The sequence below is a fragment of the Malaclemys terrapin genome, chromosome 2 (genome assembly GCF_027887155.1).
Source record: "Malaclemys terrapin pileata isolate rMalTer1 chromosome 2, rMalTer1.hap1, whole genome shotgun sequence".
Lineage (NCBI taxonomy): Eukaryota > Metazoa > Chordata > Testudines > Emydidae > Malaclemys > Malaclemys terrapin.
In genome coordinates this window covers 113,204,746-113,451,166 of record NC_071506.1, presented here as the reverse complement: position 1 = coordinate 113,451,166, position 246,421 = coordinate 113,204,746, and the positions used below count along the sequence as shown (strand labels likewise).

Genomic DNA, 246,421 nt, shown 5'->3' with positions numbered 1-246,421 from the left:
GGGAAACCTCCGTTGTCTGATGGTGGAAGATACTAAGCACAAACAAGCCCCACTGCAGTCAATAGGAGTTGCAGGTGTTCAGCATCAGGTCTTCATATGGTTGGTTTTCCTTACATAGGGCCTGCTCCTACTCCCATTGATTTACACAGCTGTGTAACTGTTTATATGTTGGTGGTACTGCAGATTCAGAATTCCAGTAGGCTGCTGGTGAAGCTGCCATTTTTGAGACCGATTGGTGCATCATGTTACAGAAGTCACACATTCATATGGAGACTTCACTTTTACTTACTGTATTTGTACTGCAGTCACAGCTAGGAGCCTGACTCATGGAGGACCAGGTATTGTGAGGTGCTGTATAAATGCAAAATAAGTTACTATCATGTTTTGTTGTCACTTTATCTAAATTCTGTCAAAGTATACAGTTTTTCTTTGTGCCTAGAAAAACATAATAGAAAGCAGCGGGCTATGAGGATGCTTGCTGCCTCCCAGGATTGGGTCCAGACAGCTAGATCCTGCTTGCCTTGTTCACACCAGTAATGCCTTTAACTTAAATGGAACCACCCCTGTAATCCCATCAAGCAGTAATCACACCTAAATTTGTAACATGAGACAGGAGTAGTAGTCAACCCTCTTGGTAATTTAGAAGATGAAATGAGTGCTGTCTAGAATTTTCACTCTTTTTCTCCTGTGTTTTGTTCAAATAAAGACCAGTTTAACTATTCAAATCCAAAACAAACAAACAAAAACAAAAAAGTATCAGAGGGGTAGCCGTGTTAGTCTGAATCTGTAAAAAGCAACAGAGGGTCCTGTGGCACCTTTGAGACTAACAGAAGTATTGGGAGCATAAGCTTTCGTGGGTAAGAACCTCACTTCTTCAGATGCATCTGAAGAAATGTTAGACTATTGCAATGTATGAATCTAGCCACTGGGAGGTGTAGGCTTCCACCTCTACTGCATGTCTACTCTTGTCATGTGTTTTTCATTTTATAGCACTTATTAAAATCAACCCCTTTTATAAATTGGCCTTTAAGTGTTACGAAAGTGTGCATTTTAATAGCCAGGTGTTTTGTAAATATCTAAAATGGGCATAACTGTGGCTAGACCTATTGGAATGGAAAAATCAGTTGATCAATTTTAGGCTTTTGTACCAATGGAATGAATAATCTCTGCTCATTTATAAGAAGATCTATTTGTGCAATCAAAATAATAATAATTTTAAAGGATTTGAGAATTATGAACAAGGTTTACTTGTAAGTATACAAAATTACTAGAGACCTGTCTATTATCTGTAGTTTGTCATTTTGAAAAAAAAGGAACTAGATGTTACAGTGTGTATATACTTGAATATATTTTTGGTCATTCAAATTTGATTTAGTGTAAGTAAAACTAAAAGGCAAGAATAAATTTGGTACTCAAACTAGTATCTTGATGTCCTCTTGCTTGCTTTATAAAACTACAACACAGTCTGATAGTTTCTACTCAGAGGCCCATGGCCTGCAAAACCAGGCACATTTTAGGTCAAGATTGGTGCACATTAAGAACATAAGAACGGCCATACTGGGTGAGACCGAAGGTCCATCTAGCTCAGTATCCTGTCTTCCCACAGTGGCCAATGCCAGGTGCCCCAGAGGGAATGAAGAGAACAGGTAATCATCAAGTGATCCATTCCCTGTCGCTCATTCCCAGCTTCTGGCAAACAGAGGCTAGGGACACCATTCCTTGTTACAGCTGTATGGAGAATTTTGCATAGCAGCTAGTTCTAACCATTATTTAGGTTTTCATAAGTACTGTATGATTTTCAAATATAACTAAAAGCACATGAAACTAGTTCACCTTTTATAAATGGTTTCTGGTTTGCACACGGTAAGGATAAGTGATAGAGGAATACAGCACAGAATTGTGTTTTACAGACTTAGACGATATCTTTTGAAATAAAACTACTAATAGGTTTGGACCCAAAATTTAGGTTTGGTGAAGCAAAGGGCCCAATTATATGAGGTGCTGAACACACTCAATTCTTCAGTGTTAGTTGAGGGCACTCAGTATTGTGAAGAACTGAAATGCTTTTCTGATTTATTTAAATAACAATGACAAGTATTTAAAAGATTCAGTGTATTTTATAAACAGGTATTGGTCTTCACAAGAAAACAGGTATATTTTTCACCCATGTGATGCTAACCTGTGTTAACTAACCCATGTTAAAATCCTGGTTAAGACAAGAAAGTTGTAGGCCAGGTCTTCACTGACAAAATAGATGTGTTTTGACTGAGGGATATCCTGCCGTAAAAACATAGTGGACCCAAGGCACTATAGTTTTACTGCAAGGTCAGCCAGGTAAGGTGAACCACTGGCTGGGGTTATAGTGCTGACCTTGCCTAGCTACCTCATGGTGAACACCACAAGTACCTTGTCTCTAATTAGAATTTTACAGCTAAATAACTACTGCATGTTTGTTATCTTGCTGTAAAAAAAGACAGCTCTGTGTCAGTGAAGACAAAGCCTTAGTTTTAACATGTGTTAGCTAGTCAAGGTAAATCTGTAGGAAGCCAACATTTTACCTTAGCCAGCTAAGTCAGCCTTATCTTCATTACAATTTAACATGGGTTTGTTAACCCATTTTAGCTTAACACAGGTCAAAAATACACCTCTTTCCTAGTAAAAATTTGAGGTTCTTCAAATCCCACTAATTTAGGAATGGAAGTTGAGGAAGCTCAACAGTTCATAGTAGGTACTCATTACTTTTCAGGATTGGACTCTTACTATCCATTTTGTAAAGTATGCAGTGAATGAAGCAAACTTTGCAGAAGTTCTGCCTCATGCACTACATATCTTGCAAGATGAAACCTGCAGGAGTTCTCTACTGCAGAGTTCCTAAACTGAACTGGAAAAAGAGCTCTTTCCTATGGGTTTCCTAAGGTGTGTAGGATGCTGTGTTCCAGTGGTGAGCAGACAATAGTTCCACACGGGAAATTCCTTTTTTTTCCTTGGTATATACCTTAAGAAATATTATTTCTTTGAGAAATAGTATGTGATCATGTAATTTAAGACTGCGTCATAACGCATATGCACTAAGGGGCAGAGCTAAAGTTGCAATTTAAGTTTAGTACTTAAGAGCGCTTTCACACACAACAGATATAGGCTGGAGAGATTGTTTCACGTCACTCTGTACCTCACAGATGAGGTGTGATATCCAATCCAGGATGTAATGTGACCTTTTGCAAATACTATCAGAGCATAAAATCATACATAGTGCAAAAATTATCATAAAACAACAAAGAGTTCTGCCTTTTTTGCCTCAGGATTTATGCTATCAGAAGCTGAGAGAGATTCACTGATTGAGGCTGTCAATGACATCCTCTGTTTCTTGGGGTATGCTGATGGGTAAATAGAGCCAGGTGGCAAATCTACATTTCATTTTGTTGTACAGATCATGGATTCTCTGAAATATCTTTAAGGAACATGTTACATATCACCTGGCCAAAAATTAATGCTTTATCCAGGTAGAACTAGGCTAGAGAATGCCTGTTTTTGTTTTCAAGCCATCCATACTGGCTGGTCAAGCCATAGTACGTGCTAATTTAGTCACAACAAAGTTTAACCTGTATCATTTTCAAGTGGTTGCAAAATACAGTTGGAAACCCTATGTAAAAAATGCATTATTGAAACGTCTCTCTGCTTAAATTGAAATTCTATGCCATTGTAATCAGGTTCTGTTATACTAGGCCCCTTAAAATTCAGCACTTACCTAATGCCCTTACTCTGGTTGCATAATATGGTTGCTTTGTGTTGATTTAAAAAATTATCACCTGCACCTTGGCTCTGCATGACGGGAAGGAGTAGAGCAAAATTGCACCTACCTTGTGTAAGGAAGAATTCCTGGCTGTAATTGTCTTGTTCACAGTTGTTGGGACCACTAAGCAAAAATGATTTAGTCTTTCTACAGCTGTTTTCTACAGGGAATGATGATATAGGATGAAATCATGGCCTCAGTGAAGTCAATAGGACAAGGATTTCACCCACAGTCTTTCAAAGCCCTTTACTACTACCCCTAGCTATCAATGCTACCTGCAAGGATGAAGATGAAGAGGTCCTGAAACTATTCACTGAATAATGAGGAAGAGGCTTTTTTGAGAGGTAGGTCCTTTCCTGTTCTTGTTAAGTATTGTTTATTCTTCAATATCAAGAAATACAATTAATAATCTAATCTGGGGAGGGAGATTGGGGATAGGCAGCTTCAGAAGATCAAGATCAGCACCTATAAATGCTTATGACTGCATGGTTACATATTGCTTAGCCATATTATTTTTCCATCATACTCATCTACCAATAAAAATGCAGAAAAAAACTCCTTAATTCTTACACCTGGTCTAAATGTGTCAAAATAAATATCCTCAGTAGAAGGTCAGCCTTATCAACAAGGATAAGATAAGCCTTTGAACCAATGACTGGTATTATGTGAGCAGTTCCTCAGCAGGTGTAAATCAGTGTAGCCTTCCGAGTGGAAGGAAGTCAATGGAACTATAGGTTTCAGAGTAGCAGCTGTGTTCGTCTGTATCCGCAAAAAGAACAGGAGTACTTGTGGCACCTTAGAGACTAACAAATTTATTAGAGCATAAGCTTTCGTGGGCTACTGCCCACTTTTAATGGAACTATAGTGATTTATACCACCTGAGGAACTGGCCCATAGGTTTTAGATGAGATGTTAGAACTAATTTTTTTCTGCCCTAAACCATTACACCTCACCGTGTGAAATAAACCGGAGTGGCTAGATATAAAACAAGAAAGTGAGTTTAGAATGTTAAAAATACTCTGATGCTAATAGTTACAGGCTCTCTCTGTGTGTTTACCTTTACACTCCCACTGCCTGCACAAAGAGCAGTGCTAAACAATATTTTAAAAGCTGCCTTAAAGAGATCTTTGCTGGTTATTTGTGTGTTGCTATTTCTCTCAAGATCACTCCTCTGACTGCAGAATATGGTGGGCTTTTATTGATTGCTGTTTGATTATGAGACAGGAATGATAGCATAGGCTTTTAAAAATGGATATTTCAATTGAAAGAACTTACACTCCTTTGTTGTTCAAGAGGTAGTTTATTTGGCCTTGCTTCCAACAATAAAACTATTAGACTAGCAATAAAGCTCAGGATTTTTATAAACTGTTGGATTTAGTCTCTCTAGCAGTGGCAAAAAGCCAATTTTTACTTTTCAATTCAACATTACAGCATAGATGAGTCATTGAATGAAGTATTTCTGCTGCATCTAACAAAAATGTTGAGATTAAACCATAGATATCTGGCTGTTGAAATACACCTCTACCCCGATATAACGTGACCCAATATAACACAAATTTGGATATAACGCGGTAAAGCAGTGCTCCGGGGGGGCGGAGCTGCGCACTCCGGTGGATCAAAGCAAGTTCGATATAACGCGGTTTCACCTATAACACGGTAAGATTTTTTGGCTCCCAAAGACAGTGTTATATCGAGGTGAGGTGTATAAAGCTATTTTCTCTACAACTATAGGAAAGAACAATTAAGATATCAGTTCAATGACTTGGAGCCTACAAGCAGTTTTTATTGCACAGTAAAGTACACCAGCTCTTTTCAAATGTATATATTCATCGCATGGGTAGACATGGTGAGAACTGGTTAATAACATAGGTTACTAAACAGATTATTTATTCTCTTAATAGTCAATGGACAAGATCATCAGCTGGTGTAAACTGGCACAGCTCCATTTACTTCAATTGAGCTATATTAATTTATATCAGCTGAGGATCTGGCCAGGGGAAGTGTGCAGAGGTGTCTGATAAATCAAGAATAACTCCACTGAAATTAGAACTGGCACATGGGTAAGCAACAGGAAAATCAGACCTAATTTGTTCAGTTTTATCCCAGAGTTCTCACTGGCTCAGAGTGTTTCTCTCTGAATCTTGTGGGAGGATTGGGATTTTTTCCCCAAAAATGTGTTTTACTTGTATCTAATTTTAAGAGTTACTGATGCAGGCTGCTCCTGGGTTTAGCACAAACCACTACTAAGTCCTTGGTCACAGGTGAAGAAACAAAGGTTTTTTATTTGGCTGTTGCTCCTCCAGCCACTGCACTACCTGCCTCCAGAACTACAGGCATGTCACCAGTAACAAATCAGCAGAACAATAATCTCATATCAGGCATACCTTCCCTTAGGGAGGCTCTGACAGGCAGCCATCTCTCAAGCAGTTCCTAGCTCCAATCAACCTTCTTTCACAGAGAGTTGGTGATTTTACTCTCTTTCCTAACTAGCCACCCCAGGAGCTGTATTCTCCCCCTTTTAACTCCTCCTACCAAGCCTGCTACTTACTGCAGGCGTAGCAGGGTGGGGCCGACTGAGCCCACAGCAGCTTATTAACCCTTTCCTGTCCAGTGATGGATTTTTATACCCCATCTCAGAGCTGAATACATAAAGTAGCTTAGAAAAACTGTTCCTCTAAACCATGAGCCAGTATAAGAGGAAACAAAATAGATGTCATCCAACAAAGATGTTTTGTACTTCATAAGGGGTACATAGACAATCCTGGAATGGATGCCACCCATTCAGGCTACACATAGGCTTCCATTCTGCAGAGTTTGGCTAGACTATGCAGCTCCAGAAGGCTCCTTATTCTGAGCTCATTCCTACTCACCACTTCATAAAATTGAGGCCTGTAGCAACAACAAGGGTCAGGATTCCGTTTTAAATCCAGGAAAGCACTTAAAGTTAAGCACATAGAATCATAGAATCTCAGGGTTGGAAGGGACCTCAGGAGGTCATCTAGTCCAACCCCCTGCTCAAAGCAGGACCAGTCCCCAACTAAATCATCCCAACCAGGGCTTTGTCAAGCCTGACCTTAAACATCTCTAAGGAAGGAGATTCCGCCACCTCCCTAGGTAACCCATTCCAGTGCTTCACCACCCTCCTAGTGAAATAGTGTTTCCTAATATCCAACCTAGACCTCCCCCACTACAACTTGAGACCATTACTCCTTGTTCTATCATCTGGTACCACTGAGAACAGTCTAGATCCATCCTCCTTTGGAACCCCCTTTCAGGTAGTTGAAAGCAGCTATCAAATCCCCCTTCATTCTTCTCTTCTGCAGACTAAATAATCCCAGTTCCCTCAGCCTCTACTCATAAGTCATGTGCTCCAGCCCCCTAATCATTTTTGTTGCCCTCCCCTGGACTCCTTCCAATTTTTCCACATCCTTCTTGTAGTGTGGGGCCCAAAACTGGACACAGTACTCCAGATGAGGCCTCACCAATGCCGAATAGAGGGGAATGATCACGTCCCTCGATCTGCTGGCAATGCTCTTACTTATACAGCCCAATATGCCATTGGCCTTCTTTGCTTAACTGCTTTGCTGTATTGGGGCCTGAAAACAGAATTTCAAACAATACTAGAGCTATGTGGTTTTGGGTTTTTTTTAACCCCAGCCCCAGAAAAGAAGCTTCTTACAATTTTGGTTTCTACAGAAAATTGCATTTCAGGGAGTTAGAGCTATTGGGTCAATATATTAAAATCTCAGCAATTGATGGCAAGAGTATAAGAACTTCCTCAGTGTGGCCTCTTTAAAATCACTCTCAATTTGATGGAAGACACTTCCTGGCCCCTTTGGAAGCAGGTACAATGAAAACAACGCAATGTAAAGCTGTTGTTTTACAATGAGCACTTCTTGTTTCAACGGCTTTCTACCCATGGCAAAAACAGACCAGCAAGAGGTTGACTGACCCCAAAACAAGCTACAGCTTGACTCCAGTGAGGAGATAAGGAAACTGAGTACTGTCAATTACCAAATCCCTTTTTTTTCCTGCAGCCCAGCAGAACATCTACAGCCTGTATGTCGTCTTCTTGCTTGTGCAGCCTGAGTGATACTATTTCCTCTGAATAATTAGATGCCAGTTAACAATGAATGTGGTTTTAAAAAAGAGCTGTTGTATCTTGGGAATTAACTGTTTGCTTTCTTATATTCTGTCATACTGCAATATGTGCTAACAGCCGGGCCCTTCCCTGATCAGCACACAGATGGGAACATAGATGCAACCTCTTGCATCCTCTGTCCCAGCAATTTTTCAGGCCAGGGGAAGATTCAAAGTGGAAGGCCTGTGCACCATATCATGAGGTATATTTAACTGCTCTTTCAAGCAGTGGTAACATCTGCAGCCTAGAAGGGACATAGTGTATGAAGCAGCACAGTAGTAAGTGACCCCATCCCAACCTATTCCTACACACAATTATGGGAGGGATCTTGATCTGCTGCTTGTTCATACTCCATACTTTGTCTTCCTCTTTTCCCTTCTCCCTGTGCATGAATATAGCACAGGGCTGTATTGACTGAACACTGTAGCTACTTGCAACATTGCCTGCACTGTGTGATTCCACTCTGGGATGTTGATAAATTGGAGAGGGTTCAGAGAAGAGTCATGAGAATAAGTAGAGTAGGGTTACCATATTTCAGCAAGCAAAAAAGAGGACGGGAGGAGCCCCGCCCCTGCCCCTCCCACTTCCCGCCCCCCCAGAACCCCCAACCCTCCCCCTGTTCCTTGTCCCCTGACTGCCCCCTCCTGGGACCCCTGCCCCTAACTGCCCCCCAGGACTCCACTCCCTATCTAAGCCTCCCTGCCTCTTGTCCCCTGACTGCCCCAACCCTTATCCACACCCCCACCCCCAGACAGACCCCTGGGACTCCCACGCCCCATCCAACCACTCCCCACCCCCTGACAGCCCCCCCCCCCAGAACTCCCAACCCATCTAAACCCCTCTGCTCCCTGTCCCCTGACTGCTCCGATCCCTCTCCGCACTCCTGCCCCCTGACAGCCCCCCCGAGAACTCCCAACCCATCTAAACCCCTCTGCTCCCTGTCCCCTGACTGCTCCGATCCCTCTCCCCACTCCTGCCCCCTGACAGCCCCCCCCCCAGAACTCCCAGCTCCCCACCCCCCCGCTCCTTGTCCCCTGACTGCCCCCTCCTGGGACCCCTGCTCCTAACTGCCCTCCAGAACCCCACCCCCTACCTGTACCCTGACTGCCCAAAACTTTTTCCACTCCCCCCAAAAAGCCCCCCCCCCGTTTCTTGACTGCCCCCTCCAGAACCTCCCTGTCCCTTCTCCTGCCCCCCCCTTACCCTGCTGCTCAGAACAGGGTGTTGGGCTCTGTGCCAGCCGGACACATGGCTGAGCTCCCCAGCACAACACAAAACCCGGTCCCTGGCCCTGCACAGTGCTGCTGGACCGGGCTGCAGGGGAGAGCTGCCGGCTCAGAATGCAGGGCGGATCCGGCTCCTCTACAGCTGCTCCAGAATCCAGCCCGGGACTTTCCTGCAGCCCTCCCAGCTGCTCGCTCTGCTCTGCCGGGGGAGGGGGGGAATCCTGGACATTTTGAGTGTTTTACAAATTCCCCCCGGACGCTATTTTTAGAACAAAAAGGAGGACATGTCCGGGTAAATCCGGACGAATGGTAACCCTAAAGTAGAGGATCAGAAAATGTACTTTAGAGTGATAGATTCAAAGAGATCTATCTCTTTAGTTTAACAAAGAGAAGATTAAAGGGTGACTTGATTACAGTCTGTAAGTACCTACATGGGAAACAAATATTTAATAATGGGCTCTGCAATTTAGCAGAGAAAGGTCTAACATGATCCAATGGCTGGAAGTTGAGGCTAGACAGATTCATTCTGGAAATACGTTGTAAGTTTTTAATTGAGTAATTAACCATTGGAAAAATTTAGCAAAAGTCAAGGTGCATTTTCCATCCATGACCATTTTAAAATTGGATGGAACAGGTTGGATGTTTTTCTAAAAGATCTGTTCTAGGGATTATTTTGGGGAAGTTCTATGACCTGTCTTATACAGGAGGTCAGACTAGATCTTAATGGTTCCTTCTGGCCTTGGAATCTAGGAATTATGGGGACAAGTGTTTGAAGTTTCTCACCAGGTCCAGTGGTCATAGAGTATGTTGTGGTTTTTAAGAACAGTCCATTTTGGTCAGCTCCTTCAGAGAAGTATCAAGTCAGTTGCATGCAAAAGTGGATTCTCCTGTAAATGTATACAGAGAACTGTGAAAGATGGACTAATGATCCGCAGTTGGTGTAAAATCAGAGAAGTTCAAATGAAGTCAATGTTAAGGGTCTAGCCTAGAGTTTTTATTTTACAGTCATCTAGTAATCATAATAAGTTAGTCATCTTGGTGCACATGAGAGATATAAGAAGAAATAATATGCAAGCTAATATCTTTCTATTTGCGGGTGTGTGTGGGGGGTCATAGCATCCATCAGCATAACTGAGCTATTGTCAGAAAGTTAAGGTCGTATCACTCAAAGATAGAAGCAGGCAGGCAGATTGCTCTGTAATAACTGAATATTAGTATATTTTCAGATAAAAAAACCTATGAAGGCCAGAATCCCCACCCTAACACAAGTATGAAACTTCAAACATGTGACAATTTTCTATCTTGGAAGTCTCCCTAGCAGAGGAATAATATATATGCTCTCTAAGCAAAGCAATACTTTTCCTATAGTGGAGTTAATTACATAAAAAAGAACCAAATCTTATTGGCATTCATGAAACTATTGAGTGTACCATACATATCACACACAACTCCCCAATATAAATTATAAGTAGCATATTATAAACACAGGAGGCCTCTGGAAGGCCATTTTTTCTTTCTTCTCTCTCTTTTACTCTTGTGTGATATTTTTAAACTTTTTTTTTTACCAGTCACATTGTTGAGGAGAGAAAGGAAGAAAGCTGTTTTAAAACTTTGAAAGTAAAGGGGTTCCAGTCCTTTTCTATACAACTGAAAGATTAGAGGCTGGGAAAGTCATCATTGCTTTACTTGTGCAGACAGATTAGGAGCACTCAAGAAGAAGTAGTTTTAATTATAAATATTTTTGTTTTCATTCATTAACCGGATTGGTAACCCTATGATAGATGTAAACTGTGTTGACAGATTAATTGATTCCATATCAAGCCAACCATGTAGAACATTATGTTAAGGCAGTTTGTTTTCTGGAATCCAAAGGATGGTTTGTTGAAAGTACAAGTAAACTACATCATTTTTTTCTGAAATAGAATATGCCCGTTCCTTTTATTGACTGAAAAAACAATCAAAAATATCATGTCGGTAAAAACAGGTTCAAAGAGCAAGGTGAGGGTTAAAGCAATGACTTCCAAGCTAAAAATGCAGCACTGCTAATATCTGCACAGAGACAAATTTAGATCCAAATTCAACCAAACATATGCTTAAGTCCATTTCTGTTCAGCTAAACACTTACGCACGTGGCTAACTTGAAGTTGTTTGAACCTCATTGACTTCAATGGGATTTAAGCACATGCTTACAATTAAGCACATGTTCATGTGCTCTGCTGAATAGGAAAGGGATCTGATTTCAGCTGGGCCAATGAAAATCCTACAAGTGTGCTGTGTTCATATGACTAATTGCCAGCACACATCTAGTACTGTCTTTCCTCTGTGTAATTTTTTTTAACAGGTTGCCATACTTAGAACTAAAGGATACTTTTCAATGAGATGTTGGGGCCTGTTTCTCACTGCATTTCTACATACTGTAATTCCATTCACCTCCATGAAGTTACTTCTGATTTATACCAGTGAGAGTGCAAAATCGAGCCCTTAATCAGGGTAAGATGTTTTTCTTTGTTCATTTGTTTGTTTAAATAAAAAGAAAGGAAAATCAACAGCAGGGAATCCATGACAAAGAGCCCACTGGCAGATTGCTTATCATCAGCATCGTGCAATATTTTGACAATAAGATCAATACCAGACACAATGAGTGAACCAGCAGCTTCATCTCTCTTTAAGCATATTTCACCCATTCCCTCTTTCTCATTAAGATAAAAATTCTCATGGAAGGGTACCCTTCTAAAATCGCACCTTGCCTTCCAATCTGTGATTATTTGGAGACTTGCAGTACATGTAATAGGCTGAGTGTTTAATGTGTAGGATCTGCAAAGGAAAATTTGGAGTACATTATATAGGTTTTAGGGGATTTTTTTTCTTTTCTTTTTTTTAAACAAGGTAATTTGTGTTTTGGTTAAGATCGTAGGACTGGGAGTTAGAAAATCTGAGTTTTATTTTTGACTGTCGTTGACTCCATTGCTGTAGAACTGACAAACTCAGTGTACAGTCCTTACAGAACTTTACAAATTCTCTGATTGTGACCCCTCGGAGTTGGGTCACGTTAGTTGAATTGTGTCACAAAGTTTAGTCCCCCCTGCTTTAACATTAAATTGCTTATTCGTGTGTATTACTTCTAGTTTTAGCTTTAATTTATAATCACCTGGCATCAAGATCCATTGAATATTTACTTGAGCAACTAAAGATTTCAAATTATGTTTCAAAGATTTCAAATTATGAGAGAGAAATCAGTTTGAACAAGGTGAGCCATGTTCTTATTGGCCAAAAGTGCCCGGGAACAGTCTAAAGGTGAAACATAATTGCAATTTCTATTTTGCACGTACAAGATCAAATTAAATTTGCGTGTGTCTGTAGAATGGCACAGGATGCTGAAAGCAGACTGTGTGGGAGATGTTAAAGAAGAGGGTAGGTGTCTAAACTGGTCAGACTGCTGATTAGGAACTGATCTTGTTCTAACTGGAATCAAGAGGAGCTTTGCCACTAACATGACAGGCAACAGGATCTGTCTCATAATTTATTATTGGAAATCCTTACTCTGTTTTAAAAGGCCAAGTATTTTATAAATGAATTGCAAGTGGGTGCTTTATGATTCTTTAATACCCAATAGGGACCCCCAAGAAAACATGATAGCATTGTAATGTACTGGCATACAGCTGCAGTTTTTGATTTATGATGTATGACACTGCAAAAATACATCAGAAGTGACCTTGAAATTATTTTCCAGGCATATACACAGCAGATATTGGTCACTGATAGCTTTTGTTAGTCAGTCACTGTTGGTTACTCACTTCTAATTCAGCAAAGTTTTGGTGTAACGTTACTCAAGACCAGGTCATGATTATGCTAGACAGTCTTAACAAGAGCATAGTAAGTGCTGTTCTCAGTATTTCAGACCTCCAAATGAAATCTGACTGCTTTTGTGTCTTTGATTTCACATAACAGTAACAAATATGATAAAACATGTATTGCGATGAGAATCCAAGTGTAAGGAAATGCAGAGAAACAGCTGGACAAGCAGATGCACTATCAAATTGCAGACAGCTAAATGGTAGACAAATTTTATAAGTGCTTATATACAAATGATAGAAGTTTAAATACTAAGATGGGTGAACTTGAGTGCTTGGTATTAAATGAGGATATTTATGTAATAGACATCACAGAAACTTGGTGGAATGATGATAATCAATGGGACACAGTAATACCAGGGTACAAAATATATAGGAGTGACAGAATAGGTCAGGCGGGTGGGGGAGTGGCTATATGTGAAAGAAAGCATAGAGTCAAATATAGTACAAATCTTAAATAAACCAAACTGTACCATAGAATCTCTATGGATAGAAATTCCATGCTTGAATAATACTAATATAGCAGAAGGGCTATACTACGACCACCTGACCAGGATGATGATGGTGACTGTGAAATACTCAGGGAGATTGGACAGGCTATACAAATAGAAAACTCAATAATAATAATAATAATAATAATTGGGGATTTCAACTATCCCCATATTGACTGGATACATGTCACCTCAGGACAGGATGCAGAGAGAAAGTTTCTTGACACCATAAATGACTGCTTCTTGGAGCAGCTAGTCCTGGAACCCACAAGAGGAGACGCAAGACTTCTCATGGATCAGTAACTGGTTAAAAGATATGAAACCATGGGTGGGAATAAATGGTCAGTTTTCAGAATGGAAAGAGGTAAACAGTTGTGTCCCCGAGGTAGGGCTGGCTCCAGACACCAGCGCAGGAAGCAGGTGCTTGGGGCGGCCAATGGAAAGGGGTGGCACGTCCAGGTCTTCAGCGGCGGGTCCCTCAGTCCCTCTCGGAGATGGAAGGACCAGCCGCCAAAGAATGAAGCAATGCGGTAGAGCAGCCGCCGAAGTGCCACCGATCACGGCTTTATCTTTTTTTTTTTTTCTTCTTTTCTTTTTCTCTTCGCTGCTTGGGGTGGCAAAAAAGCTGGAGCCGGCCCTGCCCTGAGGGGTCTGTACTGGGACCAGTGCTGTTCAACATATTCATAAATGAGCTGGAAAAGGGGGTAAACAGTGAGGTGGCAAAATTTGCAGATGATACAAAATTACTCAAGATAGTTAAGTCCAAAGCAGACTGCAAAGAGCTACAAAGGGATGTCACAAAACTGGGTGACTGGGCAACAAAATGCCAGATGAAATTCAGTGTTGATAAATGCAAAGTAATTCACATTGGAAAACATAATCCCACTATCATTTTGTATGTATGGGGTCTAAATTAGCTGTTACCACTCAAGAAAGAGATCTTGGAGTCATTGTGGATAGTTCTCTGAAAACATCTGCTCAATTTGCAGCAGTAGTGAAAAAAAGCTGTTAGGAACCATTAGGAAAGGGATAGATAATAAGACAGAAAATATCACAATGCCTCTATGTAAATCTATGGTATGCATACATTTTGAATACTGTGTGCAGATGTGGTCGCTCCATCTCAAATAAGATATGTTAAAATTGGAAAAGGTACAGAGAAGGGCAACAAAAATGATTACGGATATGGAACAGCTGCCGCATGAGGATAGATTAATAAGACTGGGACTGTTCAGCTTGGAAAAGAGGCAACTAAGGGGGAATTTGGAAGAGGTCTATAAAATCTTGACAGGTGTAGAGAAAATGAACAAGGATGTGTTAGTTACTCCTTCACATAACACAAATACTAGGGGGTCACACAATGAAATTAATAGGCAGCAGGTTTAAAACAAACAAAAGGAAGTGCTTCTTCCCACAATGCATAGTCAACTTGTGGAAATCATTGTCAGGAGATGTTGTAAAGGCCAAAACTATAAGAGGGTTCAAAAAAGAGCTCGGTAAGTTCATGGAGGATAGGACTGTCAATGGCTATTAGCCAGCGTGGGCAGGAATGCAACCCCATGTTCTGAGTGTCCCTAGCCCCAGTTTGTCAGAAGCTGGGAGTAGACAACAGGGGATGGATCACTCAATGATTCTCCTGTGCTGTTCGTTCCCTCTAAAGCACCTGGCATTGGCCACTATTGGAAGACAGGATACTGAGCTAGATGGACCTTTGGTATTACCCAGTATGGCTGTTCTTACCTTATGTAAATTAAATTTTAGACAGTGCACATTTTCATGGCACTTCTGCACCAGTGAGAATGCTTCCGGTTCTTTGGCCTTCTGTCATACCAGCACTGTAGTATCACAAGTTCATACCTGCTCCTCCATGTAAGCACTGTGTGGGAAATACAGGATTAACAATAGCTCTGTGCGCATCTAGTTTATTGTTTATTACTTGGATGCTAAAGACTAAAAGGCTCTGCTGGCAAAGCTACAGAGAAAGGTAGCTAATTGCAATTACAAGCTGATCACCTCCAGATTTATTTCTGCATCACTAAGGCTGTGAGATCAAGCACTTAAATAAATCAGAAAAGTTCAAAAGCAAAGGTTATTTTTATTTACTTATATTTCAGTAGCAGCCACGATATGCTAGGTGCTAGCCAAACGCACAGGAAAACACAGACCCTGATAACATTGTTTACCATTTAAGAAGACAAGCAATGGCTGAAGAGAGGAGAGTAGAACACAATTAAAATTTTTATTTAGTATGTACAATATTTACATTGTTTTATACAAATACAAAACTAACCCACTGCTCCTCAACATCCATTATTCTAGTCATTTTAATTCTATTGCACATATTTAACATTTTCTATTCCTTTTTCACTTTATAAATTTAATTCTTACCCTTATTACTCTGGGTTATTGATGCATACTGTAAAATATATACATTGCTGAATTAATGTTGCAAGAGCTTTGAAATTTCCTGACTTCTTTGCATAGGATTTTGCAACCTTAAATGCTGCTTTAGTGCTAGTTATTAAATGTAAGAATATTGACATTTTCAAGTGACAAAGAAGTGATGCATAAAGAAAGGGGACATCATCACAGATAAGTTCTCCAAATTCAGGTCCTGATTCTGCAGAGAAAGCCATATGGGCAGAGGGTTCTACCAGCGCAATTGTCTTTGTAGGTTCAGCTTGTTAAGGCTATTTACTACTTATTAAACACATGGGAGCACCACTGATACCAAGAGGAGGGGTCCATGCAGTTCTAGGGCAGTATATGGTCCATCTGTGTCTTCTCTTAATTAAAAAAAAAAAAAAGAGATGTGACATTCACTTACCTGTGCTGATTGGCCTCCTCACACGCTCTCTTTACCTCAGCCTCACTCTACACCAGTCCCTCCTACACTTCCTTCCATTGTCTTTCCACTTATCTTATCCTAGCCTAACAACTTCCACCCCCACGCCAAGTAAATAAATAATCATGGAACTAACATGGTGCTAGCCATAAACTGATATGTTGTATGCTTTTCTCCTACCATGTGTTTGTCTTCAGGGCTGGACTGCCTACCCTGTTTATACAGTGCCTAGCACGATGGGGTTCTGTTCTTGGTTGGTCCCTAGGCACTACTGTAATCAACATGATTAATAATATTGAAGTGTTCTGGAACAAGCTATAGATCTGATCTTGAATTGACTTGAATGGTAGTTTTACAGGTGCAGCAAATATAAGATCAGGCCCAGTTATCAATTACTTGTTTCTGTTCATGTTTTCTGCTTTGGTACCAGTCCTCAGTGTTTCACACATAAAAGGACAGAATGGTCTCAGGAGGCACTGTCCTTATTTACACCAAATAGCAATACACCACAAAGGAGTGGGGCCAACAACATATGCCAATCAGTTAACACTTCATTTCATCCTATAGACATAACAGAGGTAATGTGCTTTGCTCTCGCTATGAACCAGGACACTGAACGAAAGATAACAGCCGGGGACTAAGAGATCCATGCAGAGCAATGCACTTTGTAACCCCTGCAAAAGGACCTGAGAGAGCATCTTCCTGCACCTGCTTCCCTACTCATTTTACACAAAAATATGCACAGAGCCAACAGTTCTTATTTTCCATTGAAAGCTAATGGTGACGCTTCTTTGCTCGTGATCTTTAAAGATATCAACACCCTGCTCTCATGCCAACCTGTGTACTAGAAACCTAGCTCTTAACAAACTTGTCCTCCATTATTCGAATTGTGCGAAACTCCGTGGGGGTTCTGCAAACTTTATTTGGCTTCTGTTTGTTTGTGTGAGTTTGCACAACATGAGCTAAAATCTGTGCTGTACTGATTTACACCTGTGTAGGCCCACGGATTTCAGTGAAGAATTGGGACTCCTGCATTCCCTCTTTGAGATGTCAGGTTACAATGCACTCAACATTTTGCACAATTCTAAACATAATACTGTACAACAGCCATTAATCAGTCCTCCCAATGCTTCTGTGCAATAGGCAAGTATCAACCCTATTATACAGGTGGGAAAATGGAGGCACATACATGGGTTCCTAAAGCCAGGCTCCGTATGAAGGCTTCTAAGATGCTGACTACTTGCAGAGCCCACTGACTTCAGTTTTGCTGAGGAGCCCAACAACGCCATTTCAACCCCATCTCTCCAAAAATACTATCCTGTCTTTACATCTGGAGTTTGAAATGAGTCTTATTCGTTAAGGACCCATCCAGTGTAGGATAATGAGCCTCATGGTTTCAGGGGCCACAGGAACTCTGTAAACTTCCTTTTGTCCAGCACTGTGGAGGATATGCCCTATTATGCATGGGAAAAGCTCTGTAATGACTGCATAATGCCAGGTTAGATATTCTGTGCCTGCCACCTTTTCCTCAGAGGTGAAGTCTGGCAAAACATCCAGCTAATCAGACATAAAACAATATAATATTCTCACTGATTCTGCTGCAGACAGGTGAGGCATTAACCTTCTATCCAACTACAGTGATTAATCTTCCATCCTCACCTTTAGGGAAGGACATGTCATAAAATAGCATTCCAAATTCCCTTGGATACATGCATGGCTGCCATTGGTAGTAAGAAACTATTTAGGTACGTCTGAAGGCATGTTTTGGCTCCTTAGTTGTGGAAAAGAGCTGTTAAACTTGTGGTGGGCCATCCGTTAAGTCAGCCGGCCCTTTAGAAAACTCTACTGCATCCCAAGAAAAGCACTGCACATTCTGTTAAGTGGGGCTCTCCAGAAAACACTTATTTCTTTCATGAGCAGGTATAACTCTGTTGTATTCTACAGCTTCCCCTAAGAAAAATGGAGGGGAGAAAAAGGCGTACAAGGTAAGTTTTGTTCTGTTATACCAATTACTTCCATAGAGTAACCTGGTTTCCACTGGTGTAGCTGAGAACAGAATTTGGCCTTACATCTTGAAAGAAAAATGGTACTTTATGTCTACAACTAGAGGGGTGGCGGCAACTCTAGTATTAGTTATACATCTATGAGGTATTTACATGGTGTCTATTACCACAGTATCTGAGCATCTCCCATCTTTAATGTATTTACAATACACCTGTGAGGTAGTGAAGTACTATTATCCCCATACAAAGGGGGAAATGAGGTAGAAAGAAGCTAAATGACTTGCTCAAAGTCACACAGGAAATCTGTGGCAGAGCAGGGACTTCAATTCAGGCCTCCCAAGGCCTGGGCTATCACACTAACGATTAGACCATCCTTCTCTTTAGTCTTTACCAATGTAGTCATTTGTCACTGAAGATAGCAGTAAGACTAGACGGACCACAAAACAATGTACAAGTGTAGGCATATCATTCAGTATATTTCTGTGGCTTGTTTGAAAAGAGCATCGAGCTATCTCTTGAGGTTAGACAAAAAACTGAGGCTGAAAGAGAATTCAGCTGGCTTGTGGCAGCTTGTAACCATATTTTTAAACAGTTAGGCTGACATTTGTGGGTCAGATCCATTTAAAAATAGGGCTTGAAAACTTTGCCATTAAAACAATGTTCGATTTCATTTAAAGGGCAGCCTGGATATGGGGGGGACAGGTGGCACTTTTACTCAGTAATGCCCTCATAGTTCATCTGAAACTGGAGCCCCAGGTGGCTGAGGTTTGAAAGCTACCACTTTCTAAGGCTTTGTCACAATAACGGGAATTTGCTAGACAAAGATGTACAAAATAAAATGCAATGTGGGCTGAGGCAGCCAGCTCATCTGCTTGAGGCAGGACCAGAAACCAAGCTTTAATGGAATGATTAATGGAAAGGGAGCGGCTTATAAGGACCGAAGGGGAACATTTCTCCTTCCAGGATGCTGCTTGGCCTGAGAGAGATGCTTTTAAAGATAATCCTGTAAATGTATAAACAAACAAGTAGACACTTGATCTTAGCATTAAACTGTTGCAATTGTCTTTATGCTGTGTATTTTCCAAAGCAGACTAAATATGGGAGTGTGTTTTATCTGTCCTCTGATCCAAAGAGTTGATGTGCAGTTATTTTGTCCCTGACATTCATATGTGAGAGCGGTAAAGAGGAGAATGAATGCAACTGTCGCCAATATGTTTTTTATTTGGTCTAGCACTACAGATAAGGTAAGGTAAACATCACCATTTCCTTATATTGCGTAGAACACTTCTTACATTCATTAGTAATAAGTCAAAGTTTCATGCAAAACAGTAGTGTACCCTAATAATTAGCCACGTGATTCCCTGTACAGTAGACCTGTCAGTGTCGCTGCCCTGCGGGAGGGGAGGAAGCCCGGACATTTCCAGACTTTGCAAAGGAGGAGAAGGGGTTTTCCTTTCTAGAAAATGTAGGAAGGGGAAAACCTAAACCCCTGTCTCCCCCCCACACACACACATACAAACTAAATGCACAGATGGGCAGGAAAATGGAAAAACAGGAGCTGAAGTGGAGAAGCCCGGCAAGGTTTGGTAGAGCCAGGGTCACTGGTGGAAGGGTGCGGTGGTGGAGATAAGTGGGTGGGTTTCCCCAGAGAGAGGTCGTGTGTGTGTGTAGCATTAGCTCCTGTGTAAGTTCTGTCTCCCGCACTCACAAGCCTCCCACTGTTGGTTCACTTCTTTCATTTTACCAGTAGAACATAGTTGTCATGGGAGATTATGGTGGAAAAGGGAGAGGTAATCTCTCAGGTAGCTATGTCTCATGCAGGAAAGAGACCTTCCATTTGGCTCTGCATTCATTGTGGAGTCAGGGCAGAGAATGGAGCACAAGACTGAGATGTTCATGGTGATCAGTGTTGCTAAACAGGTGGGCTGCTGCATTTTGTACCAGATGGAACTTTGTTTTCTATAATGAGTGGTTATGATAAAGCCTGGAGGTCATGAAGGTGTGGTCAGTTTCCCTAGCCAGTTTAAACAGGGAGAGTCACATGGCAAATGGTTTAATAAAACCATATGTGCAAGTGTTGCATCAGTAGAATGCCAACTGGCCACAGCTGGAGTCAAGAAGAAAGACACATCTTTGTGTGCTGTTGGAAAAAATGCCTATAAGTCTTATTGCCTCCAAGCCAGGTATTGACTGGGGTCAGTCCCAGAGGTCATCTAGTCCAGTGGTTTTCAACCTTTTTTCATTTGTAGACCCCAAAATATTTTGAATGGAGGTGCAGACCCCTTTGGAAATCTTAGCCATAGTCTGCAGACCCCTAGGTGTCCACGGACCACAGGTTGAAAACCACTGATCTTGTCCATATCTAGGCCTTCCTTTTCTGGTGCGAGGACTGGACAGCCTTTAAACTTGACACAGGGAAGCAAAGAGGAACATACAGTACATTGCTAGGCTTTCCCATTACTTCAGGGAAACCTAAGCTAGTCTTTCTTATTCATGATATCAGCAAACATACTACCGAGAAATTCTCTCCTTCTTTGAGGAACCCAGCCACCCATTGTCTCTCCTCTCACCAGCTGGCTGCAGTCTTCAGGCTTCATAAACGGAGCCCCCTCCACTCTTATTTCTTCTTACCTGCTGATTATTAGTCACAGATGAGGGGCCCTCCCTCAGGGCTTGACATTTTTGGCAGCTGTTGCAAAGGGGGGTTTATTAAGTCCCTGTCTACAAAGCCGATCATTAATCCTGGCCTGGCTCAATGTGGGGCCATATTTTGGACTAGGCCTCACTATCACCCCATGTGAGAGACTAGAAGGGACTGATTTGAACTTTTGTGCCTGGATGGGACCTGAGACAGTCAGCAGATCTCCACAAAGGCATATATCGTGAATAAGTAAATTGTCCTAATGTATTGCTTGCTTGTCATTCCTCAGACTCCCCATAGAATGACCAAACATCCCCATGTTATCAGGACCATCCCAATATTAGGGGCTTTGTCTTATATACATGCAACTATACCCCCCCACAGCCTGAAAAAAAGTGTCCTGATTTTTACACTTGCTATCTGATCACCCTAATTCCCAATCACCAGGGTTTAATATTCACATGATTAGTATTAAAACACATGGCATTTAGTATTCACCACTCTCAAATCTGAATGATTGTCCATGCTCAGAGCAGCTGTTTCCTGGGTTTGGCCCATACTGGTATGTATCCACAGTCTCCACTTGTTCTGACTTTGTGGGAACTGGATCGTGCTGGTAAAGCAAAGCTGGTTTGACCACACCACAGCCTTCTTGAATCTTTATCCCTGGATAAACAGTTCCTGAGATGTTTTCTGCTGTATGGGTACAGTTCTGAGGATTTTTTACCTCACACATGTTGTCACTGTACTTCACCACAGAGGGCTTGTAGGCCTGGTAGGATACTTTAGTAGTTGTAGTGATAACAGTTTGTAAAGCTGTAGCAGCTGGAGAGGGATTGCTACCATACCTGCAAGGATACTCCCCACTGTAGTAAGGGGGATTAGCATTTGCTTGAATCTGTCCATAATCACTCCTATCTCCGTAACCAGTTTTCCCAAAAATTTGTTTCAGCCCATGATGTCCACTATCGAAGTTTTTATCATGGGCATTCAATGAATTACCATTATACTGAAGTCCAGTCAAATTAAGGGGGTCTGTATCCACTGGGGTATTTGCAAAATCTTTGTAAAATGTTGGATATGAGCTGGAATTTATATAACTAGGAACTTCAAATTCATAGCCCCCAGGCCTAGGTAGAAAGATTCTTGGGTTAGGACACTTTTGGAATGGTGATGCCGTGTCCCCTTGGAAGCTGGCTGAGTCATAAGTAGCTTTGTAAGGGTCTGTATTTTGAAATGCAGGGTAAGGCTGAGCTGGAATTGGGAAGCTGGTGTCTGTAATGATACTGAATTTTTCTGGGCCTTCCATGCATGACAAATGATGAATATTGTTGAAATGACCACTGCTATCATGATACCTTTTTGTCTGAAAAGAATATGAAAACAGGTCTTTGAGATCCAGAAATAAATATTGTACACATGCACACACAGCTCTATAGGCTTACTTGTATTATTGCTCATTGCAGCTTTGACAGCCTCTTCACTGCTTTAACAACCCCCTCTGCGCATAGGAGCAAAGCAAGCTGCTGTGGTGTCTTGTAAGGATTTTGTTATACCGTATGACTCACAATACATGGTTACACCATCTTTGTAATGAAAATGCAGATCTACAGTTACCTCCGAGTCTATAAGCTTCTTTTTCTGGGAAAGGTGAGAAGAGGACACTTGTTTCTTAATGGCACTTCTTCTTGCCTCTGTCTCCGATTTACTCTCTGGTCTAGGGTGGTCATGGACTCCTTTGGCCTGCAGTAGTGTTAACACATTCATAATTTGCTTATCTAAAGACATTAATAAGTAGGCAACTAAAGCTTATGGTTATTTATTATTTTATAGCACCCACGAGAATGCTCAGTGCTTCACAGAAAAGAGAGAAGAAAAGTGCATGCTCAAACAGCTTACAGTCTAAACAATGGACTTATTGCACAAGTGTAACATACACCAGGAAGGGGCATAGGTGCTGGAACTAGGGGTGTGGGGTGTGTGGCCACACTCCCTTGGCTTGAAGTGGTTTCCATTATATATAGGGTTTACAGTTTGGTTCAATGGCTCTCAGCACCCCCACTATACAAATTGTTCCAGCTCCCCTGGGAAGGGGAGACAGATAGAGGAGCATGTGTTATGGAGGCATGATGTCATGGTTACTCAGGTAAGCAGACAGATGTCTTCAGAGTTCAAATGTTTTGTGTGCTGTGTCTATTTTTAAACAACAAGGTAAAGAATTATTTTAATCAATGCTGTATATGTGAGTTTTTAGGCATGAATGAGGTGAGGTGCAGATGGAGGTTGAAGAATAGATTTTGAAAGGGCATCCCAAGCAAAAGGGACCGCACACAGAGAGCATGGAAATGTGGCAGAGAGGGTATCAAGGTTGGCATTTCGGGAAAAGGGGGTTGGGAGTGGCTGATGTGGAATACAAAAGGAGACCAGCTCAGACATGTAGATGTAGATGTGATAAAGAGACTAAAGAACAAAGCTGTGAAGCTTGAACTTGATGGGCAGCATTATGGAGAGCCAGAGAAATGATACTAAGGAGAAGGTGACATGGTTGCAGTGATATGGGAGATTAATGATTTTGGTAACAGCATTATGGATGGGTTGGAAAGGGGTGAAGTTAGTAACAAAAGAAGACGGGAGAAGATTTCAGTGCAAGGTGTGAGATGACCTTAGCATGGGCCAGTAATTTAACCATTAGAGTGGAGAGAAGAGGGAGGTTGCAGATTAGTGATGCTGTGAAGAATTAAACAATGGGATTTGGTCACCACCTGCATGTGGGTGAGAAGGAAAAGGGAGGGAGGAGTCAAATATGACTCCAAAATTCTGGATTTGGATGAAGGAGAATACAGATGTTGTCCATGGAGCTCAGGAGTAGCTGAGAGGATCTGGGAGGAAAGATTAGGAGTTCTGCAGTTCAAAAATCTTAGTTCTGCTTCATAACAGCCACCATTAAAACAGTATACATCAGCTTTAAAGAGCTTGCACTGTACTCACTGACAAATGTTCTTTACTTTAAAAACAACTCTTCTCAAGCAGAACTGAAATGCATTCTGTAGAAGGACATCCAGAGTTGCTCTTCTGTTAAAAGGATTATGGTTCTATCTAAAACTTTCATTTCTCTACCTTTCTATAGTTGTGATTTTTGTCTTAGTTTTAGACCCTGATCCTCTTTGAAATCAATGAGACTATTTACATGCTTAAGTGTTTGCAGGAAAGGGCTTTTAGCTTGTTTAAAAAAAAAATTGTAGAACCCTATCCAGATGATCACTATTGTAATATGAACCTATTGGTGAAGAAAGAATCCCCATGTGCTGAAATGATAAAAATCTGCTATAGGATACTATCATTTTGCTATTTAATTTATGAATGTTCATATTAAATATGGATTTTAATCTAAATGCTACTCAGGCCATTTAAGTTTTAAAAAGCAAACCGCACTAATGAGCCTCAGTGAAGCAGTCCCTTTAGATTTAGGCCCCAGTCCTGCAAACAGTTATGCTCATGCTTATCTTTTCTCACAAGCATAGTCCCATTAGCTTCAGTGGCACTACTCAGCTAGGTAAAGTTAAGTATAGGAATAACTAAAATAGTGTATAAAAATCTCCCTGTATTGAATAGAAAGAGTAAAATTGTTTTTAATCTGTGACTATTCTACTAAAGAAATATGCTTTTCAGTTTCTGCCCTTCTGTGAAGTAACATTTTGAACAGTAAAATGGGAATATTTTGGAACACACAGAAGTTTAGGGAACATGATCAGAGTAATCACATTTATCCAGTGTACCACACTAGCCAAGCTTTCCTTTCACTTTCCTCTTAATTCAGTAAAAGTTAAATATGAAGCATAGACCTCTGATGTTAATTCCTACACAGTGAATTAATCAAACAATCAATTAAATGAAAGTTCTTTTAATGGGGTAAAATCTAACCAATAGACATATTTAAATCCTCGTCAGTCCTTGTGCAGGCAAACCTTCCATTTTACTTGATTCCATACAGTTTATGCATGAAATTTAGCAGGAGAGTTTCTTCTTTAAGTAATATGGGATTCAGCCCATGTTAAGGGCTGGGAGTCTTGTCTGTGCAAGGACTACAGCATTAGGCCTTTAATGAAATTCTATTGTAAGAAATGTGTGAAGGAAAGAACAAGCCTCATGCTTGTAATTGGGTGTAATATTCATCAAGAGCTTTTATAAATCCATAGCAATAATAAGAAGTAAGGTAAGTTTAAGGACTATTTATATCTTACCTGGAAAAATATTGCCTTGCCATCAAGCCTCCAAAAGTTAGTGACTGGGTAGCCACTGTGTCCCCGGCAAGGAATTATCTCTAGCACTGAGTTACAGTTTGGACAGACTTTCTCTGTGAAATCAGATAAGGCCGGTATTGAAGAGCATGGTTAAAATGGAGAAATCAGCTGAGAACACCGTCAGGTTCAACCACTCTATAACTGATCCTTCAATTAAACTCCAAATCAAAGTATAATACTCAAACAATATAAGGTACACTAAGAAGCACAGCTGAACTACCGTATATACTCGTTCATTAGCCCATTCGTTTATAAGCCAAGCCCCCCAAGATGGTTAGGTAAAAATAGCGAAAACTGTATGACCCTTTCATAAGCTGATCCTATATTTCAGGGGTCAGCAAGCTTTGGCTCCAGCCCATCAGGGTAAGCCGCTGGTGGGATGTTTTGTTTACTTGGAACAGCTGCAGGCACGGAGTCCCTCAGCTCCCTGTGGCCGCGGTTCACTGTTCCCAGCCAATGGGAGCTGCGGGAAGTGGCACACCACAAAACAACAATGTATTAGATATTCAATTCAATGATTCCATAGAGTTTAAAATCATCAAATTTTGGTGTAGACCCGTTTATAAGCCGACCCCTGCTCTTTGATGCGTCACTTTTTACCAAAAATATTCGGCTTATGAACGAGTATATACAGTGTATACTAATAGACTCGAGATGAATACTTGATATATTCACTTTGGACATCAGGGATGTTTAGATTTAAATCTGAGTCCATTATGTAGGCCCATCTCTGCTGGACCCTTTACCAGACACACACATTTTTGAAATTTGGAGCGACTGCTTTACATCCTCTTTGCCACTAATAATAAGAGCAGGATAAGCCAGCTCTGTCTGTGAGTGGGAATTAGGTTAATTTGGAATCCCACCCCTCAGACTTCTCTCACTTTGTTGCTTCTGGCGGGCCTTGTCACAGATAGCAGGTCGGAGCTGCAGCCTGGTACCATCCGGCAGCGTGCAGTTCCTGGCACAAACCACCACTCCAAGGCAGGACTTCTTGAGGATCTGGCAGTTGTGGTTATTGGTGTTGCGCATGGCCCAGCCACTGAGATGCCGCTGTGCATTCTTTTCCTCGACAGAGTAGATAAATCGCACATAGCCATCTGGCCACTCCTGGAAGCCATCAAAGTGCTTGGGCTCCTGTACCACAGTTGGGTTAGGGGAGAGGGGCAACAATAGAAAGGAAGGGGGAAGTGGAGACCAGCAAGAAAGAATGAGAACGTATTAACAGAGTACCTCAGCACAGTAAAAACTACTCAGTCTATCCTTTTTATCCTGTCCCATTATACATAACAAGAAGTTACCTGAGGAAGTTAAAGAGCAGTAAGCTTAGAACAACAAAAGGAAATAATACTGTCCTTAAAGCACAGCTCTATTCTAAAACATAATCCTGTAAAAATAACATTGTCGGGTTCCATGTCCAATGCCGCTCAATAACTCTAAATCAAATGTGCTCAATTTACAAGCAAAAAGAATTTTTTTAAAAAACTGCCAGCCCTGTAAACTCAATCTGGGTTGTGAGAATCAAACTGGGCTCCTTCCATCTTGCCCAACTCCACCAATAATAAAACTGTCTGTGATCAGTGACACCTTTGCGATACAAAACTCTTTGGTTTACACAGTTGTAACTGATTGGCCGGCAACAGGAACTTAATAAACAGTTTGATGCACAAGGACAAATAGAATCCAGCTCTCATTCTCTTATGCTGTACCCATTTCAGGATTTAGGATTTATAGATTAATAAAAACCAGAAATATTCTGAGTAAAAGTTTTGGTTATGCCACTATTTCTTATAATGTATTTAATAAGACTTGAATAGACCCGTCACCAAAATAATGTTAATTGATTATAAGTATAAATAATATATATTTGTGGAATATGCTCAATATAGCTTAAAAGAAGCATGTTTTGAAATTGGGATATTAAGACTTGCTTTCAAAGAGTTGCCAACCAAAATGTAATTTATTAGAAAAATGATAGAATGAAAGAGGGTTTTTTTTAAACTATTTTCTTTGTTCTAGCCAGTAAAGAAAAGTAAGATCCTGATCCTGCAAAACTTAGTCATTTGCTTAACTTTATGCCTGTAAGTGATCCCCCAGTATACGCAATGGGACTACACATGTGCATGAAATTAAACTTGTCCATGAGTGTTTGCAGAATTGAAGCTCAAATGATTAATTGACAAGCTTTAGGGACTAAAAAATAGATTTTAAAAGAAACAAGCTATTGGGGGCTAAACCATTATTTAAAAATCCTGAATGATGTATTAAATATTAGAATCCATTAAACCACTAGACAATTCAACAAACTTGTAAAACATTTTAAATTATTTGAATGATAGACACCATCTGCTAACAAGGAGATGTCAAAGGCAGCTAAGATTTAAAAAGGAAAAATAAATAATTCATCCAGAGCTGTTCAAATCATCATCTGTCAAGTCCGACTTTTATTACTAATTGTTCTATAAGCAATGATGGACATCAAGATATTTAGCTCAGACACTCTGCTTCCTTCCCAGGACCTGAAGAAGAGCTCTGTGCAGCTGGAAAGCTTGTATCTTCCACCAATAGAAGTTGGTTCAATAAAAGATATTACCTCACCTACCTTGTCTCTATCAAGATATCATTTTACATTTGAAAATGGAAGTGTTTCTTCTCATTCATCACAACACTCAACTTCCTCAGAGGCTATAATGAAACTGTAATTCCAAAAAATATAAACTAAGCTCTTAAATTCATTATTTTTTTTCAATCCTGTGATTGTATTACTTTAGCCATGTGCAGGAATATATGATTTTTTCCCCTGTGTTAGATTGAAGTACCTTTTACAGTTTCCAATTGCCTGCATAATTGAAGAGTCAAGCACGGCAGTTTCTGAAAAATTTAAGGATTTGGAGAGAATGTTTTAACTTATGTTGTATCATAAGGTCCATTAGAGAAGATTTTTTGAATCACCAGAATCAATTTCTGATTTGCCAGATAAGCCTACTGCGTGAATATGGAAAGCCTTAAAATTCTTCTCCATAACCCCTCTATTCCATGGAGCAATAAATGAGGTGAAATCCTGGCACCATTGAAATTGATGGGAGTTTTGCCATTGATTTGAATGAAACCAGGAATGCATACGTTGTCTTTTATAACAATGCAAATCAATGGTTTTAAACTCTCACTCTGTACTTGTAACTTGGACATTGAGGTCCTGATACTGCAAAAATGTATGCACAAAAGCAACTTTATTCAGGCATGGAATCCCAGTGAAGTAAATGTCACCTGAGTAGTCTCATTGATTTCAATGGGACTCCTTGTGCGAGTAATCTTTCGCAGAATCAGGCTCTTAATGTTCCATACTACTGAATTCTTCCTCAGCAGAAAACATTCTCCAAACCATTAGTTTTTGAATTATATAACAAAGCCTACTTTATATTCTTTAGAATCCAATCAAAGACTGAAAGTTCTGAGGCTAAAAGGGATTTTGGGTAGATAAAGTCAGGAAATCTCTTCTTCCAGCTTCATCCCCTGTTGCATGAGCTCTCATACTTGGGGGCGCAACCACAGCGTGCGTGTGTGTCTGTCTGTCTGTCTAAAACAGGTTTCAGGGAGGTTGAGACCAGCCTCCCTTTCTTTATAGCTAGGTGGGAAGAGGATCCTGAAACTTTGTTTCTATTTTAACATTGGTCTGGGAACCCTTGAGAACCATTTCGCCACTGGACCTACAGTAATAGCTAATTTTAAACTTATTTTAAGGGGGGCTTTCTATGGCACTCATAAATGTTTTCTAATCACTTAAATATATATGGAAGTATCTGAGTATAATTATAAAGGATTAAAATATGACTGTCCCCCATCATTCTCAAGAAATCAGCAGTTGATATCCGCATGCTTAACAGTATGCCCCACCTTGTATTGAGCTGGGCGCTTCTGAGTACCTTTCGTAGGCTCTGTAGTTGGAAATCATGTCTCTTTCACCAACAGAAGTTGGTCCAATAGAAGATATTACCCTTGTCTTTCTCAGTTTATACCAGTCTAAGTAAAGTAGTCTGATAAACAAATATACAATGACATGACCAGGCACAAAACTATTCAAACATACACCGTCTATCTTATAATTTCTTGTTAGCACAGAATTAAACTATAGCGATCACTCTGAGATCTCGTTTCTTTTCTGACAAATTTCAGAAACCACAAAGACCAAAACCATTGAGCAAACAAACATAGCAGAAGAATAATTTTGGTTTCTTTCCTTTACAACTTCAGATTCCTGGTTGTCTACATTCCGATTCCCCAGTCCACTTAACCTCACCGATCTAATTTGCCAATATGAGACAAACTCTGAGTTTTAACCAGTTTTATTAAAACCTTTACTCCCGAGCCCAGAATCTACGTCTCCTGTGCATGGAACTTCTCAGTGCCCCGAGGCAGCCACGGGACCAGGCTGTACAGTTCTGAAACATGTCCTTGTTAGCTTTAAAGAAGTGCTTGAATTCTGTATAGGCAAATATTAGCTGTTCAGTTGGGGCAGTGGTCCCTCCTTCATTCTGGGCTGGCTACAGCCGAGCGAAGAGCATCGCCGTGAGAGATCAAATCCCTGCTCCCCCAACCCACAGCAGCAACCACCTTTCTCTCCCTCCTACCTGAGGCACTTTGGGGTCATTGATATCCCAGGTTAGCTTCATCCCGTAGGAGCACACGCAGTCCGAGTCTTCCAGGGGGCCCCTGGACATGTTCACCATCGGCTGGCAGGGAGCTGCCCCCTCTGCTCCGGGACGCTACGCAGCAAGAGTCTGAAAACGGGAGGAGGACTTAACAGAAACCGAATTGCAAAGGAGAAGCGGCGCGCGGGGCAGCTACTGCTTGGCCAAGGCGCTGAGTTCAGCAGGCACGTGCAGTGCTCGCGCTTTGCCCTGTCCGGGACTGCGGTGCTGAAAGGAGCGGGCAGCTCCTGCTCCTGCTCCGCCCTTTGATTCCCGCTTTTATGCCTGGATGTGAGACAGTCTCCCGGCTTGCCCTGTCCATCTCCCTCCCACATAGCTGCTCTGTGTTAAACGCAGGAGGGGCGGGGGGGGGTTGCTTTGTTTCAAGGCCGACTCCTCCAGTCTAGTCACTGAGCGCGAAGGAAAAGTTTGGAAATCCGAGACACTTGAACACCGAGTCACTGGACAACCAGAGCCAGCCGCAAAGGGCAAAAGGGGGCAGCAGGAGCACTACAATATTGCAAAAACAGTCCCAGTCCTCAAGGTCAGCGCGCAGGCCGCTTTGGTTTGTAATCACCCTGTGTTTAGCCAAGAGCGCAACCATCTCCACTGACAGGGCCGAATAACGGCTTACGGGTGATAGTCACACCTGGACAATTGGTTTTACAGTCCTCTCCAGGCGCACCTTCGAAGGGAGGCTTTGAATGCAGCGCCTATGAGTGGCAGGGTGAAAACACGAAGCTACTTCCACAAGTATTTTATTTTTTATCTATTCTGTTTTGATACCATGCTTAGGGCAAGACTAACTCTAAAACACAGCTGGAAGGCAAACGGAAAAGCGTTCCGCAAGTCACAGAATAGTCCTGAAATCTGGCAGGCACCTTTACTTGCATCAGTGGGAGTTTTTACTCCGATAAATAATACAGAATGAATGAACCTCCGAAACGGTCCTAAAAGTTGACAACTAATATACTGCTACTGTATGAAATTTCATCCCCCCCGCGTCTGATTTCTAGAAACTAGAAATGAGACATGAAGGACAATAATGAGTTTAAGGCTATACTAAATAACCAAGACCACAGCTTGTCTCTCGGTTTTAGATCAAGCCTTATTCATTTGGTCTTCAGTTCTGAGTGAGGCAAGTAGCAAGTGTCCAAAGTTTTGCCTCCCCAGTAAGACAATATGTTCTATATATTGTGCACACACTGGTTCCGATCATGATTTATGTCGCGGAGGGGGAGGACTTCTAAAAGTACCTGCATGCTAGAATCAGTGCAAAAGGCACGAGATTACATATGTGCAAACTCTACAGAGCTGCATTTTTGCTGATCTTGTAGCAAAAACTGCCTGATTCTTATCCAGCCCTGTAATTTCAGGAGGGCATGATACACCTGTGCTCCTCCAAGCCTTCGGGTATGGTACATGGGAAGATGTTTCGATCAATCACTAGGTTCATAGATTCAAGGACTGGAAGGGACCTCGAGAGGTCATCGAGTCCAGTCCCCTGCCCACATGGCAGGACCATGGCAGGTTCTGAGGCTCCTCTCTAGCTGCTGCTATCGAATTCAGCAGCAGCTAAAAACACTTTGTGGTTGTTTAAAATTCGGCACTACAAAAATAATTTCACTTCACTTTCCCCTGAGTTTGTGGAGTAGCGGCTGTTTACCCGCGTCTTGTGTGAAACCTGGAGTTCTATCTGCTAAACACACATGCGGCTGGAATCTACATTGCAAATCTATTTATCCCAAGTTCCATCCAGTCAAGCCTCCTAATGAAAATCAGAGAAGATTGGATGCAGGTGAAACATACTCACTTCTTCTCGGGTAACAGGGCACCAGAGCTATACAATAAACCACCCTATTTCAAGAACACGCATCAGCTGAAATCATTGTTTGATAATGTATTCCTTACTTCTTTCCAAGCACAATTAAATGCAATAGTTTTCTTTTTCCCCACAGTGCAGCTGATCATTTTTGTAGCTGCTTCGGGATACAGTTTGTAGAGGAACTAGGTCTGCGATTGCGGATATCTTCCTATTTAGCAGAGCCAACTCATCCTGCGATCGTTCCTCAGACAAAATTCTCATGGAAACGGATGGGAATCTTGCTCGAGTGGATTTGCCTTTTCTGTTGTGTGGTTGCAGCTACGCAGAGGTTCCAGCTGCAGGAACCAGGTTGCTGCTCATCTCCGCTGCAGTGTCCCCGAGACACAAAATCACGCAAGCGGCTATCTGTATCCTCATTTATCCGGAGGTGCTTTCCGAAAATATAAACGAACACAGTACTAAAGGCCTAATCCTGCACCATTGAAATCAATGGGAGTTTTACCGTTGATTTCAATGAGTCCAGGATTGAACCTTTATTTTGCACGATATATCACTATTTGCAGCTTGAAACAACTAGCACTTATTAAAGAAATCCAGATCACTAACCTCTAATTTCAAATATGTCTAAACAAGTTTGTTATGATCTGAAAAGACCGCTTGGGTGTGATACTTATAACTATGATGTAGCCTATTGTTCTTTAGCTTTATGCATATATACCAAAAAAACATGCTGCTCTTACGAATTAATTTGTTGTGCTATTCGTATTTGTGCCCTTTCTACACACACTTATTCGAAATGGTTACATTACTCTACATTACAAAATAAAATAAGGACTACTTTCATTAACGTGTAGCAGCTTCTGCAGTGGAACTTGTCTGATTGAAGCATGACAATATTTGGTGTGATTTAAAGAAATAACTTTTTATTTTGACTCTTTCATTAGCAAACCTAATAAGTAAAACATTGTTGTCACAATATTATGGAGATGTGGCAAGACATTGGAAGCCAGCTTTAGCTTTTAGCAGGGCCGCCCAGAGGGGGGGCAAGTGGGGCAATTTGCCCTGGGCCCCACAGGGACCCCAACGAGAATGTAGTATTCTATCGTATTGCAACTTTTTTTATGGAAGGGGCCCCCAAAAATGGTTTGGCCCCCAGACCCCGTGAATCTTCTGGGCAGCCCTGTCTTTCAGCTGGAAAGAAATTGGACATCTGCGTTCCTACAGTACATGAAAGGAGTGTGTGCCTTGCCACAGAATTTCCGAATCGCTGACTAGGTTCCTCTTTCGTTCACCTGTGAAATATACAAAATGTTCGCCTTAATTTAATAGAAGTTCCCTCCTTCCTTTAAATCGGGAAATAAATCCTGAAGCCAGCAAGGGTCCCGTTTCTCCTCTTCTGCTCACAACAGCACCCCCCAAAAATCCCATTAACTACTTTGTTCAACTGTTTAGTGTGTGTCCTTTTAGCTGTATAAAACTTTGGGGGTTGTGTAATATTTTTCACACAAAAATAATTGCGATCTGCAAGGAGACCCTTCCTTCTCCATTGCAGAAAAGGCCCCGGTTCCCTCCCTTAATGGATTCAAGAGACATTTTCTTTCCTGAAATCTGACAGAGATTAGGGAAAGAATTGTAATGCCTGCATCTGTAATTTTCAATCCATACATCTAAAGAAGTGGGTTTTTTTTTACGCAGGAAAGCTTATGCCCAAATAAATCTGTTAGTCTTTAAGCCACCAGACTCCTTGTTGTTTTTGTGGCTACAGACTAACACGGCTACGGCTTGATACTTGACACGTTCAGCATAACCTTCCCGGGCTGGAACTGCCAGTGGTAGCGAAGCATTTGTAGCAGATGCCAGCCATCTTTCCACGGGCAAAACTCTCCAGTGAAGTCAATGGCGTTTTTGCCAGAGTTAAGGCTCATAGGAACGTTCTTTCTTAACCAGGCAATTTCCACACGCCAAGAAATTGACGTCAATAGCAAAGCGCCCATTGATTAACGGAAGAAGGGCTGGATCCAAAACAATGAGGGCCAGAGAGCCCCTCCTAGCCCCACTTGGAGAAGTATTCGTTGCAGTTTCAACTGTGCTGGGAGGGAGGGAAGGTCAGTTGTCTCTAGTGCTAGTGGCTTTAGAATCGTGGAAAATCCTCTCAGGGGAACAAGCAAGTTCACGGCCGATGCCGTAGGGAGCCCAAGGAACAGTTATTGCTGTCTGAGTCTGCCCTAACTTTACAGCAGAGCCCCTTGTGCTAAGGACCCAATCCCCTTGAGATGGAACGTCAGGGGGAGAAGCCTTCAGAGCAACTCCATCCACAGAGAATGTCCCGAGACGTCAGGCACAGATTGCCCTGGGCTCCCGTGGATTGAGCTAGGCTGCGGGCCAGACGCTTTGTTAGGCGGCTGAGGGGATCTGTCCAGGAAGGAGTGGATCGTTAATTCCTGTTGGGTTTGGTTTAAATGTCAAGCACTTACTCTCCCTGGCATGATCATCTCATTGAAGGGAAGCACTGAGCAGTCATTCAAAAGAACATAATGCTGCAGAATGGAAGTGCCCGTGAAAATGCAGCGAGACTGTTCTCCCTGCGGAGCACATATAACAGGTGAAATAGTTGTAATTAAGGCGCGTGGTTCGCCACTGACTTGCGCCCCTGGAGTCATTTGCACCTGTGCAAAGTGGATGTAAAACCTATTGTCGGTGTAAGTGGAAAGTATGTGGTAGCATTTTTACCACTTTCCACAAGCGTATCAGGCCCAATGTATATTTATTTTACTTAAAAAAAAACCCAAAACAACTTTTCAGGCGCCTCCTGAATAGTTTATGAATACTATCTAGCGGGCTCACGTGTTATTTATTTAGTATCAGCTTTGAAAGAACACAATCTATTTGGAAATAGTCTGCAAATTTTGTATTTAGTATAGTTGCAAGTGGCCCTTAAAGTTTCTAAAACTGAAAGATTAGCAAAAATATTTTCTCATCTTTTTCAGTTTGTTTACTTTGTGTAGAGCTGGTTTCATTGTTTCTCTTCCTAATCAGTTAAAGCCTTATCCTGCAATTAAACACTCGCATAAATTTACTTCAACATTGGCTTCAATGGAACCCATATAAATGAAGTCAGGCACGTGCTTAAAGTGTTTTCAAATCGAAGGCTTTGCTCCTACAAAATATTTCATGGGTTTGATGAGTAGTTCTTCAGAACCAATATAATTACAAATCCATGGGCCTCTTCCGCCAATTAACTGCTGGGAGTACTCTGTATGAATGAGTAGTCCCATTAAAGCCAATGATTGGTGTTTAGGCTCCTTGTTCTGGAGTTGGTTGCATCTTAAAGGTTAGTGCAGTAACATCTACATGAGCTCTCTATTGTGCAACTCTCCCCACCCGCAAGACTCAGTTATTCAAAACCTCTTGTAATTGCACAATTAGTAACCTACGTTGAGATACTGCTGAATTCATTACACAGAATTGCCATACTTCCCCCATATAACAAGTTTGCAAATCATTGGTCAAATCTTTAAAAAGCAACAGAGGGTCCTGTGGCACCTTTGAGACTAACAGAAGTATTGGGAGCATAAGCTTTCGTGGGTAAGAACCTCACTTCTTCAGATGCAAGTAATGGAAATCTCCAGAGGCAGGTATAAATTAGTGTGGAGGTAACAAGGTTAGTTATCTCCACACTGATTTATACCTGCCTCTGGAGATTTCCATTACTTGCATCTGAAGAAGTGAGGTTCTTACCCACGAAAGCTTATGCTCCCAATACTTCTGTTAGTCTCAAAGGTGCCACAGGACCCTCTGTTGCTTTTTACAGATTCAGACTAATACGGCTACCCCTCTGATACTGGTCAAATCTTGTAGTCCTACTGCAGCCTCCATGTTCCTCTTGGCTTAGTGGAGAGGAACCTACCCCCAAATCACACACCCCTACGGTGGAAGGGAGAAATACCCCTTCAGTTCTTGCCTATCCTCTTCCCTCCCCGTGGAAACCAGCCCTCACTGTAAGTTCTCTGTGAGAAGATCTCTGTCCCCAGCTGCAAGTTCCCTGCGATGCAGATCCCGCAGCGTGCTCCCAGAGGCTTAGCCCCCCGGGGTTGGTCTCCAGTCCTACCCCCCTGGAGGAGCGTAAAGCGCCATACCCACTGGTCAGCGGTTTGCCAATACGGCCATACCCACTGGTCAGGCTGGAGATACGCTCAGTAGCAAGAAGCGCCCTCAGATCTCCCAACGCGGATTCTCTCTGGGCTCCCCTTTCCCGGGACTGGGTCCCTGTCCCCTCGAGCGAGGCAGGGGCCGCCCCGGGCTCCATAACCAGCTGCACCTGGGCAGTACACGAGGGCTGCTCGGCGTCTCATTAAGGGTGCAGCTGGGTGGCTTGTGGTCGCCTCTTCCCTTTTTCGGGGATTTGCACCATGTTGAAGGTAAGTGAGCGGTGCCGGAGATCGAGCTGGGGAAATGGCCTTGTCCCTGTCCCTACCCCATGGATTAGCTTCTCTAGTTCCTTAGCTGACGGTGGCTTATGTTTCTGCCTCCAATCTCTTCTCCCTCTATTCCTGTCTGGCGGGGTGGGAGGTGTTCGTTCTCTCTCTCTCCTTCCTCTTCCCACCACTCCATGGGGCTGTCCCTTGCCTCTTGTGGCAAGTAAAGGGGAGTCTTACTTCTCCAAGTCTCCTCCTCCCAAGTGCAAAAGGGACCGTCCTTCTGCCCTGGGCCCCTCTCCAATTCCCTTCCTTTGCTCTTAGTCCCCTTTGCCTAGGAAAGGGGCTCTAGTTCTGCCCAGTCTTATGTCAGGTTCCCTGCTCAACTGGGACTAGTCCACACTAAAAACCTAGGGTTAGGTCACCTTAAATCTAAAGCCAGTTTTATTCGCTAGCTCTAACTGGCTTTAAAATCGATTAGCACATCGCCCCCAACCCTCGGTGTCTATCCAGTGGCATGGTTTTAAGGTCTGATCCTTGTTGTTCATCCCTTTCAAATCATACTCTTCTTCTCTCTTTCCCCCGCCCCCCAAGGCAACGAAGGATCCTTGTAGGCATGCTACCCCCACGCAGTTTTAACTGCGACTTTGTCCCCCGGGTCTCTTGGGCTGTGCTGTAAGGATGTTGATTTACCATCTCATGTCCCCACTGCAAAGATCTGTCTCTGGTTAAACAAAAATATGGTACAGGAACCATGGTGTCAATAAAGGCTATTTATGAAATAAAAACTATCCCTCAATTTAGTGTCTAGCCTTTGGTGTGACCTAAAGGCCAAAAGTTTTTGGCTCTGTAAGAAATCAGGGGAGTGAATTCCAGAGCCGAGAGCTCTTCCCTGTTTGTCCTTGGATATTAAAATCTGCTATTGAATTCAAGAGTCCTAACTGCTGTGATGATGGGGAAAGAGAGGGAGGAGAGAGCCACTGGTAGCCAGAGCTTGAGCCATTTTTACTTTCCTTTGGAGTCTCAGCAACAAATCTCTCGTTTATCTAGTTACATACTATCCGGGGTATTCTGGTAACTCAGTGCTTGGTTCTTTCTCTTAAGTAATTAATAATAATTAATAAAAACCTGATTAATGCTTTACTAAGGAAACATCACATGTACAAAAAGGGCTCTGTTTAAAGTTCGTGTAAGTCAGATGTTCATTTATTAGAAGAAAAAAACCTTGGTGCTGTAACACACTGGAACTAACGTCCTGCGTTATTCCTTAGCCATGTTTAGTAAATCTACAGCAATACTGGGATTACTTGCCTCAGTAAGGGTTGCAAGATTGAACCCTTTGTGGAGCATTTTCTTTCCGCTGATGAATGGAGCCACCAAAAGGAAAAAAACAAACAAACATTAGAATGTCATTGTGGCTGTATCGTTTCTTGAATGCTGCTAACGATTCATCTGGTCGGTTAATTTCGTCATGTGTTACAGAAACAAGGCTTCTTCTAAGGACGGTTTACTTTTTTTTCTGGCTTTTATTTTTAAATTAAGATTTCTGTAGCGTTTAGAGCAAAATTTAAATATGGATTCATTCTGTAAATGAAAGTTTACCACTATTTGGGAAGTCGTAACTATAAAACTTACGTTGGTTCTGTAAATAAGTAACAAGACTTTTCTTCCACATACATTGGTTGTCTTTGTTTTGGTGGATTCTTACAGTTCCAACTGCTGTAGTCCCCCCCCCCCCCGCCCCGTCCCCATAGTTGTGGAAACTCTTATGATGGAGCTGAGGCTGGGGAGGGAATAATTGAATTTGGAATTTTTGGTTGTAAAACTGAATAGTTGCAGAGTGATCTGTAATGGAATGAGAACTTGGCTTGCCATATTTATAATTGTGTGTTAGTGATTTAGTTATTACTTTTTAAGCAATGGTCATTTGACAGATTGGGAAGAAATTTTGAAATAGTGTCTTAAAAACATGCAAGTAAAAATAGTTGATCAAAAGAGATTTTTATAACAAAGTACATTTTTTCACTTTTTGAGCAGCAATGAGTGCCTTTTTCTCCCTTTTCGTTTAAAGGAGGAAGAAAGTCAAGAACAGAGCAGTGAGATAAAGGAAAACATGGCATCCAGAACAGAATACTATGTAAATAACCCTCTCCAAATTGTTTCACCTTCTTTTGAAAGCCATTACTGACATGACCTTATATACATCAATTTTCAACATACTCTCAAATTCCTAATTTTATGTGGTCAAAGAAGTGACTACATAATGACATACATTTTCCATTTCCATCAGTTTGTATATGTAATAGAACAGTGGTCGGCAACCTTTCAGAAGTGGTGTGCTGAGTCTTCATTTATTCACTTTAATTTAAAGTTTCGCGTGCCAGTAATATATATTAATGTTTTTAGAAGGTCTCTTTCTATAAGTCTATAATATATAATTAAATGATTACTTTACATCAAACGAAATAAGGTTTTTAAAATGTTTAAGAAGCTTCATTTAAAATGATATTAAAATGCAGAGCCCCCCAGACCGGTGGCCAGGACCCGGGCTGTGTGGGTGCCACTGAAAATCAGCTCGCGTGCCGCCTTTGGCACACATGCTATAGGTTGCCTACCCCTGTAATAGAACATTTAGCAAGAGGGCTAGTATGGTATGAGCCAAATGTAGACCCTAATCCTACAGTTGGGTCAGTGCTAATGAGTCCATCTGATGTACTTGGGTGGAGCTCTATATGGGTGTGTGTGTGTGTGTATGTGTATATATATATACACACACACACGGGCGATGTATATTAAAACAGTGTTTTCTAAAAAAGTAAATTCTTAAATGGAGATGACGAAAGTTAATTTTGGTATCTTATAGCAGTATTTACAAGTCAAGTAGGTAACTGACTCTCAACTTCATCTTTTGATTAGAGAATGCTAAGAAGTGATAAAATTAGTTATGAAATGGCTGAGTAGAGGAATTATGAATATCCACTCTCTGAAAATCAGGTTCTTTGAAGGTGTCTGAAGTTAAATGCTGAAAAATTGAAACATGCCAAATCACTAGTCACTTTTGAAAATTTAGGCCCATGTTTTTACAGGAAGTGATCTACAGTTAAAAATCTAATGCTCTAATTCTCATTGAAAGTCCCCTTCTTCTCTCTCTTCTCCCCCTCCCCCCCAAAAAAATAACAAGCACTGTTATAATAGCTTTAGGTGGGAAGATAAGCTATGTTTATGAAATATAAATTACATTTTTTTTAAAGAATAAAGACTATTTTCAAAGTGATCATTCTTCATGTTCCCCCCCCCCCCAGCTTGAATCACTCATAACTGATGCTTTTAAGGGAAAGGGATTTCAGAAAATAAATGAACTGTTTGAAGAAAAAGAAATTTACCCTCCTCAAAAATACAGCAAACAATTGTTTAACCAACTTGACAAAGTGTTGAAAAAGGCAAGTTGACTAACTTATACTGCATCATTTTAAGACTCAAATTAAATAATTAACATAATTGGCTAAGATAGTAATCAAAATATGATGGAAAATGTTTTATAGGAGTTGGACAAGAATGAATTCCAAAATGTTTCCTTGTTATTGAAATGCATTCAGATGTACTTTAAAAGTGATCCTCAAGAAGGGGCAAGCTTGCTTATTCAGCAAGGGCTGATACCAAAGATAAGTATAATATTCACATTTAGTTCTGTAATCAAATGACTGCAATTTGTTGAGATGGGATTTATTTATTTATTTTTTAGAGAAAACATTAAAATGTGACTTCTTAGCTGTTCTGAAATCAAATCCCAGGGATCCTTTTTAATGGATGAAATGAACTGAGTCACCAAACTGAGTAGGGTTTTTTTAAATTGCTTTGTCTTCAATTTCAGTTAAATGTTACATTTGTTTTGCATTGCTTAGAATAGAAGCTAATGACGTTTATGTAGTATTTAAAAGAAAGCAATCTTATTTTTAAAAACTTCGTATAAACAATGCACTGAATACTCACCGTTAACCAGGTTCAGAGGGACAGTCTGCATGTGAGCTGAATTTGTTTCTTTCCTTGCCCAGTTCCTTTTAGGTCCTGCAATGTGCAATCCACTGTCGCAGGCTGCCCAGATAGCTTCTGCAAAGCCCTTACACGCACCTACTACAAAACCTCTACAGAATCCTAGATCTCCCTGTAACCTATACAGGATGGAGAGATGTCCTTTGTGTATTATTTCACATGGTTTAACAGCATTGCTTTATAAAATAAGAGATGTTGCAAAACCATAAATTGAGAATAAAAAAAAAAATTGACTTCCTCCAGAAGAGTTCCCCAATAGCTATAATGTCACCAGCATAGTGTGTGCTGGAGCATCACAGCAGAGCAGGGGTCAGATGCAGTGGGGATGTAGATTTCATGAAAGTCAGAGGAAAGGTGAGTTGCTGAAAAAAAGAAACTGCTGCTCATTGTTACTTTTTTCTTAACTAGAGGAGGCAATAATAACACAAAGGACTGTTAAAAAGATGGGATTCTACTAATTTCACTTGCAAGTGACCTTTAATGCAGTGTGGTTCTGCTAAGCTCAGTGATCAAGGAATCTTGTGTGTTTGTGTAATGTATCTAGCCACTGATGCACTTGAGGTGAAAATCCATTCAACTGAATCATTGTTAGCCATCTCTGCTTTATTCATTTATTTTAATTTTTACATGGTATCTTGGTTTGAAAGAGCAAGAGAATTTTTGATCCTCATAGAGCCAGCACAGAATAAATCTCTGCTGAGACTTGTGGAAGATTTCTTTGACTCTGCGTTGGTAAGTACACAATTCAAAAATCAGTTTGCTTTCTTCAATGGAGACGGCCCCCTACTAGAAAGGCAGTTTGTTTATTCAGAGCACCATCATTGCAGAAAAGAAACACAAGAATTTGCCTTAAAAAAATGAACACAATTTTTATTTAAATAACTCAACAAACTTAGGAAAAAAAGACATCTAAGGAAACTTTTGGCACCCTTTTGTTGTTTCTTGAGACATAAATCTGAGGTAAAGGACTGTTGTTGCTCAAAAAAGCACATCAACACAGAATTTGCATAGTGGTGTTATGCCTTTTCCTTGAATGCTCCCCTCACAAATGTGTTCCAAATTTTGAGATGTTCCTAATGTGTAATAGCAATTTGAAGGGTTAGAATTGTGTATGAGTATCTCGTACAATCCTAGGTAGTCAAGGAGGCATCTCTTTAAAAGCCCCCCCCCCTTTAAAAAAGGAGACATGACAACGAGGTGGCTATGACTAATTTAGATTTTAATGCATGTTAGTGTTCATTTTTATGAACAGGTAGTTGTGCCCTGATGGGCACCCTATCTAATACTTCTAGAGTAAGTTAAATGTACTGTCTGTTGATCCCTTTCACCATACCTGATGGTTGGGAATTTTCCATCAATGTTTTTTTGATGAAAACATAGATCCTGCAAAATAACAAAAATCAAAATTTTCTAGTGGATTTTTTTTGACACTTTTGTACTTCTCCTCTCCCAGAAATGAAAAGAAAAAATTTCATGTCAGGCTGATCCAAATTGAAACATTTTGGTTAGTCAAATGGAATTGAAATGTTGACCTAAGCCAAAATGAGACATGTAATCTGTCTCCCTGAGCTGCTGCAATGCCTCATGAAAATTGTAGTGAAGGTGACTGATGCCCCAGTCTTCCTTTCTGGTTTGCCTGGCCAGACTACCATGGTCTCCGCTTTTCTTTAACTGCCATAACATAGAATGGGAGTCCTGTGATCACAGTGAATAACAGAAGATATAGTCTGGCCATTCAGGGAGAGACAAATTTAATCTTGAATAAGGGCTAAACAAAATGTTTCAGCATTATTGAACAGACACTTTTCTGAACATTCCACTCCACACAAAAACAAATTGACTTTTCATTCCCCAATTTAGGACAAAAACAAACGTTGAAATATCAGAATTTTCTGTGGTTTAGAAATTTCTATCTTCAATCCACTCTAATTTCTCTTGTTTTCATTGCAAATGTGATTAAAATACTTATTAAGCTTTGGGGTGCTAAGGCTTTGACTATCAGAAAAGATTTTTTTCCCCCTTTCTTTCTTTCTTTCTTTCTTTCTTTCTTTCTCACCCGCCCCCCATTATTGAGAATTGGAAAGTGGGTTGTATAAGCGATCTTGCAATATATGTGTATATAGACATCAGACCCTATTTTGCTGTACATGAGCTGAGCTGTACAGTGAAGTCTACATATCAAAATCTGTTTTGAACACAGTAAATTAGCAATTGCAGGTAATCCATAATTGAAGTCTTCCTATAATTAAGACATTTTAAAAGATACTTTGGCAGAGCTAAATTGTCTTGTTCAGGGCTCTAATAAAACCAGAAGTGGAATTATATCCATAATTTATGCACGATTGGAGATGGAAGGGGCAATTAATATATTTTAAAAAATAAAAATACATAATTACATTATATTCTGGTTTGTCTTCCTATCCTCAGTTTAGGTCAGTTCCTTTTGTGTTCCTTCATTTGTGTCCATTCATAAATTCCAAGGCCAGAAAGGACTATTGTGATCTAATCTGACCTCCTGTATAATACAGGCCACAGAACATTCCCCAAAATAATTCCCAGAGCAGATCTTTTTAGAATAAACCCCCAATCTTGACTTTAAAAATTGTGAGTTATGGGCAAGCCACTGTGACCCTTGGTGAATTGTTCCAATGGTTAATTACTCTGTGTTAAAAATGTACGCTTTCTTTTCAGAATTAATTTATCTAGTTTCAACTTCCAGCTATTGCATTATGTTACAGCTTTCTCAGTTAGATTCCAGAGCCAAGTGTTACATATTTGTTCCCCATGTAAATACATATAGACTGTAATCAAGTCACCCCTTAAGCCCTCTCTTTGTTAAACTAAATAGATAAGCTCCTTGAGTCTAATCCCTATGAATATGTCTACACAGAAATGAAATGCCCATGGTTGGCCCATATCAGTGGACTTGGTCTCATTCAGTGGGGCTATAAAATTGCAGCATAGACGTTCAGGAGTGTGCTGGAGCCCAGGTGCCCAAAGTCGAATGTCTACACTGCAATTGTATAGCCCCGCAGTCTGAGCTCCACAAGCCCAAGTCTGCTGACATGGGTCAATGGTGGATATTTTATTGCAGCGTAGACTTACCCTATAAAGCATGTTTTCTAATCTCTTAATCATTCTCGTGGCTCTTCTCTGAATTCTTTCCAATTTATCAACATCCTTCTTCAATTGTGGACAACAGACCTGAACACAGTATTGCAGCAGTGGTCCTGCCAATGCTATATACAGAGGTATAATAAACTCTGTACTCCTACTCAAGATTCCCTTGTTTATGCATCCCAGGATCTCATTAGCTCTTTTGGCCACAGTGTCACCCTGGGAGCTCACCACGCCTTTTCCCCCCCCGTGGGATCACACTAGAAACACACTTGTTAAATGATCGTTCCCTGTCTGCAGTTACATTTTGAGACCTTCATTTAGGCAGTTTTTAATCCATTTAATGTGTGCCATGTTAATTTTATATCATTCTAATTTTTAATCAAAATGTCATGCAGTACCAAGTCCAAAGCCTTATAGAAGTCTAAATATATTACATCAATACTATTACTGTTATCAACCAAACATATGATCTTATTTAAAAAAAGATATGAAGCTAGTTTGACAGCATCTATTCTCCATAAACCCATGTTAATTGGCATTAATTGCATTACCCTTTTAAAATTCTTTATTAACTGAGTCCCATATCAGCCATTCCATTATCTTGCCCAGGATCGATGTCAGGCTGACAGGCCTATAATTACTCAAGTCATCCTATTTTCCCCCTTTAAAAAAAAAAAATGACACAACATTAGCTTCTTTTAGTCTTCTGGAACTTCCCCAATGCTCCAAGAATTATGGAAAATCAACATTGATGATAAAGTGAGCTCCTCAGCCAGCTTTTCTAAAATTCTTGGATGCAAGTTATCTGGACTTGGTGATTTAAAGAAGTTTAACTTTAGCTTCTGCTTAACATCCTCCAGAGCTACTAGTGAAATGGACAAAGCATTATCATCATATATGATGATATCATCTGTTTTCCCCCCAATACAGAACAAAATATTTAATACTTCTGCCTTTTCTACATTATTGTTGATAATCCTACCATTTCCATCTAGTAATGAACTGATACCATTGTCAGGATTCTGTTTGTTCCTAATACATTTTAAAAACTCTCTATTATCACTAACTCTGCTGACCATAAATTCTGATTTATATTAATTACTATCAATTTACCCTTTCTTCCATTTGTTATATTATTTTTTAAAAGCAACCTTCACTTCCCTTTTAAACCAGGTCAGTTTGACTTTCTAAAACTACTTAAATTTCCCCCAGAACTTCAGATACTGTTCAGATATCAATGTCTTGTTATGACATTTAGCACTATACCATACAAGTTTCAATGGTGTTTATATATACAAATAGATGGCAAAAATAACCCTTTTCCCACTATAGTTTGGGTTTTCAAAGGAACCATGTCTAAGGGAATTAGGCACACAACCCCCCTTGACGTTTATGAGAACTCCATTAAGTGCTTCTGCAAATCTCAATATGTAAGTTTTAGTGAACAATTTTAATTAATGTAACTGCAGCTTCTGAAGGGTTTATCTGGATGTAAATTTGAAGTTAGTGTCTCAGAAATGCCAGTGAGGGGTGAGTGGGATGGTGCTGGCTGCATAAACACATAGCGGTTCACTTTACTAACACTGTTTATTATTACTGTATCCAGTATGTAATCCAGATTCCCCTCTTTCTTTCTCTCCCTCCCCCTTCCCCCCCCCCCGCCCCAAATCAGGTCATTTGCAAATGCAACAGTGAAGGTCAGTAATTTCCCAAATACTTTTATTCTGCACATGTCTCAGTAACCTTTTCTTTGTATCATTTTTTTAAAAGGGGGGAAAAATAGATCTTATATGAGTAAGAGTTCATCCAAAGCCACATGTATAACTATTTACAGGAAATTTTACTCTAACCTGCAAATAAGAGTGTTAAACCTTTTTAGTAACTATTGGGATATACTGAGAACATGTAGCCTTGCTAGTGCTACAACTAAAATGAAATATTTTCTTTCAAATTGTTGGTAGTAAGTAATTAGCTTGTTCCAAGGTAAATGGTATTCATGAAATGGGTTTAGTATAGTCAAAATCCTGATGTTGTTTTCCCCCACCTCCTCCACAAGAATATTTTTTAAAAAGATCATTTGCCACTGAAAATGGCTGTGTAGTTTTTAATTTGTCTGTGTCTAGAAACTAGAATTCTGGGTTAATAAGAATTGCACAAAGGAATGATCTATATGGGCATCCCCATGGAATAAGAGCTAAGTTGCTTACTCCTCTTATAGCTGCTATTTTTAAAGCAGAGGAGAAATGGCATTATTCAGAACATGCTTGTCTAATAGCCTGGTCTACACACTTTTTGGATCAATTTAACTAGTTTGCTTAGGGGTGTGATTTGTCTACTTAAATAGTTAAATTGGTACAACCCCTCTAGATGGGTGCAGTTATAACTATATAAAGGTGACTTCTATCTGAATAGCTTATTCCCCTTACCATGTAGAAAGCCCCCTTATACTAGTATAACTGCATCCAGACTAGGCGATTGTACTGTTTCAACTATACTGATGTAGCTAAAATAGTGCAATTCTGTGTGTAGACAAGCCTTAAGCCAGATGTAAAACTTTGACTATTCACCTAGGAAAGAAACAGTTGCTGGATTCATTCTTACCTGACCTAGGACAGCTAGTGACTGAAACAAAGGTTGGCTGTGCACTTCGGCAGGAGGTGAGACTCAAATGAGAATACAAACTACAAATGTATGTAGATTATTTAAAAAAACAAAAACAAAACCCCACACACAAACGTTTTAATGGCTTATTTCTCCTCTTCTCCATACTGTCTCTTTCCCCCATCTTTCCTCCCTTCCCCCTCTCCCCCCACACCTCTACAAAAAAATCCCTGCAAAAAAGGCTTTGAGGACTCTGAACTCCATGCTGGACAGTGTACCACGGGAAGAGAGAAGAAAATTTCCTATGTCTGAAGAAATGTGTTCGCTTACGTAAGTATCTCTACAGCAACTGTAACATTTGTTGCAGCAAGAAAAGCATTTAGTTATGGGGTGTAATTTTTTTTTTTTTTAACAATCTGAGGCCATAATCTATAGATAGAACCTAATTGGTGAAAAGCTGATGGATTGTACAAGTATGGATAAAAGTTGCAAGCTTTTCATTTTATTTTAATGAGTGGTTGCACTTTTGTTCAATTTTATAGAAAAAAAATGTATTTTTTACTGTCCATATGCTTTGAATAGATTAAAATGGAAGGAAAAAACATTAATGGATTATGTTGTTTCAGGAAAGATCTGGCAAAAACAATTCTGGAGGTTGGTGGTAAGAAATACTTAGTCATTATTTTCATGAATTGAAGCTCTTTCCCCTAAAATCCCTAATGAATTGTTACTTTGTTATACTTCATATTGTATTTTTAACTTTTTGAATAGGATTGTTGAGGAAAATAAAAAATTAAGATGAAATATATTTTAGGACAAATTCATTCTTAAACCAAAAAGCTACTAATACTGACCTTAAAAACACTCAAGTAATTAAATAGTAGGAAAGGTTATGCTGAGGTACAGTAAGTCAAAACTGAACTGGTGGGAGATCAGCGTCAGGTGGTAGCATTTTGTTCTGTTAGCCTGCTAAGTGGTTAAGAAGTCCATCTTCCTGTTAACATTTTAAAAATAAAACTTATGAGTTTCATCTGTTTTTTCCAATATAATAGCTTTGACCAAGTAAATAATATAAATGTAGATCATAGCCTTTCTCTGTAATAACAGCATTTTGAGGTATCTGTGTTTTGGTAGGTGAAATAACAGCCCTAAGGAGTTTTGGAGGTGAAGTCCTCTTCCTTTTTACTTCAGGGAATGTCTCCAGACACTCATGCACAGAGAGTTAACAGTGCACGATAATTGGTTGAATAAAATAAAGGGACTATATAAGATCTCAAAATAGCTTGTGATATTTTGCAGGACAGTTTGGCTTTTGTCATCACTGAATCAAAGCACCAGCTTCTTAGGATAAAATTTTATGCAGTGGGCTGATATTCATTAAGCCATCATATTAACCTTCTGGTTTTTTGAGGGACGCTTCTATTCTTGTATTTATCACATGTAGATTATGACCTTCAGGTTGCTCTTTCGGAAGCACTGTGTAGGCTGATAACAAAAAAATGGAGGGATGACCTTGTTCACAACTGGTTTGAAGATGATTATCTTGCTGAAGCTTTCAAAGAGATAAAGGATAGAGAATTTGAGACGGTAAGGGTCCTTATTTTGAAAACAAAAACTGACAGTTCTATATAGGGGTTAGTTTCATCTGGGTTTAGTATATAAAGTTCCTGATAATGTCAAAGAGAAGTTTTAATGTCCTTGTAAGAAATTGGTTCAATTACCTTATGTTAATACAATTAATGACAATGTATCCTTCAGTAAGCGGAAGAAGAAATTTCATATTGTTATGATTATGTATTTTTTTAATGCTATTTATTTAAAAATATTAATTACAAAATAGAACTAATCGCCTGGAATAGAGGCTACGAGAACAAGTACAGTTGTGCTTTGCTTTCTCCTTCTTCTTACACCAGACCTTATACAGTTAAATCAGACTTTAGGACCAGATTCTCACAACCCTACTTCTTAAATAGTCCTAATGCGAATAAGATGTGACTCACTGTAAGTAAGGACAGCTGACTCAAGCCATTTGGATCATGTCCTCTGCTATTAGATATGTCTTGTCAAGCCTCCATCTTATGTCAAGCCCTTTTTTTTTAAATTTGTGCTCAAGACTTCTCCACATGCATCCTCTCATTCCAGAGTGGCCTAACTTATTCATCAAAGCTTTATATCCACGCTAAAATGCCCTTTCCCACCACTAGAAAACGAATGTAGTATAGACAGTTACAGCAGAAAGAGGACAGATTACGCTAAGATGCAAGCATGTGGGACCATTCTACCTAGGCATGTAATGTGCCCTCAATTCAGTGAAGTCAATGAATGACAAAAACGTAACAATAACATTCTTTTCTGTGAAGAAAATTGCTCAAATAGAACGTGAATATAAATAACCACGGGGAATTACTTTTTAAATGACAAGCCATTTAGTGTTGTCTAGCAGCTCAAGAAAACTGAGCAGAAGCTTAATGTGATATGGTACATAGAATTTGGATAGAGAGTTTTTTCCTATTATGGGCCCAATCCATCTCTCACTGATTTCAGTGGTAACTAAACTAAGCCCCCTAGAGAACATACATTAGTTTGACCTGTGATGTTACAATATGTTCTCTTCCTTTGAATTGTTCCCCTTCTCTCAAGTGTTCCCGTACTGACTTGTGTGGTTCCAATGTGGGCTTTAACTAAATTGGGTTTGACTCAACTGATAACTCCAACTATACTAACAGCTTGGGTTTGGATCATTCAACAGTGTTCCTGTGTGTGGTCTTAGTCACTACACTATTTGCCCAACAAAATATTGCTTACAAGTATAAACAGTAACACATTTTTGTGTGTGTAAGAAGCTGTCCTTTGTTTTGAAGGACTGCAGAAAATTTCTCAATCAACTAAATGACAGACTTGGGGATAAAAAAAGGTAAGTTCTCCACGGTGAACATGGAATATAGTATCTGGCCTGCTAGACAGTCACAGTGACTTTCGATCTATACATATTGGGAAGAAAAATGCAAACCTTTGGTTATGTGGTGTGTAAATTGCAACATGTCTGTAAATGAGTGGCTAATAAACCCCTTTTACAATCCTGGTATCTGCATTTATTTTGATGGAAGAGAAAACTTTCACATCTAAAAACCTGAATTCATTTATTATGATGTGTTTATCAACACTCAGAAAGGAAGTTAATGAGGTTATGCTAGTCACATCACTTAATGCCCTTCTGAAAGGTGCTAAGAAACTGCAGTGATGAGGGAGGTATTCTAGCTTATTCAAGCTCTTCTAAAAGTCTGATGCATAGATTTATAAAAGCTACCAATGGGTGAGAATCTATTTGGTTCAGTTGGTCTCCAGTTAGTGCAAAGTGTCTCCTATAAATTTATCTAGCCTTTTTCTCAGTCCAATGTTACACAACCAATGTGCTGAACTACTGATACTTCCCTTGGAAGATTGTTTGTTTACACTATTTAGATATTCATAAAAGAAGGCACTGGGATAATATTATTCTTTCATCTGTACTCCTCAGTTAGTATTCCTTCCTTTACTGCTGTTTATAAATGAAATGGTGGCCCACAGGTCACACATTATTTTCTAAAGTACACATTTTAAAACTAACTCTGTAACCTATCAGTGGGTCACCTTACACTAGAAAATAAATTATTACAGTTGATCTCCTCTACTGACAGAATGAACACCCAATACCTGTATAGTATCTGCCTAAAAGGATATTGCAGTCTCTTAAAGGAAAACAAACTTATTTGACTGCTAGAAAAATTAGCCTTTTGATCAACAAGTCTAGAGAGACTTAACCTCTCATTCAGGTTTTTGGTTTTTCATTTAAATTCCCATTCTGACTTGTGTTCAGGAGCAATTTATTATGTTCAAGTATGCTTCTTTTGCAGAGTTTATTCATTTCCCTGCATATCTGCTTTTGCCGACATGGAGGAGGTAAGTGTTTTTATATACTGAGGTGCACTTCTTATACTGTTACTACACTGTTAAAAATGGACAAAATAACCTCATGTGATTAAAAGATATTTAGTTCTGCTGCATCCTACAACCATGTGAAAGGAATGTTCCTGTACATGTTTGCTTTGTAAACTGCTGTTTTACTTCTCTTTCCATTTTATTGTCTAGTTACCTACTATTTGTGTCAGCCAAACAATAAAGAAGCTGAATAGACTGGTTCTCTCTTAAAGACCATGAGATGAATCACCTGTTCCTGTAGTAAAACACTAGGAAGGGAACAGGGAGGAAAACAGAGATTCATAGAATATCAGGGTTGGAAGGGACCTCAAGAGGTCATCTAGTCCACCCTCCTGCTCAAAGCAGGACCAATTCCCAACTAAATCAAAACTGAACTAGATTGCCCTTGTACAGTTCCTCCCAAAATAGGTGTTAAAGGGCAAGGTTTGCCTCCCTAACCCCACAGAACAGATCACAGGCTAGCAGCTCACCCTACAGATCCACAAGAGGATCCCTATATCATGGCTAGGTTTCACAGTTCTTTAATTATGTAAGTGAATGTTAAGTACATGGCACTGTGCTCCTTAGAAGGTTATCAAACTAACCTAAGTAACAGAAGTATTAGTCTGAAGAGGCTACCATCAGCTCTGCTTAATAAGTACTGACAAATACATAGGACTTCCTAGAAGCTTGAACAAAACAATTGTGCAGTATTTGCTTCAGTCTTAAGTAAACATTTTTCCTTGGCTAATATACAGCAATTTTCTGGTTCTGCTGGCATTGTAAGTCAGTTACAGGCTAGTAGTTCACCTCTTCATACCATTTAGAAACAAATGTAAGTGTTCATGATATGGATAATTTGTTTCTAGTTAAGCTAGTTAACACAGTTGAGGGCACTAGTACTGTATTTTTGTATGAGCTCTTCTGGAAATAATGGCAATGGCTGTTCTGTTTCTTAAGGTGAAGAAGCCATCAGATGAGAAACTGGAGGAGTTTTGGATTGACTTCAATGTTGGAAGTCAAAGTGTGTCTTTCTACATAGACAGCGCTGAGGTAAACACATCCTCTGATTACTTTTTGATTAGGCTAAAATACTTGAAGAGAATTCACTCCCAAATCCTTTTTTTTTAGGGTGCTCTTTGGGACTCAGTGAGGCTGCCAAGGGAAGTGGTCAGTAGTTACAGTCTGAGAGGTAAGATTATACAAAGGATATTATCTTTACAATCCAAGTAGCCAAAAGAAACTGCAGATTTATATTCATACCTTACACTGAACTTCCAAGAACTTCCAACAGGATCACAGTTGCCAAGTGTAGTCAGCTGCTAACACACGAAAATTTGCAACATAATTTGAGGTTGAGAGTCTAACTCATAAAACTCACTGTGTGTTTGGCTTTATTTTCTGCAATATATTTAAATAAGAATTGAAATTAAGTTCAATCCACTGTAACAAATAGCATGTTTTTGAAATAACTTTCTTTAAGTATTCTGCATATACATAAATGTCTGCTGCTATGAATACCTACCATGAAAATGAATTCTCTTTCCCCATGGGCCCAATGTAATGCTAACTGAAGTCAATGGAAAGGCTCTCACTGGGAGAGAGAATGGGCCCCGAAAGACTTTTCTCTAAGGCTAACCTAGCAAAGGGTACTTTTTAGGGATGTACTAGATTCTGTCTAGCATAGCTAAAATAGAGATCAAATATGTGCTGGGACCATGAAGCAATAAATGCTAATTTAGGCCTCCCCCTACTCCCATGGATGTAATTGGCAGTTCCCTCCCATCAGGGGCAAACATGGATCCTTAGGGGTAAAGACTTCTAGCTGTGATGGTGAAGTAGACAGCCACAAACATGACCTAGCTGCTACAGTTTAGATACGCAGGAGGCAAGGCTGCAGAGAGGGCTCATAGGGGGACTCTGTAACCTTCTGTGTGGTATAGAGTTTAGCTCCATGAGGGCTGTGTCATCTAAGTGCACTGGTTGGTTTATGGAGAGGCCCAGGACATGGTTTATAGACTTATTTGTACCCTGTAAAGAAAGGAGAATAAAACTCGGTGCATAGTCAACATTTATTTACTTTTCAAAAGAGTGACTCTCTTGGTGTGGGAAATGGCATGCAAATTATTTCAGTGGCGCTTTCTGTGTAATTCTAAAGCAGATTCTAATTTCCTTTTTTAAATAGAGGATAACGGAGAAGAGATAGTTAAAATTTACATGAAGAACCCTACTATGATCAATGGCAAAGAAGTAACAAAAATCAAAATTCACTTCAGTGCCAAATTTGATATTTTAAATACACTCAATGAAGTTCTGGGAAAAGACAAAATGATGGCAAGTATTAGTTTTCAGCTTTATTGTATAATCCTTTACAGTCATAAGACTTTTTTAACATCCTAGTTAACACCCACTTTTCAAATGCATTGGTTGAAAGTTTAACTAGCCCTGATCTTGGCTGTTAGATTTAACCAGAGAAGAAGAAAAATGTTTGTTTCCTGTTTTGATGCTATGGAAAAATCTTTCAAGCCTTCTTAGTATACCATGCAGTCTTTTTCGTGTCTCCCCTACTGAGGCCAGGTCTAAACTAAAAAGTTCTGCTGGCATAGATATGTTGGTCAAGTGTATGGGAAAACCCCCACATCCTAGACAACATAGTTATGCCAGCAAAACCTTCAGTGTAGAGACAGCTATATTGGCAGGCCAACTCCTTCTGTTGGCATGTGCTACAGCTACACTAGGGAGCTTTGCTGGAATAGCTATACCTGTCTAGTTATACCAGCAAAGCCTATGTAGTATAGACTAGTCTTTAGTCTTCTACACTAGAAATTCAGGTTGTGTCTTCCTGGTCTTCCACCAGAATACTGGACATGAACTCAAGTTAATGCTGATGTCTGCACTCTTACGGATATCTGTAATTAAATGTTCCTTCTCCTTCTAATGTTCAGTAGCTGTCCATATGTAAGTTAGATGCTGTGGCACTATGACCCAAAGGGAAGACATTCCCCGCCCCTTTAAAAAGTTTCTTTCTAATGCCCAAAAGAATGGCTGTGTTTAGAAGGTGAGGCCTTGAGCTATTACTGGCTGCCCAATAATGGGTTTGTTTACCTGCATAATTGATTCAATAAGAGTATTTAAGTTTATCCTATTATTGCGCTTTGAAGTACATCATTCTATTTAGATAAATGGGTAACCTAAAAATACAAATGTGTTTTCTTGTTGGCTCATAGTGTAAAATGGACCATGACATGCACATTGGGAAAAGAGAAGCTTGTGGGTCCTGCAAAATTCAAATGTTCAGATGAAAGTAAAAACTATGATCATACTCTGTAAATGAGACTCTATGGGCAAGGAAGGAAGGAAGACAAACTTTGTTTTTTTTAAGTACTTGGGAGAAACTTGCATTATGGAACCCATAGAAGTACCTAAATACCGAGGGAATAAAGATGTGTAGTAAATGAGCATACTTTATCCTGGCAGCAGAGTAAATGATTTCCAAGTACTGACTACAGTAATACACTGAGAGCAACAACATTATATGTCACTAGCATTATTCAATGCTTTGTTACCTAAAATATTTCTGTATAGGAATTCTTGGATAAAGAATTCTGGTTTGTTTTGTTTTTTGTTTTGGTTGTTTTTCATAGAATATCAGGGTTGGAAGGGACCTCAGGAGGTCCTCTAGTCCAACCCCCTGCTCAAAGCAGTACCAATTTTTTTAAAGATAACAGTAATGTTAGATTAGTTTACACCAACAGATCAAGACTGATAGAGAGGATCTCATTGGCACCGAGGAACAAACAAAGCAAAATGGAACATGTGAGTTTTTAAAAACCTAGATTTCCTGTAGCTGATGAAATTCTAAGAATTATGAATGACACCAGAAAATGGCATATTCTCCAGAAAGCATCAGCAGCTGTAGAGATTTTCACTTAAAGTAACTTTCTACATAATTTCCATAGTGATTAGATCTTTAATAGTGGGAACTGAGATACTGTTGCTGAAATCATACGGCTATATTGAAAATGTCTCAAGACAAAAAGCAACATTAATGAAGAGGTTCAAAATTGCAAACAGGATTTAGCAGCTGAAGTAGAATTTATGCCTTAAAAATATCTCTGGAAGATGGAAGACTCAAATATGAAGTCTTAGCATTAGTCTCTAAAATGTAAGTTTTCTATGAATGAGAAGACTGGGTAAAACTTTCAAAAGTTCACTTTGGGACTTACCCTCCAAAGTCACCTAGGCACCTCAAAAAGTTTTACCAAGTCATCTTCAATAAGAACACCAGTAAGTGCATTTTGGGCTTCCTTTCGTTTCCAGAGCTGCAATGTTTTCTTGCAGTTCTTATGGTTACATTTTTTTTTTCCTGCCTTGGAGACTCTTAATGATGCTGAGTCCAATTTATTTTCAAATTAAATCCTGGTTCCAAACTTTGAAATTGAAAAATAAAGCATTCCTAATAAAATCTTAAAACTGTAGACCTTCTCATAACTCATCTTGCATATTGAACCCATGGAATGGTTACTTGTTTTGGCAAGTAAATCTGCCTCTTTGATTTTGTTTGTTTGTATAATATTATACGGCCAAATTCAGAAATAATGCAAGTAGTTATACATTGGTAAATTGGGGCTTATCTCTTCTAGAAAACTAGGTCATGTTAAAAGACTACCTTGAAGTCATACTAATGAACAGATTAATCTCATTTTTGCAGTCAATATTGACAGGTACAAATTTGTTTAACACTGTGTCACCTGGACTTGGGTAAAACCCCTAGTTTCTGTTGGGTATATCACAACCCGTTGATAAGATGTTAAACATGACTTGTCCTTGTTCACACTAACTGCAAAGGCTCTAATATTACCCAATTTTCTAATAAAGACTAGACCTTGGTGCTGTCTTTATATGCTGATGGGGCAAAATACTGCAGGAAGATGTAAGACAAAGAAGGCACCACAGTTTTGTCTTGTATCCTCTGGGTTGCTTTTTCTCCTACAATAGCCCTTAACTACCACCATCCATGTTACCTCGGGATTTAATTGACAAAGCTTGTAGCAAATCTCTTAGGCAGCACTCTCCCTTTGATGTACAACATAAAGACAACTCACCACTTTCCTATTCGCTGTGGTGATGCATTGATGCCACAATTAGAGCATCAGAAATGCCTAAGGCAGCTACTCAACTACGTTTTCTAGCTCCAATTATCTGGGACCATAACTAGCACTTGTTTAGTAGCTTTTCCCCCCCTCTCCCTGCCAACCTTACTGCCCCTAAATCAATCTATCACTGAAGGTCCCCAAATTCAATGGAGGCTCAGCTATGTAAAGTGGACAGCAGGTAGATTAGAAGCTGCTGCTGTTCATTCTTTGTCCATCTGAAATATGCACGAAGGCAAACCTCACCAAAATAGATACCTCTTAAAAGTATTTGATCACCCAGATGCTCCATGGAATGTATTTGTGGGGTTAATGCCAACTGCAGAACGCTGGTTGTTTGATATTTGCAGAATAATAGCACAGAGAGGACCCAGTCATGATTTGTGGGGAAGGGTTTGGTCCCATTATGCTGTGCATTGTACAGATATAAATTATAGTCCCTACTCCAAAGAGCATATAGCCTGATTAGGGACAAAGGTGTAGTACACAATGGAGAGGTAGCAGGGGGCAGACAATACGAACCTAGTTGCTTCTATTGGCTACGTGTTCAATGTGGAGGATTTGTATCTTTTTTTTTTTTTGTTCTTCAATATAATCTAGAAGGCTGTAGTGCCCTTCACATTTTGCTGGAAATATAGAAGGGAGAAAATCTATGTATTAAGATATTCTTTCCCAAATTGCTGTTTCACAGTAATAACTAATGAATCCAGCTACTTACAGTGGAAGAAAGATTCTACAAACATTGAAAAAACAGACTCTTTATCTGATATCCTAACATCACAATATAGTGATCAATCAGTAAGTACTTTTACAGTAAGTATGAGTGTTTGGGGTCCTATGTAGAAATGTAATAGTTTTTCCCTTCTTTTCATAGACCTGGTGGATGGTACTTTCAAATGTGCTTCAGTGACTTAGGCCATTTTAGAAAATTTTACTCAGTCTTTCCAAGTCTCACAGCTATCAGGGGAAGGTAAAAATGTTTTTTTCCCAAACTTTCAAAAAAAGATGCTAGACTTTACTGCCCAGGAATATTTCAGTTCATAAGTGTAGCCATAATTAAGTCACACAGACTAGCACTTTCCCACCAAATGAAACAACACATTTGAATATTCAGGAATGTTTCCTAGCTGCACTTCTCTGGGAGTAGGAACATAAATGTTAGTGTCATGTGCATATCATGTTGTTAATTTCATATCTCAAACCAGCATAAAACGAGTTCTGGTATCACTACGAGCATGGGAAGCCAACAGACTGAAACCGAAGATGCTAAGCTAAGCCAAGGTCAGGCATGACTTCTTGTAGTTTATAAATATCATTCATGTATAACACTTAAGAAATGGTTTGCTTTTGTAGACCTGCACAAATACTGTTTTACCTCTTAAAAATTTCAGAGTGTGAAGCTGCAGTTTCCCAAATTCTTTCAGCAAAAAAGTCTAAAACTCCATCACCTAAACTGAATGATAAAACCAGGTAAGCACTTTGGAGATACAAGATCTTGTCCAAAAGATTAAAATTTCCTAGGGGACTTCTGTATGTTTCTCTTTAACAAGCCATCCAGAACTTAGTTGTTACTAAATCAAAACTGGTATTTACTACTGTAAACCTAGCCCTAAAGCATGGCTGCAGCCTTCTCCTTTTCTCTTCATAGTTATGGGTCCTGGATTTACCTATAAGGTGCCTGGTGCCTCCACTCAAGGAAACCCTTCCTAGCTCAGAGAACACAGAGGGCTGGTTCCTTGTAAAAATATTTCACACACAATCTCATACAGAGGAGTGTCAGTCAGAACACACAAATAAAACAGCAGTTACAATTCCCAGAGTAATAAAACAGTAACTGGGGCTTTATTAGGTATGGGGCATTCCGAATAAGGGACAGTGTCAAAGAGAATTAAGATAAGCACAAACAATAATACATAACTCTACCTCTCCCAACATTTACAGCCAGAAGAAACAACACTGTGCTCCCTGCCAGAACATGCCTAGGCAAACAGTGAATTTAGGCTCAGTCTGTGATGGGTGGTGCAGTGCAGAACTCAGTAGGCATCTTAAAATAAAATAGCACAATAAACAAACAAGGGTATTCTTACAAAGCATCCACACCAAGGATGGCAAGGTCATCCTTGTGGCTCTCTGGTCTGGATTCCATGATTGTCCTCAGCCTTCTAAGTTTCTGGTCTCTGCTGAGAGGACATTGAGCCAGGAATCCCAAAAGGTTTTTCTCTTGGTAAGCAGTGTGGAGAATAGAAGGGTCCTCCCTGGCTGTGATAGTTTTTCTCCCCGCTACACAGCCAAAAAACAAAAGTAAAACCAAACCCTTTGTCTCTGAGTTCTAGTAGTGTTGCTAGCCAGGTCTCTCTCTACCCTGGATCTTGGGCAATCTGGGCAACGGGATCCTGAGCCTCTGTAGCCATTGCTGCTATAGTCCAGGAGTGAGTCCCTAGTGGGTCTGAACTCTAAAGGGGTCACACTACATTAATAGGAAAAAGGGTTGAGGTGGGGAGAAGCTGCCTAGTGATTATAGAAGTTCTGATTATAAACTTTTCTTCCGAGTGCTATTCCTGTTTTTAGTGGCTTGCTGTGACCGTAACTGCTGTTTTTTAATGTAACCAATCTGAAAAAATGGTCAAATACTTTGTATTACAGGGTTAACTTTTCTAATGTGCTCTGGGTTGTTTGGTTGTAAAGTAGCTATATAAACAGTTTTATCTCTACCATGTAGTAGTCACACTAACTGGCTCCAACCTTAATGCCTAGTTATCGCCTCTTTCTTAATAGTGGTACAGAATAGTATTTCCCTTATTACTAGTTTGTGTTGTTGGAACTGAACAGTTCTCTCCCCTCTTCCCCCAACCTTTATTGCATTGGAGTTAACTGGGCTATGACATTACCGTCACATCACTTGTTTTAATTGGCTTTAAATTTATGGTATTTTAGAACTGTTTTCTTGCCCTTTCCTTCTGTTTATAGTGAACCATCCATAGAAGAACAGCCAGATATACAGTTTGTAGAAGAACATTCCCCAGAGGTAGGTATGTCTGTCTGGGGGCACAATTTACATGCAAAAAATTTTCTTCAAGTGCCTTTTTCCTTCACAGTAGAACAATTGAATTAGAACATTACAAATATTGATTACATACGGAGACAGAACAGTGTTGTTCTGTGTTTGTACAGTAACCAGGCCTGTGACTGGGGCTCCACTATTGCCTCTTGGTCTGTTCTTTCACCCTTGTAATGTGGGGGAGAAATAATAATACAGAACCTAGAAACCTTAGCTAGAATCTTCAAACATAAATGCCTAAAATAAGGTACCTCAGCAGAAGTAGCCTGATGTCTTTTCAGAAAGATTTGGACACCTAAATAAAAGTGATATTTGATTTGAGGTCAGTGGTCAGCACCTATGAAAATTCAACCTACTATAACTGGTGCCTGGCCTTGGGTGCCCAGGTACTATGAAATAAACTTAAACTTTTACTTTTGTCTTTTCTGGGCAGGCGAGGTCAAAACTTTCATAACTATACCTATCCTGTGAATGAATTAAAGATTTTAAGTATTCTATCTTCTCTATCCTCCTTCTGGTTGTTTCCTCACTGGTCCACCCCTTCCTTAACTTCTGGGTATAAAGTATTATAGAACATGTTGTTATTGTGGATTATGCTATTAATTAGTTTTGGAGTGATTCTATGAACTAATACGGGTGGGTGTGTCTATTTTCAGTTTCAACATACTGAGTAAATAGCTTTACTCTGTGTGCCATAGTTTTAAATTCTGTAACCTTTCTTTTAGATTGATGAATGGGAGAAGAAAAATAGAAGAACAAGCTTAGGCAAAGAAATAATAGAAGCAAAGTACGGTATACGAATCTTGAATGTGTATTAAACCTTGGTGCACTGTTGCTTAAATGTTCCTACTGTTCATGTTCAGTGTTAAAACTGGATTAAGGAAAAAAATGCTTCTCGGCTGCTCTCAGCTAAAATCGAGTGTAAACTGACTAGAGCAGCCATGCCCTCTAGTGATATTTTCCAGTATAGCAATTAATCAGTCTGGTTGAGATTACCAGTGCTTCAAAGGAGGATCCGTTCCTATACTGCCAATAACCTACAAGAGCTAACTGATCTACCACAGAGGAAATTTCTTTTTGACTCCCACTGATTATATTTATGCCCTGAAAGAGGAAGACTGGTGGCCTCTGTAAATTTACTTTAGTATGGCTGCTGGTGACTTAATTTGCAAATGTCTAATCTGTTCTGAAATTATTTGACATCCTATAGTAACAAGTTCCATCAATAATTTTTTTGCATGTAGTGTATAGTTTTTTTGGTTTTTTTTTTAAATATTTTTAAACTTGAAAGCACTAGACTGATGTATGCATAGGTTTTGAAGGGTTCTGCCTAGCATTTGAGTAGCCCCTTTAGGGACTTAGGGAGCAGAGGATAGCCAGAGTGCCATGCTTTAACACCATGCTCCTGAACTGCACCCTTTGTCATGCAACAACCCAACACCACTCTGTGAGCCGCTGAATTAAAATCCGGTCGCTTGGATTCCAAAGGCACACGTGGAGTACTTCATGATCTGCTGTAGCAAAGGATGCTGACTGCCATTTTCTAGACTTGTTAAAAGTGAAACTTTGAGAAATTCTTCCAAAAGGCTGAGAGGAAATGGGGTTTAGCTGACTGGCTCCATTTAGAGGGTTTAGATGATCACTCACACATGAAGACAATAGAAAATGAAAGAATTTAGTTGCTTTTTTCAAATACATCTGTTTTCTCTAAAATCTGAATATAATCTTTTTAGTGCCTACATCTCTGAGAGCCATACCACTATAAACTCAGGCATTGTTGTCTTGAATCTGCAGGCAGAAAAAGAGGAAGGAAGAAACATCGCTAAATCTCATCCATATGACTGGGTGTTGATTCAAACACAATTATACCATTTAAACTATGGAAACCAATTCTCTGCTGCTTGTAGTAACAGCAACTTCCCTCACAAAGTTCTCCACTGTATCTGGGTGTTCTTTTTGTATCCTTAGATGATATGTTTATGCTTCATATGTATAACATTAAGTTTTGAATATCTAATATTCTGTCAGATTCTTAGTGTTATCAGAACAAACGAGAATTATTGTTCTTAAAATTAGGATGATATTGAGGTTTACGTTGCAGTTAGCTAAAAATGTGGCAGTTTCAATCCCCAAGTGTTCAAAGATTAGATGTCAAACAAACAAAAAAGAACTTTTATGTTTAGCTGAATTTTTGAATTGGTTGTGAATGAAAACTGAGTAATTGACATAGAAAATCTTTGGTTCAAAACATAAATTCAAATATTCACTAAGATTTCTATCACAACAGGTGCCTCCTGTTGAGGAAGGAAGGGGTTGACTTCACAGACATTAGAAATGGAGAAGATTAAATACTAGGTTGTCTAGCTCTCCATCATTCTGCCACTGCAGGATTGCTCCAATGTAGTTCTAAAAGCAAAGTGGCTTCTGTCTTTCCTGTTGGGAATCCACAGCATGGGAGAAACGACCTAGTTCTGTATGTGCACCTGTTTTCCGCTGTTAAACAGAAGAATAGAATACACAGCCATTTTGACAGCTAATTTTTAAATGGTGCTGAATCTAATAAACATTGATGACTTTACACACTTTTACTAATGTTGGGAAATATGAAGCCTATTTCCAGATGCAATATAGAGATGTGACTAGAGAGCAACCATTAAGAGGTGACGTTTTCAGAAGTGGTTAGGGAAAAGGTCCCTTTTAAAGGCTCTTAAGTTCTTTTCAAAATCCCATCTGCATCCACTAGTGATTTTTTTTTTTCTTGCCTTTCTTTACTATTATTGATGGCTTTTGGGGAGCAGAGAGATACTTAATTTATATAACATAACATGCTAAGTTGGCTTAAAGGACATACAAAAGATGCACAATTGTCTTGAATTTACTTTCTAAGGAAACAAGGCATGAGAACAACCCCCGCAAAAAAGTATAGTGGGGAGGGGAAAGAGATAAGAAACCAAGACTTAAAATAAGAATAAATGCTTGCTCTGACTGTTGTTAATGCATCTTGGTAAGTTTTAAATACATGAACTCTGTGTATAATATTAATGATAAATATTGTAAATGGTTGCAGTTTTTTTCAGCACTCTATTTTTAGTGAAGTTAGGCAAGTTGAGTGTTCTTTCATAATTGTAAGCCAGAAACATTTCACATATTAAGTATGTGTTGCTTTGCAGGATGAATTCCTATGACTTTGAAAATTCATCTGACTCTCTGCATTATGAGAAGGTAAAGTTTGGGAAAATATTGGTGTAGGAATCAAAACTAAATCACGTTTGCTTTATATTCAGCAACCGGTCAATGGTAATAAGTTTTTCAATAGGGTGCGTCTCTTAACTGCAGATGAAGTGAAAAGCTTTTCTGAGAAGGTTGAAATTTATCTTATAAGCTAGGAACAAGTAATGATAGACATGGATGAAAACTGGAGATGTGAGACTCATGTCTCATTTCACAGGATTGGACGCAAAAGCTTGTGTTTCTCTTTGAAGGAGTAATCATAATTTGTTGTAGTGGAAGTCCTATGGTACAGCCATTTGAGTCCAGACCATCAAGTTTGTTTTCCTTACCAATGTACATTAACTTGATTTAAATGAGGTTGAGAATATCTTGCTGTGTTTAAATAGTCAATTTTTCCCCTTCCCTGAATAGAGAGGATGAACTAAAGTCAGTGGTTCTCAGCCTCTTTCATATCATGACTCCATGTTACAACAGAATGTTTTGGGATCCCGGTCTTGCCATAGAGAAATGGAAGGTGGTCATATCTCACAGGCTGAGAAACCCCAACTAAGATAATTGAGAAGATACTCTTCGTTATAAAATAGGTGTCTGACTTAAGCCTGAAACTTGTCAAGAACTTTAATGAAAGCCAAAAAGTTGCCTGAATGGTGCATGTCTTTACAAGAAGTTAATAAGTAATTCTGATAACTTTCTTCAGGATAGCTTTCACTCATAAAACCTCTGATTTTTGTTACTGTAATTATCATTACCATTTGGTAGCATACAAAAATAGTCTTTGGTCCCTGTCCTTCAAAGTAGTGGTATAGGCAGGGCTGGTATTATGGTTGCCTGACACTTCTTCTCGTTTTCATATCCTGTTCTCAGTTGCTTATAACTTTTCCAACTTTAACCATTTGGGCTGAAATTTTTCATGCCAGGTCTCTGCCTCAGGCTGAAATGGTTTGGAAAAGTTCAGCCAAAATGGTTGTCACTTCTGAGAACAAAGCTGGGGAAAAAGTGTTCGCACATGTTAAAATTCCGGTGACCTTTTTGTTTGAGAAGGTCTAACACTCCATGTCTGGGAGCATGGACTTGAAATTTGGTGTGTGTATCGGGAGCTGGTGAGGCCAATAGCCTTTGTCACAGATGTGCCTCTCAACATCCTCATGAAAAAAATTCTAAGCCTTTGAAAAGTCACAATTTGTAGGTACTTGGGACTTGCTGGAGAAGCACAGCTAAAAATCTCTGAAGATTCCATCCATCCTGAGCATGTTCTAGCCAGAGGCTCCAGAGGGTTTTCTCTGCAATTGCAGCTCTGGGCTGCTGCAAGCCAGATCCAGGTCTGGGCACCAGAACTGAAAGCAGGGAGGCTCTTTCTCCTGTGCTCTCAATGCCCCTTGTACCCTTTTGATGCCCAGGCAGCATGGAGAAGAAAGTTGCTGGAGTCAAATGCAGAGGGCATGAGAGCTGGACTTGGTGTGGTAGATTAGGAAGGAGGCTGGCAAGGGTGGAAGGGGCTGGAGGCTGGCCTGGAAAGGACACTGGGACTGGAAGTAGAGGGGAGAGAGGAGACTGAGACAGGCTGGGCAGAAAGACTAGGACTGGGAACCATTCGGTTGGGGGAACAGAGGTGGGATTGGGGGAGAATATCTCTGATGAGAAGTCACGGTGTTGGTTGAGAACTGCATTTGGCTGAGTAAAGAGAATAGAACAAGGAGGGGTCAAGGGGTGTGTGTGTGTGTGTGTGTGTGTGTGTGAGTGAGTGAATGAATCACACCAAGATGGGATGGCTGGGGAGAGGGACTGGGAGCCAGTGGGGATAAGGATTGTGAGCATGGGGGCAGGAGCCACTGGAGGGTATGGGGGGGGGCAGAGAGACAGATTGGATGGGAAGCTGGGTGGGCAGGAACTGAGAATGATTTGGCAAGAAGGGTGAAAGGGACATATAAAGCCCTAGGGGAACTAGGATGGGGAGTCTAGAAGAGGAGACTAGGACTGGCTGGGGAAGGAGGCTGGTACAAGGAGCCAGGGTAGGGAGAGCCAGGATTGGCACAGAGATAGAAAGAGTTAGGCACGGGGTGGGGAGGAATGGGCAAAAGATTCAATGCCCTCTAGAGCCTGAAACAGAGCCAAAGATTCCTGAGTCTCACCATTCCTCTGCTGTCATGTCTCACATCCTCCTCTAATGGTTATCCACAAAGAGGATGATAACCTACTAATGCATTGTAATTTCAAGTGACAGATGTCTCCCCAGTGGATTTAAAGGTTTCCACTCTACCCATGGGGGTGTCAATATGATGCAACAAGACTAAATTTCTTTTATTTAAGACTGTTTAAAAAAAACCCAACAACCTAGAAAACTGCACACACAAACCTAAATTAAAAGGTTATTCTAAAGTCAAGCCTTCACAAGGTAGGAAATACCAGGGATTCATCATCAACTCTGTCATGTATACATTATGATCATGATCACATAATATAAATATATATTTTTTTACAGGACCCTTGCCTCATTCAGTGGCCAGGCTGGACTTGTTTCAGGGGTGGATCATGGGGTATGTGGTGAAAGACTTTAGGACCTCTGTTTCATTTGTTGCATAAGTTGGAATGTGTGTGGTGAATGAGGCAGAGGATTGCAGGAAGAGAAGAGATGATCCCATGGCTGTTGAATGGCTGACTTGATACCCTAGGGTTTCATTGGTAGAAGTACTAAGCACTCGGCTACAGCTGAAGTCAATGGGAGCCGTGCTTTGTATCTATAAAGCTATATACTTTAGTGTGTATATGTAAAACTAAATACTCTGGGGAAAAAGGAGTTCCTAGGGATCTCAAACTGGGTACCCAAAATGAGTGGATATTTTTTTACCTTAATCCTTCTGTGCTTCAGTTCCCCATTGGTAAGAATGAGATCATACCCCCTCACAGGGGTGTTGTACAGATAAATTAATGTTTATGTAATATTCAGATACTATAGTGATGGGCACCAGGAAAAGCCCATGAGGAAATTAATTCTGTTTTCAGGATTTGAATAGCCTACAGTAAATAAGGCCTGGGGTCACACATTGAACAAAGAGGAGGAAATGAAAAATTGAATAGCTGCTTGTTACATGAGAACTGTCCATCCTGTGCACTGAATGAGGCAGTGGATCTTGTAGAAAAAGTAGTATGTGATCATGTAATTAAAGACTGTTTCACAATACATACACACACAAGGGGGTTCAAGTTAAGGCTGCCCATGCAACCTTAATTCTGGCACTTTAACTCTGGAGTACTTGGCTTTGCAATTTTACCGTTTGTTTTTAAAGTGTGTGTGTGTGTGTGTGTGTGTGTGTGTGTGTGTGTGTGTGTGAGAGAGAGAGAGATATTAACTAGCCTACATAAGGTAAGACCAGTCTACTAAGTGCCATTACGCCAGGAGAATTCTTGTTTGTTTTTGTGGTGAGTACAGTTGCCCCTAAAGCTTCTGTTGCTGGTAGTAGAATGGTGCAGCTGCAACGCTGGTGAAACATAGTTAAGACGTCTGCTAATGTAGATGCACCTTGAGTGTTTTTGATGTAAAGCAAAGTGTCAAAACTCAACCGTTCTCCTAGGAATTAACTGAACTTATGTTAGTCAGCCCTTAGTGAAATATTTAAACAGATGATGCAAAGAAACAAGGTTATTGTAACCAACAGCAGTTTAACTGCTCTCAGACCGATTCCATTTACTACCCCTATGCTTGCTATTAACTCCATTACCTCTTTCTGGTTTAATATCCCTCAAATTCTAGCTGAAAAGAAAAATCTGAATCTCGGCCAAGTATTTGGCATCTTACACCTTTCAGTACTACCACTGGGTGTCAGCATAAAGCACTGCTCTCATACATTCTACAATATGTTACACTTATTATTGTTTATCTCCGTCTAAATATCTTTATCCAACATTTGCCATGTCTATCATTTTGTGTTTTATGCAGAGTGCCTTAGCAATTATGGCATTCAAATCAGGATAGTCATGATTTCAGTAATATATTCTGTGATTCAGAATTCTTTTAGTAATAAAGCAAGGAAAAAGTGGAAAAAATGCTGTTTTGAGAAACCTCTATCTCCCTATATATTAAATTGTTTCACTTAACTAATTCCTTCTATTTATAAAGCACTCTTATTCTGGAATATTTTTAGTCAATTCCCACTTTATCTCTTCCAAGACCTGACATTATTCATTTAATAGATTATTGTATGGGATATTGAAACTTAAAATATGTGGCTTCTATTTTAGGTTTCTGAAGCAAAACAAAAAATTCTTGGCCAGAGGGTTTCTTTACAAAACCAGAGGTACAGCATCATATATATTCTTTCATAATAACATCTTGCATTGGTAAAGAACACACTGCCTTCTTTAAGAAGATGCTGCGTTAGCTTCTGCCCAAATAAATCTGTTAGTCTTTAAGGTACCACTGGACTCCTCATTGTTTTTGTGGATACAGACTAACACGGCTACCCCTGATACTTTCTTTTATAAGGTTAGAACAAAAAGGAAGATGCAATATATTTTTCATTAGAAATATCTTAGTTGTTGGTATTGTATCGGATACACACAGACTCTGGGAGAAGAGAATAACCATCCAAATCCTGTTCGTTTTTCTCACAAAAGAGATCCTATTCTATTCAGTGCCCAAGATTTTCAACTTGGCCCCCACCCCACCCCCCATCCCCGAGAAGTGCTAGTTACACCACTTTCAGCATCCCCGTGAAGTTAGAGAGCTGGGGGGGTGGGGTGGGGGGGCTCAGCATTTCTGGAAAAATCAGGCCACTTAGGCACCTAGTTTAGATGTCCTTTTAAATCTTGGCCAATGACTACTTGTGTGAATATGGAAAGTAGGATCTGGCCTTCATTTTTGCCTCTAAATGATGGCTGCTGTTATGACTGCCCTTGTTGGAGGGGTTGGGGGAGTTGTGCATCTGAGGAATTGGAGTTCTCTGCTACTCGTCGTGTGTGTGTGGGGGGGTTTTTTTTGGTTTGTTTTTAAATCACTGACCAAATATCTGTCTTCTGATGGGAAAGAGGCAGGATACTTTGAAGTCTGGTGCCTATAAAAGGATCAGCCAGCAGTGTGTTAGAAAAGAGGGAATATGGAAAATCTTTTAGAAGCGCAAACATATAACCTTTATCTCCCTTTGCCCTTCAGACCCCTTGCTAATGCAAGCTGTTCCCGCAGTGTTGCCAACTCTCACATCTTTATCCTGAGGTTCACAGTAGTTGGTATCTTTCTTAAAGCAAAAGCTCCTGGAATCAAGAAATTGGCCTGAGAATCTTGGCTTCCATTTAAAAAAAAAATTAAAAGCTTCTGGTCCTGAGTGTTGCAGGGAAAAAGTTGAACATGTGAAATGAATGCATCCTAAAGACTCAGAAACCAGAAGGCAAATAAACTCCACACTGAAATATTAAAAAAACAAAAAAACAAAACAAAACAAAAAACTTCTTATTTCTGTTTGACTCATGATTTTTGAATGCATGGAGTTGGCAACGCTCCTGCTTGCAGAATGGTCATATCTTTCCTAATCCATCATGATCTGTTGCAAGCTTCATTGATTAGTTCTAACATGCATAATTGTGGATTACTCAACAGAAGTCATGAAAATGGAAACATGAAACGGGAATCAAGCAAACTAGAGAGAAGGCCGGTAGGTAATATATATTTCATTATGGTAGATTGTGTAAATATTAATATGTGGCCAGTTTCTGCATGTAAATAAACTGAAAGCATGGCCTGTTTAAATTAACTTGGGGAAATGGAGAGATTAGAATTGGTGATGGTGAACCAAACCTCCCCCATATTTATTCAGATGCATGATTACTTTCTCCCACCTAACCAAACTTCCATACCTTTAGAGAACCTATTATGGAGGCTAGCACCTCTGGGGCACTTTGTGTGGTCGTGACCAGAGCCAGCATTAGCAGGTGCGGGGCCCCATGCCGGGAAGCGAATTGTCTCGTGCCACCCCCCCACCTCTACTCCAGCCCGCCCCCGGCCCTGCCCCCATCCCCGCCCCCTCACTACCCTATTGGATCCCTCCCCAAATCTCCGCCCTGGCCCCGCATCTTTGCCGCATTCCTCCTCCTCCTCCTCACCCCGGACGTTGTGGGGCCCTCTTAGGGGAGGGGCCCCATTCCGGGGAATCAGCCGAATTGGCTTAAAGCCAGCCCTGGTCATGACCACCACTGAACTGAAAATTTAAAAGCGCACTCTTGTGCCCAGCACTCTGGATCTGAAGTCGGACAGCTGATGCCCAGACAGCCTGGCTTGAGTAGTCAGGAGGGGGTTAAACTAATAGTAAAATGGGAGTGTAAAAAGAAGGAAGATAGGACCTCTGGGCAAAAAAATCAAGATGTTGAGAACAAAATTAATCAAGGAACTAAACAACATGAAGAAAAGAAATTATTCATTTGCCTGTACACCAATGCTAGGAGCCTGGGTAACAAACAAGAGGAATTGCAATTGCTCATTTATGAGAGAATATTTGATCTAGTTGGTATTACTGAAACCTGATAGGATGGTTCACATTATAGTCATTGATTTTAATATGCCAATCATCTATTTAGGAAGGATCATGTGGGCAAAAGGGAAGAGGAGTACCATTCCCCATCAAAAATGGCTTTACCATTTTGAATCACTGATAATTTTCTTCTAAGTTATCTTAAATGCTTATGGATTAAGGTGCTAATAGATAAAGTGCAAGATGGGGTATTAGTTGGTGTCTGCTACAGACCACCAAATTACCCAAGGGAACATGACTGGCTCCTTACACCCCTATCTATAAGGTGTAGAAGAAAGAAGCTGCATGATTCATGGGGGATTTTAGTTTGAGTGACACATGCTGGAGGTCTCATGCTGCCAGGACTAAAACATCCATGGAATTTCTGAACATTATAGATGACAATTTCCTAATCTTACAAAGTATTGGAATATTAGACCTTGTCTTAAGAGATAAGAGGATGACAGAACTAAAAATTAGATTAGGTACAAGTGACATTAACTAAATCACATTCATAATGTGCAAGCAGAATGAAGTGCCATATAGTCCAGTTATATGTATATACTTGATGCTTTAAAAAGACTAATTTTACAAAGCTGGAAACAATTATGAAAACAACTGGGAGGAAGAATTTAATCTGAAAAACTGAGAGTGATGATTGGGATGTGTTTAAAAACATTTTACTAGGTTCCAGAAAGTCATAGTCAAGAAAGAAGCCCATACTGGTTTAAAAACTGACCCAGTTTTGAAAGGAAGAGAAGGCAGCCAGTGGAGGTGGGTGCAGAATGGGGTTGGAGGGGCAGTTCATAGTAATGAGTCTAAATCAGAAGCTAGAAATCGTAGAAAAATGATAAGGGAAGCAAAGGGACACAAGGAGATATCTATGGCCAGCAGAGCTAAGGACAGTAAGAAGGATTTTTAAAACATTATATTTGGAACAAAAAAGAATCTTCTAGAAGGAAATGGTAGAACTATTACTAATAATGCAGTAAAGGCAAAAGTATTCAATAAATATTTCTGTTCTGTATTTGGGGAAAAACAGATGATTTAGTCATATGGTAACAACACACGATCTATTCCACTTTTTAAATCAGCAGGTCTAGCTAACTTGCATCCAGGAGTTTTAAAAGAGCTGGCTGAGGAACTCACTGAACCATTAATGATGATTTTAAGTCTTGGAACACTGGGACAGTTCCAGAGGATTGGAAAAAAACTATTATACCAATATTTCAACAGGGTAAATGAGATGACCTGAGGAATTATAGGCCTGTCAGTCAGACATTGATGCAAGGCAAAATAATGGAGTGACTAATATAAGACTTACTTAAAGGAGAGCCATTAATGCCAATCACCTTAGGTTTATGGAAAATAGAATGTCTCAAACTAACTTGATATCTTCTTTGGGATGACAAATTTGGGGACAAAAGTAAGTGTTGATATAATAGACTTTTTGACTTGATTTTGATTTAAAAAAACTAGAGTATGAAATTAACATGGAACATATTAAATGGATTAAAAGCTGGCTGATAGGTCTCAAAATGTAATTGTAAATGGGAACTCATCATTGAGTAGGTGTGTTTCTAACAGGGTCCCACAGGGGATCAGTTTTTGACCCTACTCTATAAATCAATGACCTCAGAGAAAACATAAAATTATTACTGATAAAGTTTTCAGATGACCCAAAAATTGAGGTAGAGGTAAATAACGAAGAGGACAGGTCACCGATACAGAGTAACTTGGGTCGCTTGGTAAGTTGGGTGCAAGCAAACAATGTATTTTTACTATAGCTAAATCTAAATGTATACATTTAGAACAAAGAATGTAGGCCATACTTACAGGATACTTACACTGCTTTCTTGGGAAGCAGTAACTCTGAAAAAGATTTGGGGATTGTGATGGATAATCAGCTGAACATGAGCACCTACTTAGTGCAATGCTGTGGCCAAAGGGATAGCGCAATCATTGGATGCAAAAATAGGGGGAATTTTTGAGTAGGAGTAAAGATGTTATTTTAGCTTTGTATTTGGCATTGGTGCAACTGCTCCTGGAATAACTGTGTTCAGTTCTGGTGTCAACAATTCAAGAAGGATGTTGATAAATTGGAGAGGGTTCAGAGAAGAGCCACAAGAATGATTAAAGGATTAGAAAACATGCCTTTATAGTGATAGACTGAAGGCGCTCATGTCGCTTAACAAAGAGAAAGTTAAAGAGTGATTAGATTACATGGGAATATGGGAAACAAATATTTAATAATGGGCTCTTCAATCAACCAGAGAAAGTTCTAACATGATCCAATGGCCAGAAGTTGAAACTAGACAAGTTCACACTGAAAATAGGTATTTTTTTAATATTAAGAGTAATTGACCTTTGGTACAGTTTACCTAAGGTTGTAGTGGATTCTCCATCACTGACCATTTTAAAATCAAGATTGGATGTTGTTCTGAGAGAGCTGCTCTAGGCATTATTTTGGTGCCATCCTATGGCCTGTATTATACAGGAACTCAGACTAATAATCACTGTAATCCTTTCCAGCCTTGGAATCTATCAGTCTATGAAAGTAAGTCGCTGCCTGGGCCCTGTGTCTAATGGAGCCTTAAATGGGTGAGATGGGTGAGCAGGGAACTGGGCTTTATTGACTGGCTGAGGGGCTTGTCTACATGAACAGTTAGACTATGGCAAACTGTGGTGTAAATCTACCCCACACTAGCCTACTATAGTCTGTCCATGTGCATCCTGCTGACATGTGTTAAGTTTGTTAGAAAATTTGAGCTAGTCCTGTTTTCAAAGCAAACTAGCTCAAAGCACTGTAATGAACTGATAACACCCATCAGCTGGGTGCACGCTGATGGGCCATGGTAGGCTAACCTGGGGTAGATTTATACTCCATTTGCCATGGGCAAAGGGTTTGTATAGACAGTCCTTATGTTGCATGCTGCTACAGTTTTGTAATTCAGAGCAGCTGAGAGTATGTTTAGACAGCAAAGAAAAACCTGCGTCCATTGGTGACTTTATTGCTGTGTCTTGAAATTACGATTTGGTAGCGGCTGCCCCTGCACCCCAAATGTGTATGTGATCTTAATACTGATAAGAGGTGCTGGACCAATAGCTTTAGACACTTGGGGTATGTCTACACAGCCACTAGAGACTCACAATGGACCCATGCCATCTGACTTGTGCTCATGGAACTCGGGCAGTGTAGCCTTCCAGGCTTGGGCTTGAGCCGGAGGTCTGGTACCCTCCCACCACACAGGGTGGTGTGGTGGGCCGTTGCTCATCTGCTGGTAAAAAGATTTGCACCACCATTTGTTTTTGGGAGTTAGAACTGACTTATTAGTATATTTAGTCTGATTATAGGAAACATCTTTTCTCCGAAAGTAATCGTGACACTGCAAGCAATAGTCACAGTGAAAAGAGCTGGATCCTTGATTCTCAGAAAAAATCACTACCAAAAACCCTAGATTATACCCGAAGAAGGCCCAGGGTCAGGAGTAAATTAAAAGGTAAGGGCTATGTCATGTGTGGCACAACATAGCTGATGTAACCTACTGTGTAACAAAGGTGTAAACTGAATGGTGAAAATGTCCAAGTCTGGGTTTGGGTTAGGCAGTGTTTGTGAGACTGAGGACTTGGATGAAAACTGCCCAGTTTGCACAAGACTAAAATCATGCTGGTATTCTAATAGGTTAGGGAAGATTTGGCCAAGATTTTTGTCTGCCTGTCCCTGCCTTGCGGGAGTGCATCAGCTCTTAGCAACACGTGTTTGTAATTTGGGTATAAAATGAGATCTTGGTTTGCTCATGGATGCTCAGGTAGTGGCAAAGTTCACAGTGCTGCTTTCGATCTCTGCCGAGCAAGAATGTTATGAGCTTTCCTTGAGGTTGGGGACCCTGCTTCAATTTTCCATGCCTTTGTCTCTTTAAGATTGCTGAAATGCGAGCTACATGGGGCTGCATCCTCAGACCCAGCAGAAACCGAACTTGCTGCAGAAAGAGGCTGCTGACTTTTTTACTTTTTCAGACTCATGAGTGCTCATCTTCTGCAAAAAAATAAATGGACATTCTACATTTTGATGATGTCTTTCACTCTCACATCATATACAGTATATCTCTCCCAAGCAGTACATAGCTCCAGTGCTCCATAATCAGCAGTGGTTTCTGACACCCTTGAGGTTAACCTATAATCTTCTGAATGGGTTGGAACCTCCTCACCATCGGCATGAGGAGATGAGAAGTGCACAACTACTCATGATGGAGCCCGAGAGAGAGAGAGAGAGAGAGAGAGAGAGAGAATAAAATAAAATAAAATAAAAGGAAGTGGCAGCAGAATGTCCTCAGTGCGGGTCCCTCAACTTTAAGACCTCTTCCCATTTCTCCACACTTGTTCGCCAGACTCTGGATTTGTTGCCCTTCCAGACAAGCTGCAAGGTCCACCTCTTTGCCCAGATGTTCGAGGGTGAAATGGTCTTAATATTATTTGCATTTGTGCTAATGGGCAGCTCTGTAAGCAAATGAGTGGTTTTTTAACATTTTAGTATGGAGATATCGTTAAGTTGGGCCTTGTACGTGTTATGAAAATCCAAATAAAACTGAATGAGACTTAACCATGTTGCAGATAACTGTAAATCGACAGGTGAGGAGCAAAAGTGTGCAATGTCTCCAATAATTGGTTAAAACCTTCTTTTTCTCTTACAGTGTTGCCGTTATCATCTGCAAGTAGTGGCAGTGATTACCACACAAAGAAAGTAAGATGCTATGGTATTTAGATTATGCTGCTACTGATGCTAATGCATTACTTATGTGAAGCATATTAAGGGATGAATATGTAGCATGTAGCTAGGTAAATATCAAGAGTTGTACATCTCTACCCTGCTATAACGCGACTCGATATAACATGGTAAAGCTGCGCTCCGAGGGGTGAGGGGGGCGAGCACGGGGCTGTGCACTCCGGTGGATCAAAGCAAGTTCGATATAACATGGTTTCATCTATAACACGGTATGATTTTTTTTTTTTTTTTTTTTGCTCCTGAGGACAGCATTATATCAGGGTAGAGGTGTTACCTGGGTTTTCAAATACAACCTAAATATTTATTTTTTGAGGGAACATATAGTTCATAATTAGTCATAGACATATAGTAATAGACTAGTTAACTACTGTAGTCTGCTATCATCAAGCTATACTGAGCTGTTAGCTGCAGGGGTGTTGCATCTCAGGGCTTGTCTACAGGGTGAGTGACTGTGCAACAAGCCAGAGTGTGAATCTACAGTGCACCAGCTTGCTTCACAGTAACTAGCCATGGGGACACTGCTACAGTGCAGTGACAGTCCTGGAGTGCACCTTAATGTGTACTACACACTTCAAAGCAATGTTCACTGAAGGATCTTACCTACATTCTCCTCTACCTTTAGTAAGGAATCTGCTAGAGATTAGGGGTAAAATGTATTTTAGTTGGAGATTTAAGGCCTAGGGGCATATGGAACATGTAAAATTTTACAATTTCTACCCCAAATGAGCCTCACTTAGATTTTATTTACCTGTCATTCTTGGGAGCAGGGCAGGAATTAACATGCATAATCCAACATCGGCTTTGGAAACCCAGTGGTACTTCAATTTCAGATAAGCATCCAAGAGCTACAGCAGCTTATTTGAATATTTGGAACCTCATGTCTGGCTCTGTGCTCCACTATCCCGACACTGTTTCTCCTCTCCCCTCCTTCCTCTGTTTTTGTCTGAGCCTCCTGTCCCACTTCCTTCAGTGGTAGACCGGATTCCCTCTGGCCATTTTTTGGGCTCATGTTCCCATACTCCCACATGCTTCCTGGATAACCCTCACTTCAAATCAATGTTTCCATTTGATTCAGAAATATGAGCCATAAACATGGCTACAGGCTGCATGGCATGCCACCAAACTACACTTCAAACAATGGACAGTAGTGATGCCAAACTTTTCCAGTGTTCCAAATGTTAGTGCCATGTCTTGTGAGCATAGGCGATACTGTATGAAGTCTAAGATAGTTACTATTTATCATGTTTTTGCAAACATCAGAAAGCTTATATCAGGCTTCTTAAATTTTCGCTCCTTCTGCTCTGTTAAAACATTTTGTGGTGTTTCATATGAAGAGTGACTTGAGCTGTAACTGCTTGCTAAGGAGGAAATTTTAGAGTTGCCTCAGATTTAAGAGCGTGAGTCCTTTGCAAATCAATGGAGCCTATGTTCCTAAACCGCTTGGGTTTTTCAGGAAATCTCCCTCTAGGAGTCTATACATGCTAATAGCCTAGTTACTACTAATGTTAATTTTACTTCTTGAATAAAATAGGTACTTAAAATACATATATTTTAGGTTGCTGTTTCAAGACCAACAATGCACAGGGAAGTGCTGAAGAAGGAAATTAAATCCAGTGCAATGAGGCTTGATTTCTCTGCAGTGGAGCTCCCTGGTATGTTATATTATGTTTGTTTTCTCCCCCCCCCCCCACCCCTTTCCCATACAGTCTACTAGAAAGAGGTCACATACATTTTATATTTCTTTTATCCCCCTGTACCCCATAAATTCCTGCCTACTTGCCCCTCTTATAGCAGTGGTGAGACTTCATCAGTGTTTTAAGTAAGCTGTTTTGGGAGGGGGGCACTGAGTGATATTTTGTTCCCTGATACACAGGTTCAAGTCGGCTCGGCTCATCACTACATTAGGAGGGCTGCTTATGCTTATGCTTTGTGCTAGACTGGTTTGTCATCCATGCTTGAATTTCCAATCCCAATAGATGGAGGGGAGAGGAAGGGGAAGAAATCAGATTTAGAATTTCTGGCACTTGAGCCACAGATGTTCAGTTCGTATTCAGTTCCCAAGTCCATGAAAATTGGAATTTTCTTTTCTGACTCGGACTCTTAAATTTGTAAAGAGGCCGTTAAACTGATTAATGATTTGTATTGTTTTAAACTTGAAACAAATCTTTGCTGAAGATTTTTCCATTCCACTGGAATGCTGGTCTCTCTTATGACGTTAAAATTCCTAACACTGATCTGTTGCATTGAAATTACATTGTAAACTGTAAGTATATTAGTGCATCTGTCATACATTTAGATACTGCCTTCAGTGCTTCTACTGTATGCAAATAACTATATAGCAGTTATGGATCTACATACACAATGCTGTTGTGTCCTAGGATATTTGGAGCTAGTGTGATGTATATTATGGTATGCTAAACCTTACGGTTTGGGGCTGGAAAAATTAGCTATCTGTCCAACAGTTTTTACAGCCTAATGTCTCCATGTCTGAAAAAGCTACTGTAATAAAATGCTATCTCGTTCCTTTCATGTCCTGGCATCATAAAAATTATCCTGATGGTCGTGTCCCTGCTTGTAGCTTGTCTGGTAGTACAGAATTTTATATATATAGTACTCTGAAGTATTTTCATTTTGCTCTTCCTTACTTTGTTCCCTCCAGGAGCATACTGGCTGGAATAGATAGTGATGTGTGTATTGCCACTATAGCAGTCCTGTGAAGGGAAAAGAATGCTGTTCAACTGCAGCTCAAAATACAATAGCTGTATTGTGTATATTGATTGTAGAAGAAGGTGGTGGTGGTGGTGTGGTGGTTGTTACTCACTATTCAATGCACAGAGATATTGACTTGGTCAATATACAATCCAAAATCAATTGCCTGTATTACCTGACTAATAATACGTCACTTATGCACTTCTTTCAGATGATTTGGAAGCAGACGATCTGACACTACCATTAAGTGCATCTTCCCATGAGTATTCTGATGCTGGAGAGAAGAAGGTGAGGTTTAGAGTACTTATTTTACCCTATTCTATTCTGTTTATATTACTTTTAATACGAATAGTTAGAGAACAATACGTTTTGTTTGGAAATGAGGTGGCCTTTTTTTCCCCCCATATACAGAGCTAATGCAATGCATCTCTCTCTCTAGAAATATGTGGAGGTATCCAGTAAATTACCAGGAGAAGATAAAGTCTCCAAATTTAAACGAAAAGGTTCAGGTATAGTAGACACCATCTAAGTAAACACAGAAGCTATTCAAAAGCATAACTGCATGGAGTGGGGCACCTAACTGCCCTTCGTCTCTGAAAATCTCCCCCTATATGTCAAGGGTCTGACTAGACTTCATTTTCTTGTGCAAATTGTGAGACTGTTAATTCCATGCTGTAGCTCTTGTACAACTTTACTCCTGTCTAGTGCTCTCATATTTATTTTTGGCCTTAGTTGGTCAGTAACGTGACTATCTTGAGCAGAGAGACACACAGCGAAGACCCTAAGAATGGCGTGAGGGTGGGGAAATCTGAACCTTATTACAGATTTGGAACTATGATGTAATTAAATCAACACTTCATTTAAAAATGGTCAGTCACATTCCCCAGGTATAAGAGCGGAGGGTAAACTTTGTGCTCAAGGTTATCCTTTATATTTAACCCCTTTCCAATAATAACCTTTTTGGTTTTACTGCACACTATTTCTATTAAAGGTGAGTACAGTGTGAAGCTTCACAATATTGAAATGTTTTAGCTGCTCTCTTGTTGGACACCATCACGTAGAAATCCAATTCTTTTCTTGTTTTGCTTGGTTACCATCTGCTGTCTTTTTTGAGTGAGCACAATTCATTTGTAGCAGAGTGTATGTGTAGTTGTATTTATCTTGAGGGTGTGCTTTATCTTTGTAATTAGCAATATGACACTGCTTCTGTAGGAAGCAGAAGATCTTCAGAGGATCGTCTTTCCATAGCACTTTTCTCTGCTAACACTTTCTGCGTGGCCTTTGCATAACTATCTGGCAACTAGAAGAAGGCAAAGCCAAGAGCATGTGGAGGGTTAGCATCTTGTTAGAGAAGCATAAGGGTTCAGGTTCTCTGGCCTGAGGCGTCAAAATGGAATGTCATGCTGATAGTGGTGCATGACCCATATCTTGCCTGGCCATTCAGTTCTTCATTAAGTCGCTAATGACTTTTACTGCATTAAAGGCGTTCTGTAAGAACGGCTTCTTGACAATGCTGTAAATCTTAGTTGAAGCAAAATCAAAGAATTTTTCCTGGGTTTAGTGAAAGAGAAATTCCTTTAATCACTTCTTTCTTTTATATCTTTTCCCCCCCTCTTGTAACCTATTTTGTGTACAGTTTAATGGTGGGGTATTGCTTGTGTTTGCAAGCTGTTTGTGAATATTTAATTCCCATACTTAAAAAGCATCAGTACAAACTACTGTCATCTGCTCTAAGTAAATACATTACCAGTGACATGTAAGGACATGTTTTCAGTGAGGATGAATTCACATAATCCTTTTCTAATCTGCTATTCAAGTGGAGCTGCAGCACATTCTTCCTTGTTGGAAGAAAGCTAGCATACAACTGGTTAAACAACAATAGGGTTTTGGTGTGTGGTGTTCATGCAGATGTTCTCGACACTGATCCAATTATCAGATAAAACACATGGTTCACTGTAAGGTTGCTACTATTTTACTATGTGTATATATGGTATACCAAGGAACTGTTGGTTTAAAAAAAAAAAACACACCAAAAACCTGTTGTGAGTCTGAGACTTCATTTTCCAGATACAGGCTGTATATCCACCCAATGTTTGTAGGAAGTGAACCACAGGCTACGTCCATACTTGGAGCAGAGGGTGTGGTTCCCAGCCCGAGTAAGCGTACCTGCACTAGCTTTGCTCAAGAGGAGATGCTCAAGAGGAGATGCCAGCCAGAGTAGCATGGGCAGCAGCAATGGCATGGGCTAGCCACCTTGAGTACAAATCTGCCCATAACCCATGGGTATGTATTCAGGGAGGCTAGCCCATGCCATCACTCCCTGTGCTAGTGCAGCTAAACTACTGTTCTTAGTGTTCTAACTCAAGCAGGGCTAGAGTGGGTGTGTCTAGGTAAGATGGGAATCACTTCCCCTGCACCAGGTGTAGATGTAACCTATGAGTACCCATACACCAGATCAGGATAGCACTTTTCTTAATTATCAAACAGGAGAGAAGGGAGTCAGCGTGTCTGAATTTATTATAATTTGCGGTTAATGGTGGCTTTAAGTCAGCAGTTGTGATAGCTCTAGTCTACAGTGTAAATGTAATCCTATTACATGGTTGGGTGGCTATCTGGTGGCAGAGTTAAGGTTATTTATGGAGAACATGCATTGTGATATTGTGAGTGCTTTTGTTTGGAGATCTACTTAGGGGTGTAATTGAATATTTACTTCATGAGCTCTGGGAGGATGCCAGCACCCCGAGATACCACTGCCTTGTAGAGCTCATGAGCCGCTCAGGGGCCCCAGCTGCTCCTGCTGTGCACTGCCTTACCGAGTTTAGGAATAATCCACAGAGTTCCTATTTCTCTTCTGTTCTCCTAGCCCTGCGTAAACTTCAAAAAGCACATGTACCATGCACACACCATCCATCGCACAACATTAAAGCTGACAATGAGGACTGGTTTTATAAATCTCCTCCTTAAAATATGGCTTCCATCTCCTTAGATGAGCCCAAGTCCTAATAGCATTAAACTGGTATGTGAAGTTCAAAGTTTTACTTGTGACCCTTATTTTCCTCTCTCCAGCAGCTCAGCTGCTCTTGCTGGCATGCTGGAAGAAGTGGTGATGAGGCTATGTGCACTCACTGCCCTCATCCACTCACTCCTCCAGCCAGGGCCGGCGCAACCCACTAGGCAACCGGGTGCTACAATTTGGGGGTCGGTGACAGTGGCGGTATTTCGGCGGTGGGACCTTCCGCCTCTTCTGTGGGGGGCGGCATTTTGGGGCGGCAGAAAAGCTGGCGGCGCTCCTGCCTCCAGCCACGTTTGCATGGGAGAAGCAGCAGTTCTGCAGAGGCTGTGCAGGGTCTGACGATGCAGGTAGCCTGTGCAGAGGAATAAGGAGACTCCAAACTGTCCTGCAGAGATGCGCAACCAATGTCTCAGATAAATTCAGATTGCTCACCAAGACTCTTGTAAACCAGCAAGCAGTGCTAGCTATTGCAAGGGTGGTAGGTCACTGTACAGTTGTGCTAAATACTCAATGTGGAACTAAGTTCTAGATCTCTACTGTACCGGTATTATTGTCTTTTAGATCTATCGCCTGGTGGTGTCGTTAAAAAGCGCAAACTTTCAAGATGGGAAATGGGTCAGTCATCTCCTGGCATTTCCCCTGAGCCAAGAAAACTTTTTGATTCAATAGAGAAGAAAAAGGAGATTCAAACAGGTAACACCAAGCCAGTGTTTAAAATGAGCATTTCAAAGTCTTTGTCACTTGGCCTTATTGACTGAAATTGTAGTTTGTGTCCAAGCCTAGACAGAACTATAGTGAACTCCTTTACAAGTGAGCCATTCTAATGGGGTAGATAGTGGATCAGATTGTGAACTTGCAAGAGTGTAAATAACTGTTCACTCCATGGAAATAAATGGAGTTTAGAGGTCTAAATGAGAGGAGAACTGGTCCCATTGTTTGCAAGTTCTGGTGGGGAAGTTGCATGGAATTGACATATCAATACCCAGAAATGACAGCAGTTTCAAGTGTACCTGCTCTCAGATGTCAACTTAATTGACAGTCGAGCCCACTGTCTTGCCCCTTCTATAGTTACTAGCAACCTTTGTGGAAAGTACATGGAAATCACTACCAAATCAGAATGGGAGTGGGTTACATCAACGCAAAGTGACTGTAAAGAACTACACAAGAGGCAAAGCAGTGGTATCAGGGCCTGAAAGTGCAGACACCACACACTTTATGAAGAGTGTATAGTCTTTGGTTTTCCTTGGACACACTTCCCTCTGGGGAACGGAAGCAAAGGAGCCCAGGATGGGGCTGTCACAGGTTTCAGCCAGAGTGTAGCAGGGCATTTTGTTGCCGCATTTCTGTACATAGTTTCCATTCCTAGTAAAGTGTGTTTGTCTGGAAACAAGCCTGCTCATCAGTAAGATATTAGGAGGCCCAATGTTTTTTGGTCTGATTGCCCCATATTTACATGTTAATACATTGTGTACTTGGTTGGTGTCCAAATATCTGTTCTACAATGCAGTCGTTTGTAATAGATTGACAATTCCTTCTCCGACTTCCTCCATTTTGAGATTGTTCCGCTTCAGTTTCCAAGAACTTTGGAAGAGTGACCATGAAACACAGTCTCACCCCTAACATAGGTTGTCACTTGCATCTCGTTGGAGTGAAGGAATGTGGTGTAGTGCAACAGATAATGATTAGGATCAGGTCTGCTCGAGTGCTTTAGAAACGTTTTGCATGGAGTTGCACCTTCCTCTCTCTTGCAGGTGGGGAATCGGATGAATCAGATGACATCTTTGTCTCCAAGATACTGCATGAGGACGTCAGTGATTCTGGTGTCATTGCTGCCTTTGAAAGCTTTACCAAACAACTAACGAAAACATTCTGGGTAACTCTACAGTGTGCATGATTTTCCTAGTGCGTATCCATTGTGTGGTATGCATATACCTAAACAAAGCAACCAAACAGCAGATTAGCTGAGATGCCTGACCTTACTGTCCCTAAATTAATCCAACTGGGGGAAGGGAGTTAGTTGGAGAGTACTTTATTCAGGAGCTCATCCCACCACATCTAGGTATGCTGCAAGGCCCAGCTATTCCCAGAAATGTCCAAGGGGCGGTAATGGATTGGTTGTGAGAGGATGGTTTTAATTGGAACGGAGAGTTCTTTTAAATGAAACTTTATTCTGTGATGTCAATTTAGTTGTATTTAGATGTTCCAAATAATGTGATGGAAAGAAGGAAAGGAACAACACTTTTTAATCCTATCCCAACATAATAGTGGCATATCTACTTCTTCTAGTTGCAGGGTTGGGACCACATATATATTTAAGTGTATACGTGTACATATACGGTGGGTGGAGATAGAGATTGTATTGTTTTGGGTGGATTCTTTAATTTATGGAAATTATTAGCTACTGTACAGACAGAACAGTGACCAGTAATGTCCATAAACTAAGCATTTTTTTTCTGTAATGAGACCGAAAACTATATAGTCTGACTTAGTAGTTAGAGCTTACGTAGACCTGTAGGTATGTTTACACAGCATTTTGGAGTTTGTGGGAGCAGACCTCCCAGTCTGGGTCAACAGATCTGGGCTAGCGGGCCTCGCACTAGTGCCCCCCAAAAAGCTGTGTAGACAGCACTTTGAAGATGTTACTCGGGCTAGGGTGTAGGAAGGAGGGGTGTGGGCCTCAGACCCTGAGTCACAACTTCAAAGCGCTGTCTATACTGCTATTTTTAGAGCATGCCACAAACCCTGTAGGCTCAAGCCTATTGACCAAGGCTGGAAGGCTTGCTCCAAGATGCTGTATAGACAAACTCATAAGGACTTAAACATGTCTCTTTGGATTTATATTACATGCATGCAGTTGCATTTACCATGGAACTTGGTTATGACCCCAACACACACTTGGAAAAATTCATATTATTGTTGATTTGAGATGGTGCTAACTAACAGTGTGATCTTGCAGCCCTTCTGTCCCATTTCAGAGTGTGAGTAAGGACTTTAGGATAAGGCCCTTAGTAACTTCTCAGGTAGTAAACTGATCTCTTTATGGGTTAGATGTTCACTTGTAGCATACTCTGTGTAATTTAAGGCTTTATCTACAGAGTTGCAATAGTATAAGTAAAGGAGTAAAAGTAAATTGATTTAGTTAAACCAGTGTGAACCTTGGTGTAGACACTCTTTTTGATTGGGTCTTATTTCAGTTTAGCTTATGTTGATTAGAAGTAGGTTTAAACCAAACCAAAATAAGTTTGCCATATAAGGAGTGGCACCAGTTCAACTAAACCAGTACAAATGTATGGATGGACAAGTTTTAGACTTAGTGTTTTGTTTTGACATTGCATGTTAAGATGTATATATTGTGGTCTAGTCCAGGTACAAAAGAATGGAGATTTGTGCAAAGAATGCTTTGAAGACCTCTGAAAAAAGTGTGTCCGCTTTATTAAATCAGATACATCAATGCAGGTAAGTAGTTTGCTACGTGCCAAAAACAGCTTAAACTTTGCATGAGTTTTCTAGTAATCCTTAAAAATGAATGCCTTTTGTAATAGAACTTGGCAGTAAAGTGTTGCACTTCTTAGGATTACAAAACAAAATGACAGTATCTGACTTGTTTAAAAAACAATAACATTGGGAGCAGAGCTCCTGTGAAGTTCGCTCGTTTGTGGTGAATGGGGCTGTTCATGTATAGGCGAATCCCTCCCGAACTCATGGAGCTGTATGTGTAGGCAATGTCGTGCATGACCAGGGCTGGCTCCAGGGTTTTGGCTGCCTGAAGCAGACCCCCTCCCCCCCAAAAAGCCGCGATCGCGACCTAGCGGTGGCAATTTGGCAGGAGGTCCTTCGCTCCGAGCGGGAGTGAGGGACTGTCCGCCGAATACCTGGATGTGCCACCCCTCTCCAGAGCAGCCGCCCCAAGCACCTGCTTGCCAGGCTGGTACCTGGAGCCAGCCCTGTGCATGACCCACTTTCCCTGCAAGGGCATTGAGCATGGAGTCAATGCAAAGGGTACTGGAGCCAAGAGAATGGACAACAGAGGCATTTTGTGTGCCATTGACTGGCAGGCCATGTTAAAAAGTATGCTTCCATTAAATTATTTTTGTTTATCCTCAAACGGCATCACTTGCCTCCCCTTTAAATAGAAAAATAATGAAACAGAAGTCCATTTCTAGAAAGCTCTTCATACTCTTAATGTCATCTTTATAGTCAGTTAAGCTGTTGTGCTTAACTGCATAAATATAAATCTAATTGTATATAAATAATGCACAAGCACAGTTTGGGATCAATATTGATACAGAATAATCATGAACCTCTCTCACGTCTATGCTCGCAAATGTGCATCAGTGTGTGGGATTTGGCAGTGTGAAATAGTTCCAAATTCGTGGCAAGTATTGCACCTTTAACTTCTAAACTACACGGGATGCAAGTACTACCCATTGTATCGCTGTTGTATAAAATATATTGCTTGCATGATACTATGCCCCTGTCTTGATGAAAGTAAATGCAGAAGCAATGATAAAAATCTGTTAATTTCTCTCACAGAAGTTTAGAGTGGGTTTACAATAGAAAACTGCTGTTGTGCCTTTGTACACTGATTTTTCTAGAACCAGTCAGAAATGGAAACCGCTACTTAACGGGAAAAAAATCAAAACTTTTGGTCTTTATTTCTAATTATGAAATTTTGTCAGTTTTCAGATTTGAAAACATTCACCCAGCTCTTAGGTTACTTTCTCTCTGTCACTTTCTAATTCAGTAGAATATTTTTAATTGGGAAAACTTGGTAAATGGCCTTGTGTTCCCACTAACAGACATGCTTGATCAGCAACAGGCTCCATTTTAATAGTGATATCGCTGGATAGTTCCATGGAATTAATATACTCTTCAGAGGAGCCGGGCTGATGAAGTTGCTGTCCTGTTGTGCCAAAACCCACTGTAAAATGGGCTTAAAGCATGCATTTGCACCTTTGGCCCACTGACTTTAGTGGTGCTCACGAGCAGTAGGAGTCAGTGGCTTTTATAATTGCCTGCTATGAGCTGGACAGAGATGTTTGTCTAATGCAGACCACTGAAAAGCTGCCATCTAGTACAACATCTATGGTCCGTACTGTTCATGCACCTACCTAAAAGCCGTAACCTAGGAAGGTAAAGCCTTTACGTTCTATAACCAATCCCCTGAATCCTCTAATCCCCATGTGTGCAAATTATTCTTGCTTGCTCGTGTGTGTATATGGCTGTGGTATCTTGCAATGTATGTCCCTGGAGATAGTTCCAGGGGGGGAGGGATAGCTCAGTGGTTTGAGCATTGGCCTGCTAAACCCAGGGTTGAGAGTTCAATCCTTGAGGGGGCCACTTGGGGATCTGGGGCAAAATCAGTACTTGGTCCTGCTAGTGAAGGCAGGGGGCTGGACTCAATGACCTGTCAAGGTCCCTTCCAGTTCTAGGAGATGGGATATCTCCATTAATTTCTCTTTTTTATTTCTAATTTCTTTTATAGTTCTGACTTGAGAAATGTACCTGTTTTTGCCTTATTTCCAAGAATTTCCTTATGTTTACCTTTGCAATATGTTGCCCTTGCACTTGTCTGAAGACGTATACTCCGTTTTTTGGCATAGTATTTCCTGTGCTGGCTATCTTGTAACACATTGTTTATGTTCTGCTAAATAGATATTTTTAAAAAAATCAGCTGATGTTGGGTTGGAAAGAAAACACCTGCTTTTGTTGTTGTTGTTTTTTTTTCCTTACAAAGCCTGCAAAATACATAAACCAACTTGCAGCAGTCATCTGCTGCCTTGTGACACTGCATTTTAAAGATATTGAATTTATATTTATTGCCTACAGACTGAATAAATTGGAGAACTTCCACAAGGTGGTTGTCCAAGAACTTGCCAATCTTGAGAAGGATGCTCAAATTTTATCCATCCTTGAGAAGGACACAGTGGTGTGTATGTCTTAATTGGTTTTTGACCCATACATGGATTGTATGTCCAGTTCCAAAATAACACATGTACTCTTTGGGAAACTCTTGTAGGACTTTTGGAATAAACAGTCCATCAAACTGAGCTCTTTCTGTAATCATCAAAAGCAAAGGTATTTATCTTCCAGCTGTCTTTTAAATGTGTCATTTTAGAGATAGGAAATATCTTTGCTCAGTCTTAGTCATCTAGTTAAATGATCAGTTCTGATGCTGGTCATTACTTCTGAGACAAAGTAGGCGAGGTAATATCTTTTATTGGACCAACTTCTGTTGGTGAGAGAAACAAGCTTTTGTTCTGTTTTAACCAGTGCTGCTTGGAAACCTGTAACTAATAGATACGGACCAGAGCAGAAAAATTTGGATTTAAATAGTTCCATAGTTTTCAGGTGTTTGGATCTGAGGTTTTGGTACAGGACCACCTTTATGTTGCTTACATGTGCTTGAAGTAACTTACTTTGGTTAGCAGGTTTCGTAAACTGTAACGTGGTGGTAGTTCTTTGCAGGCTTCCCTGGAGTTTTGGTTTTGCATAAACCCAAAATGCAAATAAAACCCTTGACTCCCCCAAATTGGTCCTTGTACCTCCTTACCACCTTAAAATAGCTTGTCAAGTCCAGCATCCTTGCTCCAGTATCTTCTGTTCTGGAGCAGTTGGCCTCTGACTGGGATTTTTGAGGAGGTGCCAGAGGGCTAGTCCCTATCTTCTGTATTTGAGAGCACGTCTGGTATGCATTTGCCCCCCAAATTTCTGAAATGGTTTTCTTGAGGAGGCTGGAGGCTCTCGCTATTCAGTCTGGGTAACAGTGGACAAAATAAAAGCATGTTCACTCTGTGGCTAACAGTGAGAGCCGTGTGCACTTGGTACTAGGGTTTTCCTTATGCTAGCTATTATGTTGGCCTTTGAGCTGCAGTTAGGGGAATTCCAGGAATTTATTTATGAAACAGTAAGCATGGACACACTGAAATGAGGCCAGCCAAAGAGATTTTCCAAGTTTTATTTTTATTTTTCTTCCAGGATTCAGTCTATGGATTCAGTATTGGAAGAAACTGCAAGGAGTTTTAAAGATACAATACAAAATACAAAGGTAGGTGCTGTACACCAGCCGCTTTGTATCCGGATTCTGAGCTGGGGAGCAGTTGATAAGCAAATGAAGTATGACTCTATTTGCTGAGGAATTGTTAATGAGAAACTTTTCCATTAAGTAGATAAGGCAAGACTATCCCATCTAGGTTGTTTCATCGTCTGGCTCAACATGCTTTGGGATGGTTGGCTGTGGAACACTGTGCATATAAGCACAGTTCATCCTTCCCCAACCTATTAAACAGCTTGTTACAAGATCTGTTAAACACGATGCATGTTGATGATAAAACTTCAGCTTGTTCTGAAACAGACTCTAGATCAACCAATGTTGTTGAGATGAGATTTTTCCTAATTCATGTTTTTTGTCCCTTTTCTTGCCATAAAATCACCTTGGTGTTTCTTCTTTGAACAGTGAAATCAGCATTTTGTGGACCCAGTTAAAAATAGTACAAAACTGCAGAATTGGTTACGTGCCATTTTTAGCCTTTTGCCCAGTCCTTCTCCTCTTGCATTCATACCATGAAAGGGCCAGGCACAGTCATACCTCCTTCTAGTGCCCCCATGGGTCTCTACCATCACCCATGGGGGACAAGGAAGGATTTTCCTTTCTGGGGCTCCTCTTGGGATTATTACTTATGGCTAAGATTTAATGGCCTAATAGAACCATTAATCTTCTAAAGTGCTAGAATAATACTTCTCCTGTGGTCACTTCATTATTTAAAGAGAATAACTGTAGAAGGTCACTTGCATTTTTCTCTTGCCTCTGTCTGTTTCCTTTATTTTTTTAAAGCAAAATTCAAACCCTAATTTTTGTAAAATGTGAAAAATCTCTAAAATAAATACTGGTTCCTTTTACAGTAGGAGACGATATAACTCATGCTGAATTATGACTCTACCAAGGATCTAAGCTACATATTTTTGCATAAGCCATTGAGCAGGTGATAGATTCGTATCAGGAGAATCTTTAACAGCGTGTTCAGATGAACTAAACATTCAAAATGTTATAGATGAATTACAAAGGTTTTATCAAGCTCTACCCCCACCCCACACACTAGTTCCACTGTTCATTTCTTATATGTAGACCTGTTTAATGTCTCTGGCATAGCTTTAGAAGCTTGTGACCACTGCTTTAGTATTCCTGTGATGGTGGGATCTTCTGGTTTTCATGATTTGTGCATAATGCTATTGGTGTGCATGGTGCTTCAGGAACTCAAGAAGGCCAAGTCCCCATGCCAAGGAGGGTAAACCGTATGCTAGTGATAATTATACTAGCTAAAATGATGTTCATGTGGCACTTCAGAGAAAACCTTCTTTCACTTACATGTCAGATCCTGAATTCATGATTCTGTTTCCCATGAAACTGATGGCTTTGCAAGCACTTGCCAGTGGAGGGAGTGCAGCCCTTTGCTCTGTTGTGGGCAGCACTTTTGAAAGTGAAAGGTAGAATGCTGAATCCTGGAGTTGTCACATCACAGAAGATGCTCAGTACCTTGCAGTATTATGCTCTTAACTGAACAATTGGCAATTAAAAATAAAACACAGGTTGTTGAAAAAAAAGTAATTGATTTCTAAATTTCAATTAATTCCAGATTACTTTTGCAAGTCTTTATATTAATATGCTCACATTTTTTTCTAAAATACTTGTGTTTTTCTCCCTGCAGTATGAACATCCACAGGAGAAGGTGAAAGAAAATAGTAAGGTGTTCGTTGTTGCTTCTGATTAACAAAACACTATTGTACTGTAAAACAATTTTTGAAGACATCACACACCTTACAAAGTTCTATAGAAGAACTTTGAGTCTTGTGGAAAATATGGAAGATGTATTTTCCTCAATCTCTCCCCTCTCAAAATAATTACGATGCTATTTTTGACTTTTTTTTAAAAGAAGGTGCTGCTAATTTCTCAGATGTCTCCTTCCATTGCAGTGCTACCTTTAGGTCCAACTTATATTTGATGAGTTTCAAGGATGAACAGAAATCCAAATACTTGATATACTTACACATGCTTTATATCACAAATTGATGTAAAATGGATTGCATTAGACGTTTTGTTAATACCTTTACAAATAAACTCCTTTAGTCACTATAGGCTGTTCATTTTAATGATTTAAGCAACATGTTGCTCCCTTGTGACAATTAAATTCCCCTTCGTTTCTTTGTATTATAAAAAGGAGAAAATTTTCTCTAAATGAGGAAAAATATCAATTTCTCCATCTTTTTAACCCTTTAGTAACTTAAGAAAAGCCTGTTATTCTTATGTTTTGGTTAGCTGGGATGTATTACCAGGGCCTAATGGGTAATCTAGGGTGCATCTCTGACTCTGTTGCTCACTTACCTCCTATGTGCACCTGATGTCAAGGGAGTTGCCATAATAGACTTTGAAATCTGAGCTCCAGTGCGCACCCCCACCCCCAATCCCAGCTGGCAGACTTCAAAGTCCACAAGGATGCCTCTCTTGGGTCTAGAAGATTCCATGCTCTTCACTGGGCTCCAGGTTTCCAACCCCGGACTCCCACCTCTCTAGCTTTGAAGCCATTGTCTTTCAGTTAGCACCTTCTACTTTGAAGCTGGCTGGCACTGGAGAGGCTCGTGTCTATGGCCTGTGGGAGCCCAAAACGCAGGGAAGAGAGAATGTTGGCTCTCAGGAAATGTTTCCTGGGCTTGGACAGAGCCTAAGCAAAGTTAAGTTAATGGAGACTCCTACTTAAATGGAGTTCAGAAATCATGTTTGCCCTGTACAGACAAACTGCATTAATAGTTAATAGTATAGCAGAAAGTACAGGTCTGTCTCATCTTATGCGGGGGTTCCGTGCCACGGTTAGCGCGTAAAGCAAAAACCGCGTATAGTCAAAATTACATTGAGTTCAATGGCGGGCGGAATCGCCCGCACTACAGGTACAGTATTAAAATTGTTATTTTTCTCTTTTTTGTTTTTGTTTTTGCCAACCGCGTAAAGCTGAAATCGCGCATGTTAAATGAGCGTAAGATGCGACAGACCTATAGAGAGATACCAGGTGCCGGTATCAAGGACTTCACTGGAAACCTAAACTTGGTAAATTTGCAAGTTGCTATGGCTGTCCACAACCTTTCAAATTCCAGCAGCATTGAGACAGCCATTGAGGACAAGGATGATCTGGTCCCCCACAACCTTCTCCCCACCAGGACTGGCTCTGAAGGGTGGAGGAAGGGGTCTGTTGTGATATTTGGGCCTACACATTTACCATAATTGTGAGCTCAACTGTGAAAAGTGAGTGAAAATTAATAAAATGTCACACTAACCCATAACAAGAACTATTGATTGGGGGGGGGGGGGGGGAACAAAAGAGACTGACTAAAGTAGTCCAAACTAAAAGCCCTGCTGATGTAACTCAAGGTCTGTGTTAAGATCATGCCTGGTAAATAAGAGAAGGGTAGGACTAGAAATTGATGAACCAAAATTGGCATGTCCAAAATTAGGCCTAACTGGTGGATAAATTAATGAGGGGATGGATTATTCCACTCATCGCTCCTTTTTGGGGGATCCTCAAAAAGAGATTGTGGGGTGGGGGGAGCGAAGTTGGCTACCATAATGCTGGCTGACTTAAAGGAGGGGATGTGAATGCTGGCTGAGTGAAAGATGAAAGAAGGGGAAGGCATGAGCTTCCATCATGACTACCACCCTGCCATCTCCTGAGACTTTCTTCTTCCTACTCTTGAGTGATGTCTTGTCCTGACCAAACCAGAGGGAGCCAGAAGGCTGCACCACCTCCACTGGCTTTAGCTAAATCCTGAACACAACTTGGGATGCGAGACACTCTTTCTCTTCCTCTTCCCTGCCATATTTTTTTCATCTTTCCTATCTCTCTCTCCTTTTGCTTTCTGTCTAACAGTAGTCTTGTTTAGCTGGCCAAGACTGCATAGTTTGCAACGTTGCTGTAAACGGTGACCAAAAAGGCAGCTAATGTAATTCCCTAAAAAGTCCAATGCTGAGACAAGTTTGCCAGGTCTCTGAATAGGAGATAAGACCATGAGCTGTTCCTGTTTTTTTTTTTTTTTTTTTTTTTTTTTCAAGCAGTGAATTTGCAAATGAGAGTCAAGACCAGAGACAGAAGCTGCCTTTTCTTTGTTCTTTTCTTTCCCCTTGTTTTGTCTGCTAGGAGAAGGGACTGGCCTCTTGCAACAACAGCCCATCTCTGCTAACTTCTTCCTCAAAAGGACAGTTTATTATCTTGAATGCCATTTAAAAGACTGTCAGGCAAGGGGTGGGGGGCGTGCAGTGAGGAAGGGTTCTTTTTAAAAAACCTCTGTCCAGCAAAAGGGAAAGGGAACAAGGGATGATCAAACAAAAGCCTTATTTAATACTTTGCATTTCAAATGCTTGAACTGATTTTCCTTCTTTATCTTTAATACAAGGTTTAAAAGGTTTTTTTTTTTTTAATAGTGTAATTGCCATGGTAGTAAGCAGGCTGAGGTCTCTGTACACAAAACCCTGAACCTTCTTTTCAACTGTTTTAGTTAGGGTTACCATACGTCCTCTTTTTCCCGGACATGTCCGGCTTTTCGGCACTCAAACCCCCGTCCGGGGGGAATTGCCAAAAAGCCGAACATGTCCGGGGAAAATGCCGGCCAGGCACTTCCCCTCCCGCGGCGGCTCTGCTCCTCCCCTGACTCTTCGGCTCTGTTTAAGAGCCAGGCTGCCCGAGCGCTACCGGCTTCGGGCAGCCCCCATGCCTCCGGACCCTGCACCGCTGGAGCCCGGGAGGGGAAGTGCCCGGCTGAGGGGCGCAGGGTCCGGAGGCAAGGGGGCTGCCTGAAGCCCAAGCGCTACCAGCTTCACGGTTTGCCGGGCAGCCTCCAGACCCTGAGCCCCCAGCTGGGCACTTCCCCTCCCGGGCTCCAGCTGCGCTGGGGAAGCACCGGCTGGGGGCGCAGGGTCTGGGGGCTGCCCGGCAAACCGTGAAGCCGGTAGCGCTCGGGCAGCCCTTTCCGGTGGCTGGGAGTGGGAGGAAGGAGGGGGCGGAGTTGAGGTGGGGAAATGGGTGGGGCCAGGGCCCGTGGAGGGTCCTCTTTTTTTTTTTTTTTTTTTTTTTTTTATTTGTTAGATATGGTAACCCTAGTTTTAATGTTGAAGAGTGACAAGGTCATATTAAAACCTCTCAATCTTATTATATTTAAATTAATACAACATATTCTGATGGGATGTTTCTGCTTCCATTCCCCTAGAGATTTTAAGGAATTTGGGAGTGGCACTCAGTGGGATACAAAGCTATCCGTGGACTTTACTGACAGCAGCTAGTGTGAGGGTTTCAGCTGGCACAGAGACAAAGCGGGAGGCCAATATTAAGAAAATTGCTTCCAATCTATCTTAATATTTTGTGTTTCGCCCACAAGAGAGCTAGACCTGCAATGGTCTTGTGTGTTTATACAGCTTAAGTTTCCACAACTTCTGCCAGATGACTCCATGCACATCAAGTTCAGCACTTTTCACTTTCAAAATGATGGCGTATTGAATATCTCTTGAGCCGTTTCAATGAGGCGTTTTGAATATGCACCCAATGCTGTGGAATTGGGCTTGTCATGTGGAGCTCAACTACAAGCACCAATTTAAAATAATCACATTGTACTTATGTACAGAAAGCTCATCAGCTGAGTTTGTCCATATTGTCTTTTTAAATGGAGTAATGTTCTCCTGAATTGCTGCTATTTAAACTTTTAAACAAAAAATGTATTTGCATCAGATCACCTTCAAATGTGCCTTTGCAAAAATGTTAAATGAGCTTGATTTGGGGCCTAAATAGTAATGAAACTGCTGGAATTTTATATGAATTGCAGAGTTCTCATGGCTAGTTTTCAAGTTGAATTTAATTAGTGCAGATTTATAAATGATTTATATGAAGTTCAAAGCTTTATAAAACCGATTCTGGCTAACGGTGACAGTTAAAATCAAGGGAATATTTTGCTGTAAATTACAGAGAGTTCATAACCAAAACTACTTTTGGTATGACCCAAATCTGTCAGTGTCTAATTTCATCATAGTTTGCCTCCTTGGAGATTATTCTATTCCTGCCTATGAAGATCATGTAACATAGCATCAAAGAGCAGGGCAGTGTGTAGTCTGTGTCTCTTTGCACATTGATCATTTACTGAAGATCATATCTACATCTTGATAGCTTTAGCTGATTAGCTGGAAGCATGATTCCTGTTCTGGTGGCGGGGAGGGAGAGGAGGGGAAGAGGAAACAGCTACAGATAAACACTGTACTCGCTATTCCTGAAAAGGTTGATGGAAAAATTAAAAACAAAAATGCCCCTCCCACCTGCGGGAAGGTCAGTGCAGCTTTGTAAGTTCTGGGATTGTATTTTCTGACATACACACACTACCTAATATATTGTGCAGTAACACTTCTGTTTGCACATAAATGCTGTGATATCTCTTTTAGAATCATTATCGAGTGGTCCAATTTCATAAGTGCAACAGAACAATTTGGAGATGATTTAAGCAAACAGAGCAGACCTCTGAGAGTAGATAAGATATTGGTAATGAGCTTTTGTTTGCTAAAAGGATGGAGTAGATTGTTGATAATTTGTACCATCAAGTGTTTGACCGCACTCTGGTTTGTTATGGGATATACTGGATACAAAATAACCAATGTCAGTCAGGTTTATTGCTATAGTCCAAGAATAATATGGTACAGGAAAATGGTTTTATGCGATTCCAGTCTCTGGGAAGCTGTCTAATGCAGTGATGTTGCATTTACCTTACACAGAAGGTGTGCTTCCAAAGTTACACCTCACAAGTAAAAGGTACTGTGTACATCATCTGAAACTAGGTTCAACTAATCAGCTTTCTACCTTGTTTTTCTAGTACGATGGTGTTCCGCTTATCTTTGTTCTGAACACATGCATTTCAGGTGCCAAAGGATGTGAAGACACTTCCTAGGTTTGTAATAGAGTAGAACAATCATATGCCTTGTCCTCTTTCTTTGGGACCAGTACAGGCCTGTGAGAGTAACTCTTTCTGTTGCTATGGTAAAGTGCTCATCTATCCTGATCTTGACAGCTTCCCTATTTGCTCAAGCTAAAATTTACTTCAATGAGTGCAAGGGATTATGGGATACTTAGCATAAATTAGCAGGGTTATATAAAAATCAAAGGCCAATTTAGGCTATATAATTGCTATAATATTTGTGCTTAATGCTATTTACGCTTATTAAAATATAGTGTGTGACTAATATATATTATTATATGTATATATTGGTCAACAAGATATAACTTGCATTTTTCCATAACTTTTCATGTGATTTATTTATTTATTTTAATGTCTGGTACTAGAAATACCTCTGGTCAAGAGGTGAACTTTATTTAAGGAACCAACATTTATGATTCATGCTATCAGGGAGGAGAAGAACACTTCTGCTACTATCTATGCATAGTTGAACTTCATGAGGTATGAGGGGTTGTTGCCATGACAAAACTGAGCATGGGAATTTGATTCTCTGTGTGTATTTGCACAGACCTGCCTGAGCATCATGTTTTTAAAAAAACTAATAGATGCTTTAATTTTAGAGAAAAATACAACTTGAGGGCAAGAAATTCTTCATGTGACGGAAGGAACAAAAAGTGCAGTAAATGCAACTGCATGCAATGAAATATGTCAATTTTGATGTGAACAGAGAGCTGCTCCAGAACTGTGTAACCCACTTAAAATGATCCCTTTCCCTTGACTCATCATTTGATATTTCTATTGCTTGTTTACATGGAATACGGGGGATGATGATGGTACAGTGGCAAAATTGAAGGAATAGAATATGGTGACTTTAAACCTCTATGAACTATATCTTTTGTCCTAAGTAATCACGTGGTGTTCAATCTTTAATCTATTGCTCACGGGAGCATCGGGACCTCTCCTATTGGAACTAGTACAAGTAAGTCACCAGTACAGCTTGGCCTGTTTTGCAAGCAGTCAAAGCACTTGCTTAAAGCTTGCCCGTTTGACTCAAGCTATAGTAGGTGCTCTTGTTCCTCCAGTGAAATGGGATTTTTCTTAAAAGCTGTAATAATTTCTTGTTTTTTATTTCTAAGATGTAATTAAATGGTTTTACTTCCCTTTCAGAGGTAAACTAGACTAGACTTAACTTGCTTTGGCAAAGGGATGGAGTAGACACAACTTGCCTTTTCCTTACCTTTGAATTCTATGTTAATTTTTCCTGTTTGATATCAATCACCATGAAAATGGAGCTTTCAAAGACTTAAATATGTTTCTCTGTCTTGCCCATATTTTCATGTCCTACTTGTCTTGTTCTTTTTGAATACTTCAGTGAAAGAATTTGCTTCTTGTAGAGAAATGAAGCCATGTGTATCAGGTATCCTATCTCTTACTGCCAATCAATTGAACAGTCAGACTGAAAAAGCTCCTAAAGCCATTGCATCATGTTTCTAAGAGTTTAGATTGAGGAGTCAGACTCCATGTGGATTCCTCCTCCAACTACTCATTGAAAATCATCATGTATCTCACACCGTTTCAGTGACTGTTCTACTATTGAAAGCAAATCAAGTCATAAATAGCTGTCGTCTCAAGTTGCAGTGGGGGAGGTCTAGGTTGGATATTAGGAAACACTATTTCACTAGGAGGTGGTGAAAGACTGGAATGGGTTACCTAGGGAGGTGGTGGAATCTCCATCCTCAGAGGTTTTTAAGGTGAGGCTTGACAAAGCCTTGGATGGGATGATTTAGTTGGTGTTGGTCCTGCTTTGAGTAGGGGTTTGAACTAGATGATCCCCTGAGGTCTCTTCTAACTCTAATATTCCATGAATCTATGATTCTGTTCCTCATGACTGGTAGAGGAAGGGGAGTGTCTCTTGATGACAACCTTACATTGCTTTTCATTTTTTTCCCTTTTTCTCTTCCCATCCCCTTAGATATTTTTTCTTTTCATTCATGTAAAATAATAAATATCCTTTAGTTATCTGTCTGGTTGTCTATAGATTTTCTGTCTTCTTACTGAACTGATCCAGTGGTGCCATGCACCAGCTGAAAGTTTGTGAAACTTTGGTTTCTCCAATTGATTAGCTGGCAACATTGTGCCATGATGGGTCATGATGATTATTTTGTACTTGAAGCCAGTTAGTTGACTTTGGCAGCTCTCCTGAATATGTTCCCTTTACAAAGCCATAGATGGTGGTACTGATATTTATCCACTCAGTTCCCTTATTTCCTTTCATCCTTTTAGTGGAAATAGAATTTAATTTTCTCACCCTTATTGTGAACCAAGAACGATAATTCTGACATCAGTGCTCAAGAGGTGCAAAGATGCAACCAAAATGCACTGATGCTTATCAGTCTGGAGACTGAAATGACTTCACATGCAAATTAACTTTGACTACCACATGATCTGTTGATGCCACTGAAGATTATTAGAGTGTAATGTACATGCCTTGACTTCTTGTTCAAGCTTCCATCTTTAAACCTTCTTTTCCAGGTGGCAGACATTTTGTATGATGTTACATCCATCAGTGTTTTGTTTTGTGTGTATGTATCTCAGCATTGGTCTGCCCTGGTAGCAGTTGTAATCAAAGGCTGCATGATGCAATTTTAAGAGTGTGATATGGGTGATTGGAAATAGCAAGAGAAGCAGGCAGATTTAATCCTTTCTAAGGTGGTTTATTAGTGTTACCTATTCTTTCCTTCTCTTCCCTCCTTTCCACTCGCCGGCATAACTGCTTGCAGTTAATGCTTTTGTGCTACTCTGACGCAGGCTGGCTGTGTGCTAGAGCAGTTTTCCACTTCTGGGAATTAAATATCCTCGCTATATGTGCAAATTAGTAGTGACATTTGAAAGGTTACAGTGGGGCTGAATACCCCATGCAAAGATAGCCTGTTAAATTGCTCTATTGTTTGATGTTATCTTCCATCCCACTCCCAAAACAATCATTACCATGTTGCAATCGGTACGGTGCTGAGAGACCACTAGCTGCAATGCGTGTGCCTGCAAAACCCTGCAAAGCTGATCTTAAAAAAGGAGGGCTATTCCCTGAGCAGTCTGATTTTTGTTGGTTTTCTATAGAACCCTAATAAGCGGAGACCCCTCTTCTCTGTCCTTTCTCCCTTAGCCTATCCTCACAGACTGGCTGACCTTATCTTGGCATGCAGAAGGCGAATGTGGCCTCTGGGTTGTAGTTAAATGTTAAGGAGAATTAATATTTCAAGTAGAGTATCTTCAGGGATGAACGTTTAATTTTCCTGAAGGCTGGTAACATGTGAAAGTGATGTTATGTGGGGTTTGCCTATCCATTATTTTATCTGGGTCATGTCCTTTCCTTCTCTTTCTCCACTGCTCCTGTCCCGTTCTCCCTCCCCTGTAGTGGGGTAGTTAACCCGCTCCTGCCCGGAGGGGTTAAAAACAGCTGGGGAGAGGGCCGTGGCTGGGGCAAGCAGCTCCAAGGCTGATTGGGGAAGCAGCCTCAGCTGAGGCCACACCCCAATCAGGGCCCAGCTGGTCCTTATAAGAGGGAAGGGCCTGGCTGTGTAGGAGCTCACAGGTTACCTCGAGTGGAGCAGGGTTGGGGGAAGGCCAGAAGAGCTGGGGAGCTCTAGCCTGGAAACCACCCAGGCTGCAGGCCTTGATAAAGGCCCAGAAGGGTACTTGGGTTGGAGAGGGCAGCCCAGGGATAGGCCAAGGCAGCAGGTCCAAACCCCCCTTGCCTGTGATGAGTGGCTTGTACACTGCAGTCTGCCCCAGTGAACGGGGGCTAGATGGTGCCTGGCAGTAGCCTGCTACTGAGGCGAGGTGGGGATAGGGGGTTGGGGGTTCCCCTGAGTGGCGAAACCCAGATTGCTGCAGTGGGCAGAACCCCTGGGTAAAGGGCACCGGGATCTGGGAAGGACACGGGGGTCCAGCGGCATGTGGGACACTGGCCTGCAGAGGGTGTTCTGGATCTGGAAAAAGCAAATTCCCAGAAACCAGCAGGAGGCGCCGCAGGGATGAGTCTTGCACCATTACAGCCCCCCATGGAGAGGCTTATGAACACTGATGAAAGATAGGAGAGGGACTTGCATACCTGCCTCTGTTTTAATTTTGAATCTGAAGTTGTTGATTATATTTGATGTGGTTTTCTTACCAGACACCTGCTGGGGGAATTCCTGGGGCGGGGGAGGAAGAATGGGAAATCAAAGCAGGAATCAAAGGATCAGCCAACAGGCAAGGACCAATTTTAAAAAAACCTATCTAAACATTTGTAAAAACTTGTCCTCTAAACAAGGCCTATAATCAGGGAGTGTTTGGGGAATTCAAAGTTCCTGTGGGACAGAAAATGCCTGCAGAACTACAGTACAGTACAATGTGAACTCAGATGTTAATGAACTGCGTAGGCAAGAGGACTGGATTATCTTATAAATATTATAAATGACACGGCACCCTTTTTGGTCCAGTGACTTTTTTTGATCGGGACTGTATCTTAGGCTAGAAAATGCAAGCTGACCCGTTCCCAAAAGTTATAGAAACCATCCTCTGACTAAAATCTTGCTGGAAAACTGCCCTCTTAAAGGAGGATTTAGTCTTGTCAGACACACACCTAGAAATGCTTAAAATGCCAAAAGCCAGAAGTGATAAAGTTAAGCCTGCAGTTCCATCCTCCTCATGTCTGTTTCTGGTAGTAGAGGATTCTCCTTCAAACCATAACTTTCAGCCTGCTAGGGTTCTAGTGCGTAAGACAGCTTGTCAAGAGGCAGTGACAGAAATATTTGATGTGGTGGTTGAATTATTTCACAGTAGATACAACCGGGATATCTTCAAATATCCTCACCCATCTTTATCAGACCATATTTCCACCTTCAGAGATAGTGTTTGTTTAAAGGAACTTCAGCAGAGTTATAGAAAGCATTGTTTGTGTTCAGTTGTCCTGTATTGGTGGATGAAGGTAACTTTTTAAAGTTATCTTACGGATGGATACATTTATCCACTTTTGGTCATTTTTCTCGGGGAGCATAGAAGAAAAGCTGGGCCAGCCAAACTTGAGGGTTTTTTGTTGTTGTTTGTTTTTTTTTTTTTTTTTTTTTTTTTTTTTTTTTTTTGGCCCAGCAACATCTTTGTTATGTAAATTCTCCCAAGACCTTTCAGGTGTGCCAAGAGTTACACTAGAGATTAAAAATATAAGTGAACGCACACCAGGTTTCCTTGGCTTATTTGATGTATGTTAGTGGATTGGAGTAATTTCACTAATTTTGGACAATTATAGCAGGTAACAAAAATGCAGGGGGAAACGATTGTAGTAAATGAATGGCGTAGATTACAAAAGCATTCTTAAGTGAGGTGAAAGGCTGTCCCACTGTAGTACTTATTCCTAACTGCAATACATGACACATGCTATGGCAGCTGTTTGTCTAATCAGGACACTTGTCTACTCTGAGGCTCATTCAGTCTGACAATAAAAAAGAAAAAGCAATTTCTTAGACCCAAGGCGGGCAGGGCCTCAAACGCAGTGGGATCATTGCCGTTCCGGTATCGAGGGAAGATAGGATGGTAAGAGCTCCTACAGGTGGTTGGCACCCCCTGCACACCATGGGAGCTCCCAGCAAAGAAGTCCATTGTTGGATGTAGAGTTGTTCCTCCATGAGCGTAGAGGGATAAAGGCAGTAGAAACTTTAGGCTAGGTTAGTGACAAGAAACAACGCTGTTGCTGCTCTGTAGTGTGTTTGCTGGTGAGTGTGCGGGAGGAGATCTCCTCCCTTTGTTCCCATGGAGTTGATGAATGTGCTGCCAAATTAAATAGGTCTGGGGTCTCTTTGGGCTTGTCAGACTTCATATTCAGCTGGTCTGAGGTAGAGAAATTACTTAAAATTGCATGTGAATTGACCATAATGGGGAGGTGGGAGGAGGAAGGATGTTCAGAGACTAACAAGGTTTGATCACATGACAGTGTTGCAATTGTGGTAAACCCAGGACAAACAGCTACAAACGGGGGGGGGGGGTAGTAATTAGTCCCAGAAGGTTAAAAAGCCTCTCCCTATCCACTGGAGAGAGAGAACCATGGGGAAGTAAGGTTCAGCTGGAAAAGGGGTTACCAGGGAACTAATTAGATTCAGCTGGCTCCACCTGCTTGAGACCTTTTTAAACCCTCCCCTGTGTGGAAGTAAGCGGGGGGGTGAGAGAAGCAGGGAAGCTTCAGTGTCTTGCTGCACCCAGCCTACTGGCACCCTTCCACGAAGGAAGGCTACACTCCCTCCCCAGAAGGGAAGAAAAACAAGCACAAGGGACTGACTGGGGAAAGGAATAGCTGGACCCTGTGCTACCAGTAAGGATTTGCCTTGCCCAAGCCTGGGTCTCCAAGGCTAAAAAAGGACTGAGCCTGCTGAGGAGGAGAAGGTACTTTGCCACGCAATATGTCACCACTTTGTGTGAAAGTGGCATTGTGTGTCCCATACTGTGCTAATGGAGATATGTTCAATTGTGAATGGGTGGAGTTCCCAACCCCACTCTGCACACATGAATTAACGTTCGAAGTAAGCACATGCACACAAGTGTCCAAACAGAGGGAGAGTGCATCTCAACATCCCGCACGCTAGATTCAACAATGGGCTTCTTTGCTGGGAGCTCCCATGGTGTGCAGGGGGTGCCAACCACCTGCATGAGCTCTTACCATCCTGCCTTCCCTCTACAGTGGAACTGCAATGACCCCCCCCCCTCTGTTTGGACACTCGTGTGCGTGTGCTTACTTTGAATGCTAATTCATATGTGCAGAGTGGGGTTGGGAACTCCACCCATTCACAATTATAATGGTAGTGTCCCTTGAAAAACTGACATCAAGGGGAAGCATAACAAACAATTGCCCTAAAACTTTTGCTCGATGAAATTTGCTCGAGGGCAGAGGTACTTGAAGCTGTGGAGGGCCTTTCTCAGACCATCTGCACCCAGGTGAATGTCTATCAAACGGTTCTCTCTGTCCAAGTTCCAGGAAAAGATTGCCTCAGATAGACTGTCCCCCAGCTATTTATGCCTCAAATAACAAAGAAAAGACTGATTTGTAAAATTTTTGTTTATTTACAATGTTAAGTGTTACAGGAAAATCAATTTAAAAAGTCAACACCTTTTTTTTTTTTTTTTTCCAAAGTTGCAGCATTTTGGTGTTTAAAATACGTGTAAAGAACTCAGAATATACCTGATTCCAGTCTTTCTGGTGGTTTGGATTGGTAAGGTGATGCTTTTGTATATTTGTATTTTTTTTTCCAGCCCTTTGAACATTTTCAAGTAAGGCAATCTGTTGTTGTTTTCCTTTTTAAAATTAGGCTTCAATGAAACAAAAGACAATTTTTAAAACTTATCTGGGTTTGGTTTTCAGAGTAAAACTTTTAACCATTGAATGCTGATGTTTTCCAGACTGCCAGTCAAATGAATGTTTAGGAACATATTCATGCTCTCTGCACCCAAAGGTTATGGATTCTATTCAGACTAAACTCAGGATTCCATATTGGGCCAAAAAACCTCTTCCCATTGCTCCATCTCTATTGTGTGTCTGAGATTAACTTGCATGACACCCCAATTAATAATTATGCCTTCTAACTCTGGAATCTTGCTCCTGATATGAGGCTAAAATTACTTCCTGTAATGTCTGAGAGGCAGAGTGACAACTGTGACTATATGAAAAATCATGGGACTTCCTGTCAACTCTGCTTTGGTGCCAAGTGGTGCCTAGGCACTAGCTCATAAATCTCTAATAATCCATCATTTCAATTTACTTCTATTCATTGACCAGCTGCCTTCTCCAATATCTAGTCAGTTGACCTGCTTTTGTCTGTGCCCATCACAGCAGGAGACATTTCTCATACAAAATCTACACCTGCAAGGTCTTCCAAAGTTTTACCCACATTTAAAGAGCTCACGCTTCCCATGTGATGTTTGCAGTGTTGTTGTAGCCATGTTGGTCCCAGGATATTGGAGAGACAAGATGGATGGGATGATGTCTTTTAGTGCCCTGAAAAAGAGCTCTCTGGAGATGGAAAGTGTCTCTCCCACCAATAGAAGATACTACCTCACCCACCTTGTCTCTAACTTCCCATTTGAATCCGATTGACTAGTTGCTCACTTCTTATTGGAGAGAACTGCCGAGCAAGGTCTCTCTGAAGTGCCAACTTAAGCTATTTATCCATGCTGATTAATTCTGTGTTTGTTTGTTCTTTTCTTTTTTAACGTGTCGGGAAGGGTGAGACTTTCATTGTGGACAGAATGAAGACATCTGCTCAAGGGGGAGCAAGAATGTGGCTGTGTAATGCAATGAGCAGGAGTTAGAAGATATTCCAGTGCCATTTATGTAAATACTTTACTACTGCATAGGGTGACCAGATGTCCTGATTTTATAGGGACAGTCCTGATTTTTGGGTATTTTTCTTACATAGGCTCCTATTTACCCCTCCCCCCTCCCATCACAATTTTTCACACTTGCTGTCTGGTCACCCTACTACTGCAGCTAGTTTTGCTTATCTGATTTATTAAGACATTGCACAGTAACAAGGCTGCTTAAATGAGCTGTCTGTGCTGCGGTGAGGATTTCAGTCTTCTGCTTCAGTATAATGGTTGCATTCAAGCAGTCCAAGTCATAACTAAAAGAGGTCCAAATCAGGGATCTGACTCAGGGTTGGCCCTAACTATGGTGGTGCCCTATGCAGCCCGAGCACCTGCACCCCCCCCTGTGGGGGGAGCGGCCACTCTGCTGGGGGGCTGGCCTCTCTGGGGGGGGAGGGAGAGGGGAGAGAGGAACTGCGCTCAAGGGCTGCAGGGGCAGGAGCTGTGAGGGGTCAGCGGCAGGGCAGGGAGGCCCAGGGCAGCACGGGGGATTAGCGGTGGGCCTGGCGCCGGCAGCAGGAGTTTGTTTAGTTTGGAAAAGAGTTGGATTCACTCCTTTTAAGGTTCAATTTCTTTTCCAGAGACCTCTCCTATAGCATGGGAATTTGATTCACACGCAGGCTGTTTGTGCATTGGTATTTTCCTTCACATGCAGTTGAGACTCTTTGTGGCTTTTAAGGGCTTGTCCTCACTACGTTATTTTTTAAATTAAATTAAAAATCATGGGATTTCCTGTCAACTCTGCTTTGGTGACAAGTGGTCAAAGAATTTACTCAGAAATTCCTCCTAGCTTTAACTGGACCAACTAGCACACTCTAAAGTACAACTGCTTTACAATGTAAAGTACAAAAAGAAGAACAGGAGTACTTGTGGCACCTTAGAGACTAACAAATTTATTAGAGCATAAGCTTTCGTGGACTACAGCCCACTTCTTCGGATGCACAGACTAACACGGCTGTTACTCTGAAACTTGTCAATGTAAAGTACAATGTCTCGACTAGAGTTCTCAAGGAGTTAATTAAATGGAGTTAGGTAACTGCATCTAACATCACACCTTTAAACCCTAATCTAGACAAGGCCAAAGAGACTGTAGGCCTGGTCCAAAATCCACTGAAGTCAACAGACTCCCGTTGTCTTCAATAAGTTTTGGATTAGGCCCTATGTGCATAAAGCAAATGTGTGGTGCATATTTCTGTGCATGCTGAAGTTGTAAATGTGGGGCACAGGGACTATGACACTAATTATTCTGCCATTAGTTGCATTATTTTCCAGAAATGAAAATAATTTCTGATGATGATGGAGGGACGTTTGATGTCCTCGGGACTGACATATGATGGAGTGTGTTTTGAGAGAGGCTGTGAAGTGGCAGAATGGGGGTGCTAATGGAGTTGGGCACAGGTATGAATTATCTATCCTGTTTGATTTCCATAAGCGGTCTTGACTAAATTAGTCAAAACAGGTTGACCACTCAGCTGCCTTTCAGCTTAAGTCAGCAAAGTATGACACAGGTATTCTGGAGGCCCTCCACGTACATAGGATGTGTCAAAACCTTTTAGTCTGAATAAAACCCTACCTTTTGAAGGCTACCATGAAAATGTGACCACTCTTTGGGTTTCCCAGTGAAATGTTTTGTAAGGCATTGTGTCAGCATTAGAGATTGACGAATGTACCACCTTTTTTTTGCATGTGGGAGGGGGATGATGTCTCACATGGCCTCTCTCATTTTGATGGTGATCTTGGACAAAGCACTTAAAGCTACACACAGTTAAAATCTAAATAGCAATACATTAATAAATGTCTGGTACAAAGACCTGATAAATGTAACCAAACTGAGTCAGAGTTTACACTAAAACTGTGTCTTGTAACTCAGTCTCTTTTTATTTAGAAAAAGTGAAAAATACTACAATGTAGTATTGAGTTACTGTACTTATTGTGCTTTCTTATTGTTCAGAACCCCATTGGCTGAAGCAAAATAGTCTTTATGGAAACCATTCCTGATTTCTGTCACAGGAGGGACCTTCTTCATATCGGTTCTTGTAGGGCTTTTCTGGTACGTCTATAAAGAGCAAAATCCCAAGGTAAATAATTGGTTTAATTTAGTAGAAGCGCGCGCACACCCAGGGTACGTCTATACTTACCTCCGGGTCCAGCGGTAAGCAATCAATCTTCTGGGATCGATTTATCGCGTCTTGTCTAGACGCGATAAATCGATCCCAGAAGTGCTCGCTGTTGACGCCGGTACTCCTGCTCCGTGAGAGGAGTACGTGGAGTCGACAGGGGAGCCTGCCTGCAGCGTGTGGACCCGCGGTAAGTTCGAACTAAGATACTTCAACTTCAGTTACGTTATTCACGTAGCTGCAGTTGCGTATCTTAGTTCGAAGCAGGGGGTTAGTGTGGACCAGCTCTCCCACCCCCCCACCCCTCCCCACCCACATACACAGTACTTTTTACAATTAATTATAAAAGTTTGACTTGAACTCTCAGCTGTTCTCTAGAGGCAAATATGTATCTGCTTACAGGTTGAACTAAGGGAGCTATGCTATGTACAATATAGGATGCATTTATTGGTATTACTGTAACACCTAAAGATCTTGACTGAGACAAAGGACCCATTGTGCTAGGTGCTGTATGTACACCTAGAGCAGGGGTCTCAAACATGCGGCCCGCGGAGTTCTTTTGTGTGGCCCGCCAAGCTCCCCACGCCCCCCCGCCTACCCCACAGCGCCGTGAGCCCCACACCGCTGGACTAGATACTGGACCCTGGACTAGATACTGATGTTGTCTGTGGCTTTTAGAAAGAAAAAAAGCCCTTTTCTTTACAGGTCTGTCCTACTGCTTTTTAGCCACTCAGGCTTAGTGTCCTTTCTAAGTACTACCATCCCTGCAGCCCTGGGCAGGGGGAAGAGTAGAGGGCTCCGTGCTCTCACTTCCAGGCACTGCCCTCCGCAGCTCCCATTGGCTGGGAACGGTGAACTGTGGCCAATGGGAGCTTTGGGGGAGGTACCTGGAGGAGCAAGAGCAGCACATGGCGCTGTTTCTGCCCCCCCTACCCCCCGGGACTCTGGCTAGGGTGACCCAGATGTCCCGACTTTATAGGGACAGTCCTGATATTTGGGGCTTTTTTTATATGGGCTCCTTTACCCCCCACCCCGTCCAGATTTTTCACACTTCAGAGTTGGGGTGAGGACTTCAGGGAAGGGGTTGGAATGGGGGCGGGGCAGGGGTGGGGCCTCATGGAAGGGGTGGAGTGGGGGCAGGGCTGGGGGCAGTGAGGGGTGTGTGTCAGTGATGCGGCCCTCAGGCCAATGCACTAGTCCTCATGCGGCCCTCGTGGTCACTTGAGTTTGAGACCCCTGACCTAGAGTAAGAAACAGCCCCTGCCCCAAAGACTGAAATAAACAACACAGGCTAAGGAAGTGCTATTATCCCCATTTTCCATATGAGGAATCGAGGCACAAAGAGACTGTCCAAAGTCTATGGCAGAGCCAGAACTTTTGAGTCACAGTCCTAATACTTTACTACCTCACAGGGCTCTTGTAAGGGTTAATTTAATCAATGATTGTGAGGTGCTCAGATACTGAAGTGATAACCATATAAAAGCCTAGAGGGTGGGAAAAAGTAAAACATTTCACAAAGGCCACTAAATGGCTGTAAGATACCACCATGACGGGTGCAGGATAGGAACACTATAGAACAGGATGATGGGTCATTTCTGCTTAGACCAGAACCCTTGAGCTAGTGTCTTCTGCATACTGTAAACATCACTGTGCCTTTCATTGACTGTATTTTATGTATCTCTCATTTAATTTTCTTCCCTTTTGATTTTTTTTAAAAAGAATCTTTATTTTAAGCAAACATTTATTTTAACAAGTATCAGAGAGATAGTTGTGTTAGTCTGTATCCACAAAAACGAGGAGTCTGGTGGCACTTTAAAGACTAACCGATTTATTTCGGCAAACCTCAACCGGATTATTTTAAGACCTCAGCAGGCTCCAAAGCCCATACTGTAGAGCTGATATTTTTAAATGATATGATTTAACTTTCCTGTCACCTGTAATTTCTAAAATTATTTTCCATTTACAAACTTGAGAAATGTAAATTGCACCTGACATTTCTTCAATTTGATGCTCACTTTTAGAGTTAAGCACCAATGCCTGTTGACTTTTTCTAACAATGCTCTTTCTATGTGAGTCTTCCCAAAATATTAAAAATTTATAGAGGTTCCTTTTCTTTCACCCTCCTCTCCAACCTCTAGCCAGAGTCCTTTACTTACAACTAGTAATGTTTGCTGATGTATGACCACATTTCTTTGACTCACATAAAACAGTTTGTGGTTTCTCAATAGGCCTGTTTATCATCCCAACTGGTAAATGAGAAACTAGATGTTAATGGGCATGCATTCTACTGAGGAAAATGCAGACAAGTTTAAGTGGGCATCTATGCTGATCAGCAGTTAATCTCTTTTCAATAATTAATAAAATTTAATATTATAATAATTATTAATAATAATAGTCTAAATACTGATTTCAACAAGATCAGGGGCTATTGTGTTGTCTTTGACTTACCCTAAGAGATTAGGTAAGGCACATCTAAACTGGCAGAGTTACATCGCCAGCAGTTACAGGGCCACTCAGAGAGTGCTGAAGGGAAACCGCTGTTGTGTGTTCACACTATTAGCTGCCTGCGCAATAGCGTGTTCACACATGCGGCACTTGCAGCGGTATTCGGAGCGGTGCACTCTGGGCAGCTATCCCACAAAGCATCTCTTCCTCTTTTGCCACTAAGAGTTGTGGGAAGGCGGAGGGGGGGGTCACGGGGCATCCTGGGTTCTGTCCCAAGGCCCTGTGATGCATTGCTTCGCATTCCAGCAATCCCTGTGCTTCCGTCCACGTTTGGCGCCATCTTTCAATGGTTTGTGTACTGCGCGCTCTGCCTCTTCAGTCTGCAGGAATGGATCCTGCACTGTTGACCAATATGCTGCTTGCTCTCACTAACACGTCACGAGTGGCAGTGGAGTTATTCCTTAAACTACAAAGGCAAGTGGAGTTCAACATTGATCTCGCCACACATAGTAGCTACAACACAAGATTGCTTGTGGCATTGGTGAAGGTGCTGAACACAGTGGAACGCCACTTTTGGGCTCAGGAAACCAGCACTGAGTGGTGGGATCACATCGTTATGCACATCTGGGATGATGAGCAGTGGCTGCAGAACTTTCGGATGAGGAAAGCCACATTCATGTGTGATGAGCTCGCCCCAGCTTTGTGGCGCAAAGACACGAGAATGGGAGCTGCCCTGTCATTGGAAAAACACGAGGCGATTGCCCTGTGGAAGCTGGCTACTCCAGACTGCAACTGATTGGTCGCTAACCAGTTCAGAGTGGGAAAGTCAACCTTTGGACTTAAGTTGACGGAAGTGTGCAGGGCCATTAATCGCATCCTTCTCCAAAAGATTGTGACTCTGGGCCACGTGCGTGAGATTGTGGATGGCTTTGCACAAATGGGCTTCCCTAACAGCAGAGGGGCGATAGATGGCACACGCATTCCAATTCTGGCACCAGGCCACTGAGTACATTAATCTAAAGGGGTATTTCTCAATGGTTCTCCAGGCGCTTGTTGATCACTGTGGGCGTTTCACGGACATTAACGCAGGCTGGTCTGGAAAGATGCATGACATGTGCATCGTTTGGAACATTGGCCTGTTCAAGAAGCTGCAAGCAGGGACTTTAGTCCCAGACCAGAAGATCACCATAGGGGAATTGGAAATGCCCATTTTGATCCTGGGAGACCCTGCCTACCCCTTAATGCCGTGGCTTATGAAGGATCACACTGGGCACCTTGACAGCAGCAAGGAGCATTTCACCAACAGGCTGAGCAAGTACAGAATGACTGTTGTGTGTGCTTTTGGCCATTTAAAGGCCCACTGCCGCTATCTATATGGGAGGCTGGACCTGGCCGATGACAATATTCCTATGCTTATAGCTGCTCCATAATATGTGTGAAGGGAAGGGTGAAAGCTTCACTCAGGGTTGGACCACTGAGGCTCAGCGCCTGGAGGCTGAATTTGAACAGCCAGAGACCAGGGCTATTGGAAGGGTGCAGCATGGGGCAATTTGAAGCTGAAATCCACTAATATTTGTTGCTATGCTCAGGAGTGCAGTGCTTGTAATGCTAGGAGGTGATTGTGATTGGTGCAGACGATGCACTGTGAAGGTTTAAGAAAATTCCCTGTTGCTTTGCAGGGCTCTGTTTGCTTTCAGTTGATGGAATAAAGATTGCTTTCAAACCCAAACAATTCTTTTATTAAAAAACAACAACCAGAGGAGAGAGACAAACAAAAAAACACATCAGCACTGTGCGGGAAGGGGGGGGTCCCAGGACAGTTAAATATTTGTGTATGTCCAGGTATCCTATGCAACCATGTCCTTTGCAGTACAGTGCAGCGGGTACTGTTCTTCAGCAAGGCTAAACTGCAGAGAGATGGGTGTTGAATGCAGTGGGTAGTGGGAGTCCACAGGGCTAGACTGTGACAGGGCAGGAGTGGAATGCAGCGGGTACAGACTGGAGCCAGGAGGTTGATAAGACTGTGTTGGCAGTGTCTGGGGGGCGCATGGGAAAGAGTTTTGCGACAGCGGTTGCAGGGGAGGGCGGGCGCGGAACTGCTCGGTTTGCACTGCTAGTAGCGCCTGGAGCGTGTCTGCTTGGTGCTCCATAACCTTTAAGAGCCACTTCATTCTGGTGCACCACGTTCTCCTTTCGGTCCCTCTTCTTGCTGTCCTGCCACTCCTTCAATTCATGTTTTTCAGCCGTGGAGTGCATCATAACATCACGCAGAAAGTTCTCTTTAGTTTTTCGTAGCCGCTTTCTAATTCTGCGCAGCCGTTCAGCCGGCATAACAAAGAGGGAGGCTGGGCTCCCAAGGTCATCTTTGTGAAGCCAAAATGCAACATTTTACAGAAGCAGTATTGTTTGCAACATGCAGGCCACTGAGTCAGTGATTTAAAACACAGCCACTATTCACATACCTGTCACTAACTGGCTAACCCCAGACAAGCACACATGAGCCGCAAGACCCCCAAAATGGTGAGTAACCGCAGGGGCAGGAGAAATCACTCTTCCCGGACCCTGCTGTACACTGGGCATGTAGCTCTTGGGGAGAGCCAGCACTGTAGGGGGGACCTTATAATCATTACTGTCCCATAATGAACACAGCCTGTGGAAAATGTGGGAAGATATCTCGCTGCTGAGGGTGAGCAGGGAATCAAGGGAGGGTCTTCTCCAAGACTGTGGCTTCCACCCTGGCCTTTATGCGGCTCACCTGTGTGCAGCAATAGTCCCCAGAGTGACGACAGAGGGGTGCAGAAAAGTTACCCTTAATAGGGCAAGAAACAAAGCAGCTCTGCCAAAGAACCTGCAGCAGCAGATTGCCCAGTACCTTCATGGGAGTTTCATGGAGATCTGAGGCAGATTCCCATGAAGTGAGGGAGTCAATCAACACCCTGTTTTGCTCAGACTAGGCATGTGGTGTTACGTGCATCATACAGACACAAGCCTGCTTTCTGCAACCCTCCTGCCCCCAACAACTCGCTTCAGCAATTCCCAAAATCAAAGCAACTTACCAGGGGCTTCCTCTCCTGTTTGCGCTTCACCAAGTTCCAACCGCTGTGACTGGCTAGGCTCCTCTGGGGTAGAGAAGGGCTCCTGGCTGCATGCATCTCTGGCCTCCAAGTCATCCTCTGCCTCTGGGTCCCCCTCCTCATCCAAGATTTCCTCTTCCTGGCTCGGTCCATCCTTGACTGTCACACGAGCCACCAAAGTATCCACAATGGTCTTCGCAGTGGAGGTGGGGTTGCTGCCGAGTATTGCTTCCAGCTCTTTATAGAACCAGCAGCTCGTGGGCGCAGCACCAGAACGGCGGTTTGCCTCCCGCACCTTGTGGTAGATGTTTCGCAGCTCCTTCACTTTGACCCTGCGCTGCAGTGTGTCCCGGTTATGGCCCCTTTCTGTCATGCATCGTGAAATCTGTCCATAGGTATCATAATTCCTATGGCTGGAGTGCAGCTGGGACTGAACAGCCTCCTTTCCCCAAATGCTGATGAGGTCCAGCAGCTCGGCATTGCTTCATGTGCCTAGTGTATGGGGCAGGCATAGTAACCTAGAAAGATGCGCGGAGACCACTGCACATGTCACCGAGCAAACGGGAAGGGGACTTTCAATATTCCCAAGGAATTTAAGGGGTGGAGCACCTGAGCGCAGGGAAGTAGAGTTCAAACTGATGATCAGAGAGGTGAGAACAGGCATTGTGGGACACCTCCTAGAGGCCAATTGCAGTGCTGTAATCGACCAGGATGTCTACACTGGCACTGTGGTGCTGTACCCCTGGCGCAGAAACCTGTACGCCTCTCGTTGGAGTGTGTGGTTTGGTTTTTTTTTTAATTATTTATTTATTTATTTACAGTGCTGCAACTATGCCGTTTCTGCACACTAAGTGGCCTGGCCGTGTGTACACCTTGGGAGTTACACAGCAGAAAGCTGCTTTATTGCACAGAAACTTGCCAGTGTAGACAAGGCCTAAATGTAGAAGGGGGTCTCCAGGGGGATTTGGAGTTCCTCCCAGAGCTTGCACCCCCAGCCAGAGCCTGCACCCCAACCCTCTGCCCCAGCCCTGAGCCCCCTCCCACACTACGAACCCCTGGGCCCCACACCCACCACACGTCACCTCCATATTGCTGCCCATAACAAAATTGATTCCACACATGCATGTAAAAAATTAGAGGGAACATTGCTCCAGACGCTGCTCTCGGGGCCCCATGTCACCTCGCCGCCGCTGGGCCAGCTGGAGAATTGACATCCAGGGAGGGGAGACTCTGCAGGGATGAAGCCCCAAATCAAGGGGATGGGCCCAGACCGGGTGCTGGGGGGACCCCTGGACACAGGAGCGGCAGGACCCAAAGAGGATGGAAGGGGCCCCTGGACCCAGAGAAGATGGAGGGGACCATGGCCCCCAGGGGGCTCGAACCCCTCGGGTACAAGCCATAAGGAGACAGCCGGAGCTCAGAGCACAGCCATTGGATCCAGCATCGGGACAGCGGCTTGGAGCCTCCCCCCGGGGCCGGATGTGGGGCTGAGAGCCTGGAGGATGTGAAGTTGCACTCCATATGATTTGATGAAAATATGCTAATGAGTGTGAATATAATGGAACTGGATTATGCTTCATGCAAAAAGTCTCTTGTAAGGTATTATTACAAAGCTTATAATCTACTGAGTGTGGTCATCCTATTTGTATAAATGTATCATTCTTGTATCTGAAACTAGAAATATGAAATATAACTCTGAGGTCCTACTGTAGTTATGCAAAGTGTGGGCCGTTAATGGTGGTTTGGAATCTTGATGGCTCCCATTAACCAGAACAATTGACTGTAGATGGCTCTGTTTACTTCCAAAAACAGATACTGCTACGTATTTGTGTTAAGACTGGAGAAACATGTAAAATGATATCAAAATTCTACTCTTTCTTTCTTGGAGTTATGCTGATTCAGGGTACAAATCAAAATTTAAAAATTATATGGAGAAAATGTAAGGATGGGGAAAAAATAAGAAATTTATTTCAATTCACTTCTACATTAGGACGATATTTCCAAGCATGCATTTAAAAATAAAAGTAAAATGAAACTAATGTCTCAAAACCTGTTCAGTACACATTGAACACAGTTTGAATCCTATGGATCGGATCTGAGACCTGGTAACGGTTGTAGGTGTGACCTACTAGGGAGTTGAATTAAACTATGATCCTGCATGAAAGGCTATTGGTCCAAATTTTTTTATCTGATCAATTGGCTACAAGGATGTAATTTGAGACATAGCTCATTGTTGGCCCCATCTGATGCCCAGCTCTTCCATGGGTATTGGATAAGGCATTTTAATATACACATCACTCACTTTGCCAGAATTTTTCTCAATTTGCAGCCATTACAACAGGGTTATCCAGTGATAAAAGGCTCATTGTATTAAAACCGCACCAAATTCAGTCTTTGAGACTGGAACTTGCATTCTGCAGAGACTGCCTTATTGTTTTTGTTTTAAATAAATATATATAGATATTTATAGTTTTATAATAAATTAAGCATAACTAACTCCTTTTGGCCGAACTCTGCTCTACTGATCATTGCAAATGCAGAGTACCCCCCTAACTTCAGTGGGATTGCTCCGAATTTAAAATGATTAGTGAAATTGAGAACATAATTTGGCCTCTTGCACTTAACCTAGTTGGATAGAATACATTGAAAGAAGGTCTGGTTTAAATCCCAAACATCTCTTGAAAGTTGTGTTAATAGTTTAAAAAAAAAACACAAACAAAAACAAATGCAGGGATGAAATTCTGGCCCCACTGAAGTCCAATGAAAGTTTTGCCATCGATTTAAATGGGGCCAGATTCCTCAATAGATACTTAGACAATTTATCAAGGTAAATCTGACATTTTATGATTAACTAATTAATATAAATTGTCCGGTTAGGAATGGCTATAATTTTGTTTTGTTTTAAAATGTATTTTGCAGTTTATTATACAGAATTCTCCATTTAATTATACAGAATTCTCCATTTAATATTATGCAGAATTCTCTACTGTTTTTCCATGAGAATTATCTTCTATTCTCCATCAATAAAGTTGTATAGGGTTTTGGACATTCCTGCATATTTTTTACATCTATTCTAAATATGTCCTATTGCTTATTTGCATGTACTTGATTTATCTTTATATTTGGGGAGGAGTGGTGCCTTTTTTCATTTTTGACTTCTTTTTAAAAAAAAAACTTTATAAAGAAGAAAATCCATTACCATTATTCATTACTCTTAGAATTGCCTACTATGATATTTCATATTGTCTATTGCATCTGTATTTTTGGCTTGATTGTTCCTGCCTTCACTCATGAGAATAAACCTTATGTTAGTAGTTCTAATGAAGTCAATGGGGCTAATTGCACAAGGAAGGCTGGAAGGATTAGGTCCTTCTATTGACTTCAGTCAGGCCTTTAATGCTCAAAAGTTAACACTTCTTATCTCAGAGTAACAGCCGTGTTAGTCTGTATCCGCAAAAAGAAGAACAGGAGTACTTGTGGCACCTTAGAGACTAACAAATTTATTAGAGCATAAGCTTTCGTGGACTACAGCCCACTTCTTCGGATGCATATAGAATGGAACATATAATGAGGAGATATATATACACACATACAGAGAGCATAAACAGGTGGGAGTTGTCTTACCAACTCTGAGAGGCCAATTAATTAAGAGAAAAAAAAAAAAAAAAAAAACTTTTGAAGTGATAATCAAGCTAGCCGAGTACAGACAGTGTGATAAGAAGTGTGAGAGTACTTACAAGGGGAGATAGTCAACGTTTGTAATGGCTCAGCCATTCCCAGTCCTTATTCAAACCGGAGTTGATTGTGTCTAGTTTGCATATCAATTCTAGCTCTGCAGTCTCTCTTTGGAGTCTGTTTTTGAAGTTTTTCTGTTGTAATATAGCCACCCGCAGGTCTGTCACTGAATGACCGGACAGGTTAAAGTGTTCTCCCACTGGTTTTTGAGTATTTTGATTCCTGATGTCAGATTTGTGTCCATTAATTCTTTTGCGTAGAGACTGTCCGGTTTGGCCAATGTACATGGCAGAGGGCAGAGGGGCATTGCTGGCACATGATGGCATAGATCACATTGGTAGATGTGCAGGTGAACGAGCCCCTGATGGTATGGCTGATGTGATTAGGTCCTATGATGATGTCACTTGAATAGATATGTGGACAGAGTTGGCATCGGGGTTTGTTACAAGGATAGGTTCCTGGGTTAGTGGTTTTGTTCAGTGATGTGTGGTTGCTGGTGAGTATTTGCTTTAGGTTGGGGGGTTGTCTGTAAGCGAGGACAGGTCTGTCTCCCAAGATCTGTGAGAGTAAAGGATCATCTTTCAGGATAGGTTGTAGATCTCTGATGATGCGCTGGAGAGGTTTTAGTTGGGGGCTGAAGGTGACAGCTAGTGGTGTTCTGTTATTTTCTTTGTTGGGCCTGTCTTGTAGGAGGTGACTTCTGGGTACTCGTCTGGCTCTGTCAATCTGTTTTTTCACTTCAGCAGGTGGGTATTGTAGTTTTAAGAATGCTTGATAGAGATCTTGTAGGTGCTTGTCTCTATCCGAGGGATTGGAGCAAATGCAGTTATATCTTAGAGCTTGGCTGTAGACAATGGATCGTGTGGTGTGTCCTGGATGGAAGCTGGAGGCATGTAGGTAAGTGTAGCGGTCAGTAGGTTTCCGGTATAGGGTGGTATTGATGTGACCATCGCTTATTAGCACAGTAGTGTCCAGGAAATGGACCGTTTGTGTGGATTGATCTAGGCTGAGGTTGATGGTGGGATGGAAATTATTGAAATCATGGTGAAATTCCTCAAGGGCTTCTTTTCCATGGGTCCAGATGATGAAGATGTCATCAATGTAGCGCAAGTAGAGTAGGGGCGTTAGGGGACGAGAGCTAAGGAAGCGTTGTTCTAAGTCAGCCATAAAAATGTTGGCATATTGTGGGGCCATGCGGGTACCCATAGCAGTGCCGCTGACTTGAAGGTATATATTGTCCCCAAATGTGAAATAGTTGTGGGTGAAGTGAAAAAACAGATTGACAGAGCCAGACGAGTACCCAGAAGTCACCTCCTACAAGACAGGCCCAACAAAGAAAATAACAGAACACCACTAGCTGTCACCTTCAGCCCCCAACTAAAACCTCTCCAGCGCATCATCAGAGATCTACAACCTATCCTGAAAGATGATCCTTTACTCTCACAGATCTTGGGAGACAGACCTGTCCTCGCTTACAGACAACCCCCCAACCTAAAGCAAATACTCACCAGCAACCACACATCACTGAACAAAACCACTAACCCAGGAACCTATCCTTGTAACAAACCCCGATGCCAACTCTGTCCACATATCTATTCAAGTGACATCATCATAGGACCTAATCACATCAGCCATACCATCAGGGGCTCGTTCACCTGCACATCTACCAATGTGATCTATGCCATCATGTGCCAGCAATGCCCCTCTGCCATGTACATTGGCCAAACCGGACAGTCTCTACGCAAAAGAATTAATGGACACAAATCTGACATCAGGAATCAAAATACTCAAAAACCAGTGGGAGAACACTTTAACCTGTCTGGTCATTCAGTGACAGACCTGCGGGTGGCTATATTACAACAGAAAAACTTCAAAAACAGACTCCAAAGAGAGACTGCAGAGCTAGAATTGATATGCAAACTAGACACAATCAACTCCGGTTTGAATAAGGACTGGGAATGGCTGAGCCATTACAAACGTTGACTATCTCTCCTTGTAAGTACTCTCACACTTCTTATCACACTGTCTGTACTCGGCTAGCTTGATTATCACTTCAAAAGTTTTTTTTTTTTTTTTTTTTTTTTTTTTCTCTTAATTAATTGGCCTCTCAGAGTTGGTAAGACAACTCCCACCTGTTTATGCTCTCTGTATGTGTGTATATATATCTCCTCATTATATGTTCCATTCTATATGCATCCGAAGTAGTGGGCTGTAGTCCACGAAAGCTTATGCTCTAATAAATTTGTTAGTCTCTAAGGTGCCACAAGTACTCCTGTTCTTCTTTTCACTTCTTATCTGTCACTGTATTTCCTTTGCTATTTTTATTGGCAGTTGAGGGCAGAAAGGAGCTTGCAGAAAGTGCTCAGAACACTGTAGAATTGGGCATTTAATGAGAAAAGAAATGGCATTTTCCTGAACTAACGATCACTTAATTTTTGAAGGTATGTTTTTTTCACATAGTTTACTGCAGGGGTTCTCAAACTGGCAGTCAGGACCCCTCAGGGGGTCATGAGGTTATTACATGGGGGCTCACAAGATGTCAGACTCCACCCCAAACTCTGCTTTGCCTCCAGCATTTATAATGGTGTTAAATATATAAAAAAGGTGTTTTTAATGTATGGGGGGGGGGCGGGTCACACTCAGGGGCTTGCTATATGAAAGGGGTCACCAGTACAAAAGTTTGAGAACCACTGGTTTATTGCATCCATATTCCTCAACTGCTATAATAGCAAAAAAACAACCAAACAAAAAACAACAAACAAACATAAATACCCACCAAAAACAAAAACAAAAATCCGGTATTTTCTTTTAATAAAATGCTAACAAAACTTGATTGTATTAAGGTTTCTTATGTCATGGATCAGTCCATTTGGCAAAAACATTCCAGATCTCTGATTTCTGGTAGCACAATGCATGGTGGTATAAATTCACAGAGAGTTGCACTCATCAGCAAATCAGGAGCTTGATGAATAAATATAACCTGAAATCAGACCTCGGTGTATGATTTTTACATTCCCCAACTTACCTTAATATAAAAGTTTATAAACAGAATAACCAGTGTGGCCATGTACGAAGACTGGAACATGAGGCAACCAAATGGAAATCCACATGGCTTCACGGCAGCACTAAGAGTGTGGATAATGGTGAGCAGAAACTGAATCTGTAAAAGATAGATCATACATTTTATTTATATAAATTTAGATGAGATTTTTTGGGGGGGGTTTATTACTATTTGAGCATTTTCAGGAAAGAGGATGGTGATCATTTAATCAGGTATTTCCTATGCCATCTCCATATTATAATTTTTTTGTAGTTTGTGAGCGTTCTGTTTGGGGGCATTGTTCTGAGGCTATCCGAATTATTCTCATATAAGGTCTAAAGAATTAAGGGTTGGCCATTTTATAGATACAGGACTGGCTGGCAAACTGGTAGCTATTCTCTTTTAATGGGGCTGGGATGCCCGCTAGAACACTTTGTGCCACCTACAGCATCATCTTTAAAGCAGAACCTAAGAGAAACCTGATGAATATCTGAGACCTGAAGAAGCGGTTTCAAAAGACTGAGCTGAAAATGGAACATCCATTTTAAAGGAGAAACTAGAAGTCTGGGTCAGGTAAAGAACTGTGTTGGTAGGCGTAAGAAGACCGCAAATAAAGGAGTAATGAGATGGGGAGGAAGCTACAAAGATCCTTTTTTTTTTTTTTTTTTTTAATTATTATTATTACCAAACACTGCCTAATTAACTGGATCATAAGATCCTATCCAACCAAATGAATTATGCGGTACTCCATGGAACCAATGTACTGTATGTAGTTTTAGAATGAGGCATTATTCTGTTTTAAGTATGCAGGAAAACAAAAGACCTAAGATGCAGTCCTGATTCAAAGAATACACATTTTCACAAGACTGTTCTAGAGCTTTTTGCTAGTGTCTGTTCCCAAAATAAGAATAAAGAAGTCTTCTTTAAAATGAAAATGTGTAGAGCACATTCTTCTACCAGTAACGAGTGCAGCATGACATATGTTTTTGAAACACAACTCTTGATGTATTAATGCTGACTACAAAGGGCACATGGCTTTGTGTACTGTATCCAGACTAAAGCAGATTTTTCTAAATCAGAGCATGTTTGTCTTGTGCTCTTGCTGCTTTGTGATTTTTTATTTTTTTTTATTTTTTTATTTTCTTATTGGACTATGGTTATGTTTCCTGCTTTGGAGAGACTTTGGTGCATGTAAGTAGATGATGCAAAACTTTTTTTTCTTCAAATCTTACAATTTTAAAGCTCTATAGGAAAGTTAACTGAAAAGTATATCGTTTTAACATCTTACATAATTGATAGCTTTTATGACTTTTTAATCAGTGGTGCATTTAGCATGATTTAGTAGTGTCCATTTTCTATGAAGGCCATAAATAATGGGAGGGAGTTTCTCCTAGAATCACTACTGAATACTGTCTCCCTCAGTGAGTAATATGGTGTACTGTCGATGACAGAGAGGCCCATTTGTGGTTCTTTATCCTGTGATAGCAACTCTTAGAGGCAAAGTAGATGAGATAATTTTTTTATTAGACCAATTTCTGTTGGTGAGGGAGACAAGCATTTAAGCTTATACAGAAGAGTTCCGTGGAGCTCGAAAGCTTGTCTCACTCATTAGGTAAAAAGATATTACCTTAACTACCTTGTCTGTCTAATATTCTGGGACCGACACGGCTACAACAACACTGCATAAAGCAACACTTGTCAGGCCTGACATACTCATTACACCTCACGCACTGGTGTCATGATATTTATTTAAAAGGCAGCATGTAGTGTATCATTTGAAAGCTAATATCTCACTGATCATTAATATTCTTGAGTAATGTATGTATGTGGTGTGTATTAAGTGTTATGGCTATATGCTGAAATGATGACTAAAATGTGTTTAAGCCAGGTCTGTCAGGGAAAGTTGGTAAATAGGTCTGTCCTATACAAAGGAATGCTTGGTCAACAGGCAGAGACAGTGAAGGTCCATTTACATATCAGGTAAACAAAGCTATTAAGCTAACAATCGGGAGCAGACAGCTTCTAGAAGGAAAGAGAAACTTTATCTGAGCTATACGGACAAGGGGTTTGAACTTCAAGTGACAAGCCATTGAATCAATTGATTTATAATACAGTAATGTATACAAAGTTCATTGAATAAGCTGTTTTATGAAAGCCTATGACAGACTGGTGATTAATATATGTTAAAATAACAGTATAAGGAATTATGGATATTCATTGATATTAGACTTTACAGTCTGTCCAATGAAAGGGAGAAACAGGTCTCTGCCAGACAGGTGGGAACAGCACAGCTATTTACCCGTCTCCTATGTAAATTTAAGCATGGTGGAATCAAAACAATGGAAACTCCACTTCCATCCTCCCAGGTATAGGAAAAACAGCTTGAGGTCATCCTGCCTCTTGAAACAAGGTAATTGAACTTTGGAAGATATAAGCAAAGACACAAACCATCTTTGGCATCCATCAATAGACAGACACAAGCTGTCCTGCAAGCTGAGAAAAATGGGTCCTTTGACCAACAGGGTGGTGAAGTTTCTGGGAACAGAATAAAGGTGAGAGAACTGTTTAGACAAAGATCTTTCACCTAGGAAGACAACATCTTGTACTTCTGTGGAAAGTCCTGACTGAGGAAAAGTCAGCTATGGCTGGGAAGAAGGAAGATTTGGTGAGATAAACCATCTTGAACAAAGTCTGTACCTGACTAAATTGAGTTTTAGACTTTTAGCTGCATGTTTTCACTATTATTTGCTTGCAACCATTTATAACTTTATTTCTTTTGTTTGACATCATTTAATCTGTCCCATTATTACTAAATCTGTTTTATTTTTACTATAAACCAACTCAGTGATTTGTTTGAAGGGAAGGGTTATTTACCCCAGTTAAATTAATATTCTGCAATGTTTTTGTCTCTCTCTTTAAAGGATCAACTAACCTTATTTCTCTAAGTGGTCCTGGAGAGGGCCAGAAACTAAAGGGTACATGGTTTGGGGAAAATTTCAGGACTGGAAGTGTGTTGGGGTCAGTCTGCTAGTAGTAACCAAGGTTGGTGGAAGCCATGGTGAGACTGTTGTGCTGTAGGCTGGCTGCGAGAGTCAAAGTGCTGATCCAGGGATGTCCGGCACATAGACACTTAGGATGTGACCTGCATGCTTGTATGCTGGTTGCTGGCATCCAGTTTGTGAGGCACAACAGTAGGGCATTTCAGGCACCAAGGTTTACAAGGCAGGTGGTGACACAGCCCCACACTGGTTTGAATTGTGCCCCCAAACATGACACTGTCAAAGTATACTGCATGGCACTATTGCGACATTTGAATCTTAACTGGCTCAATCCTGGAAAGTACTGCACACAGTGAACTTCTATTGATAGCAAGAATCAGGCCCATTCTATTTACTTGCAAATGTATCCTAAGATTTTTACCCTATAACAAATACAAAATAAAGGCCAGACTTTTTTTTTTTTTAATGAAAGGAAAGATTGGCAGCCAAAAAAGTATGCAAATCTTTTTTTATGCCAACAAGTTAGTCCACTTTTGAAAAACTTGCCTCTGACAGTAATCCTACAAGGTTAAAACAATTAAAATCTGAATTAAACCATAAGTAGAATCAATGTGCTGTGTTTAAAAACAACAAAATCTGGAATGAAAATGGCTGTTAAGGTAGGTGCAAAACTCCATTTCACATCCTTAGCCTTAATAATAAGGTTTGGTATCTTTTAAGTCAAGTTAATATGTCTGTCTTTTTGCATTTATGAACAGGCTTTACTTAAAGAATGGTTCTGCTCTGAAAATTTACTCCCTAAAAATGGCACGGAGGGAGGAGGGCACATTGATTATTTCTCAGCGATGCCAGATTGTATCTGAAATCAAGTAAAAGGATGTTTGTTCATTTTTTCCGTGTGTGTTTAACTTCTGTTAGTACAGACAGCTCAAGCTGGATTCTCACTGGCTCATGTATCACCACCAACAAGGATTCTACAGTAGAACCTAGTTAACAAGTCTAGTGGTCTTGTGTGAGCCAGAGCTGTATTGACTTACCAGGTCTAACAGGAGTAAAATGCAATGAAAACATCATCAGTGAAGTAAGCAGCTGTAACTGAATAAACTGAGGGACTAAGTCTAATGTATAATAAAATACCTTTTGTATGTAGTTCTTTTTCAGAGAAGAACCACACTTAGAATATCCAATTGCTGTGGCTTTTAATCATCGTGCTTAAATAACTTGCTAAGTACTTCAGTCCTGTTCCACCCCGTGAGTTCAGTTCAGATGTATTAAGATAGTATTGAATAAACATAGTCTTAATGAAAATGGGCTCCCTAGGCCCTGTTCATATTAAGTTTATTCTAGAGTTTGATGCTGAATTTGGATTTGGCAGCACAATTTGAATTTGATCGTACTGAACTCTTATGAGGTTTTTTCACAAGATTTCTGCTTTTGGATCCGATCTGGAAACAAAGACTTTGGGGTTGAATTTGGATATAGGAATTTGAATCAGAGGTCCTTCCTCTCCCACATTTCAAAAGCTTTATATTTAAGGTTACAGTTTTATGCTACCTCCTTTGACAAAAAAAAATCTATTAAAATTAAAGAGTGAAAAATAAATGTACCAGTTGTGCCTGAGTGAGGTATTTCTTCCACCACAGATACTTGCGCATGGAAGGAATGACAGAAAATCCATAGTAGGAGTACATGAGAACATGGATAAAACTATTCAAAGTGGGTCCAAAGAAACCTGTAAGAATCCAACAAAGAAAACATTTTATTCAATGGTATCACTGGGGGTGGGGTGAAGGACTTTCTACTAGGAACTATGTTCTTAGAATTTACAGGCAGGGACTTTTACTGATCTACAAGTGGTCTCACTAGCGTTCTGACACTGCGTCCAGTAATAATGCTCTTTACCTTTTTTTTTTTTTTTTTTTTTTTGCTCACTTCTGGTCAGGATACTCTTGGACTTGCACTGGATTTCACACTCGGGATTGCTGACCTTCCCTCCCCCCACACCACCACAAAAAAGTCTTACTACACTGTGACACAAGTTCCATTGGTACCAGCTAGCAAAGGGTTCACTTTTCTTTGCAAGCAACTCCTGTCTCAGACATGGCGCGCACACTGCTTTCATTGTAGTTATCCATGAAGGCTGGCATGTGCTATCTCTACTGAAAGCTTGTAGTTTATCGATACTCATAATCATTGGGGGATGTGTGTACAGGGAATAGTTAAGGAACAATGTAACTATACTGAAAATTATACCCTTATGGTCTTGGAGTGGAAGTGGTTTACAAGGAGAATATGTCTCAGTGATGGCTGGTTGAAGCAGGAGGAAGTTGTCACCCTTCCAGGCTAGTCAATTATGTAATACATTGCTTCATTGTCCATCATTGCACCAACCCACAAAAGTCAATGGAAAACCATCAAAGACAATCTATAAACATTTAAACTATTTGACACTGAAAAGGAACAGTGTGACAGCCTGAGGATCACCCTGTTTGTGAATAAAAACTGATTGAGTATATCACGGGCTGGAGAAAGATATGCTGGATCCACTCACTGAGGAGGTACCTTGATGAGTAGGGGTGCTTCATGAGAGATTGGGTCCTGGCTCTTTGGAGCTAGCAAGCATTGCAAAAGACTGAACTTTGGGGTGAGAATCGACTCCATTAAATAGTAAAGGTGACTATTAAAATGCAAACTAGGGCCTACATTTATTGTGATGTGTGTAACCATTTGTTTCCATGGCTTACACTTGATTCTGATTGAATCTCTATTCTTTCTTAAAACTGTTTCCTTTTGTTTTACTGTAACTGAACTCAAGTGCTGTTCTTAGTACTGAAACAGTGATCTAAGGTAAAATGGGTAAACTGGGGCACACTGCTCCTTTGGGAATAGAGGCTTTGGGATTTCTGGGGGTATCCAGTGATCAGGGGCTGGTTACCACAGGTGGACACTTTGAAGGGACTCGGAGGCTGGGGTACATCTACTGTCACCCTGCAGGGCTGGTATAGAGGAGAGTGCTACAGTGGCTGACAGGCTGGTTGTGTTGGAGAGCTAATGCCTAGCTGGCACAGGCAAGTCTCCCTCATGCGGGAGGTGAGTGGGAACAAGATGATACTTGGCCCTGGGTGCCCTGAGAAGTGCCTCATACACCCAGCTCTTCTTCCTCCCTTGGTTTCTTTTTCTTTTATGTCAGAGGCTGTATATTTTACTCTATGATTTCCTTTCTGCCTTCTTCCTTTTTATTTTCTAGATTGCAGGCCATCCCTTCACTTTGTTCTAAAAATCCTTTGTCTGTCTGTCTTGGCATTCTAAGCTCTAAACACTCAGCTATTTTAGATTATGTTGCCATAAACACCAGCCTAGTGCCCAGGGAGGTAAAAGAACATGAAGGACTCCCATTACTGAACACTGCAGTGAGAGCTTTACTCTTTGTATTGGAGTACAATTCGTGTACTCGGGGCAAATTCTGTGGCCTTAATGGAGGAAAAGCTTTCACCGACTTCAGTGAATGTTTTGCTTGCTTAAGGACTACAGAATTTGGCTCCAAACAATATTTCACCATTACAATCAATTGCAGTAACTGAATATTAATTCTAGCATTCTGCATGATGTGGATAAATTACCCTATACCCTTTTGCCCGGATAGTTGAGCAGGAAGTAGCAATATTGCTAAGTTACATATGTTCATTCTGTTAGTAGAATGTTCAGCAGCTACAGAATATGTTAACATTTGGTCAGAGAACAAATGGGTCTGATTCTTGTGACACAGGGCCCTCTCAGTGCTGAGGGTGCAGGGGGTTCATAGGGTTTTACAGGAATTTCTTTGGTCATGTATGCATATAATTTACTAAAGGGTGACATACAAGATCTTCACTGTGAGCCAGTAGCCCACTGGTTGACATAATCATTGCAAAATGCATGTAGGGGTAATATTTAAGGACTTATGTCTCTATACTGAAAATTGTGTTCTTAAAGTCTTGGAGTTAAGGCAGGTCTCCAAGAGGTGACCTGCATCCAACGTGTTCCTTTCAGGGAGGCGGTGACAGACACTTACCTCCCTGTCTGATCACGAGTGTATTGTGTGTTGTCTACCTCACAATGGAGATCTATTTGCTGACCAAGGGCTTGTCTATACTACCACTTAAGGGGATGTAACTTGCATCGCTTAGAGATGTGAAAAAGACGCCCCCTGAGCAATGCAAGTTACAGTGACCTAAGCACTGTCCATGCCGCGCTATGTCAGTGGCAGATACTTTCCTACCACCATAGCTTCTGCCTCTTGTGGAGGTGGAATAATTATGCTGCTAGAAGAGCGTTCTCCTGTTGGCATCACGCGTCTTCACCAGACACGCTACAGTGGCGCAGCTGCACCCATGTAGCATGGTAGTGTAGACTTGCCTTCAGCCCAGGTTCCAGTTGTAAGGTTACAGAATCTATAGGAAGAAACAAAGCACCAGCAGGTGTCCTGTTTATGAATGAAAACACAGGATGTGACTTGTATATCTTGGGAAGCAAAGAACACACTGCGTCCTTCACCTAGGAGACCTGCTGTGCTGATATATTGATATCTATGTAAGCAGGGTCTGAATGAGCTGTCCCCTGACATCCAATGATGAACTGGGGGAAAAGATTTCAGGAACAGACCACATTTGCATTGACACACTCACTCTGCCTAGGTATTTAGCAGACAGAGCTGTTTTGCCAAAGTGATCAAGTTTGGCTGGTTTGGGGTTACAATTCACTTTAGAATTATCATCCTTATTGTATGAGTAGAACTGTACTTAGTATGCCCTTATTAAGGAGGTCACCCTAAACTGAAACTCACTTGCTAAGCAGGGGTTAAGGATGTCAAATCCCAGTGAAAATGAGATGGGGGTGGGATGGGTGTTCCTATCTGATGGTATGGACTCTGCCCTAAGAGTCCTAGACACCATTTGAGCCTCTCCTCTTTAGTGTCTAAAGACAGAGCTGATTGGACTCCCCTGAGAGTCCTTGTTTCTGTTCAGAAGTTACTAGAGTTGAAATCACTTGTGAGCAGGTCTAGGGGCTAAGCCTTAGACCTAGTGTGGAGACAGTGTTGTAGTGAAAGATAATGAAGAGAAAGAGCAGCTGAGATGCTCCCCCTACTCAGTGAGTTCACTAAGAGCTGGGTTTTATGGTGGAACTTCAGAATGCAACATTGCAGAGGTAGCAGTGAGTGGTAAGTAGCAGCAGCAGAGCTGAGGGTGGCAAAGACAGCAGCAGCAGAGGTGGTAGTGAGTGGCCAGTGGTGGCAGAGATAACAGTAGCTGACCAAAGGCAACCAATTGTGAGTGGAGTGCAGTATAGGACAAGGGGAGTGGTGTATTAAGGGGACATTTGTTTCCTATAAGGTAAGAAACTGAGGCAAAGGACATGACCCAACATACTGTGGGTGGGTGTTTGCTTATGGTTAGATGCTTTCGAATTGGTTGCTGTGTTTTCCCAAATTAATACTGGGTCTCCTTTCCCTTTTTAATAAGTTTTCTTTTGTTACACACAGACTTGGAGTTTGCAAGTGGGGAAGTACTGCCTCTTATGGGCGGTAGTTAGTTTTCCCAGATTACTGGGTGGGGGCTTGAGCTGGTTCTATTTTGGATTGGTAAGAGGAACCCCCTGGTATGTTAAACCTTGTCCTTGTTGCAGACTCCACCTGGCAGAAAAGCTACAGCTAAGGCCTGTGGGTTAAGCGGAGAAGTGATCTCAGATGGAAGTGGTAAGCAGTGAATCTGAATACAGTGAGTGTCCAGTGGAACCGGGGCTAGACACTCCAGGGAGATGGGGGTGGGGAGGAGCTCCAGGGTTGCAATGTGCCCAGTGTGAACCTATAAAGAGACAGCAAGGCCTGTGAGGCTTAGAGGCGAGTGCTTGTGTTGCATGTGGCCGGTGGAGTTGGGGAGCTGACCTCCAGCAGGGACGGACAAGGCTTCCTCATGCGAAGGGCAGGTGGAAGTGGGGTGCCTCACAACCTGGGGTAGCCCAGGAAACATCACAATTCTCCTCTCTGTTACAATTATGCTGCTGTAAAAGTGGTGGAGAATCAGGTCCTGTGCGTTAGCCATAGAAGAGAGCACAGAGGCTGGTATGTCCATTGCCTCGCCCCTAAGCAGTCCTTGACACCCGTACAAACTGTGTGTAAATCACTGCCAAATCACAATTCTCCACAGGGTCTGTGGGAGCATTTTACACCTACTTCACACAATCAAAGTGACTGCACTAAGCAGTGGAGACTTGGGTCTTACACTATTAAAAATAAGAACTTATAACACATTACTTTGAAAATAGAGCTGCTGAATTTTGTATAGGTTGAGATAATTTCCCTTTTGAGGGATGTGGGAACCAAAGCTTAAAAACTAAGTTAAAACATTAATTTTCTTTTCAACTTAAATGACAAGGCTACAGAAAAAAATCATTCCATTTACCCACTAACAGGAATGTTCTTGATTTGATGCTAGAAATAATTCTCCACTTCCCACTCTAAGCCACAATGCAGAGACAGTAGTCTCTAACTATCACTATTTCCCTTGGGTATGGGAGGAGACGGTGAGACTGACAATTTCCAGCCAAGATGAACATGATATATTCCACAACAATAATTATTATACCTGACTTTTGATGTGCAGGGAGCTAGAGAAGGCCAATTTTCTGTCACAAAGACATCTGGTTTCACTTGGGTAAAATGCACATTACTCTGCATCACTGTGACTTCCTACCAACTATGCAGTCAAATTTCAGGTCTTCAAAATAGGACTCTAAAACAAGCCAAATTCATCAATGTAGGGTCTGTGATTCAAAGAGGAATATTTTTAAGAGACAGTGAATGTGTTACATTTACACTGCCAAGTACACAGTGTACTCTGATACTGATTTCTCATCAGTTTTACAACAGTGTGACTCCATTGCACTTCAGTAGAGTTAATTCTGATTTACTTTTGTATAAGTGAGAGCAGACATAGTCCCTTTCTCTCTCCTAACAGCCCAGGCCTCATATGAAGTTAAGGCTGAATCCTCTTCCCATAGAAATGGATGGGAATTTTTGCTACTGACTTCAAGGGGAGCAGGATCAGACCCTTACCTATTCAAAACGAGGTCCTGAGACTATGATCGTCCGTGGCTTGTCAAAGTTTGGGTGACAAATGGAATTACGATTCTTCAGTAGAGTGTGAAGTTGAAAAGTTTAAATAATTGTTTAAAATATTCACAAGAAATAGGAACACTTGAGGGGGGAGCATAACCCTTCACTAAGATAATAGGCAATGGCAGTTCCTCATAAGCAAACAAACTGGGCTTTGCCTACCCTGGATGGAGTTTGAATATTCTCTTTATTTCTATATAGGGGTTTTGAGTACAAATTTTTTTTTCAGTTTGGCCTGCGTACTTCTAAATGTCTTCAAATCAGTTATGCTGCTCACAGATGCTTAGTTACACATTTATAAACGAAAGATCTTGCTAGTGCAAGAAGTCAAAAATGTATAAGCATTTGAATGTTGTGCTATACAGCAGGGGTGAAATTCCCATTGACTTCATTATTTTGCCTTAAGTATCTTATGGGACAGATTCTTCTCTCAGTTATTCTATTTGAGGGAGATACACTTGCATGAAACTGGTTTGAGGAGAATCCGGTCCCATCTGTCAGTCTCTAGGCACTGTATACTGTGCTCCTCACTAGGGCACCGGGTCTGTCAAAGATTCTGTGATTTTCCACAACCTCCATGACTTCTGCAGCGGCCAGTGTGGCTGATCTCAGGGCCAGCTACTTGGGTGATCCTGGGAACAGCCATAGCAACAGCTGAAGGAGTGGCTCTGGGGCTAGCCACACCAGCCGCTGCTCAGGCGGACCTGGGCAGCTGATCCGAGGGACTGCCTGAGCAGTGGTCTTTGGGGCGGCCAGAGCAGCCGCTGCTCGGCGGCCCCAAGCAGTGGCTCTGGGGCAGTCCCTGGCAGCTGGTGCTGCTGGCTCCAGCTCCCCGCCCGAGCAGCACCCTCCTGCCCCCCACCCCCCCAGCAGCGGTCCCAGGGGTGGCCAGAGCAGCCGCTGCTCAGCAGCCCCTGCCAGCTGGTGCTGCTGGCCCCGGGGTGACCCCCCCCCCAATCAGTGGACCCCACCAGCAGTGGCCTCCCAGGGCATCCCCCACAAGCAGTGCCTCCCCAGCAATGCGCGTCTCCTCCCCCCCCCCCATTTTATCAAGGGTATTTATAGTAAAAGTTATTGACAGGTCACAGACTGTGAACTTTTATTTATTGCCCATGACCTGTCCATGACTTTTACTAAAAATACACATGACTAAATTGTAGCCTTATTCACAACTCTAGTATCTGAGCATGTAGCAATAGTTTGGTGGCCCGGCAGTCCGTGATCCTGAGCACTCACAATTCTTTTTTATTTCAAGAGGAACGGCAGGTGCTCAGCACCTCTGCAAATAAATCCATATGACTGTATACTCACCTTGATTTTGTAGGGATTTGTGAATAATTCTGCAGATAGCTAATATTACTATTAAATGCTTGCAATGCATAGCTGTGTGCAAATCCCCTACATCTACCCCCTTAACATACTGCTGAGAAAATGATAGAAACACTTACTTTGTCCACAAGGGATCCAGTTCAGAACACACCACCAGATGTTAAACATAGTGGCATGATGATATACATGAAGGAAAGTAATTTGACTGTTTTTCTTCCTCAGTACAAAGAAAATAGTGTCCATGAATTCAATTGCTTTGGAAAAATAATACCACCACAGCACCTTGGCCACCTGTATGAGCAAGAGAAAGAGAAATAAAGATCTGTTCGTAAAGGGCTAAATTCTGCTATCCTTAATCAATCCTTGCTCTAACAAAATTCCCGTTGAAGTCATTTTCCCATTGATGAAAGATGGCAGGATTTGGGCAAACATTTCTTATTCCCTAAGTATTCTTAGACCTCTAACCTGTTTTGCATGTAATGAAGATTTTCTGAAAATGCCTTCTGATCTAAACTTCCAAAGTAAGGCTTTCTAATTGCTCTTCATCTGGATCAAAAAGCTACAATAACCTTTTTCTAGGGGCCTTCACAGGCAGATAGGCGAGTGGGGAGAATGTGAAGCATAATGAACTAGTGGGATACTTGAGCAGCAACCAACTTGGGGACTGTTGCTACTGGAAAACTTTTCAAACGTGATCTGAAAAAAATTAAATGACTATTTTAAATGTGTTGTAATATGCAAGTTCTCAAAAGAGTAATTAAAGTAGGCAGCCCACATAGTCCATTATCAAAGCCCCTTGGACACAATGGAGCAGATCCTTCATAGGAGATATGCCAATTAATACCAGCCCAGAATATCGTAATTTCACAGGACCCTTAATGCAGAGTATTGCAGTGAGATTCATAGAGCCTATTAGCCAAGAGGGAGAGAAGAAAATTTAAAGTAGTAGTATCTCCAAGGGAGGAACAAAAAAAAATCATATAGATGGGAAAATGTGTCTGAGTGACCCTTGCAAGCCAAAATGTGGAAAGCCCTAGAAAAGGAGAAAGGGGGCCAAAATGGAGGAATGGAGTAAGTATTGGCGAAAAGGAAGAATGATTAACTATATCAGGTGACAAGTATCAGAGGGGTAGCCGTGTTAGTCTGGATATGTAAAAAGCAACAAAGGGTCCTGTGGCACCTTATAGACTAACAGACATATTGGAGCATAAGCTTTCGTAGGTGAATACCCACTTTGCATGCATCTGACGAAGTGGGTATTCACCCATGAAAGCTTATGCTCCAATACGTCTGTTAGTCTTTAAGGTGCCATAGGACACTTTGTCGCTTATAACAGGTGGGAGTGTTCATGGGGAATCTGGAACAATAGAAGGACAAAACTTTGAATTTTAAGGTGTGTAATAGGAGTCAAGGCTAGAGATGAGGTGAAGATGCAAAATCTGGATCCAAGCATTCCCAGAGTTCAGATTGGTTCAGATGCACTTTGGACCCACAAGAACCCAAATTTGCATGGACAATTTCACCATAGGTTTTTAATTAAAGGATTTATGTTTTCCATAGAAAACATTTCCATTTTGTATTGGTATCTGTTCTGATAATTAATGATAATGCAATGCCCGAGGAGCCAGAAATATTGGACATAAACTTTTGTAAAAGCCTTTCCAGAACAAAAATGTACCTCGCACATTGTTCTTTACCCTATACTGGGGAGTGAGGACACATCCAACCTGGATCAGCATATACATAGGGTTACCATTCGTCCGGATTTACCCGGACATGTCCTCCTTTTTGTGTTAAAAATAGCGTCCCGGGGGGGAATTTGTAAATCACTAAAAACGTCCGGGATTTCCCCCCCATGCAGAGCGAGGCGCGGCTGGGAGGGCTGCAGGAAATTCAGCCGCTTGCATGGGGCTCTGGCAGCCAGAGCCCTTCCCCCGCAGCTTGCCGGACTGGACTCCGGAGCAGCTGTAGAGCTCCTCCTCCCCCCCCTCCCTCCCTGCATTCTGAGCCGGCCGGGCCATTTGCATCGGGCCTCGGCAGCTCCTCCTCCCCTGCAGCCCAGTGCCCCGCTCCGGCAGCACTGTGCAGGGGCAGGGACCGGATTGTGTGTTGTGCTGGGGAGCGCAGCCACGTGTCTGGCTCCGCACAGAGCCCAACACCCTGTTCTGAGCGGCAGGGTAAGGGGGTCAGGGGGCAGGAGAAGGGGCAGGGAGGTTCTGGAGGGAGCAGTCAAGAGACGGGGGGGTCGGGAGTTCAGGGGGGGGCTTTTGGGGGGGAGTGGAGAAGGTTTTGGGCAGTCAGGGTACAGGTAGGGGGTAGGGTCCTGGGGGGCATTTGGGGGGGTAGTTAGGGGACAAGGAGCAAGGAGGCTTAGGTAGGGGGTGGAGTTCTGGAGGGCAGTTAGGAGCAGGGGTCCCAGGAGGGGGCAGTCAGGGGACAAGGAGCGGGGGGGGTCTTTGGGAGTTCAGGGGGGGCTGTCAGGGAGCAGAGGGGTTTAGATGGGTCGGGAGTTCTGGGGGGGGCTGTCAGGGGGTGGGAAGTGGTTGGATGGGGCGTGGGAGTCCCAGGGGTCTGTCTGGGGGTGGGATGTGGATAAGGGTTGGGGCAATCAGGGTACAGGTAGGGGGTAGGGTCCTAGGGGGCCAGTTAGGATAGGGGGAGGGTCTCAGGAGGGGGCAGTCAGGGGACAAGAGGCAGGGAGGCTTAGGTAGGGGGTGGAGTCCTGGGGGGCAGTTAGGGGCAGGGGTCCCAGGAGGGGGCAGTCAGGGGACAAGGAACGGGGGGAGGGTTGGGGGTTCTGAGGGGGGCGGGAAGTGGGAGGGGCAGGGGCGGGGCTAGGGCGGGGCTTCTCCCGTCCTCTTTTTTGCTTGCTGAAATATGGTAACCCTAATATACATATCCCACTGTGTAACAAACAGAAATAAGATCATTTTTTTTTAAATCCTAATGCTAAAATCTAAATAGGCCAGTGATGCAAGGGAATTGCACCAAAGCCTATGGAGAAATAGACCACACTATCTTTTAGTTACTGAGTTGCTGTTTCTGCCTCACCCGGATATCGGCTTCTCCTGCGCTGACAAGGTTCTGACACTGTAAGTTATAGCCTCCTTCCCAACTGGAGAGCATAAGCTGGAACAAAACACACGCAGTAAATCACTCAACAAAAGTAGTCATTCATATTCCTCTGTGCTTCCGCTCAGTGTTGCCGATTCATCCCACGAACAGATGCTATTAAAATAGTCTATTTGCATATATCAGAATAGTGTTCTGTTCTGGAATTAAAAGGTTAGAATGTGGTGATGGAAATACACAATGCAACAAATCCTGCCTTTCTCGTTTTGCTGGACTTGAAACTTCAAACCTATCATAGATAGGTTGTCATCTCTCACAGTGCTTCTCAACCTACAGCTCTTTAGGAAGTCTCTTTTGTAGAAAGCCTATGTTTTGAGTAGAGCTGTTCTATCTGACACATGCAGGGCAGCACGAGAAGTGCTAAACAGATTACTGGTGCAGCCAATATCTTTCCCTGTTCCTCCAAACAAACTGAAAGTGTATTTGGGCTGGGGGAGGAGGGAGAGAATATGTTTTCCCATATCATTCATATCTATATCTCCCAGGAGAAGAGAGTATATATTGTACTGAATGAAGTGGCAAAGAGTCTTAAAATAATTTCATAGGAGTATCCTGATGCTACATTAAAGTGTCACACAAATATGTGATGAGTTAACACCATGCAACACTAAAAAACAAATGTAGAAATGCAAAGGGTGTTGCTGTGATTGTTTTGTGGGTCTCTGGAAGTCCACACAGGGGAAGGTGAGCACAGCTCCTCCAGAAACTAAGACCAATGGGGGTGACTAGACAAATCCATAGACTCATAGACTCATAGACTTTAAGGTCAGAAGGGACCATTATGATCATCTGGTCTGACCCCCTGCATGCCGCAGGCCACAAAACCGTCCCCACCCTTCCCTTGACTCTGCTGATGAAGTCCCCAAATCCTGTGTCTTGGTGACTTCAATTGGCAGAGAACCCTCCTGCTAGCGATCCCTGCCCCATGCTGCAGAGGAAGGCGAAAAACCTCCAGGGCCTCAGCCAATCTACCCTGGAGGAAAATTCCTTCCCGACCCCAAATATGGCGATCAGTAAGACCCCGAGCATGTAGGCAAGAGTCTCCAGCATGACCCTTGTTAGCCATTATACTATTTACCTGCTATTGCTCGGTATTCCTCAGCTAATGTGTTTTACCATTAAACCATTCCCTCCATAAACTTATCTAACTTAATCTTAAAACCAGACAGGTCCTTCGCCCCCACCGTTTCCCTCGGAAGGCTGTTCCAATATTTCACCCCTCTGACGGTCAGAAACCTTCGTCTAATTTCAAGCCTAAACTTCCCCACTGCCAGTTTATATCCATTCGTTCTCGTGTCCACATTAGTACTAAACTGGAATAATTCCTCTCCCTCCCTGGTATTTATCCTTCTGATATATTTAAAGAGAGCAATTATATCCCCCCTCAGCCTTCGTTTTGTCAGACTAAACAACCCGAGCTCCTCTAGTCTCCTTTCATACAACAGGTTTTCCATTCCTCTGATCATCCTAGTGGCCCTTCTCTGCACCCGTTCCAATTTGAGTTCATCTTTTTTAAACATGGGAGACCAGAACTGCACACAGTACTCCAAATGAGGTCTCACCAGCGCCTTATACAATGAAAGCAGCACCTCCTTATCACTACTAGATATACCTCGCCTAATGCATCCCAAGACCGCATTGGCTTTTTTCACCGCCACGTCACATTGTCGACTCATTGTCATCCTCCGGTCAACAAGAACCCCTAGGTCCACTCAGGTTGTAACACCTCCAGGAAGGTACAGCCACTTGGAGAGGCTTGCACGTGCTGGTTCAAACTGGATTCTACAGAGACTATCAAACAAAGGACTTTTGGATAAATAGCCTGAATTTAACTTGATTTAAGGCCTTCTTTCTGTTCCAGAAAATGATCAGAACCACCTGTCCAAAGGAGGGAGTCCAATTATTGTGGAAGGATTAGATGGACTGTCACTGACCAGAGCCCTTGTTAGATTTGGTGGGGTGATCTCTGGTAAGCTTATTAGCATGCCTGTAAGGTCTTCTATTCTTACTATGTTTGTTCTGTAAAACTTTCATCTTAAGAATAAATGTACTTGTGTGGTAATTTATAACTGTGGGCATCTGTGCTGTTTATAGCCTCTGAGGAGAAAGCATGGTGCAGACACGCACATCTGTTTAGATGGTTTGGCTTGCTGGGGAACTCGCAGTGTAGGCAAGGAACTGTGCAGTCTGGAAAAACCTTGCTCAGTGGGGAATGAGTCTCGGGTCTGAATCCAAGAGAGGTGATGACTGAGGAGCCAGGAACCTAGAGTGGGTGTCCTTACTGCCTGCAAGAGGGGATACCGGTGCGGTTGCCCTGACTTGTGACATAGACTACAAAATCTGGCCCTTGGAAAAGCATCTCTGAGGTAGAAATGTGGTTTTATTTATTTATATATAATATATATTTGGAGGAGGGGTAGAAGGATGAGAAAAAAACAGTAGCTTGTCTCCTAAAGGACTGTGTTTCTTCTTTCTGAAGAGCAAGCTGAGGTAAAGTCTGTGTCTTGACGCATGTTACCATTTACTGAAGGTCATCTCTGCCTCTGATCAGTTTAGGTGCTGTTCAAGAATCACCGTTCCTGTACTCTAGTAGTACAATGACAATGGTAGTGCAATGACAAGAACTGCCGAGTACTGTATTGACTTTTGCTACCACACCCGACACTGACATGCCCCATGAGAAACCCTCTACTCAATGATTGCCAGTATCTCTTTCCCCACCACAGGAGGCTTAAGACAATGTTTCCTACAGTGTGTATACATAAAAGTGAATCATACTTATTAAATAGAAATACTGTGCAGCAAACCTACAGTTTTCGTAGTTTACAAATTAGTTTGCCATTGAAGTTTAAATAGTTTTTCTATCTACAACCCCATGGTTGTTTGTGGATGAAATCATTGCTATTCCCATTGGACATTCAAGCAACTGTGATGTAATGTCTTATTCAATCAATATGCAAAGAAACGAAATACCTCAACCTTTTAGCTGTACTGTTCCATGAGGTTCAGTCAGAACAGATCTTTGTAAGGATGGTGAGAATGGGTTACTTAATATCCTTCTATAAAGAGTTGTTTATTTGTGAAAATGTCCTTTTATACTGTTTGTTTTATCATAACACACCCATTTTCTAGTGAGAAACCCAAGGGGCTCATTCTATGTACTTACAGGGGTTTAAAAAAATACTGGGAACCATAAGAAAAAAAAGAGACTTCTTAATTCTCTGGCAGACCATTTATTTACATTTCTTGGCTCTGCAGGCCAGTGTGCTGTATGTTACTGCTTATCCCTGAAGTAGAATAGGTGGAGACCCAAGTTCTTCTACAAGTTACTGTTATTTCCAGTACGGAGCGGTAAAAATCCCTAACTGAAGAAAACAAACCTTAGACCTTACATTACATTCACCCTCTATCCGAGAATCTATGTGGTTCACAACAGCTCCAGAAGGCAGATGATGAAATAGATCAAAAGGGAGATTAGTGTTTTGTTTTTCAGAAGTGGCAATGAAATATTTTGGCTTAGGATATATGGAAATATCTTTCTTTAGTGGCAGGACCCAACAGCTTAGCAGCTTGCTACTTTTTCCCAACTAAAGCATTTCTGCTTTAGCTCAAGTGGCTTGTCCTCCTTAAGCTACACGTTTAATCCTCATTGTCAGCTGTGTCTGTGGTCACAGATGTGAGGTACCCTGACTCCCTGCAGGTCCCATTGATTTCACCTCTGAAAATCAGTCCACAAATGACTTGTCTATGATCACAGGGCAGTCTGTGGCAGAGCTTGGAATGGAACTCAAATTGATTGACTTCTGGTCCTTGACTTAGCCACAAGCAAGCCCATCTTCTCATCTGAAAAAGCGAAAAGCACTTTGTACTGCTTTGATTCGAGAAAACGGAGCTTTTAAATCTCTTAAGGATACTCTCAGCTGTCTTAGTCCCCACTTTTAGGATATTTTATTTTAAGGAAAGAGAATGGTTTTCTAAAATATTATAAAATGTAGTGAAATATCTTAATCCATAATGTTTCAGTGAAACCAGAGTGTCACCCGCTCCACCAACACTTTTTTGATTTAAATAAAGCCTCCAGCAGAGTTTGCAACCCATGCAGTGCCACCTTATGCTTTGGCTGTGAAACTCTGAGCGGGGAACTGATCCAGTTGCATTGTTCAAACTAAATGAAGTTCAAATGTAAACCAGTGCCATTAATGGTGAAAATTAAATTAGAATTGTTTCAGAAATTTCAGTTTTAATATATCTAAAGCACTGGCAAATAGAATAGGACATGTTTTTTTATAAATATGAATGAAAAGAAGTCTTGCACTGTCCCTTCAATTTTAAAACGTCAGGTGCCGACAGCCAAAACAAGCCTTAGAGCATCTGCTGTGCTCCAAGGATGGGTGTTAGAGACAAGGATTTATAAAGTGACAATAATGAAATACTTTTCCAGGTCAGTATTGTTTTTTTAAAAAGGGAAAGAGAGGGGGGGGGGGAAGAAGATTTTTTCCCTTCCTTTAGAACAGTCCAAATACCACTGGTCTTGTTTACAATGTGTGCTACAGGTCACTAAAATGGGCAGAATGGGACCATTGCCTAGAATATCCAGCTGAAGAACTCTTTGCAAATGCCTGGTGCAGCTGAGGTCACACAACATGCTCTGCCAAACAGCTTCAGTTCCCATTGCTTTCATTCTACCATGTACCTCCAGGATTTGTGTTCTCTGGCCTGTGTGTACTCACTTCCTCTCCCATGGAAGAGAGGGTGGAAAATGATCAACAGGTTTATTCCACCTGTGGCTTTGTGTTTTCCCCTTAAAGTGGAGGGGCTGGCAGCACTGTAGAAAAAGCCGGGGTATTTTCAGCAAGGCTCTGATTGGGCCATGATCTGTGGGAAAACTAATACCAGTAGAAGACCTTTGACCCACCCTCTACTGCAGCATTCCTCTTTCCCATCACAGCACTCTGCTCTGGCATGCTGCTACTGGCTGGCTTTCCACCCTCTTCCTGATCCTACCCCTTCTGGATTTTGTTCTAAACAGTGCAGGGGGAGTTGCAATACAAAATGGATACTAAATTAGAGTCCTCTGAATAGAGAATTTACTGCATTGAATGGGGGTTCCCTAACTTACCAATTGTCCCCCCCACACACATCACCTTGACTATGTAGAGCTGAGCTCCCATGTTGCATTTGGCAGAGGCAATTACTTGATGGGGGTGGGATGCTAGTGCCTAGTTGCTTTTCTGTCCAGCCTCTCTCAATGCCCTTCCTAACAGTTTCCCATAGCTTTGCCTTTCTCTGCAAAGCAGAGGGGAGCATAGGAGCCTGAATGGGTACTTCCTTGCCTATACAAAAAACAGAAGTCTTACCGACAAGCTTTCTTAGATTAGCTGATTAGTCATTACCTTGTAATTTCAGACATGCTGGAAGAACCTCAGTTTGTCATCTTGCCCTTGACTGGCAACAGGTACAGTACTGGAGTAAAAGGATCTCATTTGAGCAAAGCATTTTGAGTAGGATATGGCTTTACTGAGGGTGACATTAGGAGTTCCAGTAAGGAATGTATTCGGCTGGGTCAAATAAATGCAACCAGCTTTACTAAAAGCTTCAACCACTAATATTGCTTATGAAAACAAGAAGGAAGGAAGTATTGCTATTGCTCGTAATATTTGTTGTTTTTCTAAGCACCTCCCTCCCCAGCTCCTGAAATAGTGGGATCTTGCAACTAGAGTCAGAGGGTGGCACACCTACATCCAGTTGCAAGATTTGGCCCAAAGGTAGAAGATAAAGCTTCAATGGGAAGGAAGCTCCTATTGCTTCTTACATCCTTCCCCCCCTCAGTTCTTCTGCTACTTCTCACAATTGCTCTATGCAGCCTCTATGCAGTTTTTTCATCAGCAGATCTTTTTATTATAATTATGTCACTTTGGTAATGCCTGTGTAGCCAATTCTTGTAACTTTTATCATGAATCTTGCACTATTTAAGGTATACTTCATAGAAACATAGGATATCAGGGTTGGAAGGGACCTCAGGAGGTCATCTAGTCCAACCCTCCCACTGCAACTTGAAACCATTACTCCTTGTTTTGTCATCTGGTACCCCTGAAAACAGTCTAGATCCATCCCCTTTGGAACCCCTTTTCAGGTAGTTGAAAGCAGCTATCAAATCCCCCCCCCCCCATTCTTCTCTTCTGCAGACTAAATAATCCCAGTTCCCTCAGCCTCTCCTCATAAATCATGTGCTCCAGCCCCCTAATCATTTTTGTTGCCCTCTGCTGGACCATCTCCAATTTTTTCATATCCTTCTTGTAGTGTGGGGCCCAAAACTGGACAAAGTACTCCAGATGAGGCCTCACCAATGTTGAATAGAGCGGAATGATCACATCCCTCAGTCCACTGGTAATGCTCCTACTTGTACAGCCCAAAATGCTGTTGGCCTTCTTGGCAACAAGGGCACACTGTTGACTCATATCCAGCTTCTTGTCCACTGTAACCCCTAGGTCCTATTCTGCAGAACTGCTGCCTAGCCACTTGGTCCCTAGTCTGTAGTAGTGCATAGGATTCTTCCATCCTAAGTGCAGGACTCTGCACTTGTCCTTATTGAACCTCATCAGATTTCTTTTGGCCCAATCCTCTAATTTGTCTAGGTTGCTCTGTATCCTATCCCTACCCTCCAGCATATCTACCACTATTCCCAGTTTAGTGTCATCTGCAAACTTGCTGAGGATGCAATCCATGCCATCCTCCAGATCATTAATGAAGATATTGAACAAAACTGGACCCAGGACTGACCCTTGGGGCACTCGGCTTGATATCGGCTGCCAACTAGACATGGAGCCATTGATCCCCGGCTCCTGGAGACAAGTGAGAATGTGACAATCTCAGCTTTTGTCAAATAAAAAAAAGTAAAAGTAAATTTCTAGCCCTGTTGATGGTAGAGAAAATCTTGAAAATGTGACACTAGTGGCTCAGCAACCAGTAGGGAAAGACAAAGAACCCAATAGTTATATTTAAAAAAAAAAAAGTCATAATTGTTTGGGACCTAACTCATGATTTTTGAACTTTTGGCATTGATACTGTGATTCCCCACAGTTCCTAGAGGGCAAAGAGAAAGAGGGCCCTATCTCTTATTGGGTTCAGATTCAAAACCTCTCTAATATTCTGGACTATGCAGTAAGATTGTCATTCTTCATGTTCTCAGGGGCTTTCATTCGCTCTTACTGTTCCTTCTTGCAGAATTCCCCATATTATCAGTTTTCTAGATTAGTGGTTCTCAGCCAGGTGTACGCATACCCCTGGGGGTATGTAGAGGCCTTCCAGGGGGTACATCAACTCATCTTGATATTTGCCTAGTGTTACAACAGGTTACACAAAAGGCACTAGCAAAGTCAATACAAACTAAAATGTCATAGACAAAATGAGAAAGTAAGCAATTTCAGTAATAGTGTGCTGTGACACTTTTTTGTCTGATTTTGTAAGCAAGTAGTTTTTAAGGGGCACAGTAGTCTGGAAAGGTTGAGAACCCCTGTTCTAGATCATATCTTGCTCTTGTGTCTCCAGCTGCTTGATTCTGGCCTAAAGTTTCAATATAGCATCACCAAGCAATCTCCCCACCCAGGGCCAGCTCTAGGATTTTTGCTGCCCCAAGCAAAAAAATTTTTGGCTGCCCCCCCTTTTTTTCGTGCCCCTCCCACCCTGCCCCAATTCTGCCCCTTCCAAACCCCTTCCCCAAATCCCCGGCCCCGCCTCCTCCCCTGGGAGTGCCGCATTCCCCCCCCATTGCTTCCTGCGTGCCCCCCCCCCCCCGCGACCTCCCGCCTGCTCCCCAGGGCGCACCACTGCTCCGCTTCTCCCCCCTCCCTCTCAGGTGAGGGAGGGGGGAGAAGCGGAGCAGCGGCGCATTCAGGGGACCAGGCGGAACGGAGGTGAGCTAGGGTGGGGGGGTGCAGGAAGTAACGGGGGGGGTAGAGGAACCGCTCCCCGCTCCAGCTCACCTCTGCTCCACCATCGCCGCCTCCCCCCGAGCGCCCCGCCACTCGGCTTCTCCTCCCTCCCAGCCTTGCTGGGTGAAACAGCTGTTTTGCGCCCGGCAAGCCTGGGAGGGAGGGGGGAGAAGCGAAGCGGCAGTGCGCTCAGGGGAGCAGGCGGAGTGGAGGCGAGCTGGGGCGGCGGTGGCACTTTTTCTCCATGCCACAGAGTCGGTGCCTATGATGGCCAGCGCGAGAATGCCGCCCCTAGAAATGTCCCGCCCCAAGCACCTGCTTGGTTTGCTGGTGCCTAGAGCCGGCCCTGTCCCCACCCCCAAGTCCAATTTCAGCTGCACTGTCCCTGTCACCTAGGTCAGCCTTTTTTAACAGTCAGCAGTTTGAAGTGAAAATTGGTTGTGAGTGCCTTAATCTCTATTAAAAACTCTTTCATTTCAGCTTGGTAGCAGTGATGATCTCTTCATTCTCTTCTTTAGGTGGCCTAGCTGCCATCTTGTCTCCTTCAGGGAATGGACAAGAAGTCTCCTCAGCTATGGAATGTCATTCTGCTTTCTGACATAGTTTTTAAGCCTGGGACTCCTTCTGGGGAGTACCTAATAGATCCTTTCTGGATCTTTTTAAAGTTTTGACGGCATGTATGGGGGTGAGAGAGATGTGGGCTGAATCTGCAGCTGCCCATGCAGAGCAGGGGGTCAGTTAACCCTCCCACCCAGCTGCTGTTTTATATTTATTTGACTGATCTTATGTGCCTTAGTATCCCCCTATGTGACATGCCCAATGTTACAAAGTGAGTCAGCAGCAGACCAGGTGTCCTGACTCCACCACTAGACCTGCTCCTTTCCTTCCTGTGTAGCTGAAGCCACACATTAATATTACTATTTTATCTGTATTACCGTAGCAGCCAGAGTCTCCCATCAAAGTAGGTGCCCTAGGGTGCTGTTCAAACACCTATGAGGAGCAGTCCCTGCCCTGAAAAGCTTTCAGGTAATGTCAGAGACACAGACATTGTGGGAAAGTGGAAGATGTGCTAAGGAAGTAAAAGTTTTCCCCCAAATGTAATAATTCTCTCTCTCTCTCCAGGAAATACTCCTTAAAATGTTCTGCTTTCGTGGTAGTCTATCCCCCGGAAATAAGACATGACCATTATTACTTGGTTTCTTTTAGATAAAGGGTCACTTTGCCACGTGAACGTAATACTAAACCATTCTGCTTAACTGCAACATTCTGATCAGTGGTACATTTTTCATTTATCACTGCAGCTCAATATTCTGATTAGTAGGCTGCCACTGTAATACAAACATATATACATCTTTACTCAAAAACTCAACTATAAGGAGACAGGGAGCAAGCTCACAGTGACAGCCTTGTTACAGAAATCTTACTCCTGCCTGTTTAAAAAAGAGTAATTGTGTTTGTTACAGTTTGAAGTTAGGTCTGTCAGTACAGACGCACTGTTGAGGCAGGTCAAGTCTTGCCGGAGACTGATGCTGAAATCTCTCCACTGGCTGAATGCTAGAATAAGCAACAAAGTTGCTTAATACATCATCAGATCCCCCTTGATGGGATTACAGCCACATAATCACAACTTTCTCATGCATTATCCTATAATACTAGATTAGAAGAGAGAGAATCACATGTTAATTACCGAACTACAATACTGGTGATTTTTATATGGACTTTTTTAACCCTGGATTTCTGGACCAGAACAGCTGCTTTTAGCTCTGTGGGTAAGCAGTGGAACACCTTGCAAGCCTCCCATGCGTGGCTTCCTATGCACATGTCCGACAGCCACAGGTTGCTTCCCCTGGCCCAGAACATAAGGAGAGGAGAGGGGCATTGCATCCAAGCATCATAGTTACTGGGCCTCCCACCAGATGGATTCCCCATTGACTACTGACTCCAGAGTCCATCTCCAGCACAATCTTTCTTGTTTTCCTTGCTACAGCCCCTCTAAAAACTCCTGCAGGCGCCTGCAGCATGTTCTCAGCTGTGATTATGAGCTAGGACAGATGTTGGACTTGGTATTTACACTGGGGACAAAAGGAAGTCTCCATTAGTTTTATTTAAGATGATGTTAGCACCATTCGGCTTCCTCTGAAAAGGAGCATTATGCATTTTTATATATATTTTACTTTTTTAAAAAAGTCATTAGGAAACCCATGGTGGGGAGTGGGGAGGGAAGAGTACTGGGGAAAGTGAACAGGGACAGAGAAAAAAGGGCGAGCAGGAGAGGGGATAGGGAGAAACAGAAAGCAGAGGAGGAGAAAAGGGAAGGGAGTCTGGGAAGAAGGGGGTGAGAAAAGAAAGCAAAAGGTGATGGGGAGGGGGAAGAGAAGAATAAGAAAACAGAGAAGCAGGGAGACAAAGAAACCCTTCCTGCCAGAAGCAGCAGCTCATCTCAGTTATCAACAGGAAGTGCTGCTGCCAGATAGTTTGATCCAAATGATGGGATCTGTTGTGGTCTTGTGGGGTGAGGAGAGACAGGACTCTAATGAATATAACTGTGATTCTTCATTGAAGCAAGTGGACGATGCAGTTTTCCCTGGAGTGCTAGCTCCCCCAGGCTGAGCTAGCTGGTGTCACCACACTGTCTCTAACTCCAGGTCTGGATTAAGCAGCCACAGAAGATTGCTGTCTATACAATTGGATCGAGCAGATCAGGTCTGAATTACCTCAGTAGGGGTCTTCAGGGGATTCATACTCTGGTTGCTAGCCAGGGCTAAAGCCTGTGGTGCTGCATCATGTTACCATGCTAGCTAGATTAAAGCTAGCAGGGGTATGCCTACCCCTGCTACAGCCAGACTGTATGCAGACATACCATAAGGTAGGAAAGTGACAGCTGTATGCACACTGGCTCTATGGTGAGGAAATATCTGGTTTTTTGCTTGTCTTCTGAACAGTAGTTTCTCATATTGGTTGTAAATACATTTTTAAAAATTTGCATGTTTTTTGTGGTTCTTGAACAAAGAGAGCTCAGAGGATATAGCAATCAGTTGATCAAAAACGACAGGAAAAATAGTTCAAAATGAGATATGTATTGTTCAATGTTAATCAACACTCTTATGAGCAGCGCCTGTATACAGGGACCTGAGACTGACTGGCCTTGGAGACTGAACTATCTTCCACCCCTGAGATGTAGCCTCATCAGGATGAGGTTGAGACATGCTGGTGGGGCATGGAGGGACGCTTGCATTTTACTAAGACGCCTCTTCGGTAGATAAACAGGGAAAAGACCTTTAATCCCTCTTTTGTGATCAATTCCCGAACAAAAAAATGTATTTTAAGGTCTTGGATATGCTTTCTGGGTGCAAAATTTACTTGTACAACACCTGCGGACTTGTGTAATAAAATCCCTGCATGTCTAGATGAAAATTTACCCTATGGTATCCATGGAAGTGTCTATGTAGGTTGCCTATTTTTAGATGAGTCTCAAAGAATCACAATATAATCCAAGGTTTTACAGAGGCAGCTGAGAAGCAGTGCAGCGAGTACTTAAAGATTGCTGCTCATGTGTCCTGAAGACCTCAAATACTCTATTGTCAGGACAGCTGTAAACTGTCTAAGGAGGCAACATAGTGGTTCAGCCTGGGATTGGGGGACAGGGATTCCTGAGTTCTAATCCCAGCATTGCCACTCACTGACTGTCTGGCCTTGACAAGTCGCATAACCTTGCTTTACCTCAGTTTCCCCACATTTAAAATGGGTTAATATTGCCTTAACCAAAACGGGGGAGAGGGAGGGTAATGAGGATTAGTTAGCTGATGTTTGCAAGTAACCTTGAAGATGTAAAGTGCTATATGAATGTTAAACCTTCACGGTTACAGGAGCTATTCAGAATAGCAGATCTTGCATGTGACTCTGTGGTACTGGTAAAGTAATAGCAATTCTGCATTTGAAAAGCTCATTGTATTTGATTTAATATCAGATCTGTCCTTGGATACCTGATACAATTCCTACGGAAGTCAATAAGAGCTGGGCTGTAAATCTGAGCATTGCCATATTGAGGAAAGGGGTAAATATCATGCTGTACCTAAAATATGTAGCTCAAAAGGCCAGTAGGAAAAACACAACACATTTAATTTATTTCATATGGAAGTGAGACAGAGAAATAAGGACGGAGTGTTCAGCTAGAACAACAGCTACTGAAAACAGCAAAGTCAGCCCCTGAGATTTCCTAACTCAGCTCCAACAAGAACAGCCCCTGAGAAAGGAACCGTAACCAGGCAGGGTTCTCACCCTCATAGAAACATTTTTACATTTCTCACATTGTTTCTTTGTGTTGTGTCCTCAGTGACCTTTCACTAACTATGGGAAATGCTTTTAAATGCAGAATTTTGATTTTTTTCCCCAAATTATAAAAGATTGCTCTTGATTGGCTTTCTCCAGATTCCCTCCTCTCTTTCCTGTTGCTTCTCCTTTTACAAGACTGAATAAGGCCTTTCTGCATTAATGAGAATGAGAAATTAGCAGCAGCTACGCTTAGCACACCTGATAAGCTTTCAGTTTATGTGAACGTTGGACTCAGACACAACTCAGATACAGATCCCTAGTGGCCAGGTGTTGTTACCACTTTACTGCTCCCCATCTATGGGCTACTCTACACTGGGGGGTGGGGTTGATGTAAGCTACGCAACTTCAGCTACGGGAATAACGTCGACTTCAGCTACGGATCTTACTTCAATTTACCTCAGGTCCTCACGGCGCAGGATTGATGGCCGTGGCTCCCCCGTCGACTCCACTACCACCGCTCACCCTGATGGAGTTCCGGAGTCAACGGGAGCGCGTTCAGGGATCGATATATCCCAAGACGCGATATATTGATTCGATTACTATTCGCCGATTCGGCGGGTAGTCTAAACATACCCTATGTGTTAATCTGCCCAGTATCATTTAATGGAAAAGGGCAACTTTTCATGGGGTTTTTTAAACAATCCTGTTTAACTTAATAAAGACATTTATACCTTTGCTATAGAATTTTATAGGATGGTTGGGGGCTAAAACCTGGGTTAGAGATGTCAAATACTCACAACTTCAGTTAAACTCAATAGCAGGTGTAGCTGCTCAGCACTTCTGACAATCAGACCCCTATTAGATGGATATCATCCTCCACTAAATTCTATAGGACAGTCAGTAACTTTTGTACAGCCCCCTTGATTTTATCCCTATTAAATTATATAGGACTCTTCCATAAGGCCCTGATCCTATAAAGTTCCAAGTACTATCAACTCCCACTTCAGTCAGTAGTGCTTAGCAGTTTGCAAGATTGGGTCCTCACACAAATAATTGCAGTCATATAATGCATACCGTAACTTCCCTTTTTGTGACAATGGGACCTCCATTTCCCTTTCCTCAGCCCACTCTAGAGTCAAGGAAGGCTGCTTTGATCACCTGCTATGGGGAAGGGATGGCCTCTCAGTACTAATAAAAGGTACCACTTATTTCAGGCTCAGTGCACTTCCACAGAGATCTGAATTCTGATCTCTAGCACTGTGCTTTCACTAAAGTGCCAGGAGAGCCTGCATGGGGTCTTTTATACACTAAAACCTCACAGATTTGCCGCCTTCTTAACTTGCTGTATTAAAATTGCTGTCTCCCCCTGCTTCTCAGCAAGGATTTAACAGGATAGGTGGAGTAGAAGCCTCTTTATCTTTGCAAAATTTACTACAGCATGTTATGAAGCAAATAATTAAAATTTCAGCTACCAAAATAAATGAACAAAATATATTTTGTGATGCAGTGTCCCTTTTTTGTTTTTATTTATCTTGTTCACTATTGTGCCAAATTCAAATATTTTAATGGGTTTTCTGCTCACTAGTGCCAATTTGTGAGGTGCCATTGTAATTCCAAAGTTTGCTTGCAAAGACAAACACAATCCAACCAATAAGGCTTATGACTTGACTGCAATATCATAATTGTTCTGTCTCTGCTCTGCCCCTATTGGGTAAAGTAATTGAAAAGGTGGTTGGGAGGCAACTCCTGGTGCTATTGGGAATCCTCAGATTGTCTTGATACCTGTCAATCTGGGTTCAAGCTTGTCTGTAATACTGAACTTGCTGGTGATTGACCTTCTAGAGAGGGTGCTCAGAGTGCTGCTTTTAGCTATACTGGCAACCTTTTATCTTGACTTGATTGTGAAATTTGGCAAGACGTGATAGACTTGCTCACGTGTGGTTTTGTTCTTTCCTCTCAGATAGATCCCAAGGGACTATGTTAACTGTTACTCTGAGAACAGGGTTCTGATGCATGGTGCTCTAGTCTATTACCTCCCATCACTTAAAATTCACATGCCTCACTGGTGCATATGAACTAATAAGTGTATGAAACTACAGGGAAGATAGGCAGCCTGAGATGCAATGCCAGCCATATGCTGATGACACACCTCTCTACTCTACACCTCTTCTTGATTTGACTCAGGTGGTGCAGTGTCTCTGTTTTCTCAGTGCCTGAACAAGGTAGGTCATGGATAAGAGCATGCTGGGTGAGGTTTAATCTAAACAGGAGAGAGATGGTACTGACTACTGAGGGAAACAACTCAAGAACTGGGTAGATTTCGTGGCTGCTCCCATTATTAAGGGAATCTAGTTTCCAATTGTTAGTCACAGTTCAGGATACTTTTTGAGCTTCCGGGGCTAGTGGAGTCCCAAATGTTGTCTGTAGTCAAAAGTGTCTCTTGTTACTGTCTTTACGTAGCATGAGAGTTGTAACAGTTTCTTTCTGATGTGAATTTTGCTGGAGTGATCTATGTCTAGTGCAACGCCCGGAGACCTGACTGTTTGATGGGATTTTCCAGAGATAGCACATTACTGCAGTGCTCCCCAGATTGCTCTGGCTGTCTAGTCATTTCTGGATACAATTTAGGATTCTGGTTAAAGTTGGGCAGAGGTTGTGCATTTTGCACCACCACCACGGCCCCTGGAAAAAAAATCTTTCCATCAGCACTTGGATTTTTATTTAAAAATTGAAACCTTTTGGGAAGAAAAAAATAAGCCAATTGTTAGTGAACTGATGAAATTTGGACCGTGAGCCAGATATTCAAGCTGGGTTATGAGCCTCGGCAATACTCGGCAAGCACTTCGGAGCCATAGTCCAGCTGCAAAGGCCCAGCACAAAATTCTCCTGTTGGAGGGAAGCGGCCTCTGTTGCAGTTGAGCCCTGCATCTCTGTGCCCTCTCCACCTGGAGTAGGGAGAATGGACAGGTGGGGAAGGGGTGCAGTGGAGCTGCTTCTAGCATAGTATTTGTTAAGGACCCTATGCCAGTGACACAACTCAGAGGTGGCCAGGTGGAGTTCTGAGAGGCATTGGGACCAGGGTTGGTTAGAAGGTAAGGGAAATGATTTAAGGGGTGTCCACAAATGGATCCATAACAGATGTAGAACATGGAGCGGTGAGCTCTGTCACTGTAATTAATGAACAACAGAAATCGTGTGTGTGAACTGGACACAGAAGCTGATGAGCTATGGGTTGCAGAAGTGAGGCCTGGATGAATAATTGGAGGGGCATTGACAAATTAGTATTGTGTACAGCAAAATTATCTTCAGAAAGTGAAAGATCAGGCAACCTAACGGAAGTCTATGCAATGCATTTACAGCAAAGATCCATTACATTGAAAATCATGTGCACTTCAGCTGTATGACTTACATCTGCTAAGTTCTGATGTATTCACCTGCTCAGTGGAGGGCTGAGCCTGCCTGCAGACACAGGAGAGCAGGGGTCTGATTTTTCTGTGTAATATGCTGCATTTTCTTTGAACCTTACTATTTGGATAACGTTCTGTGTGCCTCCACCACAAATTAAATGTTAACCCCCAAAGTGTTACTTTTATTAAGGAGCCAAATTGTTGTATAGTGGCCAAACCATCCAGTAAGTGGGCTTGTGTTCATTTCTCCTATGTTTTGGGCTTGATCCTGCATTCCTCAAGCACCCGTAAAAATTGTTGAAGCCAGTGTGAATTCTGAATGGGATGAGTCTCTTCATGTGGGAGTAGCCCCTTGTGTGTCTGCACAAGCCAGAACTGAGCCCATAGTTTTGATCAGACAAATTGCCTCTTGTTAAGATCAAAAGAAATTAATTCCCTTCAAACTTGAAAGTTTTCATGAGGCCCTGTTTGACTTCTGAGCAAAGCAATGTTTTGCCATTCTGCTGAGAGAACAATCAGTATTTGTTCTTCTCTTGTCAATGACTCGATCCTGGTGCCCTACGCGGCACTGGGAAGCCTGGAATGCTGCGAGGGTAGTCTGAACAAGGCCTGGAATGTCATCTAGCACCTCCAGAGGTCACTCCAAAAACAAACACATAATTCAGCCTGCCTGTCTCATCAGGCTGGGTTATTTACCAAAGAAACATGGGAGGATTAATTTTAGCATGTTAACGCTAAGGTAAAGTAACTGGAATTATCCATAACAATTAATTACTCGGAAACCCAACACATTTTAAATGCGGGATAGTTTAGAACTGTGGTTAACAGAACTGGTATCATTTGGTACTTCGGACCCTGCTCCTATTCTCTATCTTTGTGATGAGCTCAAAGCAAAGTGTTTCTGCAGGAGGCCACTATTCTGCTGTTGCCATTTCTCATCAGTTGCACATGTTCTAACCAGCAAGGGAGGATGAGTTGCTCAAAATCTATCTCATTGCTCACCCAGTAGTGTCCATTATGGGCACATGTCTGAGCAAGCCAGGCTCAGCATTGGGTGCTATAGCCAAGATCTTAGTTTGTTCAACTGACAGACGTTTGGGAATGGAACCATACCTATGTTACTATGAAGTTTTCTAGACCAGTGTAGTTTTCTAAAAGGGATCAGAGTGAACATGGATGCAAGAATGCAAGGCTGTATTTTCTCAAAATATCACCTAAATGGGTAAGAAAATGTCCTTGCGGATCAGGCTTACTTGGGTTCTATCCCTAGCTCTGCCACAAACTTCCTGTGTGACTCTGGGCAAGTCACTTAATCTGTCTCTCAATTTTCCCCATTTGTAAAATAAGAAAACATGCTACTTCATGACAGAGCTGGTTGAATTATTCATTTTGACTAAATCATCAGACAAATTGAACCCTTTTTTCTGTTCATTAATAGATTATAATTTCTGAGAGTGTATTCTTTACTGATAAGTAGTCACCGAACACTCAGCCTAGGGGTTTCCAAACTCTCACAGTAAGCTGAATTTTTGCTTTTCATAACATGTGATCGGTCACTACACACTCCCTTACTGGATGCTTGAACCCCATTAAATAGGAGTGTAAACAAATGACAGTGAATAGCAAATAATGAATATAGCACATACTCTTCTACATAAATCAGTTCAGTCACATGTAAATATGGGTATTTGAACAAATAGCCATTCCATAGATATACATGCAAATAAAAAAAAAATTCACAGGATATTAGAGAGACAAGGTGGGCGAAGTAATATTTTTTTATTGGACCAACTTCTGTTGGTCAGAGAGACTAGCTTTCAAGCTCTCTCACCAACCGAAGTTGATCCAGTAAAAGATATGACCTCACCCACATTGTCTCTCTAATATCCTGGGACCAACATGGTACAACTGCATCGTATAATTCATGGGAATGTTCACAAATGGTGAAGAAAAAGGCACAGACATCGTTGAACAGAACAGCCACTAAAAATTCAAATGCATATTTGCAAACTTTCTGTTTTAGCAGAAATTGACTAACTATAGGTGTGAGGTATAGCTCATTAATGATGGCCTTGAGATCCATGGCTAGACGGTGCTATACGAGTCAAATTATTCTATAGTTTCACAGATCAATTGTTTAACTGGCTGAAAGAGGTTGCAATTTGAAAGCCCAGATTACCTTGGAAGTTATGTTTTACTAAAATATTTCTGTGGTGAAACATGACTTAGTGCTTGGCCTTCTCAGATGTGGTGCTGCATTTAAGAAAACTTACCTCTATGAGCATGTACAAGGAAAGCACTGTAACTCCAAGGTTATACACAATGAGATGACCCCTGAGAGAGAATGCAGGCCTGTTCTTCATAAACTTGATACCCAGCCATATGGAAAGTAGATATACTACAGTAAGGAAAAATGTGGGTAGGTAAGAATCCAACAGGAACCATCCTCTGACCCTGGAATCTGAACAGAAACAAATGCAGTGAGCAATTAAAAATGGCTTGCTCAGTACTGCTAAATGGAGGCTGCCCATATTCAGAAGAGTGTCTGCTAAAGGCACAAGTGGGAATATGCCAAGACGTGCCTTGTCTTTGTCATATCCTGGGACCAATATGGCTACTATAACATTGTAAATGACCTGAAGTAACATTCCAAAGGATATGCTATGTACAGTAATGGGCTGAAAAATGCTCGATTCATTTCAGCATAGGTCTGTGGTTAAAATTTAAATACAAAATTAAAATTAAAATAAATACCAAATTGTAGTCTGTTCAATGGACAATGGCATTTTTAATAGTATTATACACGCAAAAATGCACATTTGAAAAACTATGACTTCACAGACAATAGCAACTTTCTTCATTTTTATTATCTGTTTGTTATTTATTTACTTACTGGAGGGCTTTTGTATAAGGGAAAGCTTTCAAACACATTAAATCTATTCATTTGTCATTTCTTTTTCAGTGTTTGTTTTGCTGAATATCAAATATATTTTTTGTTTAAACCAAAGGCTTGCTCCTTCATTAGCTCATGTGGTACACTTGCTTGGTCCTGAAATGAAGCATTCAGGCCAAATCCTACTTGCCTTATTCACACAAGTAATCTCATTGACAGTAATAAGAACACTTGTTTGAATAGGAAGAGCATGATCTAGCCTCACATGCCAAATCTGCAGCATCATTCTTTTTCAGGTGAACAAAGGGATGCCAGGAGCAAATAATTATGATTTCCCCCCTGCCAAGATCTGCAATTGGAGAGACTGAGTTTCCAGGGAAAGCAATCTTAATATAGCAAAATCCCTTCAGCAACAGACTTTATGGGTAAATGAAATTGCTTCATCATATATGCTATTCTCTTTCAAGTCTGTCCAATTTTCCAAAAGATATTCTCTATCTGAACCATGAGTTATGGTTTAAAAAAAATCACACAGTATGTTAAAACGACCCTCAGCTGTATTATTAATCATTTGGATTTGTTTAAAAAACCCTCTTTGTTTCACCATTCATGTTTACTTTTTCCATTTTGCTAAATTGGATAGTAAAATACCACATGAGAGTTTATCGTTTCACTTGTTCACTCTTGCACAATACTTCAAAAACTGGGCTTGAAAATGCTTCAGGGGGATATTTAAATCAAACATTAAAGGATTTTTTTTATAAAAGGTATCTTCTAATGTTCTGTTAAAAGTATTTTTTCATCAGAAAACCTTATTTTTAACAACAAAATTTAAATGACTTAGAACTACCCCCTGGTGAACAGAAAGCCTATAGAAATGTGTGTTCTTATTATTCCTATCACCTTCTGCCTCCCTCTCTGCTTCCCTCTTATTATTTTGTATTCATTAGTTGAATTTTGTCATAAACTAGATTGCAAGCTCTTCAAAGCACAGACTGTCAGCCAGATCTATTAAAGCTGGAAGCCTCTGCGTCTGTCTTCCCCCACCCCCAACTGGCTCCCAAGAAGCATCTTCATTCTCACTATTGAGAGAGCTGCTGAATAAATCTGCCTAAAAGTACAGTCAGCTAGTAATGGAGCTGCATCCTTTGTTTGGGGTTTCCTTGCTTCTGTCAGTTCAGATTGCTCTGTGTTAGCAAGCTAGAATGCTGTTTTCTTCCTTGGAATCTGAAAATGTGTTTATGATCTCTTAGACATGGTCATTAATAAATATCCAGCATGTCTCCTGGCACTAGCATTGTCTGTTCCAAGACAGCATATTGTGCAAAGGCATAGTACCATCTATACAAGAGCATAAGAGCCTTAACAATTAGGATGGCATTGGAAAAAGTTCTGTCATTCTGGAAGATGACCAGACATAATCGAGATGATCTTGGGCCATGATCGAATGCATGGGATGAGAGTACAAACAAAAGAGATAAGGCATAAGAAAATAAAGGTAAATTAAATTCAAGCCATACAAAGCTTGACAGAATGTACCTTTAGAAAAAAAGAGAAAATGTAATATAGATGACGATAACACCAGTCTTGCCTGCTTTGGAAGACTGATTTCTAAAGAGAGTTTACATGTGCATGAAGTCTCCAGAGCAAAGGAGTTCCACAGGAGACTGTGAGAAGGTAACCAGAAACTGCCTTTGCAACTAGAGGAAAAGTAACTGGTAGAAATCAGATGATGAGCTGAGCTAAAGTGGAAAATTAGATAAGTGATGAAAGCAGCTTCTACTCTAGGCACAGCAAGCAAGTTTTCCCATTGTTGCTAAAGGAGCACAGCTTATGTTCTAACACTTTAATAACTACAAAGTGACCTATGGCTGCATTGTCAGGCAACTTAAACATACTTTTTAAGTCTTACTATTGGTTTTCAGTGCTCCCTCTTGAAGCTTGAAATTGAAACTTGTTCCTTTCTCCCACTGTCTCTTCTTATGTGTACACAGTCACACTTGTTTCTTCTTAGTAAGGTGGCTCATAAATGCTGGGCTGTTGGTTTTGATTTTTTTTTTTTTTTTTTAAGAAAAACAGCACTGTATCATTTGGGGGTTGGGGGGGGGTTGGTAGGAAATGTATGGATTTGACAAAAAGAATAAGAAAAAGAGAGAGAAGTTAACATTAGTGCCTACCATCTGTCAGACTCACAGTGCTCCATTATGTTGAAACAGGTTCAAATTCATCCACTTACGTTGTGTTGGAAAGTGTGACGTGCTGTTAGTTTGACAGTTCTGAATCATTCCAACAACTAAATCCCAGACGAAAGCAGTGAGTGACACTGCACTACACGAGCACCGGAACACAATATGTGGTGAGAGAGATGTGCACAAGCTCAGATTCCATCTCAAACTAACTCCTTTCCAATTAAAAATAGTGATGAGCCAGAGCCATGGAGTGAAATCCTGACACCACTGAAGCAGTGGCAAAATAATGGCACTGAGACTTTATCCAGGATGTTCAGAGGTGGCTCGATATTCCGCGTTCTAACTCAGTCACTTACAGCGGGGGCCTGTTTGTATCTGGGCAGAATCTGAATTTCTTAGTGGCTGGGGGTCTGGATTTCTGGAGCTGGTTTATGATGCTGTTAATATTTAATGGCAAAATACATATCATATAAGGGTATGTTAATATGACTTCATCATACCGCTCAAAAATTATATCCCCTCTCAATATGTTGCCAATTTAAATTTGGTTTTGTACATGAATAAAACAAACTCAACCACTGGCTCTCGTTCCTGCAACTTGTGTCGTTCCACATCACAAAGCTATGTCACTATCCTTTCTTTTTTTTATTTTTCTTGTCTCCTTAATATGAAAACTAATAAATTCACCTGCAGTACTAGAGAGGCATAGTGGAATCCTGTTTAAAGAATCAAATTAAGCAAGCCCCATTTTGATCCTTACACCTGAATGGTCACTGTGTCCTGAGCAGATAGCCTTTCCTGTTTTGGTATACATCAAAGAAAATCTAAAGCAAATAAGGGCAAGCACCTCAGTGTGGCATACAGAGAGTGAACTAAGGACCTGTGGATCTAAAAGCATGGCTGTGCAGTTTAGTGGATAGAGAACACAGGGCTGGGACTGAAGATATTTGGGTTCTATGCCCCGTTCTGCTACTGGTCTTCTGAGGACCTTGGGCAAGTCACTTCACCTTTCTGTGCCTCAGTTTCCCACTCTGTAAAATGGGGGTGATGATACTAACCGTCCTCTGAAAGTGCTTTGTGATCTGTGGATGAAAAGTGCTATATAAGAACAAAGCATTACTCTACTTCTTGAGCCAAAAGGGGGGTTAATTCAGAAGCTGCAGCCAATATAAACTGCTTTGTGAGATGTAGCCATCAGAAGGAGATAGAGCCACACAGGGGCTTGATGGTACTCATTGCAATCAATGGTAGAGCTTCCATTGCCTTTAAGTGCAGGATCACACCCTGTGTTAACTGAGTTTCAACACCACCAGTGGAAATTGCTTTTAGAAAGCAATGTTTGGTCTATAAAGGGCAAAAAACACTTTTGGTGCATCAATCCCACCCCTCCAAATCCAACCAAGTGGGAGCAAAGCAGGGGGAAAAAAGCTGTGTGGCACAGCAGTTCAACACCCCCTGGAAGGTGGCATTCAGGGTGATTGCCCTGCTTGCCTGCCCCTGGAACTGCCCTAGTTGTCAACTAAATAGTCGTCAACTATTGACTAAAAATAAAGCAAAATAAAAAAGATGGATTTACAGAGTAGTCATTTATTTTGGCTAGCCTGCTGTCAAACTAAGAACAGATAGTCGTGGAAAATAGCTAATAGAAAGAAGTCTGTAATGCTTGTTATTTTAGCCTTTTTAGGTAAGTTCACTAGAATTCATCAGCGCTTCTCTTTCGAGGGTCAGTCCATCTACTTTAGCAACTTTTTGTGAGTCATCTGTCTATATAACCATTTTACAGGATGCCATGTTATTCTGGATTGTCATTCTACAGTCACAGACCACTAAAGTAAAAGTGCATGCTACTGCGTGGGACCATAGACAAACAAGATCGTATTTTCAATATGGAATTGATAGTATTGTCCTCAGAGTATTTTAAAACACAATTTGCAATTTGTAATTGCCCTCGTTTCTAGTTGTAATTGTACTAGCACAGCTACGTCCAGTGGCTTACTTGCTAACGATTGCACAGTTTAACGCTACAGGTAAATTAAGAAATATAGTGTCAAATTGCACCACTTGGGCTGTTGTTTCACTGCAGCACCTCTTGGAACACACTGCAGTTCTATTCTTGCCAGCAGATGTCAGTAGCGGGGAGGGAGGAAAAGGAGATGAAAAGTAAGCCTGTTGTCAGCTGAGAACAAAATAGCAACATGGGAGCATTCCTCCAGTAACAGGGTGCTTCAAAATAACTTGTAACCTTACCCTCTGCTGGGTTAAACTAGTACAACAGGGAGAGATACCTGTGTTGAAGGGATTTAGAGGCAAATAATGGTTTCAACTTAGAAGTATTCATAACTGAAGGCCTCTCAGCACATTTATAAAAAGAACAGCTAACAGCATATCTGTAGGACACAGGGTAATATGTCCGAGTCAAAGGGCTGTATCCTTGGCTTTGGCCCTTCTGCATCCAACACAGCAAAGGAGGAGGAAGCCTGTAAACTACCTTTACTCTTCCCTGATTGCGGTGTCTTTGGGTGCCAATGTGTGTCCAAAGATGTAATTTAGAGCAGTGGGATTGATGAAAATTGATCATAGTAAGGACCAAGATCAGCCCCAGGAGATAGAGTAAGATGCCACTGAGGTCCTGCTCCCAACTAGAAAGAGACAGCTTATCAATACATGGTGGAAAAGGAGAAATCCTGCATTTGAGCACAGGTGAACTCAGGAAAGTATTTGAAGCAACTGACATGGAAGTAGAGTGACACTAGATCCTGCCAAGCTGAGGGACTGAAGTCCCATTTTATTTCTCCTCCAATAAGTTCCTCAGGATGTGTGTCTGTGCATGAATGTCTTTAGAACCATCTCTCTGAGCGCTACACATGTTTTCACAAGGTTTTGTTTCTCTGGTTGATTTGGGCTATTAATATTCAATTCCTTTCAAATGGCAGTCATTTCTGTGAGACTTTGCCTTTCAAATGCCAACCGTGAATCTCTTTGAGTGAGTTGGCACAGGCAGTACTTGTTTTACTGAAGCGCATTCTGAAGACCCAGTGGAGCTATAGTATTTGCTATGCAGTTATATTAACCGCAATGCATCCATCTCAAAGACTTGGCTCTGGAGGCATTGGAAAGAGAAGGATGAAAGGGCATAGCCTTTATATATGTAAAAAGGAACAAAACTTTCACACACATGGTTATTGGACTGCACTAGCTTGCTAGTATTAAAGGCCTATTTTACAAGTATTTTCTAGGAAGCCATTCTATTCATTTTTAAAATAGATTCAGGTAGAAATCCAGAAATTGTGCAAGCCAAAGTTTTGCAAAGATCCTATATGCGTCACAGTTGATGGAGGTGATTGCCATTCCCAAAGGAATAAAAAAAAAATACTACTTTCCAGTTTTTAATAACCTTATAACAATTTTCCCTTTAAGGAAGAAATGTTAAGATTTGAAGAATGTTAACCCGATGAAATGCAAGCATGAGGCATCTGAAAATGTATTATAATATAATTTATACTTTACACTATGCTGTAGGTCTTTATATTTTGATTCAGGAAGCAAGTCTGACCTCCTCAGGTGATAGCTAGAGCAAGAAGCCAAAGACCAGAAAGGGTATGAAAGAAGCGACCTCTGAATCTGCACCAGGTTTGCTGATATTTTGGATCTCATCCTGGGGGATTCTGGATAGCCTTAACTTTCACTGCAGTCTGCATCTCTCAGGATTAGTCCCTTTGTTAACTAGGTGAACCACATGAAGATGGGATTATTATTACAGCTGGTCAAAAAATGGAATTTCCTTTGTGCAGAAAATTTGGAGATTTTGACGTCTGGTTTCATACTGATTCAGGATGAAAAGTCAAAATCTTAGAATTTTTCATGAAACAAAATATTTATTTTGTTTTGACTTTATCAAAATGTGGGGTTTTTTTGAGTTTTTATTATAAATAATATGACAAATCAAAACAAAGTGAAAATGAAACATTTTGACTTTATTGAAGCCAAACATCTCAATAATTTCCATGAAACTTCAGACCAAATGCACACATTTTCACAAAATGTTGTGATTTTGCTGTGTTGGCATTTTCTGATGGAAAACAGTTAAAATAAATATAAATTAATGGAGATATCCCATCTCCTAGAACTGGAAGGGACCTTGAAAGGCCACAGAGTCCAGAGTCCAGCCTCCTGCCTTCACTAGCAGGACCAAGTACTGATTTTTGCCCCAGATCCCTAAGTGGCCCCATCAAGGATTGAACTCACAACCCTAGGTTTAGCAGGCCAATGCTCAAACCACTGAACTATCCCTCCCTCATAAGAAAGTTTTTTACCAGCTCATATTAGTATACATATTTTTGAGGAGCTATAACCTGAGTGAACAATAACATGCAAGTATTAATGAGACAGGAAAACCTCAGATATGTAGTGTCTGATTTGTGATTATCTGGCTTTCATTACCATAGCATCTGAGAGCATGAAAACACAGCTACATATTCTGCGAATACTTAAGGAGGGCTGCCAGTAACAGAAGTATGTTCTTCTGTTTATTCTATAATCATTATTTTCCTCCAGATTTAGTTATCTCTGGGCCAGGTTGGTCGTAGGATGTGTCTGGGGTGGAAGGAAGGTGCCTTTCACCCCTGCTTATCCTACGTATATAGCCAACATATTAGGTGTCTGAAGTGAAGAAAACTTTGTATTGGGGTCAGTGGCCCAAATGTGATAGGTGGAGAAATGGTTTGTAGTGCAACACTTTGGGTATTATTTGTGGGCTAGAATGGAAATGCAGATGATGATGATGTAGTAATGTGATATATCTGGGTGTTAACAAGTAGTGTGGGATTAGCTAGAGGATGAGCTAGAATTAAGGTTGTTTTTGACACCGTAATTTAGAGTTCCTGAGTTTTCAACAGATTTTTGTTTTCTTTCTTAACTATTATGTGCTAAAGACTTTTTTCTTAAATAACTGACTGGTGATTTTGGGAGACAGTTCTGGAATGCCCCACTTGAGACACCTCACAGGGGCTTGATAGGGTTGCCAGTTTTGGCTGGACGTATTCCTGGAGGTTTCATCACCTGACATAATCTTTAATTCCTAGAGACTCCAGGACAATCCAGGAGACTCCAAGCCTTGATTTTCCAGAAGGTGGGTGCTCAGCACTTTCAGAAAATCCAGCCTGGCCTCCTTCTGGTGTTTGCAGTGAGGCATTCAAAATTTCAAGTCAGCTTTGAACATGCTGTTCACTGTCTTCAGGAAAGCAACTGCTTTTCTTATTTTCAATTATTATGTTGCATCTGAAGATGATTCAAACAGTTTTTGTCTGCACATGAAAAGATCAATTATTTTGAGTCCTGAAAAACACACTTACCTCGAGGCCCAAACATATAATCCACAAATGTGTTTATTTCCCAGTCCAAAGCCTTCAGCTGCTCCTAGAAAAACACGTGACAAATTGTTAGCTCATGCCTCACATAGAAAATACAATACAAAAATAAACCTGCAGAGAGCCTTTTTACACACAAGTGTCTCAAGGTACCTGACAACAATCATCCCCATTTTTAAAAAGTGCTCTTTTAACATGAAAAGATTTAGGGCTATATGCTGCTGTGGCTACACCCACAGCTCCCGTTAACACCATTAGTGGAAGTAGCATGTACCTACCACAATAGACCCCTGAGGAAATAAATGCAATTTAAATGGAGATTTTAGAAATGAAAATGAACAAGCCTTTAAATGAATCTAATCTGTAACAGGTGCCTTTTAGTGTTTAGAAAGTACCTTGGCCTTCTTTGAACCCTAGCAATGCTTGCTTTTTTAGTTTTTCCATTAAAATCTATATTTGAGAAAAGAGCAGTCAGTAACCCTGATCTGCTTTATGAAGCCACCTGGCTGTCAGCCACACTGTGATTGTGCACTAGTTAAATGTATTGATGTTCTGTTTTGAAGAGGGAAGATTTCCCCCCCCCCCCTGCAAAAGCTACATATTCCACATCCTTAGTCCCTCATCACCACTATCTGAGCATCTGAGTTACATTATTGCTAATTTGAAGAAAAGGGACTGAGGCAAGATCCAAGTTAATAGAACTACTTTTATTTATCCCAGGTGGTCCAGAAGTCTTTGGCAGAGTTGGGAATTGAAGAGTGCTCTCCTGAGTTCTAGTGCACTTCCTTAATTAGAAGGCTATCCTTTTCACACCTATTGCTTCATATACTCCCATGCTGTGCAGTCCAAACCCTTGCAAGAGATCATAATCTTGAAAGAATAGGGGACCAGCCAGCCAAAATGTTCTGCTGTGCCCTCTGAATTCTCCTGACAGTTGCACCGCAATGCTGTACTGCTGCGCTATTGTTTTGCTCTGGAGGAGAACTCCTTAAGTTCTCTACCCACCAATGCATTTGCACATCACAGGGCAAGATTTGGTTTACTCCAGATTTTAAAAATGAATAGGCTGGTTATTGGGAATAAATGTGTACCTCTCTGCACTCATCTTTGCACATAACTTGCTCCAGGTCTAAGAGAAATGTCTCAGAAGGGGACAGGTTTTGCAGCACCTTGGGGGGGGAGAAATTAATCTCTACAGAATGCTGCGTGGTTCGTCTGATCTCAGTAAAACAAAACCAGAACAAAAACCAATTTCATTTTTTAGTTTTATTTTTACAAATGAAGGGAAAGGTTCCAATCAAAGGGATCATTGAGATAAGACAAATCTTGTTGCTGAGAAGTTTAGCTTTTTTGAAAGGTACTTGATGGGGGGCACTAGAAATTGGCATCTCCCCATAGAAAAGATACCGATACCAGCAGCCAAAGTTTTCCCTGAAGTGAGCTGGAAGTGACCACTAAAGTTGGAGGAAAGTTCCATCCCGGTCTGGGGCTTTCTGCTGAGATTGCCAGCAAGGTGCCCGCTACAGTGGTGGGTTGTGAAACAAGAGTTGTCTGCCAGAAATTTATTCTGAGACCAGCAAACTAATTTCAAACAGGCATCACGACTGAGCCACCACCGTTTAGTCAAATGACATAGATTGGAAACTCTCACCCATCATATCTCTGAGCTATCCAGTCCCCCTGTTTGTTTAAAGTTTTATGAAAGGGAAGATTTGGCCCATTTTCATTTGGAAAATGCCATGCTAGCTCCCATCAGTGATCTGTTATACTACCATGTCAAAAAAGGAGTCCTTGTGGCACCTTAGAGACTAACAAACTTATTTGGACATAAGCTTTTGTGGGCTAAAACCCACTTCATCGGATGCATGGAGTGAAAAATACAGTAGGCAGTATATATATTGCAGCATATGAAAAGCCGTACCAAGTGTGTGTGTGTGGGGGGGGTCAGCGCTAACGATGCCAATTCAATCAAGGTGGAAGTGGCCTATTCTCAACAGCTGACAAAAAGGGGTGAATATTAACAGAGGGAAAATTACTTTAAATTTGTTAGTCTCTAAGGTGCCACAAGTACTCCTCGTTCTTTTTACTTTTTGTAGTGACCCAGCCACTCCCACTCTATTCAGGCCTAATTTGATGGTGTCCAGTTTGCAAATTAATTCCAGTTCTGCAGTTTCTCGTTGAAGTCTGTTTTTGAATTTTTTTGTTGAAGAGATGCTACTTTTAAGTCTGTTATTAAGTTTCCAGGGAGATTGAAGTGCTCTCCTACCGGTTTTTGAATGTTACAATTTTTGATGTCTGATTTGTGTCCATTATTCTTTTGCATAGAGACTGTCTGGTTTGGCCAATGTACATGGCAGAGGGGCATTGCTGGCACATGATGGCATATATCACATTGGTAGATGTGCAGGTGAATGAGCACCTGATGGTGTGGCTGATGTGGTTAGGTCCTATGATGGTGTTCCTTGAATAGATATGCGGACAGAGTTGGCAACGGGGTTTGTTGCAGGGATTGGTTCCTGGGTTAGTGTTTTTGTTGTGTGGTGTGTAGTTGCTGGTGAGTATTTGCTTCAGGCACTACTGTCTGTAGATTAATCTGTTTTAAAACACACACACAAGCATGGATTTACATGATTTATAGCTATTGACATTAGAATACAAAGCTGCTTGCATTCATGATCAGATTATGTAAATAATGTGTACACATTGTGAGTAATATCATTAATATAAATTCCTTTTATATTTGAATTTTGTAGGCAAGTCTACTTTAGGCTGCATTTTAATGAGAATTACGGACAGACTGAATTCTTGCAACTACTTAGATGAAAGAAGAGGAGAGTAAAGGGGAGATTTTTTTTTTTTTTTTAAAGATACCTGCCTACTTTCGTGGGCTAAAACCCACTTCATCAGGTGGTAATTTCATAAATCAGAATGCACTACTACATTTAATTATCCATGCCTAAAAGAGGGGTTAGTGTATCAAATAAAGAAAAATCATAATTGATATGTGCATTGTAAATGAAATACATTTGTAGGATCACATGTGTTTTTTGCATTTGTAAGTGATACTGTGTTTTTGTACAGGTGCAAAAGTGAATGAGCAACTATGAAAATATCAAGAAGGATATTGGTACCAGCAGCTACACAGACCATTTTAGTGGAAGAGACAGAACAGGAGAATTATGCTTCTCTCTTTGTCTCCCTGGTTTCCACACTTCTTGACCATCTTAGCCCTTAGCATATCTCTGAGCTATTCAGAGGCTGATGTTTTGCTGACCAAGTCCTATGCATGGACAAGTTAAACAAAAAAATACATTTTATTTACCTACTAGGGGGACTACTTTGAAAAATGACTGAGAAATCAAAATAAAACTTTCTAAAAAGAAATTAGTAGACCGTATGGCTTCTGGAAGAACTCTTCAGTGATTGCTGTGGAGATATAGTACAACATAGCCCATTGTATGTAAAAATACAAGAAAATAGAAACAGTCTGCAGCATAAACATTTGTGTTGCTTGTCTGCATTTCTGGCAAATCATTTCTATGTCTCTTATCTGCCAAGAAGCTTGAGTTACCAGTCGCGAGATTAATATAGATTTTATTTTCTTCCCTCTCTTTATAGGACACGACTCTGGATATTGGCACTGTCATCAATTTTCTCACTCATTTCTCACCCCTCTTTCCCCTTACCCCACCCTCAAAAAACCCTTACTGGTGTGAACAACTGAAAGGATGAAAAATTGCCATCAAATGACAATATGCAACGTACAGATTTCTCATGAGGTATTTATTTTTGCAACAGAAGTGGAAATGAATCAGTAGCAATAAAATGTGCTTATGTGATATGTTCATGCTGATTATATTTGAAACATTGCTTCAAGGTCAGTCAGTATGGGGGAAAAATCAGTCTTATACTTGCCTTACATTTACACCTCTGTCTCCTGATTGCCTTGGTTTCCTGATCAGTATTACTATAAAGGCACCATGAGCTATGCAAAAAATACTGTCCATACAGTATAGGTCTTATATAGAAGAATAAAAAATAGGAACAGTTTGCCAATGAACATCTGTTCTGCAAGCATTTTACCATCAAATACTCTAGATTGGAAACTCCTTCTCTGCCTCTCTGGGAGGGCAAGCTGGAGGAAAAATATATAGAAGTAGCTATGTCTTGGGCAAATGTAAACACAAAGGGTTCTGTTTGCCCATGGATGCTCAGGAATAGAAGTATCCAAATTCGACCTGTCTGTCACTTCACCTTGAATGGTCCCTTACAATATGTTTAGCATAAGTAGTTAGGACAATCTGTTTGATCTTGTATTTAGCTGTGACACTCTGAGTACCTTTCCCAGACCCGAAGAAGAGCTCTGTGTAAACTCAAAAGCTTGTCTCTCTCACTGACAGAAGTTGGTCCAATAAAAGACATTACCTCACCCATTTTGTCTCTTGAAGTTATGAGACGCATTCTAACAGGATTGACCAGCACAGATGTATTGGATAGCTTGATTATCAACTTTATTCTTAGTTCTGCTTTCTCCTTTCTCTTACGTAAGTTAAGTCTTACGTAAGAAGTTAATAAATACAATCATGAGCAGCATCTAGTGTTGCTAGCTCCTTTTCCTCTCACCCTGGCATTGGTTTAGAGTTTCCTAATGTATGGTTTAGTTTGTGTGGTTTAGTAGTTTCCTAATGTATTTAAGTCCACCAAAAAATAATCCATTTCTTCCTGCTCAGCTGCATTAGATCTAAAAACATAACCTTGTAAGAGAGAGCCTGAATTTCAGAATATATTTGAGCTTGCCTTGATTTATTGTTAGCAATTTGCTGTCTATGTTTTCAGAGGGTGCCATTCAGTTTTAGCTCAGAAGAGATTACACTGCCACACAACTTTTTGCTACCAGCCAGCTGTCTTGATCAGTTTTTAAAAAATCTAAGTAAAAATGTTGATCATTTATGTCAGCTTAAATCGAGCCCTCTTATAGCAGCCTTAAAATCTTTACACTGGGCCCAACCGTGAGCCTAAGCAAAGCCTGAATAAACTGGCATTTGCCTCTGGGAAATAGGAGGGCATTATGGAAATATATTCCTCACCCCAGCATGGAAGTAAGGCCAAGGTACCTATGCAATTGGGCTGCATCAAGTTACTGCTGGATATGGAATTATGCTTATATCCCCCTACTCTGTAGTGAGCTATACAGACCCATATTAGGGATACATTGTGCAGCATACCCCAAGCAGTTTGTGGAGTCTCTTTGTGGGAAGTATCTGTTGCTTTGGTCCCCTTATGCAGTAGACCCACCATTTTCAAGATGTTGTTGGCCCGTCAGTGGGCATCTCAGACTAGGTTGTAAAGGAATCTGGGTTTCTATTTTTAATGGCAAGTCTTAAAGCAATGCCATTAAAGGTATATTGATCTCCCGGCTCATTTCACAGTGAAAGCAATATTCTATTAAATGCCTGATGCTCTGGCTGGTATCACATAACCAAGAAGGATGGGATCTTTTACGTGTTCTTGTTTTCAGTGTTGGTCTCATAAGGTTGGTCAACACAAGAAACTAGTGTTCAAAGCAGGCCACCAACCCTATCACATCTAGTGCAAGCAAGAACAGATTTAGGAGCACTCTGATTCACTCACACTGGGCCCAGAACTGTTACTCAGAGGAGTAATTCCTACCTATTTGAGAAGGTCCACTGCCTTCTCAGGGGAGTAAGGAGTACTTATACAGCCTCAGTCGTGAAAGATTGTGAAAGATTGCACTCCCTGCTAGGAGCACAAGCTGGAAGGGGTTTCTTAGTATAGATCTTCAGATGTGCTTTCTCTTTCTTAAATTTATTTGTATCATCTGCTAGTCTCTGTTCTCCGGAGCCTCTTTTTTGCTGTATGACTTTTCTTAATTATGTCACATGGTCCCACTCTTGTGTTCCTTCTTAAAATGGTCCAGGTGCTACTAAAGTGTAGGGTAATGAAATAGTAGTATTCCTTCCTCTTGATAAATGTCCCCTTTTTTCTTTGGAGAGTTAGAAACTTGCCTTACTATGCAAATGTACTCCTTGGATTAATGCAAACAAAATCACGTTATCCCTGCAGATTCGCTACAGGGCTCCAGTGACTGGTGCTACATTTGCAACTTCATTGTTTCAAACACCTATTTTTAAATTAAAATTGGAGTGGCAGAACAGTAAGCATATTGGACTCACACATCTTTTCACATCTGCAAGCCAAAGTTTTAGACTCATCTGGAACAAAACTTGTGACCACAGGAAAAAATCCCTGTGCAGGGTTTCAAGGACTAATCACTGACAGAATCCTGGTTGGAGTGAGGGGGTGATCTCTGGTAAGCTTATTACCACATTTGTAGGTTTTTAATATGATTTCTCTGCAGGGCTGGTTCCAGGGTTTTTGCCGCCCCAAGCAGCAAAAAGAAAAAAAAGAAAAGAAAAGCAGCGATTGCGATCTGCTCTACCATCGCTGCTTCAGTCTTCGCGGCAATTTGGCGGCTGGTGGTCCTTCGCTCCGAGAGGGAGTGAGGGACCCGCCGCTGAAGAGCAGGATGTGCCGCCCCTCTCCGTTGGCCACCCCAAGCACCTGCTTGCTGGGCTGGTGCCTGGAGCCAGCCCTGTTTCTCTGTAATGCCTTTATTTTAAGAATAAATGTGTTTGCTTAGAAAGAGCTGTGTGGCAACTTAGCTGTGACAAGCACGCTGTGTACCATCTCTGAGGAGGGAAGCAAAACAGACCTGCAAAAGCAGTCTGTCTTTTGCTGAAATATCACCATAGAGTCAGGGAAATGTGTAGGTCTCCACCCAAGCGCAGTGACTGTGGGGGAGCTGGAAGCCTGAGAACTAGGGCCTTTACTGGACAATGAGGGGGAAACACAGGTGCAGTTGCCCTGAACGGTGACATTCAACAACCTCATCACCTAACTTGGAACAAGTGGCAGCCTCACCTGAGAAAAGGCAAGGAATTGAAACAGGCATGTTGTTGGAAAGAGGCATGCTTCCCCCTTCTGCAGCCCAGTCCAGTTTCCACTAATACTTGTGCCTCTCTGTCAGTGTAAGTGGAAGGGAGCACAACTCATCAGAGCTATTGGCTGTAGTAAAAGTTAGTCAAATTCTATAGCATGTTTTCTTGAGGGTTTGGCACTACAGGATCCCACCCTTGACTATAACTCAATACATATAACACAATACATATAGCACAACAATAGTACAGTGTATTTTGACAGTAAGAAAAAATCCATGTCATTTAAAGATTGAAATATATCAGTTTCCTTTAATACAACAGAAAAACTCAAAGGAGTAAAAATACTAAACCAGTGCCTTTACTACTAGCAACTGAATGAATGTATAAATGAGTTTAGCTTCTGAAAATGGCTTACCATTTCTCATAAAAGCTCAACACTTCTATTTCTTCCTGCCAGCCCCATCATCCCCATGTGTGAAATGGTCATAAATGTTGCATATCCAAGAAGGGCCATGTTTTTTTTTTCTTTTGGCAAAGAAGCAGCACTGACCACCCTCCTTGATACAAGCCTCTTTGGCTCAAACTGGAGCCACACAAAGAGAAGCATTAGTAGCTCAAGCAGATCACAACCTCCCCACTGCTGGGGGGCTCACTGTGCTGGCTAAGGAAAGGGAGTCAACACGTGTGTGTGGGGGGCACATTGGTTCACGTCTCCCCCCCGATTTCTGCCAGGGTTTGTGTGCCCCTTCCCTGAACCCCACTGCATAGCACCAGCATTTTTAAATTGTGCCACCCCACTATCAACAGTTATGCGTCATCTCTGCTGGTAGGATTTCTATGGAATGCCTTTCAGAAGCTAAGCCTCCTCTTTCCTGGAATAACCTCTGAGGAAAGCAGCAGTTGAAACACTGCTGGGATATGAATTTCCCTCCAGATACAGCAGCCTCCACAGGTGCTGGGAGCTGCAAAGTATAGGGTTCAGTATCAGTAGAGGTCCATCTAGCCCTTAACGATAGGTGGGAGCTGCATCCAGGCTGCTAACATTTGTTCATTAATTTCACAGACCTGAATCTATCAGGAGTTAGTGATATATTTTTATATGCTTTTCTAGATCAAAATCTTATGTAATGGTAGAGCGCTCTCTCTCACACACTTGATTGAACCTGTCATATTTGTGAGATATGCAACAGCTGATGATAACCTAATGTAAGGAAAAAACCCAAACGTTTTAAAATCTCCTTTTGAGTTTCCTCACTTTCCTGATCCTAAAAACTTGTCATACAAAATGAAGATCAAACTATAAGTGCTTTTGAGCCATTTTTTTTTACTCTATCAAGAGCTTTTCCTAACCTTCAACAACAACAACAACAACAAAGCGCACACCATACTCCTATTGTTGCAGGACTTTGTTTCAACAGTGTTACAGCAGAGGATCACTAATTGCCACAATTCTCGCTTCCTTTTGAACTGATAAAACCACCTTAAATGTATCAAACTCCAGCCGCACATGAGTGGAACCATAAAGTCCCACATTGTACCGCTAATTTTATACTAGCAAATTCAAGAAATGACTTACTACTTTAACATGGTTGAATGTGTTAAGTGACTTGTGCAGCAATTTGTTTCATGAGTAAAACACCTGAAGCCATTCCCCTTGCAGCCTGAGGTAGCTCCTCCCTGGCTTGTACTAGGGCTGACCTCCTGTTGGTTCTGTAAGGGCCCTCCCCTGAGGGGGGAAACAAGTGAGCAGCTTCCAGCTACAGAAAAAGGAGGAGCAGGGACTTCAGGGGTGGGGTGGTCTCTGTAGCTGTGCAATAAATTTTGGGATAATAAAAGGAGGGATTTAGGTAGGCAGAACCACAAAACAATAACCCATGAGTAGCACTCTCCCAGTTAAAGCAGGGTAGCTCAAGCTCCTTAGCTGATCGGAAGAATATCATATGAGGAGAAAGGTGGTTCTGCAAATAGCCTGGACTAAATAATTTAGTTGCCCAAGTTGGAATCTGACCAGAACTATGAGGCTAGCACTCTTGATTTAGTGTCCCTGGATCAATTAGGTAATCTTTGTGTCTTATTTACCTCATCCACAGAGGGGGAACATAACATTTACCTACTTAAGTAGGGGTATTGGGACTACTAAAAGTGTTTTGTGGTCCTTTGCCCAGAAAGTGCTATAGAAATGCCAATTATTACTAATATTTATATTACATGTTTTAAAAGTAGCATAGGCTCTTTAGTTTCTAAAAGTGGTCAGCACTTCAGGTTTGTGTCTCTGATGAAAGACCAAAGTTAATAACCTGGTATAATCATTGAGACAGATTAGATAATGTGGGATATTGAAAATTATGTTAAAATTACAGGCTATCCCTTTTAATCAGAAGGGGGGTTTCCTGGCTCTGCTTGCAGCCTAGGGAACTCTGTAAGGAAGTGTGAGATCAGAGTCAGCCTGCCAAAGGCTAGCCTAGAGCAAGGTGGAGCGAGTTGTCTCTTTCTACCTTAGGTATTGGCCTGCTTTTTCTCTGTGTGTTAATGTTCTGGATTTTAAGAACTAAAACAGTGCTACTGTTTCTGGAAGGTTGTGATGCATTTATGTTTTTATGTAACTACTCTGAGTATGCCATGAACATATCACATAAGATAGAGCTCTTAAGCCTCTTCATCCACTAATTACTACCAGGTGTAAAATTCCACCCAAATCTCTGGTTTTCCTTTTTGAGCCACAAATACAGTTCACACACAGCAACTTGTTGGAGAAAGAGAAAATGCCAAGTGCTTGTCTTCTCCTGTTTTCTTAAAAAAAAATGTATTTAGGTTAGCTGACTCAAACCTACCCAACGTGTGTGAGTTATGAATTGCCATGTTACACACCCCATGTTCTTAGTCCAATACTTAATTTGCAACACTAACACAGCTGGGAAACTGCAGGCCATGCTTGTACAGTGGTGAGTGTGCTATGGGCAGATGACTTGTGAATCACTAATTAAATCACAAATGGCAAAATTATAACTTCCCACTACAGCTATGCATCACTACTGTCTTGTAGTGGGTATGCTGAGGGCAGAATTTGGCCTTTCATGTCTCATGGATCTGAGCTACATTCTGCAAAAGAAAATCTTGATGTTTATGGCTAAAGAAGGGAGAAATATGTCAGTAAGAAAAAAAAGTTGTTCAAATCTTCAGGTGATAATAAGGGGCCTAATTTTACATTCCTTTGCACCTTGTGCAGCTGACCATTCATGCAAAAAGTGTGTGCAAAGTGGGTGTAAGAAGCAAGCCAATCACACTGGTAGCTATTTTTACACTCACTTTGTGCCAGTGTAATTAACGATACAAGAGGCAAGGCAGAGGAGAATTAGATCCTAAGAAGCAGAGCAATATTTTTATCTACCTGGTGAATGAATACTGAGACTTGCCTGTCAATATTCAGCTAAGCTAATTTCTGGACACAGGTCTTTGTGTTTGCAGACTTCACTCAACCAACCATGAACCATTATAAACATTTGATTGTGTTAGTTCCTCACATTCAATATATCAACCCTAAGTTTTGACTTTATTATCCATATCATTGTCAGATGAAATTTGGCAGGAAGGGCTATTGGTTTTATAATGTGACTAGTTGAGTGTTTTTTTAAATGCTAGAAATAGTAAGTTAGAGAATTCTTGTGCTATTGATTCATTGAATAATATGTAACTAGAGTATCAATGAAATATTTGCTGTTGCTCTCAGTATCTAATTAGACCGTAAATCCTTGTAGATACGTGCCTTAGCTGTTAACTGATTGTATTATCTTCCTAACTGATTTTTTTTCAAAGACCAGATGATGACATTTTCTCTTTTATGTGGAAAAAATTACTTTCCTGTTGCTTCTTGCTTTTATTGTTTCTAAATTTGTGTAATGTAATTATATTGTATATTTGATGTTCTCCATTCCTATTGTTTTACTGCTAAAGTTACGAAATGAAAAATATTAATCATTAATGTTAGACATAGCAATCACATCACCCAAAATAGGATCTCGTCTGCTTTAAATCTCAGACATTATTTGACAAAACAAAAGAAAAGGTATCATCGTTATGGCCTAATATGGTATATATGTCAAATAAGTATTTACAGCCCTAGTAGCATATCTTCATAATCTATCCACTTACTTATTATTAGTGTTGCAAAATGAAACGGCCACCAAAGCAGATTAATGCAATCCTTTTAAAAGTAATCCTACTCTAGTCTACCTACTTCATAGTGGAACATCAGCTTAACTTGTAATTATAGAAGATTTCTCTGGGCAGCATCTTAGATGTGGCATGTCAGTTCTCAAGAAAATGGCAGCAATTATTAACTTAAAAAAACAATCTCTGTTACCACTACTTTTGAATAACAATATAACATCAGTGATTATATATAGCTGTGTCAATGATCATATTGTGAGTGTGTCTCTGTGTGTATCACTGCATTGGGATGAAATGGGGGGAAACAACAGTCAAAAATGAAAAGGTAGGTGAAAATTCTGCCTAGTCACACCTGCCTGAGTTAATGGGTCACTTTCTCAGAGAAAGGGATAGTCCTTTGGCACTCGCCCTGGTTAGAAGAAGGTTGGATAAGAGAAAATTCTTGCATGGAAAATAAGGGTACCTGTGCTACAGCTGAAGAATCAGAGCAAGGTTTTTACAGAAAGGATAATTTTGTTATATTCTCCTCTGAATTAGTATTTTCAACTCTTGTTGGCTTCACTAGGAGTTATGCATGCTCACCAAAATCAGAATATACACCCACGTTTGCCGTATGAAAGTTTAATCTATTTTCAAGCAGCTGGGCTTAATAACAACATGAAACAAGCTAAAATGAAGAAACAGTACTTAGAAGTTATCATTACACAGAAGCAATATAGACAACTGCATGTAAAGAGGAATGACATGGAAACAACTCTGTCAAAGTAGTGTAAATTAATTGCTCATTCAAGAGTTGTGAATCAGATTAATTGCATTTGGAACATAATAGTATAAAATATTTCCCTGTTTATGCATGATGCACCCAAAATGTGCTTAGTACCTTAATGATAAATAATACACACAGTCCCTGCCCCAAGGAGCTCACAGTCAATAGTGTGGCTTAACATGAGGAATAATAGCAATAAACAGTGTGGGAGGTGAGATGGAAGAAAAGGGTAACAGCAACAAGATTAGGATGTGCTTAGTTTCCTATGTATGCTACATTGTGTCTAAGTGGTTTGTGTCCCTCCCCCCCCTTATACATATAGAGAGAGATTTGGCTTTCTTGCTGTTGAGATAACTTTATCATATAGAATAATTAAAGCACGTGGAATATAATGTACTTTTTGCAAACTGACATACACGATTCCATGTTTAATTTCTCACTCTCAACCTTGAAAAGGAGGGATGGGGGGAAACAGGACACATTAGTTCTAGCATAGTGTGTACCTTTTCTCAGTCTTTCACTGCAACACATTTCAAACATAAGAGGCATAGTCGATGCTAAGCTTGTACACAGGACCCCTACGCTAGTTAGACAATGAACCTTAAAAAAAAATGAACAGCTTCAGTTTTCCCACAATTCCTAGTAGTGCAATGAAACAAAGGGGACTCTATGTTTAAGAACTAGGTTTTTTGGTTGCTGTCCCAGCTGTCTGTAATGTAACACTGTGTCCCCAAGACTAGGATTAATGTACAAGAGACTACCCCTCCTGTTACAGTCGGGGAGGATCATAAAGGGATTTCCTACCTCATGTTCCCTGACTCTGGCTCCATAGCTAGCACTGCATAATTTTGTCTGACCTTAAGCAGCCTGCTCTAGTGTTGTGGGTACAGTTCTTCTACTGCAAGCAAATGGCAACGGAAAGGACAAAAGTATTTGAATCGATGTGGCTAGAATTTCCAATCCCTCTGAACATATATCCATGTCAGGACTTGCTTCTTTCAAGTTTCTGCTACACTTTTAATTTATGCTGACTGTAGTTAAACAATGTTTCATTATTCCTTATCCTGTATTGGAGACAAATTTCAGCAGCCATTTAGAAAGCTCTACACAGCAACTGCTCAGAGACTTAATCACTAAAATGTTAATAAGCTGAGTTCACAATAAAGCAGTCACTTTCTATGTACACAGCCAGCACTGGAATACTGTGAAAGTATCACCTTGATTTGGCCGTATGTCCACAAATCTGGAGAATGATGCATTAACCCTGTGCACCTACCTAAGACTTGGGTTTTAACTTCACTTATCTTGTTTTGGAGTATTTTAATAACCCAGACAAGCCTTTAATCACTCACACAAATTGCTAGCTGCTTAATTAACACTTCCTCCTACAATGCTAATTAGCCTTAAAGACATCACTATGGGAAAGAAAACAATGTTAATAGACTGAAAACAACCAGTGGACCATATAATAAGAATTAAAAACTGGGTGAGAGCTGTTTCAAAAACAAAATGTTGAAAAACTGGGAAATATACATTCAATTAACACCTTGCTTTTCTGTCCCAAACCCAATTATTATTATAACTTATTCACTTTAGGATTCATGAAAAATGTATTTTAACCAAAAGTTATGCAAATAATTGTATTTATTAAAATGCATGCAGCATGACATACTATTTGCTATATCTATCCACTTGTGAAAATGATTGGTAATGTGTTCTGAAGTCTAGATTTTACTCAGCACTATTTATTTTCCTGGTTATAAAAGATTTTAAAAAATGTGCATCGCTTAATATGTGCACATTAGAAAGGTTTAAGGCTTATTTAATTAAACAAGGTGCTTAGCTACTATGGTGATGGGCACAATACAAAAACCTAGAGGGATGGACTGATGCATACTGTGACAGACAAGACTTAAATTCACAAGTAATAATAATGGGCCTGATAGTATTTTCACACTGTTTTCAGACTTGTGCAAATCCACTAAGGTCAACAGAATTACTCCCTCATTAAATGGTATAAATAAAACCTGAAACACACCTGATGTGCCACACACTTGCATTACATCCTGATCACCATCATTTTTTTTCTAACAATGTTAAGTTTTCTAAAAAGTCACCTGTGTGGCTTGATCCTGAAAACCATTTGTGCACAGAAACCCCATTGAAACCAGTAAGAGTCCTGTGCAGGTAGGTCCTAGAGGACAGAGTCCTTTTTGAGTGTCCTGAGTAATCACAGTACTGTCAGTCCAAAGTGTGTGAAAACGACAAGTCAAACCCCCCAAATTCATTAGATTTTACAAATATAATACATCTTTGGGTGGTGTGGGGGGGTTACTTTCTGGTTTCCTTGTCTCTAACCATCACCCAAGATCACATTTTCAAGCTTTTCCCTGAAACCATAAGGGCTAGAAATTTACTTGTTTAAAAATGAAAGCAGAAATTCTCACTTAGTTACATCATAATGCCAGGAGCTGAAGCTTTAAAAATACACCAAGTATCAGGAGACTTGTAATAAACCACAAGAACTGGCAACACTGCAGCCAACAGTAGCCAGTGTTTGTTTGCTTTCTGGCTACTTTTTCAAACTCCAAAACAGTTCCTCAGTTAATCCAGTCTTAAAGCTACTGAGCCAAATTGTGTCCCATTTTATTCCTCTTGAAACCACGCTTGACATATTTGGGATTTGTATCCATGAATGGAGAGTAGAATTGGGTCAATTAATGTCCCCAAAAGTACCTTGGGTGAGATTCTCAAAGGTATTTAGGCCCCTACCTTTGAGGATCTCACCCACTGGGTCTAAATCTGTCTTGACATACATCCTGGGCAAAACCACTGGAGTCAATAAGTTAAACAGAGTGTAAACTAGGCAGAATCTACCCCAATATGTTCACTTTCCTGAACATGAACAAATAGCTGTGGGTTACATGAAGCAACAGAAACATGGTGCTGAGTTACACAAAGGGTTATTACTCAAATATATTTAGGTGCATTTTAAAAGTGAAAGAATCACATGAACTCCAGAATTTAAAGAATTTCCAAAAAAGATTTGTTTTCATAGATTCTTAGATTCCAAAGCCAGAAAGGACCATTGTTATCATCTGTGTAATTCAGTCCATAGATCTTCCCCAAAATAATTCCTAGAGGATATCTTTAAGAAATACCTCTAGTCAATTTCAAAATTGCCATTGATGGAGAATCCACCATGATGCTTGGTAAACTGTTCCAATGGTTAATTATTTACGCCATATTTTGACTCTGAGCTTCAACTTCCAGCCATTAGATCATGATATACAATTGTCTGCTAGATTGAAGAGCCCATTATCAAATATTTGTTCCCCACATAGATACTTATAGACTGTAATAAAGTTACTCCTTAACCTTCTCTTTATTCGACTCAAGGAGCTCACTCTATTTAGCTTATCACTGTAAGACATGTTTTCTAAGGCAGTGGTTCTCAAAGCCGGTCCGCCGGTTGTTCAGGGAAAGCTCCGGGCGGGTCGGGCCAGTTTATTTACCTGCCGCATCCACAGGTTTGGCCAGTCGCGGCTCCCACTGGCTGCGGTTCGCCTCCCATTGGGGCCTGCAGGAAGTAGCATGGGCCAAGGGATGTGCTGGCCGCCCTTCCCGCAACCCCCATTGGCCCGGAGCGGCGAACCGCAGCCAGTGGAAGCCACCATTATCCGAACCTGCGGACGCGGCAGGTAAACGAACCGGCCCGGCCCGCGAAGGGCTTTCCCTGAACAACTGGCGGACCGGCTTTGAGAACCACTGTTCTAAGGCAACACTATAAGGCATGTTTCCTTTAATCATTCTCATGGCTTCTCTGAACCCTCTCCAATTTATCAACATCCTTTTTGAATTGCAGGGACCAGAACTGGATTCAGTATTCCAGCACCAGTCATACTAGTGCAAATACAGAGGTAAAATAACCTCTCTACTCCTACTCCAAATTCCCATTTATGTATCCAAGGATCACATTAGCCTTTTTGACCACAGTGTCACTCTGGAAGCTCATGTCCACCTGATTCTCCACCATTACCCCAAAATCATCTTCAGAGCCACTGTTTCCCAGGAGAGACTCCCCCATCCTGTAAGAATGGCCTACATTCTTTGTTCCTAGATGTGTATATATTTACATTTAGCTATTTTAAAAGGCATATTGTTTGCTTGCACCCAGCTAATGAAGCGATCCAGGTTGCCCTGTATCAGTGACCTGTTCTCTTCAATATTTACCATTCTCCCAGTTTTTGTGTTTGCACACTTTATCATTGATGATTTTATATTGTCTTCCAGGTCATTGGTAAAAATGTTAAATAGCATATGGCCAAGAACTGATCCCTGCCAGATCCCACTAGAAACTCACCCATTTGATGATGCTTTACCATTTACAGTTACATTTTGAGACCTCTCAGTTAGCCAGTTTTTAATCCATTTCATGTGTGCATGTTATTTATATAATTCTAGTTATTTTTAATCAAAATGTCAAACAGTACCAAATAAATATCTTACAGACGTCTAAGTGTATTATATCAATGCTATTACCTTTGTCAACTTAACTTGTAATCTCATCAAAAAAGATATCAAGTTAGTTTGACAGGATCTATTTTCCATTAACCTATGTTGATTGGCATTCTTTATATTAGTCTCCTTGAATTCATTATTAATTGAGTCCTGCATTAGCCACTCCATTATCTGGCCTGGGATTGATGTCAGACTTATAATTACTCAGGCCATCCCATTTGCCCTTTTTAAATATTGGAACAACATTAGCTTTTTTTCATGCTTCTGAAACTTCCCCAATGTCCAAGACTCAATGACAATCAACATTAATGGTCCAGTGAATGCTTCAGCCAGGTCTTTTAAAACTCTTGGATGCAAGTTATCTGGACCTGTTGATTTAAAAATGTCTGACTTTAGTAGCTGTTGTTTAACATCATCTCAAGATACTAGTGGAATATTAAGAGCATTATCATCATCATATGATATGATTACTGTGATGTTACACCCCCATATGATCTGAATATGGCATAGCTAAGATATGCTTTATGGAAGATGGGTTGTGTGAGATATCATTGGAAAGGTTATGATTTACTGAATGTGTTTATCCAATTTGTATGCATGTATCATTTCTGTATCTGAAGTTAGGAATATTGTCTATGTAACCATTACAACTGTGTGGATATGTGCTTGGGAAATGCCCACCAGACAGTAATATCAGCCTTAATGAACCATTAGGAAAAGACAATGAATCTTTGAAGATGTGGATCTCCCATCTTCCCTGGAGTTCCTTCCTGTGGACAGTGCAAATAAACCTTGTTTCATGGTTGCTTTGACACTGCAAGGTCAGGTGATAAGGTCACCTGGTACAAAATACCACATTGGACACCGCTTATACTTTTACACTGGAAACAAAGGCTTCCTGCTTTATGTAAATTCTATTTAAGGCTGGGAAGGAAGGCATTTAGGACTCTCCCTCATTGACTGCCCAGGAAGGGAGACTGCTAAAAACACTTGGAGGAAAAGGCAGGGTTGAGTCCAGGATGAGACAGAGGTCCAGTCTGTAAAGAGAAAAAACTGGAACTCTAAGCTACAGAAACTCTGCAGCTTGCCTAGAACAACATTGAGTGTGAGAAATTACATTTTGCAACTTGTTTCTTGAGTGTATTAAGCTTAGTTTGCATGTTTTGTTTTATTTGCTCAGTAATCTGCTTTGTTCTGTTTGCTATCCCCTATAATAACTTAAAATGTACCTTTTGTAAAACTTTTAACTTGTTCATTTCAAAACCCAGTTTGTGCAATTCATATCTGGGGGTTGGAGGGGAGGAGCAAACCCTGTGCATATCTCTCTCCACTTTGGGGGGAGGGGGCAATTTTTATGAGCTTGCGTTGTGCAGATCTCTCTATACAGCGCAAACAATATTATTTGGGGTTTACTCCCCAAAGGGGGTGTGCTCGTGAATGCTGGGTGAACCTCCGAGCTGAATCCTCTCACACAGAGCTGACTTCAGTTTGTGTCTGCAGCTGGGTGAGGCCTTACCTGTGTGTGTGTGCTAGAGAAGCCTTGAGGGCCTGGCACAGCATAAACAGGGTGAGGAAACCCAGGCTGGTGGAACAGGTGGGCTCAGTGAGACCCCAGCACATCAGGTGGCATGCCAGATGGGGGGGTCCAACCTGTCACAATTATCATCATCTGTTTTTCCCCAAATACAGAACAGAAATATTTATTGAACACCTCTGCCTTTTCTGCATCTTATCTTTATTGATAATTCTACCATTTCCATAGCAATGGACCAATACCATTGTTAGGAACAAAATAAAACACATCCTAATTTACGTAAAAAACCACCTTCTTAATATCTTCAAGTCTGCTGGGCATAGATAGTTCCTTGTGTCCCTTTGTTTCCATTATCAATTTTCTACAATTCCTAGGTTCTGATTTATATTTACTTTTTATAGCTGCCTTCACTTACCCTCTAAATCAGGCCAGTTTTTTAACCAGCATGACCATTTTCCTCAATTGTGGTATTGTGGCTTTTTGGACCAGAATAAGGGGGTCCAGATCTCAGTTGTAATCATTAAACAATTATTATTTGATTGTTTCCTTACAAGTAATCCATAAATGCCTGCATTTGCCTAGAGGAGGTAATATTATATTTCACTGTAAAACACTGTTCATTGAGGTATGCTTAGCTTGTAAAAATAATTACTGGGAGTTATCAGAATCACACTTGGCAATGCCCCTCTCAATGTTAATTAAACAGACATATTTACAGAAAGATCTTGACATATTTAATGGTGAAACAGTTTTTAAGAGAGAGATTTTATTAAAACTAACCAGATTATAGGATAAATTTTGGGGAAAGGAGAAGATACAAATGAGAAGCCAGAGGATCTAAGATTACAAACTTTTATTGCATTATTGTAACTTGGCCATGTACCAGTGCAGAGAACCACTGACATCAGTGAGGGTCCATCCGTCTTGAACCAGTGGCAGGATTGGGTCTCTTGCCCCAGATCCCAGGCAACTAAACATCTTAGAGTACCTGGGCCTTAGTATTTACAGATCTTTTCAAAACCCAGAATGAAGTAAATCTGGAAAAGGGGCACAGCTCTGCTGGTTAAATTGTTACAATTAAGATATTAGATAAATGGGCACCAGGTGAGTCAGTGGACTGCTAATGGGATTAGGACAGGATGTTTTAGACCTTCCCCAAAAGTTGGCAAGCAAAGGGTTAACCCTCTCTCCTTCTGGCTATAGGAAAGACTATAATTGTCTGCCCTGAGGGCAGAGATTTGCAGAGTAGGGCCAACTGTGAAGAATTAATCCTCCCTTCTCTTCCTCCTCCCCAATATATAGGAGATGAGCGGTAGAGGAGCCTGGGGACTGAGTGTGGCAATGGAAAGGAAGAGCAGACTGTTGTATAGGAAGAAAGTGTAGCTGAGAAGAGAAGCAGCCTCCCCACCACTTTTTCCTTTCAGAAATTCTGGTGAGGTGAGTCACGTGGTATGGTGTCACCTTGGGAGCATGGTCAAAGCAAGCCACACTTTGTAACTTTGCTTTTTGGGTCTTTGGTTGAGGGAAGTCTGTTTATATTTATTTGTCCCTTAAAGGGATAGGATTATTTCTCTTTGCTGCTTTTCACTAAATCACTTTCTGCCAATATCTAAATACTGCCTAGATGTATAGAGTTTTCCCTGAACTTTCTGAAGTCCTGTCTTGCTCATTACAGAAACAGATTAAATCTAAAATGAGCTGGAAATTTGGGGTGTTTGAGGCCTCCCTGGACTCTCAGGTATAGAGCTGAACATCTGAGGTTTCACCATTGATCTCCTACTAGATACAAAACCTTTCAATTTCACTTCTAAGTCACTAGATCAGAACAACCCAGTCTGATAATCATTTAGTGGTCTATGACATATGAAATGAGTTAATGGTCTCAGGAAAGCCTCTGTGTCAGTGTGTATCCACCATCGCTGACAGAACCTGCCACAGGTACACACTCCCTGCTAAAGGAAAGTGGAGCCAGGAGTTGGGGATTCAGAGGTTGTTGGTGGGGAGGGAAGGTGGAGCTGTCATCTATTGCTGTTTGTATTTAAATTTAGTGTGCTACATACATTGTGACATGTGATCTGAGACACTATAGCACAATAAAATCATACAAAAGAGGCAGCACTATGGCAGAATGCACATGTGACAGGTAAAACAATGAGGCAGCTGGACTCGCATGAGATTTGCAACATGAACTGGTGACAAAGCTTCCAGATCCCTTGTTTGAAGGGAGAAGAGACCATCCCCATAGACCTACAGGTGATCTTGGTGGATAGACAGCATAAGCCAAGATGAGACTGCCATGAATCTATTCTGCATTTCTTGCTACTGTTTATGCTTGTCTTCACTGAAGTTTTTAAAACTAACATCTTGTTAAATAGTTACAATATTTAAAGGTTTTGGTTTTTACAGATGTACCTTATCTGAAAATTCATATAAAGGAAGCTAGCTCCCTAAAGAAGTTAGGTTTTGGTCTCCCTTGTTATGCTTTTCTCTGATGCATTAGTTTCTTCATTACTGCTATGTCCCAAACTCCCTTTTATCAAGAACTAACAGAAGGGAGTGCTTTCTTTTTCTAATTCAAGTGTGTGGTGTTTATTGAAAGACTCATCTCTAAGTGAGACCTACAAAATTCACTAATGGGTCCTCAGGAAGACTTCTCTCAGTTTTGACCTGAAATGATCTGTAATTCTGCCCTAATAATCTTTGGCCTGTAGACAATCCCACCAGATATGACTAAAGCTTGCTACATTTCCACATAAACCCAGTGCCCAATGCTGGAGGTAGACACTCACACACTCACACACTCTCTCTCTCTCTCTCTCTCTCAAGGTCCTGACTGATCCAATCTTAAAAGATAGGGGTCTAATGGTACATGGGGGGGGGAGATACACAAAACCATATTGATAACATAAATATTCACTGACAAATGGGTAACATCTCCCCCATCCCATACCCTCAGGCAGATAGTATAATCTTATGTCCCGATTGATCAAATATTTGTGCATCTGTGGGATGGTATCCTTATTACCCACATTTCCTACAGCTAATGGCTAAAACTATGAACTTTCTACTGTCCTTTGTATTAGTTTAATGAGAAATATAGTGTCAGAGCTTTAAACGTGGGTAGACTTGAACATGCAGAAAGTGTTGTTTTGTGTTTAAAGCCCATAGGGTGCTTCCATGATACAGTTGGTTTGTTTTAGGTATTCCCTGGATATCTCAGATTTGAAAGATTCCAGTATTTTTGGGTATTGATTAAACTCTTGGACACTGATGTCAAGAATCAGTGGAGAGGGGGCAAATTAATTTGTTTGTGTGATGTCTTATTCCATGCCAGCAGAGTGTCTCATATCATTGAGATTACATTTTGATTACATTGAATATATTTTGAGAGAGCTATGCTTGGCAGTTCACTGGACATTCCTGATATTTTGGAAGGTTCAAGGAAGAACAGCTTCTTTTGAAAACCGTTTTCAACCAATTACTATGCAATAAGGAAGCAAAAAAAGTAAACCCATGTCCTCCCCTCCACTATCTTCTTCCTCTCCCGCTTTCCGTCTCAGGTTTCCTTTAAAACATACACAACTAAATGTGAACCAAAAACCTCATTATACAAGCAGCTTGAGAAAAGCTGTTTAAACCCACATCTTTTCTCCTAAATGTATTTAAAAAATAGGGGCTATTCCGTCTAAGACGCAGAGGTTATTGTTTCTGCAGGATTAGTTTGTATCCTCAAGTGACACTTCACAACATATGTCTTTCAAGTTCTGCTTCTTCCTTTTCCTACCTCAAATGTATACTTTCACAGCCAGCTTGAAGTAAAGCAACCTTGTTCCCTACAGTTCTCCTGCCAGCATGGATAGAATCATTCCAAAGAGTAATGTGCTTTCAAACTGGCAGAGAGTGAATGGCTGGCATAGACCCCAAGGGGGATTAGTGTGTCAAGGCTTTGGCATTCCATTCATTGGAAAACCAGTTCCAAATAATGCCTTCCAGAGCAATTTTGCTTTTGAGTGATCTGCATGTTCTTTGGATGGATGGAATATACAAGCACCTTGGTTTGCTAGCTACAAAGCTAGATAGAAGGTCACGTAACTCTTGCATCAATAAAACAGTATTTGTTGTTGCAAAATGCTATTTTATTAAATTATGTATATAATAAGATTTTTGTGTAAGTGCTTCATTTCTGCAACAAAATTCTTATGATCAAAGTGGGAGGGATTGCAACTGCTTTGGAGGATAGGGTCAAAATTCAAAATGATCTGGAGAAATGGTCTGTGGTAAACAGGATGAAGTTTAATAAAGACAAATGCAAAGTGCTCCACTTAGGAAGGAACAATCAGTTTTATACATACAGAATGGGAAGAGACTGTCTAGGAAGGAGTATGGCAGAAAAGGATCTAGGGGTTATAGTGGACCACAAACTAAATATGAGTCAATGGTGTGATGCTGTTGCAAAAAAAGCAAATGTGATTCTGGGATGCATTAACAGGTGTGTTGTGAGCAAGACACAAGAAGTCATTCTTCTGCTCTACTCTGCGCTGGTTAGGCTTCATCTGGAGTATTGTGTCCAGTTCTGGGCACCGCATTTCAAGAAAGATGTGGAGAAATTGGAGAGGGTCCAGAGAAGAGCAACAAGAATGATTAAAGATCTAGAGAACATGACCTAGGAAGGAAGGCTGAAAGAATTGGATTTGTTTAGTTTGGAGAAGAGAAGACTGAGAGGGGACATGATAGCAGTTTTCAGGTATCTAAAAGGGTGTCATAAGGAGGTGGGAGAGAACTTGTTCATCTTAGCCTCTAAGGACAGAACAAGAAGCAATGGGCTTAAACTGCAGCAAGGAAGGTTTAGGTTGGACATTAGGAAAAAGTTCCTAACTGTCAGGGTGGTTAAACATTGGAATAAACTGCGTAGGGAGGTTGTGGAATCTCCATCTCTGGAGATATTTAAGAGTAGGTTAGATAAATGTCTATCAGGGATGGTCTAGACAGTATTTGGTCCTGCCATGAAGGCAGGGGACTGGACTTGATGACCTCTCGAGGTCCCTTCCAGTCCTAGAGTCTATGAATCCTCTTTAAGCTTGATGGCAGTTTTAATATGATTAAACTTGAAATGAAGGGAATATGTTTTTCATAAGTAGCTCATCCAACTTCAACATATTCTAACAGTTTTACTAATTTAACTTTAGTTATCCATAAATTCCCCCCCCCAAGTTTATAAAAAGAAGTTATGAACAAACATCCTTTACTTTATGGATATCCTAGACTATACACCAACTAGTTTGACTATTTAGTATTTGTTAGTGGTGCTATGTGATTGGTTTACATGGATTTTTTTTTTTCTGATTTTTAGCTGGATGAGAAGCATTATGAAGAAGGGAGCCCTCCCAGTATCAGTAGCAAATATCTTTTGTCATGGTTACAGGGCTACCCTCATCTCTGTCCCTTTCTGGTCTCCAAGTGCCTACCCCCCTCAGGTCTCATGCCTTTACCTCTTCTGGAGTAGAATTCCACAATTCTCCCACTCTTAGACCAGACCCTGGGTTACAGTACCCTTTGGAACAACTGTGCCTACCCAGCAGGTCCCACTGAATTCATGTCCTTAAAGTTCTTTCCTTTAGGAGCCCATAACCAGTGATGTATACGGAGATATTCCTTCTTAAAACCAAAGTATTGCTTGTTTTAACAGTAGGAACAAAGCATTTAGAGGAACATGGATTTTTAAAACAGCAGTCTTCACACATCTATCTTACCTAAAGGCTCATCATCCCCTGATGGAAACTTAGGCAGACAGACTAGCACCCATTGGGTGTCTATCAGCCTGATTTCCCTAAACAACTACCTGCTATCTTGAGACAGTGTCTTTTTAAGCCTGCTAAATCTCTCCTGTGTTCATGGGCCTTTTCCTGCCCTGGTTCAAACCAGTTTTGTAGGCTAGCTGGAGAGGAGGCAAAAAATTCTTCAGTTAGTAATCCTGGCATTGTCCTTTGCAAACCCTCAAGTGTTTGCAGAGAGGAAGCTTTTCTTGAGCTATTATTCTCAGTTCTACTCTTTTTCAAGACAGTTTCCTGTTCTAGTAAATCAATATAGCAATACGGAAAACATCTCAATAACCAGGTCAATGTATAATATTCATAAGTTACAGAGCAGCTCCAAATCCATCACACCCTGGTTCATCTGTGAATATACACAGAGAACAGCCGTTCACCAGCATTTGGCAAACAATAACCCTCTTCACATGAATGTTTATAAAAATCCAAGTGAACATATCAAAAAGCAATTAACTTTGAAGTGTTTGTGAAATCCTCTCCCTCCCCCACACCCATTCTAGCTGGTGGCATTTAGAGTCCAGTTCAGACCTGGTGAGTGCTATCACACCTCAACTGAAATATGATGGGTTCAGCCACATTGATTTTATGGGAGATGCATCTGCCTACATGGGGTTTGAATTTGGTCAAAGACAGAAGCCTAAATGCTTCATGATAAAACAAATACGGGTTAAGTATTTTTTTAAGAACAACTTTAAAAAGAAACAGCCAGTCTGACTTTTTTAAGATTTTAAACCTGCTTTAAGAGATCTTTTTGCATGGTTCTTCTCCAATCAAGAGAAGTCATTCCATAGTTATGGAGCCAGAGAGGAAAAGATGTGGCCAATACCTCTCCTGCAAGTCCCAACAATCTCCTCCCCTTAGACTAGGTATAAACAAAGCTACAGGCTCAAAAAGTTATTTGGATGCCAGTCCATTAAGAACTATAATTAACCCTGATTCAGTCCATGCCTACAAGGGCAAAGATGATTCCAATATTTTATTTTGTAATTTTTATTTATAGCTGTTTCCCTATGACTTCTGCAGATGTCTGTGCTGTTTAAGGGGAAGAGGGTAGCCACATGTCCCAAGATCATGGGCAACATCCTGACTTTTTCTAGGGACAGGCATTTGTCTCACAAGCACAGATTGAGATGATCCTGACCTCTGCCATCAACTGTGAGACTCAAATGGGAGTGACAGGTGCTGAACACATTAGAAGATCTGTTCCAAAATATGTAACAAGATCATTTGTCATTGATGAATTATGTTCCCTTAGACGAAAGGAAAGGGCATTGTGAACCACGGTCTTGGATTCTTGTTCCTGCTCAGAGTACAGCAGGTCTCCATTTAAGCCAGGGGTGATATCCAAGGCCTATTTTTTGCTGTACTGCAGAAGAGATTTGATGATCCTGTATTTTAATAGCTTTTCCAAAAAAGCCACCTTAAAAATCTCTGTTGCAGAAATACCATGGATATGTGACCCTTACAATGAAACCTCTAACTGATACTTTCTAAAGGTCAATAACTTCTGCTAAGGGAAAAATTTCTGAACAGACCTTAACTCAGCAACTATTTTTTTGCATTCACAAAATTGCCAGAACAATAACTTGCAGGGGCAGATATGGTTAGAAATCTAAATGTTACCTGATTTGCAGACCTGACTACATTGGATGCATGTATATTTCCATGCAAGAATTCATGTATCCTTTTGAATCAGGCACAAACTACAGCCCACAGCAGGTTTTGGATGTAGCCACATTCTAATCAAACTGAACTTACTTCATTATTAACATAACTTTTACTACAAACAGGGTTTAAATCTTTACCATGTAACAAGAGCAACTGCTTTTTTATTTTCTCACCCCTATATTTGTTCATCTAGAACCAGATTTACTCAACCTGAAAAAGATGGCAGAATCTAGGCCACCGTGTATTTTGAGTGAAAGGGGAAGAGTTGAGACCTGTGCTGACCAAACTGCTGTCTAAGAGCAGTTGTAGCAGAGACAGAGATGACGTAGAGTGGGGAAGTTTGCAGTATCTACATGCCTTAGTTTTTGTCTGGTGGAACACATGTAAGGGTGGATAGTAATTCAGGTTCCAGGCAGCAAAATCGTTTGCTGTCAGGCAAGGGGGGCAGTTGTCCTCCCACCACCAAAAACTTGGTTTGCTTCTCCCCCCCGCCCCGCCCTCTGACATTTCAGAAGTCTATCTGCTCCACTTTTGCCTCCCCTCTCCCTTGGCTTTGCAGGATATAATATAATCACATACAATGTTCTATGTGCTCATGCAACTTTGCCTCTCTCTCAAATTTATCTGACGTAATGCTCCTGGTTCAGTCCTTGGCCCTTGCTGAGAATGCAGTATTGTCCAACCCAAGCATTCAAAAATCTTAAATCGGGTTCCAAACTCATGAGATTAGTTTAAAATCTCACATCATGGGTTTTAAGCCAATACTTCAGGGTTTTCTGTATTTGCCCTCTGGTTTTTGAGACTTTAGGAGCAACAGTTTTCAACTTTCCCCCACAACCATGAGGGCTAGAAACACACTTTTTTAAAATTGAAAACTGATTCTCATGTAATCACATGATTCCAGGAGCTGCGCTTCACAGATCTGGTCAAGCCCCCTATAATCCTAACAGCATCCCAGTGCGAGAGGACCAGCGGTTCACTGCTATCTGATAGTGAGTTTTAGCTGGCCTGACCAGTCCAGTGTACCCCAGCTCGGTAATGTCATAGCTGTTTCAAAAGAATGTCATGTAAGCTATCAATAGAAAGCAAATAACGTACTGATCATCGAGATTGTTGTGTGGTGTAGGTATAGAGGACAAACTCAAAATGACAAACATATTGGGAATTATGTTGTCAAAGTGTGTCTGTGAGACAGGGCTAAAGTTACCCCATCCTAGACAAAGGAATGTAGTTTTGCCACCTGGAAGGCATCTCCAATGTACATTCAGAGACAATGGGAATGTGAGGTACATAGATGGTAAACAGGACCTCAAGACAGCACGAGGAGGAGACTCCAGGAAGCAAATCTATTTGCACTTTAGCAAACACCAGTGGGGAACGAGATGAGCATGAAACTTCCTTCCCCAGGAGATTCCATGTCCCCTTCCTCACAGCTTGAATGAACTTTACTTTGCGGGTTAAGTATAAGAAGAATCAATTTCAAAGGCTCATTGGACTATAAACAGAGGGGCAGAGAACCCATGTTACCTTTCACCTAAAACAAAAAAACAGAGCACTTTGGACTTTGTGGGAGATCCTGACTTGAGTGATGGTCCGCCATCTTTCTGGAAGGTAGACTGGTAAGAAAACTACCTTGAACAAAGGCTCCAGCTTGTTTTGTTAAGTCTTAGCCTCTAGAAAATGTTTATCACTTTTATTTGCTTGTAACCATTTCTAACTCTATCCTACATACTTGAACTCACTTAAAATCCTATCTCCTTTTATTAGTAAATGTGTTTTACTTTTAATCTAAACCAACCCAGTGCTTAGAGTGACCAGATGTCCCGATAAAATTGGGACTGTCCCGATATTTAACCCTTTGTCCCGCATCTGGATCAATGTACAATTAGGATGCCATTTGTTCTGATATTCAGGTAAGGAAGCGAGCAGGAGGGAGCACCCATGGGGAAAAATTGGAGCCAAGCTCCCTGCTCCTCACCACCTCCTCTCCCCCTCCCCCCCAGCTCGCCGCATCCCTGCTCCTCCCCCCCCCCCCCAGCGCTTCCCGCCACCTAACAGCTGTTTGGTGGCGCTTAGCACTTTCCAGGAGGGAGGGGGGAGGAGCGGGGATGCGGCGCGCTCAGGGGAGGAGGTGGAGAAGAGGCAGGGCAGGAGCAGGACTTGGGGGAAAGCGAGGACAGATGCTTGGGCAGAAAAAGGTGGGAGGTGGGCGAGCACCCACCCAGCAGAGGGGAAGTCGACATCGTAGGGGTGAGTGGCGGGCAGGGGGGTGAGGAGGTGAGTGGTGGGTGGGAGACTGAGGAGGGACGCAGCAATCCAGCAGGGGGCCGGGTGGATGAGGAAGGGCCGAGAGGGGGAAGGCGCAGGACCTGGGGCAGAGTGGGGGCAGAGCCTCGGAGGAGCAGGGTAGACTGTAGGTGGGACTGATGGCACCCCAATGTGTCCTGATATTTTAATGTTGTGATCTGGTCACCCTACCAGTGCTGTTTGATTTAAAGTGACTGTTAACTCTACTTAGTGAAGCAAGCTACTAGGTACTGTAACTTTAAAAGAACAAACGACCTTAATAGCTCTCTAAATGTTCCAGGAGAGGGCTAGAAACAGCAGAATACACGGTTTGGGGGGAAATTCAGAACTGGGAGTGTGCTGAGGCCACCCCTGCCTATGGTGACTGATGATAAAGACTAGAGTGGGGCTGTTGTGTTGTAGGCAGACTGCTTGGGTCAAAGTGGCAACCCAGCTGCACAGCACACAGACACTCAAGATACTTCATGCTTGTCTGCTGGCTGGAAGCATCTAGTCAAGAGATCCACAGCAACAGAATATTTTGAGGCATGTGGGGTTACAAGGCAAGTGGTGACACAATCCCTCACTGGTCTGGATTGCACCCCAGAATGTTACGCTATCCCTGCTCATCAGATTGCTGGGATGGGATTCAAAAGTGGAGTTCCCAGGTGTTAAGCCCCTTACCTGCTCTGCAGAGTCTGAACAGATTCTAGCCACTTTCCCTCTTGGGGTCCCTAGGCACACTCTTGGGGTTCAGATCCTCTATCCAGCACTCATCCTGAAAGCAACAAGCACCTGCAACCAGTGCTGACTCCTCAGACTCTCCTGTAGCTAAAACACACCCTTTCCCAGAATCCCACCCACGGTGTGAGCCTCCTGCTTTACATCTTCGAGGGACCACATGGTAGGTGCAGCATATAACAAATTATTGCTCTTTATTTAATCACACACAATACACTGATCTATACAAAAAGTAAACCCCACAGGCATTTCTCCTGCCTCAGTTTCCTCACCACATCACAGTATTCCAATCCAGGGGTCAGATCTCTTAGGCCTGGCCAGAGACCTTCTGTTCCTGTGCATGGTTTGTGTTCTGAAACATGATGCCTTCTATCCCCCAGCTCTTCTTCTCTAACTTTGGCCAGTCCATTCCCTTCCTTTCTCCTGCCCAAACTTCTTGTGCATCTTTCCATTGTATTTTTAATCCTTTAATGCTTTGTGTGGCTTCTTCAGCCTGTGATGGAGAATTTTGCACTCTCCTACCAAGCCCCCTACCCCTTGCTTCTCCCCCTCCCACACACACACACACACCCCATCATCAGATAGGAGTTGGAAGTATCTTCTCCTACCCAGCTTGAGCAAACTCCCTTAGGCTATCTCTTGTCCAGTCAAAGCATAGTCCCCAAAGTTAAATACTCCTCATTGTCCTCCATCTGGTAAGGCCACCTCCAGATGGATCTGTGGATATGAGTGCTTTTGGGCCCTGGGACAACTTGCCAGCCATAACTCATATCCACAGATCGCTGAGATCTGCACTTAACTTCCCATTCCTTGTAGAGGTCTTCAGTGAGGGAGGCTCCAAATCTTGTGGCTTTGTGGGAGATCTCCCTGTTGTCTAGTCTGGATATCAAACTGACCAGCGGTCCATAGAATTTTCCAGGAAAAATAGGATAGATGGAACCTGAATTTTTAAAGTAAAAACCAAACGGGGGAGAAAGAAAAAACATTCTGGCCTTCCATCATAAAAAAGTAGAAAGGGGCACAAAACCACCTTTTCCCCCTCCTTTGCAGGTCACTTGTAAGTACAGGGTAGATATGTGGCACATAGGCATATCATAATACATGTTGCCAAGCCATGAAGAGATGTCTATGATACATGTGGTTTAACAATCTATGTTAAAACCACCTGACACTACTGTGATGACCCTTGTAACAGAGCATCCCAGTATCTGCCTTTTGACAGTGATTAAAAGGAAATAGCATTTCCTTATTTACCTGATCATTGTAGATTATGGCCCTAGTAGTGACTTAAAATCTATTTCTAAACACTTATTTGGGTACATAGTATCATAAAAACTAAAAGAAGCAAGTGGAAAAGAAGCTAGGTTGGCTATTAGGGAAAACTATTTCACTAGGAGGGTGGTGAAGCACTGGAATGGGTTACCTAGGGAGGTGGTGAAATTTCCATCCTTAGAGGTTTTAAAGGGCCAGCTTGACAAAGTCCTGCCTGGGATGATTTAGTTGGGGTTGGTCCTGCTTTCAGCAGGGGGTTGGACTAGATGACCTCCTGAGGTCTCTTCCAACCCTAATCTTCTATTATTCTAAGAGTTGGACTGAAACCATCTCACCATTGATGAAGACAAGAAGTGACAGAGTTAAAGGAAATCAGCCCTTCCCTTTAAAATAAAGTAACTTAATCAGATTACTTACTCTGGATAAGTACTCTGCCTGTAAATTGCACGTTATAGCTTTCTTCCTTGGCAATAATAATAGACTAATTTTTTCCTTTAGTATATGTGACTTACTCTTGTGTGTATTGGGAGTATCTGTTGCCCATGCCTCCTATTTCCCGGCTTGTATGTTACTTGAGAACACAATTAGCCAGTTACACAGGCTAGAAGAAGACTTATAAGGACCAGTGAAACCACTGGCTTTGCTGAATTTTCCTCACTCTCAACTTTAAGTATAAAATCCTTGGAAAGCACATGCACTATAAATGGAACTATTTCTGGTCATTATTTATTTTAACAATGATACAATACCACACAAAAAATAACTACAGACAAGCAACACACTTTTACAAAATCAATTGAAAATTCTTCAACTTTTGTCACTAATCTTATAAGTAAAATGCTCATAAAGCATCTGCCATACCAATGTACTAATCTTTTAAATCTGGGACATGTGAACTTTCTCATTTTCTGACAATTGGTCTCATTCCACAGGCAAACAAAATCCAGTTTTTAAGAGTCTGTAGCCCCATGTGTTGATTGAAAAAAGCATAATTTTTGCCTTGGCTAGCAAGTTATGATTCCATGTTATTTCTACAACTGCTAGAATATTTTACCAGAAGCTTCCAATATTAATACATTGCTAGGTATATGTCTGATTATCACAAAGATCACATGTCATTGTCTAGTAGACACCACTTGCACAAGAGTTTATTTCTTTATAGAATTTTTAGAACTGGTTAATTTTCTGATTTTTTTTTTTTTTTTTTTTTTTTTTCCCCCCCAATCAGAAAAATTCTATCCATTGAAATCTAAATGTTCCGCAGGACCATGTAATTTTTAATGAAATTTTGTCTAAATAAAAATAGAAATGAAGCATTTAAATAAGATAAAGACACTGATTATTTTTTTTCAAATTCTTTTATATTAAATAAAAAGTTAAAATGAAACAGTGTTTAGATTGAAATTTGACATTTCATTCAGATTTACAGTGGGGGGGGAAACATGTAAAATGTTGTTGGAATTGCTCGTGGAACAAAATTTTCAGTTCCCAACCAGCTCTAATTGAAATAGCTCCAGTGTCATCCAATATTCACTAAAAGACCTTATAATATAGTCCAACATAAGTTACAATTATCTCTCATAAAACTGTATTTTTAAACACCTTGTTAAGGCCTTGTCTAAATTACAGAAATCTTCAAAAGTTTCCCACTCCTGCCCAGTGTCCACAACAACTGAACTCCAAAAGTACTAGCGATGGTTGGCGCAATAGTGGAAACTGAGTGCTCGATTCAAGCCCTCCCATCTTACCATATTCAAAGCAGAGGCTTGGAAGAAGAGAAAGAAACCAAATTACAAAGCACAATATTTTGACACATTTGCACTACTCTGTACTATTAAACCAACTTTATGATGGTGTGACTTCATTGACTTCAGTGGAATCCCAATGACATAAAAGAGAGTGAAGAGTCAAGAGCAGAATAACAGCACAACTACTTCTTCACCCTTTAAAAGGGGTGCAGCTTGTGGCCCTGTACTCCCCCATTTTACTGGTGCCCGGTCCATTGGCTGGAGTAGGAAATGGAGACACTTCAAGAAGTTTATTGCTGCAGTCCTAGGGCAAAGTCCCTACACTGGCAAACAGTAGGAGTAAAGCTCCTATACTTACACAACTGGGCTTTATAACCTTAATTCATTTTTGTTTGGCTGGTCTTAGTCTAAGTAGATGAAAAACAATAACCTACACAATTATGTCATCCTTATTTTATATTAAACTCTTAAGTATATCACTGCTGTATGGCAATTATGAAATTCCTAGTTGCAGTGCAGCGTAGGAAGCCATAAGAAGCTCGCCAAGAGGCAGTCTGAATTAAATACTGTGGTCCACATTTTTAGCAAATGAGGATGCAAACAACAAGGAGAAATATGCAAAAAAAAGATTTAAAGCTGAGCTGTTGCTAGGTGTTTAGTGTTAGTTAAATATGATACAGTTGGAGTCTGAAGCATGTGAGACAAAGTAACACTTGACTGCAAAATAATGTTTTGAGGATGGGAAGCCAGGGAAGTCCCCTCATTTACTAATGCCCTCCTCTGAGGCCACCAAAAAGAAACCCACACCTTTGTTTCCTGACTCTAAATGGTCAGTAAATTCCAATCCCAGCCAAGGTGCATACCTTTCTTTCCTTCCCCACCTCCACTCCCTTACAAACTAATCCCTGACTTGCAGTTAACAAGTATTACTCTATCACTGTTCACATACTTTAGACTCCAACTGTATCAGATTTATTAACTAATTCTAAATGCCTAGCAACTGCTCAGCTTTTAAACCAGCTTTATATGCACAGATTAATAAAACATTCTGTATAGTGGGGCATGACTCTAAGAAACATTAAGCCAAATTCATCCCTGATGTCACTGCATTGACTTCAACAGACTTACACCAGGGAATAAAATGGTCCTTTATATTTAAGCAAACTCAGAATTTATTGCAACCTGTGTCCTTAAATAACTGCTGTATTTTTAACTGTTAGAATCAGAAATACAATTTTAGAATGGCTTGAGCCTGAGTTTCCTGATTTCTGCCACTGTGCAAAGAGAAACTCCATGGGCATAAGGGATTACACTGGTATAAAACTAGGTGCCTGATACAAATTAGGGCCCCAATTCTCCTTTTCCTGACAGTGCATTTCTATGGGAATACAGTGATTGGAGCTAATAAACCAGTGGATTTTCAGATGTCGCATGAACCCGCCACCACCCAGAGGATCTGGGTTTTCAAGCTGCTTTCAGAGCTCCACACTACCCCTTCTCCATTTATAGTACTATTCTGATGGAAGGCATGAAACAAATAAAAAGAAGTTTAAAATAATTTGTGCTGACTATCTCAGTCACTCAGGTTATCTAGTCACTTGGCATACAGTTATTTCACTTTAAAATACTCACAGATCTCCTTTAAAAGTCATGGTGGCCTTATTTGCCACTGGTTTGATCTTAGTGTAGCCATTTATACCTGTACAATGTGAGGTAGCTGATCAGAGTGGTAGCCTCTTTACACAGGTAGAAATGGTTGTAAATAACTATACAAGCTATAAAGGCACTGGAGAATTGGGCCTATGGCCTTGAGGGTTTGTGTCAAGGTGCCACTCTAGACATTAGTGGATATGAAAATTGCTTTAAAACTACTTGTGAGATTTTTGGCCACCAGAGAAAGCATATGCTATGAATACAGCGAAGACTCATTGGACCAAATTCTGGCTTCTATGCATAATGCAGATAAGCAGTATAAATAATGTCTTAAATGTGTTCAGTACTGATTCTGCCATCATCTCTTCCTCCTTGTTTGTGAAATCCATGTAAAGTCTAAAATATGATGATTTTTAAACTTCAAAAAGGAGTTTTCATACCCAAACATCATATCCTCACCCATTAATATTCCTATACCATTGTGGTTTCTGAGTGTAAGTGTGTAAAAGATACATTGCATTTATGTAACAATTCATGTAGACTTGATACATTGTCTTGGACTTTGAGTTCCAAAGAAGATGGAGCTAGGCTGTTTTCAGTGGTAGCAGATGACAGAACAAGGAGCAGTGGTCTCAAGTTGCAGTGGAAGACATCTAGGTTGGATATTAGGAAAAACTAGTGCATTGGGAGAGTGGTGAAGCACTGGAATGGGTTACCTAGTGAGGTGGTGGAATCTCCATCCTTAGAGGTTTTTAAGGCCTGCCTTGACAAAGCCCTGACTTGGATGATTTAACTGGGGTTAGTCCTGCTTTGAGCAGAGGGTTGGACTAGATGACCTCCTGAGGTTTCTTCCAACCCTGATTTTCTATGAGTCTATGAATGGAAGGACTGGTGGGGCCGATCGCCTCATTAAATCAGAAATAGGCTGAGACACATCTTTGTTTGCCGTGGGTCCTGTGTGACTAGTGGGTTTCTGCCAGGACAGTTTCTGGCAAACAGAACCCGTCTCTTTCTCCCATTTGATGGTACATTGTATAAATGCTAGTGCATGGAGATAGGGATGTGCAGAGAGCGCATGGTAATGGCCAGTTTACAGCACATTGTGGTAAAATGGCTAAGGCGTTGTATTACAAAATGCATACTACTCTACCCTTCTGCTGCACTCTTTACTAGAGTGTCTCAAAGCAATTTACAAACATTAATGGATTACGAGACAAGATTTTTGGTTCTTATATTTTTCCCGATGCCTACAGAGAGGAGCCTGCTCATGTTCAGTGCAGCCTTTCTTACATAATAGCTTTGCATATTGCCCATTGACCTATACCCCAAACCTGATGGTTGGGATTTTCAATGATGCATAAGGGAGTTTGGCACATAATTGCCATTGAATTCTCTTAGGCCCCTTTGAAAAGCCCAGGTGATTACAGGAACCACCAGTCGAGTCAGATCTTGCCAACCTGATGGGTACAGCCATGGCCATATCCAGTAGAGCTCTGCACTGGTGAACCATCCCCATGCTCAGACTTAACAGTGTTACTCATATTCTGTGCACACAGGGTGCTACAAAACGCCACCCAATTACACACCTATTGCTCTGTGAAAGTCAAAGTTGACCCAAAGCAAATGAAAGGGACAAATCAACTAAGCATTACAACTTCAGAGTTCAAGACTGTGGGCCAGATTCTCAACTGATGTAACTTGGCATATATCCCCTGAAGTCAGTAGGGCTATACTGATTTATACTAGAGGAGGATCCGGCCCAGCATATCCTTTGCTTCATACCAAGAGTTCAGTGTAGGCAAAATGTAGTAAAAGCTCATAGACTTTAAGGACAGAAGGGACCATCATAATCATCTAGTCTGACCACCTACATTTAGATTTGCTTCTTCAACAAAATAAAAGGAAAAAAATAAACATTTTTTTTCTACAGTGTGGGCCAAATTCTGCTCTATCACGTTGACCCAACAACAGTGAGGTCAATGACACTAGACTCAAGTGTGCTCCATGGCTGCAAGTTTCTTCCTAAGTAGGACACCTAATAAAATTGCTGGCCTGTACAATGATTATACCAGTGTAAAAAAGATAGAACAGTGTTTTAGTGCTCACTACTCTCTGGACAATAATCCATATTCTCCATTGTTTTTTTGATTAGCTATGGTAGCACATTTAGTTTTGAGTCATTATCATTTGAGTTACCACACTTGCCTTAAGGCCCCTGTTCACTATTACAGCATTGGCACTATATCCCTGACTCATCTGAAGTCTGCAAGACAGCATCACCACCAAAATATGGATCAACAGTTCTAGTTATATTTTAGCCAACATGGTGACCTTCTCAGAAAGGTCCTAGGTTTTTTTTCCCCCCCTATTGAAGTTAATGGCAAATGACAGTCTTTTTTTCTCTGGCAAAAATCCCATTGAAGTTGTTGAGTTTGAAATTACACCAGGGATAAATCTTTTACTTCAGAAATAAATTTGGTCCAGTGGGAATTTTTATTCTGGCAAGATTTCTGCCCTGACCATGCTCCCATTAAAGTTAATGTTTTCTCACTCTTGATGGAAAAACCAAACCACAGTAAATTATCTTTATTACATTTTGCATGTGCCCACATCTTGGTACAAACCCAGGGATGCATTTTTATACTACTTTGAGTTTTTTCCCTGTCATTATCATTAGGCCGAGTCCTTTCGCAATCAGGTGCTCGGGGCGGCTAAGGGAGAGGGGCGGCACCTGCGGCAATTCGGGGGCGGCAGGTCCCTCACTCCCTCTAGGAGCGAAGGATCTGCCGCTGAACTGTCACTGGCAGCCCTTTTTGCTTCGGGCGGCAGAAATGCTGGAGCCGGCCCTGTTTGCAATGCAAGTAGCTCCGTGACAAGAAATTAAAATGGAACACCACCTTACAGATGCAGAAGAATAGATAAAATTTGCTTACCGAAACATACCAAACCCACATGTGACTCAGAGCTTGGCCTTCTGTATATTGATGACAGACATCCAAAGACCCATTCATTTTTACTCAGAGGTTAATTTAACCACTGTGTGAACCAGAAATGAGTTTCAGGATCACTCTCTGATATTAATTAGATTAATGGAAATCCAAAGTAACTGCTCTGATGTAAATGGAGTAACTTTTATACCAATGTGATTGATCTGAAATCAGCTCTCAAATGAGGGGGGGAAATGAAGCATTTTGACAGGTTCAGACAGCTGTTTAATTTTGATTATCAAGAAAATCTCAGTGGGAGTTCTGTGACCTGATTTACTAGTTCTGCACACCTGGCTATTAATTGTATTGTACATCATTACCTTCATACTTTCATCACTACATGCTGCACAGTATTCTTTGGGACACAAGGCTCACTTGCAATCATCATCACTGTATTCTAAGTAATGCATTACTAAGATTTGGAACTGGCTTAATTTTGTTCTGCACAACTACAGGGACTTGTTATTGATTCTATTGTCTACATACTCTACAAGTATGGAGGGCAAATATTCCTCGTCCTTGAGATATTATCACCCATATCCCTACAATGCAGAAGAAATGCAATGATCTTGTGTCAATCTTTGATTGTAGATTGGCTTTTACTAAAGAGCTTATCCAAAGAATTCATATGGGTAATATAAGAAAAATGAAACTGTTCCATTTCATATTCATTATACATAGGCGACACTGCAAAATATATCCACCCATGTACATAATCATTTTCATGTGCAAATATGTCTTGTGGGCACAATGCTACTTCACCGGAGCTGATTTCAACTGTTACTGCAGCAAAACTGGAGTAACGGTATGGTGAATCACTTTTTGAATGCAGCATATGCATCTGTGTCTAAACATACAGCAGATGTTGGATCTGATGCTACTTCTGTTTAAAGACAAAGACAAAATTCCCATTGGCTTCGACGGGAGCAGGATCAGACCTAATATCTTTTAAAAAGCTTTCTTGGAAAAGGGTTAATCATTTGTGGCAGGACTGTGGCTTTTAAGCCATGCTCTTCACTATTGTAAGTACTGCAATCAGGATTCCTCCTGCAGCTCCCAAGCAGTATACACTACAGCACCGTCTCTATCACCCATTCAGTGAGTGTAGCATGTGTTTCCCTCCTACCTTCCTAGGTCTGAGTCAGGTACAGTCAGGCCCTTAAGTGGTCAACTTAAACAAGACTCACAAAGGATCACTTGGGCACCATTTTTAAAGACACAACATTTGGATATATGAACCCTTCAAAGGGAGAACCAAGTTAGTTCTTCTTTAACTTGCTCATTTCAATGGCCTAGACACCTTCAAAAGTGGTGGCTCTCTCCGGACCTCACATATGGCTGAAACACCTGCTTTCAAACTATTTTTATGCATGTAAGATGGCTTTTTATCAGATAACATGCATACCATTGAAGAGGAAGAACAGTCTTGTTGATAAAGCACATGACTGGGTTCTCTTCTGAACCATGCCACAAATTTGTAATGGGACCTTTGACAAGCTACTGAACTTCCCTGTCACTCACTCTTCTCATTTGTAAAATGGGTCATAGTGCCCTAACTCACAGGGCTACTGTGGGCTGAATTCATTACTGTTGTTAAAGTGCTTTGGATTCCTCTGAAGAATATACTATATGCATGCAAAGTAGTAATATGTTATAAGAATATCCTCACAGTTGCAGTGTGGGTACAAGAATTGCTTCACTTTGTAGTTCTTACACTCTTGCATCCCAAAAGTGAGTGTTAAAATTATTCTGTTTATATTCATGAAAAAATTGTTCCCCTAAAAACTATTTATGCATGATTAATGCAGAAATACGTATTAACATACCTTCATGAATAATCAATAATGTGTGCACATTAGTCTGAATACTTGGAAATAAAGAATATGCAGAATTAAGGACTCAATTTCAAGATGGAATTAGTAGAAACTGAGGTTTTTGGTTTAAGAACTTTGTAAAATCAGATTAATAGGTTTTTATATTGCTGTTTCTTTAGAGTGAACCCTGTAAAATCCATATAACTGGAATTGAAGCTATGCATTTTATTAACCTTTATGTATAAATCCAGTCACTTTTTTTTCATAAAGGACTGTGGCAGCAAATTCTTTGCAATACTCAAACAATAGAATCTCTAACACTAATATACACTTGACAGACTCTCAGTCAAAGGTAGTGCAGGTCCAAAATACTGACTTTCACTTTAATACAATTCAGGAACTTTGTTAGAACTTTTGGGAAGCTGAGCTTTCCTTCCTCTCAATCTAGGCCTTATAGGTGTCACAGGAGAAAAGCTAACCAAATGTCCTTGAGGTAGAAGATTCCCTCCCCTAAATTAACGTATGACTTTCTATTGGGGCAGGTCTGAGGCTTTAACTAAATGCAAACCTACCACCATGTACTGGCGTTGTGACTAATGCCTGGTCTACATTACACGGTTAGATTGATGTAAGCTGTCTTGTCTCAACCTAATGGTGAAAGTGTCTTCACTTAAATTTGGCTCCTGCTGATATAAGTGCCTCACTATGCTCATCTAGTAATACCACCTCCCTCAGTGGTGTAGAGTCAAGGGTGATGTAATGAGGTGGACACAATGACAGTGTGGACACTGCATTGCTTACACAGACTGTTACTGTCCCAATATGCCCCATATTGACAATACAATTGATACAAGCACTCCTGGTAAGGACACTCACCGCTGACAAAAACAATTTAATAACTGCTGTGGCTGTATGCTGATGTAAGATAGGTCAACATAATTTTGTAGTGTAGACATGGCCTGAGTCTTCCTTCTCATTTTGTTTCTCCTTCTGAAATCACACCCTGAGATATTCATGAGGCACATTTACTGGCCTTTCATTTTCTGCTCAGGTAAACCATAAAAGCAAGTTGGCATTCTAGGTTCAATCTAAACTAGTTTAAATACAAACTAAAATGCTCTGTGACACTTAATTGGAGACAGTCACCCTATATAAATAACCATAATACCAATGCCAAGTTTTCTACAGTACTCTTCAGTTTTAGATCTCAAGGAAGTTTTAAAAAGAGGTCAATTATCCTTATTTAACCACTGGGGAAACCAAGGCATGGGGAGGGACTTGACTGCTCCATGGTCACCTACTAATAGGTCAGTTGCAGAGCCATGAATTAAACCCAGTCTTCTGAATCCCATCCCACTAATGAAGATCAGGAAACATAACTCCTCAAACCCTTCAAGTGGTGTGGATATTGGGATGGCTAGAGCGAGCTACACATGAAATGAAGACATTAAGTGCTCCAGGAACTTAACTCGCACAATGAATTGATTCCATTTTAAGATGAACTCAGATCCCAAATGCAGATATAAACTTCCTCAGTTTGGAGTTGATCTGATCCGATCCGGGATCTTATTTTGGAGGGGGTGCGGGTAGGAGGGAGAAGAAAGAGTATTTAAAATGTCCTTTACTCTCCCTCAGACCCCATTTATGCGGTTGCTGAACTATAGGGATACCCCAGCCACGCACCCCTTCCCCTGGCCATCCTTCCTGAACGCGCCCCAGGACGGGACTAGGGGTGCCACAGGAGCTCTGCCCCACCCGCGCAATCCTCTCCCCTGGGGGCAATCCGGCAGGGCTAAGCCGGCTTTAGGATCGTTTTGTGCCAGTGGCGCGGTGGATCAAGGCCGTAGGGTTTAACCGCCTCTCCACAGGGGAGGCTGCCATCGCAGGGGACCAACGCCGGGCTGCTTCGTGCAGGGGCCCCGGGGCAAGTCCGTGAGGGGGAGCTGGGCAGGGGCTGGGGGCGCATTGCCCAGCCTGGAAAGGCTCCATGTCGTGGGTCGTGTGAATTGCACATTGGCAGCTCGGGTGGGGGGTGTAGCCCGATTCCCCCACGTGCCCCCTCTGCAGACACACACCAGCCATTTCCTTTTGTTCCCCGCGCTCCTGGCCACTTGCCAGCTGGGCGTGCGGGGAGAGGAGCGCGCCGCGGGGGGTCTCTGTGTGGCCAGTGGCTGCGGGCACGGGCCGGAGTGGCCGGACCAGGTGTGGGTGCGCCTCGGGAGGGAGGGGGGAGCCGCTGCCTGCGCGGACTGAGCGGGTCCCGCTGCAGCCGGGTGCGCCCCCAGCCCTTCCCTGCCCGCACAATGGGAGGGAGCGAGCACAGCGCGGCGGCGGCCGGGAGCTGCCGAGGTTGCCCCGCTCCCTCCTTCCCAGCCGCTGTTTGGGCTCCATCGGCTCGCCAAGCGCCGCGGGGCTGGCCCCTTCACTCACCATGGTGCGGACGAGAGGGGTGCGGTGGCCAGGCGGGCGCTGTGGAGGGCGAGAGAAGCAATGCGCTGTCCAGGGTATCCAGCTCCCTGCCGCCCGCCGCTCGCTCCGCGCTCTCACTCAGCTCCTTCTCTGCCTTGTCTTCCCCCTCCCTCCAGCTTAAGCAGAGCCCTGGCCTCTACATGCTCCCTCCCCCTCCCCCTGCAGCCGGGAGCTGGTGACTTCAGAGGGGAGGCGGATCCGGGGAACGTTCTTTCCCACCCCCCTCGCAGGCGCTGGCTGGCCAGGCAGGTGCACAAGCAGAAGACGGTGGCTGGCTATTGTGGCTGCTTAGGACAGCTCCTGGCAGCAGCAGCGTGCACGGGAGCATCTCCTTAAACGTGGTCAGCTGCGTAGTCGTTCCAAGCCTGCTAGCCGGTGACCTTTGATAACAGCCTGTCTCGTGTACGCTCTTTAGCCCCGGGAATTCTCCTGTGTCTGCAGGGGGCTAATGCCTAAAGTGACTAGAAAGCAACTACAGATGTGTGGTTGGGCGTGGGTGTCTTTAGGTGGCAGGTGACCACAAACAGGCAGCACAGCAGGGCTATGCAAGTCTAGCGTGAAGGAAAGAATATTGTGGCTGCTGAGATCTGAGGAACAAAACGCAGGCACTGCGCAGTCTTATCTGTGCTGCAGTTTTTACTACAGCAAGCAGATTTCTACAACGACAGAGGGGAAATGTCTCAAGCCAGCAGAAACAAACGTGTCAAGCGTGAAGAGAAAAGAAAAGAATAAGAAAGATAATAATTTTGCTACCATTCGTTACTCCTTGCCTGCGATCATCTCCTGTATTCAAAAGCAAGAAAGTGTCACGGCTGGAAAGGTGCGGTAAGAAACAAGACCAAGTACTTTCTCTTGTTCAGAAAACTACTTGAGGTGGGGGAGAGGAGAGAAAATGTGTGAGGCTTCAAGAAATTAAAGAGTTAAAGTAAATAGCTGAAGGAAAAATAATGCAGAAGTCCAGCAGGAAAAGGAGCCACGGTTGGTTGGATGGTGTCAAATCAGTTCCCTGTGAACAAGTTTCTGCCTCACAAAAACCATCAGCATTAATGTCATCCTTGTCCTCAGGAGGTCAAGGACTAAAAAGATAGGAAGAGTGAGCTACCTTCCTGAATCTAATGGTGGTCCCTCCAAATCAGGATTGAGACACTAGTGGGCAGTTGGGGAACAAAGAGGGGAGGTAGTACTCCTGCTGCTTGTGCTGTATCTGTTCCCTGAGATACAGTCTGCATGACTGTCAGTCCAGCACTTTAAAGATCTCAGAGGATATTCAAAATACTCCTGTGATGGGCTCAACCTACCTGAGATCACATCTCCTTCTTGAACAATGATCTTCCTGACAGCTACATTCCACTGGAAAAAGGAAACTGACAAAGGAGGCTTCTGAGTGTGGGAGACAGTGACCAATTGGGTAACTGGGGAGGATGGATAGTACAGGTGGCAAGAAGGAAATCTCAATTTCATGATACTTTGCCCCTGGAATGTAGCATGTAACAAAATGTCAGTTCAGGAAGAAGATGGCGGAGGGTGGAGTGAGGTGGGGAGAAACCAGGATACTTAGACCTGTGAAGGAATTGGGATTTCTGTTTTTGTGGGATATTCCCATTTCAAACTTCGTTTCCAACTGGAATCAGAATGAAATTAAATCTTGAGATTTCCCACACGATTTAAAATTCTAAATTTTTGTCACCAGAAATATTTTGTTTTGATTTTGACTTTAAGGTTTAAAATTGTTTAATGTAAAACAAAATACATTTCAAAACATAAGTGAGTTTGAAAATGAAAAATCTAAATAGTGTTCTGAAAATGCTAGAAAGAAATATTTTGTGATTATTGAAATGCTTCATTTGATTTTATTTTTGAAACAAAATTGTATTGACAGTGACATTCCTGCAGAAAGTTTTGACTTTTGACAAAATAGTGTTTGCTGACAAGGGGAAAAATGTTTTGTCTGAAAACTTTTGACCAGCTCTCGGGGATTTTCTTTTTTTATTATTATTTGTTTGTCTTTTGCTTTTGTCTTTTGCTTTTGGTGGTGTGCACACAACAGAATGAACCTCCATAATTAAGGTGTATTTGAAGTATATATGTTCATACCGTTATCCAAAGCAAGAACCTACCTGATCATTTCCCCAAAATGAAAACCAACTATTTTAAACTGCAAAGATTTGGGGGGATGGGTTTGTTACTGCTTCACTCCATAGTTCCTGCTGCAACCACATCCAGAGATATGACAATTGTACTGGGAGCGGTTCTCTTCACAATATTGGCTACCTGTCCAGAAATGGGAAGTGCTAGTTATCTCACACAAAGACCTGTGCTTATGTGACTTCCAGCCCAGCTTTGCAGACTCAAGTAGTTTGTTTAACCAGCCATACTCTTGAATGGTCTCTATACTGAGCCAACTTTTTGAGGTTCACCCTCAATATCTTCATTTTATTCATCTTCACTTTAGATTATTCACTTGATTCCTGATGAGTTACTAAATGCAGAGAGAACAGGAGTACTTCTTCAGATGCATATCAAGTGGGCTGTAGTCCACGAAAGCTTATGCTCTAATAAATTTGTTAGTCTCTAAGGTGCCACAAGTACTCCTGTTCTTTTTGCGGATACAGACTAACACGGCTGCTACTCTGAAACCTGTTTAAATGCAGAGGTTATTATTGCACTGTAGAAAGGAGATAAATGGTCACTTCTGGACAACTATTTTGGTCACAAAGAAATGGCCACATAAGCAAAAAATTGGCCTTTTCATTCCATAATGTTACTGCTTTGGTTCTTCTGTTGGAGGTGGATTGCCCCAGGGTAAGTGGAAGATGACTGACAAAAAGCGCCATACTAACCGCTGAATGTGATTCAGCTACATGTGCTAGAGATGGGCCTGAGCCACAAAGTTCTGATCCAGATCCCAATTTCCCCATAATTCAGAGGTTCTGGTGTTCCAGTTTAATCTCAGTATTTTTAATAGAATATAGCCAGATCCAATTTGCTATATGAAGAAGTATCATTTCTAATTCCTTGACTTGCTTGTGGCTGAAACATAATTATTAATGTTCATTAACATGGTGGGTTTTTTGACTTCCAATAATGGCTTGATTTTTGTTTTAAATCAGTAATGTCTCAGATTAATTAATCACACTTTCATAGCAAACATAATTGAAAGAGTAATAGAAGTTACTGTCACTTTTAAAAGTTGAATAAGGAGTTGGATGCTTTTTTTTTTTAAAGTACCAATCTCTTAAAATATAAAAAGCTCCCCTAAGTGTACATTTATTTTAAATGTAATCCCAGTCAAGCATGTATTTTACATAACTAGTCCAAGATTCGGTATTCTAAAAGTTACTGGGTCAAAGTTTGCTCTCACTTAAAATTTAAACCGAAACTAATTCTATTGAAATTGATGGAGTTACCCCACTATAAATTTAGAGTAATTGAAAGTAGAAATTGGTCCACTAAAGATATAAATTTAAAGAAGGATGTGCTGAGTATGTTCATGATACCTGTGTTGCTGTTCTCCTTCCAGCAAGACTTCAAGAGAATTATAACCACCCACGGACAAATACCCTCTTATTTCAGCACAAACAACAAGGAGTCTGGTGGCACCTTAAAGACTAACAGATTTATTAGGGCATAAGCTTTCATGGGTAAAAACCTCACTTCTTCAGATGCATAGAGTGAAAGTTACAGATGCAGGCATTATATACTGACACATGGAGAGAAGCACACTGGCCCTGGTGAAAGACAAAGTTTTTCTGAATGTTTTATGTTTTCATGTAGCCTTTGGTGAACATTGGTTCTAATAGTTGCATGGCTGGCCTGAGCAGGACTGCATTACCCACATTCTTTAATACAGGACTGCTTTCTAACCAGAGGGCCTGCTGGCCAAACAGTCTGTGAGAGTCTAGGACCATTGTGCCAAATAAAGCAAGATGTATTTTTTTGAAATGATACCAGTGTAACCCCAGACTGTTTAGTCTTAGGCTTTGTCTACACTGGCACTTTAATCGTTAAAACTTTTGTTGCTCAGCAGTGTGAAAAAACACCCCCTGAATGACAAAAGTTTTAAGGATGAAAAGCGCCGGTGTGGACAGCGCTTTGTTGGTGGGAGCCATGCTCCTGGCAATGAAGCTACCTCCCCTCGTTGGAGGTGGTTTTATTTTGTTGCTGGGAGAGCTCTCTCCCGATGATAAAGAGCGGCTACATAACACACCTTACAATGGTGCAGCTGCAGTGGCATAGCCGTGCCATTGTAAGGTGTGCAGTGTAGACATAGCCTCATATCTCAAAACCCTATGTGCTATATGTATTGGTACACTTGTGCACATACTAGGAGTTCCACTCTGCTTTTCTGAATCCTACAGATAACACAAAATAGGAATCAATCACTCCAGATAAAACTGCACACATATCAGCAGTACAGTATTGTTCAAACAAGGCCCCAGTTGGCTAGAAGGCTAAATTATGTAAGTAAAATAAGAACATATATTTACATAGTGTCTGTCTAGCACTGTTAATTATATCTCACTGGATGTAAGCATTAGAAAAATCTGCTGTGTACATATGTTAAATCTTTAAATGTTACACGAGAATGAATGTCTCCCTCACTCTAAGCTAGAACCCACCTTCTACTGCATGGATGCATTAGAGGAAGAAGAGGGAATAGGAAACTTCTAATACTTGCATGCCTTACAAAAGTGGGCTTTCTCGCTCTTTCATGTTGTTGAGCATTGGATTGGCTCTTCTGCTGCTCTGTACACTATGGCCCAGATCCATAAAAGTTGGACTTAGGCACTTAAGTCCTTTTAGACACCACTAAGATCCTCAAAAGCCCTGCTCAGCTGCCAGCTAACCCTGGAGGCACCCTAGGTGCCTGAGTTACTGTCCGTGAACATGCACACAGCCTTGTGAGATAGACACATATCTCACACCTAACCCCAATGGGATCTTCAAACTAGGCATTGTCCTGCCTCTTGCCTGCAGGGTTCAAGGTGGAAGATGTTCTCAGAGCATGTCTAATTCCACACCCAATGGCCAGAGTGGGGAGTAGGAAGGGGTGGCTTCCCTTATGACATTTAGACCAGTGGTTAGGAGATATTCAGCCTGGCTGGGGGAAACCTGGGTTCAATTCTCGCTTCTGCTTGATGTAGAGAAGGAATTTGATCTTGGGTCTCTTAACTCTTAAGTGAGTGCCCTAACCACTGGACTATAGAGACATTCTCTCTAGCCCACTGTAAGTTTAATTCTTTATACCAAGTGGAACAACTTCAACAGGAAAGACTGAGAGAGAGACCTATAAGAGAACATCCCATAGTCCAGTGATGAGGGCACTCTCCTAAGAGGTGAGAAACTCAAATTCAAATCCCTTCTCTACATCAGGTAGCGGCAGTCAAAAAAACAAACAGAATGTTAGGAACCATTAGGAAAAGGATAGATAATAAGACAGTAAATATCATAATGCTACTATATAAATCCATGGTACACCCACACCTTGAATACTGTGTGCAGTTCTGGTTACCGCATCTCAAAAAAGATATTTTAGAATTGGAAACGGTACAGAGAAGGGCAACAAAAATGATTAAGGGTATGGAACAGCTTCTGTATGAGAAGAGATTACAAAGACTGGGACTGTTCAGCTTGGAAAAGAGATGACTAAGGGGGGATATGATAGAGGTCTATAAAATCATGAATGGTGTGGAGAAAGTGAATAAGGAAGTATTATTTACTCCTTTACATAACACAAGACCCAGGAGTCAACCAATGAAATTAATAGCAGCAGATTTAAAACAAGCAAAAGGAAGTACTTCTGCACATAATGCACAGCCAACATGTGGAACTCATTGCCAGAGGATGTTGTGAAGGCCAAAACTATAACTGCGTTCAAAAAAGAATTAGATAAGTTCATGGAGGTTAGGTCCATCAAAAGCTGTTAGCCAAGATCGTCAGGCTTCCTATGCTCTGACTGTCCCCAGCTTCTGACTGCCAGAAGCTGGGAGTCAATGAGAGGGGATGGATCATTCAATGATTAGCATGTTCTGTTCATTCCCTCTGACACATCTGGCCTTGGCTGCTGCCATAAGACAGGATACTGGGCTAGATGGACCATTGGTCTGACCCAGTAGAGCTATTCTTAGGTTCTTGGAAGGGAATTGAACCCCAGTCTCAGTACCCTAACCACTAGGCTACAGGGTATAAGGTAGGTCACTGCTGCCTCCATGGCATTTCTTGCCAAAAAAAACCCCAAGAACTTAAGTGCCTAACTCCTGGACAGGGTTCACAACTGAGAATATTAAGCAGAGACAGATTCTTCCCCCAGGACTGGACTATTGGCTAGTTTAGGTGGCTCCCCACCAGTGTGCTGACTTCTGTGTATCCCATTCTTAGATATCTAAGTCTTCCATGCATTGTATACAGGAACCTAGGCACCAAACCTGGCACTGCAGAGTCCACTGGGCGCCTAAAAGTTAGGCATTGCAACACGTGGTGTTGCAAGGCCTAAGTCCCTTTGTGGAGCCTCATGTTGCCATTATCTGCCAGTTAGGGCATATGTCCAGTTTACTAACTGACTAATGCTATCTGCACCATGTTGTGTGCTGGTTTACAAAGGAGTAATTTGTACTGCCCCACATAGTGCCCTTGCCCAACATGTGGAATTGTATCTTGGTGAGCGGGGTTCCTGGAGCTGGAGGGCACACTGAGCAGCTTCTTTGATCCTATAGCAACTCTGGCCAGGGAGGAATTGAACCCACTGCAGCGGATCCTCACAGTTTTCTTCCCTACCTGAGCCCACTCCTTCAGGTTTTACAATGGGAAGGGGTGATATGTTTCATTGTTATATTGAACATCTGTATTTTCTGCAGGAAAGACAATTACACTAAGCTACTGTAACTGATATTACAAAAAATATTGGACTGAAAGAATAAAAACAAAACAAAACAAAATAAAAAGACCCATCATTTTCAGAGACTCTGCTTGCAGTCGCCATCATAGGGCTTAGTCTTTGCTATTTAATGTGCTCTGTGCAGTGATTATTTTTTTCCCAATGAGTGTAGGAAAGACTATTCGGGTCAACATGACTTGAGTACAGACAACCATCAGACCAATCTACAACCATGAGCATATTTTCAAAACAATGAGCATTTTTAAAATTGAGATATGGTCTTTTATTGCATGGTGTTTTGGATGTTTTTCTTTTTCTTTTTAATACAAGAGGGACATGAATGTATATTTTAGCAATAGCAGAGTTTACCTTCAATTCTTCCTCGGTTTAATCTACCTCTGTAATATTTATAGCAACAGTTGACTTGTTCCATTAGTAAAATATGAGGACCAAATCCTGCAGTCCCTCCTCAATTACTAATCAAATAAAATTCCCATTAAATTCAAGTAAAGATTGAGGAGAGACTGCTGGATTTGGCACCAGATCTGGCACAAGTCTGCACAGCCCTGCAATAAATAAACCTGCCATTAATTGTCCAGTTTTATATAGTAATACTCCAAGAGAGTCTGATCCTGCATTTACAGGGGAAAATTCCCTTTTGAGTCACCAGAAGTTTTACCATATGTAAAGAGGCCACGGTTTGGCTTATAACTAGGATTTTGTATGTTCCTATTAATAGTATTTCAGAAGAATGCAATGGTGAGGAATGCACTGTTCATTCATCTTTTAGAACTTAAGTTGCCCAGGGATATATCTGTGCAGTTGTACATAAAGCAGTGTTTAAGGGGCTACATGGCTGCACAGCAACATGAGGAGCATCCAGACAGATTGTTTCAAGACAGACACCATCTCCCAGAGCTGCCCAGTAAGCATAGACTGTGCACACTCTGCACCATTCATGAGGAAGGAGCAGGTTGCTCTTTTGGTGCCTGAGGCCCATTCTGGCTGGTATGGTGGGGCCTCGGGCCTGGCTCTTCCCCGTGCCCTCTTGGACCATTTGCTGACTGTGGCGGGAGGGGGAGCTTCCTGGGATTGCTACTGGACTTTTGCTGGTGCTGCACAGGAGCGGAGCATTCTTGCACTTCCTTCACTCATACAAGCAGGGCCGGCTCTAGGATTTTTGCTGCCCCAAGCAGAAACAATTTTGGCCACCCCACCCCCGTTTTTTCTTACCCCACCCCCGGCCCCGCCTCAGCTCCGCCCCTTCCTCAAATCCCCAGCCCTGCCTCCTCCCCCCAGGCTCTCAAACCTGGGAGGGAGGGTGAGCAGCGGCGCACGAATCAGCTGTTTCGCGCGCCGTGGCCGCTCAGGATCTCCTCCTCCCAGGTTTGAGAGCCTGGGAGGGAGGGCGAGCAGCAGTGCGCGAATCAGCTGTTTCTCAGCAGCAGCGGAGATGAGCTAGGGCAGCCGGGGCACATTTTTAGGGGCGGCAGGGGCGGCATTCTGGCTCCGGCTATGCTGCCCCTAAAAATGTTCCGCCCCAAGCACCAGCTTGTTTTGCTGGTGCCTAGAGCCGGCCCTGCATACAAGGGCATATCTCAGTCTGGCCCAAGGAATTTATTGCATCACAGAAGATCCTCCTTAGTAAGTGTTAATTATTAAGACCAAATAAATGATGGGACCAGCCTTTCGGAATGCTGTTCTCCATTTTCGGGGATGTTGGTTTTTCTTTTTCATAATGGCAATATAACTGTTCATTTCCATCCAGTTTAAAGTACAGGGCCGTTGATAATTTTGCAGCTCATGTTTTATTCGATCAGCAGTTTCTATACACTACAAAGGAAAGGTGTCATACTAACAGCTCTCACAACAGAGAAGCTCAATGACATCACTGTTCATGTTATGATTGCTAATAACTTGACCCATCTTTACATGTGTCTCTATTTTAGTAGCAGACTGCTCAGCTTTGAAAACTTGGAGAGCCCAAAGGCTTTAATATTCACAGTTATCATCTCTAATATATAAGGTACTGTGACTTTGTGGTAAATTTCAGGAGATACAAGCAGAAAATCTTCTAGCCTTCTCCCACTACATAGAGTAGCAACATTCCAAATTTTTGTCGATGAAGATTAGGCACGGTGAAGGCGTGTACTACCCCGTTAATGGTCAGCCAGGAGTTCACAGCCTGAATATAATCAAGGGGATTGCCTGCTTTGATAAGAAGAGGAAACTGACTCCCGATGACTGGCCTGATCGGATAGAGACTTTTAAGTTTTGGAGTTCTGAATGTGGTCCATGTGGTAAGGGCTTTTGAACTGCCATTCCAGTGCTCCTTTCATGGGCTTCATTAAAGGGAGACATGTACATGTTAATTGGTGTGTTTGGCTTCTCCTTGCCCTGATCTGAACAAGCATACTTGTTGACACCCAGCTGGGGTAAAGCAAGGTGAGGTTTCAGAGTAGCCGCCGTGTTAGTATGTATCCGCAAAAAGAACAGGAGTACTTGTGGCACCTTAGAGACTAACACATTTATTTGAAAATAAGTTTTCGTGAGGTGTAACCCCAGTGCCACCCCTGGCCCTGAGAGGGTTCATAGAGGTGGCCCATCTCCTTTAGTCACCTAAATATCTTTGAGGATCTGGGTCAAAATGACTTGCTGAAGATCATCAACAGGCCAATACCACGTCTGGGAAGAGAACTCAGCTTTCCTGAGTGCCAGGCAGATGCACTATCAACTAGACCATTTTGCCTCCCTTAGTGTAACATTGACTAGGAACTATTTTAACATGTAATAATGCCAAATTCAATAATCCTCACTTAGCTCTTAGGCAGAATTCCCATTGATATCGAAGGAGTGTTTTGCCTGAATCAGGCTTGCAGGATTTATCCTACTCTTTATTATTATTAAAATTTTGTCAGTTAGCCCATATCTGTTCTTGAAATATACAAATCCCAGCACTTAAGAAAATGAGACACTGCTTCTGGAGAGTGGCATGAACAACTTGAAAGGTTTATATTATGTCACCATGCATATTCCTAAAAGGCAATAATGCCAGTTTTAAATCTGCTTGCACTGTTGTATCCATGTAGATCCCAGGATATGAGAGAGACAAGGTAGGTAAGGTAAGATTTTTTTATTGGATCAACTTCTACCTTTACCTACCTTTTCTCTCTATGTTTTAAATCTTGCATGTACATACCTTCTACCCCAAGTAAAAGTTTGTACAGAAAGCTGTAATGGGACAAAACCTAGATACCATGGTGACTAGCACTTGAGCTAAGTTAGATCTAATGATATTCCACAGTAAAATATATTAGAAGCGCTTGTGCTATCACAATCCTATGAGGACAGGTTTCAGAGGGGTAGCCGTGTTAGTCTGCATCAGCAAAAACAACGAGGAGTCCTTGTGGCACCTTAGAGACTAACAAATTTATTTGGGCCTAAGCTTTCGTGGGCTATAATCCACTTAATCAGATGCATGGAGTGAAAAATACAGAGGCAGGTATAAATATACAGCACATGAAAAGATGGGAGTTGCCTTACCAAGTGGGGGGGCTCAGTGCTAATGAGGCCAATTCAATCAGGGTGGATGTGACCCATTCCCAATAGTTGACAAGAAGGGGTGAATATCAACAGAGGGAAAATTACTTTTTGTAGTGATCCAGCCACTCCCAACAAATCTTGCTCAAAATCTTTTAAATACATGTCAAACATCACTAAATGGGAAGGCTCCTGTGGAAAAAATAGTATGTGATCATGTAATTAAAGACTGTCGTCATGCATACGCACAAGGGGGCTGAATTAAACTTGCACAAGCTACCTTCATGCTAATATTTTCTAATTTTTGAGCACTTGACTTTGCATCCTTTAATGCAACTTTATATATATATATAACCTCCCCCCACAAAAATTAGTATAGTCTTGAGAGTTCTAATAACGCTTCATGCTAGAGGTTCATTCATAGAACTATTGTAATAGAAGAACTTTCCCTTTTTTTTAATTTATAGTGCTCATAACGTTCTCCCTGTCTGAATTCCTGGCCACGGTTCCATGGCTTATTTTTACAGTTGAGCCCCAATCATGGTAGATACCTGGATCTCTCAGGTGCAATCAATGAGAGGGGCAACAATCAGCTTCCTTAGGGAATTGATAGTTACTTCACATAAGTCTGGTAAAAATAATTGAACAGGCAATCTAAAGCTAACAATCTTTGTATTTTATCAATCCCCTAAACCATTTATTTTCTCTTCTAACTTTCCCCCATCTTCAGCCCTTTTGTATTAAGTAATTTCTCCTATGCTGCTTTTTCCAAACTGCAGCTGCTGTGATGTATATATGCATAGCTAGATCATAGCTAGCTATGTGTGTATAACATAAAAATAAAGTAAATGAATGCTAGAAGCAGAAGTTGTATGAGTACTTGGTTTAAGAGTAGCTTGCTGCTTTTCATATGTAAATTTGGTGTTTTAGCACCCTCTGTTGGAAGAAGATGGGACTATATATATTTTAATTTTAGATACTGCAGCAAATGCATGATAAGTGATGGAGCAATACAGGTCTGTCTCATCTTACGCGGGGGTTCCATTCCGTAGTTAGCACGTAAAGCGAAAACCGCGTATAGCCGAAAACCGCGTATAGCCAAAACCCCATTGAGTTCAATGGCGGGCGAAATCGCCCGCACTACAGGTATAGTATTAAAACTGTTGTTTTTTTCTTTTTCTTTTGTTTTTGCCGACCGCGTAAAGTTGAAATCGCGCATGTTAAATGTGCGTAAGATGCGACAGACCTGTATCTAGGAAAAGTCCATGGCTCAGATTGCAGATAACTGAACCGTTTGATACTAGGTATATTAAAACAAATGATGTTTTTCTTCTCACTTTTGTCTTTTTACTGTAGGTTTTTTTACCTTGTTGGTCTAAGCCAGCCAAGAACTTACTCTGTTTCCAAAAAACTAAAGCTGATTTCATATAAAATATTGCATTTTCTACTCGTTAGGCTTTGCACACTTTTTGTGATGTGTTGAGCATTGTCAACCCACCTTGACTTGTGGGTGGAGACAGATAATGTCTTACACATCTTAGTGACACAAATCTAGGTGCAAAATGGAACCCTCGGGTTTCAAAAAGCTGGCTGAGGGTTGAAGGTGGATTTTTTTACCTGCCCAACTCATCAACACTTCACTTGTATAAGAAGTCAGTTACTCTGGCTCTGTGCAGATAAAGTTAATGTCATCACCTCTTTGCAGCAGTGGTATTACAGTAAAAGCTTTGTTATCCAGCATGATGGCGGAATGGGGGGTGCCGGTGAGTCAAAAATTCCGGTTAACTAAGAGGGAGGGAGTATGGGTGTGGGAGGGGGGTTGGGGCAGGGGGTTGGGGTGCAGGAGGGGTTTTGGGATGCCAGATCCGGGTGGCACTTACTCATAGACTCATAGACTTTAAGGTCAGAAGGGACCATTATGATCATCTGGTCTGACCCCCTGCATGCTGCAGGCCGCAAGACCCTTCCCTGGACTCTGCCGTTGAAGTCCCCAATCCTGTGTTTTAGTGACTTCAATCGGCTGAGACCCTCCTACTAGTGATCCCTGCCCCATGCTGCGGAGGAAGGCGAAAAACCTCCAGAGGCTCAGCCAATCTTCCCTGGAGGAAAATTCCTTCCCGACCCCAAATATGGCGATCAGTAATACCCCGAGCATATAGGCAAGAGTCTCTAGCCTGACCCTTGTTGGCCATTATGCTATTCATGTACCATTGCTTGGTTTTCCTTGGTTACTATGTTTTACCATTAAACCATTCCCTCCATAAACTTATCCAACTTAATCTTAAAACCAGACAGGTCCGTCGCCCCCACCGTTTCCCTCGGAAGGCCGTTCCAATATTTCACCCCTCTGACGGTCAGAAACCTTCGTCTAATTTCAAGCCTGAACTTCCCCATGGCCAGTTTATATCCATTCGTTCTCGTGTCCACATTAGTACTAAGCTGGAATAATTCCTCTCCCTCCCTTGTATTAACCCCTCTGATATATTTGAAGATAGCAATCATATCCCCCCTCAGCCTTCGCTTTGTCAGACTAAACAACCCAAGCTCCTCTAATCTCTTTTCATACGACAGGTTTTCCATTCCTCTGATCATCTTAGTTGCCCTTCTCTGCACCCGTTCCAGTTTGAGTTCATCTTTTTTAAACATGGGAGACCAGAACTGCACACAGTACTCCAACTGAGGTCTCACCAGCGCCTTATACAACGGAAGCAGGACCTCCCTATCCCTACTAGATATACCTCGCCTAATACATCCCAAGACCGCATTGGCTTTTTTCACCGCCACATCACATTGTCGACTCATAGTCATCCTGCGGTCCACAAGGACCCCTAGGTCCTTCTCCTCTTCCGTTACTTCTAACCAATGCGTCCCCATCTTGTAACTAAAATTGTTATTATTCATCCCCAAGTGCATCACCTTACACTTTTCACTATTTAATTTCATCCTATTTCTGATACTCCAATTCACAAGCTCATTCAAGTCTCCCTGCAGAATATCCCTATCCTCCTCCGAGTTTGCAACTCCTCCCACCTTCGTATCATCCGCAAACTTTATCAGCCCACTCTTGCAATCTGTCCCGAGGTCAGTTATAAATAGATTAAATAAAATGGGTCCCAAAACCGAACCTTGAGGCACTCCACTAGTAACCTCCCTCCAACCCGACAATTCACCCTTTAATACGACCCGCTGCATTCTCCCCATTAACCAATTCCTTATCCACCTCTGGATTTTCATATCGATCCCCATGTTTTTCATTTTAACCAATAATTCCTCATGGGGTACTGTATCAAACGCTTTACTGAAATCCAGGTATATTAGGTCCACCGCATTTCCCTTATCTAATAAGTCCGTTACTTTCTCAAAGAAGGAGATCAGATTCGTTTGGCACGATCTGCCCTTCGTAAAACCATGCTGTAATTTATCGCATTTGCCATTAACCTCAAGGTCCTCAACTAGTTTCTCCTTCAGAATCTTCTCCAGCACCTTGCACACTACTGATGTTAAACTAACAGGCCTATAGTTACCCGGGTCACTTTTTTTCCCTTTCTTGAAAATAGGAACCACATTGGCTATTCTCCAGTCTAACGGGACCACCCCCGAGTTTACAGATTCATTAAATATAATCGCTAATGGGCCTGCTATTTCCCGCGCCAATTCCTTCAATATTCTCGGATGAAGATCGTCCGGTCCACCCGACTTAGTCCCATTAAGGCGTTCTAGTTTTGTTTCTACCTCGGATGCGGTAATCCCCGATCCTGTATGCCCCTCTTTAACGGTGCTAGTATCCCTAATACCTTCATTGGCCTCATTAAACACCGATGCAAAATATTCATTGAGATATTGCGCCATGCCTAGATTATCTTTAATCTCCTCTCCGGCTATAGTCTTCAGCGGTCCCACTTCTTCTTTCTTTGCTTTCTTCCTATTTATATGGCTGTAAAACCTCTTGCTGTTGCTTTTAATTCCCCTCGCTAAGTCCAACTCTACAAGGCCTTTGGCCTTTCTCACTCTATCTCTACATTCTCTGACTTCACTAAGATAAGTTTCCTTACTGATCCCTCCCCTCTTCCACTCTTTGTACGCTTTCTGTTTTTTCCTAATCGCCCCTTTCAGTCGGTCGCTCATCCAGCTCGGTCTAAATCTCTTGCTTAGTAATCTTTTCCCCTTTTTGGGGATACAGGCCTCTGATAGCTCATGCATCTTTAACTTAAAGTAATCCCAGGCTTCTTCTACCTTTAGATCCCTTAATACGTTTGCCCAATCCACTTCCCTTACCAGTCCCCTTAATTTGTTAAAATTGGCCTTTTTAAAATTATAAACCGTAGTCTTTGACTTAATTCTGGTACTCCTTCCATTTAGTTTAAACCGAATTAGCTCATGATCACTGGAGCCCAAGTTGTCCCCCACTACCACTTCCTCAACAAGGTCCTCACTACTTACCAGAATCAAATCTAAAATGGCCTCCCCCCTCGTCGGCTCAGCTACCACTTGATAAAGGAATTGATCAGCAAGCACATCTAGGAACATCTGAGCCCTATTATTGCTACTAGCGTTTGTTCCCCAATCTATATCCGGGAAGTTAAAGTCCCCCATAATTACACAGTTTCTATTAAGATACTTACCTCAGGCAGCTTCCCAAAAGCAGCGAGATGTCCCTGCTGCTCCTAGGTGGAGGCGCAGCCAGGCGTCTCTTCACGCTGCCTCCGCCCATAGGCACTGCCCCCACAGCTTCCATTGGCCATGGTTCCTGGCCAATGGGAGTTGTGGAGTCAGTGCTCGGGATGGGGCAAGGTGGGGTGGGGGCAACACATGGAGCCCCCATGACCATTCCTCCGCCTAGGAGCAACAGGGACATGTCACCGCTTCTGGGGAGCCATGCGCAACCAGGTAGGGAGCCTGCCAGCCCCGCGCCAACTGGACTTTTAATGGATATCAGAAATGCCATTTTCTAGAGCTTTCTGGTTGGTAAAGTGCCAGATAACACAGCTTTTACTGTATTAATTATTATGGTAGCACACAGAGGCCCCAGTTAGGATCAGGGTCTTTTGTGTTAAGTTCTGTACAAAACATACAGTGAAGGACAGTCCCAAAGAGCTTACAGGCTAAAAGATAATATTTAAAAGATAAGTGTAGCACACAACGAAAGGGGAATGGAATGGAAGTATGGGAGGGAAAGTGTCTAAAGTCTATTTCTTAGGTAAAAGATGATATAATAGTATCAATCAAAGACGGGGAAGGAAACAAAAGAATAGACAAAAGGAAATATAAGTACTGCCATACTGAATTAGACCAATGGCCCATCTCCTTGTATCCTGTCTCTGACAGTGGCCAGTACAAAGATGTGTGTGTACAGAACAGGGCAGTTAGAGTGATCCACCCCATCTTCCCCTCCCGGGTTTTGCAGTGAGATATTTAGGGTTGCTCAGAGCATGGGATTGCATCCCTGACCTTCTTGGCGAATAGCCATTGATGGACCTATTCTCCATAAATTTATCTAGTTCTTTTTTTAACCTGATTATACTTTTGGCCATCACAACATCCCATGGCAGTAAGTTCCACAGGTTAATTACGTGTTGTGTGAAAAAGTACTTCCTCTTGTTTGTATTAATCCTGTTGCCTATTAATTTCATTGGGTGACCCCTGGTTTGTGTTGAAGGGTATGCTTGTGTTCATTTTGGATAAAATATGGTTTGCAGGGTATTTATGCATAGGGAAGCATGCTGTGGCTCACCGCCCTAGGAACATTCTAGAGAAGGCCAAACGGGCGGGGGGGGGGGGGGAGGGTGAGCTCAGCATGTGGAGTGGAGAACTATGAGCATGTGATGAACAAATCATATATGGAAAGGTTAAATTTGATTGGTTAGTGGTTTGTGTTATGTAGCTTGTTATGTAGTTTGTTATGTAAGTGCCATGTGCTATAAAATAACAATGGGAGGGGCTCCTTGCTGGAGGAACTCTGCCTGATTTTTGTACCAGGGGCTTTCCTTTTGTGCCATGTCACATTGAATAAAGCCTTGTTGAATTTTATTGAATTGAATCACATCGAATCGCATCGCATCGAATCGAAGTCCCTTGATTCTGCCCAGCATATGACTCATTGGGAACCACAAAATCCCAACAGTTTCTTGGCGCAGCGAGCAGGGTGAGAAATATCCTTCAGGATCACGACCTACAATCAAATTCGAGGGTGAGTTTGTTCATTTTGTATTTGGTTGTGTGTCTCTGACCTGGTTGGTGACTCTCATAGCTTTTGTAGTAAGCAAGTCTTGGTGTTGGGGAATTCAGGGGGTTTGTTGCAGTCTTAAAACATTGTACTTAAAGTGGGGGCTGGTTAAGCTGTAAGTTCCTCTGACTACGTGTTGTTGAAGTGGGAAATCAAAGAGGCTCCAAGGACCAACAGTTAGTGTAGGGGCAGTGTAGCAGGGTGCTGGTGCAGAGGCACCTAATTAGCCCCTGCTCAGCCAGCCCCAATCAGGGGAAATAGATTGGGGCTGGGGAGAAGTCTGGTGCCTGGCCTTTAGAACTGGCTGCACCTGTGGGCCTGAGGGTTCAAGGGCTATAAAGGCTGGCTGGCAGCCAGAAGGAAGGGGGGATGGCCAGGGGAAGGTCAGTCTCTGGGCCGAGGGCAGACTCTAGGTGGAAGTGGAGATTGTAAGGCCTGCAAACTGTATATAGTATATCACTGGTGGTGGGAGAAGTCTGTAAATAAAGCCACGGGTGCTGCAGAAGGAAAAGCCTCTCTGTGCTTTATTGGGGCAGCCAGTGGGCCCCAGGAAGAAGGCCGGGCAGAGGACTTGTTACAAGTGGGGGCTTGTCTGGGAACTAGTGCCAAAGACACAGTTTGGCGACCCGGCAATGGAGAGCACCCTGCAGTGGCTCACTGAGCAACAGACAGAGATGCAGAAAGCACTACAGTCCTTCCAGCAGTCCCACCAGGTGGAGAGGCAGGCTCTACTCGCTTGGCAGGCAGAGCAACAGAGGACCCTACAGGACTTCATCAAGGAGCAGTCGACAGTGCAGCAGCAGCTCCTGCAAAAGTTGGTAAGTCTTGCTGGGGGAGATGGCATCCGGGCCTCAGCCTCTGTAAGATGGCCCCAGCAGATGACCCCGACGCCTTTTTGGGTACCTTTGAGTGGGTGGCCCTGGGTGCGGGATGGGACCGGATAACCTGGGCCCTGCGGCTGGCCACCTATCTTGCAGGGGAGGCACAGGCTGCGTATATGGCCCTGACGGATGCCCAAGCCAGGGACTATAATGCCGTGAAGGCAGCGATTTTGGACTGCCTCGGGCTTTCGGCCGATAAATATCGGCAGAAGTTTCGGGCAGCCCGGGGGGGCGTGCGACCCCAGGCCTTTGCTCAAAAATTAACAGACTGGGCAACACGGTGGTTGAGACACGATGCCCACACCGTGGGACAAATAATGGATCAAGTGATCCTTGAACAGTTTATCCAGTGCCTTCCTGATAGCGTGCGGGTTTGGGTGCGGCGACATCAGCTGGCCACTGTAGAAGTCGCCATGCGAAGAACGGAGGAGTATGCAGAGGCTGATTTCCCACCAAAGGAGCATCGAGCCCCACGGGACACAGAGTGGGGCAGGAAACCCCGTGAGCATGCCGGGGTGAAGCCGGTAGACAGGCGACGGGAGGAGCCCAAGGGGACCCCTAGCTGCCCGGGGCAGCTCGTATGCTGGCGGTGTGGACAGCTGGGACATAAAAGCCGGGACTGCCCGGTGATGGAGTGTGGGGCAGCTGAATTTTGTGGATGGATTAAGACTGGGGGGCAGAAAAGGAGGCGCGGATTGGCCACTATCCCGGTGCGGGTTGGGAAAAGGCCCCAGAGGGGTCTAGTGGATAGAGCCTCCACTCGCTCCCTTATCCAGCGGTGCTTAGTGAAGCCGCATTGGCTCATCCCTGGGGAACGCATGTTAGTAGAATGCATCCACGGGGATAGGGAATATTGTCCGTGGCCCAGGTACCCCTTGAAGTGCAAGGGCGGTTTACCTGGAAGCGGGTGGGGGTAATAGAGGGGTTGGCCTACCCCATGGTCCTGGGGCTGGACTGGCACCCTCCCCAGAAGGGGAGAAAGACCACGGAGAAGGGATCGTCGAGGAAAGGGGGAAAGAGAACCCTGGAAAGAGAGGGCAAGACCCTGGTGGAGGTGGACCCGGGGCAAGGGGAGTCCCCACGACCTCTAGGGGGAAAAGCCGAGTAGCCTAGACAACCAAGCCAAAATAGGGAGCCTGAGGAGCAAAGTGAGCTTCCCGGGCAAGAGCGTGGGGGGGACCCCCGGGGAGGGTGGAAGAAACCCAACAGGGGGAGGCTCAACATCAAAGGGACAGAGGGCCTGGACCCAAGACAGGGGGCTGACTCAGGGCAGCGGGCTCTGAGCCGGCAACCCCACTAGAAAAGGAAGGGGAGCCTCCGGGGCGGCCGGCCCAACCATGTGACTGGTGTGAGGACCTCTGGGTGAGTGTGGACATGTGGGGTGCCCCGCCTCTTACCCAATGCACCTTTTGTGGGTGGGGCGTGCCAAAGCCCCATGGGGTGGTGGCTGGGGATCCCTCAGCTGGGCAGGAGGCCCAACCCCAGAGTAAAATCCCTGGACGAGGAAAGCGAGGCCGAGGAAGACCAGGCCTGGCACCAGTTTAAGGGGGGAGGTGTGTAGCAGGGTGCTGGTGCAGAGGCACCTAATTAGCCCCTGCTCAGCCAGCCCCAATCAGGGGAAATAGATTGGGGCTGGGGAGAAGTCTGGTGCCTGGCCTTTAGAACTGGCTGCACCTGTGGGCCTGAGGGTTCAAGGGCTATAAAGGCTGGCTGGCAGCCAGAAGGAAGGGGGGATGGCCAGGGGAAGGTCAGTCTCTGGGTAGAAATGGAGATTGTAAGGCCTGCAAACTGTATATAGTATATCACTGGTGGTGGGAGAAGTCTGTAAATAAAGCCACGGGTGCCGCAGAAGGTAAAGTCTCTCTGTGCTTTATTGGGGCAGCCAGTGGGCCCCAGGAAGAAGGCCGGGCAGAGGACTTGTTGCAGACAGGTATAGCCATAAGTACCTCTAGCTAATGTGTTGGCTGGCCCAGATCTCCTAATTGGAAATTGTAATTGTGCAGGTCAAATAAATTGGAAAAAGGATTAATCTGCTGATTGGGCATTTCAGTCTGGGGTGTTTGATTTGAATAAATTATTAGTCTGTAAACAGAATTGTATTTAAAAATTTGAAGATTGGAGGATATTTAGGTTAAAGGGAAAAAAAGGGGGAAAGATGAAGGGATATAGTGATCCACAATATGAAGAGTGTATAATTAGTGCTTTTATAACTATTGTAGCAGTAAGTTTTAGTTTTCTTGTGGAGATAATTTGGCTGTATGACTGGACTAAAGAAGGATAAAATGACTGGTATGTGTTTAATTGTTGATTATGAACAGCTGGTTAGCAAGTGTGATATGCTAAAAGGAAGCATCGGAGAGTTAGAAGTAGAGGTAGAAAAACTGCAAGCAGAAACAAGAGTATAAAGAAGCAGACTTGCAGGGAAAGAAATCTTGTCCCTCAGCACCTTTGGACCCTACATGTGGAACATGAGGGTCCAGTGAGAGTGCACACTGTCCCTAATCCTAATCAAGGGGAAGGGGACCCTGCTACTGTTAGTCACCTAGAGCACACTCCTATAAGTCCATCTGACTTGTGGAGCATGTTAAAAGAATTGCCATCTTTGTAGCTTAATAACCCAAACCTACCCTTCTGGGAAAAGGTATAGGAGTGGTTGGTAGTGGGAGGCTTACATGATTTTGATGATCATGTAGTGTTTTCAGCTTTGGACATTAGCAATGGCTTTAGGTCTGTTCCTGTGCACCCTGAGTCAATTTTGGTTTGCATTTACTGTTAAAGGGAAGCAATATACCTTTACTCGCCTAAGCCAGGGTTTTTATAACTCACCTACTTTTTTTCATAGAGTGTTAGCTGATGTGCTGGCAAAGCTGCCAGACATGGCTTCTTGTGTTGTACAGTATGTTGATGATCTTCTTATCTCCTCACCAGATTGCCAAACACACATGAAAGACTTAGAAGTGATCCTGCAGCACTTGGCAGACAGTGGGGTAAAATGTAATGCTAGAAAGCCTCAGATCGCAAAGGAGGAAGTATCATATCTGGGGCACCTAATATCCAAGGGTACAAGTGTTTAACTGTTGACCGCACTGAGGCTATTAATGCATGCCCACGACCAATTATGGTCAGGGGAGTTAGGAAAGTGTTGGGGCTATTTAATTTCTGCCAAACTCAAACCCCAAATTATTCAAGGATTTTCCAGTCCCTTAATAATCTCCTGAAGGGTGCTGGTGGACCACATGATGCAATTGAATCGACACTTGAATGTGAACAGGCATTTACCACATTGAAGCAGAGGCTAAGTACTGCCCCAGGGTTGGGACTTCCTAATCCATTAATGCCTTTTACATTGTACACGTATGTCAGTGAGGGACATATGGCAGCAGTGTTAACACAAACATGGGGACAAACAGCACCCAGTAGAATACTAATCTTCTAAACTAGATGCTGTCACTCAAGCAATGCCACCATTCCTCCAGGCGGTGGAAGGAGCTTCTATGGCCCTAAGTCAGGCCTCACCACTTATTGGTGCACAGGATGTAAATATTGTCCTGCCTCACGCTGTCCTTGCTATTTTATCAGGAAAAAAATCTTCAGCAGTCCATGTGGCAAGATGGACTTGATGGGAAATGAGCTTGCTAATGTCTTCGGTACATCTGCAACGAGTGTCATCGCTAAACCCTGCCACCCTCATGCCTACCCCAGATGAGGGACACCCGCATCATTGTTGCCTTAAGGAAGAGTCCATGGACTTTCCATTGGTAAAAGAAACTGAAATACCTGGTGCCCCTTGCCTATACATGGATGGTTCTTCCTTCTATGTGGACGGCAAGCGACACACAAAATGGGCCGTTTGTATTCAAGATGGGCAGCTGGTGGCACATGGCAGTTTACCTGGAGTATCGGCACAAGTAGCAGAACTACAGGCGTTAGCTGCAGCATGTGAAGCTGCGGAAGGTCATGCTGTAAACATATATACTGATTCTAGATGTGCGTTTGGGGTTGTACATGATTATATTATATTGTGGGTAAATCGGGGATTCCTGACAAGTACAGGATCCCCAATACAAAATGGGGGAGATAGCAGAGAAACTTCATGCAGCCATGCAGAAACCTACCGAAGTAGCAGTGATAAAAGTGAAGGCCCACACAAAAGGGACAGACCCTCATAGCAAGGGGAACAGAAGGGCAGACGAGCTAGCTAAACAAGCAGCAGTGGAAGGTAAAGAGACGCAATTGATTGCTGCAACACAGCCTCTCATAAAAACCCCAAACTTTTTTGAATTCCAGGACATTCAACATGCTGCACCAAGTGCATAGAAGTGGTTATGGATGGATAATGGGGACAAACTGTGTGATGATAACACTTGGAGAGCTCCAGGGAACACATTAGTGTTACCAAATGTACTAATAGGAACTATGATACAAGTGTATCACATGTTGGGACATGATGGAGCATGGAGGGTGATCCACCAGATGTTGGACACCTGGTGGCATCCTAAGCTTAATGCAAATATGCATAATTATGTGAGAAGGTGTGTAACGTGTGCTCAATATAATTCTGCTCCCACAGTAAAAGTGAGAATGCGACATCAGCCAAGACCAACACAGCCCTTCACGCAGTTACAAATAGATTTCATTGGGCACCTGCCAAGGGGCAGAGGAAAAGAATATGTTCTGGTGATCATGGATCACTTTACTAAGGGTAGGTCTATACTTACCTCCGGGTCCGGCAGTAAGCAATCGATCTTCTGGGATTGATCCTGGAAGTGCTCGCCGTCGACACCGGTACTCCTGCTCGGCGAGTGGCATACGCGGCATCGAAGTGGGAGCCTGCCTGCCGCGTCTGGACCTGCGGTAAGTTCGAACTAAGGTACTTCGACTTCAGCTACATTATTCACGTAGCTGAAGTTGCGTATCTTAGTTCGAAGTGGGGGGTTAGTGTGGACCAGGCCTAAGTGGGAAGAAGCTTTCCCAGTGGCCAGGCCACTCCATCTGATGTAGCTGAAATACTGATGACTGAAATAATTCCCCAATGGGGACTTCCATGCTTCATTGATAGTGACCAAGGTACCCATTTTAAAGGGAAAGATTGGGTCACCAACCTACAAGTGGCTCTCATGTCTATGAGAGCCAGTCCAACTAATCCACATCCCTTAACTCCTTTTGAAATGCTGACAGGACGGGCAATGAGGATGCCAGGAAATCTGTGCATTGGAAGGGGGGATTGTATGTCATGGGTGACTAGCTTGTTGAATACTGCAAATTGTTAGCTCAGTGGGTCTCACATGACCCCCGAACTGAATGAGACCCAAAGGCTGGCGAAGAGGACATGTGTGAGGTGCAGCCCGGTGATCAGGTGGTGGTGAAAGCCTATAGAAAACGAATCTTTGAACCAGCCTGGACTGGGCCTCAGATGGTTCTCTTGGTAACTCCTTCAGCAGCCCGGGTCACTGGAATTCCAGTTTGGGTGCACCTCTCACATGTAAAAGTATAGAAGGGTGAGACTCAACATGGGACATAATAATCCCTGTTTACTCTATGGACTTCTGGAAAGCCATTCTTAATATTGTTAAGTGTTTTCATTTCATATCCCCAGTTTAAAATTAATGTAGGAATTTGTGGTCTATTAATTTTTTTAAGTGGTTTCTGAGACTTAAGAGTTTTTTAAAGGTCTCACCTTAATGTTGCAGTGACTTGTATTGATGTAATCACCTGGGGAGGAGCTACTGGATCAGTTGTAAATGCCATTACTCAAGCTATCAAATCTAATAATAGGGACTGGGTTGAAAATTTGTTAGTAGCAGGGATGACAGTTTATTGTGCTGAGATAGGGGCAGGATCATGTCTAATCAAGTTAGATATTACCTTAACTCAGCAACACAGTTGGTCAGGTCCTCACTGTGGTACTCAGCCATCTATTAAAAACTACTCAAATGTATGAGTAAACATTGGTCTAGGCATGTGGAAAAATTATGTTATCATCCTGGCATGGTATCATCCTGGTGTTCAACATGAAAGTTGCAGCCCTGATAGGAGACTCGCTCATATCACCGGTGCCCTGTTCGGTGAGAGCTGCAGTTCTCAAAGGCTGAATGTCTTCACCTTGGATGATCGCAGGGGAGTGGTCCCTATCGATAATAGGGGTATGTTGGGATGGTCATTCCATCCTTGGAGGGTTGTTAATTCCTGTGGGTTGGGCTCCTGAATTGGAGGCTCAGCCTGTCCACCCACTCCCATTCTCATGTCACAGACACCTGTGAAGAATAAGGGCCGGAGATAACTATATAGCTTCCCCATGGGACCAATGCTCCATCCTGGAAGGATGGGTTTTGTGTATGGGAAACCTGAAGTCAGGACAAGCCTTATCTTAAATTTTGGGACCTGACTTAATGGTACATGTAATGTTTGATTTAATGGGTGATATAGCAGTGAGGAAGGACTCCACTATCTGGTGTGAATTTGGGTGATTAACTTTGGCAGGCAAGCCTTGCTTAAACATCTCATTCTTCCTATTGTATTAAGGCTTTTAAAAAATATTGAAAGAAGTGGTAGGGCAATTACAGTGACTCAGTGGATAGAAGGGTTTGCTATTGTGGAAACAAAGATTCCATGGGGATGGATTTGGGTTGTGTTCTCGCAATGGGTATGGGGACTTATTATTATTTTTATTGTAGATATCATTATGCATTATTTAATTTTGATACTAAAATTGTAATTAAGTGTTGATAAAGTTAATTATTGCTCCTAATAAATATAAGGAAGTGGTGTTAGTGGGGTCTAAGAATTGTTCTTAGCCCTAAAACCAAATGGGGGAGCTGAAGGGTATGCTTGTGTTCATTTTGGATAAAATGTGATTTGCAGGGTGCTTATGCATAGGGAAGCATGCTGTGGCTCACCACCCTAGGAACATTCCAGAGAAGGCCAAGGGGCGGGGGGGGGAGTGAGCTCAGCATGTGGAATGGAGAACTATGAGCATGTGATGAACAAATCCATATATGGAAAGGTTACATTTGATTGGTTAGAGGTTTGTGTTATGTAGATTGTTATGTAAGTGCCATGTGCTATAAAATAACAATGGGAGGGGCTCCTTCCTGGAGGGACTCTGCCTGATTTTTGTACCAGGGGCTCTCCCTTTGTGCACATTGAATAAAGCCTTGTTGAATTGTATTGAATTGAATTGCATCGCATCGAAGTCCCTTGATTCTGCCCAGCATCTGACTCATTGGGAACCACAAAATCCCAACAGTGTATTGTGGGAAAGGGTAAATAACACTTCTCTATTCACTTTCTCCATACCATTCATGATTTTATAGACCTCTATCAGAAGTCCTTAGCTGTCTCTTTTCTAAGATGAACGGCCCTAAGCCTTTTAGCCTCTCCTTGTGTGTAAGCCATTCCATCCCCTTGATCAGTGGTCCCCAACCTTTTTGTGGCCAGTAGCACATTCATGTTTTCAGAAGAGTGTGGCAGGCACCAACAGTTTTTCAAGGCTTATTTGTATTTGTACATTAAATAATATGAAAAACATCATATTTAATATTATATGAATCCATAAGATAAAAAGGTAATTTTAGAAGTAAAAGGTATTAATTAAATTATTCGGCACTTACTCTTTCACCTTACCATGTGAATTTGCTTTTTTTATCTACCTGTAAGAAAAATTAAGTTTTTTACAAAATAAATATCATAAACGGTTTTCATCTTTTTTAAAAAAAGTAAAACATTGTTGAACTGCTGGTCCAAATATATTTATTATTCTTACTTTAACATAGATAGCCAGTTAATTAAAAATATTCTTTGTATTGTTACTTGTATCTGGATTTCAATAAACTAACTTTTTTTCATATTTGTTTGTTTAACACAAGTTAGTCATACGCACTCATCAGCACTTAATGGAAAATAGGTATCATTAATTCACATGGTTTTTCTAATAAAGTCAGTGTGATTTTTGGCACTGCATTTCTTCAGCCAATTTTTCGTAGTTGGGAGAGTAGGATGATATTCCCATTCATAAGCAATCGTCAAGATGGGTATCTGTAAGCCGAGATCTGTATTTTGATTTTATGATGTTCATTATTGAAAACAGAACTTTGCATAGATAAGTGGAACCGAAATAAGATTTTATTTTGTATGCTACATTTTTTAAGGCAGGAAACTTTTTTCGGTCAACCAGATTCCAAAAGCTTTCATCTGTTGCGCAGGATTTTAGAACAATATCATTTGGAAGGTCCAAAATCTTCAGTTCCACGTCTTCTGTTCTTACTTGAATGAGCCTCTCAATTGATGTAGCCATTTCTGTTACCTCTATTTGGCAAGTAAAAGGATTCACAAGAAAGGCAACTACAGGCTCAATGATGGTGAACTGTTGAAATCTCTCTTCAAATTGTTCCAGAAGTGTTTGAATGTGAATAACAAATGGTGCTGGGTTAAAATCACGGTCACATACCATTTTCTTCATACTTGGGAAATGTACAAGAGACTTCATCTTCATATGTGACATCCACAAGATCAGTTTTGCTTTGAATGATTTTACAGAACCTATCATTTGAGCCACATGTTTGTCTTTTCCCTGGAGCTCAAGATTTAAAATGTTCAATTTGTCAGCTGGTTAATGGACTTGGCTTTTCTTGCCGACATCACTGGAGTCTTCCAGTTGCTCGAAGTTCTGATTTGTGGACTTCAGAAATTCTTTGATCTCTTCAATTAGGCTTAAAAAACGTGCAAGAACTTTACCTTTGCTCAGCCATCATACTTCTGTGTGCAAGATAAGATCAGATTGTTTATCATCAATATCTTCCAACAGGGCCATAAAAAGTTGGTGTTGCAAAGGTTTCGCTCGAATAGAGTTAATTATTTTAATAACGACATTCATGACGTGTTGAAAAGAAAGAACTTTGACGCACAAAGCTTCTTGGTGGATAATGCAATAAGACATAAAGTTCGGAAAGGATTCATTCTTCTTACAGCGTGCAATAAATCCATTGGCACTGCCCATCATTGCTGGTGCCCCATCAGTGGTGATCGCAGACAGCTTGTGTAGTGGCATACTAATTGATGTTGCATATGATTTGAATAAATTATAGATGTCCTCACCCTTTGTTCGCCCTTTCATAGGCAATACTTTTAGTAACTCTTCTTTTAATGGTGAAGTCACTAAATACCATCCTCACCATAACTGCCAACTGCGCTGTATCAGATATATCTGTCGACTCATCGAATTGCAGTGAAAACCAGTCACATATTTCCAAGTCATCCTTTAGCTGAGTTTGCATGTCACTTGAAATTGCATGTATCCTCCTCGGAACTGTGTTGTCTGATAACTGCAAGTCTTGTATTGCCGACAAAAACTCACTCTTGTTAGGAAATCCTTGAAACAGGCACTCAGCACCAGTCAAAAATGCTTCCCTCAACAATTCACCATCCTGAAAGGGTTGTTTTTTCTTTGCGAGCAGATGAGAAATTTTAAAGGAAGCAACGGTAGCACTTCTAGACTTTACCACTTGTCTAGTGAAAACAGATTGCTGGGCAGATAGGTTTGATTTGAGTTTATTAATTTTCTTCTTTCTCAGCTCAGATTTAAGTGGATGGCTAATGTCAAAAGAGCCGTGATTAGTTTGGAAATGGCATTTGACATTGTTTTTTTGGCACTGCAACAGCACCCCTGCACAATAAGCAAACATATTTCCCTTTATTTTCAATAAACCAATAGGATTCTTCCCACTGTGCGTTGAAATATCACGTACGTTGTCTTTTATTTGAACCACTCATTTTGGGGCCAAATGTTAAAAAAAAATAATAAATTGCAAAGCAGAAGAAAACAGCAGTATCAGTGCAGGAAGAATACTCACATACAGGGCCGGCACCAGTGGAGCAAGCACGTGCCTGGGGCAGCACATGCAACAGGGCAGCATTCTGTCCATTCTGCAGAGTCGGAGCGTTTTATTATTATTATTATTATTATTATTATTATTTTTATTTTTATTTTTTTTGGTGGCCGTGCAGAAAGAAGCCAGAGAGAAGCCGCGAGGACCGAGAACACCGGCGCCTGCAGCCCCAGACAGGGCCGGCTTTAGCAGATGCGGGGCCCCATGCCGTGACATGAATTGTCTCGCGCCCCCCCCCCCCCGCCCCAACTCCGCCCCGGCCCCGCCCTGACTCCGCCCATGCCCTGCCCCATTGGATCCCTCCACAAATCCCTGCCCTGGCCCCGCAGCCCCGCCCCCTCCCTGCCCCATTGGATCCCTCCCCAAATCCCCGTCCTGGCCCTGCCCCCAGCCCCACCCCCTCCCTGCCCCATTGGATCCCTCCCCAAATTCCCGCCCTGGCCCCGCCTCTTCCCCAAGCACACAGCATTCCTCCTCCCTCCCAGGCTTGCGCTGATCAGCTGTATAGCGGTGCAAGCGCTGGAGGGAGGGGGGAGAAGCAGGACGCAGCTTTTTTTTTTTTTTTTTTCTCCCGCTCCGCTGGCTGCCCCAGACGTTGCGGGGCCCTCTTAGACGTGGGGCCCCATTCCGGGGAATCGGCAGAATCGGCTTAAAGCTGGCCCCGGCCCCAGAGTATTCCGTCCCCAGCAAACGCGGGGCCCTGGCTTCTCTCCCCTGCTGGGCACTAGACGGGCCCCACGCCTGCCGGGGACAGAGAACACCGGTGCCTGCAGCCCCGGAGTTCTCTGTCCCCGGCAGGCACGGGGCTGCGGCTTCTCCCCCCCTGCTGGGCACTAGGCGGGCGCACATATGCCCCGGCAGGTGCCATGGCACCTGTGGGCACTGCGTTGGGGACCACTGGCCTTGATCATCTTTGTGGACCTTCCCTGAACCTTTTCCAGTTCCACTATATCATCTTTGAGATGGGGAGATCAGAACTAGACATGATATTCAAGGTATGGGCTCACCATGGATTTTATATAATGACATTATGACATTTTCTGTCTTATTTTCTATCCCTTTCCTAATGATTAGCATTTTTGACTGCTGCTGCACATTGAACTGAAGTTCAGAGAACTATCCACCGTGACTGCAAGATCTTTCTTGAGAGGTAACAGCTAATTTAGAACCTATCATTGCATATATGCAGTTGGGATTATGTTTTCCAATTTGCACTACTTTGCACTTATCAATGTTGAATTTCATTTGCTATTTTGTTGCCCAGTTACCCAGTTTTGTCAGATCTCCTTAGAACTCTTCACATAATTTTGTATCATCTGCAAACTTTGCCTCTTCACTATTCACTCCCTTCCCCAGATCATTTATGACTATGCTGAACAGCACTTGTCCCAGTACAGATCCTTGGGGGGACCCCACTGTTTACTATTCTCTACCGTGGAAACTGATAACTTATTCCTACCTTTTGTTTCCTATCTTTTAACCAGTTACTAATCCATGAGAGGACCTTCCCTTATTAGGGGGCTTACAAAGGCAGCAAAGCAGTGAGGCCACAACACAGGAACAGTAGCACACGGGTATGGGCTGTTTCCTTTGTGTTTATTTTCATGTTTACTATGTTGTTGATGCTGTTGTGCTTATGGAACATTTAAAGGACTTGGAACTTACCAGAAGGGACTGGCTCTGACTGACACTGTGGAACTGTCACGACACAGAGCCTTTATAAGGGCTGCACGCCTGTCAGCAATTGCTGTCTGTTAGACAGCCGGTAACAGTCTATTTGCGCCGGCTTCCTTCACAACAGATTATCATAATTACCGATCCTCACCATCGATCTGAATCATCTTACGCCTGAGACTTACCTGTCATGTGTGACCCAGGGAACTTGCCATTTGTTCCTGTGCTTCTGATCTGCTGAAGGTCCTGTGCTCCACCTGTCCCTGGCAACCGCTGGAGGCAGTGGTAGGTCCAGGATCCACCTAGCCCAGCAGATGACTGCTTACGTCCATCAGTTGCTGTGTGCGTCCATCATTATCCAGTGGATCTGTTGGGACCTTGGTTCGTTGGGGACCTGCAAGTACAAACTTTTGGTTATTGCCAACGGTCGTTTGGAGCCCAGGCTTCAGGCCCACTGTTGGGGCAAACTACTGAGTTATTTACTGTTTTTGTTTTCCTTTCCCCCTTGCATTCCCTGGTATTGCTGAGTTCCCTAAATAAACCCTGTTTGTTTTGAAAGATATTTCCTTGTTAAGTCTTGTGTTTACCTACTTACCTGGTGGGCTGAGGGAGGCTATTCCCCAGACGATAGATGCTGGTAGCCAGTTAAAGAACCTGACCCTGTTACAAAACATCGGGGTAACACAGGAGCCAGCAAACAGAGCTGAACACAGGGGACTTTGAGTTGGAGTTTTGTTAGAGGAGAAGGGGAGGAGGGCATGTGTGGTGTCCTGTTTTTGTTTTGGTGCAGTTTTTTTGTTTGTTTTGGAGGGTTGTTTTTTGTTTCCTTGACAAGAGCTTAGGGGTAAAGGCTATGATAGATACAGAGACAGCAGTGTAGTGACCCAAGGAATGGAAGAGTGAATGAAGATGACTGGATGTGGAAGCCGCAGGATGTACACTATCCTGGAGTGGGTACCTGAAAAGAGCTTCATTTGTATTAAGTGCCACCTGATAGATCTGATGGAAGAGAAGACCTGAGGTTTGGTGATGCAGATGGAAATTATAGTTGGGTTTCAATGGGAATTCAAGCAGATGATCGAGGGAAGATAACAGGAGGCTAAAGGGAAAACTCAAGAGTCGCAGATACAAGCTGTACTGCAGAACTGTGAGGGTAGACTGTACTGCAGAACTGTGAGGGTAGACTGCTGGATGAAGAAGGTGGCCAGTGGAAGCATGTGACTACAAGAACTAGGCAGAGGAAAAGACTGGTTAGTGAAGGAAAAATAGAACTCAGGATCAGGTTTACATAAGAACAGCCATACTGGGTCAGACCAAAGGTCCATCAAGCCCAGTATCCTGTCCTCTGACAGTGGCCAATGGCAGGTGCCCCAAAGGGAATGAACAGACAAGCTTTCATCAAGTGATCCATGCCCTGTCACCCAGGTTTGCTGCATTGGAAAATGAAGAATGGACACAGCAGGTTGTAACAGAAGATGGGAGCAAGGAAGAAGGGAAGTGCGGCTAGTCCTACAAGAAGAAGGGAAGAGTCAATGGAGACAGCCAGAGTTCAGAGCCCAAGGAGGATAAAGGATGACACTCAGACCACTGCAAGAGAAAACAAAAAACAAAATGACTTGCAGCCAGAAAGAACAGTTGGAAGGCCAGAGAATCACAGCAACACCAGGAAGAAGCAGGTCTATGTGACTCCCTACTAAGGAGAGCAGACAGTCCTGTCACCAGAGCTGATCTGCAGAACAGAAGGTTGAACTGTGCTGGGAGCTAAGATATGGGATGTGGACCTGAGGCTGAAGAGGATCCTAATGGAAGCAGGAAATAATCCTCTGATTGTTGTTCACATGGGAATGATCCTGCTAGATTCTCACTGGAACACATCAAGGGAGACTACGCCAGGCTGGAGAAGACAGGTGACCTTCAGTGGCAAGGCAAGATTATGATGATTAACTGATGGCTCAGGCAATGGTGCTATATAAGGAGGGCTTTGGGATGTTCGATCACTGGGAGGCATTCAAGGGCAGAGGACAGTTCTCATGGGAGGGACTCCCCCTGAGTAGGGAGGGAAAAAGACTTCTAGCATGGAGGTTGGCACAACTGATTAATAGAGCTTTAAACTTGAAACTCAGGGGAGACAGCTGGGAGATGCTTATGTATTCTCCATGCCTGATTCTAATATTGACCTAGAGGAAAATCAAGAAAAGAACAGCAGCGGGTAGGAGAATGGACATTAAGAGGAAAGATAATGCCAATACCAATTACACTAAAAGTCAGGCGATACTGACAGTAGAATGACTGTACCCAATTGGGTGAGGAATCTGGGTGAAGCCAAGCAGAAACAACTAAGATGTTTGTACACCAATGCAAGGATCCTGGGTAATAAACTAGAGGAACTACAACTTCTGGTGCAGGAAGTGAAAGCAGATATTATAGGGATACCAGAAACATGGTGGAATAGTAGTCATGACTGGAGTACAGATATTGAAGGGCATGTGCCATTCAGGAAAGCCAGAAATAAAGGTAAAGATGATGGAGTAGCATTGTATATTAATGATGAGATAAACTGTAAAGAAATTAGAAGTGGTGGAATGGATAAAACAGTCTGTTTGGGTCAAAATCACTTTGGGGAAGAACGCTTCCCCTGGGATGGTGTTTGGGGTATGCAGAATCCAATTTGGATATGAATAGAGACCCCTTAAATGTTTTAATGAAACAAATACTACTGGCAATTGTGTGATTATGAGAGACTTTAATTTCCCAGATATAGAATGGAGGACAAGTGCTACTAATAATGGTAGGGCACAGGTTTTCCTGGATGTGATAGTTGACAGGCTTCTTCACCAAATGGTTACCGAACCAACAAGAGGCGATGCCTGTGATGAGGTGGCTATCCCACACTCATCCTGCAGGATTTAATGCAGGCCACATGGGCCAATTAACCAATAGGCAGCTGATTAAGGAGGCTCAGCTGGGCAGGAATAGGTGGGGCCTTTAAAGCCCAGGAGCTGAAAGCAGAAGAGGTGGATGGGAAAAGGCAGAAAATCCCAGGAGAAAGGAATGAGTGAAAGGGGACTGCAGGCTGCAGTCATTCCCTGGGAAGAGGCTTTGGGAACTGGTAGGCCTGGGGTGACCAGACGTCCCGAAAAAATTGGGACCATCCCAATATTTCGGGGTGTGTCCTGCGTCCCGACCGATATCCGCCAGCAGCGCTTTTTTTTTTTTTTTTTTTTTTTTTTTCTCCGCCGGCAGGGACTGACTCGGCTTTGGGGTTTTTTTTTTTTGCTCCCCCCCCCCCCCCCCATGTGTCCCGATTTTTTTTCTTTCTCTTATCTAGTCACCCTAGGTAGGCCCGGGAAGACAGGGGGAACCAGCAGTAGGAAACAGCCATGTGATAGAGCAGTGAGGCCAGAAAGAGAAGGCCCAGACTGCTAAGCTAAGGGTCCCTGAGCCAGAGCCTGAAAAAGAGGGCAGGCCTGGGCTCCCCTACCAGCCACTGGGCATGTGGTACCGAGGCAGTTAGTGGGAAGACTGCCTAGGACCGTTGAGGAGCTAACTCTCCCCCACAGGTGGGGAACATGGACAGTGACACGGCTGGAGGGCCGAGCCACAAAGAGGATGCTGCGGTTCTTGATGTTGTGACAGGAGCTGCTGGCAGACAGCAGAGACAGTGATTGGGGGGAAGGGGGGAGCATCAGTCTCGAGCTAATCCCCAGAGTACTAGGAGGAGGTGTCAGTCTGGCAATGAGTGGTGCGCCCCATGACAATACCATTTTAAATTTGGTATTGGTGAGTAGTGAGGATCTCATAGAAGAGTTGGTTCTAGGGGACAACCTTGGTTTAGTGATCATGAGCTAGTTCCATTTAAACTAAATGGAAGGATAAACAAAAATATGTCTGCAGCTGGGGTCCTTGATTTCAAAAGGGCAACTTAAAAAAAAAAAAAAAAAAGGTGGGGGGGGAATTAGTTAGGGAAGTGGACTGGGCTGAAGAACTGAAGTATCTGAATGTGGAGGGGGCTTGGAATTATTTTAAGTCAAAGTTGCAGAACCTATCTGAAGCCTTCATCCCAAGCAAGGGGAGGAGAAAGTTATAGGGAAGGTTTGCAGACCAATCTGTATGAGCAAGCATCTCCAACAGGTTCTTAAGCGATAGCAGAAAGCCTACAAGGAATGGAAGATGGGCTAAATCAGCAAGGAAAGCTATCTCTTGGAGATCAGAAAGTATAGGGGAAAAGTGAGAACTGCCAAAAGCCCAGAAGAGTTGGACCTTGCAAAGGGAATTAAAACCAATAGTAAAAGGTTCTACACCCATATAAATAAAAAGAAAACAAGGAAAGAAGTGGGACCACTAAACACTGAGAATGGGGAGGAGATTAAAGATAATTTAGGTCTAGCCCGATACCTAAACAAATACTTTTGCCTCTGATTTTAATGAGGGTATTGAGGATCTTAGGGGTAGTGGCAGGGTGGCTAATGGAAATGAGGATATGGAAGTAGAAATTACCACATCTGAGGTGGAAGTCAAACTCAAACAGATTAATGGGACCTAATCAGGGGTAATTGCCATCCAAGATTATTAAAGAAACTGTCACATGAAATTGCAAGCCCAATAGCAAGGATTTTTAATGAATCTATTAACTCGGGAGTTGTACCCTATGACTGGAGAATTGCTAATATAGACTCTGTTTTTAAGTAAGGAAGAAAAAGTGATCTGGGAAACCAAAGGCCCATTAGTTTGACCTCAATTGTATGCAAGGTCTTGGAACAAATTCTGAAAAAGAAAGTAAAGGACACAGAGGTTACATGGTAATTGGGATAAACTACAACATGTTTTTTCTAAAGGTAGATTGTGCCAGATCAACCTGATCTCTTTCTTTGAGATGATAACTGATTTTGTTAGATTAGATCTACTGCATTTCCTTTGTCTATCTGGATTTCAGTAAGGCATTTGATATGTTCCACATGGGAAATTATTAGTTAAATTGGAGAAGATGGGGATTAATATGAGAATTGAAAGGTGAATAGAGAACTGGTTAAAGGGGAGACTACACTGGGTCATACTGAATGGTGAACTGTCAGGCTGGAGGGAGGTTACTAGTGGAGTTCCTCAGCGATCAGTCTTGGCACCAATCTTATTTAACATTTTTATTTATGACCTTGGCACAAAAAGTAGGCATATGCTAATAAAATTTGCAGATGGCACAAAGTTGGGAGGAATTGCCAATACAGACGCTCCCCAGGTTACGCAAGACCCAACTTACGCAAATCTGCACTTATGGAAAAAGTTCCATAAGCTAGAAATAGGAGGTGTGTTTTGTTTCTTTTTGCATAATGGTTGGAGATACGTTTCTGATTTATGCAAAATTTGAGTTATGCAAGGCATTCCAGAATGGAACGCTTGCATAAGTCGGGGAGCGTCTGTACAGAGGTGACTATAAACCGCCAATGTGATGCGGCCATGAAAAAAGACTAATGCAGTCCTAGGATGCATCAGCTGATGTGTTTCCAGTAGAGATAGGGAAGTGCTAGTACATTATACAAGGAACTGGTGAGATTTCATCTGGAATACTGTATGCAATTCTGGTCTCACAAATTTAAGAAAGATTAATTCAGACTGGAACAGGTGCAGAGAAGGGCTACTAGGATGATTAGAGGAATGGAAAACCTACCTTATGAGAAGAGACTTAAAGAGTTTGGCTTGTTTAGCCTAACCAAATGAAGGCTGAGGGGAGATATGATTGCTCTCTATAAATATATCAGAGGGATAAATACCAGGAGGGAGAAGAGTTATTTAAATTAAGCACCAGTGTTGACATTGACACAAGAACAAATGGATATAAATTGACCATCAACAAGTTTAGGCTTGAAATTAGACAAAGATTTCTAACCATAAAAGAAGTGAAGTTCTGGAACAGCCTTCCAAGGGAAGCAGTGGGGGCAAAAAACCTAACTAGGTTCAAGACTGAGGTTGATAAGTTTATGAAGGATATGGTACGATAAGACTGCCTACAATGGCATGTAGCTGATCTGTGACTCCTAGTAGCAAATATCCACAACAGCTGGTGATGGGACACTAGATGGGGAAGGCTCTGAGTTACTACAGAAAATTCTTTCCCAGGTGTCCAGCTGGTGGGTCTTGCCAAAATGCTCAGGGTCCAACTGACCGCCGTATTTGGGGTCGGGAATGAATTTTCTCCCAGGTCAGATTGGCAGAGACCCTGGGAGTTTTTATGCCTTTCTCTGCAGCGTGGGGCACGGGTCATTTGCTGGTTTAAACTAGTGTAAATGGTGGATTCTCTATAATATGAAGCAGGGGTGGCAGAAGCTTCCTAACAGTGTGGGGACCACTGGAGCTCCACGGGCGCAGCCCTTTTTCCCCCCCTCCCATCCAGACCCTTCTCCCCAAACCCCCAATCCTGTACCACCCCTTCCCTTGAGGCCTCGCTCCCACACTGCCTCTTCCCCCAATACCCCACCCCTCTCCCCCGTCGCTCATCCTTATGGACGGTAAAAAGTGGGAGGGCATAGTAAATATGAGGGGTAGTGTGACCAGGTGACCAGTTTTCGACCGGAACACCCACTCAAAAAGGGATCCTGGCAGCTCTGGTCAGCACTGCTGACCGGGCTGTTGACTGTCTGGTTGGCGACGCCGCGCAGTGGGACTGGCAGGCTCCCTGCTAGCCTCCGCACTGTGCGGCTCCCGGGAAGCAACCGGCAGGTCCCCCCTCCACCTGGCTGTCCCGACGCATAGGAGCTGGAGGGGGGGGGGGGATATCCCCCTGCTTCCGGGAGCTGCTTGAGGTAAGTGCTGCCTGGAGCCTGCACCCTTCACCCCCCCCCCTCCAGTCCTCCAAACCCATTGATCCCAGCACGGAGCACCCTCCTGCACCCCAAATCCCTCATCCCCTGCCCCACCCCAGAGCCCATAGCCGTAGCCCTCTCCTCCCCATGCCCCAACCCCCTGCCCTAGCCCTGATCCCCCTCCGAACTTCTCAGTCCCAGACCAGAGCACCCTCCTGCACCCTAAATCCCTCAGCCCCACCCCAGAGCCCACACCCTCAGCTGGAGCCTTCACTCCCCCGCCCCCGGTGCCCCAACCTCCTGCCCCAGCCTTGATCTCCCTCCTGCCCTCCGAACCTCTCTGTCCCAGCCTGGAGCCCCCTCCTGTACCCCAAATCCCTCATCCCAGCCCACAACCCCAGCCAGAGCCCTCACCCTCCCCACACACTCCAACCCCCTGCTCTAGCCCAGAGCCCCCTCCCACACCCCAGCCCCCTGAACCAGGCCAGTGAAAATGAGTGAGTGAGGGTGGGGAGAGTAAGCTACAGAGGGAGGGGGGATGGAGTGAGTGGGGTGGGGCCTTGGTGAAGGGGTGGGGCAGGGCCAGTAGAAAGTTCTACTTTGTGCAAGTAGAAAGTTGGCAACCCTAGTAGGGGGGTCTTGGCTCCCTCCCCACCCCCCATTCTGGCACTCCTGATTTGAAGTCTTTAAATCATAATTTGAGGATTTCAGTAACTCAGCCAGAGGTGATGGGTCTATTACAGGAGTGGGTGGGTGAGGTTCTGCAGCCTGTGATGTGCAGGAGATCAGACAAGAATGATGATCATAATGGTCCCTTCTGGCCTTAAAGTCTGAGTCTATGAATCCCATGACTACTTAGTATCCTTAAAAGTTTGGTGAGGGACTTTACAATTAATAGACTGCTATAGGGAAGCCTTTCCCCCTGATATTCAGGCTAAATTTTCTTTTCAATTCAGTTCCTGTAGCAGTGTTACTCTCATGTTGCTTGCATTGTAGCCTGGCAGAGATGTTAACTACCAAAAGGCTTAGAACATCTGTGTTTGAGAACTGTTGATTGTTGGTAGACATTCCTGCTGCAATGCAAGCTAAGCTAGTCTTTCCCGACTTTCTTTTAAGAGCAATTACCTTTGCAGTTGCTTTAGATTCCAGTTTGATGTCTGTGCACTTTATATTCTTCTCTCTAGCATGGAGGGTGCTTTAAGGAAATGCAGTTCATTTTTCAAGTTGAACAGATTAAATTACAAACTTATCCATCTGTGTGGTGCAACCTGAGGAGGCATGCTATGAACTGCTTTGGTCTTTCATTTTATTTCCTGGAACTGCGTTCTTGCTGCCACAGTTACTGAGTGTATATATATCACTCCAAAATGTAGAACATTGTTCCAAACAAATTGGCCCTTAAATAACACCTCCGCAGGAGGGTGTATGGATTAATTAAACTAATGTTAGTAAAGCACTTTGAGATTGTTTAAAAAATACTATTCAAGTGCAAAATATTTTAATAGCCCCAGGAGTGTGCCAGGTACTCTACAGTACAAAAAGAAAGACAGTATGATGGTGGAAGGACAAAGTTTATATCAGTAAGGTCATGTGGCATGTATGCATCTTAAAGGTTCAGGTGGATTTTTGATATATAAATGGTAGCTATTGCCTTTTTTTTTTTTTTTTTTTAGCATTGGGGAAGAAGAGATGCTTAAGGAAGAATCATGAATGAAGTGTGAGGAGTGGCTAGGTGGGCTAGAATTGGGAATTTGAGGACTAGTAGTTGGCATGGGGCAAGTACAAAGGATACAAAGAATCTTTAGCTGTTGTGAAAGAGAGGAAAGATTTCACCCTCAGATTGTAAAGGTGGCATCTTCCTGGATAATAATTCTATCATAGTGTATTTCAGACATGCAAATGTTCAGTCATTTAATAATACTTTTAAGTATATGCATTCATAGATTTCAACTTGATCTACACAGGAGGGCCTTGGCGTATTCTATGGTTGAAGAAAATGAGGCAAAGATGACTTGTCCAAGGTCACGTAGCAGGTCAGAGGTAGAGCCAGTACTATAACCCAGGTTTCCTAACTCCTAGTTCAGTGCTTCAGTTAATGGAACACATCACCTCCTCCCTTACCCTTGTTTATAACTACAGTTTTCTTCTAGAGTTTCTCTGCAGGGAAAGAGCTGCCTGATATTTCACTATAGTGGCAACAGTGGAAGGAGCCAAAAACCCTGGTTCTGTGGAATTTGAATTCACCTATATCCTGCTGGCACAGAAATAAAAGTGCTGCCACAGCTGAACCAAACTGACTTTGCTGTCTTATTATAGAGAAGATACGGGAGGCCGGAGGGAGAGAGACAAGTGGAAGAACATTAATCAGAGATCAAATAACCTCTGTCCTTAACTAACCCTGGTATAAATTACTGCAGAAGCAAAACAGTAATGAGGCAACTGAAGGAAGTGACCCAACCTGTGTTCAGGGGTGGGCACCAACAATGGCTTTGCTGTCTGTTTGTGAAGTGCTTCTGGGGCTGTATTTGAACACCCTCAGCTGTCCCTTGTGTTCTGCAAGACACTAACCATTCACCCCTCTCTGTCTCTCACCTCACTCAACATTCCATTCTATGGCTATGGTGTGCTTAATGCAACCCCCTCCCCACCCATTTTTTCCTCCTTCCTCCAGTAAATAACTTTCCAGCCCTTAGCCTTAGTGTTACACAGGCACAGTGTGTGTGTGAGTTAGGGATGCTTATGGATTGCAATGTGTGTGAGGGGTGTGTGTACATTTGGGGGGAGTGTGTGTATATGAGGGGTGAGAGTGGTTTGCCTCATGTATGTCAGGGGTGGGGGTGGATTGCAGTGGGAGTGAGGGGATTGGGGTGGATTGTAGTGTGAGTAGGAGCGTGGGGTGCATTGTCGTATGACTCACTGAGGGGTGAGGAGTGGATTCAGTGTGAGTGAGAGTGGGGGCAGGGTTGCCAACTTTCTAATTCCAGAAAACCGAACACCCTTACCCCCCCCACCTGAGCCCCTCCCACCTCCACTCACTCCATCCCCCCTCCCTCCATTGTTTGCTCTCCCCCACTCTCTCTCACATGCTCATTTTCACTGCAAGGCCCAAACAGGCACATTTATTGTTTTGACAGATGTATTAGCTAAGTTCAGGTTTTATTTGCTATAGGATGCTAGAGCTGGCAGCAAAATAGTCAAAAAGGGTAATTTAAAAAAAAATGAAATTTCACAAAGATTTTCATGATTCTTTCCCTCCCCTCTTCCCATTTTTCATAACCAGCTCCATGTTTTTTGTTCACTAAAGTTATTGTAATTTTATGTGTGGAATTAGGACCACACATTATCACAGCTGTAATAGATCCATTAAAGGCCCACTCCCGAAGCCCAAATACAAATCCATAGAGCACAACCACAGAAATGCACACCTGTCCAGATACCTATATAAATAAATCTGTAGAAACTGACTCCCACACCTACATGCAGATACACACATGTATTCATGTGTACATATCTAGCATGCACTAACACACATACTTCCACATTATTTATTATTACAATTGTTATTTAGTACCTAGAGACCCCAACTAAGATTAGGTCTCCAGGGTGGTAGGTGCTGGACATACACATAAAAAGAGAGAGTCTGCAACAAAGAGTTGATAATGTAATTACACAAAGGTGGGGAGAAATGTATGATACATTGGCTCTTCTGCAATTACTAGTCAACAACATTCACTTTTTAAGAAATAATACATTCCTTTAGAGTTCCCTTCTCTTTTAAAAACTTGTTATGAAATGAATATACACATATTTTGTCATTTTTTGTGTGTGCAAGCTAGTAAAAGGAATAAAAAGTCAAAGAGTTAGGTTGCAAATTTTATTCACACAGGTATACACACATGCAGCAATACACGCATCTCCCTACACAAAGACCAGGGCCGGCTCCAGGCACCAGCTTAACAAGCAGGTGCTTGGGGCGGCCAAGGGACAGAGGCGGCACCTGTGGCAATACGGGGGCGGCAGGTCCCTCACTCCCTCTAGGAGCGAAGGACCTGCCGCTGAACTGCCGCCGCCGCTGATTGCGGCTTTTTTTCCAATTGTTGCCGGCGATCGCAGTTTTTTTTTTTTTTTTTTTTTGCTTGGGGCGGCAGAAATGCTGGAGCCGGCCCTGACAAAGACACACAGTTTCTTACACACACACAATGCATGCATGCACCTACTTGCCTACACAGAGACACTTTTTCATACACTTTTCCAGAGGCTGCCTAAATTACCCACCCAGGAGGGCGGGCTGGAGGGGAAAAGATGGGTGGGGTGGAGGAAAGAGGATGGGGAGGGAAAGAGGCCAAGGATGAGAGCAGGGTATGGGTGAGAGGGGGCAGTGAAGGAGAGAGGAGGTGGTGTTGGGAGGTATGTGGGGTGGATGAGGATGCAGCGGGAGGCAGAAGGCTACAGGTGCATGAGGATGTAGGGGGTACAGGAGTGCGTAAGGACATAATGGGAGTGCAGCAGTGTAGCGGAGGGGATGGGGATGCAGCCCTGTTGGGGTCCACTAGGCATAGCTACCAGGTAACTCGGGAGAGTAGAAGGCCACAAGTGCCGATGAAGCTCTTTTGCTCTGGGCCTATCTGAACCCCCAAACTCCGTCTTGGAAACTCTCACCTACTTCTATGCTAACTGCTTACATGCTCTGAAGTAGGTTGAAGCAGAAATGTAATGTCAGCTTTTTAGCAGATGGCTGCAGTTTCACTCACACTAGCAAAAATAATAAAGATAAGAAGCTGGGTAGTTAGTTTGCAGGCATCTAACTCAAAGTCGCAAAGACTAAGAAAGTTTTCTCACAAGCTTATGTAGAGCTTATTGTAACAGTTGTCTGGAAGGGAGGGGTAAGGGGGAACAGCCAGACAAAGAGATGTATGTAAACAGTTTAGAGTATAAAAGGTAAAAGTTGTTTGTATTTGTGGCACTAGATTTGAGACATGATGGTCTCCTAGTGCCATTTCAGAGCTCTGAAATAAACTTGGCTTGCTTTCTCCCCTCGGTGTCTTTATTGGTGCCAAGCACACCGGGCGACGGACCATTGTTGTCCCCTCGAGCCCTTTAGGGCGGGCAACAGCCCCATTCCCAGCACTTGGAAACGGGGATACACATACCTCCAACTCCTGGATGCCGGTGACGGGATGACAGACCGCAGGTCGCAGCAGGGCACATGCTGCAGCTCGAGCCCAGCCACACGAGAAGCGTGAGGAGAAGAGGGCCGGGAACCAGCGGGAGAGGTGCATGCCACGCGACCCCTCAACAGCCACCTGCTGAGCGCTCGCGAGTGGTGCTAGTTCCTTCCCTGCCCTAACCCAGCCAATGGGAGCTGTACCTGCGGGTGGGGCAGCACGAGGACCCACTCTGGCAGCCCCTAAGGCTAGGAGCTGGACATGCTGGCTGCTTACCGACCTGGGAGCCGCACGGGCCTAGCAGGGAGCGTGCCCAGGGGCTGCAGGTTTGTATAATTTTTGATGGTGCCCAGAATGGATCCAAGTCCCGCCCTCCCCCACACCTGCCTACAGCTCTGGGACGGATTTTGGGTATGGGAGGGGTGCAGGCTTCAGGAGGGAGTTTGGGTGCAGGGTGCGGGCTCTGGGCTGGGGCAGGAGTGTGGGAGAGGGTGAGGGGTTCAGCGCTTACCTCAGGCAGCTCCCGAAAGCTACTTGCACACCCCTCTGGCAGCAGCTCTTAGCCTAGGGGATCAGGGGGTCTTCATGCGCCACTGTCTGCACGCACCATCGCCGCAGCTATTGGCCGTAGTTCCTGGCCAACGGGAGCTGAGGAGTCGGCGCTCAGGGCGGGGGTAGTGTGTGGAGACACACACCCCTCTCTCCAGGGTAGTAGGGCTGTTCCAGACACTTCCAGGAGCGGCACGGCGCGAGGCCAGCCAGGAAGCTGCCTTAGACCCGCTGCAGTGGTGGTGGTGGCAGCTGGGGGCCCCTGGGCTCTCTTAAATTGCTCAGGGGCGGCAGGTGCGGCCAGGAAATGCTCTGGGGGAGGTGCGTGAGGGTGGCAGGCGGGGCCGGGGGAAAGACCCAGCCCTAAACATTGGTGGATCCGGGCCCCCAGGCCCTGAATATTCCTGGAGCACAGGCACCATGGGCCCATATAACTCGCCACCCCTGAGCCTGCCAGCCCTGCTGCAGCGCCGCAAACAAACATTCAATGGCCCAGTCAGTGGTGCTGACCGGAGCGGTCAGGATTCCTTTTTGACTGGGTGTTCCGGTCCAAAACCGGACCCCTGGTCACTCTAGGTGGGGGTGCATTGCAGTGTGAGTGTGAGGGGTGGGGTGCATTGCAGTGTAAGTGTGAGGGATGGGGTGGGAGTTCATTGCAGTGTGACTGCGAGGGGTGGGATGCATTTCAGTGTGAGTGTGAGGGATGGGGTGGGGGTTCATTGCAGTGTGACTGTGAGGGGTAGGGTGCATTGCAGTGTGAGTGTGAATGAGGGGCAGGGTGCATTGCAGTGAGTGTGAATGAGTGTAGGGGTCCATTGCATTACCAGAAGAGCGAAGGTGGGGTTGCTGTGGGGTATGACTGTGCAGGGCTGGGGCAGCGCTTGGGGCAGCACCGATGCTTGGCACACTGCGAGGGGAAGGCTGAGCCAGAGCGAGAAGCCAGCACTAGGACACCAGAGACACAACAAGAAGGTGGTCAGGGTTCTGCCTTGAGCAGGGGGGGTTGGTCTAGAACCTCCTGAGGTCCCTTCACGCTAGGGTGACCAGCCAGCCAGTGTGAAACATTGGGGCAGGGGGTGGGGGGTAACAGGCGCCTATATAAGAAAAAGACCCAAAAATCGGGACTGTCCCTCTACAGTCGGGACATGTGGTCTCCCTACGCCCGGCCCGAGGGTAAAGTTAACCACAGCCGCAGTGGGCCGTGCTGGGAACCGTAGTTCGCAACGGTAACCGCGGCAGCCGTTACACTCCAACTCCCAGCGTGCCCTGCGCTGCGGGCTGGCGTCACCGTGATGCGTTTCTACGCAGCCTCCGCGCGCCGCCCATGAACTGGGGGCCTCTGGCGCCGGCTTGTCAGGGAGAAAAGCTGCCGCCGCCGCCCGGCCTCTGCCATTGGGGGTTCGCAGCCCCTCGTCCGGCGCGGCGCGGCGGCTCCCTCCAGAGGCAGCCGGCAGCGGAGCCACGCGGGGCGCCACCTCCTCCGAGCCGGCGCGTCCCCCCGCTGTGCCCTGGGGTCCCAGTGCCGCCATCCCTCCCTCCCTCCCCGCCGGCCCCAAATCTGTGCCTGCCCCTCCCCCACCCCGGCCTGGCCCCGCCGCCCATGAGCCGGGGGGTGGCTCATAACCCGACTCAGCCGCCCCCGAGCCCTTCTCCGGTGCAGCGAGTGCGGCCAGCCTCGTCCCTCCATGCGCCGCGGTGATGCCGCTGCGCCCTCCCTGCGGGTAACAGCGCCCAGCGCCTTCCGCTCCGGCCGGCCAAGATGTGGCAGAGCGTCGGGCTGACGCTGCTGGTGATCGTGGCCACCCTGGCCTGTGTGCTCTTGTTCATGCTGTGCGGTGAGTACGCACCCGTAGCTCGGTGTGTGTCCGTCCCCCTGCCCCGTGCTGCCCCGGTCCCTCTCCGCGGAGTCCTCTTCGGCGTTGCCGGGGAAGGGAGAGGGGAGGAACATGGTGCCCCATCAAGGGTCTCGCTCACAGCGCCCTCTTCGCTTGCTCTCAAATATTTGAGCCTTGAAAAGCCTCCTACTAAAAACTGTGCTTTTTTTATACCCCCCCTCCCCCCCCACACACACATTTGAGGTTAATTTGAGACTAAAGGAAGGACCTTTATGGAGTCCCATAAAGATAGGCACTTAAGGATACCCTATAGGTGTCTCTTGTATTTTAAAAAATCAAAGAGAGAGAGAGCAGAATTTTGGATGTTCTGTAAGATGCAATCTGATCAGCTTCCTCATTTTCTTTACACTGCCATGGTAAACGTTGATTGGAATGCAGACCTTACGAAAAATCATGTAACAGGAGTGATGTTGAAAGACTAGGATTGTTCTGTAATATTCAGGCAGGAGGCTACACCAGCATCCTCCTCTCTCTCCCCCCATATATAACAGGTAGTAAGAACTTAACTGAAGAGTCTTATTACATTCTTTGCATAAATGGTTTTTACCGTAGTCAGAAAATAAAATGATGTATTAAATTGATTAAAAATGCTTAAAGGTCAGGCGCTTCCTCGTCCTAAGTAAAATTTTGACTGAATTTAATGGACGTTTTAATAATTTGGAAACAGTTTATAGACAGAGAATTAGAGCTGTCAATGACTTTGTTGTTGTTTATCTATATTGAAAGTGTACCCAGAGCAGGAAGCTGTTGTTTGCATTGACTTAGGAATCAGGCATATCTTTATCCTATCTCTCACTATATGTACAGTCAATCCAGGTTACACAGGCTATTTACATATTTGGATGACAATTTTTCATCAGGAGAGACCATTTGTTAGTAAGGATAATAAAATAACTTCTCTGAGTTGTTTGTTTTATTAGTCTTGAACTTGACAGGTGTTGAAAATCCCACAATCAACTTATCTGTGTTGAACTTATAGTACAGTAAGTTTTAGAGCAGTGGTTTTAAAACTTTTTTTCTGGTGACCCAGTTGAAGAAAATTGTTGATGTCCGTGACCCAGCAGAGCTAGGGATGAGGGGCTTGTGGTGTGGGAGGGGGCTCAGGGCTGGGGAAGAGGGTTAGAGTGCTGGGGTGAGGGCTGCAGGATGGGGCTGGGAAAGAGGGGTTCAGAGTGTGGGAGGAGGTTCTGGGCTGGGGCAGGGGGTTGGGTTGCAGGAGGGGGATCAGGGCTCTGGGCTGGGGGTGCAGGCTCCGGGGTGGGGCTGGGGATGAGAGATTTGGGGTGGAGAAGGGGGCTCTGGGTTTGGGGGGGGCTCAGGGCTGGTGTAAGGGATTGGAGTGTGGGGTTGGGGGCGCAGGCTTACCTCCAATGGCTCCCAGTCAGCAGCGCAGCAGGGGTGCTAAGGCAGGCTTCCCGCCTGTCCTGGCACCACAGACTGCGCTGCGCCCCGGAAGTGGCCAGTAGCAGGTCCGGCTCCTAGGCGGAAGTACGCAAGTGGCTCTGCATGGCTCTCATCTGCAAGTCCCATCTCCCACAGCAGAGCCAGTGCCCCGTGGCCCCCCTGCCAGGCCTGCTGCTGGCCGCTTCCAGGGCACAACGCTGTGTCCGAACAGGAGGGACTACTAGATTTTAATGGCCGGGTGCTGAGCAAGATGACCTAGTGCCTTGCATTCCACGACCCAGTACTGGGTTCTGACCCGAAGTTTGAAAACCACTGTTTTAGAACCCTATCCTTCCAAGACTTCACACATGAGTAAGAAGCAACAGAGGGTCCTGTGGCACCTTTAAGACTAACAGAAGTATTGGAGCATAAGCTTTCGTGGGTAAGAACCTCAATTCTTCAGATGCAAGTAATGGAAATTTCCAGAGGCAGGTATAAATCAGTATGGAGATAACAAAGTTAGTTCAATCAGGGTGGCTGAGGTGCTCTGCTAGCAGTTGAGGCGTGAACACTAAGGGAGGAGAAACTGCTTCTGTAGTTGGATAGCCATTCACAGTCTTTGTTTAATCCTGATCTGATGATGTCAAATTTGCAAATGAACTGGAGCTCAGCAGTTTCTCTTTGGAGTCTGGTCTTCAGTTTCTCCCACGAAAGCTTATGCTCCCAATATTTCTGTTAGTCTTAAAGGTGCCACAGGACCCTCTGTTGCTTTTTACAGATTCAGACTAACACGGCTACCCCTCTGATACTTCACATGAGTAAGGGTACTTGTGTTTGAATGTTGGCATTCCCTGAGTTTTCTAGCAACATAAGTACAGTAACTCCTCACTTAATGTAATTATGTTCCTGAAAAATGCGACTTTAAGTGAAATGATGTTAAGCGAATCATATTTCCCCATAAGAATGAATGTAAGTAGGGGAGAGGGGAGAGTTAAGTTCCAGGGAAATTTTTTTTTTGCCATACAGTACCCCTGCCTTACCCCACACAGGCACAGCCCACTGACACTGGAGACAATGAGGCAGGCAAGGAGGCGGAAGGTGCTGTAAGCTTAGGGTAACCATATTTTGAGTGTCCAAAAAGAGGACACTCCACGGGGGCCCGGCCCCGCCCCCAGCCACGCCCTGCCCCAACTCCACCCCTTCCCCAAAGTCCCCGCCCCAACTCTGCCCCCTCACCTGCTTCCCGCAAACATTTGATTCGCGGGAAGCCTGAAGCAGGTAAGGGGGGGTCGGTGGGGGGAGGAGGCGCGGCCCAGTCTGGCCCCCCCCCCGGCGTCTCCAGCCTGGGTCGGCTCGGGCCCTGGGGTGCCTGTCCCGGGCTCAGGGCCCCCGGCCCGGCCCCTGGCCCGGCCCCGGCCCAGCACTGCCGGCCCCGCATGTCCCGATTTTCCTGGACATGTCCGGCTTTTTGGAATTTCCCCCCGGACGGGGATTTGAGGCCCAAAAAGCCGGACATGTCTGGGAAAATCCGGACGTATGGTAACCCTATGTAAGCTAGGAGAAGCACGTTGCGCAGCGGCAGCTTCCCCTACTCTGCAAGCAGGCGGCTCAACCCTCAGTCTGCCCACACCCCCTCTTCTCCCAAGCCCCCACCCTTAACCCGCCTCTTCTTCGCCTTCCTCCCCCTTTACTCCGCACACCGCATCCTTGCTCCTCCCCCCCGCCTCCTGCCTACGGCAATCAGCTAGCTTGTAGCGTTCAGGAGGCAGGCAGGAGGAGCGAGGACACGGTGTGCAGGCTCTCCCCTGCCTCCTGAACCAGAGGTGGGGAGGAATGGGGTAGGTGCGCCGCATCCTCGCTCCTCCCCGCTCCTGCCCGTGGCAATCAGCTGGCTTGCGATGTTCATGGGGCAGGAGAGAGGGGGGGAGGAGCGAGGACTCAGTGCACAGACTCCCCCTGCCTCCTGTCTGTGGCAATCAGCTGGTTTGAGGCATTGGGGAGGGACGGGGAGCCTGTGCGCCAAGTCCTCACTCCTCCCCCCTCCCTCAATGCCGCAAGCCAGCTGATTGCCGCGGGCAAGAGGAGGGGGGGAAGGCGCTGATCCGTGGGGTCTGTTGGCAGGCGGGGGGGGCGTAGGGGAACTGATGGGGGGCTGCCAGTGTATACAAAGCAGGCAATCAAATGACATTATAGCGAAGCATTGCACAACTTTAAATGGAGCACGTTCTGTAATTGAGCAGGGACGTAAGACCAAAACAACGTTAAACGAGAGGACGTTAAGTGGGGAGTTACTGTAGAAGAGTCTCTGGTAATAACTGTGTTTTCTTGGGAGAAAAATGATTTACTGGGCACTCTCTCCAAGTTCATTGTTTTGGCAAATAGTCTAAATATTTGTATTGCCTCTTGCTATAATTCTTTCTGTGTGAGTGTTAGAAGTCTTCCGTGGTAGATTAATTCTTCCCAGAAAGGACCTAACCCTAGTGCCACTGAAATTAATGTTAAAACTCTTATTGATTTCAGTTGTACTGGTTTGGGCCCAATTTGCCTACATGCCACAATGCTAGTCGCCATATAAATTGTTGTAATAGCAGTAATAAAGCTAACTTATTTCCATTTCACTTGAGTCAGGTAGTGACTAGACGCCATTAGTAAGGGAGAGCCCCTTTTCTATCAAACCAAACTTGGTGGGGAAGCTGGGGTGTTAAAACTATTCTGAGCCCTTTTTCAATACTTTTAATTCACATACAAAATCATAGCATGCATGGCCTAGGGAAGAGAGAATACATGTAGATTCAAATTGTAGAGTTAGCTATATATGCAAAACTTCAGAAAACTTTTGCTGATTCTTTTTGTCCATTACAAACGCTTAAGAATTTTTCAGTCATCTCTAGAAGTTGTTAAAAAATACAGTATCAATTATATTTATCATAATGATGGTGGAATAGCAGAGTGAAAAATGATATTTAGCATTCATTGCTAAGATAATATGTCGAAAATTGTGGGGTTTGTTTTGATTTTGGGCTGTGGGGTTTGGTGTGGGGATTTTTTTTTAGGTTTTGTTCAGGAAATCTTGATTTAAATCAATTTTAATCTTGTTTTGCTTTTGTAATTTTTAGTTATTTTCCTAAAGAAAGTTTGATTCTCATTAGTTGGTAACTATTAAAACTTGCTGATTTGCAAATAAACCTAGCCTTTACACTGATTTGGTACACTGATATGAGACAACAGACGACCCTTCAAATTCAAACCACATAGGTCCAAATGAGCAGTCTTGAGTGGAGCTTCAATCCAGGAATCCAAGACTTTGTGTCTCTTTGCATATGTTTTTTGTGCCATAAGGTACCCCATCATACAGTTTCGTTTAACATTTACCCTATAACAGCAACTCGTGTCAAACAGTTTCAACTTGACATGGTCCCTTCTCCACACCATCAAACTGCTGAATACTTCCTGTGATTTAAGGTAGCTTTTGCATGCTTGGGCTACTAAGGAAGACTCAATACCGAGTTTAAATCGGTTAGTGTAATAGTCTCAAAAAGCAGTTTAATATCACATCACTTAATACATTACAATGCTTTAGCTGAAACTGTTATTTACTACTAAGCGTTTAACAAATATTTAAACAAATCTGCTTCAACAAGGCAACTTACATTTTCTATTAATGTTTGCATATAGATATATACAGTAGATACCATTAAAAAGTTCACTACTTCATGAACACAGTTTAAATTTATTTTTGCCTCCCATTCTCTTCCCCCCTCCCCCCCCCCCCCCCCCCCCCAGTGCCCACAATGTACTTTGCACTTAGACACAGGAAAGAAGTCATGTCCCTGCCTATGAATTCACCACAGCTCCATTGATTTCACCTTACTTCCCTGCCCCGACCTGCTACCAGTAGTAAAGTTAAGCATGTGCTTAAATGTTTTCAGGATTGGGGCATGAGTTTTGTAGGGGGACTACTGCTAGTGCCATAATTAAATCAACTGTTGTGGCCTGTTACAGTGTTGTTTTTAGTGGTATACACTTTGAACTCTGTAGCCAATATATTTCAGTTTTTGCTTATTGTCTATTCCTAACATATTAATGGAATAATACTGGCACTACATATTCTTTTATCTAATTACAGAAAGATTTTTATAAAGGTTTAACCAAATGAGAAAAAATGTCTCATTCGTGTTTCAAAGGTGATGTGTACAACTCCTATTTATAGTTACAAATTTGTATTTAACACTTGGATCTGGTGGACATGTGTCTTGCTATTTGAATTTCCACTCTTTAACACAAATATGGTTAGTGTGTGCCATGCTGAATTAGTTCCCCTTTTTTATCATGCAACTTAAATTAGTTTTTACCACTCTTCTAAAGAGAAAAGAGAGAAATCTAAAACATGAAATGTCTACAGGAATTAATCACATTAGAAAAATTAAATGTTCAGCCATGTAAAGACAATAAGCCAAAAGATTCAAACATATATGCCTAAACTTAGGCACCTACATTCTTATTTAAATAAAAATCCCTGAATAGGTTCCCAGCTCTTGAATTGCTTGGTATCGACAATTCCCATTGTCATCAGTGGGAGTTGATGCCTTTCAGAGTCTTGGTTAAACCTGGCGAGGAACGGGGGCTCTTGCAGTTAAAAAAAGATCTATTTGTAAACTGAGCACATTTGTTATAGAAATGATTGAGAAACTGTAAACATGGCTGTTTGTCAGTCACTCTTTAAAGTTGAACTTCACTTCTAGCAACTTTGCTTCTGTTTCTTTTCCTTTCATTTCTTCTCAACTATTTAGGATTTTGTTATTGTTTTCTGCTTTTTTCTCCCTGCCACTTGTGTGCTATCCTGTGTTCTTCATGTGCCCATTTTGAGTTATAAGGACTGGTGGTAGCGAGCAAGATAAGACTTTCAAGTTTGTCCCACTTACATCCTCATTGCTGTTTTCTGACCAAATTGTTGATCAAGGCAGAGTGAGCCTTGCTCAGTAGTCTGAATGCCTCCACCTTACACTGCAGCAAAGGAGAAAAGTGAGATCTGAAGCAGCTCCTTTCCCACAGGAGCTCAGGGTCCTTCAGCAGATGTGACTTTTTTTCTATTCCCATCAGGATTTGCTGTAGGAGGAGTCCTCATTTGCTAGCGCTCCAACAGGTCAGTAGAAGAACTGAGATGTCTCCAGTGAGTAAGGGGCTCCAGCAGCAAGGCATAGGACTCTTCTGCCTAGAGAAAAGCACTATTCCTGGTGCCGTGAAATGAGCACTTACTCCCAGGGATCACACAGCTAATTTAAGGATCAGCCTGGGTCTCAAATAGCAGTCATTTAAATCTGTATA

At 42.4% G+C, this 246,421-nt stretch overlaps 4 protein-coding genes across 4 annotated transcripts in view; 2 read left to right on the top strand and 2 right to left on the bottom strand.

Moving 5' to 3' along the window:
- Nucleotides 1–21,475: 21,475 nt before the first annotated feature.
- GCM2 (glial cells missing transcription factor 2) lies at nucleotides 21,476–30,007 on the bottom strand. The gene is made up of 5 exons (XM_054017297.1): nucleotides 29,918–30,007; nucleotides 26,174–26,426; nucleotides 25,230–25,342; nucleotides 22,606–22,731; nucleotides 21,476–22,354 (listed from the first exon to the last, which is right to left on the bottom strand). Exons 1-5 carry the CDS (start codon nucleotides 30,005–30,007, stop codon nucleotides 21,476–21,478), a joined length of 1,461 nt encoding a protein of 486 aa, XP_053873272.1.
- Nucleotides 30,008–36,211: 6,204 nt separating this feature from the next.
- Nucleotides 36,212–87,414, top strand: SYCP2L (synaptonemal complex protein 2 like). The gene is made up of 35 exons (XM_054017588.1): nucleotides 36,212–36,220; nucleotides 38,289–38,354; nucleotides 39,520–39,657; nucleotides 39,760–39,879; nucleotides 40,895–40,999; nucleotides 45,060–45,084; nucleotides 45,959–46,044; nucleotides 46,230–46,318; nucleotides 46,615–46,649; nucleotides 47,433–47,575; nucleotides 48,850–48,902; nucleotides 49,882–49,927; nucleotides 50,906–50,998; nucleotides 51,077–51,137; nucleotides 52,131–52,283; nucleotides 55,790–55,896; nucleotides 56,304–56,379; nucleotides 56,490–56,568; nucleotides 58,066–58,123; nucleotides 58,882–58,943; nucleotides 61,327–61,378; nucleotides 65,624–65,679; nucleotides 71,236–71,381; nucleotides 72,573–72,622; nucleotides 73,761–73,841; nucleotides 74,220–74,316; nucleotides 75,585–75,661; nucleotides 75,813–75,882; nucleotides 78,948–79,079; nucleotides 80,138–80,259; nucleotides 81,748–81,842; nucleotides 84,216–84,315; nucleotides 84,406–84,464; nucleotides 85,365–85,434; nucleotides 87,092–87,414. The coding sequence occupies exons 1-35, from the start codon at nucleotides 36,212–36,214 to the stop codon at nucleotides 87,152–87,154; spliced, it is 2,874 nt and encodes a 957-aa protein (XP_053873563.1). The 3' UTR covers nucleotides 87,155–87,414.
- Nucleotides 87,415–102,597: 15,183 nt separating this feature from the next.
- Nucleotides 102,598–196,347, bottom strand: ELOVL2 (ELOVL fatty acid elongase 2). Its single transcript, XM_054018961.1, has 8 exons — nucleotides 196,196–196,347; nucleotides 155,807–155,870; nucleotides 147,647–147,834; nucleotides 129,683–129,760; nucleotides 126,751–126,922; nucleotides 119,760–119,884; nucleotides 115,139–115,273; nucleotides 102,598–102,798 (listed from the first exon to the last, which is right to left on the bottom strand). Exons 1-8 carry the CDS (start codon nucleotides 196,196–196,198, stop codon nucleotides 102,670–102,672), a joined length of 894 nt encoding a protein of 297 aa, XP_053874936.1. The 5' UTR covers nucleotides 196,199–196,347; the 3' UTR covers nucleotides 102,598–102,669.
- Nucleotides 196,348–239,156: 42,809 nt separating this feature from the next.
- Nucleotides 239,157–246,421, top strand: part of SMIM13 (small integral membrane protein 13) — a 20,390-nt gene continuing 13,125 nt past the window's right edge. The window contains exon 1 of the mRNA XM_054018923.1: nucleotides 239,157–239,653. Within this exon, the coding sequence (XP_053874898.1) occupies nucleotides 239,578–239,653 (76 nt within the window). The 5' untranslated portion in view covers nucleotides 239,157–239,577. The remainder of the gene's footprint in view (nucleotides 239,654–246,421) is intronic.

Excerpts from the sequence above, each read along its gene's own strand:
- GCM2 (XM_054017297.1), bottom strand. The coding sequence starts at position 30,007 with ATGTCCAGGGGCCCCCTGGAAGACTCGGACTGCGTGTGCTCCTACGGG. Across the intron at positions 26,427-29,917 it reads ATGACCCCAAAGTGCCTCAG|GAGCCCAAGCACTTTGATGG; the intron begins GTAGGAGGGAGA and ends ACTGTGGTACAG. Across the intron at positions 22,732-25,229 it reads GCAAGGCAATATTTTTCCAG|GCCAAAGGAGTCCATGACCA; the intron begins GTAAGATATAAA and ends ACACTACTGCAG.
- SYCP2L (XM_054017588.1), top strand. Across the intron at positions 80,260-81,747 it reads AACTAACGAAAACATTCTGG|TCCAGGTACAAAAGAATGGA; the intron begins GTAACTCTACAG and ends ATTGTGGTCTAG. Across the intron at positions 84,465-85,364 it reads TGTAATCATCAAAAGCAAAG|GATTCAGTCTATGGATTCAG; the intron begins GTATTTATCTTC and ends TTTTTCTTCCAG.
- ELOVL2 (XM_054018961.1), bottom strand. Across the intron at positions 147,835-155,806 it reads TTATATGTTTGGGCCTCGAG|ATTCCAGGGTCAGAGGATGG; the intron begins GTAAGTGTGTTT and ends GTTTCTGTTCAG. Across the intron at positions 126,923-129,682 it reads CAGGAGAAGCCGATATCCGG|GTGGCCAAGGTGCTGTGGTG; the intron begins GTGAGGCAGAAA and ends TTGCTCATACAG.